The following is a 270,247-nucleotide window of genomic DNA, read 5'->3' on the forward strand; positions in this document are numbered from 1 at the left end:
TTATGTTCCTTTCCAAAAAATGTTTTCTAAGCATTGTCCTTTATTTATATACATTCATTTATTATAAGAAAAGGATGTAACAAGGACTTATAAGTGGAGGTTTCAGAGTTTTTGCAGAGGTTTGCCTCCAATGGCGACAACATAAAAAGCACAGTGTTGTAAAACGTGCTTTGGAGAAGAGAAAAAACACAGCAGTGTGCTGCTGTGACTACATGGGTCGGTTGGTTAGATTTGGAGTGTCATCTGAGGTAAGAGAGTTCAAAATGCTGAAGTTATTTTGTACAGAGCATCTTCCCTTTCTGGTTAAACAAGGGACATTCTTTGTTTGAAGCCACATTGGCTCTCATCTTATTCTACCACAGATCTCACTCCAATGTTATCTTTTTAGTTTAAATAGAAAAAAAGCCATATTCTCTTATTTTTGTGTGGAGTCTATCATTGAGTTTGAGTTGCTCTTTTGCTTGGTGTTTTGTGATTCATGTTCACGCCGTGATGGAAACTCAACAAGGTGAACGAGACACAACCAGGCACATGCTCTGGGAACCGACCCGAAATACTCTCTCATGGACTGGCTAATGGAGAAAAATCATATTAATTTTAAAATACATGCAATGCACGCTTAAACTGAGTTAACTTACAACGATAAAATAATGCCAGGAAAGAATATGTAGAATGATTGTAGAGATTTTATTGGTGCACAACTAGACGTAGCATCCTGAATCGCCATGATCAACCTCAAGTAAAAAAGTGAATTACATTAGCACCTTCCAAGCGAAAACAATCCCCAAAGAATAACTACCAGCGCTTGGCCTGTTGATGGCTCTTTTGGGCTGGCATCCACTTACCAAAGAAATCTAATGTACTGTATTATTTGATTTTTTTTTTTTTTTTACTCAGATTAGTGATGAAATATCAAGATTTATAAAAAAAAGTTTTAATCTCTACATAATATTGCCACATGGTTGACAGGTAGAAAAGAGAATCAAATTAAATATGTATAAATCTAAAGGTTTGTGTAAAATACAACTTTTGATGTAAGCATTTATCTCCTTCAATAAAGTTTACCTCTATTGTTTAATGCCAGAAAATAACTTTATTTAACTAGTTTTGTAATATTCCCTGATGTTAACAAATTAACATTCAAAGAGGACATTTTAAATGTTTTATTTATCAAAATATTCCACTTGAGGTGGAAACTATAACTTTAATCTAATGCATTAAAGATTTATTAAGTATCCAACATTCACAGGTGGTTTTCCATTAATAGATAAGATTATAAAGTGGTCTAAATTACCATAAGAGTCCTATTAATAACACCAAATTTACAAGGAAAATTGGTTTAATTGAAAACCAGGTAGAACTAGAAACATCTGCACATAAAACATTGTATGCTTAAAAAAGATTTTTTTTATTAGAATGTAACTCTTTTAATCAATTGAATCATATTGTATTGATTAAATAGACAGATAGTTTCTAGTCTGTATTTATGATTTTTTTTAGAACCAACACCTCATTAAAAAAATTTCAAGATAAAATCAGATGACCAAAAGCAGGCTTAATAAATACAATGTTAAAACCCGCTTAAAGGTGGTTACTTTTAAAAGGTACTCTTGAAAAAAAAACTTAAAAGAAACTGAACCTTTCAAGATGCAATATCTAACATATGGAATATGACTCAATTTAATATGTTTAACTAAGGTTTCTGAAAATAATTTTCTTTCTTTAGTAACTTTCTTAAATAACTTACACCAGGGTTCAGTTATCTGGTCAGCTGTAACATCAAATCAAATATTTTTCGTTGATTCTCAATATATGAACCCTGAAACTACCTAAACCTTACAAAAAGGTTTCCTTTTCCATAATATCTATAAAAATGTTGGTGGGTCACAAAGTATTACATGTTGGATTTCAGACCCCATGATGTAGAAGTTGAGGAAATCGTAAGCAGGGGCTTGGTAGGAAATACCAACAGCTTTCCACAGCCTCCTAAGGCTCTTTAATTCCAACGTTTTTCTCTTTAATTTCTGTCTCATTTTGTGAAATTTAATATATGTCATTAAGAATGTAAGTACACTGTAGATGATGGACTAGGATATGCTTATGTAATGCGAACACCGAATGTAGAGCATGTGCAATGGATTGCTATTAAATATTATTTAAAATTGCTCTTAACCTCTCAAATCCCACTGGGTCGCCAGCAACCCATTTTAAAATGTTAAAATTAATAACTCAGAATGCATGAAAATTACACCGGTAAAAATTTTACCAATATAGACATGTTAGACATCTTGGAAAGCTTATATTCTCCGCAATTCAACCACCAAGATCATTTTATGGACATAGCGAGCACCAAAGCAGAATTAACACAGATATAACAGCATGTCAAAATGTAAACATGTCAAAGCAGCCACAAAAAGAAGCATGTCTTTATTACTGCTGTTTAAAAAAGATCTATCATTTTCAAGAATAAAAAAACAAATTTGAGACATGTTTGCGCTGATGCAGCTTGGGCTGTGTTTTACTCAGCCAATTTTGATGTATATATTCAGAAACTAGAAGGTGTTGGCTTTCAAATAATGTGTAATTTGGGCTTACAGCTGCTAAGTTATTAGCTTTTCCATTTAGGTATGCAAAAAAGGCAAGAGTTTCCCAAAATGAAGTGGATGTTAAGCCAAATACTGGATCCCTAGTGTAAGGATATCTAAAGTAAATAAAAAGAATATACTTACTGAGCATTAATTTTTTTGTAATAAACATGTTGTATAAAGCTCATTCAGTTCCAAAATGCCTCAGATGGTGCAACATATGCATATATTTTTATTACATCATCACCTCATTAACCCTTTTTAAAACTTTTAGAAAGCACTCTGAACTCTGTTAGCATTTCTAACAAGTAACCCCATGAAAAGAAAAAGACTAAGACAATGTCTGGAAGATGTATGTGATTAAATGTTGCTACCTTTCTAATCTAGCAACAGTTTTGGGAGATTCCTCTTCTCATCAGCATCATTCTTGTTCTTTTGAGATATGTCTTTTTTTCAATAGGTCCCATGTCTCATCTTTCTAATAGGAGTGTATTGAACAAAGCATTTCTAAAGGGGGTCTCTTCAGGCTACAGACCAACCCCCACTGTCCCTGGTCCAATTACAGCAAGAAGTAGAGGACATTTTTATTGGTCTGCATGGGAACATTTTCATGGCTACCATCATCTCCAGTAGTCGATTCATCTATTCCTCAATTACTCCTTCATCCCGAACCCACCTGAGACACAAAATGCCACCTGCTGAGACCTGTCAGGTCCCGGTGCATCACCGGCACTGAATTTTTGACCCACTTCAAACACTAAAATCTTGTAACTTATTTCCTTTGCTACTAGGAGTGCATGATTGAATGTGGAGCTGTTAAGACTCTCAAGATATTTGGATGGAGAGGGCAGGATTGGAATTCAGGGCCCAACTTCTCCACACAAATGAGCAAAACAAGATTTTGCTGTTTTAATATTAATGAATAGCAAAAAAATTGAAAACCAATCTATATGAAGTGAAAATTTAGCACTTAAACCTTTTTAAACAATATTTCTGTCCTTAATTAACATTCTAAAATCTCAAAGAATAACTTACCAAAGCAGTTTATTTTCGTTCGAGTTAAGAAATAAATGAGTTGTCTGCTTTTTATCCTACAAAGGCAACATAAAAAATGGTAAGAATTAAAAAGATGTGAGAGGGTATTAATTATGCACAAAGCTAAAGTACAGAAATCTGTGCCATGGAGGATATTTTGATTAATTACTTAAGACAGTAGCACCACATATTTGTTGACAAGAAACATGTTGCCTCCTTTGTGGCCAGTGTAATAGTGGAAATGCAGGTTAGCAGTGTTGATATCAACATCAAAATAAACAAACAGTTGGCTTTGGACCCTGAGCAGAAACAAACCTCCATGGCACAAATACACAAACATACCATTTGGTACACCGTCTTGTGATGATTTTAAATTTATATGAATAAGTGGATTTGAAAAGTTCAGACTTTAAGACACACTAATGTAGGCCTAACGGAACAACTATCTAGAACTTGTAGTGATGGGCCCAAATACACAGGAGAAGGGAGTGAGAGACATGTGTTTAATAAATAAAAAAGAAATTACAGCAAGGAGTCTGCAGAAAAAGAAAAGTCCTTCCCAAAGTTCTGTCAAAGGGCAGCATTTCTTCCTAGAATTCAGTGCTGTTTTCTTCAACAATGAAGAAACTATTTTCGTGAAAATAACAAAGAATGGCAAGCTAAACATGGATCTTTGAGTTTTTGTTGACCAGACTAGACAAGACAAAATTAAAAAGTTAGTGGGTGGTCTGTCAGACGTTTAAAAATTCATCCTTGTGCTGTAATCTTCTAAGCAGTATCAGCTGTGCTGCTGCACCCTGTTTGGTCATGCCGCCCACCTGGCATTTAGCGTTGCACATTCTGCATGACCACAGAGGGACCATGGCAGCAGTGGCTGGGGTGAAAATAAGCCGGAATGGTCCTGTACTGCGCGCTGAACTCTGACTAACTCTGCCCTTCTAGCTGCGCTTGTGCAGAATTGCTTTACGCCCCAGAATATTTCAACATTTTAGTTAACATATTGAAATTTAGGTCTGGATTGCCATGGCATTATAAAGCAATTAGGTATGTTCTCTGTTTTTGTTTTTTATATGTCAGACCACTTTTAATTTAGTTTAATTTGACCCCTGACAAACAAAGGGGAAAATTCCTAAAAATAAAGCCAAAATTGCCAAAGTAGAAAGCAGAATGTTTTTAGTTCATTTTTTTTTTTGACTAATAAAGATTTTATTTATCTGTGTGTAATGCATAACTCATAGTAGATTAGGAAGTGTTTGCTTTTGAATGGAAACCTTGTATGTCTGAAACCATCCCTTTATTGTATATAAATTACTATATTAACTAATATGATTTTCGCAACTTTTGTGGGACACTTTTTTATAAAGTGTCCGACAAAAAAATTAATTCACAAAAAAAGCTTATTTGAACTCTATAAAGCAATGTTTTCTGCCCAACGGCAATAATGAACTGCAAGGCATTTTTGTATCTCCAGCTATTGTAGTATCAACGCAAGAGCTGTCAGTCTGGTAGATAATGTGGTTGCTATTCAAAATTGTAAAGGTCAGCGGTTTTTTGAAGTGCAACATAAAACTGACTAAAACTAGACTAAAACCTTTTTTAGTTCTAGTCGACTAAAGCCCACTAAAACCATCACATATAGTAATGACTAAAATGTGACTAAATCTAATAATCTTTCAATAATCTCTATCTTTCAAATTAGGGACAGCATTCTTTTCTTGATATGATTAATTTTTCCATCTGTAACCATAGAGCTGATGTGACTTGGCATAAAGTTACTCTTTTGTGTCTTAGGACATTTTTCAAGAAGCTTTGTGGCATGTCCAGGTATGGTAGGTCCAGTTTTTCTCAAGCAATGACGGATGGTCCAATTTGACACTGATTCAACTCCTTGAGCTTGACGTTCACCTCTGATCACTTTAGAAGTTGTTCTGGACTCTTTTGTAACTATTCCTATTATTCAAATATTTGATTTGTAATCAGTTTTCCTCCTGCGGCCATGCCTAGGGAGGTTCCTACAGTCCCATGGATCTTAAATTTCTGAATATGCTAAAGCTCTAAAAAAAAGTTTACTGTGACTATTGCAATGGTAGTCACAGGACTAACAAACTGCTTGACTTTAATTTGTTCATGTTCATACCACTTTTATCCATTACTGCTTTGTATCATATTTAAGTGAGGCTATGTGACCCAAATCCGATTTTTTTGCCCATATGTGACCTGTATCTGATCTTTTCATGGCAGTCTGAACAACAAAGACCGACCCAGGCCACTTGGCTATGTCATCCTGAATCCGATACAAATCTGATCTTCTCAAATGCTAACTATTTGTAAAGGACCAGGTAGCATTCATCCGACCTGAACATCATTAATACTCAACAAAGGTCACTATTCTGCATCTTGATATGCAGAAGCGGGAAGAAAAACAACAAACATGGCGAACTATAATGCAAGGAGCAGTCTTTTTTCTTAACCATCTTGAAAAGATTAAGATTTTAAATTTGGGAAAGATTGCTAGACGAGCTCAAGCATTACCATCGATGTGTACTTCCATAAACACAGAGCACGCTGGCTTGTGAAATCATCGCATCCTCTACTGCGCATGCGGTACACTTAAGCTGTATGAATGTAGTTCATCCAGGAGATCACATACAATCTGAATTCAGCATTAATGCCTGCAGTGTGAATTTAGCCTTATTTCTGTGACCATTGTGGGTTTTCTTTCATTGGAAAAGGGGTGCCACCAATTTTGTCAATGTTATTTGAACAAAAATACAATGGACCCAAACTGCATGGATAGTTTTTTCCAATTGACATGCAGAATTTGAACCAAGAATGAACATAAACTCTTCAAAGATACATAACCTTCTTTTTGAATTATTTAACATTAAATCACATTAAAATTTTCCTCCCACCTGTAAGCCAGATGCAGGGCCGCCTCAAGCCTCCATGGGGCCCTAAGCAAAATGTGATTTTGGGCCCCTTTATTTCTGTCAATTACATCTATTGCTGCATTTATAATCTATGAACTAATCACAGCTGTGGTTGTGTGATCCACAGTCCTCTAATTATATGCAAAATCTAAGAAATAAATATTATTTACACTAAATGTGTCATGTTGTTTTACTTTTCTGTTTCAGCTGCTACAGCAATGTGCAAAAATAACCTCTAGACCAAGAACAACAAGAAGCAGATAAAATGCTTTCTAAGTTACAAGATGGGCTAATTAAACATCATGGAATGAGGTGGTGACAACTACAAGTGATTTCTGGAAACCTAAAGGTGCTTTATGGATAGATGGATAGATATGTCTTGTTGCATTTCTAATTTTTTTTTTCAAGAAAATCGCCCAATAGGAAAACAGCCTCCACGATGTGACAGTTTAAAATCATCTCAGCCCACTTTTCTGTGTAGATGGGATAAATTGAAATATCCTGTCTGTGTTACATTTTAGAAGAACTCTGGGGAATAGTCTTTTCCAAATGAGGAGAGTTTGTTGTAGTTTAAAAATGTTAAGTAAAGCAGACAAGCCACAGGGTGAGGGGAAGGGGAGGCTTAAGTTGGTATTTTCGGACATTGTTGATTCAGGCTGCACTGGAAGGAAGAATTGGATCAACCAGCAGGAGAAATAGATGAGAAAAAATACAGAGAATGACTGGATGAGACAAAAAAAAAATGGGAAGCGAAAGAGCAGCTTTGGCAAGCGGCGCCGTTAAACAGGCCTGCTCAGATCCAAACACAGAACTGGCCGTTGATTGGCCGGCTGTAGTTAGGTCTTGGCACGGGCTGCAGCGACAGCTGCTTGGAAGTGATGGAAACCCCTGAGAAGGGACAGGACGACAACAATCCAAAATTACTGTGAAATTCTGTTGTCCCTGTCCATTTTTCCAACACAGCGTAGAACGATGCAGAATGAAAATCAGGAGACTAGAACAAATCACCAGAGGGAAGATAAAATAGCTTTAGACGTCTAAATGATTGTGGCACAAAACAAACATAATAATCTGGTGCCTTCACTCCTAAATTTTCCTCTGGGGCTGGTTTTGGGGCTTGTTTCATTTCACGCCTTTATCTTAGTCCAGTGGGACGTGTCACAAAGACATTAAAACAAAATCAAATTGAAGCGTTCAGGTTATTAATGCCTCCCATGAAGAGAGAAAAAAATACAACAAACTATTTGTTGAATGTTCTAATGAGTGTATTTATTGGTAATCAACTAATGCTGTTCAAGTAGTTCTTGACAGCGTGGAAACACCAATCACTGTGATAATTACCCTGCAGTTTGTACTTAGTGTAAATCTCTCATATAACATACTGAGCTTTATACCCAATGGGGATCCAGATGGCGTTTTTGCTATTCATTCAACTTACTTTGCTACTAGATTACTCCGAATCTATGTAAATAAAGGAAGCATGCTCCAAAAAAACAAAAAAACTATATATATATATATATATATATATATATATATATATATATATACACACACACACACATAATCACATAATTCCCCTTTTTTGTATTGTCTTGTGGTTTGTAGATGAATAATGGACACAAGGTGTTCTTTATGTTTACTATTTAATTGGACACAGGTGTCCTCAATGATGCCCTGACAACTGTTCAAATTACATAAAAAATTATCAGTTTAAATACAATAAGGCATTCTAATGGAGAAAAAACAATGAAACACAATTGTTCCAACATAAACTTTTCCTGAATCAATAGTTTGACCTCTTTGTATAACATCTAGACATGTTACTAATAAACTTAACAGATATTTCAAGCATAAACAATTTCCTTTATTGAAAAACAAATAAGAACTCTTTACCTCATTGGCTACATTAAATGGAAGGGGTTAATAAGAATCCTTTTTGCAGCGCCATCCTCTTCAATGAGGTGCAGAAAAATCTATGAAATCGACTGAAACAGCATAACTGCCCTTGATGGCAGAAACACCTGGTATTCCGACTCGTTAGGATAATTACTGACTCAGTCTATGCATCTTCCGCTTGGTATCTCTGCCCCTGTTTCAGAAGAGCACCCACACACACAATGCAGCCTCTACCTTGCTTAGACCATACTAGATTTTCAGTGCATTCTAAGGCTATATCTTTCCCAAAATGGTCATGGGCTTCTTTGCATTAATCAGTGCTTTTCTAATATATTGAATGTGCATGTACACTGGTGCAATAACAGGAAAGCTTAGAGATATTTTTTGTACAACCGTTTCATAAATGTATAAACAGATTTTGTATTGCAATAATACATTTGCAGAGTTGGAAGGTCTAACTGCCATTAATCCCTTCAGATCACATTTTTTTATTTGTATTTTTTTTCAAAAAAATATATAATTTTGCTTTAAAAATATGCACTACCTACAGACACAATCCAATGAAGCTTGTGGTTTTTGTAAATCACTTGTAAACAAAGATGGCGCCAGTGTGTCAGGCGGGCCATCAGCTGCTCCGATTGTTGTTTGTTTTTCTATTGTTTATAACTTATTTTGCACATACCGTCAACACTCTACGGGTGTATGATCGCCAAACACTAATAGATCTGAGGATTTACGCCAAAAACCTTGTCAACGTCAACTTCAATTATTATGGACAAAAAACGTTGCCTCCTTTCCTATTGGGCATCCCGACATACCTCTGCCACACTCCGACGCCACCCCCGTGGCGAAAACGGCCCCGCCGCCGGGGTAAGCGTAGTGGCTGTCTGGTGAGGCTGAAGGCCGGGTTGGTACGTAATCCACTGTTGAGTAATCCACGCCTTTGTGACCACTCGGCTGGATTACTGTAATGCACTTTATGTGGGGATTGCTGGGTCCTCAATTGCTCGTCGTCAACTGGTTCAAAATGCTGCTGCACGTCTTTTAACTGGCACACGCAAGTACGAGCACATTTCACCTATTTTGGCTTCACTCCACTGGCTGCCCATCCATTTTAGGATTCATTTTAAAATTCTTTTATTTACTTTTAAAGCCTTGAATGGCCTTGCCCCAATTTACCTCTCTGAGCTGCTGCACCCCTACACTCCCAGCCGATCTCTCAGGTCAGCTGATCAGCTGCTCCTGACAGTGCCTAAAGCAAGGCTTAAGCTCAGAGGGGATCGAGCATTTTCTGTTGCAGCTCCAAAACTCTGGAATGGATTGCCGCTGCACATTAGACAGGCCACCTCTCTGTGTCATTTTAAAACTCTTCTTAAAACCCACCTCTTTTCTTTGGCTTTTAACACCATGTAGAGTATTGATTTTATGTACACATGTTGATTTTATGTACACATGTTGATTTTATTTATACACATGCATATTTTTATCCTGTGCGGGCAGTGCTTTTATTTTATTTTATTTACTTTTATTTATTTTAGTTATTTTATCTTTTTGTGCAGCACTTTGGAAACCTTGTGTTTATTTAAACTGTGCTATATAAATAAAGTGGATTGGATTGGATTTTGTGGTATTCACTGAATTAGAATATTAGAAAATAATTGCAAGGAGGCCAATAAACTACAGTTTTAGTAATTTACCAAAGGAAAATATAGTCATACTTTGGTTTCTTCTTTTACTTTCTTGACTTTCACTCCTTGTCCATTCTGCACATTGTAACTTCACAGGGATGTGTGCATCTGGCTTTAAAATTGACTCTGTGGTGAGTAAAGAACAAGCCCCGTTGATGGCAGAAGCAGCAGAGATAGCTCAGGATGCCTAATATTATGGCACAGTTAGCAGCAGTCGAAGAGCTTGTTAACCATGTCAGAAAAACAACCCCCGAGTAGATAACTGAAGATTATCAACCAATGGAGAACCTGCCAATTTTGCAGCACCTCTCTCACATGGTACTGTGTGCAATACCGTGGTTATTGAATTAACTCTGAGACAAAATCTAATCAGATGCTTATCATCAAGTTGAACACCATCCTGTATTCTGCAGGTTTTATCTCACATCTTGTTTCCATATCACTTTAAGTGGCATATGGCTCCTTCTGTGCTAAATGTCAGACTGTCACTGAGTCAGCCATGGCAGCTGTGTGGGATTGACACATGCTATACCTCTGGTCAACAGTGCACTGAATCAAAGGTAAGCGCCACCATCCAGGAGGCAATGCATTCGAAAGAAAATATTAAATCTCCCCTGCAGAGAAGCCTGCTTCCCCACCCTTCTGTTTGTGCCAACACAGACTCTCAAACAGGCACCTGAAAAAGTGGTGTCCTTCCTTAGAGGCAGAAGATTCAGTTCTGCAGAAGGTGACACAAGGGTGCTTTGAAGCTGTTTCGGGCTGCTGATGCAGGTGTGAGGCTGTTCCAAGGGTGGAAAAACAATCTAAGGTTGGGAGGTAACAGAAAAAGAAAAAAAAACAGATGCTGATTGTGAGTGCAGAAATGTAATGAGACAGAGCTCAAGCTTTCTGAGATAAAAACTGAAAGGCAGTATTTCCCATCCTGCACAGATAGATTCATTCATGAGCACCTGGCACGATTTCTCGCTTTAAATGTGGTGGATGACAGGTTGAGATGTAAAGAGACTTATGTTAATAAAGCATGCTTCATTTGCTGATGAAGTATGATGCAGGAGCGGGTAGTCTTTCTTTAAGACGTGTGATCTGACTCCCCCCCTTCTCTCTCTCTCTCTCTCTCCTTTTCCAGCTGGGTTACAGTGTAACGCACACACAAGCAGGCGCGCGCACACACACGCACGGGCACTCACACTTTCTCTGCCTGCCTGCCCGACACAGACGCTCTACTTACAGCGTTGAAGGCAGGACTGAGGCTCATACTATCAGCGCAGCTTCTCAATGGGGGGACGCGGCCAAGAGCAGACAGAGCGGTCATTCCAGCGCAGCCTTCCGCCGAGCGCGTGACAGAGAGAGAGGGGGGGCGAAGACAAGTGAGGAGGGCAAATTAGACCCTTTTTTTAAATCTATTTCAGCAGAGGAGTTTTTAGAGATTCTGAAAGAGAGGAAGAAAAGGAAGAAGAACAGTATCCATGTGGTTGATAGAGCGGTGACTCTGTCACACCTTGGTCAGTTTCTGACAAACATCTTTTCAGCTTTTCTGGAGAGACTTTTTTTGTTGATTTAACAAAGAAATCACGGCAGGAAAACTTCCAGATAGATTTTCTTGGGGGGGCTTAGCCGCAGGTGGAATTTTATTTACCCCCCCCCCCTGGTTTCCTCATAATGGATGGAATTAAAACGGGCAGGCTGTGATTGGGACTGAGCTTCTTTTCCTATCTGAACGCACTGCTCAGGTAAGGGTGTGGGACATTTCCAGGAATTCCTCTGGTGTCTCAGGGCGATTTGATGTAAAAGAATGTCTTTAAAAAATATATATGGAGTGATTGAAGATGATTTCAATTGGCTTTCTAGTGTTTTCTGTATTCAGATTTAACCAAACATGAAATATCCATTTATAATGTATCTAAATTCTGGCTGATTTTACTCGTTTGGGAAAATATTGGTTGTTTCATAGCAGAAGTTGTGTCCGCAGCAGGTGATGTTTAGTCTGTTGGAGCTAAAAAACCTCGCCTGCTTTGTTAGAGCTGTGTGCGCGCAGGTGCGCCAGTGCCTGCAGGTGCGTCTCACGCTTCCACCCTCCGTCCGTTTTCACTTTCTGCCTCCCGCTGGACTTTTTCATTTCTGAGTGTCTGGTTTGAGGCTGCACCACTAAAGTGAGAGCGAGTCTGCATCTGTAAAGAGCGTGGGCTGAATCCATCCGAAAACTGCCTCTTTTGTTTGGATTTAAATACCCTGTAAATAATCTTCTATTGTTTTTTTTTTTTTTTTTTTTACTAAAACTCTGCTGCTGCGCTCTCTGCTCAGGAAATAAGCTGCAGTGAACTGCCTTTTTTTTTTTTGCTCTTTCTATAAAACCCTCCTCAGATTACTGTAGATCTGCGGCTCTAGCAGTTACAATTAACTGTGCAAACGCAGCAATTCTTTTCAATACGCCATGCAAATATGGAGACCTATAAACAACACTTGGGGTTGCAGAAAAGCAACTGGGGATTCATGCTCATTCTAAACGCTGCCTCATAAAGATATTCTAAATTCATATTCAACTTTTTCAGTGTTGGTTAAGCAGCTATAATCTCACCTGAGTTAACTTTTAGATTTTTCTGATTAGTCAAATAAACTTGACATCAGTTGCATATCATAACACAAAAAAGACAAGATTTCTGTCTTTGAATAAAACATTAAACCACACCTGCTTTCATGTTGCCTACTTTTAAAGTTAAATGGTTAATGGCTGTGCACATTGGATTTTAATGCCCTTGCAGTTGGTATAAATTATGAACTAAGACTTACAGTATGATGCTTAGATCATAAAATGACTCACTTATAGTGGTGCATAGTTAATAGCTTTTGGTGAGTCCCTATAAAACTAACAAGGTATTAGGCTTTACAATTTGCCTTAAAAGTGACATTCGCCTGGATTAGTTGAATAAACTCCTCCAACATAAGGAAACAATGTTTTATTCAAAGTGGAGTTATGCAAGAACAATTTCTCATTTTAGACAGTTGGTTGGTAAGAAGGAATAACACCACCTGGAAAGGAGGGGAATCTCATTATTAAGCCAGGATAAAGGTGTGTCTACATATGTTGCAACTCAATAGCAGTTAGGCATTGGCTTAATTTAATAGAGACCGCTGTCTGTTTATATCAGTGATATATGCCAGTTTATCGATATGGATATGAAAACAAGTTTGATTATTCTTTTTTTCTTGCATTAGTTTTTTGTAAAGCTGCATAAGTATCTTTACTGCTGTGGTTTTTATCCCTTTTTAAACATTCTAGAGAAAATATAGGCCTAGTTACTTTTTTGGCAGGTATGATGAGAATAATAATTAAAGAAATAATAGTAGATACATAAAAAAAAAAGAACAGTTATTCTTAAACTAAGTGGGTGAAACTGTGTAGCAAGAGTATGAAGTGTTAAAGTTTATAATGAAAAACTCATTTATAAACGTCTAAAAAAAATCTCATTTATATGAAAAACTAGATAGGGATCCAAATTAGCCAGTTTCCCCTAAATTGATCTTGTTAATAAATGAAAGGTCAAAATTGCTGCAAAAAAAAAGAAACAAAATGTGTGTTTATATTTTTTTTTTCATAATGTTTTTTTTTTTTACCAACCATAATTTTAGGTCAATTACAAATGAGTTGACATAATTTGATGAGCAAATTTGTTAAAGATTGTAATTCCCTCAGTTGATAATGTGAAGTCTCCTTTGTCTCACAAACACACACAAATATATATATATTTATTTGCACATGTTTTTATATTGCTGCAGTAAATGGGCATGCTTTTAATGCTATTATATTTAAGTGCTTTGTGTTTCATACAGATATCTGCAGTATCATTGAATACATCTCTTCTAACAGAGTTATGTTACTTCTTCCTACTTCTTGCTGCACTGCAGACTCGGCCTTACCATGTCCTGGTTGTTGGCCATGTGGATTAGCCTCGGCTTCCTGCTGCTGTGCCAGGCCACGCTCTATCAGACCATCCAGCAACACCATGTGGCCCGACCTGGTCGCACTAACATCCTCACTCTGGGTATGTAAATGTGCCGCTTTAGTTTCAGTAACCCCACAGCCCAGTGAAGCAGCGTGTAAGATGTTGCCCTCTCTAGGTTAGGTATTCTCAGCTCTGGCTGTTTGACAGAGAAAAAACAAGGCCTGCTGCAGTGTGTCAGAGTGACTTGCCATGTCAGAGCGACATGATGATTCATGGTGCTTGAAGTTATAATGAACAAGCAGAGGTTAGGGCTGCTAATTGTGCTTTCTGCTCTATGTTATTGGACTTTTAGCAGCACTGAAGAAATACAATTGAAAAGGTTTAGTTCATTTTTCGTGCCTTCTGCTGCCGTTTGGATCTTAACATGCAAGTGCTGCTAGTTTCTCCTCTCAAAGTGGGAAATGGGAGATGACTCTGTTATCTGATGAGGGAATCTTGACTAGTACACCCTGATTCTAGCCAGAAGACTAATAGGAGTAGGAAAAGCTATGGGCAAGACTCCATATTACTGTGCTGGTAGCTAGGGGAGCTTTGATCACTACGGCTTAGACTGAAATGACAATTATGTTTTCCTCCTTTGCACTAGAAATGCTTGGCAATTAAGCTTGATGCCTTTTGCACTGCAAGGGCTAAAGGGGAGGGTAGACACGGAGGCGGATCTAATTCTCTGATTATGGAAAAGCTTACTAGAATTGCGTATGGTGCATGTAGGAGTGTTACATGGAAGGCAAAGGGTTTTTTTTTTTTAGAGCAAAGCAAATGCTTTCCTTAAGCTTCTAACAATAAGTGTTACTTCCACGCTGAACCCTTGTGCAGAGTGGGGCTTTCTCTCCATGCCAAGCCGCTGTTAAACATTGATGCTGTCTACTGCTTAGTTCCCTCTCGCTGTGTCTTACCCTGCCAAGTAAGACGGCAGTAATTGAAGCAGAGCAATAGGAAAAAAACATAGCCCCAAATTCTCTATGCTTGTGAACATTGGTGACTTTAAGCAGCCTGTCGGAGAATTGGCTTACTTTTGCTTCGGAACAGCTGACACATGAAAATCCCAGCACTGATGGATGAAAAAAGTTCTCAAAGTATCCCTGCCCCCGTTAATTGAAGCAAAAACGGGATAGAGATTCATATGAGAAGAGTCTTGAATAAATTTTTAAAGGGTGACTTCCATTTTTTTTTTTTTTTTTTTTTCTTTTTTTGTCTGGTTGGCAAGTCAAGCTTGGTGCCAAAGATGTACAAGGAAGTGCAAGGCTCAGTAAGTGTCGTTTTTGAATAATGCATTGGACCCAAAGGGGAGGGCAAGAAAGAAGAAAGATAGTTGTTGTCCCCCACTTCTACCCCTTGTGGCTATATATCTAAAAAAAAAAGTCACGCATGGAAAAGACAGCAGTAGCCAACAGTTCAGGAAGGTCTGCTGTCAGACAGATCAACTCACACTCTTAATGTCCATTACACATTAGAGCATCGAAGTTTACATGCTCGCACACTTACATGCTGTCTTCTCATGGAGCCATTATGGGGTGGCGTTTCTTGGGTCCTGTGAGGATAAAGGAGCTGTTATTGATGATCTAATGCTTTCCAACAATGAGCTCTCCTTTTATGGCTGGGTAAAGATGCATCATTCAACATTTTGGGCAAGGATTTACTTTTAAGCTCCACAGCAAAGGAAAGTAAAATACATAATTCTGACAAAATTTCCTGTTGTCCCTAACCTTAGTTGTCATCTATAATTAGTATTAGTTGATGAGGCAATGTCAGGGCATGTGTGTGAGAGAACAGTTACCACAGAGCAGGGTTTTACTATTTTGAAATAAATAAAAAAAAATGATCAGAGAGTTGGTATATTGCTACTTTATCTTCTCATAAATACTATATCTTCTCACCATAAGAAGCTTAAACCTTGGGTTTCTGTTTGTATTCCTTAGAGCAGTGTCCCACTGAGCCTGGGAAACAACCCTGTACCCTGGAAAGCCCGGCTGGGGACTCCATGCTTAAAGCCAAACAGACTGTTTAAATGTTTTTCATGTATTGAAAAGAAACTAAAATTGGGAAGAGGAAATCTGTCTGTTTTAATGCATAATTGTCGCTATTAACACTTTTATGTCTTGCTACTTTGTTTCTAGGGAATGAAGATGGAATGTAATACAAAAAATAGAAAGACAGAATAGATATAAGTACACTGGGTTAATTCATTTTTCACTGGGTTAATATTTTTTTGTTTTATTCATTTAAAAAAAAATACATTTTCTACATACATATTCACTCTTTCCAGTTAAATCAATAGGCAGATACACTAAACTTAATTGAACATTGTTTAAAGAAAAATTCAAAAATGGTATGTCAGGTTTTTAATGTGTTTGAGAAGAGTCTAAACTTTATTATTAAATGCCCTCCCTGAAAAGAGCTTTGATTAACAACATGCTGCTGACAATTCTGATATTAGCAATAAAGAAACTAACTGTTTGCAAAGGTTCATGTTTTTCTGTTAGCATGAATATATGCAAAGTCACGAATTGATCAATAATTTAGAAATAAGACGTTTTTCTATAGCCTAAGGACCCTTTCCTGTTTGTTTTTATGCAATGTCTGTAAAAAAAAAACATCCACAACAGACTGACACCAAGGTCAAAAGGAATGTATTTCTCCCTTTTTGTGTTTGTGGATGCCCAGTTTTTTGCTTAACTTTTGAAAATATTTGCATATTTGTGTAAAATCTAACAAAATCATTTGGTTAAAATTTTATTTCACTCTTTCATTGAAAATCATGAAATGTCATGTTCATTTTAACCAAAAAAAACAACTAAATCTCTTAATTTAGGTTACAGATTAATGTTCTGTTGCAAGCAGCTTTTTTCCATAGCTGCATCATTATTTTTTAGATGTAATCGTTAAAGATTAGTGATCTTTTCATACCAAATTATTTGAATTATGTAAGCAGCAGACCATTTGTGTCAATAACAAATGCAGACCGTCCATTTTAGATTTTCCAACATTTCCAGATCCAGCATCCTCTAAGAGAGATCATTTAAAAGTCCAAAGTGAAACAAAAACGAAACGTCAATGACATGTCAAGCCTTCTTCTAGAGGCCTCGCTCTCTCTTCTGAATGAACTGCAATCATATATCTACTAATAACAAAGATACAGTTTTCTTTTAAAATTTAAATAATCCATTTGCCTTTTCCCAATTAATTATTAAACTGTGAAATCACTGAAACTGAAAAAAACAAGCTTTGAGTTTCCCTCACTCAATAACAGTTTCCACACTGAACAGTGTTGCTGTCAGTGTCACCTTATAGAGTATAGATAATGTTCAGATTTTTACATTCCAGATAGACAGCAACAAAAAGTTGTAGCTGAAAGTGAAATGACCATTTTCCATTTAGAAAAAGGGTTTCACTAAGCATCTCTATAAGCGCAATAGCTAGTTTTGTAAAAACAAAAGTAACCAGTAATTTACCAGGATGGTTAATACACTTCAAGGTCATCATGAGTACTCAGGAGAATGACACGTAACAAACTACAGATTATTCTCATTTGCAAAAGATTCAGTTTACTGTTTATAATGTTCTCCCAAAAGGAAAAAGTCCACATAAATCCTTCTCAGCCATGAACGTGCTGTTACTCGATCTAACCAGAGATTCTCTGAATTGAAATGCTATGATAAATATTTGAATTATAATTGATTTTATAATTTGAGAAGCTCTCTGGTTTCCTGAGCCCAAGGAGCTTAGCTATATATAGAGTGCAATATGTCATACAGAAAGGAAAAAAGAGATGTCTAAAAAAATCCATCGACTCTAAAGCTTTGTTGTTTTAAGTGTGTGGCGATAATCGTTAGCATAGTGTGCCTTTTTAGGTGCCTAATCATAGATTCATATACACATCCATTAGCTGATGTTAATTATTTATTGACTTAAAAACAGTTTGATGGTAAAAATTAAATAAGGCTACATTAACCTGTTTTTTCTTTCAATGCCGATGTATTGCTTTCTGCTCAGTCATTCAACATTGAGGATTTTAACATCTTCCAGTAATCATTATTTCTAAAAGTCTGGCATCATTTCTCAAATGCCATTCAGACTGTGAGAAATAAAGTGGAAGAAAATCTACCAGCCATTGGACATTAACTAAAACACACAAAGAAACAGTTTTGAGGCTATGTAAGAGGAGCTATCATATGTTGTTTTATGATCTTTGTAAGATCATCTTGCAGCATTTTTATTAGTCATCCCATCTCCCTCCGGCAACGCAGGGATTTGAGCTGATGTAAAAAACGACTCAAGCTTTCAAGTTTCACTTTTTTTTATTTTTTATACCTAATTCAAAACTTAAGTTAAAGAGTGAGTGAGGTGTAGGACGTCTGCTTCCCCACCTGCTTGGGTAGTGGCATTGCTCTCTTCTTTCCCATACGCCTCTGCATCACAAAGAGCCCTCCTCCCAACCCCTTGCGTTCTGCTAGTGCGGCGGAAGATTGATGGTGTCCTGATTCCGGGCAGCCAATTCTGGTCTCTCAAGAAATAATCCACTACATTGACAGATGAGCTGAATGTGACATGACATAAACAAGCCAGGCTATGCACTCTCTCCACCTGCCAGCACTGAGCTAAAGGGCTCACCACCAGCACTGTTGATGCACAAAGACCCTTATTGACTGCTCACACTGCTCTCTGGAAAAAAGTCAGAAGGAAATACAATTAATGTTTACATTTTGTACCAGATTGGAGGAAGTTATCCCAGATTTTAAAGTTTCTACACATAAATTGCTATAAAAACACGTTCTTCCCAGATAATTTTATGATCATTACATAAGAAACAAATTCTAGCATTAGGGCCATAGTCCAAATGTGTTTAATAACATTTAGGGCCAAGGAATTAAGAAAAAGAATACTCATTAAAATGCCTTCTTATGATTAGTTTTAAAGTCAGATGGATCAAACATTGTGAGGCTTTCAAAACTAAAGACACCTTGGGGCTGTAAAGTAAGTCACTGGCATTATGACACAATGGGTCTTTTTTAGTACTGGTGATAGGTCTAAATATAGCCAATATACAGAGCTACTGTATATACATCATCTAGGCTTAGACTAAATAAAGTTATTTGGTCTAAAGGTCGTCAACATATACACTTAGGCTAATATGTTTATGTCTGAAAGCAAAATTGCTAGAAAGAATGGATTTTCAGTGAGAGTTTGCTTTTTTCAATTGGTATTTTTAGGTTATTATAGGTTTTATAAAACCTGTTTTATAGGTTATGGTATTGCTATAAGAACACCAATGTTTAATAAAAAGTACCTAACTTGTTAATTAGATCAAAATAGTGAAAAATGGAGAGATTATTGGCCCAGTAAATGTGATGGCTTGTTTCATATATGACAACGCCTCTTAGTGAATGACATCCACATTTCTCCAAAACAGATACAGCGTTGAATGTCACTCTCATAAGATGAACAGAATTCAATCAGTATTTGTAAAAGAAAAAGATAACCAGGAACAACACATGGCAAAAGCTAAAGATATGGTTTCCCCTTTAAGTGGCTTATCTAATATCTGCTCCATAGTTAAACGGCAATGCGTTTAAATCCTGCTGAAAGTTTACTAGACCTCAACCTAGCCCCAGCCCGGTACTGGTCATTGTGTGGGCCATAAAAAAAAATAAATTACTTTGGTTATTTCCAGTGGATTTATTTGACAAGTCTAAATGGTTTTTTGTTTGCTTGTTGTTTTTTTTTTGTTGAAAAAAAACTGGTTTCTCTCCGTTACATTCATGTTCGGCTCACTCTTGATGTATGATGGCGTGATTCCTCCCACTGTAAACTCGATCGTCTTTTAGCAACACAGGGCTTCTGCTGATTCATCCCTATTGTGAGTAATTAGCAGGTTGTTTTTATGCACTTTGTTTTTTTAGGGTTTTATTTTAAAGCAACCAGAGAGTACTACAGCTGCAATCCAGTCCATGAAAATAATACCGTTTGTCATTAAATCGGTCCATTGTACAAAAAAAGACCCTAGACCTCTGTCGTTTTCTATAACTTCGTCTGCAAGTTAAATTTCTTAGATTATTTGTGAGTTCACCAACACATGAAAATGTGAAAAACTGTTTGATTGTAAAATATTATATAAGGCTGCTTACTTCTCCAGCTTTAGTCGTTAGAGTTAAACCTAAAACAGTTAAGCCAATCATGTTGTAGTATTATGGTATTAGTGCTAGACATATAGCTGTGATGAAAGCAAGAGCTGCTAAGCCCACAGCTGAACTAAAGTAAACAAGGCAGTGCAGGAGTATGTATGCTTAGCTACTGCTATCACATCTCTTGTCTGATTTTATCTTTGAAAAAAGAACAGCAGCTTGTAAAAGTATATGTAGTTTCACCATTTTATTTATTACCAGGATAGGTTAAGTGAAACTTGGGTAGGTGGGCATCCAAGATCCAGAGACAAACCAGGGGAGAATCTGAAAGCGAGGTCAGGTCTCAGAAAACAGGTCAGAGGACAGGTCGTATAGGGTTCAGACTGAGGTCATAATCAGGCAGGCAGACAAGTAATAGGAATACTGGATTCAACTCACTGGTGTCTCTTAATAATCCAGCACTAGTGACTAGTCAGAGCTGGTTATATAGTCAGGTAAGCAGGTGAATCAGATTGAGGCTGATTGGAAATGGGGCGGAGCCGACAGGTGTGTTGAATGATGAATTAAACCAGCACTCCAGCCAACAATCATGACATTTAGCTCAAAAGGTTCTGCTGAAGGACCTTCCTACATGAACACATTCCATGGGAGCAGTACACAATTATTTATGTGAAGAACTAAACCTGAGTGCTACACATTATTAATCAGGCTTGCCAAGTTACATTATTAAGACATATTTTAACTCCCTGGAACTGCTTTGCACCTCTGTTTTGTACGTAGGAAGATAAACAACCTTCAAATTCTTTAAGTTCCTCAAATTTGAATAGCTAAATAGTCAAAAATTGGACAAGAATCTGTGTTCAAACAGGACAACAATTATAGAAAACATATTAAATCTATTTTTTGAACAAAAATTAAGGTTGAGATGAAGCTCATGTAGTGGCCCTTTCCTCAAGGCTGTTAAGCGTTTTTGGAAAAAGGCTCATTTTAATGACTAAAAGCTAAGATTTTTTTTTATTGAATATATTCAAAAGAGATGAACACTTTCTAATCAGATGGTTTAAATTATTATACAGAATGATGATAGAAACTTGCAAATTTGCTTTTCAACCATTTAAAGCAGTGTGGTTTATATTAATTTTATGCAAAAAAAAAATGCTGTTAGATTCTATCATAAGGGAGCATTTTGATATTCCTGTCTATGATGAGTGTCTGTAAATATCCGATCACAGCTGTGTAGCCTTGACTTGAAATTTAGGAAGCTGAAGTAAAGGTGGCCTGAAAAATATAGAAAGTGGTTCGGCTGTGACTTTTTCTTAGCTGATCTGAGATATCTTGTAAATTCTAATCCCAGATGATTGAAATGTATCTTAATGAGCTCATTGTTCATTGTGCCATAATGCTCCCTGTGCGTTAGAAAGCTTTAGAGGAAAAAAAAAAGAAGAAAAACAGGTAATTACTTTGATTAGCTGAAATTCATCATATCTCAAAATGCTGAGCAACAGTGTAATCACAAGCTGTGATGCAAGTTGTAAATTTAGAGTTATAATTTTATGAAAACACTGTTGCGCTGATTCTGAAACCATGTACCTTTTCAGGTTACTGGAGGAGCAACAGAGAGAGGTTTCCTGGGGATGAAAAAGCAAAACCAGGGGCAACGGGTTGAACCTAAACTAAAAAAAAAATTGAGATTGGAATTTTGATTTCTTTTTACCGACGGAACTGAATGCTAGTTTAGAAAATGTACAATTGTCTGGCAGTGTTTCTTATTGCTCCGAATTACCGTCAACCACTTAGAAACTAAATGCACCCACACTTCTCTACTCATTTCCATAGTTGTCAAAATTGACTGTAAGCAACAGAAACAAGGTAAAGAATGTGCTTGTCTCTCTAACAGGCTTCTCCAAGAAATACCCCTTTTCAATGTGCAAGCATTTCTTGTTTGTTTTTTAGGGGAAAAAAATATCCACCAGTCTCTGCCCATATAGATGCCTTATCCAACCAGCCTTTACCTTCTGTTTTTGTTTTGCAATTCAACCAGTTTTATTTGCATCCTCATTAAATTGCAGCGACTAATTAGCGTGCAAATTGATGGTGAAAGGAAATTCAATTAAAAAGCAGCTAAGTGACGCTTTTGTGATGCTTTAGTAAAGTAGATGGAAGGAAAGCGTAGGATGTAGACTTAGGTAGAAATAGTTCTTTATCCAGAATTGTACAGAAATTTACATTCATGCGGCATGAAATGGCTGTTCCAGGCAGGAATGTTGGACAGCATCCCTTTATCTCATGTTATTCTTTAATCTCCATTTTTAATTGATACATGTCTCATGTAAAACAACCTATAATGGATCATAGGCTAATAAATATGATAGACAATGCAAATTAGAGCAGATGCATTCATTGCCTGAACATGACATCTACAAATCCAGCTATCTACCCATTGAAGAAACTCTATATTCAATTTCCACCTGAAACCATGGTTGCATTTAAAACTGTTAGTTTATGGGGTGCATCGTGAATGCTTTGTGATGTGTCTTTATCATACATCTTTGCCATTCAAGGTAATGAGAACAAATCCCTTTAAAGACTCGCTAATTACGGTACTTCCTGATCGTCCAGGTGCTAAGCAGCACTCACTTTGGGCTAGACCTCTTTCCTCCCAACACTCTGTCCGCTTGTGGCAAGCAGCCCCGCCCTCATCTTATCTCTGTTGGTCTCTCAGATGAGTTGTCATGGATCAGATGAGACAATTTGTCATGGATTAGTGGACTTAAATGTCTGTGATAGTGGAAGCGGTCACCTAAAATGTTGGAATCCTATTACACTCTGTTTTAAAGCTTATGAAACGAAAGAAAGAAACTGTAATAGTCTGGCTATATTTTCTAGACTTACCTCTTACCTCATAATCAAATGTTCACTAATAATGACCCCAAAAATCACACACACTAATTGATTCATTATTATGCTGTGCCTCGTTTTCAAAATGGAAATAGACACCATAAATTAATCAATAAATTATTTGCGTGACATTTTTTTTCTAAGACTTATGTGTCTATAGGCTTGTATTCTGTTTATGCTTTTTTTGGTTAAAAACGTTATCTTATTTAGTGGTCAGTGTTTGAAGCACAAGTCTAGTTTGAAATTTTAAATGATTCAGTTTGATGATCTAATTGCTTCCATGGTCAGAAGAGCATAAAGCCCAGGACACACCAAATCCGATTTTCCGTCCGATCCAACAGAAAATCGTGTCAGGTGAGGTTATGGCGTTTAGCGCTTATGAAAATCAATGGGGTTGAACACACCCAACAGCATTTTCTGTAGAGGGCTTGCGTAGCTCCGACTGAGAATAACCCCAGATCTTTCTTAGTCAGACTATGCAGCAATTCAGCAGCAATTTCATGGGTCTGATAGGAAGACAGATGCGGTTACAAAGTAAAACACGTCGGCTTTGGGAGAAATTACTAAATAAAATGTGTTAATCACACGGGGAAACAGTCAGTTTTGGAGTCGCACATCGAATATAGAGCAGGACAGGGCCGTGCAAGAACAAAGAATCCTTTACCCATGATAGTTCAGGAGGACAGAAAACAGAAAATGTAGTGATCCTCTTTGAGTCTCACAAAAAACAACGAGGACCAGCTTATAACTCTCCTTGGGGGAATAAAAAGCTTCGATAGAAAAGGGATATACTAAAACAATAATCTTCTTTGAGCCTCACAAAAATTGAAAAAAAAAATAACATGCAGGTAATCTTATTATTCTCCTCTCTTTTAAAAAAAGAAAAAGACAAACTCAGATAAACTTCACAGCTCTCTCTCTGACAATCACCTCTCACTGCCTCAGTCAGCATATAAACCGTCCCACAGCCTTTATTGCTGCAATTTCTTTTTCTTTAGCTATAGTTCCCATTATTTTTTTAATATATGCCAATAAACAATCTCTATCTGTTCTGGTTTGAGATGCTGCACAGACTCATTCAGTGGGGCTTTGCTTTATAGCTGCGCTGGTGTTTTATTTATTTATTTAAATAACTTTTAATAATCTATCCCAGTCAAATGTTTAAAATTGTTTAAATTTGTATAGCAACAAGACGGAAGTGAAAATCTGCTCACCCTGCCTAGTCTGAGCCTCTCTATATGCAGTCAGTGTGACATTGAAAAAAGTTGTACGCCAACGGTGTGACCTGGCTTTAAGATCCAACACCTAGGAATGCAAACTGTTGCACTAAACACTTGTTCAGTCTTAGGGGCTGCAAAATCTTGCATGTATTCAAGAGTTTTACAAAATAGATGAACTCAACTTAAATGAGCACTTTTGAGTTGAATCCAAATGGAAACAGACCTTCTCACCCAACTTTAGTAGCAAACCTTGTAAATGCACATTTTAGAGGGAATCAACAATTCAGTTAAAAGGATGTGTAAACCTTATAAAAAGCCTTCACAGAGTGGTTGAAGCTATTGTTGACAGGTGGACTAAAATCATATTAAACCCTTTCGATTTAAAAAATCCTGTGTCACTTACTGTCTCTTGTGTGCAAGGGTAGGCAAGAGAGTGTTTTTAGTCATATTTTTCATAGTTAAATAACAAAATACAGCCTTTAACAGAAACACATGAAGTAGAGAAAATAAATCAATAACAGCACTTAGTCTTGTAAAAAAAAAAAAGAAAACATAAGGTTGGAGTACATAAAGTAGGGGTATTTGATATTTGATCATTCCTCTTTGGAAAATGATTTATGTTAAATGTTCTGTCAAGGTCACAAGATGTATTTTTGCAATAATTATAGATCATACTGTATGCTGATACCATTTGATGGTTGTGATAGTCTCTTTCCCTCTAAGATATAAATCTTTGCTCCGGTTTTATAACAGGAAACTTTGATAATGTTTTTACCTGCGTTGTTCTGCTGCACACTGGGCACATTGGTATGACAAATATCCAGTCTTGTACAGCCTAGTAGCCAGTGGTTGAGAGAAAAAGGCCTCTGTTTCAACTCATATTTACCCAAGGGACACAGAAAGACATAGATACCTACCTAGAATTTTTCTGCAAGCTTAAAACAGTAAAGTATAAATCACCTGGAGAGAGCTCGCTCATGCACAGAAAACTATGCAAACACCAAACAGAATGGCTTCAGCCAGGATCGTCTCGCTGAAAGTAACAGAAAGCAACTGCTCCACTGTGCAGCCGAAGCTACATGCAGCACATTCATTATAAAGGTTAACTCACTCTATAACACTGTCATCTCTTTTTAATGTTGTATCTTATGCAGTTTTTTTATCACCTGTGGGCTCCTCAAGCAGTCAAATAGCTTGTTAATGTTAATGGGGCTAAGAGACATGTTGCTAGCTGATTGTGATGCAAAAGAGCATCACAATGCAGCAACATGTAAAACAAAAATTGTTAATTCAGTATTTTATTGCTGAAGGCTTGTCTCTTTCAAGTAGCTCATTTATCAAAATAGAGATGTAAGGACCTTCTCTGATGGAAACTGGACAACTATTTTTACAGTGCTATGGTGTGAGCATTCACACCTTAAGAAAAGTAATCATCAAAAGAGAAATATATACTTCCATTTCTGTCATGAACCTGAATCACAGAGAATGCTGGAAAAAACGCACAGAATTTTTTACTTTTGTTTTCCCTTATACTTTATTTACCACATATAGGTTTTAGTAAGTACAAAAAACTGCAGAAGAATTGCAAGGAGTAGCCCTTGCCTTTGCTCTCAATTGATCCATACTTTCACTGACAGTTTATAGTCTTAAATATTTATAGTTAAAATCAGTGTTTCTGCTTTGAAGGCAGACATTAAAGGGAGTTATTAACTGACTCGGCTGTATGTCTCTGCTTAACAGAGCCTTATAATGTCTCCCGGCTTATTTTTCTGGTTTTCTAGCTTGCAGTTTTGTTGCTTTGACTCAGGTTTTCCAGAATGTTGTTTCAGCAGTAGTAGGCAGCACTTTTTCACTGTATGCTCTCCTGCAAAGTACCAAACAGCAAACAAACAGTATTTGTAAGAAGCCAGTAAATATAAGTAGTTTTTTGGCAGCTGAAGAGACAGATATTTGTATTCTCACAAAATGATCCGAAACATTTTATATAGAGATTTTTTTTTGTAATCCTAATAGTGTGAGTTTGCAGCCAAGAAGAGGGTTCTTTCTCAGTTCGGCCCAGGGATTCACTCAGCCGAGCCCTGACAGAAGACACAAATGGATTATGGAGTTTGGAATTATGGAAACAGAAATCCTCTCGCTTGAATATTTCCCAACTTGTCAAGTAAATGATTGAATGTCTTGTCTAAATTTTCCACCCGGGAAGGCTCTGTCAGCATTAGGCAAGGTCTATTTGTCCTGTCTGATGTGTCTGGCTGAATCTATGTGGCTGCTGCACCCAGACAGAGGCATATTGTCTTATTGCAGCCTAAAATGACAGCAGATGCTCTAATAATGGAAGTTAGGTTGGGATGTCACAGCTAAATGTTTTTCGTGTTGCGGCTGGACTGGATGCGACACTTGATACAGATGCGGCCAAATGCCTCAGTAAAAGGCCGGCAAGTCTTATTTTAATCTCCTTCGACCACCATGTTGCGTGCCGAGTTGTGTGTCCTGGATTTAATATGCCACTCACTCACACTGTACGGTGACATACTGTTGAAAATGGAGGAGGACAATTAGCATCCACAGGCTGCGCCGTGTATCTTCATTTGCCACAGTAACTCCAGCACATGTCAGGCTTAGTGAACACGGCTCGGCGCCTCAGTGGCTGTTGGGCAGGAGAGTGAGAGAATGACGGATGAGGTGGCACCTGCATGTGTCAGTCTCTAGCCTAATGACCCACAGGATCTTTGTCTTTCTCACTGTCCTGACTATTACTGCACTTCCTCTCTTTGTTCTTGTCGGACTCGTCTTCGTCTAATCTTATGGTACACTTGTACTCTCTACAAGCTTCCTTACATTTTGGTCTTCTGTGTGACAATTCCTTTAAGTTTGCAGGTCTTTAGTCTCAGGGAAAGATCATTTTGTTTTTAGGCAGTAAGGCAGGCAGCAGATTCTCTTTCCCTCATCCCCACATCCCTGAGGTTTAGGTTGTTTGAGACACTAAGCTTTTCCAAAGAAAAGACCTTTTGACCTGCTTTTTCTAAGTTTAGTGAGCTTGGTGAAAATGTGGATTAAATGCCTCTCTGAGGATTTTTTCCCCTCCTTTCTCTTTTACCTGAAGGCATCAGCAGGGTTAGGAGAATAACGTATGTGAGTGCAATATGAGAAATTTACTAGGACTGAGCTGATTGAACTGAATACCGCACAGATTCTGTCTTTGATCATGAGATTTTTTTCCCCACAGCGTGGATTTTAGTCCTCTTATATTAGCAAAATGCAAGGCACGTCTGCGTGATTAGAGTGCTTGAACTGTACCGTTGCATAACCATATTCATTATCACATTTTTTTCTTACCATCATATCTTTTCTCTTTATATGCTTGTAGATATAGCATTAAATGCCTTTGAGCTTAATCTCCTCTCTGAAAGACAAATGAAGCTTTTAATGTTGCAGCAGTTCGACATTTACAATCTACTCTCTAAACCTAGTTGTACTCTGATCTCATGCATCTTAGAATATAGTGTTTTGCATAAATATCCATACCCATAGAATATTTTTCTTTTTTGTAAAACTCAGCCAGAAGCTTAAACGCTATTTGGTTTCATGCATCAGACCAACTCTGAGTAATACATAACTGTGAAGTGGAAGGAAAATGAGGCATGGCTCTAAAATCTTTTTATAAATAGAAATCCAAAAACTCTTAAATGCATTTTTAGTAGCCATTGTTAAATACCCCATTAGTAAGGGGAACCAGTCCACCTCTGGAAAATGTAATCCCGGTGTAAATACAGCTGTTCTGCAAGGCACCCAGAGGTTTTTTAGGGACAGTAGCTTTGCCTTAAACATTACTTTTTTTTTTTTACATTTTAGTTAAGACAATTGCATGAACATCTATAGAGTTACAAGGGAAGGGTATGCAAAAGTATGTTAGTTAAAAACCTGACCAAGAGGTCCATAGTTGATTTGAATTAGGTTCAATTCAATTCAATTCAGTTTATTTATATAGCGCCAAATTCACAACACATGTCATCTCAAGGCACCTTACAGTTCAACCAGATCATACAGTCAAATCGATACAAAGTTTTCTATCTAAGGAAAACCAGTTGATTGCATCGACTCATTGACTCAAATACAATCCCTCACACTAAGCATGCTTGTAGCGACAGTGGAGAGGAAAAACTCCCTTTTAACAGGAAGAAACCTCCAGCAGAACCAGGCTCAGTGGGAGGGGGTTCAAGGAGAGAGAAGCAGAGATACAAAAAGCAGCTGTAAAAGACGGCCCTGTCCAGGAAACACACAGCCAGGCAGACGAGCTCCAAGGCAGCTCCCATGCCAGAGGACGAAGAGAGCACATCCACTCAGTCACGGTCAGAGAAACAGGACCACACTGGTTCAGAAATCTTATCCTGGCGACAGACTAATTAATACAGTGTACACTTCATATTAGTCTAGAAATCTAGAAAGATTCGGTAGAGCCTGATTTCAAAGGCAGAGCTTAAAGAGTCAACAGAGAGAGCTTACAATCAATCAGATAATTATGAATGTGATGCAAAATAAGCATAATTTTTTTTCTTTTATTTAAGATAAGCTCTTACAACAGCCAGTTGTTGAAATTTTAACAATATGAACAGCCCCTTTCAGAACATAATAAAGGGTATCAATAAATCATTTCTCAATTGCAACAGCAATCTTGTCTGTCATGGTTACAGAAAAGCGCTTTTGCATTATTAGTCTGCTTCGTGTGTTGTGATTGCTCCAGTCTGTTGTAGGCTGTTTGAGAGTATTGGGGGTTACCAGACTTACTTAGGCCCTAGTATAAGTAATGCTGGCTGGCCAGGCTGCAGAAACCTACCACTCAATTGAAAACTTTCTAAAAGTGCATCTGCTGGTTTCTTGCCTAAAGTGTATGTCTTAGTGTCTCACTCCAAAAATCTGTCCTTTATGGAGGATTTGAAAACAAGCTCATCCTTGGAAGAAAGGCAGTTTCCACAAACCATGAAGGGAACCCAGTAAATGTGGAACAATGTGTCCAGGATTAGTTGATACATGAAACAAACTTTTGGGTGTACCTGCCGAATGCAATAGCTAAAGGGGAAATAACATTGCACATTACAACAATCACATTTTTCTATGTTGAAACATGGTGGCGGCAGCATCAGGCCTTTGGGTTATTATCTGTAGTAGAGGTGAGATTTATTGTCAAACAGGATTTATTGTCACGGTTGAATCCTAGAAAAAGAAGAAAAACTGTTAGATGTTGCAAAAGTTTTTTAACCGTGGTGAAGGTTTATCTTCCAATAGGGTAACAGCAAAAGCATAGAGCTTCAGGGGAATCTTTTTTTTTTATTATGAATGACTCAGCCAAAGTCCAGAACTCGGCCTGGTTGGGAATGTTAGGCAAGAAATCGAAATCTTTGTTTACACATGCTTTCCTTCCATTCTCGCTAAACCTGAGCTCTATTATAAAAAATAATAGTTAAAACAGTTTTGCAAAAAACATGGTGAATAACATTTGCAGCTGTAAAGCCTGGTGGATTTGCAAAATATTGATCATTTCTGTTAATTGCCATTTTACTGCTTACTGATAATAACAACATGATATTTAGTATAGAAATATTACATCAGAGTGATAAAAACATTTCTCAACAAAAATGTTCTTCGTGAAAAGTAAGTTACCTACTGTGTTTAAAAGTAATTATATTCAAAAAAATGTTTAATTTGACAAATAAGCCTCATTGGAACACATATGCTAACGGATTATGACATAAGATATGTGCATCGAAATTCATGGTTGTAATTTACCAGTGGTAATAAATTGATGTATGAGGTAGTACTAATTTGATTTTTGTAAATTCAGATAATCAGGTTAAAGTTTTTTTTAACCAAGTTATTGTATTTGCTTTCCTCAACTTAGTGTTTCTTGATTTGTTTCCATTATGATTCATTACCACCCCTGCTCAGTACACTTGGCTAATAAGGCAGAAAATTTCGAACAGTGCTCACCTTGTGTGGAGGGCAGGCAAATTCGTTTGTATTTTAGCATACGTCACAGAGCACAGTGTGGTGAGGTGTTTCTCTCTAAATAGGAGAGAAAACTTTCTGGCTTTCTTCTTATAATTTAGCTTTCAGGGTTATATTTCACCTCTGCCCATAGTTTTTGCACTCAAGTGTCAAAGCATCAGTCTTTAATAAAATACAGGACTTTTTTCTGTGATACATTCAATGGAGGGAGCAGCACGTCTGTCTGACGCTCCATTATCTCCCTCTGTGCAGAATGCATGCCAGCCAAAGAATCACCATCTTTGTCACTTTTGTCACAGTGCATTACCCTTATCTTCTGTCTGGTAGGGTGACAATATTTCTTCTGAAGGGACCGAGATTCACCTTAACATCAAGCAAGACTTCAGCAAGAGTTGCTGTTTCTCACCCCTTATTTGGATATAGAGGAGTTGCGTACTGTCAAGGGAGTCACTGTGGACTCCAGGTCTGCAGTTATATCACGCAGTAGAAATTTGACTACACCTTGGAGGATTTACAGGAGAAAGCAAAAAGTAGGGGTGTCTCTGTTGTAAACTACTTGCTATTGATGGAGAAGAGGAGGCTTTAGGGCAGGGGTGCTTCAATCCAGTCCTCAAGAACTACTTTCCTGCTACTTTGGGATGCACCCTATTGTTAACAGACCTGAATTGAATGGTTGGCTCACAGTGTTGTTTTCAAAAAAGAAAACAACACTGTGAGCAACAATGATGATGACGAAATAATTTCATTGAAGCTCCTTTATTTTCATGACGATAACGAAAACTGACAAGTTAAACATGGATCTTTGATGACGAAAACATGACGAATCATGGGTGTGAGTTTAAGTCAACGAGACTAAATACTAGTAATATTAATTATAATCATTTTTTCAACCAATCTATTCTTAGAATATATCCAAACTATCCAACTGACCACAGCTCTCCTACAAATTCTCACATCTTGGCTGACTACTGAGGCTGTCAAAGTTTGGGCGATCTTAACCCCTTCTCGATGTGGTCATGTTGTATGGTGGCAGCAAAGCTTCAGACATCATTGATTTTGGCCCATCCCCTAAGTGAAGCAAGCCTCTATATATCGGTTCGCAGAAATGCCCGCTCCATTACTCGACACACGCCTCAGCTTGGCAAGCCTTGGCTCAGCTCATAACATCAGTTTTAAAGGGTAGAACTTAAAAGAACATTGTCCATCTACAACAGAGCTTTAGTTAGATGCAGATACTGTACCATTAAACAGAATTTTTTTTTTTAAAGGCCTAAGATTGGAGTTGTGAAGAATAATCATTAATATAAAAAGTATTAGCTTAAGCTATTAGGATAGTTTATGTCATTTTAAGCTATTACCAAGTTTATTATAATCCGAGGTTGAAAGAGCCCAAAAATAATATACTTAAGTAAAAGTTATGTTACTTTTATTTAAATACTAGTTAAGTTGCCAGGATAAATGTATTATTTTAGAACAAGAGACTTAGTTACATTTTCAAGAGCAAAATAAAGTTACTCTCAAGCATTTTAAAAAGAAAAAATGTTTTTAATTAAAGGAGCATCTTTATAAATGAAAATGCTTACAAAAAATGTATTATTTATTTCCCTTTATCAAGCCGTAATTCATAATTAGTATACAGAAACCTAGAGGAACATTTACAATTAATAAAGTGTTAGAAGTATCTTTAAATAATTTGATAAACAAAATGTTTTTTTAAGTGATGGATTAAAGGTATTTTATGTACAAAATTATCACATCAACATATGTTGTTGAACATTGATTGCTGATTGCTGTGAGTAATACAGCGACGAACAAAGAATTTGAGTTATGTTAATCATATAACCTTATTACTAAAACATTCAAACACTCAACTGGTATTTTAATGGGACATAAATAATAAATTGCTGCTGTCCTGATGGTTCTCTGCAGCTGATCATCTCAAAATCCTTGTTTGTCTCATTGACTTGTCTACATTCAGCAACAACACATTATAATTCTATGTTCCAATCAAAATGGAATTTATTTACATTAACTATGGGTGTTTAAAAGGTCGTAGTCTCGAACCTCAACTAGACCATTGTGCTTCTATATCCAGGAATTAGATGCCCCCCAATAAGCTCGATTAAAGCTATTTCTAGCTTTTAGCTCTGTCCACTACCAGGTTTCAACAGTATAACAACAACGAATGTCCATTTCCATGTCATACACAACTGTATAACTTAAAAATAAGCTTTTAAGTCAGTTTTTCTTACCGTCATATGCTTGTTTAGGTTTGATGTCGAGTTACTAAATCTAGATAACTCGATTTATTTAGGCGAACAGTTAACATTGCAGTTTTGCACTTTCTTTTATGTACCTAAAGTTGAACTGGTCCTTTCTTTTTCCTTGTGATCAGTTGGTGAAGTGGGTTTGCTAGCCCCTGTTTAATGAGCCTCCATATTAAGACCTGATTACTCTGAAATACCTACATCAAATCATACTCAAGTGCAAATAAAAGTTGGTCTTTTGTAAACCACTTCAAAATGTACAAAGTACATACACAAACATTGTACGTAGTTATAGAAACATAAGTACTTATAATGTGTAACTAGTTACTTCTCTTCTCTGAATATCATGTCGATTACCATGCCGCTTTCTGTCGGAGTAGCAGCATCAATCAGGCTAATTAAGAAGGCCTGCTCTGTCCTGGGAAGTCCTCCTCAATCTCTGGAGAGGACTTCCCAAAAAGCAATTAACATGAAATGAAGGACACTGTAGACAAATCTGAGCATCTTCTTTATCATGTTGTCATGCAACAGCAGGCGTCCTCAGTCAGAGGCTCCTCCCGATCCACCTCAAGATAGACCACTACAGGACATCCTTCCAACCTACAGCCATTGGCTTCTAAAATAACTTAAAAAAAAAAAATAAAAAAATATCTGTTACAACAGAATTTCATTTTTAGGAGTAATTATTGATGTATTTTTTAATTGTATGCAATTCAAAAATACTTCAATAATTACTCCTAAAAATTTAATTTAGAATTGTATGCAATTCAAGGATTGTATTTTGAACTGAATTGAACTAAATCAATTTGGACTAAATGAATTAAATCAAATTAAATTAAATTTAAACATTCTTAATTTTCTCTTATCTCTCATGGATTTAAAAGAATTGTTCTATAGTATGTAATCTTTTTAAAGTATGCATTTGGTTTGTAGTTAAGTGGAGAACTCTGATATAACATCTTTATTCATTTCTACTATCCTATCCTGCTGCCTCTGTGCAGTAAAATAAATCCTAAACATCAGTGCTGCTTTGGTTAACAGAGATTCCACAAAGTAAGATAAAAGAGAGGTGGGATAAAGAAGTACAAGTGTGGGAGTTGGTGTTTGGAGGAATGCCATCGTGGGTTGTTCCAGCCTGTGTCATAACAAGATATTGTTTATTGGTTTGCTGTAGCAACATGATACAATAGCTAATAAATCTGCTCTCATGCAAGAAGAAATGTGAATATACAAAATAGATTATGTTGATGGGAAAGATTAGAATTAGGATAAATGTAAAATTTCTTCATAATCTGCCTTTCTTTTTTAATATAAAAGATCAGATGATAATGGATGAGGGAGATCTAAGCAGGAATAACGAACAGAGCAGCATTTTTCATGAATCTGAGGTTGTGTGTTGAGAATATCTGTGCAGTGTAGAATATTAAATTGCAGGTCTGTCTATATCTTTGAAATATATGCTTATATAATGAGGAATGTATACTACATATATATATCAAATCTATATCTATCTATCTATCTATCTATCTATCTATCTATCTATCTATCTATCTATCTATCTATCTATCTATCTATCTATCTATCTATCTATCTATCTATCTATCTATCTATCTATCTATCTATCTATCTATCTATCTATCTATCTATATATATAGATATATATTGATATATATTGATATATATTGATATAAATATATAGATATAGATATATAGAGATATACACATATATATTTACTTTGTATCTCTGTAAACTTTTAACGAGACACCAACCCAAGGATAGAACAGCCCTCTTTTAATGGGGTATGAAGGCACCTTACAGGTACCAAAAAAATAGTATTATAATATTAGATTAAAGCTTGTGACTGACGTTTTTGTGACTGTTTTCTTTCCTTAAACGTGGTTTTATTATATTATTTAGTAAACGTAAAAAATAGCATATGTTGCAGGGCGGTCACGTGTTTTGGTACAAACTTTCCCTTCTCCTGCTGCATGATATATTAAGAACATGTAAGAACCAGCCACTTATTCTGATTCTATGTCTGAGAGCTCTTCTTGGCTAGCACCTTCCAGCACTCACTCCGTTGAGTCTTTACTGGCCCCAATGACAGTGTATGTGGGCCTGTGTAACAGGATAGCATTCAGCTGGTCATACTAGCGGTTTGTCTGGTGGTCTTATCCACTGTGATTGTTGTGGTCCTTCAGCATCTTCTAGTCGTACTTCTTTTTCTTGAGCTTGTCCCTTTTTGAGAAGCCCCAGACTTTTTAGCAGAAGTAGAAAAGTGGCTATTCACTTAGATTAGCATGTGACCAGTCTGATGCTCTGCAATTCTGTTCAATTATTCCAAGTGATTAAGATCATATAAGCTTGTTCAAAAGAACTGCAAAGCTGTTGACCTATGAAATTGCTCATTGCTCTATTATGTTTCAACCAGCCACAACGACCCTGTGGTCCAGATTAAAATGAGATCCTGCCTGAACTGTGAACCTGAAGTAGACCCATCAGAGTGAGCCAGACAAATTGTGATTCATCTTTCTTAGACTGGGACAATACAACAGCCTTAACAGATTTTAAAGAGACTTGAAGTTCAGACTAATGGTCTGGTTCCAGCATATTTTGTATCCAGGCTGAATGAGTGAGAATCACACCTAACGACTGTACCCACTCTGCAATCACAAACCACAGGATTTATCCAATCATCTAAAACCAGCTGAACACATCAAGTTTTAAAGGAAACTGAGGGAAGGTGTCTGAGCAACTAACTACACATAGGTGGCACTGACCAAAAAAAAAAAAATTCTGTTTCAATTCTTGATACTGTACTCTTTATCTGTTCCCCTTCCCTACAAAATGAAGGAAATGCAATTTCTTGCTGCTTATTTCATGTGCTTACAGCCTACAAGAAAATTGTGTCCCAGCTTAATTTTATCTAAAAAACATTTAATGTGTTTTGCTTGTTGTTTACATTGGAAAATCATTCTTATTCAAATTATGATATCATAATTAAAAGTATTGTTTATTATAGGAGTGCTGTATTGTTGTTCTAAAATGTCTTGAATAGAAATTTTTTACTGTATGTCTGTTTAAAGGTTTCAAGTTTAAAGGCTGAAAAGAAGCTCTAAATACTTATATGGTGTCAAAATAAGATAATAAAATTTGCTATATGCTTGCTTTTTTAGTTTCAATTATAATGACATTCATTTCTATATTTTTCTGACTTATGTGTCAGTTTATTGAAAATAAGGATTTTTTTAAGATAAATTTAAGTCTGAGTTTACGACTGGGTTTTTTAGTGAAAAGTACAAATTAAGAGGGAAATATAAAACAAATCAGATTGTAAATAATGTAAATATTTTCAGCTATATCACTTCTATAGATTGTAACATTTAATCAAATCAGAATATGGTAAGTTGTGTGAAAGAAAAATCAGGGTTAAAAAGAGTCTGTACTCTTGATAAAACCCTGTACACCAAGCAGCAGCAAAGTAGTGAATATAGACACCTTATACTCAGTTATAAATACTGGGATTATCGGGCTGTAAAACCCTTGTTGAAACATGAATTTCCAAATAAAATGCAGTTTTGACATTTCTCTGGAAAAGCAATACTTTGGACCCCTAAGAAGCAGTCCTGTCCTTTTTCTCCTAATAGACAAGACACTTATGCCGTCTCTGGTTCAGAAGTGGTTTAACATACGGATTGCCACAGTTGAAGCTAATGTTCCAGATGTGTCTATGTGTTACAGTTCTTTAAGTACAGTTATCTTTGTTGCTTTTGTTCTGTTTCTTTACTTCATATTTTCCTTCTATTCAACTTTCCAAAAATCTACCTGGACACAGCACTATATGAACTGCCATATTCTTTAAGATTGAGCTATGTTTGACATGCCCATGATCTGCATGCAAAATTAGCCATTCATAACAACGTCTGCAGCTTTTGTGCTCTGTGTGGCTTTTCCCTCATCCAGGGGAGCGTCTACGGCACAAATAGCAAGCTTATATCACACCACATGAGGAAGTAGAAAATGCAGCAGTTGACAACGTATTCAAAGCCACTTCGTGTCGTCCATCAGCGAAAGTAATTTCTTTTCATGATGTTTTCCACAGTCTGTTGACAGTGGTGGTAGTTTTGAGCTAAATCACGAGTTGTCTCTAGTTGTTTACATTTATGATCCATTGGGATTAGGAAATGTTGCACACTTACTAGAGATGTCCCGATCCAGGTTTTTGCACTTCCAATCCGATACCGATATTGTTTTTGGACTTCCGATCCGATACCGATACTGGCCGATACCAGCCTATCCGAGCATGTATTTAAGTTTAAGTTAAAGTATTTAGCCTTAGTTGTAAGACTCATGTTGAAAAGGGTTTTAGTACTCTTGATAACATCTATCCAGCTAAATTAGGTGAGATTGAATAAAACACAATGCTTGGTAACAACAAACTTACCTGTTTATTAAGAGATAAACACAAACTGGACAAAATTACGAATAGCAATCTGAAATTGCACAGTGAGCAGTAAAACTGTAAACAGTTAAAGGTGCAAGTATTACTGTAAGTTTTAATAAAAATGCAAAACAGGGGAACACTGGCGCAAAATAGTGGAATGGATCGTTTCAATCGGCGAAACTGGAAAATACGGACCGGATTTTTTTTTTTAAAACTGGATCGGCAGTCTGGATCGGCATTTTACATGCTTTGCCGATACGCATTTTTTTGCCAATATCGGCGTTCCACGTATCGGATCGGGACAAGCCTAACACTTACCATGTTATTCCACAAGTATCTATCTGTCTAGTTACAAGTTTTCCTAGGTGCAGAAATTTTGTTTGCATCGGGGGACTTGGAAGCTAAAAAATGCTTAATTTGGCTATGCAGACCTCACAGACGCAACCATAAATCAAGCTTTGAAATGAAATTTTGTGACTTAATCATGGTATTGGCGGGTGTCAGTGACCCTTCGAAAATCGTTCGACTTTGCATTCTTCCCTATCTGTGTGATTCACAAATTGAAATATATAATTTATTGTTAATTGTTCTCGTGTATTACTTAAATAGTGAGAAACAGAAATGCTCTTAAAAATCAAATTTTTTGAGCAAATGAGAAATTCAGATCTATCTGATATTTTTTTATTCAGACATATATTTTACCATCACTTGTTTACTAAAAATTAATTACATCAAAATCTGACATTTTAACTATGAAAAGGTGCTTAAATAAGTCTTCTGTTTTGTTTGGACTGCTTGCATACCAACAAAAGGTTCTAGATGTGAACCTATAACCTCCTAGCATAGAACTATTGCTATAAACTACACTGGTAATCAACTTGTGTGCTGCTTTAGCATTTTGAGGGTACATTTTGGAGCTTGAGGAGCTAACACTCTAGCATTTGTGTCTATTGTGTCTATTGTTACACTATGACTTCCTGTTTAGAGATGTAATATACAGTAATACTGCTGAGGTTAGTGAGTACAATCTTTATAAAACAGGAATTATTCTGCAAATAATACAATTATCAGAATGTTTGCTTGTTTTTATACTTCAATACTGAACAAAATGATATTTTGCATAACTTTGTAAGAGATAGTTTGGTAAACCAATCTCATATGTCTTTCTTATTTATATCTCAGATTACCACTGATCATCATTTCAAATGTGCTTCTCATTCACTCTAAGACGCTGGCATATTGAAGGGTCATGTCCCTTAGATATTTGAATTTTTGCATGCTTGACTCGTTTCACCTGTGGATATGCGTGATTGAGAATAAAAAAGTAAAATATAAGAAAATAAACTCATGTGTATTCACAAGAACACTCTGGGATAAGGCTGGCTGAGGAATCCAGCAGGCGTGCAGTAGGGCTACTGCTGAATCTTGGCCAGACAGATGACATTCATTTGATCAGAGTGATGTTGCAATAGTGGGTGAAGAGCAGCGAAGAGAGGTGGCCATTAGGTCGTCATGAGCAGGCCTTATTACCAGTCTGATAGGCACGGATCTCTTCAAAATTCATGCAAACTTTCCCTACAGCTACGCTGATGTGTTGGCTGAGGCGCTACATCGCTGTCCCAAAGCCCCATGTGTGTGTTTAGCATCTCTCACATCAACATGCTTGTGCATTTACATGTTGGTATTTGTTTTGCAAGCTGTTAGCTGTGCTGATGATCACCCTTCGCCTTGCATCAAGAAGGTTTTGTGTAAAAATTATCTTTTTTTGGGTCAGATTTGATCTTTTCTGTTCTGTCAAAACCAGAAAACAAATAGTCTTTTTATCTTCTAGAAGAGAAGCTATCTTTTTAATCAATTCAAGAGCATTAAATATAAATAACTCTATTTTTCACAAAGTTAGATGTTACAGTACCTTGCAAAAATGCATTACCTTTGACCATTATCTTTTATTTTTATCAGGTTACAGCCACACACTACAATGCATTTTATTTCTGTTTCATGTGATAGATCCAGGCAGAGTAACATAATGTTTATCAGTGTGCAAAACACATAAATGGTTTACAAAATGTTATTGGCTGGCATTTGTGAATAGTGTAATTTTACTCTAAAATCTAAAAAAGAATCCATTAGTGTTTTTTTTATTTAAATATTTAGAGAACACAGTAAATGTGGCAACAAGATGGGGCCAGAAGTAAACTTTATCTCAGACACAAGTTTTATATACACATCACCCTTAGCACACGCTACTCCATATTTCAATCCAGGCTTATAGTGTAATGCAGTTGAGATGTCTTCTTTAGTGTGATTAAGGAAGCTGGTCAGACTTGATGAGAAAATTATGCTGCTGATATACTTCCAGATAGAATACCAGCCTGTCATGGCTCAGAACAGAGGACCCAGTATTCATGCATGACAGACAGTGGGATTAATCAAAAGCGTTTGTTTAAAACCAGAGGATCAGAGTAGCAGCGACTAGGGCATCTATGACAGAAAACTCTGCAGAAAGGAAACACAGGTTATTTGCCATGTAAATCTAACAGAGGAAGATTATGAACGTGAGTCACCAACCTGGTTTACAAGTTCAGTCCATGCCCAGAGAACAAGGTTGATTTCAGCCGGTGTGCTGCTAACAAGATGCGGCGGGCACCGCCAGAGTGTCCCCGATACTGCAGCCCCAGAGAACAAGCAAGAGTCCCAAGACAGGTCAGGCAAACAGATCAAAACAGGAGCAGGCAGGCTCACAGGTCCAAGAGTCCAAAGCGAGGTCAGGCAAACGGATCAGAACAGGAACAGGCAGGCTCAGTGGTTGAGAGGCAGAACAGGTCAGGATAAGGAAATCAGAGGCACTAAGGTACGCTAAAAACACTCTCACCACTGAGATCAGACTGGAACAGGTATGCTCAGTGGTTGAGAGGCAGAACAGGTCAGGATCAGGAAATGACACAAAGAATAATCTGGCCCTAATTATTGCATGCAAGCGCCCTAAATGGAGGCAGGAGCTGGTGGATCAGATGAGAGGTAATGCACAATTGGGCAGAGTTAAACAGATGAACGGAATGAGTAATTAAGCCAGTCATCAGTGCCAAAATCATGACATGGCATAAACATACAGAACAGACTGAATTGTAATAAAACATATTTAAATGTTTTATGTCCAAATTCCAGACCAAAAACTAACTGAGAATATCTGTTAAACTTGAAAGTTTGTGCTTACAGAGACTTTTCATCCAATCTGCATGATTTTAATGTATTTCTTTAATGAAGATTTGGTACATATTTGAGATTCCACCTCCAAATCTGAAAGGACTATAGACCCCCAAAATATCAGAGCTATAAGTGCAGTGAAATTTATAGATCTTTAAAATTATTGTATATTCTTTTTTTCTGCACCATAAATATTCTTTGCCGTTTCAGTCTTTTGCCTGAAATCTCAATGTAACACCATAAAAGTCTGAGGGTTTTGTATGGCAACTTGTTTTTGCAATGTTCTGAAGGTCATCCAGGTACACACATGTATTTCTTACAAGTAAACTGCTTAGGAGGAATTATTAACTGTTATGAATGTAAGAAGAAACAACATGCGGTGGACATTTTTCCAGCAATTTTCTATAAGTTTGGCCCATTCCCACTAGAGGAATTCATATCGCAATAAATACCAGAATCTTTAATGAAATTACATTAACACTACTGCAAAGAAGATATGAATAATTATTGGCAACAGATGTGTTTGGAAAATTAATTTCATATTTTGTTTAAGGACTCTACAGCACTATTCATTCTCTGTCTCTCAGCAGCAGCCCCAGTATATATTCTCTACTTTACCCAACCATTCACAAATATCCTTAAAGCATTTAAAAAACAATATGCATTGTGATTTCCTTGTAGCTGTAGTTTTTCCTTTGCACTCAATTATTTGGTGAGATGAGATGAAAGAGGACATCTAACTGTTTAATTTTCCAATGATTGTCTTCTCGTCCCCTTCTGCCTGGAACTTGTCATAGGGCGGAAATAATTTTCGGATCATTTTCAGGCCTTATCTCGTCACACTTGCAAATCCATTTTTTAAAAGGTTAGACATTAATAGAGCGAATTCCCTCCTTTTTCCGCCTCCTCTCCCTCCTTTGCCTCTGATATGAGATTAGACTTTTCACCCAGAGCAACAGACGGAGACTAATCCACGGCCCATGTGAGATATTAGTCCTATAACCCCATTGCGGGGCTGACAGCTCTGTGGGGTTTCAGATATTGGGCATTTCATAGGCTCCTGTAAGAATCAGACTGCACTTGCTCTGGTTCTGTGTGCTTAAACTAAGACAGCAAATTAGCTCTGAATTATCAATGTGCGTTTGCAGCACAACACAAGTAAAAAGCAGATTTTTCAGTCTGTAGACATGACATTTCAGCTGTAAAATTGAATTAGTAAATAACAAGATAAGCATTAAACCAAGCAGAGAAGTCTTCTACAGTCCCCTTAGTGGCTTCTCTCTCCATTTTAAGCAGCAGGTTATGGTTGTGAGATGTTTTAATTTCATAGGTATAAATCAATCTTCTTAATATTGAGGGTATAGTGGAGGATGTTCTTTTTCCGGGTGGATCATCAAAATACTATAAGTGGTCCTCCTAACTTTAAATCATTCTGGTTATATCTTTACGTTAGGCCAGTGGTTCCCAAAGATTTTCTTCTGGGCCCCCCTTTGGATTACAATAAAGTTTCCACGACACCCCCCCCCCCCCCCCCCCCCCCCACCCCCCCAAAAAAAAAAAAAAAAAAAAAAAGAATCAACTGGTCACACACATCGTTCAACCAGATATAATAAATCTATACACATACAAACTCCACTGAAGTTTATTTCACACTTCAGGTTGCAACAAAACAAACTACACCATCTGTAGGAACACTTGTGTAACTGTATTTTTTTAATAGTTCTATACTGTAGATTAGAAGAGGATTCTTTGTTGTCTGTGTTATTTTAAACATATTTATTTTTTTTATTTGTAACAATATTTAACTTTGCTATATCTATACATTAAAAAAGCCTCCGTGCAAAATGGAGTAAAAAACATTGAACAGCTCCCTGAGTTTTTTCTTTGTACTTTAATCCTCCCATCTTTTCAGTGGCTGTAGTGAGCCTGCTTTTTGCTGTAGATCTTCTCAAATCTGGGTTGCAGTGTCACAACTGTCCATTATGCTCAGTGCCCCACACTTTGGGAACCACTGCGTTAGGCCATCCTATGTGGTCATCCCTATTTTCACTTACTTGGGGTAAATGTGACATAGTGGAAAAATTGCAATGTTTTTTTTGATAGCGAGCTTGTATGAGCGATGCAAACAGCAACTTTTAAACAGAGCGTGCTTGAGGAGAAATGGGCTTGTGTATGCTCTTGCATGTGTTTAATAGGTCTTCCCTCTCGGGAGCGAGTACAGGTTTGTGCATGTGTATTTTTTTTTTTTAAGTGGAGAGGGTGGGTCTTTTAGAAAATTCTCGAAAATCATCCACTATATCTTTAACAGTTACAGAAGTCGGATCAAATAAAAAGATAAGATAAACCAATTAATTCTATACATAAAAAGTCCACTATTAGAAATCTTAAATTGGTTTCCTGAGGCTCAAGGTCCAGGTGAGAGGACAAGGCATTCCTTTCATATTCCCACTCTGTCTAGCCGGAATGAAAACAGCTCATCTGAATCCAAGATTTGACCATTGTTCTGAGCCTGTTTTCTTACACCCTAGTAAGATTTGCAATTCATGTAGGCTACACTCTTAAAAAAACCTCTGGATGCAGTTGACACATGCTTTCCCAGTCCTCCATTCCACTTTGAAGAGGCCGGTCAAACACAACAGCTCATCAAATACAACAGCTATCTGGCCTCAACCCCTCAGGCTGATAAAGTGCACAGTTTAACACTTTGCATGAATCTCTATTTGAAAATTCCCTGGAGTTTTCACCCTTTCCTATCTGTTACACACCCAATGTTTGTTTGTTTTTTCCCCAATTTTTTTTTTTTTTTTTGGTTTGATGACATGTCTTTTTTTCGTTTGATGACATGGAAGAGTTATGCCTAACTGCAAAATTAATCGCTAATCAAACACTCCTGGGCTAGCTTTTTATGACCTTTCCATCAACAGTACTAAAAGATGAAGAAATGATTTGGTGTTGGTGTTTTGCTATTCAGATATGTTGCAAACTAACCAGAGGGACAAATATTTATGTAAAAAATACAGTCACTTTATCTCTCTTCATTCTAGCTGTTTGTAATTAAACCCCATTTATCAGTCTCCCTAGATAGCCATGTGAACATTATTGGATGTTTTCCAATGGCAGTTTTACTTTACAGCTCTAATAACGACAGTTGTATCAAACACACCATCAGAATTTAAATTTAATTATTTTTCACCGGTTTAGTGCAACTACAGTAAGGACTGCACTTTTAAGAGCCAGAAGGGAATTGCACAGGCATTAATCACATGTCGCTTACTCATTAACACTTTACAAGGGGATTATGATTTATATTCAGTTTAAATATTTCATTTCAAATCTAAATTATAACGCTAAAACTTGCACTAATTATTATATTACGACCATATGATCTTAGTAAGCTGTAATTTCATAACTCAAAAACCGACTTAAAAAAATTGCATTACAGAGCATCTATAAGTGCAGATATTGAAACATGCTCCAATTTTTTATTATTTAGTCTTTTGTAACACATTTATTTTTCCCATGCTACAGTCCATTCCCTGCCTTCAAACTCAAAGCAGAATGTATTACTGACAGATCAAAAGCATGTAAGTGTCAAGCACTGCCTCGTCCCTGATGTTACATTAAAGCTGCTTGCTGGATGTACAAGATTGCATTAGCGATGTAGCTCCAGGTTTGTCACCCGTGTTTTCTTCAGCCCTCGTCACTCAGGAAAACATTGGTGAGATTAAAGCATGTTTTGCTTCTTAAAAGAAAAACAACAGAAAACGCTCTCTGTATAGCCGGTTTTACAACACGGTAGATGTCAGTCAGGAGACTGCCAAGGCCCTATTGTGTTTTGATTGTGAATACAACCATGTTGGCTGATGTTTTTGAATCCCAGCTTGCTTCAAAGACATGAGCCAAAATTCAGACAATTTCATTCAGAGAGCTCCACAAATGAGATTGGGGGTGGTGGCTTGGTCTGTCGGTTCGTGTGTTCAGAATAACTGTTCTCACCAGTGTGCTGATCTAAATCCAATTCATCAGCCCTTAATGGACTATACAAATTGTCTCTCCAGGATCTTAACTCAAAGAGTGGATCGACTCAGCAGAAACAGAGTGGCAACATATGGCGAACAGAATAAGCAGACAAGTGCTGCAGGGCTGATCATTAACATGGGACAGAATTAAGAGTCTTATCCTCTTGTCACTTAAAATGTGTGATTTCTTCTTTCTTTCACCAAGAGATGGTTCCTTTGCACATAACAACACTGAAGAAAAGTTCAATTCAAGATAATTGGGAGGTAATAAATCCAACATCCAACTGGAACACTGTAGTTTTACAGTCACTCTTTGCTTTCTAATATTTAAAATACATATTTTTTTATGTCCATCTGGCAATCTCCCACTCCAATATTTAAAATACATATTTTTTTATGTCCATTTGGCAATCTCCCACTCCATTCTCCATCACTTGTGAACAGGACCTCATGATACAGGTAGTTACAACCCTCCACATGAGGCAGGAGCTCCCCACCAACATGAAGAGGGCAAGCCACCTTTTTTGGCAGACAACTATGAACTCAGTCTTGGAGGAGCTATCTTCATCCCAACCACCTTAAAACTAGCAGTAGTTGTTGGCAAGACGACACCAGCAGAACTAAAGCACAGGCGTAGTCTGCTGGTTCTCATACCAGACCCTCCAGCCTTCAGTGTGAATAGAACCATTGACAGAAGGCAGCCCTACTGAAGTCCAACATGTACCGAAAACAGGTCAGATTTAATGTCAGCAATGCAGACAAGACTTCTGCTCCACTTGAACAGAGATCGGATGGCCCCTAGCAAAGAGTCTGAGATTCCATACAACTGGGGCGCCCTCAAAAGACACCATGAGGGACATTATTATTTTAGACTAAAAGAGAAGGCCAACTCCCCTTTGTCCAGTTTCATGCGTTTCCCATTTTTTATGAATTTTCTCTCCTAATTTACATCAAACATCTGGCTAAACCAATAGCTAAAATCAGATGTGGTAACCTGTTTTTAACCAGAGGAGAACACCAAACAGGTAGTCTTTAGGCAAAAGCAGGATTTCAAAAGTGTGCCAAAAATAATGCCTGGGGTATTTAGACAGCATTAGAAATGTATCTAATAAGTTTAGCAACAAGAAAAGTAAATTTTGTTGTAAGTTGTATGTAAAATAAATGTGTTTTTTTTTTTTTCGAAGAAGAACCTCTTCCTGTTTCATGTATTAGCAGCCTTGAATAACATACATTTTGGATTCCTCTGTATTTAGCTGCAGCACTCAAAACAGCTCTGACAAGTTTCCCTTCAATACTGAACAAAAAATAAGCAAACAAGATCATGATGCATGTTTTGCTGAGGGAATGGTGTGTTCAAGGTCATGTGGATCTAAAGAAGCCTCTCTGAAGCCTGTCTAGTGATATATGCCATTCTCATGAACAGAATGTTCTGGGTTACCTGGAATAATTTTCAGTTAAAAAAGGATAATTTTTGTACAATCATCTCCAGAGCATACTAAGCAGTTCCTGGAACAGAACCAGTGATGTTTACCTTCTTTGAACCTTTTTGAATTCCCTCAATGCCAACTATATGTTAGCAGCATCATTCCCCATCATAAATTCCCTTGTCCTGGTGGGTTTTACAGTTGTGTCATATTATTGAAGGACAGGGTAAGGACGGTCCTTAAAACTTTTTAGATGCGCTGTAAGTCGACCCCGTCTGAGTGAAATGACAGAACACTTACATGTTCTGCTGTGTGCAGCTAATGCTGTTATACAGGTGTTATGCCATATGCCATGATCATACTTTTTGGACATTGGGAATCAGTGTCCATATTTCATCTTGACATGATGATGTGGAATCAGCTGTGGAATCTCTGCAGCAACCCCCGTTTCAGGCAAGGCCTCCACAGGCAAGTCACATGGAAGCCACCAGAGGTGTGAAAAACCACCCCCCTCTCTGCGAGGACAGAGAAAAGCATAGAGCACACAGAATTCTGCCTCTTCTGCTCCAGCCCCTCTTTTGCCTCCTCACTTTTTGGCTCCTACTCTCGTTGCCTTGTCTCCCTTGCCCAGGGAGATGGGGTCTGCTGTGGTGGAGATGCGGGCCCCAGGGGAACCAGATCTCCAGAACCATCAAGGATAAGTCAGAACCTTTCAAACCAAACTGCTGCAAACAGACCTTTTGCAACACATTTCTCTTGAGTTTCAGAACTTACAGACTCCAAACACATCTGTATGTTGCAGGCCAAAGGCCCTCAAGGACTTGCATTTCACAACTATATTAAAGACAACAGATTAAAATTCACTCTGAGATGTTTTAACTTTGGGATGTCTGATGCTGGTTCTGTAACTAACCTACAAAACCTTAATGAGACAGCTCTTTTCGAACAGAGTTGTATAAAAACAGCTTCACTTTATTTCATAACAATTGAAGTCCATTTGCTATTAATGCTATCCAATTTAAGAGGGGGATTAATAAAAATGTGCTCCATATTTAAGACGTTTTTGTTTGTTTTGCATTTAGTAAAGATTTTCATCATAACAAATATATATGCTACTGTGTTAGTCAATAGCATACAATTCCAATAACACACAGCAGGGTTTAAGGTTGCAAAAGGAGTAAATGTGAAGTGTTTAGGAGGTGGGGAAACTCTAGGCATGCAGGTGGAACAGTGGTTAGTGCGCATTACCCATGTATGGAGGCCATAGGCCTCGACTCTGCCGAACCGGGGTCGAATCCGACCTGTGGTTCTTTGCCACATGTCCCTCCTCTTCTCTCATTCCCTCTTTCCTGTCTGCCTACTGTCAAAAAATAGAGCCACTAGTGCCGTCATAAAAACTAAAAACAAGAGCTGAGAATACTTTTGCAAGAAACAGTATGTGTGGTCTCATGGTTGTTTTGCTGTTACACAAGCATCTAACTAATTAGAAATCACTTCTTTATAGGTGTGTTGATATGTTTTAGAGCCATGCTTACCAACATGTAGTTTCAACTGGAAGAGGAGTCCTCTTCTTGAAATCCATTTGTTTGCTCTGTTTTCTACATTTCAACTCGATCACAAAGCTCACAAGGTTCAAGAGCAGGAACAACTGCAACTTTGGTAAATTGCTAGTCATTTTCTCAGGAGAGGCAACACTTACTGGGAACCCTGTCAATTCCATTAGGAGTATGATCCCATTTGTGAAAGGAGTGTGTTTATGTTGGATGATACACACTATCAAATAGCTCTTTTTTCAGAGGAATCCTCAGTTCTCCTAGAAAGTGCATGATGTAAATTGTAAACCAGAACATAGGCTACAAAATGTAAATCTGAAACACAGGGTGTATGTCCTTTATTGCGAAGGCCTGGGTTTATTTATGACTCCATCCAGTCACTACTCCTTCCTTGTAATTGATTGCCTCAGTACAATCTATGTAAAAGTGTTACACAGGTAGTGGATTGGCTTAAAATTAAAAGACTGGGAGAGAAGTTATTCAGAAGTTGCCAGTTCAATCCCAACAATATGGAAACCTTAGTCAAACTCTCTTTAAATAAGAAAAATTTAAAATGGGAAACTAAGGGTTTTCAAAAATATATATATATTCTGATTATGAGATTTGTTTAAGGTCAACCTGCCATTGTAATAACTCCAAATTTGTAAATGAGACAACGACTTCCCTATAGTGGTTGCCATCTGTAGGGATTAACTGGCTTCATAGCATGTAAATATAAAAGAGTTAAAATGTATCATAAAGAAAAAAAATGCTAAAACATTGAACAAAACTTGCCAGGGTGAGGCAAAAAAAAAGAAAGTTAAAGAAACATTCTAAAAGTTACAATTATAACTCTTTGATAAAATTCAACTGTCCACAATGCTATATTTTTCTCTTAGCCTCCTTCAAGTTGAAGATTCCAGCTTCATTTTTCAGGCTCCATTGTAGATTAATGTACACCCAGAGGCTGTTTAGAAATAGGCTTACCTTTACAACTTTGTGACAAAGCTGTTTTTGCTAAAGAAATAAACCCAAGGCTGAGAAAAGGAAACTGTCTGGATTAGGAACCTTAGGGTCTACTTTTTGCTTTTTGTAAACAACATGGGTATGTCAGAATCTTTAAGACATGATCTCCAGGTCCATCAGGGGGCATCAGGTGGGAAGCACCTTGGACAGTATTGCTAGGGAGAGCTTTGTCTTAGTTTCCCTTATTGCAGTGTTACCCCTTCAACTGGATGTCAAATAACAGAGTGGAGCCTGTACAGAGATTAGATCAATTGCTAATCACCTGGTTAAGCAATTGGAGGGGTCACAAACCTTTTAAACCTCTTAACATCCACCTCATTTTGGGTAATCCTTGCCTATTTTGCATACCCTAATGAAAAAGCACATAACTTAGGACCTGTAAGCCCAAATTAGATGTGCAATACATTATTATAAAATTGGGTGATTAGAACACAGACCCTCCTGCATCAGTTCAAACATGACTCAAAGTTGTTTTTTTATTCTCGAAATGATAGGTCTTTTTTGAACAGCAGTAATAAAGACTTTCTTGAGGAAAAGCAGGTTTCATTGTATTATAGGTGTTCTACATCATGTCAACCACAAATGCAGAAAATTTAATACCTCTAGCCATATCAGTTCCAGAGCTGTGGGATTTGGAACTTTTGGCGTCAGCTTGGAGGTGTGCACAATGGCTCCACCTGCTGGTAAAAAGTTTACCGGTGGAATTTTATGCATTCTGGATTATTACCCCCAATTAAGGTCCACCGGGTCGCCGGCGACCCAGTGGGTTTTAAGAGAGATACTTCATGGTCACTGAGTTATAGGAAAAGCTACCAATACTTACCTGGGAGCTTAAGGAGTCAGCGTTCATTTAAACATATTTTCATCGTAATTTCTAATTTTCCTTTAGATATTATAATCTCTATAAATTTTCTATATAATTGATATGATGAAATACTTCATAAATGATTAAAACAGCAGAGCTATAGAATAGAATAGGATTTCACACTTAGCCTCCTGATGAGTTGTTTATACAAGATGCTGAGAGCATCCGATGTGGTCCTGGAAGGGCCCCTTGGTGACTGCGGACACCGCATTGGTGACCCCTGAGCCAACGGGATGAAAAAAAAAACAGGCAGGGATTTTACTTTCTGGACCTGAATTCTCATATAAGCTGAAAGCATATTTATGTTTCGATGGATGGATGGATGGATGGATGGATGGATGGATGGATGGATGGATGGATGGATGGATGGATGGATGGATGGATGAGCAGATAGATTTCTCCTACAGTAACCCTGCTATTAGCTTACACACACAAGCAATGCAGATTGAACTTTTATTTTTAAGCGATTTAGTAAGCATAATCATAGCATTGGATTGCCCAGGTTTTTTTTTATTGACTTATGACAATTAGTCATGGACCAGTGAGCGATGGAGTCAAACGTTCCTTTTCTCACCTCACTATTTCTCAGCAGATTCATGCAGCTCTGCCGTCCTTGCTTTATACACCGCTTGGGAGAAACAGTCTTCTTTCCATCCATTGGCATTGGCTCACTCTCCCTCTCTTACACCTTCACTTGCCCCATCCTAACACACAGGAACATGACTTCATGACTTTTTAAATATCTACAACATCTTGGGACTCCTTGACTGAGTTAGAGTTATTTTTGTGTGATCAATGTTTTCAAGGCTCAACATGCCACTTTAATTAGGATATCATCTCTCCCCTCCAGGATTTACTTGGGGAAGTGTACCTTCTTCTTTTCACTTATCTGCTTTCACCTTTTGTCTTGCGCTTTTCCCTTCATATCACCCTTTCCCTGAAGTGTTAGGGTGTTATTGAAGTCTTTGCCATGAGAGATCTCTACCCAGCAAAAAGTGCAGAAAAACTCTATGGTGTTGGAAAAAAAATGTTTGACAGAAACATCATGATGCAAAGAGGAAGGCAAGGCCAGGGCAAAGCAAATGGAAGAGGTGAGTGCAGTCTCAACTGAAATATACACCTCTGTCAAATCAAGATATGGACTTGATATACATGTATGTATTTGCATGTATTTTCAGTCTGCTGTGTGGTGAAGAGACTGTGACACCTGCAAACAGAGGCATATGGTACTGGATCCTAAAGGCAAGACTGTGAATTTTTAGTTTATGCTCACACAATGCTGCTTTGCACCGTACTTAGGGGTGCGAGGCTTTAAAAAATGCTAAAAAAACAACAATTATTCAGAAGCCCAACAGAATGTTTTTTTTTTGTTTTTGTTTTTTGCTAAATTTGGATTTTGAAGACCTAGTGTGGAGAACTCTAGCTAAAACAATTTGAGACAGCATGCTCCTTTTTCCTCTGTTTTCTCAATTTTTTGGGATCAGAGTATAAAGTTGTTTTATAAAGCTCTCTCTGTGCTCTAGAATAGGCTAGATCTGAAGCAATCATGAGATCAGAGGCACTAAAATGGCAGGTGTGAACCGGCTTTGCAAATATCACTGCCCATTCCCCCATGTAAAAAGCTCCCATGCTGAAACCAGTAAGAGAAAACAGAAGGAGAAAAGGACATTGAGAAATCGCTTTAGAGATGGGGCTTTTTTTTGGTGAATACATGCAACCCAGATTCAAAAAGTATTCCTTGTCTATTCCAAAAGCTCTCCTGTGGCAACAAACAAAGGTTTGAAGGAAAAGATAAGATGAACGAACAGTTGAATAAGAAACAAAAGGTAACCTGTGTGGCCTGACCCAATACCTCACAGACCCCCTTGAACCAATTTAAACATCTTTTTTTTTCTTCTGACACTTCCCTTTGAGACATGAGCCCTGAAAAAGAAAGTCATTCTTTTATCTGCCCTAAATGCCATTTTGACATCCAAAGATTTTAGCTCAGTATTCTTTGGACTGCATAGGTAAGGTGAGAATTGCCAAGAGCAGAGTACATGTATTTAATACAACCCGCTTGAAATTTCCCCCCATTTCCTATCCCCTCTTTGGAAGCATGACTCTGCTGAATTTAAGGGGTGTAAATCACATCCATCATGGCGATTCGATTCAGTATCGATTTCCTCACCCAACGATTCGATTATTTTCAATACTCAAGAATACCACGATATGATTCGATTAATTGTTTTTTTTAACACCTTACAGGCTAGATAATGTTTCAAATTTGAAATAAATCAATGAAAGCTGTAATATTGTTATGTATTTTTGAGAAACAACAGCAAATAACAGAAGTAGAAAAGTTGTTCTCCACCTACTGTATTGGCTGCACCTCTCCCAAATTGTAGCTGACTGCAGACAGTGCCGCAGACAGGAGGGCTGCTTGTTTTATTTTTATGACCAAAATTGCGGAAAACATCTTGTGAAGTTTGACCAGCTAGAAGAGCGAGGTGCGCGGGACCCTTTTTCCACCTGGATCTCCGCTCATTTTGGCCCTCATGTCCCTCCATCGTCGGACTAAACTCGCCCGCACTTCCTCACCGCCTCGGCCGTATCTAGACCCACAGTGTGTAGCACAGACCACGCTTCAATATTGGCATAAATCAAAAATGTCTTTGTCAAGCTTACTGCAACACACTGCTGTAAGAGTATAACCAGGAAGCGAGGTAGAAGGGCAAAATAGGTTTAGCGCCACCGCAGCACGGGAGGGAGAATTACACCAGGAGCAAATGGATAAAAATACACCGGAGGAAAAAAAATACATGAATCGATACTCTTGCGGAAGTATCGATGCATCGGATCGTTGGCTGTTGGATCTATGCATCGATACAAAACGATTATCATTTACACCCCTACTGAATTATCTCCCCATATTCAGTTAACCACAAATCTGTTGAAAACCGTCAAGGACTGTATGATCTGTTATTTCTTCAATTTCAGTTAGCTTTTTAAGAGTAACACTTTCTTACTAAATTAACACTGGCATAAGCCGCAATGGCATCTTTAAAAATTAAGTTATTCTAGGCCAATTTAAGTCTGACTTGGTCTTAGACCCTCTGTATCAACTTCCTCGACCATCTAATCTGGATTTGTAGTAAATGAAAGGCAATTATCATCCAGCTTTTTTAAGAAACTATGATATCCTTGCTACCTATAACAATATTTTAGAGAATATGTTTGATGATTGGGATTGATAACAAAGCACATATCATATTCTTATCCCCAGCTGGCAACGCTTACACTCCTAAAACTCATTAGCCCATACATCTGGACTACATCAACAGAACAATGAGAGAATTACAAAATCCCCATAGTAGAAAAAAAGCTTGCTCTCCACTCGTTTTTGTTTTTTTTAATAGCAGCATACAGTATCAGCAAAATTACTGCAGCTTGGAGTTAACACTGCAGCAGCCTTGCTAGAGTGTGTCAAGCCCAGAGGGGTTTAAAGCTTTGATCTAAAGCACAATACCCGCTGTGTGAGAGAGGGAGGGAGAGTGTGTGCACACACATGCACGCACACAAATGAGCACTCATTCTACGAACGGGAAAACACACCGACTCTCTCCCTTGCACGTAAAATCCCCTTTGATATAGTTCCAAGCTTTTAGGGATGATTAGGAGAGGGGACTGAGCTAAGGTCTAGAGTGATAGGAGGAAGTAGAAGCCTGCTGCTCTTTAGTTAGAGGAAACCAATACTCTGTCTGTAGATAGAGCGGTAATTATGCTCAAGGGTTGAGGTTAGGGAGGAGTGGAAGCCTACGAGAGAGAGGGAGATAGAGAGAGAGAGAAAGACTTGGCTGGAGGGTTGATGTCTGATTTCTCACTGCGTCACCTCCAGCACACTGCAATTAAAATTTCTCCAGAGGGTCTGTGTTTATTTCCGTGCATATGTTTGTGAGTGGCTGAGGTGAGCACACGGATATAAATGCTGCGATGAAAGGTGTAGATTTCATATTGCGCTACATAAATGTATCTGAAGATAATCCTATGCAGTCTGAACAACTTGTGTTTGGTTGTGCGTGTGTGTGCGGGTGGGTGGGGGTGCTTCGCCTGTTAGCTGAATCCACTCCAACACTTGTTGGTGGTCTAAGAGCTATGAAATATTGATGTCCTCTTCTTCTTAATGATTCATAAATAGTATGATGATACTTAGACTCTGCTTCTTCTCTTGGCTTGGTTAAGGAGAAAAATGAGCAAGGAAGAGCCGTCATGCATTTCAGTTCGCCGCCTGCAAAGAGCTGAGGGATCACAGTGTCAGTAAACAGTATTCATAAACACATGCTCTCCAAGGGAAAGTGTCTCTAGCCTTGGTATCTAGAATTGGGCTGCGTGAGAGCATCTTCTAACTGCCTATACTGGCACAACGCATATTATCAGCTTAAGTAAACAGGAATCCAGGGTTTGCTTTGTTTGCTGTGATAAACACTCAATTATAGGGGAAAAAGTCGGTGAAAGTTTTCTCTCTCTTTCTTATTTTCTCTACTGCTAGATAAGGAAGGGAAAGCCTGGTTCTAATACATGCTCATCTTAAACAAACTGATTCGCATTATGTTTGTTTTATTTATTTATCACCCGGCATCGATCTGTGTCGCCGAATCACCACCTGGGACTAAATGAAAAAGAAAATGAGCTCCTCACTCTAACTCATTATCTCTCTCTCCTCTCAACCCCACAATCCCTCACCTTCCCTTATTTTCATTCAATAGCACTTAAAGAGATGGCAACATTAATATTAACATAAAGAATAAATTCACAGTGGGGGAAAACTGGCTTATTTTCACACTGACAGACACCCTGACTCACAGGAGAGCTAATACTGACTCATCAGCTGGACCACTTGGATGTCTATTTACAATAATAGGTGAGGTAATAAACCACAGAGCTCTACTTATTTGCCTCTTAGAGTAATTCATTGGACTGACTGGCTTTAACGTGAAAACATGTCTTCTCACTGCGTGAGCTTCAACTCATGCCTACGATAAGCGTCAAGATAATCCCCTTTATTCTAGACACGGCCGTAATGAGGCCAAGGCTTTAGCTGGAGGTGAGTTTTGAGTTAGAGAGGTGTAGGAATTGAGCAAACACAGATTTATCGTAATAAAACTGTTTGACTTAACCTGTGTAATTAGATGGTTGGAATATGGAAATTTTTATTGTTTTTTTTTATGCAAAAGTATCATTACCTGTAAAAGCTTGTTAGCTTTTATTTTTACTGTAAAAAGTAAAACCAGTGTATCACTAGGGTGAGGGTGGTGTTGGAAACTAACTTAAAAACAACTTGGAGTTTTGAAGCAGAAGGACAAATATACATTCTATTTTGAAAAACACCATGACTTGAAAAATGTCTCAAAATAAGGAATACCCTTTTTGGAAAATCCTGTGCAACCGACTCAATTCGCTTAATTAGTCCCGCAATGCGAAATAAATTTAAATTTAATTCCAGCTTTTTTTTTAAATGCTTAGTTTTTAGAGAACATTAGCAAACAAGCAGCAAAGAGCATTTTGGAGACAAAGTTATGTAAATTTTTACAGCATTATTAGGTTTTAAAAACTATATTTTAATCCACTCAAAGAATAAAATGCAACTCTATTAAGGCATGGCTGTAGATCGAGGAAAGTAAGTGGCCCGAGGTTACTTTAGAAGCTTTAGAAGGGTTTGTTAACAGGATAAATTTAAGCTGTGCACACACAGGGTTGCAAAAAAGCACTGCAAAAAAGCAAACAAAAAAAAGAGCTATTGTAAGAAAATCTTTTTTACCCCAGTTTATGTAAATTACAAAGAAGAATGTGCCGGGCATTGATGAGGAGAGAATACCTTTTGGCCTTTACACAAAATGGTATAGGTGGTAATAAAACTGCACCTAACTAATAACAATTATGGTATGGAAAAGCTATTATTTAACAAGGGGAGGCAAGCTTTTTAGAGCTGATTAAAAGTGGATGAAAGTAAATTCATGACAATGCTTTAAGAAACACCAGATTCTTAGCTGTTCATGATTTGAGCACAAGAGATGAGATTGAGATTCCAACATAAATCCAAATGAGAACCTGTTGTAAGACTGATGATTACAAAAGCTTCTATTCAATCTGACCCAACTCTGAGACATTATAAGTATAGTGTAGGATTTTTGAACAGACCATCTCCACTTTAAAAATAATCCTGTACCTGCTCCTGAGAGGGAATGCCTAATAAACGCGTGCACGAGTCTATTCCTCCTCGTGCACGCTCTGTTTAAAAGTTTCTGTTTGCATTGCTCCTATAAGCTTACTTTCCAAAAGAAGATTTGCAACTTTTCCACTATGTCAGACTCACCACTGGTAAGTGAAAATGGGGACGAGCACGTATCAACAGAATGATTGACAATTAGGAGGACCACTCATTTTGATGATCCACCCGGAAAAAGAACATCCTCTACTATACCTTTAAGTAAGAAAAATAGGCATTGACTCGATAGTTTAGGTGTAAAAAAAACCCCACTAGACATACCCTAAAAAAGCAGGCACTCTAATACTGTAAAAAAAATCTCACCTGTGTAAGTTCAATGACGTCCACCTATATATACTTAAGAATTTTTCAGGAATGGTAAAACTGCAATTCCCATTCGTGTTCAGCCATTGAATTTAGAAAATGCTGACTTACAGATCATCCGTCATTTATGTTTTGCTCTGTGGGGTAACAAGAACATCTATATCTTCCAGTTCACATTTGTAGAGAATTTATAGAAATAGAAGAACTGGATGCTCAGCAGCAAGATTTAGTGAGCATTTTTCTGTGTGACAAGTCAAAGTGGTTCCTTTATCATCCCTCCAAACTCAACTGACTCCAGCAAAGGTCATTTCCTCCGAGCTCATATTGAAATGACCGGCTGTAGATAACTTGTGACAGGAGCCTCTTCTTCCTTACTGCCCCAAGCCTTGCCTAACAATGATTAATGATGATTGATCTAATTTATTACAGGAGTAACAACTTCCAGGACTTAATAAATCTTGACGGGGGGTTGTGAATACAAACACATATAGCCGAACGGTGGCCATAAATTGCTGAGAAAAACGAGGAGAAGTAGAAAAAGCAAGCATAAGCACATACTGTAATGTAAGGATACCCGATTATCTGAGATGTCGATGTCTAGATTGATACCTATCATAAGATTTCATCTGCAGCTAAAGCCATGTTGGACGGAAAAGGAAATATTGACACGGTTTGGATTTTTCACCCGAGCTGTTACAGTATTTTAACCCTTTGCTCAAGTAAAACAAGTAAAGAGGATGGACAGTGATGGAAACATGATATAATCTAACTTTTGGCTTCGATTACTTTGCCTAAACAATAACAAGATAAAGGAAGAAACAGCTTTGGATGTCTTTTATCCTGGACGTTGTTTTTTAGATTTCAGATAGTTTTTTTGTTCTATTCACAGTATCCACCACACTTAGTGGCGAATGAGATGATGTGACTGCAAAAACGATCTAGAAATAAGTAAAAATGTGTTAAGTTACTATATTTATCCTTAATTTGAGCAGGTAAATAAGATTATTTGTCAATGATACACTTGTTGTCTGGGAATATAGCTGAATAACTTTGTTCTCACAATATCAACTACTGCAATCGTAACGGACCACTTGGATCCTGCATTTGTAAGATTTGACCTGGTGGTGGGCATTTTATATAGTATATAGAACATGGGAGCCTTGAAAAGGTTTTAAAAAATGAATACATTTAATTTGCTTTACCTGAAACTGTGTGTTTCTTCAGCTAAGCCTCAGACATTTTGGTAACAAACAGAAATTATTTGAAAAAAACACAAAATCATCCTTGTTTCTGTCCCAAGATCTAACTGCTCTTTAAAACATGTTGAAAGAAGTGAATTTGACAGGGTTTAAGAGAGGACCCAAGAATGAGGACTGTCTAGACAGATTGCATAGAGAGGAATGATCAAGAACCTTCTCTATGTAAATGTTTAATAAATGTAAATATTACTTGAACTTCATTTCCTTTTATAACTCAGTCACCAATTTAAAGACATATTTCTAAGTTTATTCACACAGACTGTTGTTTTAAGGCCTTTTTTATTTTGGAGATCTTTTCACTTAAAGGTAATGAAAAGACAAAAGTTAAGATAATAATATTACTTTATACACATCTCTGTTTTTAATTAGAGTAAAATGGGAAAAAAAAGAAAGAAATTGTATATACGGTAACCTTTTTACCAATAGTTGCTTCTTCAACTGAGCGACATTACTCTCAAATTGTCTGTGTGTTGGTTTGTTCTCGGTGGAACCACATTTGCTGTGAGCCTCAGGCCCCGAAAAATCTTGACTCTGCTGCTGTCACTCTTGTGCACTGTAGGACTCTGTGGATGATGAGTGTGTGACTGTGATGAGGCACCACTACTGTCCTTGTTCCCTTATTCCCTCGGTCATTGTGCACACAAGCTACTTACATGAGTCAGGTGTATGTTTATTCATGTGCTTAATTCTTAGACAGGTCACATATTTTATTTGTCTGGGTAGATGGGGAGGGTTGGACTGTCTGCTCTCTGGCTTGCTTCTGAGTACTATCTACAAAATTTGACAACAGCGCATTGTCTGTTTGTTCAAACACCTCAGGGTGTTCAGGCACAAAAAGCTGCATAATCACTGCGTAGCCTCCCATCCTCAGCCATGCCAGTGTGTCATAGAAGATGCACATCTAAGCATAACAAGTAGTATTTTGTTTTAAAAATGTGTATCCGTTATCTAGTTTACATTTTGCCTTGCTGTTATTAAAAACTTTAGCATATTTCATTGGGAGGTTTCTGTAAAAGAAAAAATCTTTTTTTGTTGTTGAATCTAATGGTATATATTCAAACTACAGTAGAAAAGTCCCTTGGTCCACCTGTTTAGTCAAGCCATAAAAATAAATTTGCATACATTGTATTTATTTAGTTCGATTAGCTTTTGCATTAAAATGTTTTGCAACTTAACTATAGCTTCTAAGAAAGCCACTCGTGTGATGGCTTTTGATCTCATTCTATAGTAATGACTAAGGCAAGACGCCACAAATCCGGAAATAAAGAAAAACAGCTTAGAAGTCCTGCATGCAGCACCTGCTTTTGGAACATTCCCAATGTTATCACTGTATATACAAATATTTTATTATATATTATAAACTTTTAAATAATTGTGAATTTCAAAGGTAGCTCATTCAGTGCAGGTTTTCCATTTGTTTCTTTTTCTAATTTTGGTAGATGCATCGTTTAAGCCATAAGAGAAACACAGTATTGCAGCAAAATTGCTAAGTAACCGACCACTGATCATATAAATTCATAACTTTGTTTACTGCTATGGCAGCTTATTAAGGCCAAAGGAATGCATAGTAGTTTGGTTGGATCCATATTCAGAGCAAAAGAGTTGGTATGGTTCATTCAAGGGTTTGCTTGAATGTACTTTCACCTGCATGAAAGGTCCAGACCAATAGATAAAGCAAAATCTGGTCTTTTTAAAACAGAACTGAACTGGTTTGTGTGAAAACGCCCTTATGAAAGAAACATCAAAATGACGGCCAGGCATATAACCTATATGGTTTATAAGCTAAAAAAGTTATCAGTCAGAAAAGCAGATACAAGGCCCCTGATAACTCTGGAGAAGCTGATGAAACTGCTCATGTTGACAAAAATATAAACTGCAAGTAGAAAGCCACATATGAAATAGACCCATAACTACAATTTATTGCCATAATGGTGGCAGAATAATGCTGTGGGATTTTTTTGTTTTTTTTTTAGCAGGCATTCTTGTTTATTAGAATAGCTCTTTTAAATTCAAGACCTAAATGCAGCTGAAAAGGTAGAATTAAAAATAATTTTTTGCAGACTTAATGTTCAGTCTGAATTAGCCTAAGCTAATTTTTTTTTTTTCCATATGTAAGGCTGGTAGAAATAGGGGCTGAATACAAATGCAAGCTACACATTTCAGTTTTCTATTTTCCTTCCACTTGATCTACTAATTCTTTTATCTGTTGCACAAAATCAGAGTATATTTTTTATGGAAGTTTGTGGATTTATGTTGACAAAATGTGGAAAGTTCTTTGAGAGCTTTAGATGTAATTGATGCCTTCGATGAATGAGCGCCAATGTTGTTCAAACCTTTAGTCAGGGCTAAATGTTTAGAGGCAGGGATGCTGGCAGAGAAGGATGCTAAAGAGAGAAAAAGAGCAAAGAAGAGGTGTAACCTAATAGAGGTGGATAGTTTCCTGCCTGAGCGAGATTGCCCTCCATCTTACTTACGTCCCGTTTGCTCAATTTCCTCCATGTGTGGCAGAGCACCTGAGGTCTGGCTTTAGCCTCACGAAGCTCCACTAAAGTAATAGCCAATCGTCCTCTCCCTACTCCCAATCTGGGCATAGAAAAAAAGGCCTTGTGCTTTGTTTAAGATTTCCAGTGAGCAACCTCTGTTAGACACAGACCATTATAAAAGCACACTGGTGTAACAGTTAAAAAGGAAAAGTTGTCTTTGAGTTTGTTTCAACCAAACAGAATCATACAGCTGTTATGTAGCATGGCATCACTCACCTTCCTTATCTTTTTTTTTAAGTATCCTCTTATGATAACTTTGATGTCAGAAATCCTCCTCATCAGAGCATTATCCAAAGTGGGTGCAGTTTGTGGGAGCAGAAACAGCGCTGTGATAACAGCAACAGCAGAGCAGTAAGTTGCAGAGCTGTTACTGATGCTTTGATGTCTTTTCATATTATCCACCTACTCAACACCTTTGTCTTCCCTGTGTTTGTTGAAGAAGTCATATGCAATTATCAGGCACCTCTTGTTGTGGCGTCAACCAGTCTCTCATCTGCCAGATACCTAATTCTCCTTTCAACTTGGAGTCCTAATTGGCTCAAACCAAATTAAAACATTGCTGCTGAAGACTTCTAATCTTGTAAAAGGGCTAAAAAAGGGGGGCAGTTTCATATTTTTCAGTTTAAATTGTATTCAGAAGTTTTTATATAAAATTACTTTAATAAAGCAGTCATTTGTTATTAGCATAACCACTCTTTTGTTTCTACTCTGGTTCCTTGTCACTTGTTTATAAAAAGGAAAAATGTATAAAATGAGAGTAGCAACATTTTAATGGGATCAAGAAATACTTTTCTCTGAAGACCCTAAATTAAGTCTGTTTCACCTGGGGGCCACCTAATTAGTAAACATATTCCACCTTGAAAGTTTGTTGGAAAACATTGATAAAATAAACAACATCATGAAGATTCAGGTAGACAGCAGGCACTGTGACACGCCTTTGGATCAAATAAAGAAAAGTGTAAGAAAAGCATCCTAATATAGAAAATAAGACATTTTTTTAGAGTCTATTGTAATGTAAAAAAATTATTAAATACAACTGTGACCCAAAACAGGCATATGTATTTGTAAAAAATTGACAGTTGACTGGAATTGAAGCTGAAAGGAAACTCCTGATGATTCAATGATTTAATGTCAAGGTGGAATGTAGGTTGTGCAAAAAAAAAACATTACCGTAATAAGTTTAATAAGCATTTCATTGCTGCTGGGTTGCAAGATTACTGTGGCATCAGTTTGCAAAAACTTTCTGAAGTGACAAGAATTAAACCTGCAATGAGCAGAGTCTAACTGACAAGTGTAGCTGGGCTGATCCGACTGACCACAGTCTGTTGCGATTTGAGGATCGAACATGAAAAACCTGAATTTGCTGAAGAACTTATGTCAGAGGACCGAATATTTTACAGATGAAGCAGGACCTTGAGGGGAGATGGTACATCTGTCAGTTTAGTGCATCTATTATGAAAAGCTTGCCAAAAAAAACCCCGCTGTAACCAGACAGATCATGGTCTGCATGTAATAAGTCCTTTGCTGCAAAAGCCTCATTATGTATTGTTAGTTTGAAATAAGTGTGATCAAAACAAGAGATTAGCTACAAACTCCAATTAATTTTATATTCATTTTAATCCTAATTCAAAACAAAAGAAACTTCACCAGAAATAAGTTCTACTGATCAGTTTTATAGTATTATACAAAGTGTTACACTGAAAAAAGATGTACTATAACACACTTTCAACTGTTTTTGAACAGCCCCTCAATTATGTGCTTTATTATTGAATTAAATTAATAAAAACGCATTATAAGCCTAAAACCTATATGCATAATGACGAATTGGAATTAAAGCATCACTACAGATTGAAATGAATTTCAAATCAAGTGGTGGTTTTCAATAAAATCATTGCCTCTACTGCTACTCCTCAGTGTAGCTCTGCTTCATGTGTGTTTTTTTTGCTAATTGTGCCTCTGTTACCGGCTCCAACACATACAGAGCTGCACCCTAAACTTGTGCTATTTGATGACATTTGATGTTCTTAAACTGATTCTGTTTCGTCTCTCTTCAATAATGACTGAAATATGTCTTTGGAACTGTCTTGTTGTACACTGTTGTCATGGATGTCATGAATGAGCGCAACAGTCACTAAATAGTTGTATGGAATATCTGATTTTTTCAGGAAGATTTCAACTAGATTGTTTTACACCTGCTTGTCTCATAACAGTGTTTTCAACAGTATTTTATCAGTAATATTTTTACATAGATATATACAAACAAATAATAAGAAAGGGATGTCACAAGCACTTTAAGTCAGGGTTAGTTTATAGAAGTAGTGTAGAATGGCTGCAAAATTACCAACAAATTGAAAATTTTGTTTCCTTTAAGCTCTCCAAAAAAATCTTTGGTTGGAAGAAGTAAGCTATGTAGTGGGCAAAACAAGCCACATGGAAAATGATGTCATAATTGCAATAATCTTCTGCCTGTAATGATGAAATAGTACTGTAATGAGAAGTTGCATGACAGGTTCAGTAGATATTCACACCTTTGCAAGGCCTTCTATAGTTGACTTTAGTTTCATTGATTTATTAATTGAAAATAATAATAGCACCAGCCTGTGAGACAGCACGGATAGCACATTGGTCTTTTTTTACATAAAGATTTGCATTCTGTCCAATATCTGTTTTGGGATTGCTGCAGAAGAGACAGAGACACATTCAGCACATAGCAACATCCCAAGGGCCTGATCTTTCTGGTCAAACAGGAAAGGAGCTGCAGGTGAATCGTTAGGAAATTCAAACCCTTAAAAATCACGGCACAAATCAATGAGCAGAACTGCCTGTAAAGAACACCGGATAAAACAGCCTTCGACTTCCCGATTGCTGCACTATCAACATTTCAAGTTGATATGAAGAGAACAGTGGCACACTGGGAAATCCACTTTGGCCCTGTCCATCATGCAGGAAAGATATGAGCTGCCATGATAAAGAAGCAATAACGCTCACATACGATGCAAGCATGTAAACTACACGCACAAGTCCCGGTTCACATTCATGTCCATGTTTCCATATTCATATTGTGAACTCTAGGATCTTGTAAGCTGTAAATCCATTTGATACAAAACATCAGGGGAGGAATATAAGCACTATTGCGATACAGCTGCTTTTTTACTTCCCCAGCTTCTTCCCCTCCTTAATTCACATCGCTGCGAAGGAATCCAATCTTGATATGTACGGTAGCATATCAACGAGCGCTTTTAATGTCTCCTGTTTCTCCACTTTAGAATGGTAAATCATTGCTAACCTCCTTAGGCTAACACCTACAGAAAAGGCTGAGAGGTACAGTAGACTTTTATCCTGAAAAGAATCCAGTTGAAAGAAAGAAGATCAGACAGGCTGGGTTTTTTCCTCTCTCCAAATAGGCGCCTTTTAAACTAATGCCTATAAATGATGGATTAAACAAGGAGGCTCTTGTTGTTACAGGGGTTTTGCGGGGAGACCCAAAGTACCCAGGGAGTCCACCAGTGTGAGTGAAAAAGACCCAAAAGGTCTGTGGGTGCAACGAGAATCAGATTCAGATAGTGTCTGACAGTTAGGAAGATGCAAGAGGGAGTAGGAGTTTGAGTCTCAACACAAGAAGCCATTCAACACACACTGTAAATAATGCAGGCATAGACACAAATCTCTCTCAACATTATCTAGGATGCCATATATGTCTCTTCTCTCCCGTTAATTGCAGCACCAAGATAAATCAACGCGACAAGTTTAAGCAGGGTAAACCTTTATCATACTTTAGATGTGATACTTTTAAAGTAAGGCTCCTGATTCAGTGCTGCCTCTGGGGAGCTAACTATACAAACCGAGCAGACAGAGAGAGTGAGCTAGACTGCATCAAATAGGGGGAATCACAGAGAAACAGATGGTGGTACGCTGCATGTTTACACTGCCAGTCTCAACTGGTGAGACCTAAAACACACTCACACTGGTGGACTCCCAAATCACTCCCATTAGAGTGAGTCAGACAAGAGAGTTGGCCAGCGTCTAGAGAACATCAAGAACGCTTGTTTGCCATCAATGTAACGTCTAGCTGAAGAGATGATCTTCTTTTACTGCCATTGCTCAGACTTAGTGAAGAGAACTTGTTTTCATGTTAAGTTTTCCTGTTGAAGAGGGAGACTTTACGTTACTGTCTGCATGCTAAAAGATTTGTTACATTTTGGATTAACTGTCAGTTGCCGTGCCACCAATCGACTTTAAAGGAAATGTCTGGTCAACAGGGAATAATCAATGAATCACTATTTATACCTAAGACTTATATGTTCCTAGTGATTTAATGAATTTAGTGTTAATCATAAAAAAAAAAAATAAAAGTAATATTTTTTGTTGCAATCACTGAGTCTGGGAACAGCCATTTTTGCCCAAATAAAGTAATACCTCATTCCTGACATTTTCCGGCAGTGACGTCACGGTGAGGTAAGCTGAGCGCCATTCTACAAGCAAAATCAATGGGAAGCATTATACACGCCTGCAATTAACAACAGTTATTTAAGATTTCGAGAGGACTTAGCCAATCAAATGTGCTAGAGCTATAGTTAAAGTGACAATGCCCACGGACGTGGCAGTTGGTTGTTGCAATACATTGGGTAATAGTGATAAAACAATTATTATTTCACCTTTCCGATTCATGATCCACCACGGGTTTGTCGTTAGATTGCCAACTTGAAGAGGGAGGATTTCCCATCGAACTTCCGGACAGAGAAAAAAACATCTAATATGTAGCCATCCTTTCGAAGAAGAATGTTTTCAAGATGACTTGATAATAGCGCGTTGTAAAAAAACACCATATGCAGCACTGGGACTTGCTCAACAGCCAATACCAGTGGCATAGGTGGCAGTAGTGTTCTTTGACAAACATTGATGCCTCAAGTAAAGCACATTCAAATGAAAATGACTCTTAATTAAAAACACTTATCATTTATTAAACAGTATTTAATCATATATATATATATATATATATATATATATATATATATATATATATATATATATATATATATATATATATATATATATATATATAGTATTTTCAGATGTTTGAAATCTGAATATCACCGGAATTTTCCTTTAACCAGCTTTCCCTTAGCTACTGAAGATAGCTGTTACAGCAGCATTGTGTTCCTGTCCCCTTATTTCATTAAGAAGTAGCTTTTTTCAACCTTTGCATTTCTCTTGCCACTTAATATAATAGGTCATATTTGAGGAGTGTAAAATTAATAGTTGATTAATTACTGACTTTGTGCTTTTTCTTGCTTTTAATGATGGTGTTTGTTCATAGATCTTCTCTTACTAACCACTGAGAGTTTACATCATACTTTCAAAGAACAGTTATATTTTTACTGAGATTTATTTACACAATGTTAGCCTCTGTCTAAATTTTTGTACACTGAATTTTATTTAGGTCTATTTTTCAATTTTCTTTAAATGTCACTTACTTTATCTAACCTTACAGTAAATGAAGAAAACCCTCAGCGGACATGCTAGATTGCAAAGGTGATGCTGTATTTTCAAACACATTCAAACTAAAAGTACTTTGAAACTGAAGTTTGTATTTTAATGCCATGCATTGAGTACCACACAACCAATGTTTAGATTAATTCTTACTATGGCAATGTGATATTGCAACAAGAAATGCTATAAAATAATGTGACTAAAAAGAAGTACTTCCTTCGCTGATTTATTTTTTTTATAAAAAAAAAAAGCTTTCCATTTTCCAGTTTCCCTATCACAACAGTATACAGTACTTAGTTTGTTGTTTCAACATAGCAAAATAGTTTTGAAAATAAGTTGGTTTTCATGTTCCTGCAAGGTACTATATATTATATGAATTTCCCCTATTAATACACACCCTATGTAGAATTCAGAGTTTTTGTGTAACCAGCCTTGTCCTAAAGCCTGAGAAGCTTGTTCTCATTCAGAAGGTGACACCGTCTCTTTCTGCACCTCTAAGCTCCTTAAATGTGCCCGTTGCTTTTGCTTGACAAGTATCTTAGAGATAAGCAAAGTCAAATAATGATTCATCCACATGTAATTACGGCAGATTGTAATCAAATTATAGTCGCCATGTTTAAATCTTGTCCTTTGTGTTTTCTTGTTTAATCCATGCAAACTTTACATAGCTGTCTCCCTGTTCCCAATCTTCACAGAGCAAATGCCTTAACAAAATGATACATGCAGTGAACATGAAGTAATGATATTTCACAAAGGCTTTTTTCACCCTTAAGAACAAGCTATCATGTCACTTGGAGAATCATATCTGCAACGACATGAGACCACTGCGCTTTAATGTTACAGTTAAGTCAGGATAGCATCATACTAAAAAAATCCTAATCTGAAATGCAGAAATTGCATCTGAATATACAGACAGGAGGAATTGGATTTCATTATACTGAGATGTTTTTGACTGGAGGCATGGATGTGGAAGCATGGTATGTTTTTAAGCTGGTAAAGCAAATTATTATAATTAAAAACTGTAGCAGGAAAAGAAAACATCAAAAAGAAGGAAAAGCTTTTAGATAGAAAGGCAGGACTCAAAAACATTACTTTTAGAATTGGAAAGACTGAATCTAATTTTATGCTTTACAGTACATGCGTTAGTCTGGTTGGTTCTGGCCTCCAACATTAATTACCCCCTGTGTGGCTTCTGATCCTTTACAAATTCTCCTTTTAAACTCTTAGGTTATTACCTTTTACTCTAAATATGCTTGCTAAAGAAAGTAACGGCATCTCATTATTCATAAGAAAATGTACCAACCCAGACTAGTGTTGATCTTAATTTTAATCATAGAATCAGTTAAAAAAAATCCTCTGACTTAGAAAAATATAAATACTGTTGCTTTTAAAAAGGGCACATGAGGCTGAGAGAGCACGTTGCATCTTTTGGGTTTTTGAAATAATAATATCCATTAGTAGTATAGCCTTGAAGGTGTAATTAGGCAGCTACCTGGCAAATTCCCTCTGATGCCAAAGTTTTAAAAGCTCACTAGGCTTGAAAGAAAAGGAGCCAAAGAGTAAGAAATCATTTAATTCTTTATATAATCTACTGTCTGTACACGGTATAAAGAAAATCTTTTTTTAAGCACCAAATACCACCTCTAAGCCATTCTCCACAGAGAGTAAACAATGGCAGAATTCAGCCCCTCAGTTTTTCCCTCCAGCCTCTGTGTGTTGTGTTGTGTTGAATATTGTCAGTACGCTTTAAACAATATGTGAGAGAAATATGTCCAACAAAGCATTTAGCATCACCTGCTTCTAAAAAAGTATGACTTCTTTATGTAACAATTAACTGAAATGCATATGACAGCTTTAAAACAATTCAAAGGCCATGTCAAGACAGCATGGGAATAAATAGCATCTTTGACTTGGTAGCTGTTAAGCTAAAATGATGCTACTGGCTGTGAAGAGAACAGCATGTGTTCCCTTTGAATTCTCCTTCACACCTCTGGTGTCTAGTGTGGTTCTGAATTGTAATTTAATTTTAAATCATTTAACATGCTGCATTGGATGTGACTTAACACACCACAAAATTGTGTAGTATAGCAAGACTCTGAGTTCCTTTAGGTCAAAGTGAGACCTAAATGAATCCATACAGAAAATGTTAGAATAACGCTTTTAGCTTAAAGGGTAACAGGCTTATGGCTTTACATAAAAAATCCAAAAATTATTTAATCAAGATAAAATAAGGCTATATACACCACGCTTCCCTCCCATTTGATAGTCCTTTTTAAGCCTAAATACAACCCGCCCTCATCAATCTATTGTTACGGCCCGGCTCAAATGACTGCAGCAAAAACAGGGAGGACACGGCAACCACAAACCTTTTTAGAGGCATTTCTTAAAGTTATATTCTCAGGGATAAGCTCAAGATATGCTTCCAGCAAGTGCTCCCTCCGCCTGGTATTTTCTCAGCTTCGTTCTTGCTGACCGATTCTGGACTTCTGGACCCGACTGAACCCAGGACTCAGTTGGGGTCCTAGCCACGGCTGGTCCCTTGGATCACCTCTGGTCCTCTCTAGTCTCTCTGGAGCCACTGGTGCCCTGAGCCTCAAACACACATGCACTTCTTTGACACCTGGTACCATGGTGACACAAGTCCTCATGGGTGGAACGGCACTCCTTAACTACCATTGAGTTGACCACATAATCAGAAGCTCCTCCCACAATCAAGGACATGCATTAACAAACAATTACCGGCCACTTGCCTGACAGCAGGGACGTCACACTATCAATCATGTTCTTTATTTGTTAACTATGGAGACTAAGAATACCATTTCAATCTCTAGTATCAACATTTAGGACTTTTAATGATGCATTTTTCAACTTTGCAGCGACATCTAAATACTCTCACAGCTTTAGCTTCTGCTCTGTTCACACAGTGTTATTGTAAATAAACCCAGAACTGATTTATTTAGTAACTGCAAAGTTTCATGGTGTTTTCACGGCAAACGTGAAAACACCATGAAACTTGAAGCGTAAAGAAGCTATGAAGCTCAAAGCATAAAGTAAATAAAGCCAAGCTGCTTTCTAGTTTGATACTAAAGAACAGAACAGGTAACCAACTGGAGTGCAGCGCATCCAGAGCATCAAACCAACTTGACCACAGTTTGATCCAGGTCCAAATTTCAGAGTTTAAGCGTTTTTGACCCCTAAAAAGACAAAAATAACAAAAAATATGCCCCCACAACACAGGTGCTTTTGAGTTATTTTCAACCAGTGTGTGTGGTCTTGTTTTACCTAAAATGTGGAGGAAGTATTTTGTAAAATATCCTACATGCTGGGACTTAACGTTACATATGGGGACATGGTCAATTTCTGTTCTTTGAGTTGGGTACAGGTTTAGGACTAAGGTGTTAATTGAGTCTAGGTTAGGGTTAAGGTTAGGTATATGTTGTTAATAGTTAGGGTTAGGGCAAGGGTCTGGGTTAAGACATATAAAATAAATAAAAGTCAATGAAATGTTCCCATATGTCATAAAAATAAAGCAGTGTGTTTTTTGTGGGCGTGTGTGAGAGAGTGTATAATGTAAATAATCTATATATCTTTGTGCATAACACATTTTGTTCTCATCATACTAGACATGTCATATTTAGTTTTGTCATACTTAGTATGGCATTTGAGTCAATAAGCAGGTCTGCTTCTGACAGACATGATTAGGTGTTTTGATGAGTTATAGTTGTTTTTTCTGCTGCCAGAAAGCTACATATTTTGCATCCTGTTTGCTATTAGGCAATGCCGTATAAAAAAAACATGCATTAATTGAGCTTATCTGTGTTAATCCTAATTACCCATGTACTCACTGGATATTATGTGCTATTGTCATTAAACATCATTAACACCCAGCCCAGGAAAAAGAAAAGCTTAAATAGAACTCAATAATCAGTTATTGTCACTTCAATTTGATGCATCTACACATGGAAATCTGCAGATAGTTTATATTCCAGACTGTTTACCATCATTCCTAAACTTAATATGCAGTTGCTGTTTTACTATACTAGGATTTGATTAATTGATTGATTACTTCAAATGAAAAGTGTTTTACATATCATAACAACATGATTACAACCTAAGACCACTGTTAACTCACAGTTCTAGCTTCACGATTTGAATAAAAATTGGATAAGTTAGACATTTTAGTGAGAACAACCTTTTCAATTTGTTTTACGTGGTTCTACTGAAAAACGTGCACAGTCTGGCAGGAAAAACACTGAAATTAATTAAACTTTTTTTGGTTCCTCAAGGGTCCATTTTTGGGTCCCTCCTATTCAAAATCTATCTCCAGCAGTCCATGGGTGAGAAGCGGGGTACACCCTGCCCTGGACAGGTCACCAGTCCGTTGCAGGGCAACACAGAGACATACAACCATACACAAACACCCTCACACCTAAGGACAATTTAGAGATGCCAATTAACCTAACAGTCATGTATTGGACTGTGGAAGGAAGCCAGCGTGCCTGGAAACATCCCATGCATGCACTGGGAAAAAACGCAAACTCCATGCATAAAGACACCTGACTGGTAATCAAATCAAAGCATCAGTGCTACAACCGCCCCATTGTGCTGCCCTGTTTGGATTACTGTATATTGCTGTTATTTATAATAACTGCAATGTATATAGTAAATAAAGTACTGTTTTTTACTTTTGATTTTGCTTGGACCTCTAAAGATAAACATTGTTTGAAAGAAAAAGACACGGCAAGTCAGTTAATCTAGCACTACATCTGTAAGTTAATATCCCAAAGAGTGAACAGGTGTAAATGTGTTTTATTTTGTTATTACACCTGGCTCCTATTGACATACTATTCTATAAAAAAACTAACATGATGCATAAGAAACATTTTCTTGTTAGTTTTCTGAAAAGAACTCCACAAGTATAAGTTTAATGGTTGTTTGTACAAATATTTGTGTGAGCAAACACAGTTTAGAATATGTTAACTTAACAGTTGTTGAGCATGAATGTTATCCTATCAGTCTAAGCATGCAGGGCCTAACTTCCACATAGGCATTTTGAATCATGTATTGTCAAATATGTTGGACCACATTCATATAACACAGAGAGAAAGTGAAGCAAGAAAGTGTCCCTTTATTTAATAATAAAGCGTGTCGTAGGACTTAGAAAATACATTGCCACCCGATGCAGCGCCCATATTCTGTGCACAAGGGTTATGGGTTGCCATGGAGACAGATATCTGGACTACACTAGTCATGATTTATCAAACACCCTCAGGTGTCTAGCCTAGATGCTTTAGACTCTCAAAAACTTCTGCACAAAGGGCTATTAGTCATGATTGTTCTGGGAGTTTGTTACTCACTTACAGTTCACTAAAGTTCATAAAAACAAGTTTCCACTGTTCTAGAAGGAAACCATATGTTCAACTAAGGAATCTGACTAAAAACTTTTAGGTAGAAGCAGCAGATACACTTGCTGAGATTCCTGGAGTTTTACTTGGTTCATAGGCTATAACCCAGTTGAACAGGAATCATTACAACATCATGAACTTGGACCTGGAGAAATGAAGCAGTCTGCTCGGAGTGGAGCAGAGAAAGGTCAGGGGCCAAATAGTGACTGGGGAATGGGTCAGTGATTACAGTAAAAGGCCTGGTCTCTCATTGATTTCCAAGCTCAAGCCAGGGCTGCAGACTGATTGGAGCGTTTGTGGACATTGTGAGACAAAATCAAGCTGATACTAGGTAACAGGAAGAGACAGGGGCCAAGGAGAGGCAGGTGGCTGCCCGCATAGCCGAGTCAGGGACAATGAAGTATTTCTAAATGAGAATTGGAAGGGCCATGTCAGAGAGGAACAAGCTGCACAAAATGTGTGAAGTAAACCTAAACAGAATATCCCCGGAGAGACACTTTGCCCACAATCTACTGTACCTGTAAAAAAAAAAAATCCAGTCCTCATACACTAAATATCCCAATTAATCACTAATGTATATTATAATAAATGAACCTTAAAGGCATAATCAGGATATTTAGAGTAGTAAACACTAGACAACTACAAAGTGGCAAATGGAATTTAAAAAAAGTTATTTTTTAATTGATTATTAACACTTTCTTGATGTCTTTGCCAATTTATGGGCAGAACTAAAAAGATTTGTGAGTTGGACGGCCTATGTAAACATCTTATTTATGTGTCTATTTTTTTTCTTGTGTTAACTACCATCAACAGGAATGCTGAATTATTGAAAAAAAAAAAAAACTGGTGTGATTTTAAATACTTACCTATAGATTCACAGTTGAATTGATCAGTGAGTGAGATGATTTTTTTTTTATAGCCCTAAATCATCCACAATACGGTTCAAGGAAAACTACAAAAGATATACCCTTGTTAATTGCATGGTAGAGCATCGAATTAGAAAAATGTGTTAGTGTAAATCTATTATTGAACATCGTGATTACATCCATTGTGATTAACCCACATTTTGCTCAGTAGTTGCTTTATTTTCCATCATCAAGATGTTTATGCTTTTTTTCTTTAGCTTAACGTTGATCACTAAGAGTTTCAGGGGTAAAAAGAACTATTAAAGTCAATCTTTTCTTTTAAGTTAAGGCACCTGAAATATGTTAGTCTACTAAATATTGCATCACAGTATATACAGATAAAAAGGGAAGCAAACAGGGATGAAATTGCAACCTTTGGATGTGAAAAGGGGCTGGCTTAAAATGTGGAACAGTCAGTAAATATGATGGTAAGAATGGATTGAATAAAGAAGTACAGTATTAACTGTATTTATGTGTTTAAGTTTGTGTTTATTCTATGGCTGTGAGGCTTGGGATCAGAGGGCTTGGGGAAAATGTTGCAATGTTTTCATACTTGAGTGGGAGGCTGTCATACTCTAATAGAAAAAAGCGGTTTTGCAACAATACATGAAACTGAAAGTATTTCTGAAGTCTTGGTTACCCCATTATCCTCTACCTCTGCAAGGGTACTGTGATGAAACAAAAGCATGACTAAAACACTAAACTTAACACTATATAAAACCTCACTTGGAGCCTTTAAAAAAATACTGTTTTAAAGGTGAGAAAAATACACCTAAATGAGGTAATGTTTTATTTTTCAGTTGTATTATGTTCTTGAAGTTCACTCTGTATATAGTTGGTTATAACATGTAGTGTTGATGAAAGGGGCAAAGCTCATTGTATGATTTTTCAAATATCTAAACCAGGAGCGGTAGTTGCATATTGTATATATATATATAAAAAAAAGAATTCTGCCTCCTACTGGGATATTAGTCATTAATTTCTGTCCTACAACTTTTTTTGTTGTATAATTTGTTAAGGAATTAAGTTCTTCTGTGAGTTATAAAAACACCACAAGACCAAAGCTACAATGTTCAAAAATACAATGACATGCAAAAGCAATTGAGCAAAAGATTGCTGAGCTCCCAGCGGAGTTATAATGAACAACGGTCCAAGATCTGCAAAAAGCATGCAAAAATACAAAAAGATTCTAAGAGGGAAAAGAATCAAATAGTTCTCTGTATACAGCATGAAGCTTGGTGTTCACTCAAGTGGGGGCTAAAGCTGCGGGACATTTAGCTGTTGCTGCAAAGTTGATTGTTGCCTGAGTAAACATGCTTATTAATACTGATACTAGAGACAACAATGTTATGTTATCTTTTGATTCTAAGTGCAAAAAACTTGATAAATAGACGGACGGATGGACGATTGAACAGGCAGACAGAAAGACAGACAGACAGAGAGATCGATCAGATTGCGGTGAAATAACATTTTTATGTTTAATTTACTTTCATTTCAGTTACTTACTTTTATTTTTTCATTGAATTATTTATTTCCTTTATTCTTTCTCCCTTTTCCCTAACTTTAGTAGAAACATTTTTTTTTTTTTCCTTGATGGTCTGCCAGGAGGCTTTTGGGAGGATTCAACAGAACTTGAAATTACTGTAGATCAGGTTGGTATTTGACCACATAGATCTGTCATTTTACCACAAGGCATTGCACACCTGTTGTAAATTTTCTTATTTTCTCATGATCAAATGGTTTTTGGTCTTTTTTTGTACAGGCATATAACATGTTTAAGCCCCGTTGAGATTTAAATCTCTTTACATTTTTTCTACACTGCCTTCTAACTCCACAAAGCGAAAATAGCTGTAAATCTTTTTGCCTATCATTGTTCATTTTCCTTTTTTTATCGGCCTACTAATGTTTAGTGTTTATCTTGCTGCTTACCACTTTGGTTGCCTAATTGGAATGTAAAGAGCTCTCTAAATAAATGTTCATTTATTTGATTAAAAAAGGAAATCTCTTAATTCATATACAGTTTTACTCACACGATGTGAACCAACTCATTAAGCTGTCCACCCACGTTAAAGGCAGGCCTTACTTCTCTATACTGCTATTTTCCTTTCTGAACCCTCTTCAGCTTATTCTCCATGCAGCCCTTACCCCCACTGAGCTAATCAGAGGTGGAGGCTCTCAAAAAGTTTTTACTGTAATCTGTCTAAACACACTATTGCAGCATACATCCACACCTACAAATAATTATTAGTTTCACCTGCTGCATTTTTTTTATTTAAGTAAGACACTCACAAACCTACATTTTGGGTTAATTTTATCTCTTATAAGTTGGTAACCTGGGACTGAAGTTCAGATCTGATTAGGCTTCACTGAACCTCTTCCACAAGAAAAAAAAATGTCTTATTGTCACGTTGAGGCCATAGGACTAAACTCATTAAAATCACTTACATGTTCAAGAAAACTTAAGAAGATCTAAGCTTTGTGGCATTATCTTGCATAAGTAGCCTCCAGAAGATGTTTTCACTGAGGTCAGAAATTGATGGGAATTGTCAGCCACTGAACTTCTTGTGGAACTTAAATCATGTTGATAATTAGGGCCTACAGTGTTCCAAAAATGAATCCACTGAATCATGACAACACCATCACTAGCCTGATCCGTCAATAGAAGGATGTATTCATGAGGCTATTTTCTTTGAAAGAAATTCTGATCAGATGATCTGAATGTCATGTCAAAACGAGTCTTGAACATTGAGCCTGCAAATATCAGCGTCATTTACCTCCTATTAAAGCTAATTAGACCATTATTTTCTTACTTCTAACAACAACAAGCCTTTTTTTTACACAAACTGCACACTTGATATTTTTTCTTTTAGGGTTTTTCTCTCTAAACCTGATAGATGGTTGTGTGAAGATCCCAGTTCAATGGCAGCTTTTGAACTACCAAGACCAGCCCCTTTGGCATCAGTGAGCATGCTATGTTCAAAGTTACTGAAAGGCTTTTATTCTTAAGTTTCAATTGGTGGTTGAATTTTCCGGAGTCATTATTATTCTCACCATGTCTAAATTCATATAGTTTTTGCCATTTAAGCACTTAGACCCTGTTTGTGTACATAATCAAGTTAAAAGATGTACCTAAGTTGCCTCTGAGATTTTCTTTTTTAAGATTATGAATGCGTTATTCTAAATTGAACAACTTGTCTTTGAAAGTCTTAGTCATACCTATAGAGTTGTGCACATTAGCAGCATTAAAAATACATCCATATTATTTTTTATAAATAAATGCATTAAAGCAGCATTTAGTAACATTCTTACCTTGAAGCTGCATACCGTATTTTCACGACCATAAGGCACACCGTACTAAAAGGCGCACTCTCAGTTATGTGTCCCATTTCTGTATTTAACACACACATAAGGCGCACCGGACTATAGGGCGCGTTTTTTATATACAGGTACATGTCCTCTACTACCTTTAAATACCTCTACTGCGTATTTAAAAATACAGCGGGGGCAAAACTGAGTATGACTGTGCTTTATTCATGTATTTATTACAAAGTATTAATCAAACCTGGGAGCTGGCCGTGAGACAGACACATCGCAGATGACACAGCGCTGTGATCACTCCTAAATTAACTTAAAATCCTGAAACCTGCCGACGGAATATGTTTGCTTTTATTACCGGTATCCTGGTGCCTGCAGTTAAAATTATTTAGATGAAAAACACCTGCCAGCAGCCGCGGTGAACCTGGAGGCTACCCTGCCTAGAGGCTGCTGATGAAGAGATTTCTGCTGTCAGCGCACCGCTGGTATGTGGGGGTCTGAGCGCCTCCGACAGAAATAGATAATCTGGATGAACTGACTGCAATTATGAAGTTTTCAGGTGGACTTTCTCACTTAAAAACATATTAAAACTACTTTATTCCCACTGATATCAGCAAATATAGCTGCAAGATTTAGATTATTTAGATGAAAAAACACCTGCCAGCCACCGCGATGAAGAGGAGGAGACCCGGCCAGAGGCTGCTGTTGAATTAAGTTTTCAGGTAGAAAAATACAGCGGGAGCAAAACTGAGTATGATTGTGCTTTATTAATGTATTTATTACAAAGTATTAATCAAACCTATCGAAGTCCTCATCCTCTGTTTCTGAATTAAACAGCTGCGCTAAATCAGACATGCCAATTTCCCCTTCTTCGCTGTCAGAGTCACTTTCCATGCAGCGCGGCTCCTCAGAAATAATGCCGGCTGTTGCAAAAGCTTGAACAACAGAGCCAGCAGACACGTTAGCCCAAGCATCTACAATCCATCCGCAAACGGTGGCGTAACTTGCCCGGCGCTGCCTTCCACTTTTCGTGAAACAGTGGTCTCCGTCTGTCATCCATCGCTCCCACGCCGCTCGCAGCCTTACTTTGAACGGCCGCTTCACACCGATGTCGAGCGGTTGAAGTTCCTTTGTCAGACCCCCGGGATAACGGTGAGCACAGCGTCCATTTGATTCACCATGTTTTTCTCATCAGCTGTCAGATGGGCACGCATGGAGTCACAGATTAACTGCGATGGTGATGCGTGGAAAAAAACACCTGGTCTCCTCACATACACCTGCCTCAGCCACGCTTTCATCATCTCCTCATCCATCCAGCCCTTTTCATTTGCGTTAATATCATATGTCATCAGAGCGCTGTGTCTGTCTCGCTGTCAGCTCCCAGATCAGCTTCTCTGATTGGTTGATGCGGCGCGTCCAGCAGCAAAACTTAAATTTTTCCATCTCGAGCAGCAGCAGCGCGTTGGCAGATGCTTAAACGCTCCTGCTGCACCTATACGCGCGTCAACCATTGACTTTGCATGTAAACTCGCTGCTTCTGCTGCACCTGCTGGGTCCGGTTCACACCGATGTCGAGCGGTTGAACAGCGAGCACAGCGTTAATTTGTTTCCCCATGTTTTTCACATCAGCTGTGAGATGGGCACGCATGGACTCACATATTGACAGCGATGGTGATGAGTGGAAAAAAAACACCTGGTCTCCTTACATTCACCTCCCTCAGCCACTCTTTCATCATCTCCTCAATGAGGTGGTCTCAAAAGTCGCAGTTACAACACACATAAGGCGCACCGCACCAAAGGGCGCACCGCACATTTTGAGGGAAAAAAAAGACGTTTAAGTGCGCCTTATAGTCGTGAAAATACGGTATATTCTTCTAAGTCCCTAAAATGGTATTTTAAAGCCTCTTTCCCACTGAAAATAATGTGCTAACCCGGGTTTCTTCAAACATGGGTTGACCCGCTAACAATCGCCATTTCGTTCCCTTCCCATCGGCAAAAAAAGCCATGTTTAACCCCTCGCTGGCAAGCTTCATTGTCTCTGTGCCCCCCGCAGCTGTGTGTTTGGTAACTGTGTGTTTGTTTTTAATGAGAGAAGTGGGATTTGCATTGCCCTGAAAGGCTTTTAAAACTGAGTTTGAATGGTGACAAAGCCATTCTCAAGCACATATCAAATATCAATTTAATTTTGGTTATGTTCATGGTGGAGAATCCTGCTTCACAGCAGTAGGTTGAAACAAACAACTCAAAATGTGCAGGGTCATCTTTTTGCACGCCATTTCACTTTTCTGTCACCAGTTCACTGCAGTTCTTCCAGCAGCCCACACTTTCTCAGCTCTCCTTTTTTCATCATCTTCTCCCTCTTTCCCACCGCCCAGCTTGCCACAGGTTTATCTGCTGTATCTAAAAGTAGCTAGCAGCAGCAACCCAGGCTGACTGAAAAAGGCCACTGTATAGTAATATACAATTATATATGTACAATACTCCCACTTCTTCAGACATTTGATGGGCCATAAACCATGAGAAAAATTTTGATCATGTTCACTGGAGTAAAGGGTAAAGTTCCGCACTACAGTGCTGCTCTCCTATCAAAGCTTCTGCAAATCTTCCCCAAAGTGACTCTACAAGACACCTACTACACTACACAATACTATAAATTTTAGTTTTTAGTTGCCTCTCCTTGTTGTATTTGAACTATTATCTGAAACATTATTTGTTATCTGTAGTCAAGCTTTTTTAAACTTTCCTTTACAATGCCACCATAATATGCTTATTTCTTCAACATGTAAAGCACTTTGTACTGTCGTGAAGCTTGAGTCTGCTATTCTAATAAACTTGCCTCCCAATGCCTTGCCAACAACTCTTAAAAATATAAATTACTGTGCCTGTCTGTGGCACTGCTTAAAAATCATCTACTAGTCTTTTATCACGGTTCTCTCAGAAAGCAGCATATGATAAAGGCTGAGCAAGAGACACCCCAGTACGAAGGCTCGTGGGGGCTCTAAATATAGAAGCCATTTTCCATATTTCTTTTCATCAACACCAAGACCGTTGCCAGCATATCATTTTCTCATCACCCGAATTGGCATAAAGTTACACCATTTGTGTTGTTCAGCTGTTTGCCACAGGCATCCTGTTCACTTGAAGGGACGACTCCACATAGCAAAGTGTATGTTCCTGCAGCTTTGTTTGACTCCATGCATTGTAGTGTAAACTAAAATAGGAAAGTGGGAAAGAAAAGACGAAAAGAAGTTGGGAGTTAGTTTTTAATTTGGTGATGAATATTTATGAACTGAACAGTACAGTGGTATAGATGAAAAGTCTAAGTGAAAAAATCTTGAAACTGAAATAAAATGGTAATAATGCATCTGACTGGAAGAAAAACTTTTTTTGTTGGTGGGGGTAGGGAACAAAATAACAAATGACTCAACTTGAACAGCTATTTTTCGCAAAGACTGTTGATTCTCATTCTTCCTACTAAGAGGATTTTTAAGCAATAAATAGTTCTATTTTTTTTCTGTTTAATAAATGAATAAAGCTATCCTGAAACCTGCCCTAGGTTGTGTATACAGGTAAGAGTCGAGCAGCAAATATCCATATAGAAAAAGTTTTGCTATTAAAACAGTGAAGCAAAGAGTCTACAGTTTTGTGTTCACACATTGCAGGCTGTGTTACAGTGAAAAAAAAAATTAGATTTAGATCTTTCTAATGGACTGAGCTTAATGCCTCAAAGCAATTTCATTGTTAATTATTATTAAATCTTTACCAAATTAATCCAGCTAGAAAAGCTGCCTAATAGGATCTGTTTTTAATGGCCCAATGTTTTTTTGTTTTTTTTTTCTTGTCTTGACAAATTTGGCATTTACGGAAATGCCAAATTTGCTGTGCAGCCTATATGTTAATATTATATTTAATTGTGCTTTAAAGGTTACATTGTAAGCACAAGGCTTAGTATTTTGTCCTAATGATATGATGCTGTTTAGTATGAGCTTTAGTTTAATAATGTGCTATTATACAATGACAGAAACAGAAAATGTGAGTACTTCCCCTTTACTGTCATTAAAGAGAAACAAATCACCATCCAGTGACAAGGAAATTGTAATTTTTTCACAATAACAAAATATACAAAAGACCTGAGAATGATTTTTTTCTGGAGTTTATTAATTAAGTTGTATCTTTTGGGGAGTAAACACCATTTAAAAGATAGTTAGTATCCTTCACAACTCTAGGTGCTCAAGCTGTAGGAGCACCTGTCTACATTTAAAGTCTCTAGTGTTGCCAACTAGTACATTGCTCAATGGTAGCTGCAGTTCTTACCACATTACTGTTTCACTTTCTAGAAAACTAGACACACTTCATGTCTGGCCTTCACCTTAAGGATGCTTGCTTCCAAGCAACCAGAACAACCTGCCTGATCCTAAGGTGTTGCTAATTCTGATGCAGCCAGTCATACACGTGAAGAAGTAGAATAGAATGTATTATGTGTGGGAGATTGAAATAATCATTTGTTGCAAATTATCAAGCTGTTGTCAAGCTTACAGCTGCAGTTCCATTTGAAAGTGTAATCTTATTTAAGTTTTTTGTGTGGAAAAGTTATGCTGTTTTTTAAAACTCACTAAAGAATCGTGCTCATCTTTTTTTAAATCAATTTAAATCGAACTTATTTATATAGCACCTAGAAATAACAACACATTAAGATAAAGAGATCAAATTTCTGAATTTTCAAAACGGGTCTTGAGTTTGGCTTTACATTTAGGCAGGCCAGTGATGGAGCATAGCTCTTAGAGAAAACCTTACCGTGATATTGGACAAGCCTCAGAAAAAGGCCGATCCCAGCGTTGCTAGATGACCTACCCCACCTGGAGCGAGGGACCTCAAGCAGATGTTGACTAGCAGACTGTAAAGGTCTCCTGGGCTGGTAATTTTTTTTAAAGTTCAGAGCTAGATAGGATGGTGCCTGGTTCAGTCAGTGCTTTAAAAAACAAAAAACAGCATTTTAAACTTTATCCTGAGAGCAATAAAAGGACAGGAGTGATATGTTCACATTTACGTGAGTTGTTTAAGAAGCAGGCGGTAGAGTTTTGTACAATCTTCAAACAGGAATGGTAATGTAGACTGATTGATGCCAATATATAGAGCATTACAGTAAGAAAGTCTAGAGCTAACAGCTAATAGAGCTGTTACTTTAGTTTAAACAAAGCTTTAAAAAACATTTTCACAAAAGAGTCAAATCAGTTTCTCAAATTTTAAGCGGCAATTAATTTTCCGCTGAGAATCTTTACCACTGATTGTGTCACGGTCTTGGTTCTGGTATGTTTTCTTTTGAGTATTCAGTTTTACTTTGCTACATGTTTTCTAGTTTTATTGGTTTTATTCGTATTTTGTTGTGTTTTCTGGTTATATTTCAGTTCTTAGGTTTTTATTTGTTGCCCTCTTGTGTTGGTCTCCTTTTCCGTGGCTCTCTCTAGACTCCGCTCTTCACACCTGCTCCCAATCAGCTCGTTAGTCCTCTCTTTGTTTCAGTCTTCCATTAATACTCTCCTTCTGCAGTTCCTCAGTACTGGTTCCTCGTCTAACTCCGTCTCACTTTGACTTACCTCGTAGTGATTTTTCCCCCCTGATTTCTCCATGGTTCTGGTTTAACTTTTTTCATGTTGGAGTTTTTTTGGATTCTTGCCTCAGCTGTTTTTGAACCACTCATTAAATCTACAAAAAACTCACCTCTGCCTCCCTGCCTCTGCATTTGGGTCTTCAAACCTCAACCAAACCCTGACAGATTGATGTGAGAGTGAGACAAACTTAGACTGGGAAATCATCCTTTAAGCAAGGCATCCTTGAGACATAAAAAAAAATACTTACTTAGTGAAAAAAAAGAATTATTGTTAATTATTCTTTAAGCAGCAATCAAAAATAATTTAAAATGAGTGAAGAATTGCAGATAGATTTACAGTTCAACTGCATACAGATGAAAATATGTTTTTATATAGTTTTTGCTAAATTGCCCCATAATTTAGAATTATTAAACAATCAAAAATGTTCTCTAAAGAAGACCCATGTTGTTGTTTTTTACGTATTTTAGTGTTTGCTTTCTATCCTTGTCAAACTTGTGCATACAAAGGAACTTTTAATTTAATATCCCAATGTGAAAATCATAGTACACAACATCTTTTTTTGAGCTGAAGGTTGTTGTAGGACAGTCTGCAAGTTATGTTAATGTTTTTAAACTCTTAAGCAGTATGACTGTTAAACTGTTTTGTTTGCAAGTTCATGTCTGCATATCCTTTGAGCTGTTCACCAAAAATTTTATTTCATTTTTATTTGTAGATATTCTTCTATATCTATGATTTTCATTTATTTTATTTTATTCTTTAAAATTTATCAGAGTCTGAATTAAAACACTGTACACTAGAAAAGACTCCAAGTTGATTTATGTAAAGAATAATCTGTTATAAAGTTAAAAATAAACTATTATTGTCTTGTGTGTGTGACAGGACGTTTGTTATTTTATCCAGTCTGAAATGTATGACTACAGAATATATTCAGAGGTATTCTTAACCAAGAGGAAGATTAAAATTTTATTCAGACTCAGTCTTGGGCTCTTTTGTCATTTTCCACTGCAGAATATCTTTTTTTGTCTAAACAAATGCCACAGCCTCAAAAGAAAAAATGTTGGATCACAACCTTTAAAGAGACCCCACCCCCCCCCCAACTGCAAGTACATTTTTGACATTGGTAAGCTGCAACAAACATCCAGGCTCTCCGTGCAGTAAATTCCAGCACAACAAGAAACTGTTGTGTGCTTAAGTGGGAGGAAGAAAAACATGTCTCCCAGCATATTCTGTGAGGTGAATGACAAAATGATGCCCAGAGGAAATGCTGCAGTGGTGAGCAAAAATTACCCTTAAATTCAATCTGTGTTGTATTATCCTTGCCTCGGTGGCTCCGGGTTGCTTATCTGACGTGTAATTCATATTGAAAGATGTGCGTTTGAACATGTGTTTACCAAGTTATGGTTTTCTTGGTATCCCACTATATTAATAATTCTAGGTATTTCAGAAGGGACATCGGCTCTCTCCTCGCCTTAACTTCACTCTTAATTATCTCTGAGTTTTTATCAGACTTCTAAAAGCATTTATTCACTATGTGGCAACCTGACAGAGACAACAACAGGAATGATGCTCTCATTGTCGACACAGAAGACAATGGGAGGAGTAGGAGTGTATGTGCACACTTGGAATGTCAAGTCAGATTGTTTCTGCATTTCATCTTTCTGGCTCCTTATCTATTCAACTGTTTATCTGTACCTCAGCTGGGGCTCCTGTGGTGTGTTTCTCTGTATGTTTGTGTGCTTTGGATGCCAAAACATGGAGGCAGGCAGCTAGCTGTGTCAGGGGCTGTAGGGGGAGTCTTCAAAACCTCCAGTCAGCGGGGGATTTTGTGTGAGATACAGATGTTAGAAATGTTTGCCTATTGTTATCACTGCTCTTTTTGCGCAGAGCAGAAAAGGCTCAAGTTCTGACTTGACAAGGGAAAAACAGAATGATAAATTGTCCCGTCAGCTTTCTCCTAACACCCGACTATCCAGCACCCCCACCTTACTCCCTCACAGCTGCCACACCCCGCTATAGATAGCACAGAATAATCAACAGATTACAAAGTTCTACAGAGACAGCTACACAGTGAGCAGAGGAGATTACAATCCCAACCCTCTTGTCTCCCCTGATGCCACTCATGCAAACAGGCCATGAATTAAGGAAGCAAAAACAGGATAACAATCACATTTAATGCATACTTCAAAGGGTCTCATGACAGAGAATACCAATTACCAATTAGATATAAAGTTCCAGTCAGAGGTCTGCATATGCCAATCTTGGGCATTAAACTCATACGTTTGGGTATTAGAGAAAACATAATTCTTATACAATTGCCATATAAGTAATACATAATATATATTATTTTAATAACTAATTGCTCAAATGAATAACTTTTAGACGAATAAGTATTGATTTATGGCCATCTTTGTCTATTACACACAGAATCAAATTTGTAAATATGGTCTCAAATGTGTAAATATTAATCTCTCTAAATTTCTTGGAAAAGTCACCAATAAAAACATCCTTAAAAAAAAAAGAAGGATCGAAATTGAACTTTATTGATCTCACAATGGAGAAATTAATTCTCTCTATTTAACCCATCCCCTTGGGGAGCAGTGGGCTGCCACTGTGCGGCCCCTGGGGGGCAATGTAGGGTTAAGGGTCTTGCTCAGAGACCCAGAGTGCAGGCTGTTGGGATCAAACTAGGTACTTGCAACCTTATCAGAGCACAAGCACACTGCTCTAACCACTAGGCCAACACTCCCCCAAATGTCACCATTAACACATTTTTGGCATGATTTTGTCTGGATACCTAACCACTCATTATGGTAGAGTGAATCTAAATTGATTTGCATTTAGAAATACTCCCCAAATATTTTATAAGGCTGAAGTCAGGATTTGGGAAAGCCTTTTCAGAAACCTGATATCAGCCTACTTTATCAGTCCACAAACCAGATTGATTTATGTTTTGGATCATGAACCTGTTGAAACAGTCAGTTGTTTTTTTCTGTTTCTCACATGTAAAGCTCTCAGTCCATAGCAATGTAGAACTTTGTCGTTGGCCTGAGTCCTGTTTTTTCCTGGTTGGTTCCTGACAGGTTTCTTCAAACTTAGAGGGTTGCTTGGACCTAATTGTAAAATTTGGAACACAGTCCACAAAATATAACATTTATGTCATTGTTGAGTTTATGTAAACTTTTCGAAGTGATATGAACTTGATGCATATATTGGATAATGTATCTCTCAGAGGCAATGAGACATCAGGATGCTGCAAAGTGGGACACTCTGTGAAATAATCATCTATTGTGAGACTTCAGTTTATAATGATAATGATTGTTACAAAACCTGTGTCCCAGCCTAGCGCTATGTACACGCTAATTAGAGAGTAGAACGAAGAAGTCAACTCTCAGATCTCCTCCACTGAATGCTGACGTTGGGCAGTTCAGCTCCAGCACCAATTAAATCCAGCGTTTCATTTGGTCTACAGGAAAAAAAACTTGTTGTACTAGCCTCTAAAATGAGGTCCAGCTTGCCGATTAAAGCTTCAGGCTCATGTTTAGCACATATTTCGAACTGTCTGTGTTCTGTGCTGGCTGACTCGGCATGAACAAAGACTGGGGAAAAAAAAGGTTTTGAAGTATAAATAAAATAGTGCAGAAAGCATCTTGGCTAATTAAAGACTTGGCATATAACAAGAACAAAGTTAGGAGGTGGAGATATTTCCACACTAATTAATCTACAGAGATTATATGCATAGATCTGGCCAAAATTGCTGTTCTAATGAATCCATATGTTTTTATAAAAAAATATTTACAGACAACCATCTTGGGTTATCGTTTTATCACAGCAGGTTATGTTTAGAGAATAAAGTATAACTTTGAGGCTTTCCTGAGAAGCTCACCTTCACACACACACACACACAGACCGATTCGCATTACAGTCCACCCACGCCAGCAGAACTCACAAACACATAACCGCCATCCAAACATCCACATCCCCAAAGGAAGTTAAAGATCTAAATTCCTCCACTCTGCGCAGCAGTAGCACTCTGCATGTGTAACATTAATTTCTCATGATGTCAGTCAGCTTTCATTAGCGTTAAACTTTAGCGTGCCCACGAGACGACAGTTCGGGACAGAAGTGGGAAGACACCGGAGGGCTGAGTGGGAAGAAGAAGTAGTGTCCCCCTTTGCTCTTGTTTGTGGTGTATTCCCACTGCCAGAAAAAAAAAAAAAAAGCATGCCATTTTTTTTAAACCTATACATTTATATATATGTCTCATTTCCGGATGCCTTCCTGTGACCCGAATGGTCTTGCCTCCCTGTATGCTCTTTGCAATTACAGTACAGAATAGGATGTATTGGTGGAAGCCTACACAGCCTTGGTGTTTGAGGGGGATGAAATGCAGTAGGTGTGTGTCTAAGGTCACAGCGACATCTATTTTTTTATTACCTTTTTGATGATTATATATAGTGTTATATAAAGCAGCTTTGAAAGCCATGATACAGTGCATTGCAAAACTATTATCCACCCTGAACTCTTTCACATTCTGTCTTGTTCTACTCACAAACTGAAATATATTTTTATTTCTTTACATATTGAACCAAAAACACTACGGATAATTGTCCTTCTAAATGAATATTATTCCTAGTTTTCAATAATTGTATCAGCACATCTGAATCAATTACTTGAAAACCCCCCTATTACTGCATTAAAGTGTCAAGGCTGCTGTGGTATGCCTCTACCAGCTTTGCACATCTAGAGATTTATCCTATTATTTTTTCTTTAGTCTCACCACATTTTTTGAGGGGGTCTAGACTTTCAATGAGTCCATATAACACATGAATATGCTGTGATTCTAACTGTTCATTTGCAGCTCTAGTTGTCTGTTTAGAGTTGTTGTTATGATGTTATGTTATCTGAAACTCTACCTTAGACTATAGTCTTTTGGAGTCCCTAACAGACTTTGTTTGAGGAAAGTTTTGTCTCTTTATTCCAACCATCCCTAAGGCCTAAGCAACTCTAGTGTCCCCGCTACAGTGTCCACATGGCATAATACAGACAACACTGTTTTACTGTTTTTAACCTTTTTATATCTGCCAGAAAATTTTATCTAATCTAACCAAAATAACTCTTGGTTGAAATGCTCTTTGTGTCACTTTCTTTCCATAACATTTTTCATATTGGCTCACTTTCATATCAGCCAGACTAATAGTTGAAGGGCATGAAAAATAGTTGTTCTCCAACCTAAACTATAGATCTCTGCACCTTCTCCAAACTTATCTTAGGCCAATATCTGCTTCTATGAATATTGCTCTCCCTGCCCAGCTTTTCACTGTAGGTTAGGAGTTTGGCCCCTTTCCATTTTCAGATGATGTATTGATATTTATAAGATCTACAAAGTTTGGGATTTTACATAGCTCTGCTCTAGCTAGTACGTTCTTTGGTCTTTCATGATGCTCCCTTACAAACATGTGGCACATTATAGCTTTTAGTTCATTAAAAATAGCTAACCATGAAACCTCTCCTTTCAATTATCTGATACTTTTTTTTTTTTTTGTCTATCACAAAAAAATGGAAAAGACGCTTTGAAGTTTGTGACTGTGACATGAAAACATTATAACAAAAAAGTTCAGTCTGAATGCTTTTGTTGCTGCTCATGTTAGCTTTTTTCAAGATGTACAATTTTCTCCGCTGCAATGGGGGTTCTGGTTTTCAGTTCATCAGAGCTCTTTGAGCACAGTACAGCTTTTGTAGCTCAGAAACTCCCTGTGTTTGATGAAGCGTGCAGAACTGTCTACCATTGTGCTGTGAGATTTGCTCTTTTCTCATTCAGTCTTAATGGCTTTGTATTCACATGCAGGTCTTTGAGTTGGGAAAACACTTATACAGAATATGACACTGTACTGCTGATGGTTCCCACAGAAGAGGGAGGAAAAATCTTTAATAGTACAGTGATGTGGAAGTTAAGACGCTGTCTTCAGGGCTTAGCAGCTTCCCCTCTTCCCCTTCCTGCAGCCTCTTAGTGCACAGAGGCGTTTCCATTCATCATGCATCACCTTTCCATGATAGCATAGCCAGCTAGTTTTACATTATGTATTGTGAGCCAAGTGGTGGTCTAAAGGCTTATTGCCACAAAAGGAACAGTCAGCGCTTAAAAGGATTTTCTTTTTTTCCCTTTCAGCCTGTCTTCTCTTTTTTTATTTTTTGCCTTGCTGCAATTTTGCAAGGTGGACAAGGCATTTAATCTGCCTAACACATGTTGGTGCCACACAGACTTTAACTCTACTAGTTTATTATTGCTTCATCTAATCCAATTGGCCATGGATAGACATGAGTTGAAATATGCCTCTGTGTTATCTTCTTGAGCTTAGTGCTCTCAACTTTAGTGGTTTTAACTTTTAGCTTAACGTTTATCCACCCATGTGATAATTTAACTTTATTAAGACCATTGGGCAATCCCTGAAATCAATGGCAGGGTAAATTCAATCGTCAAAATAGACTGAAGATGTAGTTCACTATGCCTCTAGAAAGAGGGCAAATAAGAGACCCAAGAAGCAACACAGATTGAGCAATTAAAGAACTCCTTAAGTGTAAGTATTCCTCCAGTGTGTGCTTTCCCATCGGAATCCATGCAGGCCTTCGACATGATCGATTAGTTATTCCACCGCTGGAGAAAATAAATAATTAGTCAACTCAATAATTACAGCTGCCCAATGATAGAGCACACTCGACTGGTTGATAAAACACCACTGTCACAGTGCTGAATAAATGACACAAAACTTGAAGGACAAGCGGAGAACATCAGAGCTTCGTCCTGTTGTCTTCTTTCGTCCCTAGATTAAACTAGATTATTCATGATTACTAAGAAGAGGAACACAGATTTAAGGCAAACTTTAGTTTGTCACTTTCCACTTTGGGGTAAGAATTTCCCGTTTCTTTCCAAGGTCAAATGTTACAAGAACGAATCATCCAAACAGTAATTAGAGCTGATTGTTCAGCAGCATGCCAAATATACTCAAAGTCGTCAGTAGGCAATTATAGCTGTTAGATAACTGTGGGAAAATAGAAGTTATATCTGAATACCCTGCTCATCGTAACTGCTTTAAAGTGCATGAGGTGAGCACTTTGTCTCGCAAATTAACGGTCATCCCACTTGTATTTTAATACATTGCATAAAAAAACACTTATAACTGTTCAGGCCTGTGTGTCTATTGAATTAATGGAATCATCCACACCCACAAACTACACAGCTTCGAAAAATAAAAGATGAAATATTATATTTGGAATTTTCACCAGAGAGATACTGCTTCGGATCACTGTGTTGTGCAGATCATACATTTGGTTAAAATAAAACAGAAGTAAAATCAAAGACATGTTTTTAAAGAAAAATATGAGTGTGTGGATTCTGTTGACTTTCTTAATCAGAACTAGAGGTTTTGACTATATATACTGCCCTATAAAATAATTTACTGAAATATTAAGCTTTAAGCTAGAAAAACAATGTTGAGAAAACAAATATTGAGATCAAGTATAGTATTTTCTGTACTTCAAAAATAAAAGTACAGCAACGTCATATGTATTTACCCTCCCCAAGTCAATACTTCATAGGATAATGTTGGATTGCTGACACATTATTTTTATACATACATTTTTTTCTGCTTTTTTGTTAAATCAAGAATGTATATATAACTGAATTGAACTGGATGGAGCAACCTTTCTCTGCAGTTTTACTTCAGGTCCATTGTGTACGTTTCTATAGGAGTCTATAGTAGGACTAACCTATCTGCCTATTCTTTGCAAAACAGCTCAAGCTTAACCAAATTATATAAAAATTATATTTGACCTTGAGTTATGAAGAGTCTTCCCATAGCATCTTAACTACATTTAGAGGTGGGATATCTTAACACATGATCTAAACTATCCACTGTAGCTCTCATCTTTGTTTAGAGTTATTGTTATACTGTAAGGTGAACCTTAGCCACAATTTTTAAGTCTTGGAGCCTCTAACAGGTTTTCTTTCAGAAAGGTCCTCTATTAAGCTCCATCTATCTTCCTATCAACTCTAACCAGCTTTCCAGTCTCTGCTGGAGAAACACATCTGCCACATTATAATGGTGATCCTATCAGCGGCATAATTTATGATAGGGACTCTGTGTTCAGCAAGTGTTTTCCTCCACACATAAAATCTTTTATATAAGCTGATATGTTGATCTTGGCTGACCAAAGCACCTCTTTAAACGTTTGATGGGACCACTAAACAACTTATCATCAAGAACTGCTTTCTACTTGTCATTCTTCCAAAAAGACCAGATTTGTGGTCAACTGCATAATTAACTCTTTTCTTGGCTTACTGTAAATGGAAAGTGAGTTGTCTCTGCATCTCCAGTTACCATGGGGCATCAGAGTTCAGTTGATAGATTTTTATTTAGAGTCATCCTTTACTTATTTCAGATTTTACATATAAAATCCAAATAAAAACCATTGACGTTCAACCCTTCGATTTGAGAAAATTCGAAAAATACCAAGCAGACAGACAAGTTTTGCAAGCCAAGTTCTTTGCATGGTGCAATGAGCGCTGATAGAAGTGCTCAAGAAATTTATTCATCAATGCATCCCTTATAAACAGATAGTAGATGTATGTAGAAGTCCATTTTACTTTTTTTGGCTTCATTTTTGTTTTCCTTCATTTCATCTGACATGCATGTGCATTTATACATAATGCAGGTGCTTCCCACAGCCATGCTTTTATTTATATACCTAATGTCTTTGGAGTCCTCCTAAAGTTGTCTCTACTTGAAGGAGGATCCATCAAGACGGTAGAGGAGAAAACAACAGAGGAGCAGAGGTCAATTGAGAGCGTGGTGCACATCAGAGGAAACAATGGCTGCTGAATTATTGAGTCCTTCCTGTCCCATCAGCTATTTGTCCCACACCTAATGGGTTTCCTTCTCTAAAAGGCAGCATGTAGGAAAAGAGAAGAGAGGGAATTTACTTTCCTGTTTCTAGATGTAGAGAAAACATACATGAAAACTGAGTTTTTTGCCTTAAGGCAGGAGGGTCCTGTCTAATCTAGTTAGAGAGATCTGTTCAGACTTTTACTTTTACCTTAGGTTATCACACTGCTTTAATGGATTCTTTTTGACAGCTTTCAATTATTCATTAACAGTCTAAAACAATGGAAATCCGGCAGTCAAAGACATACTTTAAATACTGACATCTTCTCAGACTGTGCTATACATTGAAATGGCTACATCGAAAGGTTTCTGCCTGAACTACAGTATAGAGGGATCAGTGTACTCTTCCATTAATTTACTCTTACCCCCCACAGCTTTTTTAGATTTAGCTCTCACCACACCTCATCGGTCAATGTGAGTTCAGCACAAGCTGACACTCACATCTTTACACACATATCTGAAATGTTTCCAGTCAGAAAGCCAGCCGCTGGACATACAACTCTGTGTCTACACACATATGTTTTTAACAATTTTCCAGAGCTGGTGCGTGCTCCTGTGGGGTTTATAGGGTGGGACGGAGTCCTGCTGTGAGTTCAAAAAAACTCTGTCTGTCAAGCTGGCAGTCAGGACTCTGCAGGTGTCTCCTCAGCACAAAAGCGAGTCAAGGGCCAATAAACAGCAGCAGGAAAACCCAGGAGCCAAATCGATAGCCAGACCATGCATTTTCCCTGCACTCTGTTCAGAATCTTCTTAATCGCTTCAAGTTTGGCTGCTCGTCGCCCACGGCGATGCATTCACTCTCACCCTCATGCCTCAGCCACATGAAAGTGGCAAGCTGTGGGCAGCAAGCGTCTTCTCCTGAAATCATTACATCAGTCTGCATGCTTGCCCAGAACTTACAGAAGTTGTTTCGAAGAGAGCGTTTGGGCGTGATTGCTGTCAGATTGTTTCAATCAACACAGACAGGAAAAAACTAAACTTGTTCAGCTGTTTATTTCAGCTGCTGTAATATATCCTTTCCCAATGTATCCCATGGACGGGTATAGTGATGTATAGCCCATATGTAAAGTCTGAATTCAGCTTCAGGCTGCTAAGGAAAAAAAAAAAAAACGCTTTTTTATTGCCTGACATTTATATTTACTTCTTTGTTTAGCATAGAAGAAATACATTTGTTAGCTTATAAATGTTTGCACACATACACAAATCTCCAAGGTGCATAATATCCTCATCCCTTCACAAATAAAAATATAGTTTTAAAAAGAGATGGCAGAAGCCTAAAGCTGGACTGGTACTTCCTAACCTAGCAGCTTAAATAGTCAGAAGTCAGTCTTAGCCTGAAGCTAAGTCAGAGCGGTACAGTCTGAATGTAAATACAGAATAAATGAATAATACATTGGCGTATGTTGCTAGATTATAAACATATTCATTATACATTGCTGTAGCCGGCCTGTGTCCCGCCTTTTCTCATGATACCTTTGATTGATTCCTGCTGATGGAATAGAAAATGCAGAAGCTCTGTTTATTGGCATACAAGAGCAACTGCATGCCAAAAAACAACCCATGAAACTATTTTTTTATGTATATTCAACAATAATTAAGAGAATTTTGACTTGCCTTAAAGTCAAGAATAATTTATCCAAACAATAGCCATTGCATTGTTTCAGTCTGTAAGAGTAATAGTCCATTTAAGCTAATAAATAGCAATGAATTAATTGAATAAATACTTGCTTTGCATACAGTCAAAACACTTTATGCTACACTAAAGTAGTGGACTATCTCAATTTAAAGTATAAATATTCTATAACATTTGCTTTGTGGTGTTGTAACATGCAACAATTGACAAAATTATTGTAATGTTGATTATTTTGCTAACCCTTTCCTTGGTCAAATGAGGAGTAATAAACATGTGGGGTTTGACCTGGCAAAGTGACTTATATTCTATGCACAAAAAAGGCATTTAAGTTATTGATGACTATCGTTAAGTTGTAAAAGTAAGAAGAACACATGAAATAGAAAACTAAACAGGGAATATTTGGGTTGATACGATGTATTGAAAATTAAAAAAAATCCTCTTAAGCAAACTTTCATTCATAAAATATTACCTGCTGATTTTATGACCAGGGGCCTAGTGTTATGTGAGGTTAAGTAATAGCTTTATAGGGATGTTTCAGCAAATTGCAGTGACATTGATCATTAAAGCTACAGTGTGTAATTTTCAGCGACATCTAACGTCCAGACTGCAGACCACAGCAACATGAACATCTCCCCCCCGACCGCTTCTCCCCCCCCAACAGTACGGCGAGTGTTACGGGACAAAATGTCTTCCACGACGTCCGCATCACCTACGTTCTCAAGTGATGAGGTTTGTTTACATAGATAATTTTACAGATAGTATATACTGCCATCTATTGTTCAGTACCGTCTCAGTTCATCTCTCTCAAATTGCCGTAGTTACTTTTGAGCGTAATGGGCGATCTCGCAATCGCTAGTTTGTTGGCTCTGCGCTGCCGTAGCGCAAAGATGTCTGCCTCCATGGCTGCGAGACCGGCTCCTATGTAATTATAAATAACGAATTCTAAGGCAACGCAAATATTAAGGTTAAGAGGCTGAGCTCGTAGATGATGATAAATAACATAGTTATGTATAATATATTACATTTCTGACTGTATACCCCTGTAATTATTACACACTGTAGCTTTAACAGAGGTGAACAGTAATGTATAAATGACCTAGAAAAGCTGTACCAGGGTCAGGTTTGTTGTTTTTTTTAATTATAAATCAGAAAGAAATGATCTCAACAACCAAATATTCTTTTAATAAATAAAAGTTTGTAAAGTAAACAATTGTTTTTTCTTCTTCTCAAGACACCTTAAAGACTAAATTGAATGTGAACCTCTCCAAAGATTTTCCAACTTACTGATTTGCAAAATGATTTGTTTCAGATGTGTATTTTTGTCTACCTGTTTTATACTGCAATAAACACTCAGTTTTAGATCATCAGTTTGAATACACCACATGATTTGGCCTATTTACAAAATTCCTTTTACTCAAAGTTCTTTGGAAGCATAGGTCAGATTTAGTAATTCCATCAATAAAGTAACTTCTAATTTTATATTACTGTGAAGATCCATCTATCCATTTTCTGTCACGCCCTATCCCAACTGGGGTCCCGAGGGGTGCTGGTGCCTATCTCCAGCTGTCAAAAGTTGAGAGGCGGGGTACACCCTGGACAGGTCAACAGTCCATCGCAGGGCAACACAGAGACAAACAGGACAAACATCCATTCACACACACACACACTAAGGAGAAGCCAATTAACCTAACAGTTATGTTTTTGGACAGTGGGAGAAACCCAGAGTACCCAGAGAGAATTCACGCATGCTCAGGGAGAACATGCAAACTCCATGCAGAAAGACACCAGAACCTTCTTGATGCAAGGCAACAATGCTACCCACTGCCTCACTTTGCAGCCTCCTATGAAGATTATTATTAAATATTTATCAATGAACATATGTAGAAACATCTTATTAAACAAAAGTGAACGGTGTCAGATATTACAACAGCTCCTTGACAATTACACTGGAAGGTTTTACTGCCAAGACAACGGAAACCGTCATAACAGATAATTATTTTAATTACTATCGCTTCTGTGACTCTCTAATATCATCTGTAAACATATTTCCTGCATAATTTAAGAGAAAAACTGAAAGAATTTGGTCCTAATATAATATAGAATACATATTCTAAATATTTTCCATACAGTATTAATGGGTGTGGAAGTGTTCAACAGATATGACTCAACTTCTGAGATGCCGCTTCTCAGAGCGAGGAGGGGGGAAAAAAAGACACTGCGACATCCCCTGTGTGGGATCTGTTTTACACATCATTTAACTGAGAAATTGTGTTTCTCTTTTAACACATCTCAGCAGCCATTAGAGAGAATTTGTACAGACTCGCAAAGTTTTGGAGCACCACCGCTACACGCAAGTGGCTAACCACCGTTATCACGTCTCGGGTCTGAACAATTACGAGCGACCATGTTCTTGTGAATATGTGTCACATTAAATTTGTCCTGACAGCAAGGGAGGAGGGAGGCGAAGACAGGAATGCTGTAGGGATTATTTGTTGAGCTCTGAAGCCCATTTCTTCAAGGCATTAGCTGCCTGGTGAAGCGCTGAGCAGCTGACAGGGAACCATGACACAGTGTGTTCGGCCATTTGAGTGTTACACGTACACATTATTATGAACTTTTTGGTGTGTAATAAGCACAACTTGACAACTTATAAAACAGACATGTAGATTGTTAACAATTTACAAAATTACAGCTCAGAAACTGTAATAACATTATTTTTATTTTTAATTGGTTTATTACCAAGATGTCTAAAATCTAAAGAGTTGGTTTAAATCAAAGAAAAGAAACCATTTGTTGCAACATTGTCATGTACACATCTGCATGATTAAGGTCAGTCTATTTAATGATACAAAAAGAAAACATAATGTAAGAGAGTGTATTAAGGGAAAAGATTATTCCTCCACCATACAGTAATTAAAACAGTCACATTCAAGTCAAACACATGGTCCAAATAACAAAGTACAAAATATTGATTTCTTAATACCCTCATTAGATACAAGAGTCCCACTCTCTGAGCATCTTCGTTTTTAGATCATCTGGTTATAGCTGTTGCTGAACTGGAAAGCTCCTTCAGTGACAGACTGCTGCACCCTAAATGCACCAGGGAGTCTTATCAAAGATCCTTCCTCCCAGCAGCTGTTAGACTTTATAACCACCACTGTTTCCAACAACCTCAATAAATTGTTCCATCCATGCTGATTTTTGCAGTTTCTATCTTGGTCACTTAAATAACATGCTGCTGACATTCCATTACTGTAACAATGTCCACAGCTGTATATTGGTTATTTATTCAACAGGTCCGCAGTTTTTATATTGTCAAAAACACTTTTCAGTACAGTATATATATTTTTTTAACTCTTCACTATTATGTTTTTATTCACTTTTCTAAGGTCCACATTTGTGTGACCATTTTTTTTCCATAATTTTTGTTAGCTGCTGTAACCCCACAATTTCCCCACTCTATTCAATTCTATTCCATAAAAGTACAAACTCAAATAAAAAAACTGCCAAACTGGATTTGTTTTAATATGATTGAAAAGGAAATCCCTAACTTAAATAAATTGATATCTGCCTTAAGTGAAAACAAAAAAAAATTATCAAACAGATAAACTATTACAAGTTAAGTTGGGATGCCATTTTTACACGTATGCCCTCCCCGAAGAAAATTATAATCCAGAAACTCTGGTCATGGTGAGGCCTACAAAACATTAGCCAATCCACTTTGCCTACTGTCAAAGGTGGATTGGCAACTTGTTAGTAAATCAAACATTTTGCATACGTGCCACCATTACGCAGAAGCACAAAGAAATACTCCTATACTGGTTTGCTGCTGCAGCTTTTTTTTTTTTAACCATTTGTTCGCTCTTTTTTGGAAACTGGAGCATAAATGGCCGAAAATAATCCTGACAAACCAGAAATATTTGTGGAAGCTATGGTATTGGCCAGAGGGATAGCATTAGCTATAAGGACAAAAGGAACAATAGTTTTTAAAAAAGGCTATCTGTCTGCAGTCGCAATGTCTCTGCTTAATGAGACCCTGCTGTAGGATGTGCTGATTCTGTAAGAGTACAGTATGAATAGATACCCATATGTCTTACTCCACTGTATAAGTATTAATAAAATATTGAACTCTGTACACAAGTAATAAAAAAATAAGCACACTGATATCCAACCTCCTGTTTGTCATCAATTCCTTATATTCCCTCAGTCTTGCTTGAACATCTTTTTCTATTCCTAATGTAATAGTTTTTAACAAAACACAATTTATCCCCACAGTATTTCCCCAAAAGTGTCTAGTATAAACCCTAAATATTCTGAAATTCTATGGAATTTTTTAGATTGTTCGTTAAAATTTTGAAATAATAATTATTAAAATAATTATTAAATAGAAGTATATTGTTTTAATAACTGGAAAAAGTCAAAGAATCCTAATGACCCTGGGCAACTAAACAAAAGATAAAATTCAAGTAGATAAACAATGCAAAAATGCATATATCTACCCACACCTTTCTGTGTTGTTTGTAAACAACTTTGCCCTTAAGATTTGTTTTATCTGAAGGAAAAGTGCACCAAAAAAAACATGGCTGTAAAATTCAGATTGATATTTTACCAGAGTGACCTTTGAATGAGTTGAATACATGAAGACAGCGGTGTTGGAGCCTGATGAATAGCTTGGGTCTTTTCCCAGCTGTGAAAGCAGATGCTGAGAGACAGAAAGTGTTTTTCTATCATCCTGCACTCACTATTTTTTCCTTTCTGCCTCTAATCTTATATTAGAGACAGGGGTGGTGAAGTAGAGAGGGTGGGGAGTTGTTTGGAAATGACACACTATTAACTGTCCTGGCGTTAATCTTAATGCTTCATGCTAGAGGATACACACAATCCATTTTAATGCAATTAGCTCTTGCCAGGAAGGATGAGTTATTCAATGGAAGCATAATTGCACCTTCAAGTTTTTACACTGGTTCATTCCAGGGATGTAATTACTTTCATACATGGTTTAACACATGGTGCCATTCAAACATGCAGCATATGCACAAACCAAGGTTCTCGCTGGGACACATGCACAATCATATGGAATTAAGTTGACAAGCAATACATCACACAATCACACAACTTTAGCTCATTATACAAAGTGGAAAAGTAAAATTGCCTGGCATCAAGTTTCATCAATGCTTGCATTTACACTGAATCCCCTAACAGCGACCCTAGACACACCAGGCCTGGAGATTGATGGCCCGACTTTGGATGCAACACCCTGAGGGGGACAACCGTGTCTTTCTGCTGTCTTCCAAAGTCACTGAGATGGTTTGTTGTAACATTGGTGTGACAAAAGTTCCAAATAATACAGTGTGATGTTTCAGGGGAAGATAAAGTGGGAATGCACAGCACACCTTGGCAATTTTTCCATTTGTACCCCAATATTTTTTTTATTTTTCTCAGGGTTTTTGTTTAAATATGTATGTTTTTCACAGCCAACATTAAATTCGCTAAGAGTGCTCACTGTGGTGTAGGTGATGTGATAATAGGTTAAAAACAGCTATTGTGTCTAATATAAGGGTTCATACCCTTTGCACTCTTATTATTTTTGTCATGTTACAAACACAGACTTCAATTGTTATCTTTATTTAAATTTTCTTTGAAAACAAAGACCAGGCAGTGCAGAGTTGCTTTATTAGGAAGTATAAAAGCGAGGTGCGGTATACGGCCCCTGTTACCCTGAGGTCCTAATAAAATTTTATGCAAACCTGTTTTCTGCAGAACTCATTTAAATGAGTAAATAAAGTCCACCTTCATGCAACTGAACCTTAAAAGAAAAAATTTGAATTTTTTTTCACAAGCCTCAGAAGTTTTTATAAAAACATTAGTGGGAAAAAATGCTATTATAAAGCAATACCCCAAGCTTTGGACATTTTGTAGCCTGCTTTTCAATCCATCATCAAACATTTGAAAGAGTATGGTATACTATAACTGTAAATGTCTTCCCTGATTACACTATCCCCACAGTGAAGGATTGTAGTGCTAACATTGGGCCATTGGGATGCTTACTTTAGAGGAGACAGTTTAAGCTGGTCAGAGAAAAGGTAAGATTTATGTTTGAAGATTTTCTCCATCCACTTTGACTGAGCCTGAACAGTTTTTTAATATCAGTTATTCAATAAGGGTTAAAATATTCAATCTTTGAAACTGCAAATCTGTTCTGCAGATAAAATATGCTCTTGCAAAGAACCACATCAGGGTTTTTTCTTAGAAATACACAGCTTACACAGTATTTCCAAAATGTTCAGTACTTGTAAAACTATTGGGGGAAAAAACACTTCTTGTCTTCTAAAGCGTTATGGACTCATTTAGAGGTCCTTCACATGAAAAGCTGTTAAAGGCAATTGGATTTGTGGTTGTAACATGACAAAATATGAAGAAGTTCAAGCATGATGAGCAATTTTCCAGGCTAATGTAGTTGATGAATACCACTAATGTGCAACCAACTAAAAGTTATCTTCCTAACTTTGTTAAAATGTTCATCTTGCTTGCCTTGTAATGCATAACTCAAACTCTAAGCCCTCAGCCCCATTTCAAATCTATTACTGTTGTAAATCACACAGAAGGCAAATAAGGAAGGCTTAAAGCAGTGTTCCTGTGGGGCCAGTGCTTAACCAGCAATGTCTGTGCAAATAAAGGATTCTGTGCAGTGGGGCAGGGAGAGAATAATCCCAATGAGTTGCCGTGAGGGAGATTGTTCCTCAGTCCAAATCTGTAAATAATGGAGATGAAAGAGAACCAGGCCTTAGAATAATCTCGAGTGGCCCTGAGCAGCCCACGGGCCCAAGTCACAACCAGGGGGGAAGCAGAGGCTCTGCATCCACCCACAACCCTATTCCAAACCTCCAGTTATATTTGGAAATACAGCTAAGCTCAGCCATTTAGAATGAGGGGGTTGCTCTAATGTTATGCAACTGTTTTACTTTTTGAATCATATTTCCAACTAAACTAAGACATAGCTTTTGAAAGGAGACCATGTTGCTTTTGGTTAAAACCTTTTTTTCCCATTTTCCTATGACTTGCTAGGTAACACTCAAAGTTACTATTTATATATTCATAATAACAGTTACACATAATGTGACATTTATATTATGGCAAATCATCACCAATCAATAAAGCATATGATCTCCCCATTGAAGCTGGATCACTGTTACAAAATGAAAATGTGCTTGCAAGATACTACTATACTAGGGTACTCAGTGTTCTCCTGAAGGTTGCTGTGCCCTTGAATGGGTAGCCTTTTGTGTCAATATTCACTGACCCCCTACTTTGTGTAGAAGTTGCTGACAAGCTTTTTTTTTTTCCCTTTAAGCAAACTCAACATATTACTTGATGTTGTCACAGACCCTTACATTTACATGCCCCTCCTGGGCATATGCTGGGCCACTCTACAACGTCTTATTAAATCTCTACTAACTTTTTATTTCTATGTGCCTTTTGCCTGATATTTTGACGGGTCGTGTTTTTGAGAGAAATAAATGTAATCTTGAGAAAGAGGGTGTTTGCCAGAACCGAAGGTATTAATCTTTTACTAAATCTGCTTTTCTTTTTACCTGTTTTTTAATCCTATAGTAAAAGATCACACTTGGGTAAACCCACTGATTAATTGTACAGCAAACAAATGCTGTTTAATCATGTGTTGATGAGAGTAGACTCAACCTTTCTTTCCGTTAATTTGCATTAAAACAATTGACTGACAAAATTTTTTGCCTATTTTTTATTATGATAAACATGCATTATATTTTCTAGGCCTACAGGGAGTTAGAGATCCATGTTCTATGAAAACCAGGCTATATCGTTTTATTTGAATATTGGGTGTTTTTTTTGTTTTCATTTTTGTTGCCAAACAACCTTTTTTAATGCAATTATTTTGGCAAGCGAGGATGGATGTCTGGGCACCTCTGCTAGAGCCTGATTACTTTTGAACTAAGGTGCAAACTAAGGTGCAAATTACAATAATTTCCTTGATACTTTTAGATTTTTTTAAACCAATTTCATCCTATCACTTATTTTAGACTTTCTTTGAATGCAGAAAATTAATTAAACAGTCATCTGTGTCTTTGGCTTTATCTGGGTCCGGGTTGTGGGCAGCAGCCTCAGCAGAGACTCTCAGACTTCCCTCTCTCAAGACACCTCCTCCAACTTTGCTGGGTGAAGCCTGAGGCACTATGAGGCAGCCCAGAAACAGTCTCCCACGTGTGTCCTGGGTCATCCCATGTACTTCTTACCAGTTGGCTGGGTCTGGAGCACCTTCCAAGGATGGTGTCCAGGGGGCATGTGAGAAAGACAGTCCAGGCCACCTCAGCTGAGTCCTCTCAGTGTGGAGGGCAAGCAGTTCTACTCTGAACCTTGCCTGAATTATTGAATGCACAGAGTCAAAATTATAGCAGAAGTTGCACAGATCAGCCTGTCAATCTCCATCCATCTTCCCCTCATCCCTACATAGGCCCCAATATACTTTTTCAAGCCACCTTTTTCCAGTCAAAACCTTGGAGAAGCCCGTTCTAAACCTGGCTGCTTTACACTCGGTTGCCACAGTGCATGATGTAAGCCAAATACTAGAAATCCTGTCCAAAAAAGTTATGATTAGAGCCAGTCACCTGACGGAGTCCAACATGTACTGAGAACAGGTCCAATATACTGTAACGGCGCTTTACTAAATGGCCCTTAGTAAAATGTTACTGACTCAGTACTAACAAGGCACAATAAGGGGCACACTAAAATGCATTCTCCAAATGCCTGTGGACTGGTTAGGCAACGAACCCTCAAGCACCCTGCTGATGATGTAGAGCTGGACCAGTGTTCCGGGACAAAAACCACACTCCTCCTTCTAAAGCTGAGGTTTAACAATAGACTCTTCCCTCCAGCCCCCAGGTATAGGCCTTCCTGAGGAGGTGGAGAAGTGTGATCCTCCTATAGTTGGAACAACCTCCAGTCCCCTTTCTTTTGGAGGTGAGCCTCCACCTGAGTCTGGTGGTCCAAGGGAACTGTCCCTGATCTCCATGAGATGTTGAAGAGGTATGTGAGCCTGACAACATCCAGAGACCTATGGTACTCAGAGTGGATCTCATTCACCTTTGAAGTTTTTCCACCATACAGTTTTTTGACAATCTCTGTGACATCAGCTTGGGTGATGAACAAATCTGAACCCCTTCTCTTTTTACAGTATGCCACAGAAAGTGTTGACCGGGTTGAGGAGATCCTCAAAGTATTCCCTCCATCATGCAATGGTATCCTTATTCAAGGTCAGCAGCTTCCCAATCCCACTAAAAGCATTGTTAGAAAAGAACTACAAAAGAAGCCCCACCAGAGGTACTGTACTGTTTCTAAGTTTGAGACCAACTGCTAGTCTATCGCCATAAAAATGCTTAGTTTCACTTAAGTTTCTATTAGTTTCTATAATACAAACTATATTCCACCAGTGGGTCCCTGTCTTTTAAGTAATGTTACTTACATACTAGGGTCCAAGAAAAAAAAAAAAAAAAAATGAAACTCAAGATAAGGAAAGACCACTGTAACACAATTGACCTAACAGCCACATCTCCTATATACATATGGTGCGGCAGGGGCTTGCTTTGATGGAGCAGTGGTTAGTGCACATGACTCATATACGTAGGCCTTAGTCCTAGACGTGGCCGACCCGGGTTTGAGTCTGACCTGTGGTCCTTTGCTGCATTTCTCTCCCCCTCTCTTGCCCCCCCTTTCCTGTCTGCCTACTGTACAAAAACTAGCCACTCGTGCTGTAAAAAGTTCTAAGAAATTATTTAAAAAATACGGTACAGCAAAAAAAAGCAAAAACTGGAAACCAGACTTCATTAATGCATTATGATAGATAAACACACATTTAAACTATACATATTCTTAATTAGTTTTATAGGCTCTTTGAAGTGGAAGTTTATATGTCCACAACCAAGAACTTTTATACCTTCCCAGCAGACGTCACTGACCCTATCCCTATGACAATCCAATACAATTTGACTTTACTGGGGAAAGACAAGCAGGCCCACTGCAATGCTTTGCCTCTCCCTGGGGAGCACTCCAGAATATAAGAGAATGCGGTCTATCTTAAGGAGCTGGGTTCCAGAACCCAGACTATGCATGAAGGCGAGCCTGACTATTTCTAACCGGTATCACTCCACCTTCCGCTCAAGCGATAAGGCTTTTTCCACCCAGTGATGTGACAGTGCACATACCCAGAGCGATCCCTCAGAGCTGAGGATGAGGTCGCCTCAGCTACTGCCTCTAAATGCTGCCCAGTCACCTGACTGTAAGATCAGTTAGAGCTGTCCAGTGTTCATTAGCAGACTTGGAACCAAAATATACATTCCTGAAATAGCATTGATCAAATTGATAATTATATCGGAACATTTACCCAATATCACTAAATAGCTGGATAAAAAGATGTGAGCTTAAAGATGCTTAGTATGTGCGTGTACTGTTGCCCTTCAGACTATTAACTGATGCAGAGCCAAAATACAGAGGGAAAGTTTTATGATTGGTAGAGTGATTCCCCTTAATAATACTCAACATAACACATGCCAGAGTCTGTATGTCTGCTGACATGCTCTCACAAAGTTCAGGCACGTCTTATGATGCAGACATCCCGCCAGCTCATTCATAAATGATCTGAGAGTATGATACAGCCCAAGGAAAAAAAAGGAAAAATGTGTATCTGTCCAAGTGAATTTCACTGACATGGTGCTTTATAGTGTGCATGTTGGACTTCAGAGTAGAGAGCGAGAAGTAGTTTCTTTTGGTGTTACACCTTCAGGCCAAAGCCATGGACACACAAGTGGAACTATGACATCCCTTTTATTGATTTGATGCTGAAATATTTACAGTTTTACACCAAAATACTGTGATAAGAACACTTTTCATATTTGAATTCATTTAAAGTTCTCTGACACTCTCTGTATCAGAATATAAGTAAGATATTTACTTACATGATGCTGATAATTCAGTATTTCTCGGTCAGTCGGCTTTGGTTATTTCTGGGACCCGATTTGTCTGTGGGGAGTAAAACAATACATCCAGTGCACAAGACAAGGTAATGAATTGTTTTAGGCTGAATAAGCCCCATTTTGTTTATTACTAATGTTGGATACGGTTTACAAAATGATTAAAAATATTGCTTAATTTATCCATGTATAAATCTAAAGTGGTGTCATTGCAAAAGAATAGCTGATGACCATCCCATATAATTTTTCTTTCACTAAATTAACAGTTTCACAAATCTTTATTTTGTTGAAGGGAATAGTGATTTTAAGCATCCAGGGTACTACAGCAAAGGCAACCCGGATTAGTAAACAAAACCTTAAAACCAAAGATATCAAATATATTTGGGAAGCTCTACTGCAATATTAAGGGGCTAATGGTTAGCTAGTTATGAAAAAGTCAAAGCATCTAAAACCCTCTGTTGTTGTTGTTTTTTTTCTTTTAAAAGAAGATGGAGGAAAATATGAAACTGTTACTCATATACCAACTGCTACTCAAAGGTCTAGCACTAATAGTGTATTAATCAAGCAGACTTGCACTGGCTGCAAATAATGTTTATAACAACACTACTTTTAGAAAAAATGCACTTCCTACTGGGGTTTAAAAGAGTTATGACACATTTTATAAAATGATAAAAACAATTTTCTCACTTGAAAAAACACTTTTTGCTGTTTTTTTTATTGTCAATGCTTTCTTAAGCTTTATTTATGCTTGACGCACCTGGGAGGTAGGCTCGATAGCAATTATGTCATTTTGGGCTTCCATGCCCCTCAGCACTGACTCCATGCAGACAGAATTTCTGCACTTTGGAAAATCTGTGCGGAACCATAGAGAAAACATGACGAGCGGTAGGCAGCTACTGCTGCCGTGGATTCGCAAATATAAACATCTAGAGCTTGGACGAAATATTTAACAATTTCGGCATGTTTTCTACTAGATTTTTGGTGTTTGTTTCCTCAACTTTCTCTGTATGTTTCCCCCACTTTCTCTTGCATCTCTGCAAACACATATGACAAAGTATATGTATGCATGACGTGAACAATTGAACAATTTGTAGGGCAATATTCCATGTAGATTAAAAACACATAGTTTTATGTGGAACACATAGTTTTATGTGGATGTTTTATATGGATATATAAAATCACATGCATGTCTCTATAAAATCACATACTGTATGTCTGTCTTTCTTTTATCAGACATCCTGGCTGCAAGTCTAATAACCAAACACAAACACGCACATGACACCAATTCAAAGATTTGTGTAAATTAGTACATCTGATATAACAACCCTCTAGATTATGAGACCCAACGAAAAGAACAAATGGCCAACTTGCAATAGCAGATTCCCTTACCATCAGCCAACTTTTGCAGAACCATGTTCTTCTTGAAATGTTGGTTATTGATAAAATCAACAAATTAAAAAAAACAATTAAAAACAATAACATAAACAAAAAAACACAGGCAACAAGGAGCGCTGAACCACTCAGAGCCACTGCATCTGTGCAGGCTGCGAACTGTATATGTTACCGTGTGGTTTTTCTGCAGATCTGGAGTTCCATAGGGTCACTGCCTGTAGCCTGATTAGCTGCCGTCTCCCATATCTGGAGGAGATGTAGAGGATCTGCTGCCTCTGTAGAGCGTACACCATCACCAGCAACACCTACCACCCTGACCATCACCTCTTCAAACTCCTGCCATAGAGGAACCATTTTATTTATGTGTAAAGTCAGCTTAAGCCTTTACAGTTAAGGCTTAGCGGCTGCAAAGTAAAACATTTGGTAATGTTAACATTTTGTCACAGTTCAGAAGGTTATGTCTAAATTCCTTTGCAGCCAGTGCATAGTAAGATTTATATTAGTTTTGCGTAGATCTGTTAGATCAGATTTGCTTAATGTACATTGTCACCCCACTGGATTAAAACATGGTATATGCAGTTGTGCTATGTTAGATATAATACATTTTTAAAGTCCATTTTAACTTTCCATCCTGCGTTCTCTGAGCTTCAGTTGAATCATCATGTTTAACATGGAAGGATACTCAGGCTTGAGGTCATTCACATTAACCTTGCTGATCCTCCTAAAGCATCCATTGTGGGCCACCCTCATCGCTGGCCTTCCAAAAGAGTTATGACAAGTCCTTTGTCACAAGTCGGCTTTACAGGTCCCTGTTAAAGATGAATGGGTGCGACCCTAAGTGCCCAGGTGAAGTAGAGCACAACGTTTCTGCCATGGGGCTACTAAATGCTAGGCCAACAGCCGACTATGGTAAAAATGACAGCAGCTGAGCACAGAGATCAAACTGGATTAAGAACAGCAAATCCTCCAGGGAACTGTTTTGGTACATGCAAAGCAAACTATACAGAAATCAAAAAGAAGAAGAAATAATGCTACATTTAGAATAGAATATTTTATGTCTAAAATGTTTAATGTTCTTTCATGGTAGTTCCACTTTGTATAATGTTCACAGGGATCTTGAATGGTGATGGGGGTTGAAAAGAAACTGTCAAGAGACAGAAGCTACTGTCTGTCTTGCAAGTCAACATGGCAATACCTCAGAGGGCAGTGGGGGTTAGATAGGAGCCACAGGGATTCACTGTGCCATGCTGCTCCCGGCTTTAGAAATCCAGAGGTTGAAGAGTAAAAAAAAGTCCATCTTTTCCTGCTATAATCCATCCATCCATCCATCCATCCATCCATCCTGCTGATCCCTGCTGGCGTTGCGAGGGGTGCTGGGGCTGTCTCTTTTTCTTTTTCTCATTTTTAATTCTTTTTCTTTTTATTAGATTACCTTTACCTTTACTCATCTGTCACAAAAATAAATATTAGTATCTTCTCTCTATTGGAGTTAGTGATGCTTTCAGTGGTTTCAAATGGCCTTTGCTGCTGGATAACATTTTGGATGTGGTAATTACACTGAGCCACAGATAACAACAGCTCTAGACATTGTTATAAAAAGAATCATATTTATTTACTTTCTTTGTCAGAGCTCTGCTGGTTCCTTTTTCTCTCTTGTTTTTACACATTTTTTCTTGTATGTTTCTCTCAGGAGATTTTGTTCTTGGACAAAATCAGAGTCTAGTGTTTTGTGGTAGAAGATAGAGTACCCATTATTCAGGCATTGGCCCTTGCCCAGCTTGCTTGGTCACCCATCCTCAGCTGAGTGACAATGAGGCTGGGCAGCAGACGCAAGCCATGAAAGGTGAATATGACAGTGAGCAGGCTGCTGTGAATACGGATAGAGGTTGGGATGGAAAGAAAAAGGGAGAGCGGAGCTGTTGGAGGGCCCAAATCCAGGGGTCATTGCTTAACTGTCAGTGAGGTGGTCGAGCAAGGAGACTGCCTCTGTGCTTCTCTTGAGCTGCTTGAAAGGCCAAAAAACCTAAAGACCATTGGACACTCAAGTGTTTCATCTCAGTGAGTATTGATTATGTATGAGAACTGCTGCAAATACACACAGCAGTATGGCATGTAAATAGATTAGATATTTAAGGAGTTTTAAAAAATCTATACTTTAAGGTAAAACTTGAAATCAATCTACTTTTTTTCTCTCCACAGTAGAAAATTTCCAAAGAAATATTGGAAATTTACTGCAACGTGTCAATATACTAAGATAGGAGTGCAACAAGATTTTAGGGCTTTAAACATGTTGTGCTATCAAGCTCAAAGATTTTGTCAATGTCTATGTATAACATATATAACATTGTTTGGTGAAAGACGAGTTAGAAACAATTTTCCATCTTTTCTTAGTAGCATTGTGTTGGAAAATCGCATGAAAATTATTGTTTCTTTATCTACCCCCCCAAAAAACACAAAAATCGTTTGCGTCATACAGCAACTGTTGATAATCATATTTGTTTCTGGATTATGATCTTAGGTAATGACTTTGATGGAGAGCCTCATCACCGCCTCACCATTATCATAACCTTTTGATTTGGTTTATGATTTTTTTTTATGAGAGAATGATTTTCTTTGGACTTAACTGAATGACGTATGACTTTTTAAGAAATGTTATTTTGAATAAAAACAAACAAGCTAATAATCATAACTTGAACTTTATTTTCGGCAAACACTTAAAAAATTCAAACGTTTTCAATTCCTACAGTTTTAAATAAAGGTTAAATAAAAAAAAAAAAAAGTCGTAGGGAAGCGGCTGTTCCAAACATTGCAGTTCCGAATTCTCCTGATTTGTGCCCAACTTTACACGAATTGATAAAGTGAATGTGATTGGTCGATTATCAAGGGGGCGGGATTGTTGGGCGGAAGCTTCGTTTAGTGTAGAAGGCTTAAGCCGTACATGTTTGAGCCCTTGCCTCGCAACACTGCCAGTTCTGTTAGCTCTACGCCTGCCGAAGACACAGACGTCCAATCCTGTGAACACTGGGATGTAACTCAATAGTAAAGTAAATGATTCTTATTTCAACCGTTGCATATATTAGCTGTGACATATAAATCAAGATGCTATGACTGAAAAATTTCCATTGACATTATTGATTGACCGTTGATATATGATTGGAAGTGGCGGCTGGTGGACTTTTCTCCAGGGGGGGCTATAAATTAAAAATAGACGTATACCAAAAACCAGTCAAATGTATACTAAGTTGTCACACCAGTATATTTATATGAATGCCAACAACAAAAAAACATTATAAAAACAAAACATGATTTCCTGAACAGGTTTACATTTTGCACATAATTCTTTCCCCCTCTGAGGCTTTGTGAAGGCATTTTGTGTTTTACATGGTTCAATATGATGTCATAAACCTAAATAATATACCAGTTCAGAATCTATTAGTCAGCTGTATATTTTTTTAATATATAAAAACTATTTTATGACAATGCGTTTATTTATAAGCAACTATGCAAATTAACAATCATTTAGAAAAAGTACACTACAGTATATTATATTATTTCCCATGTGAATCCCAAATTTTTTATTCTTCTTTTCATTTTCTACAAAGTGCCTTAAATCAGTCATACCTGTCTTTATCCATGCTGCGTCAGATCCAGACGTTTGAAAAAGGAGGCAGGGGAGGCAGAATAAAGCTGCATGCAGTTAGCCAAGCCTTCTTGCTACACCAGGTCCTGGAAAAGGAAATTTCTTGCACCATTTCTCTCTTTCTCTCCCCAATGTGTCTCCAACCCCCGCAACTTGACCTGTCAATTACATGAAATATACTTCCTGTCACCTCGGGGTGCATCAGACCTGTGCCCCGAGCTCTCCTATACCTTTGTATTGCAGAGGAGCTACTGCGCATGTACAACTTTTAACGAGAGACAATGGGCAAAGTTGGCGGAAATACGTTACTGACCCGACGAAAAATATAATAACACTTTCCTAGTCATTAAAGATTAAAAATTGATCCTGCACATCTAAAAAATATGTAGAGATATATACATATATAATAGAGTTTTGTTTGTTAGAAGCAGGGCCAAACTAGAATTAGAGATAAAAGAAAATATTTCATGATGCTAACCTGAATTGAATTATCCTACTCTGATCAGAGACTGTTTAAGGAACACATTCTCACTCCCAACCCACATGACCTGTGACCTAATCTTTTTAAAATCTTAACCTACCACATTTGTTTGCTAACTTTATGAGCGTATGGTAACATGGTATACTTGTGTTTCTTTAGGTTTGAGGGTAAGGGTAAGGTATTGGATGGTGGTAAAATTTTCACAAGTCTCTGCAACAAGCCTTCATGAACCCCATGTGTCAATAAGTGGCGTGTCAGTATTTGATGCATAGGGGACTTGACCAGGAGTCAGTAGAGTAGTAGCGATTTAAAAGTGTAGGGGCACGGCCATCAGGAGGGAGAGGGCATGGAAAGCCAAAACAGCTCGCTTAGAGGAGGGCTAAGTTAGCTGGTTATTGGTACCTGCTGTCTGCCTAATCTGAGAGGAATTTTCCTGCTTAAACAGTGTAAACATGCTCTGGACAGCTCATTGTTTATATATTTTTTTCAAATGTAGTGTAATATGAAACCCATAAAACACAATTTGTTATCTATGAAACCCTTGGTCTCTAATTTAAACAGTTAGACATATGACATCACTTTAAAATATGTATTTTCTTTAAAATACAGTCTAACATCAACGCTTCTTCTTATACCACTATAGTAAAGGCAAAGATATGTTTTCTTAAATTTTGATACAGAGACAGTCAAAATATTTTAGTATCTCAAATCAGCTTTGTTGCCTTTACTAACTAACATTTTTAAAACCTCTTAGAATCAGAACAGTCCATTTTTCTCGCAGCCCAATTACTGACAGAAAAGTTGTTTCTTAGATAGAAACAGAAGGTATTGCCTCTATTCCGGAAGACGCTGCAGGATCACTTGGGTGTTAAGTTTATCCACAGTTCTACCCAAAGTTTCTTTGTGTTTCCTTTTTTCAGATGCTTTGCTTCTTAAAGGTTAATTGAATCTGTTGACCCCCCTCCAAATTCTTTGTGGCTTTTTCTTGAAAGAAGGAAAAACTTTGGATCCTTTTCTACTTGAGTGACATTTATTATTGCATTGAATCTTCCTGTATATAGCCTGATGTTTAGTTTAGACAAAATTTACTTCCTTCAGGCAAATCTGCAAATACAAGAGGTAGGTACATTTGCTTAGGAGCATTGGATTTCCCTGAATTATGCCTCCCTCTTTCTCCTCATTGATCAGCACCTCTGGGTGACAACAGGAAATCACATCATATTACTAGTCCTCTGTTAATGTCTTTAGCGGATATTGTTCTGAGGCGAGGTGTGGACTTACTCAATGTGATTATTTCCTATGATGAATTTGCCCTGTTGTTTGGAGACCTCTAAGTGACTTCAATGATTGACCTGAACCAGAAGCCTTCTAGGCATTTATTGATGTTCGCCCAGTATTATTCCTTTAATGACTGCGCTCTGATCATTGCCAGCTTTATGGCTTGAGGGAAGCCAAGTTGAGTTAGCAAAGTTTGACTAAATGGAGTTTTAGAGGCTGATGGTCCCATAATAGAGTTACTGTGATGACACATGCTTATCGGTGTTCAGTGCATGCTTATCGGTGTTAGGGAACAGCTATAATAACAGTGCAAACTTAAGATGTGCACAGGACAGGCATACTGTATGCTTAGAGGGCTGAAGATGTTGTAGGATTCCTAGAGCTGCATAGAATATTCAAATAGCAATTATAGTTCAAACTGAGTAGTGAATACAATACTGTAAATGTTTGTTGAAGGTTCAAATATAAATTTTTTTGTCATTCTCCACACTAATGTATTAAGACCTTTACATAATTATTTGCATATGCTGAATGCATGCAAATCAGGTGGTTCACCTACTTCATTCCTTAAACACGTAACAATACATGCTACAACTAGAAAGCCATACAAATGCCATTATTTTTGTTGACACAGTTTGTTTACATTTAGATAAGGGATTACACATGGATTTACTTGAGGGTGATTGATGTATATTTTGGTGAATTACAAACAATTATTGATTTACATCTGATTTGGAATGTTGTTAAAGGGATAGTCCTCTCAGTGCTCTAAAGCATCAGCATTCTAACTATTGTACCTTTTGGTCTACTGTGAGTTGACAGAATGAACAAAGACTCTGGAATAGGTAAAAAATCTAAACGATATTTATAAAAACTAAGGGGGAAGTCTGGTTGCCTCTTATTTAAGCTTGTTTTGTGTTTGCTATGATGGTGAACTTCACCGACATGTAGTCTAATTAACATGTTATGCAACTGGTGGGCTAACAGAAAATGAGAGTGAGAGTCTAATCAAAGGTGGAATTGACCCTTTTTTTATATATATATATATTCTTTACAGTTAATAAATTTTTATGCTCTACATATTCAAATTGATTTCCTTCTTCTTTTTTTTACTAAATATTCAATTAAAGCTACGGTGTGATATACAGTCTGAAATGTAATATATTATACATAACTATGTTATTTATCATCATCTACGAGCTCAGCCTCTTAACCTTAATATTTGTTATTTATAATTACATAGGAGTGGATCTCGCAGCCATGGAGGCAGACATCTTTGCGCTACGGCAGCGCAGAGCCAACAAACTAGCGATTGCGAGATCGCCCATTACGCTCGAAAGTAACTACGACAAGTTGAGAGAGATGAACTGAGACGGTACTGAACAATAGATGGCAGTATTAAAATTATCTATGTAAACAAACCTCATCACATGAGAAGGTAGGTGATGCGGACGTCGTGGAAGACATTTTGTCCCGTAACGCTCGCCATACTGTTGGGGGGGAGAAACGGTGGGGGGGAGATGTTCATGTTGCTGCGGTCTGCAGTCTGGACGTTAGATGTCGCTGAAAATTACACACTGTAGCTTTAAAGAGATTCAATTGGTCAGTTATGACAGATAAATTCTTCTTACCTTTTTCTCTTCCGTAACTTCGGCACTTGCAGTGCTTGTGGATGAAATGAAATCAGATGCTTACAGGCACAGACAAACAGATGCAAACTGCTCACTTGATGGGTGTGTTTGCGTCTCTAAATTAGTGCAACCTCAATAGTAAAAATTGGTGGAGAAATACACTATATGCAAAAGATGTTTCAAACATTCAGTAAAATGTTGTCTTTTCAAGAGCTCATCAATAGATCACTGACCTCTATAAAGGCGTCACTGTTACTGAGTGGGCTGGTCCCCTCCCTTTAGAGAGAGCTAGGCTTTAAAGCCTTTGGGAAAAGCCCCATAGGCAGATGACATCACTATCGGCAAGGACTATCATAAGAGAAGAATCTGTTTCCCCCTCTGGGTCAAACATTAGGATCATCCCCAAAACAAGCAAATCCAATTCAGATAGTGAGTGCATGATCAGAAGGCAGGAAAGACTTTTTATGAAATATAATCTAATGAGCCTTTATACCTTTATCCATTGCTGTTTCTTTAAAATAATCCACAAATCCATTAATCAGGGAAAAAAATCATGACTACAAAACACTATCCTGCAGGATGACCTTTGACGAGAAAGCTTCTGCATTAAGAGTTTTTAACTCTGCATCTCATTACCATCTGACCTTTAGACGATACCTGATGTGATGATATTCACTTCTAAAGAAAGCTGAGCACAACTGTACTCACAAGTATAGTTGTTCTTAAAGCTTTATAAGATATTGTTTTTTTCACTTTCTGGACATTTTTTGTTAATTTTCACTTTACATTTAATTGAATAGTTAAAGTTTCTTGCTAGGATGGATGTTATGAATCAGGCGTAGCCATACAAACTATGATGCAGGCACCAGATTGTTTGATTTTCAAATCTAAATTTCCACGATTCTAAGTGATATTAAAATTCAGTGAAGGGCCCCATTTTTTCCATCATCTATCTTTTCATATTGTAACACCATGCAATCTGTACCCTTAGATGTGTTCTTTTAAAATGTAGTTTGCGTAACACTGACAAAAATCTTTAGGATGAGTAACAGATGTTCTTATCATTTATCATATATTTTCAATGCGAACATAAGAAATGTCATATCAGCTGCTTAACATTTACCTGAAGCTTTCTTACTTTACAAGTACATCAATTACAGATTAATGATTGGTGTACAAAGCTTGGAATTTTAATACAATAAACTTTCACCAACTGTCCAAAGTCCTTAAGCTTCTAACAACTTCCTATTATTCAGTGCTATACATATGGTGCCTTCTATAGCTTCATTTGACAGATCTTTCTATTTTGTGCCATAGGCAGGACATCATACAGCTTTGCACTGCTTAAGGCTGTATCTGTGAAACTTGAATCCTCTGTTTTATGTGTTTGATCTATAATAAGGAGATATGCTGTACTGAAAAATCCCCATTAGAAATTGACAGCACACTTAAACTCTTTTCCTGCCAAACTGTTTTTTTTTTCATATATTCTGTAATATGCAACCCTAAAAGAGCACCAGACACAGAACTCACTCTATGTCTATAAAGCTCCTAATTAGATCTCTACATCGCAAATATTTCATTCTATATTCATGTGATTTTTTTTTTTTAAGTAAAGTTTGCCACATGCCAGTGCTAACCAAGAAATTGCTATTTATTATTTAAAGTTTTCCAGCCCTGTGTCTTACTATAATGGTCATGCATAAATGTAGATTAAACAAATTCCATTATCCAGTTTGTGTTGTAAATTCAAGCTGTCATAAATCACACTGTTAAAATTTGACCCACCCATGGCTGGCTCTTTCGTGTGTGAGCACACTCCTGTCTGCTTCATTAGCTGCATGTGAGCCTGTCTAACAGGTTCATGTTATGACCTCCAGTTGTCCCCTCCTGCTGACCAAATTCATGACCGCCTCACAACCCGCCATGTGAGTCTTCCTAGCAGCAGAGAGGCTGAATATGTTGATTTTTATTACTACTCGCCATGTGCTGACTGCCTACGGGGCCTTGTAAACTCCATCTGCAGGTGCGTGTGTGCATTTAAGAAAATACAGCTGGTAATACTCTATAGTATTTCATGTTTTACTTATTCAAAAAAAAAACTCAGACCCCCTTGGACTATTCAATCATCTGATAGCCATTTCCCTAGAGTCTCTTTGCAACTCATTTCATGAAACAGCTAAGCATTATACATCCTACACACTATTACCTTAGCAGATGTACAGTGTTGTCAAAAGTGTTTGCCCCATTACAGATTCCTATTGTTTTTGCTGTTATTCATGCAGGCACGTTTTAGAGCATCACAAAAATGTTAATGCCCGACAAAAAAATCGTGAATAGGAAAAACAGTTTTCAAATTACAATGTCTTTTGTCAAGATAAAAAAAATCTTACTGACCCTGCCCATGTGCAGGAGGTATTGTCCTGTAAGCAACAGCAGCAACTGCCATCAGGCACCTGTATTAAAAACACCGACCCATCAACATCAATCATTTTATCATCCCTTTTATCATGTACCTGCTATACTAAATATGGATAACAAGGGTATAAATACATTTTTCCCAAATTTGTTTTGAACTCTAAGGTAACAACAATTTTATGTGGATAAAATAAAGGCAATTAAAAGAAGATAATAGTAAAAACATCTATTGCAGCTCAGTTGGTTTTGCAGACATAGGCCTGTACCATATCATCATAGCATAGTTAGAAGTCATTGTAGTAACCGTCCTCGCAGGGTCATAACAATGCAGCGACTGCCCTGCAAAAAGAAAAAAAAAAAGTAAATTTATGATTTTTTAATTCAGGGATAGCCTGTCATGTCAGAGCATAGGAAAAAAAGGTCATGCAGAGCATCGAGCTGTGCTGGGAACAGGTGTGTCTTCAGCTGTGTACATGGGCTGTCACAAACCTGCGTGAATTTCATATCTCTGCTGTGGAAGCCCAACATTCCAAGACATAAATAATTTGGGTCACAACATAAACTTCTGACTGTTGAATTATTCTTCATGCACCTGTGATTGGATGTATGATGATATTTTGTTTACCTAATTTTAATAAAAACACTGCTAATTTAGTTAACCTATTGATCCAAATAAAAATATTTAATTTGTTTACATTTAGATAAGGGATTACACATGGATTTACGGGAGGGTGATTGATGTATATTTTGGTTAATTACAAACAATTATTGATTTACATTAATGATTCTATTAATGAACTGGTTTTATACCAATTTTGTTTTAGGAAGATTTGGGATAGCTGAGTTGCCATGCAGCAGAACAATTGACTTTGCTGAGTATTTAATACAGCCAGCTTCCACATGTCCAGTTTCCAGCAGGCTGAGGTATTTGTGATGGCACACATGAATATGAGGTCCTATGAGATCCCAAAACAAAATAAAACAAATGAATGTAAACGCTCATTATCCATTTTTACTATTTGAACAATAGTTAGTTATGGTAATGAGCGATTAAGGAACTTTGTTTTTTTTTTTATATTATTTTATGAAATGAGTAAAGAACTCCACATTTTTTATCTAATAGTTGTTTTGATTTGAAAATTGAATGAATAATGATAATATTAATGAAAACAATGGGCCCTCTCTTCTTAGAGTAATTGCTTTGGATTCTACAACAATGGAGCATCTCTTTTCAAAAGACCTGTTTAAGGCAACAGAGTCGCACTTGGATTTAGTTCTGATGGCAGGAGATTCCACTTGATTTACTGGTAATGATCAAAATTCATAGTTCCAGCAATTAAGTCAAGTGGTCCAGTTCTTGTTACAGGTTGATCATCAGACTATCACACAATGTTTGTCTGTGTGCATGATGTTATTTTTCTAAAATTCGGGGATGGGTTTAAACCAGATATTGCGAAATGCGCATCTGCCAAAATTTCTATTTGTCTTATTAATCCAAAGATCACTACTAGGCTATTCCAAGAGCAATGTGAGCATTCACCTTTGTTATACTTGTGAAAAAGAGCTCTAACTGTGGTTCAATGGAGTTTCAAAAGACTTAGAAAAAGTGTTTTAACCCGCCAAGGACTCATGTCTTCTTTCTGGTCTCATTTTGCCTTTCTTAGGATCAGATCACAGTGGGTTGGTTCTATGATGATTTTCATATGGTTATCAGGCTTGGATTTAGTTTATAAAATCTAAATTTTATTTTTTTCTAGATATTTGGTTATTCACAGCTAGTTAATGATTTAAATACAAAGGGAATATGTTTTTCTGTGGCTCCATTTTGTTTTGAGTGAATTGTTTGTTAGAACATGTAAAAAAAAATGTTGTAAAACCTCAAACACTGACTGTGTAAATAATTATTTTGGGAGGGAAATTATCTCTTAAAGTGTCTAGCTTAACAAGATGAAAAATGCAAAATGTTAAAAAATATTACGGCAAGTTATTATTTTATAATTCTATTCTGAGCTGTTATTTATAACAGTTATGTACTGTAAACACTTCTAATTGATACATAATTTTAAAAACTAGAAAACAGTTGGTAGTAGGTTCTTTCAGATTAATATGGATCATATTATTGTTGTGAATTGTTGTTGTAGTATTTTTATGCTCTCTAAAATATTTATGTCAGAATGGCACACGTGTTTTTTTCTGATTTCAAACTGTTTCACACATTGCAATCCTGTTAGGATTACTTGAATGTCAGGAAATCCATAAATACTTAACTAGATGTGTGGTAAAAATTATGGGATATACATAAAAGCCAATTTTCCAACCAGTGTAACTGTAGACTTTATCCAACATTTAAACAGAGATTTTTGCAGTACACATAAAGTTTTAAGTTGTGCAAGAATAGTGTGTAGATTATTTTCATGATTTATTGGAATTATGAATGCTAGAACCCTTATGATTTTCCCGTTCTGTAGGATATGATTATCGATAACAAGGTCTGTAGCTATTTTCCTTGAACATCCTGCAGCACTTCTGCCAGTCCTTTCATTGGCAACATAAAATGCTGTCTATCCTTTACACAGAAGGCTGTACCATACCTTTGCATACAAGGCTCTGAGTCTTAGTGGAGCTGACAATACCACCTCCTGACTCAGTCTGCACACTGTGGCAATCCTTTGATCCCTTTCACTTTGAGTGAATGGGATCACACACACTCATAAGGAATCAGAGGTATTTGGCCCCCACCACAGGGGACGCTCATGCACTCAATAGAGCCAATTAGAACAGGAAGCATTTAGTGATTCATGCAACATTTGACACATCCCTGTGGATCCCATTCCATCCTTTCTGTCTTACGTCTCTTTTTCTCTCCACTTCTCGTCTTTCAATCAGAATCAGCTTTTCCCTGAATGCATATGTTTCTGACTGCCAGCTGATAATGAGATCCGTCTCCTTGTCTATGTTAAGTTACTAGAGTAAACCAATTCACTAAAAAAACTGTTCAAATCATTAAGAACTAGAGGTCACAAAATCAGTGAGTTTAACAGCGGCACATTTTTTCTGAAGCTTCAAAATCCTTCAGAGGCTCAGTGTCTGACAGAGAACCGTTCTGTCTCTGACAACATTCTTTCACATATTGTATAGGCTGTAACATGGACGTCACATACAATCTCTAGTTTAAAATCTATTTTAATTTGTCTAATTTAATACACATTTCACAATTCAGAGGAAAAAATCCTTAAAGGTATAGTGGAATCTTTTTTGCAAATTTTTGAAAAGACCTGCCCTCTCCTATTAAAAAATCAACTTGTGTGAGAGCAAGCAAGAGCCCATTTCTCCTTGTGCACGCTCTGTTTCAAAGTTTCTGTTTGTATCGCTCCTACAAGCTCACTTTCCAAAAGAAGACTTGCAATTTTTCCATGCCAGACTCACCACCAAGTGAAAATGGGGACGAGCAGATAGGACGTCCTTATATAAACATATCACCAGAATGATTGACAATTAGGAGGACCCTTCATTTCACAATTCACAAAGAACATCCTCCACTATACAGTACCTTTAAACTTTCAAAGTTTTGGTGTGATTTTTCTTTTTTTCTCAAAATTTGGGCTCAATTCTTGACTGTTTAGTCAATTGGCATCTTCAAGTCATCCTTAGGTGCTAGTGTGTATGCATTGTTGTATGTCTATGTGCTGTTATATGATGGAGTGGCCTGTCCAGGGTTTACCTGCCGTGGCATAACACGGATATGTGATATTGACTTTTCCAAATTTCCCCTCCTTCCTCCTGGATGAAGAAAATACTGTTGTAATTTAGATTTTGCTTTTATTTTTGAGATTTCCTAAGAGTTAAGTGGCATAAAGAATTGTCAACCAATAATAGGGCAACATTAAAATATCGACAAATTTCCCCCTGCATAATGATATGACAAAATTATTCTTCATCCTTCCAAGTCACTTTAATAGATCTGTTGCTATGCTGGTTTAGTTATGTTTTTGGGGGCATACTGTATGACTGAATTAGCCTTTGGATGCTTTTCTCAAAGTCTTTACACCTGTTTACTGAAAGTGTAAGCAGCAGATGGAGGAGCATGCAAAAGGTTACACATACTGGGGCCTTTTAATGATTTGTTATGGTTTCTATTTGCTTTCTGTTGCTTGTTACCATGTCTCTCTCCACCCCCTACACTCTCTAAGGCCGTTATTAGCATGGATGAGTCTTCCATTCTACAATAGTCTTGGATGAGCCACTCAGCCAACCAGTTCATATTTAGACTCTGGAATGAAACATTCATAACTCAGGTATGTGGTCTTAAAACAATGAGCATCACTATCTGGCAAATACCTGAATCAATCATTAGCTTGGAAACTTTAGTGAAATAAAAACAAGTGCCCTTGTCAGAGCAATTTGTGATCACCTCAGGGGAAATTATGGGAGTCGTGGACACACACTTGCACAGAGAGTGATTCATTTGTCTGAGACTGGATGTGTTTCAGTAGCATTGTTATTTTTAGTCTTTCTCTTATTTTTTATCTTATTTTAATTTAAAATACTCAGCACCATATTGTAATAATGCCCTATGTTAGCTCTGGTGTATTTTAAGACTTCAGCCTCCATCTGTTGTGCAACCTAACTCAGCCCACGCTATTTTTCTAAACACATTAGTGCTGAATTATGGGTATGCATCGTGTAATTATTGAAGTAATGCCCACAGAAAAGGCTCTCCCAAGAGGGTAAGCTGTTGTTATTGTTGTTATTATTATCATCATTAGTGCTATCAGCGTGTCTGCAGAATAAATATTCTGACTCTCGATTGTAGGACAATTTCTTGTTAATCCACTACAAACAAGTCCTCTCCAGTTATGCCTCAATGAAAAAAAACACAGAGAGCGTCTCTGCTCAGTAATCTTCATAGTATCTCACATTAAATCTGCCCTTTTTCCTTACTCTTATAGTATATTCTATCAAAAGTTGTGTCTCTAATTAAATCTCTAACAGGAGAAGAAGGGAGCACCATGGGATGCTTTGAACACATGGAGAAGAACCTCTGTGGTACACTAACAAGGACCCCCCACTGCGAAAAGCTTCTTGCATCTCTGAGCTTTTTTGCGTTGAATGCATTTAAAAAATGTGCATTTTAATTTCCTTTCAAACGGATATGTCAGACTTCAAATGATTTCAATTTAGTAATTTCTGCATGTTTGTATGCATGAGCAGGGGGATCATGCACAGTTTTGACTGCCACTCAGCGCACATTAAAACCGCAGGGGATGGGTCTAGCTACAGTTTACTGATGGTTTCAGTAAGTCATCACTTAGTGCGTTGACTTTCCATTCTTCCTTGTGCTCTCCTCTGCAGTTTCTGAAATGTCACAAACATCTGCTACATATTTTAGCATGCCGTCCAGGTGCTGTTCGGCTGTCTAAAGGCTCCCCAGCGCTGCATAGGAGGAAGGCACAGCCTCAAGGTCTCTGCTGCGATAAAGACAAGGGAGCGGGCGAACAGAGAAAATAAAATTAGCGACAGCCTGGAAGAGTCATGCTCGAGCAATGACAATTGTGATGTCCCAGAAGACTACAAACATCCTTCAAATGTCTATACTTATAAATGTAATCTGGAACAAAGTGAAGCAAAACAGCCTTTATATTTTACCGGCTTGATACAGTTTGGAGAGATGTCTTCGGCTTTTGTGTTGCAGATAGCTTTTCCTGTTGGTTAAAATGTGTAGCACACGAGAACCCATGCACAACTTCACTTCGAGCAAAAGGTGAGGAAGAGGTAAGGACAGAGATGGCATTTGAGATTCACTCAGATGTGGGAGAAAACACCACATCTGCATTGCTGCTAACATTCCTAGAGAAATCCCAAAAATATTCTTTGTGGGTGACAACATGTAGGATTACTAAGTGTTGTAGATCTCGAAGTCAGAAACTTGCCAGTCTTGAACCCAAAACTAGATAAAAAATGTTATTCTCTTTGTTCTGACTTAAACTTAGGCAAATTACATTGTCATTCTGAAACCAAATTTTATTAAGTACAGCTTTTCAGACAGTAAATGAACATTTCTATTCCATTAAGTGCAACAGTGATCAAATGTAAACAATGAGGGAGAAAAAAAAAACTGATGCAAACAACACAAAAGAAAAATCTATTTTTCAGTTTTAAAAAATGGTGGAATTAAACACTTATAGAAAACTGTGGAATGAAGGCTAGTCAAGTCGAAGCCTACATTTTGACATGGTTTAGATATTCTTTAAATCAGCATTTATTATCTGATAAATCTTTTTTTTTTAACTCAGACACAGCTCTTGATGCACCTTTATCAATGATAATCAAATTTTCTGCACCTGCATCCATGATATCTGTTAGTGTGTAATGCTCTTAATTCAGCCTAGCTGATGTTAAAACAGCAAAGTCCAGATATTAAGGAGTTGACTTTTGCTATATACTGGTCATACGAGTTTATCTCAAAACAAACTTCAAATTAAATTAATAATAAATTCACAAAATCCCCTTACTATTGTAGTGTAGTTTTATTTTGACTATTTACAATCCTATATTACAATAAAACAATTCAGAAATTGGCTCTGATATTCTACTTGATAAACATAATGCCGGAGGCTGATGAATAAACGTATGGCTGTATTCAGAGCTCAGTATTAATGACCGTGGCTATTGTTGTGTGGAGGTTGCATTTGTGATGCAGACAGATGTCACCTTAGGACGAATGTGGGTGTTCACATGTAGGAGTTAGGCAGGAAAGCAGTAGAATGAAGAGGATAAGGGTACAAAAAGTGAAGGTTTTGACAAAAATGAGTCATTCTTTGAAACTGGACCTGGTTGCTGTCTCTCCTGTTTTCTCCTTGAGCTCCCATTTCACCCTATACTAGCTCAGTGACTTTTTATTAACAACCCCACATATTGTTGCCTGAAACAAGCAAACAAATGTAAGGGAAGAGAACATTAAAATTTAACTGCAGTGTCTTGCAAAGATATCAGTAAACCTTGAATTTTCAAAGTTATCCGAGTTTGCTAACCTACAAACGTGAGTTTCATTGAATTATAATTGTATTAGCTAAATTATCTGAATTAACCCAATTAACAAACTGGAAAAATAAAAGAAATAGATTGATGACCTAACCCTGCCTGCAAGCTGAATTTGATTAACACACTAGAATTAATCCCATTCTGCTCCAGCTTCAGTGGTTGGAGACCAACCCAGAACGGGTCGGCTGATACAGCTGTGGTTATAAGGTTTAAGGTACAACATTAAGTTGTCACAATAACAAGAATGTTTGAGAACAAAGCCACCCCAAATTAAACATGGCAGCGTGCAAGGATGTACATGTACCTGCTTCTATAAAATCTGTTTTTTTCAATCCAGATTTCATTTTTGAAACAATAAAGTTGTTGTTTTCTCACGGTGTCTGCTGCTATTTCATTTGTTACTGTACCTTGATTGGATAAAACCAAATGTTTGTACGGGGGTATGTCACTAAGAGATTCAATCATTGGAGTTTCATGTTATTTAAGTGAAGAACTAAACCTGAGAGTTATACAATATCAACTAGGCTTGCCAGTTTATCGATAACCTCTGAGATTTATTATCAAACATTCAGTTGTCAGAATGCATTAACACTGACCACCCACCAACTGTTGTTTTTTTTAAATCCCACGTAAATTCACATTCATTTTCTAAGGTGACCCCAGAAATGAGCTCAACCTGTTTTTCCAGACTGTTATGTGTTATTAAAAATGACCACATGACACAACCGCACTCATGTTGATTGTATTTGTGACGAGCCTGCCTTCAGACAGTTAAACACAGGAAAATATATTTTGAAAGCTGGCCACTGGTTTTAGCCCTTGGCTCTACTGGGAAAGAGAAAACACAGGGCAAATAGAGAGCAATAAGGCTCAAAAATTGCATGGACGGATAGTTCAGGATTTTGGATGAAAAGGAGTCCATAAACCCTTGTGGGAAGCCATTCTCCCAGCGTTGTGTTGTGCAGGTGTCGGAATCCCCAGCACATACAGCTTTGTTAAGAAGCGCTGCAATAAATTCTAATCACCAGTATCTTTCTACTATTCTCCCAGGACTTATGCCTTAACCTAAAGGCTTGTTAGTATTTTTGACCTATTACTTTTTGTCAAATGTTGCGACACAGTTTGCGGCATTAAATACTCCATGCAGCTTTTCGCTGCTGTACCTACAGTATTATTGTGGCAGACTCTAAGTGGGAGGGAAGGGCAAAGACTAGAAGCTTATGGTCTTAAAGAAGTGGAAAGACTGAATTACCACAGCACACGTAGCTTTTTTACCTTAATTTCATAATCACTCCCAAGTCATCATTTAAACTTACACACAGGACATGGACCCCTTGCAGTGTTTGCATGCTTGTGTAAAGGCTAAGGTTTACTACCCGTCAACTTTTCATGCCAAAAACATTTGATAAATTTGAGAAAAGAGAGGTGCGGGTAGTATGATTTGACAGGAGAATAATGCTGTTAGGACATTTTTCTTTAGAGATAGAGAAGCTGGTTAGAGGGGACTGAAAGTTGAACAGATTGTCATCCTAGCAGTACAATGACATTATAGAGGCAACCAGCACTTCAATGGTATGGCCCATATTAAAGCCTATTCATGTAGAAGGAATAGGAGTTTATGGATTTAGATAACTCTTCTAAAAACAACTTTCACTTTCCAGTTCTTCCCACTATGCTCCAACTAGGTTATTTTTTATTTATTTTTTTGGGAGGGGGGAAAAATCAGGTAGAAAAAGCAGCAGTAATTGCGGTGCGGGAAAAGAGTGTTGATTGGAGAGCATCTTTGTGTCTGGCTAAACGGAACTGCTGAGAGCTGGCACTCACGTAGTGTACCTTATTTCAGTAGAAGAAAGCTGTAACAGGCGTATAACCACCGATGGCAGAACAGGCTCATTTTCCCAGAGAGATGAAGAAAAAAAGGAAATGTCTTTCAACCTGCATCCGCTCCTCCATGCTGAGAACAAGGGAGCCTTTCACTTTGAGTGGAGCTTTCTAGCACAAGCGAGAGGGAAAAAGAAGCAAGCATCCAAGAAGAGGAAAACTGAACAACCCAGTTAGCTTGGTTTTGGAAGTGTTTCATCCCTAAATGTGTGGTGAAACCGTCCCATCGCTCAGGCTCTGTGACACCAACTGCTTCAAGGAAAGCTTCCTGCTGTGTGCTGTCTTCTGCATGGCATTCTGGAAAGATTTGACAAAGTACAAATGGGCAGTTTTGCATAATTCTACACTGATTTAAGGTGGCAAAGTTTTGAAAGGTATTGATTTTATACCGAGGTTAAACTGGTTAAAAACTTTTGTTCAAATTTTTTGCTTAAGTGGATCAGCTGAAGCAACACTAACAAGTCGCCTTTTTTTCCCCAGACTCTATTCATCAGTTGAACGCTAACAGAAATGCCTCTTTTCTTTTCTTTTCTAAAACTACCTTTTGAATATAGAGCCACGTAGCTGCCTGCCAGGTTACATGCTTATTAAAACAAAAAAAGGTTATTTTCTCATTTTTTTTAAGTTTGACAATAATGATCCAAGGTGCAATTCTATTGCAGTTCTGTGTGTGTGCTCTTTTGTTTTTTTTTTTGTTTTTTTTTTTGCTGAAGGCAAGACTGTGTACATCCTGCTTAGGAATATTATTTTAATCCATTCTAGTGTTGGAACTTGAATTTTAGTTTGGTTAAAGAATTGAGACTTGAGTAAACTTGAGAAATAAAGTTTTTAAAAAAATTTAGGACAAAATTGTTTTATCTCAATTTTCATCAATAATGAAATCAAATCAATAAAAAAAATAATCCTTTTTTTTTTTTGGTGAGGGTTCAAAGCATTAACCATGAACTCAGACCACCTTTAGGTCTAACTCACTGAAGTCATTAGCAATCTCCAGTGCTTCAAAAATAAGTAAATATTTTTCCATAAAGGTTAAAAGGAGCACCGTCTGGCTGTCTCCTAGTCGTCCTTTTCAAGGTGAGCTCCCTGGTGTGATTATAATTGAAAATTAAGTCTTTGCCGCAGTATAATTAAACTGTGACCTTTGAACCCAAATGAGCCCACAGACGCATATTAAGATATCTGGGGATCTGGATCTATTAACATACTGGCTCACACAAGGAAAGGTAAGCAGGTATTCAGTCTTGCCCACGTCTAGTCACAAGATAACAAACAGTGACAGCTCCTTAATTATCACCTTGCTTAAGTTGTTGAGAACAGTCTTCTATCTCCACCTTTTGATTCACACAGTTTGCAAGTTTAGGGGTACATCTCATTTATTTTAATTAATTATCAGGTTGTACCATAAAGGTGCAGAGAATGACAAGAAAGGAGGACTTTCAGGCTCCAGTGGGGCTAATTTGGGACGCTTAGTTACCTTTGTGTTTAGGGAAATTCAGCATGTTATGACTCCATTATATAGAGATACCATCTACTTTTATTTAACAGACATGTGTATTACCTTTTCAGCAGCCTAACCGAAGTTGATTAGGACATGTAAGACTAGCTCACCTTAAAATTTCAATTTCCTGAAATGACTACTTATTACTAAATGTCTCAATCCCAAATGGCTTTCTTTGCTGAGCACTTAAATACTCTTTTGTACTTACAGTTTTATGATTTTTAGTGGACAATAGCTTTACATTTAATATGGACAGAAAGTGCCAGGAGCCTTTCAGCAGATGGAATCACCATATACTCTGGTAAGAAATAAATCTTTTACCACTCATAATATAAATATTATATATCAATATAAATTAAGGATTTCTAGTATTCATAAGATATTGTCCATTAGTATGATAAAATATCCCTTTAATCTCTTTAATATATGTAATTTCCCATCTACATTTCTCAATGCCCCATTAAGGTGCTACAGGGTAAGAACACTGAAAGACATGACGAGAAAACAGGTTAAAACGTTCTTTCTGCTACTTGGCCTTTTATATCTTGGTTAGTTGATGAAATCGATTCATCAGCTTTATTGTTTACAAAGATTACATTTTTGGAAAATCTACTTTTATTTTCCACCAGTGCTATTCTGGGGTGTCCATAGCTCTAGGTGACATCAGTTTATCACTTTTTATTCTTAGATGTTTCCTTAAAGAATAAACTAGCTGATCGTGTTATATCACTAGCTGCAAACATTTAGTTTGTTATATTGTTGTTATTTTTAGTTTGTTGTGAAACATTGTTTTGCAAGCATTTTTCACAGCTTGAATTTAGTTTCCTTTGAAATTAAGGTTACCTCCTAGAATAAATGATAGAAATAAAAGCTAGTTTTTGAAAATAATGTATGTTATTTATCCTTTTTATTATGAATAAAAAATATTTAAGAATAAAAAAAGATTAATCCGATTTGGAAAAATCAGAAATTAGATTTTTTAACCATATGCCCCACCCCTAAGGTACATTTAATATATAATACTTTAGGTCAGCAGTGTTTTATAGTTGAACAGGACAGAAAATCCACCACTTAGCCATGGAGGAGGTCTGTGTTTAAAAAAGAAAATCACAACGGCTCTTAATCGCGGCTGTGAACAAAGGCAGTGCAAAAGAAATCAATAGCATTAGAATGTACTTTCTACTCCCACTTGTCTTCATCTCTTTGTGAAATATAAGGCAGAGAGAGAACAGGAGCTTTTAAAAGATGAATGTAGATTGAAAGGCAAATGGGAGCAAGCTGATATTTTCCTATGTATGTGTGAGGAATTCTGTCTTTGGTCCACGGGAGCCTTTAATGCAGCCTTAGCCCAGCCATGCAACCTAATGTCCCAATTGGCCGCCTCAACCAGTCAACCATTAAACCACTGAGTGAAATCTTCTATCGATTGGATTTCGCACTGAAGGGATTTTCCTGCAGCTCAACCTTATTCACTAACTGCATGCGAAATATTTCAATGACATATTACACTTCATTTTGTATCCCTCGCCTCTGTCCACTGCTGCATACAGCCGCCTGCACAACAGGAATAAATCACTTCCCGGCTAGCTTATTACATGAAATGAAGGAATTCATCATGGTGACAGTTGGCCGTTGCAAGGCATTCACTGTGATTTATCTGGTCGAACTTGATTGATTCATTAACACTGAATGAACATTGCTATACGGTGGGGACACTGAGGTACGCCTTGCTCTGTCCCGCTGCACATCCTAAAAGAGTCTGTTTCCAGTGTTAGGGTCTTTGCTCCTATTGCTCTTTCTTAATAACCCAGCATGTCATCTTACTTGGATATAAAGCAGTAAGACCATTTTCTGGCAAATATGATTGGATTCTTGGGTTATGTGTCAAGGCTCAGACAATTGGACCCAGAATTCAGGCAGACAGAGAAGGTCAATTCAAAGGAAAAGCATTTTAATGAAAGCTCAGGGTAATACGAGGTATAGGCTTGCTAGATTCTCTGTAGAGACACACACTCAGGTTAGTGATCAATAGGCTCAGACGGGGAACTATAACGAGTATGTGAATTACTAATGTGGAAGTAAGTTCAGTCCATGTCCAGAGGAAGAAGTTAGAGCCAGTTCGGTGAGTTCTCCAGAACATGCGGTGGGAGCCGCCCAGAGAGTTCGAGAAGCGGAGCGGAGCAGAGCAGCCAGCAGGCACTGAAGAACAGGAGAGATGCTGAGCTACCAAGGGAATAATCCTAGGGGACACCAAAGTCATTAACTGGAGAGTACAAACAGGAGACAGGCACAAACCGACCGAAACAAGAGCAGAACAAAAACTCAGGAATCCAGGGGCAAAAGGTACGCTAGATACTTCTCACACAAACTTGAATAATCTGGCACTGGTGGCTGGAAAACAGGCAGCATAAATAGAAGCTGGAAACAGGTGGATCAGATATCAGTGGATAAGTAATGAGCAACCGGGCAGAGTTAAACAGGTCAATGGAATTAGCAATACAGCCAGCCGCCAGCGCCAAGATCATGTCATTTTAATGTTCTTGTACAGTTTCCTAAATGTGTTATATGTTTTTATTAAAGGTTCGCTTCTACTTAACCTGGTTTCCTCATGTCCAGTTTGTCCTTCAAAGGACAAACTGTGCTGGTTGTGGTATTTAAAGAATGGCAATTCGAAACAATGGAATAAAATACAGTAACTTTACTCATTTCATTTTATTTTATCACATTTTTTATGTATACTAAATTCAGTCTACAGTAGTAGCCCTATTTTTTTAAAACTTGCATTCAAACAAAGCGTGTGATATACTTTCATTAATGAGCCATAATTATATATTACATATACCCTCTTATATTATATATACCCTCTTACATAAATTAAAAAAGTGTATAAGCCAGGTTTCATTTTAAATCAGTCTCTAAAATACTTCAGTGGTTCCTTACCCTCACATTCCACTGCCCGATGATAACTACCACTACTAATAACTACTCATAAACATAAACAGAAATTGTTACAAGATGTGAGGCATTTAACTCGCCCGAAGACAGCTGGAGAAAGGCACCAGCACCTCTTGCAACCCCTCTTTGGATAAGTGTGACGGAAAATGGATGCATTGAAGGCATTTGGATGGTTGATTTTAAACATTTAAGTACCATTTTGAGATCTGGCAGTATGTTGAGTATGTTTGAGAACTAATATGTCTTTTGGACACCCATGGACACATCTTATTATAGTTATTTTAATTCCAATCCAAATTAAGACTAAACAAAGATTTTGAAAGTGTGGCTAAAATTATAATTTTGATCAACCATAAGGACTCTTCAAACACATTTAGAAATCAATACAGCATGTTTCTTCATTTGACCAGCTTTCATCTTTTTCATTTCTCATCTTCTTCACACTTTACCACTAACTATTGCGTGTTTGCAGACAATATTTAAAATGGTCCAACTTTGCAGCAAAATTTACTGCAAAGATTCTATAAAAGTTGGATATACTTTCAAATCCAAATTTTAAATTTCCAATTGCTTTCAAATATCTCATTTTACTTTTTTGTTGTACTTTTATTATTTTGATACAACTGTGGAAGAGCTAAAAACGAATGTAAAAATATGCCACAATGTCTTCTCTTTTAAATTTTTCTCTTATCGCTGCCCTCCAGCAGATGCCTGCTATAGTGTATGGGCTAGAGGAGGTGTGTCAAGCTGTGTTTGTGACATTAGCAAAGAGCTACACCATCCCCTGAGGGCCAGTTGCTAAATTTGTGGGTGATTAATTAAATTCCCCCCAAAAAAGAAGGTTGGTCTGAAGACATTTATAGCCTGAAAGGAGTTGGCATCTATGTCCTCTGCAGCCAATCTGTAAAAGAACGATATGAGACATTTCAAATGTATTCAAACCAGCTGCTGCATCCAGCTGAGCATCTCAGTACGTCTGCCTATTTGTAAAATGTACAGCAGTGGGTTGAATCAAAATGTCATCGGCTAAAAAAAATTAGTTAATAATTGAGACATCCCATCGGGTCTGTAGAGATAAGCAGAGGAGTGTCACAGCAGAGTAACTAGTGGGGATTTACTCTCCTCCTGTTGTGATCAACCATCTGTTGCTGAGCTTTGAGACTTGCAGCTTAATTTGATTTTAGTGCAGGAAACAGCTGGTGAATATTGTTATTGTATTTTCTTCAGTTTAGAGTGCATAGGTGTTGACGGATCGGAGCAATAACATAGAAATTAATATACAATTACCCTAGGACATAATTAATCTAAGACTTGCTATTTTCCAACATTTTCAACCCAAAGGACAAGTACATTTTTTTTACATTCCTTCCTTCCTTCCTTCCTTCCTTCCTTCCTTCCTTCCTTCCTTCCTTCCTTCCTTCCTTCCTTCCTTCCTTCCTTCCTTCCTTCCTTCCTTCCTTCCTTCCTTCCTTCCTTCCCTTTTCCAGTCCCATATAGGGTTTCATTATAAAAAGAATCTGAACAGAAGAAACACAAAAAAAATCCATCTTGAACCACTAGAATTAGAGTATAGGAAAGTATCACTTGTGCAATGCCCAACTCATACACACATTGTTGGAGATGTCTTCATTTAGAGATCTAACATGTGAGAAAAGAAGATAGGTGTTAATAAAAGTGCAAAGGAGTAATTATGAGGAAAGTATTAAAATAAGGGAATGTTCAGCATGGTGGTGCTATACTTGTGCATGTGTCTGAGAGACACAGAGAAAAGTTGATGAGTCTGTAACAAGCGGCTTCATCAGAGTGAGGAATGAGGTGCCAAGTGAGATCTTTCTTTTGACCTACCTTGGAGAGCAATGCTGGATGGATGGACAGATGGGTAGATGGATAAATGGAGGGAGACAGAGAAGAGAGAAATAGGGAGAGCTGCAGTGCAGACGCTGCTTTCTTCATTGCCTGTCAAGGCAACGTCTGTCTGACAGAAAACCATCAGTTATCTTCTTGCTCTGATCCCACAGTCACAATTTGGAGCATCACCAGTACACAGGCAATGACCAGGGAAATGAAGCAGCAGACATGATAGATAAAAAGAATGCCCACTGCTGTTCTTGGCACTGGACTAGCTTTATCTTTTAAATAATTGTACAGCCTTGGCATAAAAAAAATAAAAAAATTGGTCTGGAAAAGTAGTTGAAGTGGACCATTATGCACCTGAAAATGTGTTTACCCTTTTCCAAACTCTTCGGATTAAATATTTACTAAATGTCAACCCATTTCAGTTTTCCAATATATAAACTTGTCTTTGAAGAAAGATTTGTCTCTGGTTGCTATCTAGTGCTCTCCATCTCCTGTGTTTTCCTTTTCTCCTCTTTTCTCACCAGCCAAAAACCGGAGTGAGGTGCATTAGTATGCACACTGAATTCAGTCACAATTTTCTGTGGAGCCACATGATTTAACAGTCTACACTGTTGGTACAGATCAAATTTAAAGGTATCCAAAGGCAAGACTGATGGCAAGACTTGGGCTTTCATATAAATCTACAATCATACTTGAAACAATGACAATTGGATTCCCGAAATACATTCAGCTGTACTGGAGTAAAGAGTGTTTTGACATAATTATATTTGTCATTGATAATGTACTTTACAATGAACTTTATCCTCCACATTTAACTAATCATTCTTTAGTGAGCATTTACAGCTATTTGGGATCCAATCTGGAGCTGAGGGTCTTTGCTTAGGGACCCAGAGTGATAGGAGATACTTGCACCTTTCTCACTCTGCTTTAACAACTAGGCCACCACTTCCCCATTGGTACTGGATTTCTTCAGATTTGGCTATTTGCTCATGTTGTTGCAAAAAATAGAGAATAGAGGCAGGCAATTTCTGTAATTTCTTTTTGTTTGAATTTGCGTCCTGCCATTGTCCAAAACAGGCATATGAGATTTAATCTGGGTTACTAAAATCATCCTAATCAACTTTATTCATAAAGTGCTTTAACACCAGCTACTGTAAAGCTGAAACAAGGTGCAGTACATAAAAGATTAGCAACACAATGTAAAATAAGCTAAGAAAGCATTAAAATAAGGTAATAAATATAAGTTTGCAAAATGCATTAAAAACAATAAATGAAGAAGAGGCACTTTAACAATGAAATGATTTTATACTGAACTTTAAAATATATGACAGCTAGTGAAGAGATGCCAGGACCGTTTACCTGTTAAAAGACCAGCAGCAGCTTTTTGCAGCAGCTGCACACGTGCAAGTAAAGACTGGCTGACTCCAAGATAAAGGGAGTTACAGTAATCCAGCCATGAAGAAATTAAGGCATCGATTACTGTTTTCAACTGCTGCCTTGAAAAAAAAGATTTTTATTGTCGCTATTTTCTTAGCTGGTACAAACTACACTTGACTGTGGCCTTTATTAGTTTTTAACTGAGAACAAAAGCATTCCTACAGCATGATGTGACCATGGGAGATGGATGTTCGTGTGATTTTCCTTTTCTAGTTTTCTATGGGCAATCTTTTTTCCCTGTGTAGTTAAAATACATTATTAGATTTATCCGCTCCTGTGTGTGGTAGTGTGCGGGTCTTTACTAGAAATTCTACAGTTTTTTTTTGTTTGTTTTTTTGCAGTAATGAGTAAACAACAAAATTCAATCCAAACTTTGAAGCTGACACCAGGTTCCTCTTTGTCTCATGATGATTTGTCTATTTGGTCTTATTTAGCTAAAGGATTTGTCATGTTTTCATTGTGGCTTTGGGATTTTCTGGTGAGAATTCATGCCCTTTCCCATGCAGAAATTCATTTAAGACAAAATGGGAATTTCAAAAAGCCCTTATGTATGCTTGTGTATTTCTGAAGAATAAAAAAAAAAACAAGGTTTTAGGTTTTTTTTGCATCTAAATATTGTAAGTGGGATACTTGTGGGCACAAGTTTAAAACAAAGTTAATACTAATCTTTCAAATTAATGGCTACGAAGGCTGGTGTCATTTATTACCGTTGATCTTTTAATCTCATAGTTGGGGGTTAGTTTCTGAGTCTGAATCAAATCATGTTTCAATGAATGATTGATTTCTCTCAAAGGATGATTACTTTGCAATACAGGGTGATCACTCATCACCAGAAAGAGTAAGTGCTTACTTTTTCTTTTACAAAGTTTAATCATACAGGAAGTCAGTTCAATTTCTTGTTGTGTTTAAAAAAGAACCAAGGAGCCTGCACACACTGTATTCTACATATGAGACAGATAAATTCAAACAAGAGTGAACACAACTTGTTAAAGTTTGTCCTCTACTATATTTTGTACAAGCTGCTTTGGTCTTTCCTTCTGTACATAATGAATTTTTATCTTTTGTTACTCTTCCCCCACCTGTAGAAAGATGATAGGGGCTCTTTTTTCATTGGTGTAACATCAAGATGCTATCTGAAGCGTAAAAGCTTATCAAGTAGACTATAATGATATTTAGGGACTGAATTGTGTGTTTTGATTGATATCACTGTGAGTAATCTGATCCTAAATTGTATTTGGGTCCCATATTGTTCTGATTTTAGTGTCTGCAAATAACTACACTCCCCCTCTTCTCTGATTCTAAACCTCTATCCCCAACCTGCACCAATCTCTTGCCTCGCTCATAGTCATTTGTCATAGCTATGATTCTTTCCCACAGGTAGCTTAGAAACCTATTTAAGTGTTCTGTGACACAAAAATAGATTATCTTTGTCCAATGCCTGCTTGGCTCATGGTTAATATGTTGTACATATTGTTCCATATTGTATTTTCATTAGGCCCAAATTTACTCTCTGTTATGGCTAAACAAAATGAACCTAATGTGTCTGTAAAGGTTTTTTGAGAATAATTTGCTTATACTGTACAGTTTGAAAGAGCATACTGACTCTTCTCACCAGATCATCGAAAGACAATTTTAGACTGCATTAGTAAATTGAATTAAATCATCAGTTTCTATTTATAAAACCACTTTCAAAGTCACAAGTGCTTTTTGACTGTTAAAACAAGGAAAGGGGACAAGCAAATGTAAAAACATTTTAAGAGTTTCGTAGTGTAGTGTCAGAAGAAACATCATGCAGGTGTAGGGCTGCAACTAATGATTATTTTAAAAATCGATGAATCGGCCAATAATTTTTTCGATTAATCGATGAATCGGACAAAAAATATTTTTGATATTAACCTCTTTATTCCAAAATAAACATTTTAGACAGAACAAACAAGCACACAAGTACAGGTTGCTCATTAACTGTACTGGTGCAATATGAAAAATAAATTAAAACTACGCAAACTTACATGAGAAATTTGTTTCATAAAGCGCAAAAAAAGACATTTTTGTTTTTAAAAGCCCTTAAGGGGTTCAAACAATGGGTCCCCCCATTTTAACAAATGATTTTTTTTTAGGCCAGAAGAGTTCTGCTTTTAAGACAGGAAAGTATAGCAGTTAAAGTTGCTACTTGAGAAAATACTTAACCATAGAGATAAAAATAGCCCTGTGTTTCAAATTATAAATTGTATTTGGAATAAAAATGAGAGAACTAGGGGTGCTAAAAAACACATCCTCCACAGACAGATATTTACATGGGAATGTAGCATATAATTAATTGAAATATTACTGATCTTGCTGGATTTTATTCTGCTTTACTTCCATAAATTGCAGGATCTTTACTTTATCTTTGCCAGAAGATTTAAACTTTAAAAGCCTTGCCCTCATAATTTGCAAGTTAATTTATTTATAAAGTAAATATAAACGCTGCTTAAGCTAATTCAAATGAAATTAAAAGTAAAATAAGTAGCCAACCTTATCACTGTCTGTAACCTACTAACAAGGTAGGGAAAGCATCAGATGAGCTACCTGAGAAACTAACGTTACGTTTCCCCACTTTAAAACCAAACAAACATGGTGGTTCCGTGCCATGTTAATTTGTTTTCACAAAAGTTGCATGTTACGACTTTTTTCATTTTACAAAGCGCAGGCTATTTTAATTTTTATTGTGATCAATTTGCACCGTCAATCTCGGCGCATGCGCGCTTCATTTGCAGTCTGGACGCTGAGGGTAAACATCCTGCGGCTCTGACTGCAGCGCTGAGAGGGACTCCTGCGGGAGCGGGAGAACGGGGTTGGGATGGGGGAGGCGCCCCACAGCAGAGTAGGAAGGATACATGCTTTCATGTAAGAGTCTCCAAAAGCCGCCAGTGACACCGTAAAAAGTCACCAGATTTGTCGCTAGTCGCTTTTTTGAAAAATAGTCGCTGGAGGGGTCTGAAAGTCGCTGAGTTGGCAACACTGCACCCTCGGTGCTGGCTCGCTCTGCCGTATTTTTTTTTCTTCCCCCGTTTCAGTCAAGTGGATGTGATGACGGCGGCGGCGGATGTCGCATTAATCGTGCGACACAACTAATCGATGATGAAATTCTTTGCCAATCGATTTTTATCGATTTTATCGATTCGTTGTTGCAGCCCTATGCAGGTGCAACAAATTGTTAGGTATTGATCAAGAAGAAAAAAGGACCAAAGTACCATAAAGCATGTCTCATTGGATTAATTATTATTTCGTTTTTCAAATGTAGTTGTCCACTTGCCCTTCCTTACTTATCTACAGTACATATGCTCAAAGAAATGTTGAAACTACTTTGATTTGGATTCAAACTCATAATTTGCCATCATACTTAAAGCAAAACACTTACAGCAAACAATTACATGGATCATTTCTTGAACTCAATGTTCTCTGTGAAAAAAACAGTTATCCATTATTTACTAAGTTTGCTCTGAATAAAAAAAAGAAACGCTGCTTACTGCAGTTTCTCGCAGCACCAGTGGTGTCACTCATGAGGCTCATTTCCTCATCCTGCCTCTTGTTCCTCACTTAAAACTGTTGACAGCTAAACAAAATGCCAGGCCATATGTAGCTGCTATGACAAAAATCGAAAGAGAAAATACAAAGTTAAAAGCTGAACTAACAAATAATGCAACATTGCAGGATAGAAATAGAATAGCAGAGTCAAGAAAAGTAATCTTATGTCCTCCATATCCATAAGATAATTGCAGCATAACTATAGAGATAGTTCAGGATAACCTCAGCATTTCAGAATATCAGCTCTATCCTCCTCAAATCCACCTGTTTTTAAAGTGTTTACATCTGACAACTCAGAATAGGCGAGGATTACCCAAAATTAGGGGGGTTTTAAGAGGCTATCGAAATGGAAAACTTTCAGCCTATCTTAAAACTAGACAGGGTGTTTGCCTCATAGAATACAACTTGAAGTTGGCTTCATAGGAGAGGATCCTGAAAACTGAAATATTTGTGACCCATTCTATTCTATTGTATTCAGAGAATGGAATACAGTTAATTCTGTTTTCCAAAACCAGAAAGATGTCTTTAAAAACTTTAAGAGATAAACAAAAGCCTGCTGATGGTAGGAGCAGCTCAATTAAACTTCTATTAATGAGAGCTACCGTTTGTTTTTCTGTATGAAGGTAACAAACATTTCCTCAATTTCTTTGCCATAATTACATTGTTTCCTTATGTTTAGCTTGGAAAAAACTTCAGTTTCTTAATTATTTACAATGGTAATAAACTATATCGAAGGCAACATGCTGGCATGGGCTTTAAATATTGATACACGGCCTAAGAGACTATGCTTCATTTTCACCCTCCTCTCAATTATGTAAAGTATTCACTCACCAGCATTTGTAAATGTAAATAACATCTGACGCAACCTCACTCACAGCCGAACATGAATGCATCAGTTGTTATTCTTCTGTCTGTGCTAAGCATGGGCTTTATAGTTAATTTGCCAGTTTCTGCCTTGAATTAACTTTAGTGACTTAATGTAAAAAAAAAAATAATAATAATAATGCCAGTTTCCTTTGCCTTAATGTTTGATGATCAGGCAAAATGTCTCATTAATACCTCACTGTTGCGTCACTGTTAAAACCATCCTGTGTTTTCTTTCTTTGACTTGCATTTTTAAGTAGGCCGAACAGTCTTTCAGTTTGCGGCACACTAATTAGGGGAAAAAAACAATTACAGTTCTGCCTTATCTCAAATTCAAACTCTAAAAATCTAAAGCCTTTCGGTTAAAGTCAGGTCAGTCTTATAAGGATTTATTAATAAATATAGTAAACAGTAGAACAGTGGAGAATAACCCCATGCTGACTGATAGTTTTATCAAGTGAAAGCATACATATGGTAAAGAGCATACTGTACACTGATTCCTGTAGGGCCTTAGAGATATATCATTAACACTGATGGAGTATGAAGTCTGTCGGACAAATAAGATTTAAACCTGCCCTAGTGCTGTTCCCTTCATTCCTACAGTATGTTGAAACCTTCCTAATAGAGTATGCAATGCTGAGCTCTAAAACAAGATGGAAACTATTCAAACAGGGATACTGGAACAAGTAAGGTAAGCTCTGAAAGGTCAACTCAATGGTAAGAACGAGGTTCAGGTAATCAACAGCTATGCAAAATCAGATAACCTGTAGGGATGATAAGTCGGCCTGAGGAGGAAATTCAGGACACTGATGTTAAAACACAGAAGCTTATCACCTTGCATGGTGGATTGCACCCCTAATTCAGTATCCAGAGACTATACACTAAGCACAAAGAAGGGGGCTTAGTGAGCATTAGAGCCACCATTGAAGATGAAACATCCAAGCTCAAAGAATACATCAGGAAGATGGCCTCTAGGGATGAAGTTCTCAGTAAATGTCTCAGACAGTGGAAGCTAGAAATGAAGGAGCTGGGGAAACCATAATGGGAGGAAAAAACCCATCATTGGATGTACCACTGACACATAGCTGACAAAGCTTATATGATAAAATCTTAATAATGGCTAGAGAGGGCTGGGCTGAAGGACAGCAGAGAGGTACTGGTCATGGCAGCACAGGAGCCTTGAGCACCAGAGCAAAAGAGGCCCAGATTTACAATAACAGGCAAGTTTCCAGGTGTAAGCTATGCAAAGAGGCCCCAGAAACAATTTCACCATCTCACAACAGGATGTAAGATTCTAGCAGGAAAGTAATGCATGGAGCATCAAAACCAAATGACTGATATAGATTACATAAACATCTGTACAACCTGGAGTTCCCCAGGTCAAAATAGGAGCCATCTCCCAAGGTGGTGGAGAAGGACAGAGCTAAGATCTTGTGTCACTTCCAGATGCAAACAGAATAAATGGTTATGACCAACGAACCTGACATTGTGATCATTGAAAAGCAGCAGAGGACAGCCATATATTATCAATTTGGTAACCACAAGTGATGGAAACATCAGAAAAAAAGAACATGATAATCTGTCAAAAATACTGAGGTCTCAGGGAATATCTAGAAAGAGCCTGGAAGGATAAACTGTAGAGCCCATTGTCATTGGAGAAATGTGACAGTGACATCCTACACTGGAAGTATATCTCAAACAGATACCTGGAAAAACACTATAGATCTTAGCCAAAAAATGCAGTTGTGGGGAAAGCTAAGATACTGTCCCTATATGTTAAGATAATGTCCCTATTATATATATATATATATATATATATATATATATATATATATATATATATATATATATATATATATATATATATATATATATATATATATATATATATATATATATATATAAATCTTAAACTTGCTTTAAAGGTCTAAAATAGAAATTGATATTCTAAAACATGGAGACCTTGAGGTTATTTGTTTTTTGAATAAACTGCAAAACAGCTATGTCAAATGCAGTGATAAAAAAAAATATAGAATAAAAACAAAACAGCACCCCTCTAAGGAGAAGAAGTATCAATGTTCAGCTGAGCATAAAATGTTAAGCTTAATGAAGCCATCTCCAAGTTTATGGTTATAGAGCATTTAGATTCTTACTGCAAGTCATTTGATCTTTTGTAAGAAAGTTGTTTTGAATGAATAAATATGTTTTTATCTAATAAAAGTGTGTGTAAAAAATTTGGTTTTCATCAGATATTAAATTTGGAGATCAAATCTCTTTGTGTAAGCATTACTCTTCGGTCTTCCCTTGTTCACAACAAACTCTTGTCCTTTGTTCCACAGAGTGCAGTCAGCTGCTAAATGTCAAATCTGACATCATTACTGTACTTTGTCAAATAGAAGATAAATGTTTAGCACATTGATTTTCCTCAGTTTCTTCCGCTATTTACATTGACCAACAGATAGAAGTTAGTCTTTGAGGAGGAGATTGATGCTTTGCCAAACAATTATCATCTCATGAATGCATGATTGAAAATCCAATATCCCATTTGATAAGGTGTATGCTTGAGGATGCTTTGTCATGCAAATGGAGCCACTGACATTGGGCCTATATGGAAGATACTGTATGAGCACTGAAATATAAAATGTTTGCCTTTATGTGAAGAGATAAAGGGTTAAAGTACTTATAGGCAAAACACAATCCGGGAAGTTAAACTGCAACACAAAACTTTTTTTTCTTTTTTTCTTTTTTGGCAACACCTGAAATAAGCTGCCTAGAGCAATAAGAACACTTTGTCAGTGCATTCCAAAATGCTGTTTTCATTCTAAAAAGTAATTTTAAAATCACAACATGCAATCATATAAATTAGATGGGTATGAGTTTATTAGCATTTGATGTAAATGAACTACTCTTATGCAAAATAATGCCTCATTGCTCGCTCTACAGAAAGTGGGCAGATTATTTGCACAACAGAGTAACCGTTTCTCTGAATATGCTTTGTTGGAAATTTCCGTCTTTGCATCTATAATTTGACATTAAGTGCCGGCTGCTGCATTATGCAAATTAAATAATACATTGCATCTAATTCAAGTGGATTTCCCCTTCTATGCAATGCCATTCATGACCCTACTTACAGAAGTTCCAATGTGAAATTATTGATTGAAATGGTCATTCTGTTGTTTTCTATACATTCTCTTGTTTATTCAGATCCATTTCAAAGGCTTATGTCCTGTATTTGGGGTCCTTTACATCCTTTCCTGAGAGGGGGCCCAAAGTCAACAATGCAAGTGACTGTTCGCTATTGCTATATACTAATCCAGGAAGACTGAATTCTGCAAACAAACAAATCTGTACAATCTGCTGGGTTCCCTTAAATGGAAAACTTTTAAACCAGTATGTCTGTGTGATTTGACTGGAATTACCTTGTAAAGTATCTTGAGATGACATGCGGGATGAACTGGTGATATGAAAATGAAATGAAAAGAATTATACCAACTATCACATACTTTTTTAATTACTATTACTCCCAAGGTAGAATACTCTTTGTTGCTATTTCAAAAGGTTTATTTATTTGCAATTATGCCTGTTTGACTCCGACTTAGAATAAGCAGTAACCTGTGTCTTGTGGAGGACAAACAGACGTCAAAAGCCACTACCTGTGTTTGAGAATTCTGGGATATAAATAAGAGAAAGCAAGGCAGAGGCTGGAAACCGAGCTCCAGCAAAACATGTGGTCAGGGATGAAGAAGACTGCCGGCTTTAAGCAGAAGAATGATCAGACAGATGGAAGTCTGGACAGAGTTTAATTCCTCAATAGGTTCAATTCAGGATCAAGCTCAGGATCCGTCTCACTTGCCCACAGTCACATGGACATCCTGCCCTCCACTGCCATGGAGTCCCCTGATTCTATGAGATTTTTGTCAGCCAAATCAGAAGACGGTTCTGTTCCCTCCACTTTTCACCTGTCTGTCTTTAGAAGTCAAGTTGACTGAATCATATAAAGTCACATGGTCCTGATGGTGTCAGCCCCAGTGTATGAAGGACTATACAGAGCAGCTGTGTTGGATTCTTCAGCACCTTTTTTAACCTTAGCCTGACCCAGGAGAAAGTTCCAGTGATGTGGAAAATGCCATCCATTGTTCCATTGCCAAAGAAGGCTCAGCCAACAGTCTTAAGTGACTATAGACCTGTTGTAATCCCACGTCATGGAGGTCTTAGAGAGACTGCTGTCGGTTCACCTCAGCAAATAAAACCAGCACCTATCAAAACTCCCTTAAGTTTGCTTATACTCAGAGATGGGAAGTAACGAAGTACAAATACTTCGTTACTGTACTCAAGTAGATTTTTCTGATATTTTTACTTTACTTTACTACTTATTTTTATGGCAACTTTTTACTTCTACTCCTTACATTTTTACACAAATATCTGTACTTTCTACTCCTTACATTTAAAAAAAGTGGCTCGTTACTTTAGTTTTGAATCATTTCAATGGAGTTACCGTTATTATTTTATACGTCATCAACACCAAATTCAATCTAATTGGATGGGAATCTACGTTGCATTTGACGCACCACTACAAGATGAATGGACAGATTCGGCGGTATTCATTCGCTTCAAATCTTTGCAGCTTGGTGGCGGTGGCATTAGCATAGTAGCATGGATGACGAGATGATTGAAAATGAACACAACGGAGATCTAGTCCTTTTGGCAGACATCCATTTAAAATGTAGGCAACGGCATGAAAAAAGTGGTTTCTACTTTTACTTTTATACTTTAAGTAAATTTACAAGCCTGTACTTTGTTACTTTTACTTGAGTAAAGCAGTTTAATCAGTACTTCCACTTTTACCAGAGTATTTTTTAATAATTTATTTTTTAGTATCTGTACTTTTACTCAAGTACGGAAAGTGAGTACTTTTGCCATCTCTGCTTATCGTCGTGGAGTTTGAGTTGATGAAGCCATTATACACCTACCTCAACAAACCTAACTAAAAAAGACAAGACAGACAGCACTGTGAGGATCACGTTCTTTAATTTCCCCAGTGCATTTAACAAAATTCAGCCTGACTTAGTTTGTGAGACACTTCAGAAGACAGGTCGGGACATAAACAATCACCTGGATCAAAGACTACCTGACTACAACAGTTTATTAGACTGAAGGGTCAAATGTCTAATCAAGTAGTCTGCAGCACAGGAGCACCACAGGGGACGGTATTCTCTCCATTCCTTTTTACACTGTACAAACAACAGATTCCTGTTAGCTGCAGATATACTCAGATGACTCTGCAATCATTGGATGAAACAAAGATGAACAGGAAGCAGAGTATAGAGAGCTGGTGAACTGTTTTATGGCATGGCGTTGAAACGATCATCTCATCCTGAATGTCACAAAACAAGGGACTTCAGAAGAAATAGGAAGAAGTTTAATCCTTTCAACAATATTGAAGAAGAAGCGGAGGTGGTACCTTGGTTTTCACTGTACAAAAAACTACACTAGAGACACAACTGTGAAGCTATCTACAAGAAGAGAAATAGCCGATTTTACATCCTAAGGATTAGGGATGGGAATCGAAAACCGGTTCCGTATTTTCCGATTCCATGGCATCATTTGGCAGCTCGCTGAACGATTCTTTTTTCGATTCCCGCAGCACCAGAGCCTAGAGCGCCGGGCTCTGGGGACCATGACTTACGTCACGTTTTTACGTAAGTTACGTAAGTTACGCAAGTTACGCAAGTTGGAAGAACTATTCGAGGAGGAAGACAACGAGCTGCGGTCACTTTGTGAATCATAGCCCCGTCTTTCCTTAGCCCAGAGGGTAGACCAGGAAATCCAGCTCTATAAAAGCTTGCCCTCCATCCCCTGCAGGGATAGCGCCACACTGTGGTGGTGGAACAAGCAAGATACGCTGCCCTTGCTATCTGGACTGGCTGAAAACTACCTCTGTGTGCAGGCTTCCTCCACCCCATCTGAGAGGGTGTTCTCCACGGCTGGAGACACCATAAGCGCTGAAAGATCCCGTATCCTTCCAGAAAAAGCTGATATGCTCATCTTTCTGCTAAATAACTGTTAATTTTCCCTACTACTGTTTTATAATTAGTATTTTTTGTTATTTAAAATAGGTTATTATCCCATCATTTGTTATTAGACATTGTTGGTTATTAAGTTTGTTCTTGTATTCATTTTTCATTTAAACACGGATGTTACTCCAGTTTCACATTTCCTGTGGACATCTTGATCTTGTTGATTTTGTAAGATTGTGCAATAGTTAAGTAAACAAAGTTGATGCTGATAATCAAACTGTTTGTTCTCCTTTTTTCCCCAAATTGGAATCGAAAAAAGAATCGATAAAGAATCGAATCGTTTCATAGAATCGAAAAGGGAATCGGAATCGTGAAAATCTTTTCAATTCCCAACCCTACTAAGGATGCTTAGGTCCTTTGGCAGTTGCAGCAAGATGCTACATATCTTTTAGAAGACTGTTGTGGAGAGTGTGATCTATTCCTCCCATCTTCTGCTGAGGTTAACGGCATCAGACTAAATGAGTTAAAAAAGCTCAAGCTTCTGTTCTAGCAACTCCTCTAGAACATCTGAAAATTATTTTACAAAGAAGAATTATTCATGGACAAAATGAGCATCCTCTTCAGAACATTTTTAAAAAACAACAAAATGTCTTTAGTGAGAGGCTTCTCTAAATCCAGTGCAAGACACACGAATTTAGAAGATCCTTCCTGCCTTCAGCTATTAACATCTACAACTCAATTAAGAAAAGAAGAACATTTAAAACCTACAAGTTACTGTAACATTTAAATTTCCCATTGGGAATAATATATATATTTTAAATTAATTGAATAAAAAAAAAAAAAAGGTTTCAGTAATGGCAACGTTACAACCTGTAGTCTGAAACTACTTGCTCTCATGGCTCGGAATGGATTTTGACCAATTTCTCCGCACAAGCTGAACATTTGAAGTCCCATTCTATTTTATTTTGTTATTTACCAATGTTTACTGCGAACTGATGTCCCGGTGCTGGAAAATAGTCCAACAGATTTGCTTTTACAAGTGGACCATCATGGCTGTTGCCATAAGGTTCCACTTGATAATTGTGTATGAAACTTTATTAGCAGTGTCATACACATCTGCAATGGACCTGGGGATGGAAAGGGAGGTAAGAGAAGGACATGAGATAAGAATTAAGGGCAAGAGAGAAAGAGATGAAGTAAAGGTGAAAGTGAAAGAAGAAAATAAATAAATGAGAATAAAAAATTTAAAACAGAAAGTCCCCCATAACTCCTAAAAGTTTGCTTCCAGACCTATAAGAAATGACAAGCAAAATAAAATAAAAACTAATAAAAAATACAAAGAAAACACAACACACCAACAACGTCAAAAGACAGAGTATCCCATGGACAAGTAGAAATACATGTATACAAACATTGGAAGCACGATCTACAGTGTTATTCAGAGCTATGTGTAGTTGAAGCTGTAGCTTACTATTAAGAATAACTGTGTATCCATTAACATTTTTAGTCTCATCTGACCAGACTACACTCTCCCACTATTTATTTTTCTTATTCTAATTATCTAGCTGACGTTACATGTGTTACAGTTTATTTACTCTTAGACTTCTGAATCCTGCACAGCAAGTGCATAAAAGACATAAAAGTTCAGTGTGTTATCTATCCATCATTGAGGCAAATTTTCCTGCCAATTCCAAGTTATTCCATAGCTCTGTGTTAGTTTGCTTTGCTCCTAAAAACTTAATGAAATCACTGAACAAAAATAAATTATATTAAACTGCAACAGCTAGGGACTGGATTGGTTTATTAGTACTGACAAATTTCATCGATTGTCCTAACTTTCATTGTGCTTTTTGACTTCCTTATCTTCATTAACTATTCCACCACATTTTACATTAATTTATTTATTGATTAGTTTATTTGATATTTTTTTAGATACATTTTATGTTAAATAAGTTTTCTTTTTGTTATTTAGGTTAAGGGGATGTTACATACACTGTAAGTAGGGTTTTTTGTGAATCAATCTCTCTAACTTTCTGCATATAGTTTGATGGCCAACAGATCTTTTTTTTGCAGTCCTCACTACTGCACAACCCTATTTCTGGCGTAACCTACCTGCCATGAAAATAAGATAAGCAGTATGTAAGAAAGGAGGCACAATCCATCTCTGCCTTTACTGCAGCCTTTTATGCTGTGTTGAAAATGCAGTGTGGCGCCTCCCCTCTCCTCTCCACATATAAGATAGTGATAGTGTCCATCTAAGCTTTACTTAGACCTAAAAGACCATAGAAGTAGGTTAGATAGTGCATATGTTTTCCATTATTATTGAGGCTTCTTTAATCTATGTGTAAGGTAACTTTTAATGTGTTTTTCTCAGTTTATTCAAAACTTTTTTCACTCCCGACTGGTCACCTATTTTCTTAATTGTTGTGGGGATAATAAAAACTTGATTTGACATTTAAGCTCTAATGGTTGTCAGCTGTCCCTTTAGTCCTCCTCCTCCTCTACCCTTTGGGCTTGAGCTTGTCAGTTGGTCTTGCCACTGACCAGGATACAGAGATTTATATATGCCAGGGTATTACAGAGCCCTTCTTAATCCGGTTTGTCACACTGCTCCCTCTGGAGTGGGGTAATTTCATGGTGCTGAACTGGTATTGATAGAGCCTCAGCAAATGAGGCACGCAGCAATAGTTAACTTTAATAACCATAAAGATGTGAGCATTGGAGTCGCATAGAGCCATGAGAGGAAACCCACACAGGTGATTAAGAATCGACCAGAGCCTCGGCCAACATGCACCTCGCATCTCTTATTCACACTAATGGAATTACCTGTTAAAGATGTCAGGACTATTACCACCAGTGATGGAATAGCTTCACTATATGTTTTTTTTTTGTAAATTGAAGCTTGTTACCATGCATAGAAAAGGCCCATTAAAAAGACAAATCATTTGAACTTTCTTTTTTGTTAGTCGTTTTAGTGTCCCAGGTTTTGATTTAACATCCATGGTAGCTTTCTGTTATAGAGCACCATTCAGCATTCTACGTGAGTAGAGATGGAGTCTGAATAACCAGAGAGGAGAAAAATAACAAACATTTATTTGCGTGACTCAAGTATAGCTGGGTCAGTGGTTTCTGTCAATCAACTTTATCTCTGGAGTCTTCCCCCCCCCCCCCCCCCCCCCCCCACACTTTTCCAACCCAGCCCCTCCCTTTCTGAAGTTTGTGGTAGCTCTGGGCACTACTGTAGCTGCTATGTCTACTTGTTTGTCTGCTCCCATTACTGCGGGTGATGCTGCCTCAGGAGAAAAGTGAAATCCAGGCTGAAGATGGGTAAGTGAGAAACCAGCCTAAAGCCCACACTATGGCCGGAGTTAGAAAAAAATAACACTGCACAATGTGCTTATGGACACTTGTTAAATTGGGAATCCACTCTAGCTTAAAGTGCATCAGTGACAGTTCAAAGGGTGTTTTAGAGTAGATAAAATAGTTGACATCTGAAGTCTAAAATCTATTCCTTTTCTGTTCTTGACAAGTCTGTTTTCTTTATATTGCACAAAGTAACACAATCTTCTTCCTATCAAAAGAATAAAACAATAAAAATGCACAGAACACAGAAACAAAAATAAGCATTCGTAATGTTATATGAAAATTTCATAAAAGCTCCAAGCACAATACTTGGCAACAGAGGTCCCAAAATTTATGTTTAAGTTTCAAATGTGTTTTGAGATGAGGTCTGTTGGACTTTCACCTTGAGGCCATCTTTTATTATTCATTAGCCAGAATCTCATGTTGGAGCACTACAGAAAGTCTTGTAAGAAATCCCTTTAAAGACAATCCCGAAGTTCACTTTTCCATATAGCAACAACATTTTTTTCTTATATATATATATATATATATATATATATATATATATATATATATATATATATATATATATATATTTTGCTGGTCCTCATGAGTTGACGGCCAACAGTTAGGTCTAATGTTATGGTGGGAATTTATTTTGGATTAGGTTTAGGTTCAGATATGCACTGGTAATGGTTAGATAGTTTCTTGTCAGGGTTAGGGCATAGAAAGGGTTACAAAATGACTGAAAATCAATGGAAGTCAATTGGAGTCAACACATTCTCACCTCCTATAGCAGGACAGGTGTGGGTGGGTGGGTGTGTGGTGAAAGGGCTATAAAATGTACCATTCACTGAACTAGAAACAAAATAAAGGAAGGAAAGGAAGTGATGACCCATGGAAATGCAATTCATGGAAATATACAGTATGTTATCCTAAAATTAGAAAATCCTTATTTGGCAGTACTAAACCTCTAACAGGAATTTAGGCCTCTATCTGCCTTGCTTTTTCATGCTGTTGTTTCTGGCATACAAATATGGACTAAGTTTGTATAAATATAAAGTTTGTAAATAAGCAATTATTTTGAAGTATAATTGAATAAAAGATATTCAACCTGAAATTCTACCTACCGTTATAAGAATGAAAGAATCAACTATAAGAATGTAAATTCTCCTTGGAGGAGCTTTTGTATGGACATGCTATTTCTCAAAGTGGGTAAATCTGCGTTTTCCAAAAAGGTTATTATAGATTAGCAACTCCTGATCCTGTTGTATTCAATGGTTGATTTAGTTTTCAGGTAATTATATATGTTGAGTTATATTATGTTGCTACAGAAACAGGCTTTAAAATAACCATCAATTGTTGAATTGGCAAGAGTAAAGTACCTAGATTTCCAGAACATTAAAACTTGATCGGTGGCCTTAAAAGAAAAAGTTTTTCACGCCTTGCCTTGAGTTTTATGCAGTTTCACAGGTCTTTTGCTGCCATCTTTAAGAGGTAATTTGAGAAAGAGCTCTTGAGAATCCTATTTCGACTCCATTGCTAAATCTCAAAGCTAATTGCTTAATGCAGCATAGAGTCTGGAATAAATACAAAAAGAATGCATTTCTTCAGTTTCATTCTCTCTCATCTACATAAATGCATTTTATATTCTGTGAGTTGTGGTTCAGACATTATTGTGATGAAGTGACATTTCAATATGACTACATAAAGAAAAGCCACAATTCTAATACACTTTTTCATCTTGTACTTCCAGTGAAGGAGCAAAAATTTGAGGTGCAAATGTAGGTTGTGGAGTTTCTGATGAAATATGTACATCTTATCGGCTGCCAAAAGACTTAAAAAGTTGTTCCCAAGCACAGCCTCCAATGCTCTCGTTTGGAATCCAATTGACAGAGCTTTGTAGCCTGTTTAAACATTATCTAAGTAATCGAGGGAGTGTTCATGAAGTTCATACTTGATGTTTAAATAATGAAAAGCTAAATTCTGATGAACATCATTAAACTTATATGCATAGGGACAGCTGGCTCAGAGTCACTTTGAAGCCTCTTGGTGCGAATCATTAATTTCCTCCCTTTTCTGTTTCCTCAAATCTTAAAAACAGAAAACCAATAAAGACAAACAGAAATTATTAAATTTTCAACTGTTAAGGATTATAGAAATCCTCTGGCAGAAACTTGACATCAGAAGAATGAAAAAGAAGGGTGATATTTTTCTGTTTTTTACCATCCAAGAGAGGCTCAGTTTATCTTAAGAATCTGTATGATTTTAGCAATAATATGATATATAAGCTGTAACCCTGCATTGTGGATTAGAACTCTGTGATAAATAACTTTAGTTTAAGAATCTTTAGTTTAGTTTCTTTCTAAAATGTCTACTAGATGTGGTTATTATTTAGGCATAGGTGAAGTTTAATTGCCTGATGGGAAGGTTTTTTACATTTTTAAATGTCTACAACAAATTTAAACAATTTGAATAATCAGGAAAGCTAGCATAAAAAAAAAAAAAAAACATCTGTATTCCCTGGGCAATGGAAACCTTTTCCATAACTAAGACTTTTAAAAGATTGCCAGCTTATTTTGGGTACTTCATAAATGACTTTGTCAAAGGAACGAATCAGATCCGTTTTATTTACTGATTTATTACTTCTTCAGTTAAGTGGCAATCAGCAGGACTTAACCCAGAATTAAACTTCTCTGTTGTCTTATCCAGTGCCAAATCCTAGCTACAGCTAGCTTGGACTAACACAGGATTGATTCTGAAGGTTTCTTCCTGTTAAAAGGGAGTTTTTCCTCTCCACTGTTGTTACAAGCATGCCTGGTGTAAGGAATTGCCTTCGAGTCTGTGAGCCGATTAAATCAACTGGTTTTCCTGAGATAGAAAACGGACTTTAGCTGTCTTTATGATCTGATTTAACTGTCTCTCTAAAGTGCCTTGAGATGACATATTGTGAATTGGCGCAATATAAATGAACTGAATTGAATGGAATATTACAATTTTAACTGTAAATAGACAAGAAATCTGTGCAAGTTTAAAAATTAACACACTTGGGGCCTGATCTTCCAAATGTTTTTGCATCTTAAAGCAGGGGCAAATGAGTAAAGCTGATATTTAACAAACATGCAAAGTTATTTGGAAACCTGCAACCCGTTTTTGCTTAGGTGCCTTCATCAATATGCAGATGATAATATATTTACCAGACTGCATAAATCCTAAGGTATAGAAACAGGCGAATGTAAACATTTACATGTGCAAAGAGATTTTTCAAGCTTAAAACTAGTGTTGCACCGGCACCATTTTTTGGCCCTGATATCGATACTACTTGGATATAAAATCCATCAAAACTTTTTATTGCCTACCTGGAATGGGTGACAATAGTTGAATGTGCTTTTGGCTCTCAAAATGGTATCAGTGCCCTATCTGCTGGTACTCGCCGATACCGATACTGCCATTTTAGTGCTGTATCAGGGCCCCGTCCGATACTGGTATCGATTAGGGTTAGGCAATCTGGCATGCACTCATTTTTGTATTCATGTGGCCTATAACAAATCATTGGTACAATGCCAGAAGATTGAGTGAGAGATTCAGTGAGCATGTAAACAGATTTTTTTTCTGGCAGAAATGTAGTCAAATATCCATAAAGAAAAAAAAAGGCTGTCACAAATTAATGCAGCGGGACGGCACAAAATCTTAAATAAAATTTTTAATAAAAATTTAAATAAATAAAAATAAACATTTTACAAAATTTTTGGGGTGGTGCTTATACTGTAGCTTTCACTCCACTACATTTCAAAGTCAAATATTGTACTTTCTACTTCACTACTTTTCTAGGAAGCTGCTCCTGCTGCTAAGCTGTTGCTTAGCTTTGTAATCCGCTGTTGCTGTTTTTGTTTTCAACATGGCAGAGAGCAGTCCTTAGAATTAAATTTATACAGCACTGTTTTTGAAATTTGCATGAAATTCCACAAATGTGAGAAACTTAGAGCAAATATTATTTATAGTTTCTGATTTTATTAAAGCGTTAGTTGTTGCGAAGTGGCCAAATTGCTCAGTAGGATGAGTTCTCAAGTCAGAGTTATGGTTTCTTTGTGGTAATAGATTAAACGTTAAACTTCCTTTCCACAGTGAAAGTGTGAGGAGAATCAAGACTCTCCTGTTTTCCTATTAGTTTGTTTTACGGTAAGTAAAAATAATAACAAAATAGCTGTCCTTGTTTTCTGTGGCATTTTTGTGCTGAAGTTCTTTACAGGTGGAATAGAATCTGTAGCAGAGATTTTACACATCAATACATCAGGGTGTTTTTTCAAAAAGTATTTTCAAAAGTGGGTACTTCAATATTCTAACTGAAGTAGATGCTTGACTGAGTAACTTTTACTAGTTTTGGGGTAGGATTTGACTATGAGTATCAATACTTTTACTCAAGTACTTCTGTTGAGTACTCCGTCCACCACTGCTGGTATGTTTATAAAAGAACAACAGAATATTAAAAGGCATCACAGACCCTGTAATTACGACATGGATGATGGATTTGTTACTCATCGCAAGAGGGTATTTTTTTCCTACTTCCATGTTCTCTGACAGGCTATTATGGGCTTACCATATTTTGCAGTATATCAGGTCAAAATACTGTTGAAATGCAGCTGCCGATCCCATCAGTACTGTCAATATTTGACATGTTTTACATGCAAAAACACAACAGAATAGCTTCTTGTATCTGGATCTTTCCAGCAATCCTATCTAGACAAGGCTGTTTGTTTTTTTTTTCTTTAGAGCAAATTAATACTATATCACATTATATTTTTGACACCCATTGTTTTTTTGTGTTTTTTTTTGTTTCCTTTTCGTTTAATTTTAACGTACATTTTCAGGTTGACTTTAGAACTAAAACTCTCTGAACAGGTTAAAGTTTAATCAAAAGAACCACAATTCCTCCATTCTGATGCTAATACCTTTACCAGCACCCCTTAACCAGCTGTTAAAAATACCAATGTCACCTCTAGGTTGGACATGATAATGGGGTCCTTGCACGGTCTTTTCACCAATTAGGGGGCTCTGGACTGAGAGTTGTTGAAGACCCCTGTGTGATTTGGGGGTGAAAAGCATTTGAAAATTTCTAAAGTGACCACTGAGAATATGTTCACCTTTTGTAATTTCCTGCCATCCCACTCATTTCAATGATACAAAAAACTGCTAAATTGGTGTCCTGCTTCCATACTAACAACATCTACATTAAGGAGTTTTGCTCAATTTGTGATGTTTAGGTGCTTAGATTTGATGCTTTCACTGATCCAAAATGTTTTAGGATTCAATCTTCCCAGTAACTCATCTGCATGTACAAAACTCACATTTATTTAATTCCAGTCAAGAACCAAATTTTTGACGCTACTCTGGCGGAGTTGTTGAATGGTTGTGTTTAACTTTTGAATCCCCTTTAGATTAAAATGTAGTATTGAAAACCCATCCATTGAGAACCCTAAGGAAAATGTTATTACAGATAGTATCTTTTCTGCATAAAGACTGCATGTTATGAAATATATTTGTTCGCCAAGTATACAGTATGTCATCAATGGTATCATTTATCTCCTCAATAAATAGTTATGACTAAACCGCACTCTCTCAAAAGATGGAGTATTTTACATTGTCTTTCAAATACTGAAATATGCAGTGCTTAAAAAAAGTATCTATATCCATGGAATAGGAATGTATTTGAATAAACCAAATAAATCAGGTTTTATGGCATAAAGAAATGTAAAAGCAAAGTGTATAGTATATCTAATTTCTTTCAGAATAAAAAAGAAAACAAGATGTTTACATAGAGGCCATTAAAGAAAGTGAATAGTAATAAACAGCCCTCTTTAGACATATGTTTGTAAAAATAAAAAAAAGTAATTAAAAAAATAAGTAATTTAAAAAGAAAACATTTATTTTTCCACTTTCTATAAATTTCATAAAAATTCTAATAAAACACATTGAAATATTTGGCTTTAAACAATTCTTAAATTGTTCAAGAGGTATAAATACCGTTTCAATGTATTTTATAGTAGCAGTATTTATAGTATGCAGAATAATTTGTTGTTGTTGTTGTTGTTGTTGTTAAAGTGAATCCTCAAACTCCCCAAATATTTATTTTATTTCACAATGAACCCGAACGTATTTTCTCAAACTCACATCAATAGATCCTATTCATCTCTACATTTTACAACCCCCCTCATTACTGCCTGGTAATCGGCCATTGGGCTAAGCTGAAAACAATGAAGCATTGATTTCCTTAAGCATAATCACCACATCCAGTCATTTAATGACTGCTGCCACTGCAGGATGTGGGGAGAAAAATGACCAGCCAATGGTCCTATCAATGCCCTTCACCTTCCCTCACCAAAGGCGAGAGTGCACAGCCACCCACTCAATCTTGGCAAGTTAGTTTAACCTCCTTAACTGCCTGACAAGTTCCAAGCACTACAGTACATCCATTATGAATGCAGCCATGTCTCAAGTTGTTTCTGTCCACTACTGCAATGGAATGCACACGTGTTTGCTAATGTGTTCTTGAGCCAGACATATCTATTATAAAGTATTGCATGATGTCATATGCTTAACTACACGTAGCATACACTTTGAAATTGGCTTTAAAATGCTATCCCAGTGTCCTGAGTGGGATGAAGTGTAGTTCAAGTGGCCATTTGTTGTTTAAGTGGCTCTTGTGACAGACTCAGTAAACTAATCATGGAGCTATTTACACTGCACTCTGCATCATATACCAGATGGTCCACCTGGCTGGACCTAACACTACTGATATACACACATTGATGGGTGTTTGTGCCTGAGACAAATATTATTTTGTCATAATTTAAAGTATTTTTACTTAAACATTTTCCAAAGTCATTACTTGGCATTTTATGGATAAAATCATCCAGAAATTGTCTTTAAATCCATGCTTAATAATTTTAAGGAGAAAAAAAATCAAATGGCTAATTTGAATCCTTTTTCACATGTTTGTTTTTCTTATGACGGCAGGCATGAGAAATTGACTTGTTTGCATTAGCTTTCATGTGTTGGTGTAGTGTTAGCAGCATTAGCAGTTGGCTATGTTTGATTTACCATTGTTTACAGAAAAGATAAAAAGTTACACAAGAAGCAACACTTACCAGCAATGTTACATGATGACTCAGTCACCTCAGGTAATTAATGACAGGCGTGCCTGATGAAAAAGGTAAGCTAATGTTAGTACCCATTCATGAATGACCTTAATCAAGGAGGAGTTCTTTAAGCATCCCAATGTCTAATGAAATAATAATAAAAAAACTGTACAGAGCTGACATTTTTATTATGGTATTTTAGTATAATTTTTTATTCTTTTATTTTTTATTATTTATTATTTGATTTGACTACCTATTTAAATTGGACATATTTGTGCATCTTTCTTACTATATTTGATTAGTGGTGGTTGAATTCTTTGTTCATAAACCACATCAGAGTTCCCCATCTTCTACTTCTTTCTGCCCAGACACGTCTAGCAACAGAGCCGAGAAACAGACTCTAATATGGCCTGACAAGAGGGTCCGTCAGGAGTGCAAATGTTTGTCTTGTAACCTGAAACTACAAGAACTGGTCTTGCCAAGACAGAAATTGAGGAAAGTAGATGGAAAAAATTAAACTGTTGCTGACATTGTCCCGCCTATCTGGAAATGTGTTCGTTAATTTGTGCCAAAAGTCATTTTAAATATTTGCACAACTATCTGGGCACAGAAAATAGTACATTTGCTGAATTTCTCTTGTGTAGTAGACACAGGTGTTAAAAGCACTCACATTCCCTACTTAAGTAAGTATAAGTAAAAGTACTGATTGACCTATACTTAAGTATTTAAAAAAAAAAGTAAGAAAAGATTCTACAATGTAATTAGTATCAAAACTTCAAATAAATGTTTGCTTTTAACGAGACATATCCTGGTATTTTACATATACAATCATTCTGGAATTGTCTTTAAACTTATTTCTTGATTTTTCAAAGAAAAAATGAAAGAGCTCATCCTAACTCCTTTTCATTAGCCTTCTCATCAGGGTACACACAAGAAATTCTCCTGTTTGTATGCATATTCATGTGGATTTAGCTTAGCAACATTAGCAGTTTGCCATAGTCCATTTACCATAGATTCTTGGTCTATTAGACCAGATATAAAATGTTTCACAAGCAGTGACTGATTTGGTTTTAAACTTATATTTTAGTCAGGAAAACCTAGATTGAACAGAGCAGAATTTCTTCATAAGCAGCTGAGTACTTAGCTCATTAAATTTTCAAATGGATTTCAAAATTAAAATAGAACGTGAAAAATAATCAACATGTCAATTAAAGTATAGAGAGAACAGATGGAAAATTCCTTGTGTGTCAGATTGTAATCCATCATCAACAATGTTTCCAGGCCCACAGCCTTCATTCATGTCGCTATCAGGGTTTTTATATAAGCAAACTGTGCTCTAAATTAACTGATTTCCCATTGTAGCTGGATTTTTTCCTCCATTTTGTTTCAGTTGTTACATAATTTCACTATCAATACACTTACATAGAAGTTACAAGCCAGTTGTGAGAAAGTGTGCAGTAGAAAATACAGACATGATAAAAGCTACTTAAGTACCGCAAGTATTTATAATAAGTTACTTGACACCTTTGGCAACAGAAGACCCCATTTTAAATATTTTTTAATCCACTAAAAAATTGTGATGAGCAGATGAGGCACTATTATTTTGTATATTTTCTTGTGGGTACATTGAGTGGGATATGTTAGACTATTCTGTGCTATCAGATATCCTGTCTTGGGATAAGCTCCAGTTTTAATTGTTGGATGCTGCCGTGTGTTACTGTGGCTGTCATAGAAAGATAAAGAGTTTTTCCTGGGGCCTGTAGGAAAGGGGAGAGCAGTGATGAAGGGCCTTTCTCCTGCAGCTCTGTTGGCTGCATTAGCCCTATGCTTTATAATTGTGTGAAGGGGGCACTTCCAGTGGCTACCTCATTACTCACTGGCATAGCCAGTCCCTGGCAGGAAGGCACACCTTGTCCTTTAGCTCTTTCTCTCAGCCTATCTCACTCATTTCTGGGTGTCTCTCAGCTCCATCAAGCAGCACCATCCCTTGGGTAATCCTCCCTATTGTTATTTTGACCGACTAGTGCCTTTAGCGCATATCACCTTCTCTGTTGGGTGAATTTTTTTGACATCACCCTTTGTCAAATTGGGGCAGTTTGTACAATATTTGCTCTGACTGTCAGCTATACTTTGGATTCAAAGCTTTAGTGTGTTGCAGCCCCAGATTGCGTTGTCACGGTTGCGACTGTCAGACAGGTTGGATTTTAAAGCAGCCATGACTATCTGGTTCTTGTAGTTGAGACAAATCAGTCATTTCCAAAGCCTTTTTAAAGTGCTCACTCTCCTCACAAATGTATTTAAATATTTGGCATTTTATACCAATGACTGACACAAAGTAAAACACATCATGTACGGTAAACTTAGACGACTTTTATGTTAGCAGAATTTCGTTTTGTACAGCTTTTAGACAGTAAATGAGCAGCAGCTTAGTGGTGAAATTAACATATCCATTCCATAAAGTGCAGCAGGGATCAAATTTAAACATTATGGGAGAAAAAACATGGTGTAAGAACACACTGATATGGAAGTTCAGAGCATTTCAAGACCAATACATATGGTGCAAATATGCAATATTTTGGCTTGGTGTTATCAGTGGGAGATTTTTTTTTCCAGCAGTTCAGCAATCTGATGGCAGCTGGGAAAAAAATGTTGCAGAATCTGCTGGACCTGGAGCAAATGCCGCAAAGGCTCTTCCCAGAGGGCAGCAGGGAGAACAGTCCATGGTGGGGGTGTGAGGGGTTGCTGATGATGTTGCGGGCTTGGGGAAAAGCATGGCTGGGATGAAATGTATTTAATGGAGGGATCCTCACTGCTGTTCTCACCACTCTCCTCACTTTCTTCCAGTCTGAGGAAGTCTGTAGTGTTGTCTGCAAACTTCACAATGTGCTTGGTGGTGAACCTGGGGACGCAGTCATGTGTCATCAGAGTGAACAGCAGGGGGCTCAGGACACAGCCCTGAGGGGAGCCTGTGCTTAGGGTGATGACATCAGAGTTGTTCTGTCTGATTCAGCCTGACTAAGGTCTGTTTTTGAGAAAGTCTAGCAGCCAATTGCAGAGGGGTGTATTGAAGTCCAGCTATTCCACTTTACCTATCAGATGCTGTGGAATGATGCTGTTGATAGCTGAGCTGAAGTCCAGGAAAAGCATCAGCATGTGGGTGTTCTTCTCCTCCAGTGGTGCTAGGCTCAGGTGAAGAGCAGAGGACATGGCATTCTCAGTGGAGCGGTTCCGTCGGTAGGTGAACTGGAACGGCTCAAATGTTGGGGGATGAATGGAGATAATGTGTTCTTTAACCAGGCTTTGCATGCACTTCATCATGATGGGAGTCAGTGCAACAGAATAAATGTATGTTTTTCTAAATTTTCAAAGCATTTCATACTTTATCCACATTTACCCAATTTACTTTCTAAAGCACACATATTCATACACTAGTACAAGGATTGGTATGCAGCTTGGAGTTAATTGCCTTATCAGGGACACCTTGACATATGAGAGGGGGAAGCTGGAAACGATTGTACAACTTTTAGAACAAGTGACAACTACTCTATCCATGCATCTCTTTATTCTGGCAGCATAGAAACATGTTAAAAGATTCAGGTGTGAATACTTTAAAAAAACTGAATTCATATTGGTAACATACGTACTACATAATAAAGTTGAGAAATTTACCCATTAATAAATACAGAGTGTGTGACATTCTTCATGAGAGTCATCATGAGCTGATTGGTATGAAGTGAGGACAGCCAGCCCTGAATGAGAGGCAATTTGATGACATAATTGAGATTCCTTGAGGGCCAATTTGTTACACATGCTTACAGTGTAAGTACCCCATGATTGTGCTGCTGCTAAGCTGACATAATATAATTGAGCTGAGTTGTACTAAGCGCCTCTCTTTTTCACATTATAGTTGCTTGCTTGGAAAGTTGCTTTTAAAGTGTATTAGTAATCTGTAAATAAAAATAACTCTTTCCCTTATATTAAATGACTATTTTCTCTGTCCATGTCTATACAGAGGGGGGGACGTGTGAGGTGATTGCTGCTCACAGATGCTGCAACAAGAACCGCATTGAGGAGCGCTCACAGACAGTCAAATGTTCCTGTTTGCCTGGGAAAGTGGCTGGGACGACACGCAACAAACCCTCCTGTGTGGATGGTAAGAGCATCTTAAGTTTTTATATACTGATGCTAGTTCTGACAGTTTATATCTAACTTCTGTACCATATAGTTTCTAATTGTCTTTACTATCTTTATAATATTTGCTAAAAACAGATTTGTTTAAAAAGGAAACTTTGACATATTTAGTAAGAGAGGAGATGTTTTAGGTGCTTTGTATACTTTTGATAAAAATGTGCACAGGGACGAAACACTTTTGGCTAAATTCAATGGTATAGAGGCATTTTTTATGCTATACTAAAACTGAATTTATTGACCTTAATATGTAATAAGCTCACATAATTTTGTTTTATATTTACGCATAGCTGCCATAAGCAACTAGAAATTCATGAGAACCTCAAAAATACTTATATAATATCAAGAAATCTGCAGTTATACAGTACTAAAGGACTGCTTTGTTTAACAAATTATAGCTGGACTAATTCCATAATTAAAGTTGAATTATGACATAGACTTAAAAGTGTTAGACTAAACAAACAAAATAGAAGACAATTGATAAATATGAGGAATTGTTGACATTTTTTACTGTACTGAGTCGTTAAACATTTAAGGAGAATAAAAGAAACTAATGAATGACACACTCCCTAAGGTTTGATATTAAGAAATTTCAAAGAAAAATATGGAATACTTATTAGCTCTAGATAGATGGATGGATGGATGGATGGATGGATGGATGGATGGATGGATGGATGGATGGATGGATGGATGGATGGATGGATGGATGGATGGATGGATGGATGGATGGATGGATGGATGGATGGATAGATAGATAGATAGATAGATAGATAGATAGATAGATAGATAGATAGATAGATAGATAGATAGATAGATAGATAGATAGATAGATAGATAGATAGATAGATAGATAGATAGATAGATAGATAGATAGCCTTTTTAGTTTCTTACAAATTACACAAGCTTTCTGTCTTTCTCCCTCTTTTGCCAGACTTTGGTTGGCAGCCACCTACTTTTTGTTTGTTGCTTTGCTTTTTGCAGTGTGGGCAGCTGTTTTCAGTGCTGGAATGTTGTAGCTTCTTTTTCTTCATGATCTTCTGCCACAGCCTCCACAACCTGTTGAGATTTGCACAAGCATCCATATTTATAAAAAAAGATTAACAATCTCTTGCCAAAAAATATTCAAGATTGGATTAAGTTTCTTAAGTCTGAAAGTACACAAAAGAAGAGTAAGTTTAATTTGATGCTCAATCATGTTATGCTAAAAAATCTTTACCAAATCAGGTCGAAAACTAAATTATTCATAATAGATATAAACGTTTCTTTGTTTTTTAAGTTGGAACTGCTGTTTTAGTTTTTTTCTTTATTATTTACATGCATCTTCGCCAGGGTCACGGTAGGGCCGGTGCCTATCTCCGGCAGTTTATGTGCAAGAGCCGGGTTGCATATTAATATTATTATTTTTACTATTATACTTTGATAAACAGCACACAGGAACCAGTATAATTCAAGTATGGCATTTTCTGCTGTCTGCTGTGATATTTATAATTTGAAATATTTAATCAACCACAAGAAAATGCGGTGCTATGCTTCTGGGCATCAGGAAAAATAGAGGATGATCCAGTTCAGCTGCTGAACACCTGAACACAGAGCACGCTGCGGATCACATAGCTTAAAGCTGCTCTGCTGATGGAAATGCATAACTAATAAAGAGGCAGGAGAGCTTCAGGCTAATGCACCTGGATTACCTTGGCTCGAAAAAAACACAAATAAACAGAACCACATTTCATGGAGAAAAGTACAAAACAAAAGAAAATCCGAAAGGAATTCACATGTTTATAGAGACAAAACTGTAACGCCCTTTCACGCTCTGCAGTCTGGCCACTTGTACCTTCACCTTCAAAAAATTTTGGGGTTATGGCGAAGTGCCCACTTGCAAAAAAACACAAACCAACCTATCTCCATTATGAGGTCTGTGGTGGACAGGCCTGCTCTGTGGTTTGCCAGTACTGACACTCCAAAGGAACCTGGTAAATGAAGCTGAACAACCCTTCCACACTGAGCATACAACCAACCTGTTATTGTATCAGAGGTGGGAATCCTGCAGCTCCAGAGCCACCCGTTGCTCTTTAACCACCCTACAGTGGCTCCTATTAACAGACACCAAAAACTAAATATAAAAAGGTATTTTTACAAAGGTTCATAAAATAGTAAAAGGCTAGTTTCATCATCCCCCCACATGTTTCTTTCATAGCTTCATAGAATACAAACAAAATGACACTAGTTGTATGATATTTGCTTCGATACCATTTGGCAAAAGCCTACACTTTCCATTAATTTATTAGTTTATAAACTTTAACTTTCCATTGACACAACAAACCCTAATCTAGCCTCAGGATAGTCTATTTTTACAATAAAAAAATTAATAAAAAAAAATCAAACCAACTCTATACCATATAGGTATATTCACAATCCTTTCCAGCAAGGTTCAAGTAGGTGTAGCTGCTCTACACCAAATTGGTTTAGCCTGACTGACTGTTGGGATTGGGAAAGGTACTTGTTGTATTTTATTACAAGCTAGGCCGCATTGCAAGAGTTACTTTGGAAATGTCAAGAGTTGGCAAATTAATCAACAGTTGTTTGTGGAACAGATATTATTGAAGGCTTCATTCACCATTTTGGCATATATCGTAGACTCCGTTGTCCCCACAAGATTCTGTAATGCGTGGCAAGCATTAAAAGGACAGAAAAAAAAAAGCTTACAGTAAAATTCTTAAAGTCACTGTTCAACACCAGTAACTTTTTGGGTCCCACAGCTCTTCCTCACTCCAACTGTCTTGCATATATAATTCAGCCAGGAATTGTATTGCAAAAGTTATAGTTCTGTTTGGCAGTCCTTCCCTTTAGAGTGTGGTGTAATTACTGTATGATGTCGTTTCTAGGGAAAAGAGCTGAGAAGACACACAGCGGCATCTAACCACAAAGTGGCAGGTGCCTTTAACACGTCTAAATGCTTTTATTAGAGCACTAAAGCCAAAAATGCACAGTGTATAGTTTGCCTGTGAGAATCCATTGTTCTCCACTGTATTCATTATCCAATACTGCTTATAAATCCATTGCTAATGGTATGGTCAGATGTACCTTTAAGGCTTAAATATTACCTTTAAGGCTTAAATATTTAACCACAAACAATTGAATGCTAACAACAGTTAAATTTTCTCATTCTAATTATTGGCCTTGAAATAAGTATACCTAAAGAGACTTCAAAAGGTATGCAGATCCAACAATTTGAAATGGAGGTTTAGGTGCAGCAGTGAACATTTCATGCTTCTTTGCCTCAAGCTCACCCAGGGAGAGAATTCTTGCTGTGTGTATTGATTAACAAGCTCTTTCAGAAGGCGAAGAGATAAAAATAGAGATGACAAGTCACTGAGCTGTACTGCTACGCTGTTGAGCACAACTGCCCTCTGTAAGTTATGATAAGTTAAATTGTTGATTATTTTTTACTTAACTTTGAAGATTTCTTTTGGAACTCATTTTGTAAACACAGAGATAAAATAGCCACACAGACTCTTTTTTCTTTATTTTTCATACAATCACTATACCAGTTAAATATGCAAGGTTAGTGTGTAATAAACAAGTGCTGTAGATGCCAGTCCAACATAGAGGCAAGCAGGACAATGCATGCACAAACTCATACTTAAGACTAATTTAGATGTATAAACTGGCATGTATACTGGAAACTGGAATATGTAGTAAACTGTGGCATTTATTTGAGTCAATAATTTACGAAAACACCTTTTGCTACAATTACAGCTTCAGGTCTTTTTGGGTAGTTCTCTAGCTGCTTTATACATCCAGAGGCTAAATTTTTCGTTCATGTTCTTACAAAATAGCTCAAACAGGTTGGATGGAGAACACACCGAAGCACTGCTTTTCAAGACTTACCACACCTAAAATAGTTGCAGGTTTGGAGTTTTTTCTGAGCATGTCTAACATATTAATATGCTTCAATCTAATCCATTCCATTTTAGTGCTCGCTCTTTCAAATTGTTTTCCTCTTTAAAGGTCATCCTCTCCCCCAGTCACCCATCCGCTACAGCCTTAGAATACCCTGTATTTAGCTTCACTGAGCATCTTCAAATAAATTCTTAACAACTTCACTTTATTTAGTTATAGGATAGCATAGTGACTGCATGATGCAGCCAGCACCATGATTTAAACATTTGCAAACATTGTGTTCAGGATTTATGTTGGTCAAAAATCTCTTCTTTTTTTTGGTCCAGAGAACCTCCATAGATGTTCAGAAACAGATTGGCTAAACTGAAGTGTGTGGTGGCAAAATGGACTCAGTTCTTCACTTGAACAGTTCTGTGCAGGCAGATTTGGAGATGATGACCTAACCATGCTTTAAACGTCTGAAGAACTTTATTCCTGACTTGTCTTCTGTGCTATTTGTTTTATTTTTTTTCCCTCTTTCTTCAATAATGTTCTCTAAAACATCTGAAGCCTTTACAGGAGACCTGTATTTGTACTTAGATTAAAACACACAGAGGTGTTCTTTAATCTTACTCACTCTGTTCCCCAATTTGATGACCTCCAAAGGCTATTTTTGTATTGATTTTAGATTTTAATTTGGGTAAATTCTAATGAACAGGGAGGAAAAAAGAATTTCATTTTAATATTTCATTATGTACTACTCTCAAAAATAATGTGTAAGAAAATAAGTTTTAGATGCATTGCAAATTTGAAAGTTGAGGCGCTTTGGTTGACTAAGGATTTTTTGTCTGTGAACACAGAGGGAGATTTGGATGCAGGCAAGAGTTATTTTTCCTGTTTGGAAAAGCTACAGCTGAAACTTGTGTGTGTCAATATAGACCCATTGACTGAAGCTCCACTACTGTATGTGAGGGATTACAGATTACAGGAGCCAGTGCTCTGTCCCCACAGCAGTGCACCAGCCTGGCCCAGATGGAGCTTTCTCCCCAGGTCCTTCTGTTATTAATGTTCCATCGAGATGAGGAACGACTGTGGCCTAGCTCATCTCCCCGCTCCCTGGAGGACGCCTGCTGCCACTGTATCATACCCATGTTACATATCTATTAGACAAAAAACATTATATATAAATATCTGCTACACTGTTGTAGCAAATCAAATGCTGATCTCCAGAGGTCACTTGGACACGTTTGAAGTATGGAGGCCATAACTCTCCTTCATCTTTAAGAAACATTTCAGAAAAGAGCATTTTTTTTCCATCCTCAATGATCTCCATTATTGGTCATTAGCATCAAACTCCAACATCAAAGCACTTAGAAGATCAGGCTCATTGTGGAATGTTTACTAACGTGTGGAGAAGGGCCACATGGGGATTTTATCACTTGCTGTTTGTAACTGTTTGCGCTGTTATTAATATACTGGGATGTGACGACAGGCATCATCCTCAGCGGGGGGTCTGCTGTCAGAGCATCCTCATAGGGTGAATTGATTATTAGCTTTGACAAGTAAAATGATGTCCCAGTTCTGTCAGGACCAACGGAGCTCCAAGAGAAGTATATCCCTTTTAAGAAGTAAAACGCTTACATCTCTCCTGCCTCACTGGACCAATAACAGCCGCTTGGATTAGGCGCTCATCACTGCACCATTGCCTTTATCCCTCAGTAGCAGACATAAAAACCACGAGCCATAGCATGGACATACACACACTGGTATATCCAGTTATTGTCTCAACACAGACAAGCTGATGCCTTAATACGCACTACTACATTGTGTTGTCATGTAGCTGCAGTGTTAGAAAGGCTTTCAGCAAAAGACACACGCAGATGTCCTCTTGCTGTTGATAACTAAAGGGTAATGACCCCTTCTGTTTGACTGCAGGCCCACATAGTAGTGCATGACAGGTTTTGATGGTACATTTGAGATATATATCCTGAGGGGGTAAGGGGATGGGAGGTTATTGCTTAAACTTAATAATGCAGCAACTCCTGCCCCATCTCAAAAATTCTGATGGAAGAGGAGAGAATATGTTTTTTAATCATCATTATATAGAATTAGTATTGTTACATGAAACAATACCAATTCAGAGCTGTGACTGGTTGGTCAAAACATCGGAGAGAGGGCTTAACTTTAAACCTGCCATTTCAGGGTCTGACGGCTAGCTTCTAAAGCAGACTGAGCACATTGAATTGAGGGAAAAAGCTATATTTGTGATGATATGTAGAGAGAAGAAGCCGGCGACATCCATTTCACTGTTAAAACAGTACGCTGTATTGAAAAAATCAAGGGAAATATTTTCATTGTTTTTGCAAAGTTTTGGGATCTGGATAATCTCCTATTACTTGATATTTAACTTCTATTTAAAAACAGCAGTCCATTAAATAAAAAAGGATGTAGTGCCTATATTTCAAATCCCTGAATCATTAAGGGCTAAGTGTCATGATGGGTTCTCAAATGGAGACCCAATAATGCAGAACACCACTGACGGACACAAGGATGAAAGTTTAACAAGTTTATTAAGCTCAACACACAGAATGTACTGCTGACTGGTTCGGGCCTGGGTTCTGGTTTCACCGGAGTCTGCGTGAGAGACAGAGCAGTTATGGACTGCTGACAGGATTTGATTTCCAAGAGAGTTCTGATAGTACCTTGAGGGTTCTTGTGGTTCTCTTTGGGAGAGTAACTGTTGGTTCTGGAGAGGTGTATATCAGCAGAGTCCGTTTGCTGCTTCAGCGTCTCACGTCTAGCTTGAACAGACCTTAGCTTTGGTTTCCCAGCTCTAGTCCAGAGCTGCTTGGAGGTTCTCAGAGAATCTTCAGGGTTTGGCTCAGAGGGTCGGCTCGGCAGGTTAGCTCCTCCTGAGCTTTCACGGAGGAGACACGGGTTTCCTGGAAACACAGAGATAGTGGTTAGAATCCAACCTGGATTCAAAGTCATGGAGATACTCAAAGATCTAGGCTTTAGCGCTGACCAACTGGAACAACACTGCGGCGTTGAGGCAAGGTCTGAAGACAGCTTATATAGTGGATCCTCTGATGATCTAGATGAGCTGCAGCTGTGCAGGAGGCTCCCTCAGAGGATCCACGGCGGACTCTGCTGGAGAAAGATGGGATTTTCTCCAGCTCCCAACACTAAGAAGATTGTGAACAGAGAGTTTTGTCAGAGCTATCAAACTTTTTACTGTGATATCTCTAATAAAAAACCCTGCTCAACAATTTACCTTTAGAAGTCACCTAATTTATTAATAGTCGACTTATGTCTACTTTTACCTTAGCAGAAATCCAGCTGTGTTGTGAAGGCCTTAAAATTTTCTAGAGAGACAGCAATAACTAATTAACATTGAAAATACATCATTGTAGTAAACAGTTGAAGAATAAGGTTGTGGAGTAGTTTAAAACAGGGTCAGGTTCAATTAATATCTCATATACTTTATTCAATCAGATCAATTCATTTTATTTTTATACTACTCTTATACCATTCTAACAAATGAGAGCATATATATATATATAGTAAAGAGAATTGGTCCTATCACTGATCCCTGTGGTACTCCACAGATAACCCTGGAGCATGAGAAAGATCATTAATGTGGACAAACTGAAATCTGTCATACAAATAATATTTAAAACAGCCTATAGCTGTTAATTTCATCAAAATTGATTGATCAACTGTATCAAATGCAGCACTGAGATCTAACAGGACAAGTACAGATAAAAGTCCATTGTCTGAGGCCATAGGAATATAATTAGTGACTTTCACCAGAACTTTTTCAGTGCTATGAGCTCTAAAACCAGATAACTTCAAAAAGTTCATAATGGTGTAAGTGCTCACACACTTGTTTTATTTTACAGTAAGCTTATAGAATAATTGTATAATTGACAAAATCATCTGGGCCAAGACATGTTATTTATAAGGTTTAATTACAGCTACCTCAAAGGCCTGAGACGCATATCGATCTAAACAGGGTTAGATTAATCATATCAAAGATGTTCTTAATGGACCACTGTGTAGTCCATAATTACTGAAATAAATTCCACAGATGCAAAGCTACCAAAGCATCAATGTCCACCTAAAAGTGAGTTTTTTTAAAGAAAATGTATATGCAAAGTCAATGGTTGACAAATATCAAGGAACATCAAAATGTCCACCAGTGCGTTTTGAGCAGCAGGAGCAGCACATTTTGAAGAATCTGAGCAGCTGAAGCAGCTCTGCATGACCTTCTAAGCATCTGAGGCACGGGACATGCTGCACAAGCAAATGCTGAGTTGGAAAAATTGAACTTGACGCGCCACATCAACCAATCAGAGAAGCTGATCTGGGAGCTGGCAGGGAGACAGACACAGCACTGCTGATGCAGATCGTTATGACGACTCCTCTAAAACAGTTAATCAACGCCTAAATTAAATTAAAATGTCGAAACCTGTCGGACAAATATGTTTATTATTCTGGTGCCTGCAGTTTAGATTACGTACATGAAAAATGCCTTCCAGCCACCACAGTAGCTACAACAGTAGCGGAATAACCCCAAGAGGCGACCAGGTCACAGGCAGCTGTTGGATGGGATTTCCAGTGACAGAGAAATGCCGGTGTACGGGGGTTTGTGCTGGTCCGACAGCAAAATAATATTTGAAGATAGGGTCGTAATCTTGATGAGCTGACTGCGCAGAAGCAGTTTTTAAGGTGGACTTTCTCACTAAAAAATGTATTAAAACTACTTTTTTACCCACTTATAACAAAGCTGCTCCTTGTCATTGAACACATCTGGACACAATTAACTGGACCTCCTTCTGGAGCGTCAAATATGCACTTGAGGTGCAGAACTTAGTGTGTACAAGCATCAAAAAGGAAGCAGCAGAAGCTTTTTTGATGCTTCTATCGCATGCGGTCTGAAAGTAGCATCAGTTCTAGGAGCAGTTGTTACAGGTTCGAGTCCTGGCCTGTTGACCTTTGCTGCATGTCTTTCCCCTCTCTCTATTCCAATTTCCTGTCTGCCTTATTTAAAAATACCAAAATAAATAAGGGTCGCTAGAGCCATCTGCAGCCTGCTAATGATCTATATATTTATTTCAGGAGTGCTGAACCAGTGAAATATACGATAGCAGCCCTTCAGACCTGTCTATATACACCACTCGATTAGATCGAAGAAAATTCAGCTGTACACACAGCATCTATTCAGAATTGAGAATCTGCGGCAGGACTTGAAAATTGATATTCACACAAGATATCAAACCAATTTGACTGCACTTGATCTGTTTTGCAAGAGAAGTGGGCAAAAACATAATTCTGTAGATCTGCAAACATGGTACAGACATGCCTCAAAACACGTAGATCTGTAATGTCATTTACTGCATCATAAGTTATATACTAGCTGATGTTTATTTATCACATTAAATTTAAATAAATGCACTGACTTCAATAGTTATAATGTTAGAAACTAAGCAAAAAGTTACATGGTATAAATACTTTTGAAAATCACTGTGAATCTAAATTTTGTCATCAGAGTAGGGAGAGAAACTATACACGTAGCTGCCTTTCAAGTCTAGAGGTGCTCTGGTGAGGTCGTTATAAATTCAGTTATTCAGAAACGCTAGAGTGATTATGAAGCCAAACAATATTTTCTGAATAGCTAATCAAAACTTGGCACTCTCTCTTTTCCAGACTTGCTAAGATTAATGTCGAATAATGACTCTCTAAATCTGACCTTAGGTCATGGGGACAAGTCTCAATTCTCCAGTAATTATACACTCGCTTCATTTCTTCCACGCTCCTCTGACCTTTCCGTTTTTTCACACCCTTTTGCTGAATTCTTGCACTCTTAGTCTTTGTTTAATTTTAATAGAAATATTTTCACTACTTAAATCAATCATTATGGTTGACAAAATACACTGCAGATCAGTTCATTTGCTTTCTAGATACTGAGAGAAAGAGTCAAATTTTCATTCACATATACCGGTACCCGTTTGGCTGGCATCTATAAGGAACAAAACAACTAATGGGAAGCCATAATTTCAATTTGAATTACAATCAGCTGATAAACCCTTTTGCAGTTACAATGTGGGTTTATTAAGTCCACAGACACGTATTCACATTTTGACACAGACACAGATCAATTCTCCATCTCATTCGTCAAGACATTCAGACATTCTGCTACCTTGCAGGTACATGTCAGAGAGTTCAATCCATCACTGAACCTCCTCGGCAGAGAACTGACAGATGCACTTGTAAAAAGGTCCATCTATTCGTGTTTTTCAATCAGTTTGAGTTCCCACCCCTTGCGTATTTGTCTATCAGAGGTTAAAAAGTTCAACCTGCTTCATGGCTAACATCTTGAATAGAAGCTCTTCAACTGTTTGCTTGTTGATTGTTTCAACCCCATCTGTCATTGTTGACAGTTTGCTAAAGCATCTTTAAAGGAACATGAGTTTTTTATTAAGTAGCATCGACACATTAAATGACTCCAAAGTCCCTCATCTTGTATGCAGATGGATCTTAGAATTAACCATCAGTCAGAAAAAAAGATTTGCCTGTGTTTGCCACACAGGAATAGTCAAGTTGTCCATTGTTGCAGCAAAGGCCATGCCGTCAGAGCTGATGGTCACTAGAGATTAAGGAAACTGATTCCAGCCGAAAAATAGACACTTCTCCACTGGTCAAGGTGGAGGTGTTCTAAGTCTGTTGTGGCAATAAACAAGCCACAGTTTGGAAAAAACTAGAACCTATTTCAACAGTGTTGCAAAGTTATCCTAGCTTGATTTTTGTTGTGTGTGGCTACTTTTAGCAGCTGTGTCAAATAGTAAGCTGAATATCATTGCCATAATTAACCGTTACTGCCTAAAGTTATTAAATACAACATATTATTGTTTGCTTTTTAAGTAGGTTGTACATTAAATAGAGCTAAGTTTAAATATAAAAAGAAAAATGTAATTGTAGGTATAAGTATGCAAAATACAGAAAAATGGCTTTATAGGGAACAACTGCTAGAGCTAGATGGCAGCAAAGTGCTAACCATATGCAAAGATGTAAAGTCAAAACTCCCACTCAAGTTGCACTTGACAAACAACTTATCCCGCTCTGGAAGTTTACCTATGCCCACATATGGTGTTTTAAAAAATGCACCTAATGGAGGTGATGCCCAGTGGACTAGGGAACATGGGGGGCGTAAGGACTCATAATGGTCTTCACTATGATTGACAATGGATTAATGACAATACAAACTTAATTAATCACAATTATTAATCACAATCACCGGACAATAGTTTTAAAATCAATACATATGGTGATATAGTTTTATTCAATAGCATTTCCGGCTTTTCGGTACACGCTGCAGTCTGCAGGTACAGGGTTTGTCAACGACTATAAAGTTCCAGGCGTGTCAAGCAGAACAGAAAGAGCACCGGCACACTGGCTACATTAGCAATGACGTACACTACAGACAGGGAGCCTGTGCCCTGTAGCTGTAAGCTGTACTGACTAGCTGTCAAGCTCAAACAGGGTAAGTTTTAGCTGCAAAAATGAGCACCCAGGATAACATGACCAACGTCCCCATTTTGAATTAACTGTACCTGGCAGAAGCTGGCCCTGTAAATGTCCCCAAATTTGGCATCAAATGGCTAGGAAAAAGGTTTTTATTTCTAGACCGTGTGGAAAGCATGTTGCTTGTAAAACTGGTCGCATAGCTTAGAGTTGCACTTAGGAATGAATGTGGTTGTTGTTAGCCTCTGATGTTATCATCAGCTAAAATCTTTTTATGTTAGCTGTAGATTTGTAATTGTGATCATGTGAAGGTCGCTGTAAATAAACACTGTAGCAAATAACTATGGATTGTTTAGGAGAATAAATAAATGTGACTTACAAGGGCACTACCAAAAATGTCAAGGTCACGAGGGATGCTGGTGTCTATCTCCAGCTGTCAAAGGGGTAGAGGCGGGGTACACCCTGGACAGGTCGCCATTCCGTCACAGGGAAACACAGACAAACAGGGCATTCATCCATTCACGCACAAACTCACACCTAAAGAGAATTTAGAGAGGCCAATTAACCTAACAGTCATGTTCTTGGACGGTGGGAGGAAGCTGGAGTACCCGGAGAGAGCCCAGTCATGCACAGGGAGAACATGCAAACTGCATGCAGAAAGACCCCGGGCGGGGAATCGGACCTGCTACAAGGCAGCAGTACTAGCCACTGCTTTACTGGGCAGCCCTGTGCTATTTAGAACATTGAAACAAAAATGTTTTAGTGTGACCTTAGTAAATATATCCCCAATATTGATAAAGAACATCTTTAACCTGGAATGAGAAGGGAAAAAAAGCTTCAAAACACTATTGTATTACTATATATGATAAAGGCATGGATACTGTTTTTTTTATTTATTCAGTAACTGAACATGAACTCTGTCAAATATTATTCTGTATTATGTTTTTGCTGATCTGCATAATGTTTTGCTTTAGACATGTGTCCTTTGACTTCTTCAAACCCATTTTCAGTCCTTTGGTCTCATGCCCACAACAGTCACACTCGTTGATATTAATATTTTTTTGAAGGCTGATATTTTGGGTTATGCACTGCGTTCCTCGTGAGACAGTGTGGTCCTGTCCCTGATGCATTATTTCATTTTCTTACAAAATCTTGTTAGAAACCTCATGAAAACCTTATAAATTCAATACTTAGCACACAGTAAATGTGAAATCTGGGTTTTCCTGGTGTGATGCAGTTTTTTCGACAAACTTTTGGGGAATCACAGAGCAGCTTTAGTGATGTTCAAATTATGCTGAATAATTCCCATAAAATGACTTCTGAAGGCAGATGGATGCATCTTATTGAGGAATAAAATAGGCTGTTTGCATCGATTTGTTTGCAAATACATTTTTCAAACTATATACTTTCCTTTTTAAATAACAACTGTGTACTAATGTCCTTTCCATAAGAAAATATCCAAATAAGATACTTTAAATGTTCTGTTTGTTATGCGTGTAGAGGCAAAAAGTTCAATAGCTAGGTTTTTTTATTTTTTTTTACCAGAATTGAGATATGATATGTGGGCACCTATTTATTTTGTGGTTCTCCTACTTATACTGTATTCCTCTAGTAGTTGGTCTGTAACCTTGGCAACAGATGCTGGGGGGTAATTAAATATTTCATTTTTTTTTCTTTAGAAGACTTGGAAAAACATAAAATGATTCTGCACTAGTTTAACTTCTTCCAATCACACTACAGTTTGAAGTACACATCTTCTTGTTGGTGAAGATAATAAAAGAAGAACTGATTATTCTAAATGTTGGTGGCAGGCATGTGTTCTAAGCATCCAATTTGCTGGAAAAGATTCTGCTGAGGAGAAAAGAGTAGAATTACAAATTACTATAGGCTTTGAAGTCTTTATGTCTGCTGTCAAAAAGCTCAAGTGGAGGAGCACAATAAACAGAAACAAATTCAAAAGTGAAGATGATAGCAGGCTTTAGAATTTTGCTCTGATTTATTTCTGATAGAAATTCTCATTGTAGAACATTTTGATTTTAAAAAAATAATTAAAGCGTCTAAAGTTCTATGAAATTGGGCATTATGATGTGATAATAATGTTTTGTCCCACATACATGCAACTCCCCTGCAATATTTTGTTCAAGTATTCTTTCCCTTAAAATATTCACATATTTCGCCAAGTTAGAGGCAAATAATTCAGCGATTTGAATAGGGATTTTATATGAAAGACAAATTTTCTTTAAACTATTAAGTGGAACGAACGGATGTGATTCATAGCTTTCGAAAAGTTTTACAAAAAGAAAAAAAAAAAGTGAAAACCTTAACATGGAGTTATTTTCAGCTTCTCGAATGCTGATTCCCCTAAATCAAATGAGTGCATCGATTTGCTAAAAACACATTTATTCTTTGGGACAATATCTCATGTTTTGAACATCTTATGGAGGGCTGTTTTAACTCATTATTTGCTAAGTTTGGCTTTTGCTGTAGCTGTAAACCTAAGACACGGCCACCAACTTTTCATCACTTTGGAATCCTCAGATTTCAAAAGGCGCTATATACTGTAAGTACAGGTAATTTCCTGTTTGGGTGGGACAGAGCAAATACGTGGAAGAAGGTCTGTTCACAAAAGCTCTGTTCAAATTTTGGCCTTCATGCAAAAGAAGTGTAGAAAAAACAAATACTGCATTTGAATATGAACAAACTGACTTCACTATAAAATAAGATAATCCTTTTGGGATGCTTTACGTCAGCTGAGACAGAAAATTATGAGAAGGGTGAGACGGATGCAAAGGTTCAACTTTCAGTAGAACAATCATATTAAATCATATGGCCGAAGTTAGACGGCATAGTTTAGTCAAAAAAGAACAAATCAAGAATGTGTGACAAGGCTTTAAAGTGATGTTTGCATATCCTCTCTATATGAGTAAAAGCTTCCAGTTGTCTAGTGCTTAGTTTAAAGTCTGTTTTGATGCTTTAGAACGAAGAATCTATGTTAAAAATGTAGGAAAACATTTAATGGAAATCCCAGATACTGACCTATATATATTCATATATTCGAAAGAGAAAACACACATGAACATGAGTGCACACATCCAGAGACACTCAAGAAAAACAGAATAGGGGGGAATGTTTGATGAGAAACAGAGAATATATTTGTTTTTGTCAAGCAGCTTCAGGAAGAATCTAGTAGATGTTAATGAGAGGCAATTAGTTTTGATTAAAAATGAGATCGCTCCCTTACTTACAATGGAGCCATTTCAAAACAAAATAATGATTAATTTTTGTTGGCTGAAGACATTATTGCGTACAGCAAAACTACCCAGGCAGCAAGGTTACAACTGCTCAGAGGCCAAAGAGGAGGAAAAACAATAATTTAGAAAGATGGCAAAGCTCTCATGTGGTGATACTCATAATGTAGTGAGTTCATGCATGCTAAAAACTGTCTAATATGCACAAATAATATGTTTGCATAAAGCATACAAAATAAAGCATAGTGTTAATGTGGTAGGAAAGGAAAAATTGGTTATAACACCTTAAAGTACCCTCACAAGTGTTTTCCTTTACTTATTTACCAGATGGCCCAAAGCAATTTCACCCTGACAAATAAGATCTGAACCAGTTTAGCAAAGAACCAAACAATTGTGCCAAATTTTCCAGTCTTCCAATCGAGGTATTATGATTACAGTAACTCTATCAAACAGAGCTCCGGGTGTTAGCTAAATGTCTGAACCTGCATTTCATTTCTACTGTAGATACTGTTTCTTTATTCCCTGCAAAATAGCTCAAGCTCAGAGTGCCAGGAGGGCTTCTGTAAAGATCAGTATTAAATTCTCAAAGTAGCCTAACCACACAGTATTTATGAGTATGTATGTCTCTATTTATCTTAATATTATAAATAGACTTTAAAGTGTGCAATTGTTTCATAATGTGGAGATGTTCCATTTGTATAAATATTTTTACAAGAGTCTGTGCATATGTATGTAATAGACTAAATTTCTATGGCTCCATTTGACCCTTTGCAGCGTCCATTGTAATTGGGAAGTGGTGGTGTGAGATGGAACCGTGTCTGGAAGGAGAGGAGTGCAAGACTCTGCCTGACAACTCTGGATGGATGTGCTCATCTGGGAACAAGATCAAGACCACAAGGGTGAGAGCACACACATGCTGCATTGCGAACATGCATAAATCTGTTCCCCTAAAACACAGCGTTGTGTATCCAGAAGGTGTAAAAATTCTTGCTGTGTTTGCAGTAGTTTCAGGTCTTTCAATCCTGACACGCAAATCCACAGAAAATGAATGCTGAACATAAAATTCAAACAATACATGCCAACAGAGGGTTTGTCTGCATCCATTGCTCCCCCAAGACCTTAACTGCTGATAAATCATATTTAAATATGTCCTCCATTGCTACCTGCTTCTATAGAAATGTTTGCACTCTGCAGTTTATTCTGACATTGGTCTACACCCTCTGTATAGCAGCGTTGGTTCTTTAGTTCTCTGAGGAACTGTTGCATTTAAAAGTACAGCTAAATGAGTGTTTAAAAAGTAAGAGGTCTCTACCTTAGGCCAAATTCCTCCCAGAGATAAAGATAGGAATAATAATTAATCTTATTGATCACACATTTGAGAAATTTACATCTGCATTTAACCCATCCCCTTGGCAGAGCAGTGGGCTGCCATTGTTGGGCGCCTGGGGAGCAGTGTTGGTTTAAGGGTCTTGCTCAGAGACCCCAGAGTGCCAGTCTGTGGGAGTGGGGATCAAACTCAGAACCTCAGGATTCCAAGCTCAATGCCCTAACCTCTAGGCCACACTCCCCATAAAACCTAGTTTGCTGCTCTACTGCCATAAGCTGTCTAAACTGGTTTCCAATATAACACTTCATATAAATAACAGAGAAAGGAATTAAATCTTCCAATTTGTCGGAAGTCGTGAGCTGATTTGTAATCATTAACTGGTTCTCCTAACTTTATTTTAGTGCTTAGTGACAATGACTTTCAATAAAATTGGGAACTAGTAGAAGGGCAGTGTTGGTTAGACAGCATTTGGCTTCCCAAGGTTGTTCTATAGATTTGTTTGTCATCATTTAGAGGTAAAACCTGAGCAGGGTCTCTGGCAGTCACCACTGGCTTAGGTTTTCAGAATGGAGTTGATTGAATGGGGATCCTTTCAACCGTTCAAGGTAAGGTTCAGCACACAGATCTCTAAAGAATGCATCTCTAATTTTCAGTTCAGTCCTTTGCACAATCTGAAGTGAAAATAAAATGTCAAAAGACTCATTTTTTTCCAGTTAGATAATTTAATAATTTAAAGTTCTGCACATAAAGGGAAAACAAAGCGACACATTATAATGGCTTTGGCCTAAAATCTCTGAAGAGGACCAATAAAAGTCAGGCCTGAGGCTGGTTTTCAACCCGATACACACATGTCCTTTTCTTTCTTGACCCTCTCTTTGCAGAACACCCAGCCATACTCCCCTTTTTAGCTTCTGGAAGCAAAATGCAGAGGATGCGTCAACAGAAATTGAGCTGCATTCTTGCTTCTGTAAAGGTTAGTCTTTTTCTTAAGCTATTCTGTCTTTTTTATTTTTATTTGATGTCTTTCTCATACATCAGAATGTGTACTTTAAGTGTCAGGTGGTATGAGTGTGACCAACTCATGTTCAGAGATTTCCTATTAACCTAAATACTCAGATTAAATAATCAAGTGTGTGTTTACATGCTGTGCATGATTAGGCAGGCGTGACACAAATGCTGATCTTACTGCCACCCACTGTAAATATTTATCATCCAGCACAAGCAGTGCATGCATAAATTAGGAGTCAGTTCTAGTAATTTCTAAACAGAATGATTTCAAATACATCACTATACATGTGATGTTCCTATTGGTTAATGTTTCCATGGTTCGCTGTGAAGTCAGAGTCCTCTTAAGACCACTGCTTTCTGTGATTAGCTCTTCTTCCTTTCTTTGCCTCTTTTGTTCCAGGCCCAGATTTTGCAACAGCCACTGTGTATGTTTGATTACAGCGTCTTTCATTGGTCTGCCAATCCCATTAGGGACTAATCCTGCCCTTCTACATGCTCTTCTGTTTGTCTGTCTGCTCCTCGAAGTGTATGCTGGCCTGTGTTTCTTGTGTTTGATTTGTGATGCTGTTTCTTTGGGTAAACGAGCAGGATTGCAAGGCAGACCCCTTTCCGTTGTGTGGTGTGTTATCAGAAGTCACTTGATATCTTGTTGAAGCAGATATCAGCACACAGGAAAACCACAGACCATGTGAAGGGCATTTTAACCCTCTGCTCTCTCTTTAAATCAACATTCAGTTGCCTCCTTGGTTATAATGTCACACCTGCACAATACCTTGCAGAAAGGTATTAATAACCCTTATTTCTTAGCACTTTCTCCCATTTCATTCCAATCTTCATTGTATTTTATGGAAATTTCAAGTTGCAGAAGATGTGAGTTTAACTATTTTGTTTTGGCGGATCTACCATCTTTACAGACATAAAGACTGAATAATTTGCTTTTTACAAAGTAAACCCAGTAAAAATAAGTGGAGATCATATCAAAACAATTGGTGTAAAGTCCTACTGCAAATTCTTGATATTATTTATATGTAGAGTAGGAATGCACAACTGTGAATTTTAAAAAGGAAAATTAATTTATTTCAAATATTTTAACGATAAATACTTACAGTCTGTGATAAAAACTGGGTCCCATTGCTAACTTCACCAGAAATTATCCTCCTTACGAAATATATTATCACCATGTTCAGTTTTAATAGAGACCAGGTTACATGAACTTTAATGAAGAACCCATCATAATGGTTTTGGTGCATCCAAACTAAAAAAAAAAAATGTTGTAAGAGCAGACAGCAAAGCAAAGGCTTAGTTTCTTTATTATAAAAAAAAAAAAAGAACTTAAAATTTCAGTCTTGTGGATATTTGGGTTTCCAGTTAAAGATTTCTACATTCACATTGATAACCGTGAAGATGCAATGTGATAATTGTAGAAAACGTTGGTTTAACTCATCATGTGAAACAGCTGATGTACAAACTGAGACTGAAACATAACAGAGACATATTTTTGACTCAATCATCGAAAGGGGTCTAAAACATGCCTTTTACTAATGTTCGTTGAAATAATTTAGCCAAAGAGACCTTATAAGAAAACGCATATTTATGAATGTTGTTACTGTAGTTAAACCTTTAACAAGATTTAGTCTTCTACCTCCACTTTGCCCCCAACTCTGTAGATGATCTGGTAGATAATTTAAATTCTAATATTTTTGTCTTCATTGATTAATTTGCTCCAAATATATTGAAGGTCCTTACTAAAACAATTAAAATGAAGGAAGAAAGTCGTGGAAAAATGCTCCACTGTTCAGAAGTGAAAAAAGGGGAGTATGGGAGGCAAAACACAGGTGGCGAAAGACTGACTCAGCTGATGTAACTTACAACTGGAAAATGGAGAATCTATCTTTTCTGAGCTCATCAGCAAAAACATTAACAATTCTCATGCCTTATTTTGCCATGGTTGAAAGGCTAACAAGTTAGCAAACCTCCCTGTAATATAGCATCTAAATTCCATGGCCTGCAATAACTGTTTCTAACTTCCTCACTGAAAAAACACAAAAGGTAGAGTCTGCATATCCCTACCAAGTCCTGTAAAAAGAATTTCTACAACTAGATCTGTTTTTGACATAATTTCCCAGTTTCACCAAATAAACTGCAAAACTAAGAAAAAAAACACATACTAATACCCCTTTCCCACAGACCAAATAAAAACCTGTTTTTAGTGGCAATGGGAACAACTCACTGACCCGTGTCAACTTTGATCAAATGACTTGGCAAGCAACTGTTTAAAATGGCTTTCAATAGTTCAATTCCGATTGGCATACTGTGTGAAAATCAGACATGTGTCGATCCATTAATATATGATACCATTGAGCACAATGTACATATGTCACAACATTGCGCCAATCGCAGCTGATATAACAAGCCAAAACAACTCTCCATTGTTTAATTTTCTCGTTTCTGTTGCACTGGTGACATCTTCAACTCCAGCTGAGCATGATGGGGTCACCAGAGAGCTTGCCAGTGGGGGGTCAGACCCACCTTTTTTTCTGCCAATGGGAAGGGAGCTGACTCTTAGCTGGTCGACCAGTGTTTGAAAAATTTACGTTAACCTGGAGATTTAAGTGCGAGAGATATGCTTAATTAAGCTTTTCGTCATACTGTCTCCATGTTTTACTCATATCTACTCTTAAGATAGCTCTGCCTGCTATAGTATCTGATTCAACTTATGGCCACCTTTACTTTTTTCAGATGCTTTCACCCAGGCAGCTAAAAACAGCAATGCTCAAACCACAGTGAAAAAGAGCAACTTGGACAAGCTGCTGTTGCACAATTAAATGTCCATCTCAAACCTCCCTTTCATAAGTAAGATATTTAAAAAGCTGTCTATCAACAGTTAAACACGTTCGTAACGATGACTAGCCGGTTTAATCTCTTCCAGGCTTTCTGTGCTCACAACAGCCCTTGTCAAAGTGTTCAGTAATGTCTATATAAATGCAAACTGTGAAGGAACCACAGCGCTGGTATTATTGGACCTTAGTGTAGCATTTAACACTGTTGATCTCTCCATTTTATTGGAAAACCTGGAAAAATGGGTCGGCATTTTTAATTAAAAAAATCAACTGGTTTGAATCCTACTTTAAGGACAGGGATGTTTTTTTTTTTTTCAAAAGATAAGTTTACATCAGAAAGTAGACATAGCCCTTATGGTATTTTAGCATCTTAGCAGTGGTATTTCCATTTTAGCAGTGGAGATTTCACATTGAATACTAGGGAGACTAAACCGTCCTTGTAAATTTTATAAAATAATTGTTATGGATGTATCCATCCATCCATCCATTAATTTTCCATCATGCTTTATCCCAGCTGGGGTCATGAGGGGTCCTGGTGCCTATCTCCAGCTGTCTACGGGCGAGAGGCGAGCTACACCCTGGACAGGCACATAAATGTAGTCATTAATTCAAATTAAATGTACACAAAATTTTCCTTGGTTCCATAAGCAAAGGCATTGATCAGCTGTTGAATGCATTCTGTGACACAATCTCCACTCCGCCCTGGAGTGGCAGGATCAGGTCTCTTTCAGTCTCTATGTGAAATCTCCTCTGAGCCTCCGTACAATGAGGCAACCCGAGAGAAAAGATAACACACAAAGTTCCATCACTTCCAATGAGGCTAAGCCTCTTATCTGGTTTATGGAACAGGGCGCACTGGGGGCGGGTCATGCAGCTGGTTACTCGATGTTGGTTGGCAGAACATGCTTAAAGATTTGATTGACTGTGGCCAGACAGGGGGTAGGTTTTCCTCATTAAACTCAGAAAACAGAGGGAAAAAGTGATCATTCAGTTAGAAAAGTGATCTTGTGCTGAATTCTTGCTGTTGTTTCTGGAGTTTATTATTTGCAGGTTCTTAACAACAGCTATTTTCCCCCGTTGTAACGTGTTTTATGTATGTCAACATTTGTTAATGCAATGTTAACGCTTGGTTTTAATTAACTCCATTGAGCTTAAGTAATAGTGTCTGGACTAAAGGAAGAGGATTTAAACACATAGCTTCAGTTAATATAGCTAGAAACCACCAATCAGGCTTAAAATCTGGGTGGAAAGCAGAAACTTTAGAGGCACATAAAGGCTGTGACAAACTCAACCATCTATTACTTAAGGAATATCTTGAGGATTAAAGGAAGAAACTAAATAATGCATTCATCTTCAAGAATTGATTACTGTGTGATGGTTTGCAGTATTCATATGTCATTTTGATCAGCCATCTGCAGAGGATCCAGATTGCTGCTGTTCAGGCTCTCACCAAAACCTAGAAAGTGGGGCATATAACCCTAGTCTTTATATTTGAAGTCCTTACACTGGTTTTCCATATCTAATATAATTTACTTAAAAATATTTCTCTCAGTCTATTAATCACTGAAGGGCTTAGCACCAAAATACAATACAGAGTTGTCGGGTGTATTCATCACCCAGACCGCTCAGGTCTTAGGCATACACAGAACCATGAACATGGAGCAAAAGCTTTTAGTTCTTATTCTCCCCTGAAACCCTAAATTGCCTTGAATTGAAATTTAAAAATATTTCTTTAGGGTGGACTTTGACTCTGCTATCTAAAAAGTTTAATACAAGTTTGAATTCAAATATTCTTTTATTTAAATATAAATCATTTTATTTTTATTTAGTTATTTCGCAATGTACTTTTCCGTGTGTTCTCCTATTCCCCTCAGCACTTTAAATTGTCTTGCTACTGTAATGTGCGTATAAATAAACATCCTTTGCCTTACTATTTGTTGTTGTGTTGCCAAAAGGTCTATTAAAGATTTTAGCAAATATATGAAACATAAGAATTTTGTTCGATTATGAAAAACCCATATATTGATTGCCATGTAATTTGGTTATAGTTATAAATTGGTTATCTGTATGTGTTGTATCTCTAGTCTAGTTTACTTATAATAACATTTTGCCTAACTGAAATGTTAAAGCAATTTATTCATAATTTCTCTTTTAAGGTGTTATCCTTTGAAGGAGTCTTGTTTTGTTACTTATATGTGCAATATGTAACCTAATAAACTGTAAACGGCAACAAACAAGCAGAAATTTACTTTCAGTTGTTGAAAAAAACTTTAGATTAAGCCTCAATTACTATATATCATCTGGTTTTATCTTTACATACAGCAATAATTAGATGATTTAGTGTTTAACAGTATATATTGTTATATTTGTTTATAATGTTCCTTGCAGGTTTTTTTTTTTTATTTTTAGATTTGTCGTCTGGACTTTGCCCCGAGAAAGAAGGACTCACTAGATCAGATTTGACTTGCACTGACGTTTTGGTCTAAAGTACAGCAGAAAGTTTTTAAAGCAAAGAGTAAACAATGGTTTCTAATCAACCATGGTGAAACATGGTAGAGGTGGCAGTGATAGAGGTAGAGCAAATTTGAAAGGAAAAAGCTTATTTGGGGTTGTGTAAAACCTGACCTGGGGCGGAGTTTGAAAAAACAACCCAACTTATACAGAAATAGTTTTGACCCAATCAGATTTAATCCTTTTTTTTTTTTCTTTTTTTTTTGTTGTCCAGTCAAAATCCATCCCTGAATCGAATTAATATTTTGTTGCAAGAATCGAAAACGAATGTGATATAAGACTGAGCTAGACTTTAATTAATTAGCAAATTATGCATCATTCCCACCCACTATGAAACAGTTTGCGTTAATATTAATGCATTAATTCCAATAAATTACATAAAAGTTTTTAAATTGTAAAGCAGCTAAATGTAACAAGTTTAAGGGAGTAATACTTTTCAAAGAGACTGTAGGTTTTTAGATTGTTTCAAAGCTGTCAGTTACAGTATATTTACGCCAGAAAAGTCCTTTGGTCCGCTTGTTTGGTTAGTCCCTTAAGAGGTCTTAATTGCAATACAATAGGTATTTTTAACTTGAGCATCATTAAAATTGGGAGGAAAAAAAGAAAACCAATTAAAATCAGTGGCTCACATCAGTGTTTTTCTTTTTTTTATGTCTTTCAGAGAGGGAGTCCTTCATTCCCTGTTCTGTATCAGCAAACAAGGCAGGCCCCTTTGTTTGTGGAGTTCACAGTGAGACCAATGCTGGGAAGCACCCTCCAAAAAAGTCAACCATAACTCCATTACTTGCTCCATTGGCCAAATAGATCGTTATTATTTTTTCTTCAACATAAACATAAGAACAACAAGCAGTTGGAATAAAAAAACAAATTTAATTGTCGTTTAATTTAAGATTGTAAAAGGGTTTTTATTTGATTACCTCACTTCCTGTAGAAGAGTGAAGATAAATATTTTGGTTAAAGAAAGAATTTAATATAACTCTCAATAAATGCCTTGTTAATTTGAATATTGTTTACTGAATTATTTTCACTACCGGCTAAATCACTACAGTTGAAGTTTAAACTGTAAAAGTAAACAAGAGGGCCACTCTAATAAATGCTTTTTTTCTGTTGGTAAAATAGTAGAAATGTAAGCGGATTCAGAGTCTGTACCAATAAACATTTGTCAATCAGTACTATGATGTGAATCGTTTTTTTCCACAGATACAGTATGTTGTATGTATTGAAACACAAATCAACAGAAAAACACAAAAAATAAATTCCCCCCCCACCTTAAAAAAAAACACCATTCACTCAATTACAGCAAAAATTACTTTATACAAATCAAAGTTTTTCAAAAGACGTAGAAAGGGTAACTAAATATCTTTAAAGTCTGCCAGTTTTTCTTTGGCCATATATGTCAGTTTATCCAGTGCCAAGTTGCTCGACATTACTTTAATCCACTGTTTCACCCCAGGCCTTTCTTTGTCTTTCCATTTCAAAGCAATTACATATTTCACCTGTATTAAAAAAAAAATAATTACAAGTTTGTAGTTCTTTGTATTGCATTTGAAGCTATTTCGAAAAATGTGCAGTCCACAGAGTTTACCATTAGAACACATTTAACATTCAATAAAATCTGAAATTACCATACAAATTTGCTTCTGAAAGATTCGAAGTTCCTTACACTGCCACATACAATGATAAACCATCCCCTTTTCTTTACCACATTTTATACAATCATGAGGAATATTAGGGTTAAAATGATGGAGTTTCAGCTGTGTGATATAGGTTCAAAACAACCACTTGTACTGAATCGAAAACTTGTGTTGAAGGTCTGTTTTTGTTCAAGAGTTATTCCACTCCTCAACTAAAATGTCTGTTTCCATATTAGATCTCCCGGCAGGTTAATATAAAAAGGCTTCTTTCCTTTTAGGCTGCAATTAAAATTTGGAAAGCAAGCCCCTACTTTGATGATGGTTAACAGCCATATTCTCTATAGTAGACAGTAAGGGCTGCGCAGTAGACTTCAATAAATTAGTTTAAAAAAAACACCTGACCCAAAGACACTTAAAAAATGTTTTGTGGGCAAGACATACTATTTGTCAACTGTTCAAAAGACATACCGTAAAAATTCAAAAAATATCCACTGGACTTGGTTTCCAAGATTTGAAGATGTTTCGCCACCTCTCCAGGAAGCTTTCTCAATTCAAATGTCTGGATCCGTAGTGAGTTTGAGTCTTATATAGACAAAGCCTTGTATCGCTTGGAAACATGCAAATGGTAGCCGATGAATGGGTCGTTTGGTTCCAACGTTAGCCTGTAATAGACATAAGAACTCCATCATTGTACAAATCCCCTATTTTACACACACCTTTATTCCTCCACATTTTTAAACACATATCAGTGTGTGCAGGTTAAAAGGTATCATTGCCCTAAATGGGTGATAGAGTTGAAATCTTATACTCCTCATTCAAAGCAACATCTGGCTGGTGCCAGATCGAAACGGTATTTCTGACAATTGGGTTTTTTGGGGGGGTTTTAGAGGTTTTTTACTTTCAGAGTAAAAATTTGATTTTAATGGCAATTCCATTGAGTTGTTTTCAATATATATCCATGAAGGGCTATCCTTAGGTGAAAAATAAGAAATAGCTGTCATGATAGGCTTAAAGGAATAGTACACCCAAAACATCATCTAGGTACATTCTGAATTCACACACTCGACAAGCCATCTCGCTGCCTGGCTAATCAAACTATCCATCTCTGCAGATGTCAGTGATTCCAGTCCCGGACCTGTACCAGAACCAGTTCATAATTACTCTGTGTGTTTTCCAATAAACTCTGTTAAACTTTTACTCAGCTTCCTGTGGTGATCTGCATGTGGGTTCAGCCTCTTAAAGGAATAGTACACCCAAAACATGATTAGCCTTCATTTTCTACTCACCCCCATGTTGAACAACACTCTGGAGTACTTTTTTGATATCTCAAATGCATCTGGAGATCTGGAAGGCTTCTTGCTGTCTGCTGACATTCAAATAATGGAGGTCTATGGTGCAGACAGAAAGGTCCATAAAAGTCCACAAAAAACGTGTCAATATTCCTCCATACTGCTCGTCCAATGTATTCCAAGTGTCCTGAGTGGGTAGCATCCAGAATTTACTCGAAAGTCGAAGTCATTTAGAATGTTTTTAGAGCATTAACAGTAGTGTATAGGATTTCCTGAAAGCGCGCACATGCGCGTTCACGACGCTACGGAAGCCGGCAGACCAACCAGATGAAAGTGTGCATTCAGCGTCTGCTCTGCCAATAATGCAAGCGTAGAAGAAGAAATGTGCTGTTTACCTGTGCAAAGAAAGAAACAACGAAAGAAAAATGTCTGAGGACTTCAGTGTTGAGGAAGAGCATGAGTTCTTTGCCGAGCTGAATGCGCTGGTTTGGTCTGCCGGCCCCCTATGGCTGATCAGTGATCACTACCTGTTCACTTCCTGTTTGGATTAACTGAGTGTGCAGCTGCTGCAGCTGTCCAGAGGAACTCCATCTGACGTTAAGTTATTTTCTCTGTGATATCTCTGTATCTAAGTAACTCTAACTGACTACTTTAAAACATAGCACCTTCTGCTGCACTTTTCTACTGAGCACTTGTCAGTTTCACACGGTTTTATTTCTGATAGCAAGGAGTAGCTAGCCTAGGCTAGCGCTAGCTTAGCATTGCTATGGCTTCTCTCTCTCCCTCCCTCTCTTTTCCAACTCTTCCTTCTTCCTCTCCTCTCTCCTGCTCTCTGTGTCAGATGTTCAGTTATTCCTCTGCCTCCTTTAGTGATAATGGGATGTGTAATAAGTGTAGTATTTTTGTAGCTTTGGAGGCGAGGGTGTCAGAGTTAGAATCCAGGCTTCAGGCTGTTGAACATCCAGGAGTTAAAGTAGGCCCCCCACGTAGCTCTCCTCCAAAAGTGCCTGAGCAGCCAGGCGATTGCGTAACTGTACGCAGAAAGCGTAGTCGTGGATCTCTGCCCACTGGTCACCACCAACCCGTTCACGTTTCTAACCGGTTTTCCCCACTCAGTGACACACCCACTGAGAAGCCCACTCTGGTGATTGGCAGCTCCATTGTCAGAAACGTGGCATTAGAGACACCAGGGACCATAGTCAAATGTTTGCCGGTGGCCAGAACGGGCGACATCAAATCCTACCTGAAACTACTGGCTAAGGATAAGGTTAAATACAGTAAGATTGTTATTCACGCTGGTGGTAATGACACCCGGTTACGCCGATCGGAGGTCACTAAAATTAGTGTTGGTTCGGTGTGTAAGTTTGCCAAAAAAATGTCGGACTCCGTAATTTTCTCTGGTCCCCTCCCTGATCTGACCAGTGATGACATGTTTAGCCACATGTCGTCATTCAACCGCTGGTTGTCTAGGTGGTGTCCTGAAAACAACGTGGGCTACATTAATAATTGGCAATCCTTTTGGGGAAAGCCTGGTCTGATTCGGAAAGACGGCATCCATCCCACTTTGGATGGTGCAGCTCTTCTTTCTAGGAATCTGGCCACATTTATTAGTCCTCCAAAACCCTGACCACCCAGGGTGCAGACCAGGAAGCAGAGTTGTAGTTTAACACACATCTCTGCAGCTTCTCTACTGTTACCCACTCTTTACTCCATCCAGACAGTGTCTTGCCCACGACCAAAATCTAATAAATTAGCAAAGATTCCCAAAGGAGTAAATCATGATAATCTAATTAAAATCAAAATAACTCCAAGTGGGGAAAAAGTTAAAACAATTAAATGCGGTCTGTTTAACATAAGATCGCTTTCCTCTAAAAGTCTGCTAGTTAATGACTTGATTTGTGATAATCACATTGACCTGTTTTGCCTTACAGAAACCTGGCTGCAGCAAGAGGATTATGTGAGCATAAACGAGGCAACTCCTTCAAGCTATTTAAATTTTCACATACCCAGAAGTTCTGGGCGAGGAGGAGGAGTAGCAACAATCTTCAAGTCTGACTTACTGATTACTCCCAAAACAGTTAATACCTACAACTCTTTTGAACATTTAACCCTTAATTTCCCTCATCCAAATTTCAAGGCAAGAAAACCTCTTCTTTTTGTAACTTTGTATCGTCCGCCAGGTCCTTACTCTGAATTTTTAGATGAGTTTTCAGAGTTCCTTTCTGATTTGGTATTAAATACTGACAGGGTCATCATAGTGGGAGATTTTAACATCCATGCTGACATTGAAGGCGATAGCTTAAGAGCAGCCTTTAATGCTATCTTAGACACTATTGGCTTTGTTCAAAATGTGAATAGTCCCACACATTCTCATCTTCATACTTTGGATCTTGTGCTGACATACGGCATAGAATGTGAAGAAATAACAGTATTTCCTCACAACCCTGTCCTCTCTAACCACTTTCTAATAACCTTCAGGATTACTTTAACAGAGTTCTCCTCCCCCAAAAGAAGGTTCAATTTTAGTAGATCTTTATCAGATAGTGCAGTTATAAATTTTAAAGAAGCGGCTTCACTTTCTCTCTCCTCTGTGTCGCTGAGCAGTGCTGCAGAGTGCAAAAGTATAGCTTATTCCCCTTCACAGGTTGATGATTTTGTTGATGGGGTTGCTAGTTCTCTGCGTACTGCCTTAGACAACGCAGCTCCTTTGAAAATGAAAACCGTTAAAAATAGAAAGCTTGCTCCTTGGTTTAATGCAGAGCTGCGTACTTTGAAGCAAAATGCTAGGAAACTGGAGAGAAAATATCGCTCCACAGGCCTGCAGGAGTCCTTCCTAGTCTGGAAAAATGGTTTACTGCTGTATAAGAGGACCCTTTGTAAAGCAAGAGCAGCATACTTCTCCTCATTAATAGAGGAGAATAAGAATAATCCTAGATTTCTTTTTAATACAGTTGCCAAACTCACCCAGAGCCATAGCTCTGTTGAACCGTCCATTCCACCTGCTCTTAACAGCAATGATTTTATGGGATTCTTTATAAATAAGATTGATCTTATTAAAAATAAGATCATAAGCACTCCTCTATCCGCGATTGTACCTGAGGTAGTCATGGAATCTGAACCGGGTTTAGACTGCTTTGATCCAGTTGAACTTTCTGAATTAGCAAAATTATTGTCTTCATCTAGGCCTTCAACTTGTATGTTAGATCCAGTTCCAACCAGGTTATTTAAGGAGGTATTCCCTTTGATCTCCTCCTCCATTTTAGATGTGATTAATCTATCTCTGTTACAGGGATATGTACCTAAAGCTTTTAAGGTTGCTGTAATTAAACCTCTGCTTAAGAAACCGTCTCTTGACCCAGATGACTTGGTTAATTATAGACCTATATCCAATCTTCCTTTCTTATCCAAAATTCTTGAGAAAGTAGTTGCCAAACAAGTTTGCGACCACTTACACCATAATGAACTTTTTGAAGAGTTTCAGTCTGGCTTTAGAGCTCATCATAGCACTGAAACAGCTCTGGTGAAAGTCACTAATGATATTCTCATGGCCTCAGATAATGGACTTGTATCTGTGCTCGTCCTGTTGGATCTTAGTGCTGCATTTGATACAGTTGACCATAATATTCTTTTAGAAAGACTTTAATATTTTGTTGGAATTAAAGGAACAGCACTAGACTGGTTTAAATCCTATCTATCTGATCGAATTCAGTTTGTTTATGTTAATGATAGATCTTCAACACACTCAAAGGTTACCTGTGGAGTACCACAGGGATCAGTGCTAGGACCAATTCTCTTTACTTTATACATGCTCCCAATTGGTAGAGTTATTAGACAGCATGGGATTAATTTCCACTGTTATGCTGATGATACCCAGCTATATCTGTCTATAAATCCAGATGAAGCTAACCCATTACATAGATTACAAGCATGTCTTGAAGACATAAAAACCTGGATGACTCTTAACTCTCTGCTTCTGAATGCAGACAAAACCGAAGTTATAGTCTTTGGACCAGAGTCTCTGAAAAAGAAGCTGATTAGCCAGTCACTTCATTTGGATGGGTTTAAACTGATTTCAGATAATAAAGTAAAAAATCTTGGTGTTATTTTTGATCAGGACCTGTCATTTAAATCCCAGATCAAAGAGGTTTCTAGAATTTCCTTCTTTCATCTGAGGAACATTGCAAAAATTAGAAATCTCCTGTCCAGGGGTGATGCTGAGAAACTAGTCCATGTATTTGTTACTTCAAGGCTGGACTATTGTAATTCTTTACTATCAGGAAGTCCACAAACTGTAGTTAAAAGCCTTCAGCTGATCCAAAATGCTGCAGCCAGAGTTCTGATGAAAATTAAAAAGAGAGATCTTATCTCTCCTATCCTGGCTTCTCTTCATTGGCTTCCTGTTAAATCAAGAATAGAATTTAAAATCCTCCTTCTCACATATAAAGGCTTAAATGGCCAAGCTCCATCTTATATCAGAGATCTGATTGTTCCTTATGTTCCTAACAGAGCACTTCGCTCTCAATCTGCAGGTTTACTAGTGGTTCCTAGAATTTCTAAAAGTAGAATGGGAGGCAGATCTTTTAGTTATCAGGCTCCTCTCCTGTGGAACCAACTACCAGTTTTAGTCCGTGACGCAGACACTCTGTCTACTTTTAAGACTAGGCTTAAAACTTTCCTTTTTGATAAAGCTTATAGTTAGGGTGGCTCAGGTTATCCTGAGCTCTCTCTCTATATTTATGCTGCTATAGGCTTAGGCTTTTGGAGGACATAGGGACCCCCATTTCATCATTCTGCTTCATTCTCTCTCTGTTCTCCTATTCTGCAGAATCTGTTTGTTCAATCTCTAACCTTCTGCTCTCTCTGCTTTTCCTCAGAGTAGCTTTGCCTCGTCTGTTCCTGTTTGGCTGTGACGTCATCCAGGAAAGAAACATCAGCTGTGCTGCTTCCATCAACACCCTTGTTTGTAGATGTTGGAGATCGGCCTGTCTTCAGGTGTGGTCCTGTTTCTCTGGCCGTGGCTGGGTGGATGTGCTCTCTTCATCCTCTGGCATGGGAGCTGCCTTGGAGCTCGTCTGCCTGGCTGTGTTTTTCCTGGACGGGGCCGCCTTTTACAGCTGCTTGTATCTCTGCTTCTGTCTCCTTGAACCCCAGTCGGCCTTGGCAGATGGCCGCTCACACTGAGCCTGGTTCTGCTGGAGGTTTCTTCCTGTTAAAAGGGAGTTTTTCCTCTCCACTGTCGCTACAAGCATGCTTAGTGTGAGGGATTGTATTTGAGTCAATGAGTCAATGCAATCAACTGGTTTTCCTTAGATAGAAAACTTTGTATCAATTTGACTGTATGATCTGGTTGAACTGTAAAGTGCCTTGAGATGACATGTGTTGTGAATTTGGCGCTATATAAATAAACTGAATTGAATTGAATTGAATTGAATTGAATTTCAGGAAATCCTATACACTACTGTTTATGCTCTAAAAACATTCTAAATGACTTCGTTTCGAGTAAATTCTGGATGCTACCCACTCAGGACACTTGGAATACATTGGACGAGCAGTATGGAGGAATATTGAAACGTTTTTTTGTGGACTTTTATGGACCTTTCTGCCTCGGGCGCCATGGACCTCCATTATTTGAATGTCAGCAGACAGCAAGAAACCTCCCAGATCTCCAGATGCATTTGAGATATCAAAAAAGTACTCCAGAGTGTTGTTCAGCATGGGGGTGAGTAGAAAATGAAGGCTAATCATGTTTTGGGTGTACTATTCCTTTAAGAGGCTGAACCCACATGCAGATCACCACAGGAAGCTGAGTAAAAGTTTAACAGAGTTTATTGGAAAACACACAGAGTAATTATGAACTGGTTCTGGTACAGGTCCGGGACTGGAATCACTGACATCTGCAGAGATGGATAGTTTGATTAGCCAGGCAGCGAGATGGCTTGTCGAGTGTGTGAATTCAGAATGTACCTAGATGAGGTTCTGGCAGATCCTTTGAGAGAGGGGAAACACGTTGGGTCCAGAGACTGTAGATTCAGCAGGGAGCTCAGAGGCAGCAGCGTCTAGCTTCTGACTCGTGAGTTTCAGACCTTGACTTGGTTTCCTAGCTCTTCCTTGAGAGCTGTTGGAGGAATCCAGACTGATGTCTCCGGGTTTGGCTTCCTTGGGCAGGCAGGCAGGTTTCCATACAAGCTCACCCAGAGCTTCAGACTTTGATCAGGTTTCCTATAAGGCAGAGAAAACAGAGGCAGGTTAGAATCTAGATTCTCTCTAGAGTCTACTAGGATTCTATAAATTAACAGAGGCTTAGGTTTTGCTAACCAAACTTGGTCAACACTGCAGTGTTGAAGGAAGGTCTGGCTGCTGCTTATATAGGAAGGTCTCCTGATGGGCTGATGAGCTTCAAGTGTGCTGGAGGGCTCCAGCCCAGGAGACCCACAGCGCACTCTGCTGGAGAAAGGTGGTACATCTCCAGATCCCAACAGTAACCCCAGTCCCTAACAGAAAACATAAAACAGAAGAGGATCCTCGGCGCCCTCTGGTGGGCAAAGCCTCAGGATCCCAACAATAGCAGCATATAATTGAGCTGCCCAGTAGTACAGCTTCATGTTAGGCAGTCTGAACGAAAGCTAAATACAATAGAGAAAGGCGTAACCTTCACATTTATCATTCTATATAAATTTGGTAAAATTTTTATTTAACAATGAAAACACAGAGGCAGGAATATGTGGGGGAATAGATTGAAAGAGATAAAGAAAGTTTGGAATAATCGACTGTTGTATAATAGTAATGTGACCTATCATGCAGATTGGCATTGCATTTCATCTTTCTAAAGACTCTAAAACCTTTTGTACAAAAGGGTCATAATTGTTAGAAACAATTTTCTTTATGTCAGGGTTAACCAGGATTTTCAAATAAGTAAAACCTTTGTAGGAACCAATCTTTCCAAGTTAGTCAGAAATAAAACAATATCATCTACAAAGAAGGATAACCGAAGTTCAGTTTGTCCTATTTTTATTATTGTCAGCTCGGGGGAGTAGTGTATAGCCATAGCAAGCAGTTCAATGGCAAAAACAAATAACAGCTGGCTAAGGGGACAGCCATGTCGGGTGGATCTACAAAGTTGTATAGGCGTAGACAGCTGACTATTTGTTACAATTTTAGCACCGGGTTCTGTGTATAACAAACAGGCCCATTTCAAATATTTTTCTCTCAGACCAAATCATTTGAATGTCTCAAAAAGATATCTCTATTCTATTCTGTCAAGTGTACTGGTCAGTGGCAGACTGTTTTTCATGCAATTTATTCAAAAGTCGACGGATATTGTGAAAGGCTTGGCTGCCCATATTAGATCCATTTTGATTGTTAGAAATTAGTTTTTTACTGTGTGATTCATCCTACCAGCCAAGGCCTTGTCTAGTATTTTGGGTGTCACAGGACATTAGAGATATAGGGCGATATGAACTAGTGTTGCGCCAATGACATTTTTTTGCCCTGATACTGATACCCGATACCTGGCTGTGCAGTATTTGCTACTAACGATACCATACGATACCATCTATTTAAAATTGATGTGTGTGTGTATATATATGAAAAACTGCATACTACTTGGATGTAGAATAATTACCATCATGTCTTTTTAAAGCTGTCGTCTACCTTTCTGAATTTTAACTTTAATTGTCTTAAAAGATAAATCATGGTTTGAGTTAGAAGTCACGTCTTTTAGTAAATTCTTAACTTTCTTTGTGAAGTAGTCTCCTAGATAATTTGCTATATCAGCAGGTTTAGTCAGAAAAATGTCCTCAGCATCTAAAAATGTTGATACAGATTTAGCTCTTCGTCCAGTTAATTGGTTTAATATATTCCATAATTTATTCTGCTCTGATTTTACTTCCTCCAATTTGTATTATAATAGAGCCTCTTTTTTCTTCTGTTTGATTTTGTAACATAATTTCTTAATACATATTATTTTATACAATTCCTGTGGTCATTAAATCATTAATCAGGCCAAATACCTACTCTAAGCAGATATCTACATTTAAACTGAAATAATATAAACTTAGATACTGAAAGTATGCAGCTGGTATTTAAAGCTTCAGAAGACGTTTTCAATAGGCTATGTTGACTACAGGCGCAATGTGCATACTTGTGGTTTACCATCAGTGTTCATTTTTACTTTGCATGTCCGGGTCAACCACAGTCTTGTAGAAAGTCTCCATAGCCAGGTGGTCAGAAAACTTCATGGTCTTGTTTTTAAAAGTCAGGATCAAAGTAGCTGGCTTAATAGTACTACTAAATATATTAAATCTTCCAGAAGGATCCAAGTATTTATCCCTAATTGAAACAGAATTGACTTATGGATCAGTATAATGAACCCTCTTGAATGAGAGGTAAAACTTGAGAAGAATACTTGTCCAGGCCACCTCAACCTCACCCGGTTAATTTCCCTTTCCAGCAACTCTGTTTCTTGTAGAAAGCATATTGAAGTCTTCATCTGATTTATTCTGTCGAGTGCTTGCTTAAGTTTAACAATTTTATTTTTGCCACATACATTCCAAGTGGACACATTTATAATAGAGCTACATGACATAATAAGATTTGCTTTTTATCTAATTATGCCAAAAGAAAGTTGTTGTATCCTTTCCAATTTCTGTAGAAACCTTGAATATAAAATTACGTTGAGAGAAGCTCCCAAAATAAAACCTCAACCATATTCCCAAACCAAATGTGGCCATGAACCCTTCTAGACTTGGAACTTGGGTTAAGAGGTTCCTTGCACAATTTGGGTTACGTACAACTGTGCACACAAAAAAACACAGATGTGCTTGCAATAGCAGAGTTGTCCATTGACAGAACCAGCACCAACCAGCAGGAGAACCAGTCCAGGGTCCATATTAAACCCCAACCCCCCCCCCCCCCACCCCCCCCCCCCACCCCCCCCCCCCCCCCCCACCCCCCCCCCCCCCCCACCCCCAACAGGAGAAATTGAAACAAACAAAAAATAATTTGCCTCCGACTGAAAAGTGGGTAAAGTTAAAACAAGACATAGAACTGAAATTAAAATGGATATCTTGACATATTTACATGCCTTGACATTTACTTATTGGTCCATTAGAACATTGTATAATCTCTTGACTCAGAAGGTTAACTCCACAGAGAGAAAGGGGAGAAGTGGTTTCTGAACTCAGTTTCCATAGTTGTCAGCAGCTGGTTATGGTCTCACTTTCTTAACATAATTTTCAGTCTCTTTATATGACTTAAAAATGAAACGCCTTTCAATATGCATGATCATCAGTTGGTCCAGGTATAGCATCCCACTGCACATATTCAGAGCCTGCCGCTTGGCTTTAACTCCATCGAAGCGCCACTGTAGGCGGCGGGTCTCTGGAAACGGGTCAGGGAACAGGCTGAGACAATGCCCTTCATAGAAAATCTGTTTCTTTCTTCAGTCAGCGGCCATGGCTGTCTCCCGATCCTGGAAGTTCAGGAACTTCATGAACTTCACTAGCCTTGGCATTGTAGCTTTAGGACTGTACAATCCAATCCTGTGCGCTCTCTCGATAATAGGTGGCAAAGTAAAACAACCACCTAGCGTTTCTGTGAGCCATTTCTCCAGAAATCCACACGTCATTGTCTTCAAATTTTCCAGGTAACCCCTCAAAACGGAGGTTAGATCGCCTGTTTCTGTGTTCATAACTTGTAATCTTGCTGGATCACTCCTCTGCCTAGTCGAGTCTTCATAAATGCGCCTGCACATCCCCTTTCACATTTCTAATAGCCATGTTGGCTTGTAATGAGCAAATAGCATCGAGAATTTCACTGTTGGTAGTTGTCTCTCGAGCAGTGTCTTCAAAGTGATACAGATGCGGCGGCTGCATAGATTTGTGAGCATTTGTTGTAGCAACATTAACAGCGCTGTTAGAGCTGGTAGTATTTGTGGTTGGTTTGCATGATGTGGCACATTTAAGTGGTGACCTGATGAACAAAAGAATATTAAAGATGCAAAAAATGCGTTTAAAATGCTAGTCAGTCAAAACTTACGGATAAATTGCGAGCCACTCACGTGACTCTCCTCCCCACCCATCACGGTTGATCTTCCCTGCTTTTTACTCCAAGCCTGGGTCCTCTACCAGAGGTCTGGCAGCTTGAGGGTTCTGCGCAGTATGTTTGCTGTTCCTAGAACTGCACTCTTCTGGACCGAGATGTCTGATGTATTTCCAGGGAACTGCTGTAACCACTCTTCAAGTTTGGGGGTCACTGCCCAGAGTGCCCCAACTCTTGTTAGGGTTACTGAGGTAGTAACATTGAGCCCTGTTTTCACATCTCGTCCATTTCCTTTGTGTTGTTCCAGTAGCTCATGTGACATCAAGGTGATCTGTTTCCCCAACACCTGACGCAGACCTTGTTAGACCGGGCGACGTATATTGTCATCATTGTATGAGGTAGGCAGTAGCGCAAAGGGTCTTGCCAAAGGACCCACACTGGCAGCTTATGCTATTTTTCTCCTCCCCAGCGAGGATTCAAACCCATGAGCAAGTCAGACGATTTGTCTGTTGGGCTATATATGTTACCTTTCCCAAGAAATGGAGCTTCCTATATGTATAAACTAACTACTTAGTTTATATATATATATTAGGGCTGCAACTAACGATTATTTTGAAAATCGATGAATCGGCCGATTATTTTTTCGATTAATCGATGAATCGGACACAAAATATTTTTTTTATATTAACCTCTTTATTCCAAAATAAACATTTTAGACAGAACAAACAAGCACACAAGTACAGGTTTCTCATTAACTGTACTGGTGCAATATGAAAAATAAATGTTTGTTTTAAAACTACGCAAACTTACATGAGAAATGTAGCTGTACATCCACAAAATATAGGGTACTTTGTTTCATAAAGCGCAAAAAGAGACAGGCATTTTTGTTTTTTAAAGCCCCTAAGGGGTTCAAACAATAGGCCCCCCCCATTTCAACAAATGAGGTTTTTTTAGACTAGAAGAGTTCTGCCTTTTAAGACAGGAAAGTATAGCAGTTAAAGTTGCTACTTGAGAAAATACTGAACCATAGAGATAAAAATAGCCCTGTGATTCAAATTATAAACTGTATTTGGAATAAAAATGAGAGAACTAGGGGTGCTAAAAAACACATCCTCCAAAGACAGATATTTACATGGGAATGTGGCATATACTTAATTGACATATTACTGATCTTGCTGGATTTTATTCTGCTTTACTTCCATAAATTGCAGGATCTTCTTTACTTTATCTTTGCCAGAAGATTTAAACTTTAAAAGCCTTGCCCTCATAATTTGCAAATTAATTTATTTATAAAGAAAATATAAACGCTGCTTAAGCTAATTCAAATGAAATTAAAAGTAAAATAAGTAGCCAACCTTATCACTGTCTGTAACCTACTAACACGGTAAGGAAAGCATCAGATGAGCTACCTGAGAAACTAACTTACGTTTCCCCACTTTAAAATGAAACAAACATGGTTACTCATCCTGCTGATCAGCTCTCTTCACTGCCATTGAAGGCTCCAACATGTTTTCTTTTCAGGTGCTGCGTCATAACAGTGGTGCTTCCGTGCCATGTTTATTTGTTTTTACAAAAGTCGCGTGTTACGACTTTTTTCACTTTACAAAGCGCAGGCTATTTTAATTATTGTGATCAATTTGCGCCGTCAATCCCGGGGCATGCGCGCTTCATTTGCAGTCTGGACGCTGAGGTTAAACTCCTCACTAAAATCCTGCGGCTCGGCCTGCAGCGCTGAGAGGGATTCTTGTGGGAGAGGGAGAAAGGCGTTGGGATGGGGGAGGCGCCCCACGGCAGCAGCTGCCGCTGGAGGACAAGAGTAGGAACGATACATGCTTTCACGTAAGAGTCTCCAAAAGCCGCCAGTGACACCGTAAAAAGTCGCCAGATTTGTCGCTAGTCGCTTTTTAAAAAAAATAGTCGCTGGAGGGGTCTGAAAAGTCGCTGAGTTGGCAACACTGCAACTGCGGCGCTGACTCGCTCCGCCATATTTTTTTTTCTTCCCCGGGATGACGGCGGCGGCGGATGACGCATTAATCGCGCGACACAACTAATCGATGATTAAATTCGTTGCCAACGCTTTTAAAAGTCGATTTTTATCGATTCGTTGTTGCAGCCCTAATATATATATATATATATATATATATATATATATATATATATATATATATATTCAGACCACAAATTTACAAACAAAATCGAAAAAGGATTACTGTAAGGATTATCTAAACTATTATCTAAATTATTATCTAAATTATTCCATAATGATGATAGAGGGATTATTTTGTTTAGCCTATAGTTTGTAATCATTTCAGAATGATTATAATGGTTTCCGTCGGTCATTTGGTACCGGGCTACACAGAAAAAACAATAAATAAAAAAATATATATATATATATATATATATAAAATTTATCGTGATGTTTTATTTTGAAAAATATTTAAAAAATGGGGTATTCTCTCCCAATTACCTGAATTAACCTGTGCCTCTTGACACAGGTTTTTATGCTGTTTGTATTTGATTTTATGCCAGTCGTATCATTTTATTTGACCGTATTTACCCTCCACACTTTAAATGCCGGTCTGTGAAAACATTGTCTGACATATAACCCGTCCGTGGCGCAAAAAAGGTCGGGGACCGCTGTTCTACAGTGCAGCCTGAAGGGCTGCTTTTGCTTTGCTTGGATAGAACATGCACAATATGTATAATTGGTTTTTATTGTTTCTTTTTCTTCCTTCTTCAGGGATTTAATTTACAATAGTTCTAGTTAGACATTTTGATTTACTTTTTGGGTCTGATAAGCATGGTTGCTCTGATTCCTGTTGAAATCAGCACTTATTTCTTAAAGCAACCGTCACAAGAATGCTTGATACTTAGAAACTTTACAAGGATTATAGTGTTCTCTTTTCTACATAATCAGTCCATGTCATTAAGTGGTCATAGAACTACACCATTTATTTCCATAAAGTTTCCATAGCCCCCGTCTCTGTATCAGCTCCATCAGCTGCTAATTGTGAACCTCCAACTGGTTGCTTTAGAATTTTCTCCAAGTAAAACATAATTGTCTTATTATGCACTGTGGTCATGAAATAACCTTCAAAAATCTCCTGAATTGTTCTTTGACAAACTTTAAGATCACCATAAATCAGTCATCTGTCAAACTATTTTATATAATGGGCCATTTTAGTGTTATTAATTCTTTAAAAGTTACAGTTGTAGCTGATTAAAGGAAACTTTTGATTTCATTGTTCATGTACAAAGAGCACTTTGCTTTTGAAATAATAACTACTTCCATTTGTTTAGCAGTTTTAGCTACTTTGTACACTTTTAAAGAACAAATGCCTCTATTTTATGACATCATATGCCTTATTTGACTCTTGAGAGCTGGATTAAGCAAAATTTCACGCATTACAGTAAGGTTGACACATATGGTGTAAAAGATGTAGAATTTCACTGTTTTGTTTGAGGTTTTTTGCCTTAACATTCATTTTTAACACTATTCTTTTGTTGTATATGATTGTATTGTTTATTAAGTTTTTAACTGTTATGTATTTTTTGTTTTTTTTGGCGGTTACCTTGACCAAGAAATTTCAGTCCTTATGGAGCCTTCTTGTTACCTGATGGTATATAAATAAATAAGTACATGAAATAAATTAATTAATTAGTATGACACTACTTAACCAGCCCTTTTACTATTTCTTTTTGCAAGTCTGACATGGAACAGTTACATAACCAATATCATTGGCAAAAGGAGCCGACAGCATTCATCCAAATACATAACACCTAGCAATAGGTTTTTACCAAGGAGAATATAAGAGCAATGCAAACCAACCTGCACATTCATCAATATCTTTATCCTCAAATATGGTTATTGCACTTTGTAGGAGAAGTTCAATGGAGTCGTGTCAGAAGCAGTTAGGGTTTTGTGGGAGTGATGCGCTGCAGCACTGCTTGATCCTGCTGATTTGCCTGGTAACGCATCATGACTAAATCCATGAAATTCTACAATATATGGCTGTAAATTATGTGTTTACCACAAAGTAAACACGTTTTATTCACAGCTTGAGTCTGTAAAATAAGAGATGCAGTGCTCACTGCCAACTCTGCCCTTCTTGTGGCATATTTATAGACGTTTTGAGTGAAGTATTTCACTCTAAGTGCTACTGATTAATTCATATATTCCTTTTTCTATTGTCACTGTCGCATTAAATAAATCTTGATGTATTTTTGTGTCTGGTGTCTCCTGTTTTTAAGGGTCTTTAGTGGAGCTGTTGGAAAGCAATTCTCCACAGGCATCACTGAGTCATCAAGCAAAAAATGAAGAAAGGAGAAAACAGTGGTCTATGTTTGCACTAAATTGTTTGACTGAGGCAATTGTCCTTGGACTACCAACTGTAGTCAGAGTAAACCTTAGCTAAATGCAGTAAACAAATTAGAATGCAGGCATCTAATTTGCAAGCAACAATGATCAGATAACCAGAAAATCCTTGAGCGATCGCTGCTACCTGCTACACTATATATTTCTAGAGGACTAAAAAGAGTGGAGGACATAGTCTCTCTTACACATCCATGTGGGTTGATATTTCCATACCACTTGTCTTTTCCTGCTAACAAACCACAAGGGGATTGGGTTTGAGACAGACCGTGATCCTCGATATGCAACCTGCTACTGCTCCTGGTCTTGTGGAGGTAATTTTGATACGGCTGTCAGACAGTGGAGATGATACAGATGCAAATATGGGGTACATGAGCCAAGCGGATTACTGTGCTGAAAGAATGCGGGAGAAAACAGGATATTTCTTCAAGGGTACATTTTGGTGAAAAATGTTAATCTAAAACAGCTTTTAAAAGCGGCTTTAACACCATTCCTTTTCACAAATTATACACGGATAACTAAACTTCTTACCCTAACTTTGTTATGGAAACATTATATAACTGGAATTAACATAGATTTTTGCCTTTTAAACATTTTAAAACCGACCTTTCTTTTGCAGAAACTCCTACAAATATCAAATCATTATATACAACAATATACTGTATATACACTATATTGCCAAAAGTATTTGCTCACCTGCCTTAACTCACATATGAGCTTAAGTGACATCCCGTTCCTAATCCATAGGGTTCAATATGACGTCGGTCCACCCTTTGCAGCTAGAACAGCTTCAACTCTTCTGGGAAGGCTGTCCACAAGGTTTAGGAGTGTGTTTATGGGAATTTTTGACCATTCTTCCAGAAGCGCATTTGTGAGGTCGCACACTGATGTTGGACGAGAAGGCCTGGCTCTCAGTCTCCGCTCTAATTCATCCCAAAGGTGTTCTATCGGGTTGAGGTCAGGACTCTGTGCAGGCCAGTCAAGTTCATCCACACCAGACTCTGTCATCCATGTCTTTATGGACCTTGCTTTGTGCACTGGTGCACAGTCATGTTGGAAGAGGAAGGGGCCAGCTCCAAACTGTTCCCACAAAGTTGGGAGCATGGAATTGTCCAAAATGTCTTGGTATGCTGAAGCATTCAGAGTTCCTTTCACTGGAACTAAGGGGCCAAGCCCAGCTCCTGAAAAACAACCTCACACCATAATCCCCCCTCCACCAAACTTTACACTTGGCACAATGCAGTCAGACAAGTACCGTTCTCCTGGCAACCGCCAAACCCAGACCCGTCCATCAGATTGCCAGATGGAGAAGCGCGATTCGTCACTCCAGAGAACGCGTCTCCACTGCTCTAGAGTCCAGTGGCGGCGTGCTTTACACCACCGCATCCGACGCTTTGCATTGCACTTGGTGATGTATGGCTTGGATGCAGCTGCTCGACCATGGAAACCCATTCCATGAAGCTCTCTGCGCACTGTTCTTGAGCTAATCTGAAGGCCACATGAAGTTTGGAGGTCTGTAGTGATTGACTCTGCAGAAAGTTGGCGACCTCTTCGCACTATGCGCGTCAGCATCCGCTGACCCCGCTCCGTCAGTTTACGTGGCCTACCACTTCGTGGCTGAGTTGCTGTCGTTCCCAAACACTTCCATTTTCTTATAATACAGCTGACAGTTGACTGTGGAATATTTAGGAGCGAGGAAATTTCACGACTGGATTTGTTGCACAGGTGGCATCCTATCACAGTTCCACGCTGGAATTCACTGAGCTCCTGAGAGCGACCCATTCTTTCACAAATGTTTGTAAAAACAGTCTGCATGCCTAGGTGCTTGAATTTATACACCTGTGGCCATGGAAGTGATTGGAACACCTGATTCCAATAATTTGGATGGGTGAGCAAATACTTTTGGCAATATAGTGTATGTCGGAACTAATTGAATATATTCTTTTATTTTTCAGAGTATTTGATTGAAACAACTCTTTTTTTCAGATGTCAGTAGATCAAAAAGCAGTTTCTTAACAATGCAACCAGCAGGAAGGCTTGTGTGATTTTGACAATATAGTGATGAAGAGTAACACCTTTTTTTTCTTCTATTATCATTCTAAATATATATTATATTCCCTGAACAATATAATGACCAAGTATTTCTCCACAATCCAGCATCTAAAGCATACTACCCCACTACTTTTATTACCTGTGTACGTTTTAGCTCAGAGGTACGCCAAAAATCTAAGACAAAAAACTTGCGGCACACTCACCACATCTCTAGCATGGACGGAGCTCAACTGACATTGCACTACAGTACATTACAGTGGAGACAATCAAAAACATAAACACAAGTATCTTTTTTGCAATTTTGCATGGCTAAAGGTAAAAATATGTCCAAATATAATTCAAGTAACAAAAAGAAAGCAATTGTGCAGTTAGTTCTTGCAAGTTAGATCTAATCCATGTCCTCTGCACAATAATAATCCCATAAATTATTTTGGTTTTCTTTTCTTCTCTTTTGCAGTATGCATTTAAGTATAGTTCACTTTATTATCTTTAAGAAGCAGAATAACCAGAAAATCTGCCTTTAATTCTGCTGTCGAGCAAATGATTTTTAAATCATTAACTGGGAAGCGAGGAAGAGAAGAAACTGAAGAATTTAATATATGCAGACATATTGCACATTGAGCAGGATGCTGAAAAGACGAACATTCAATAGCAGTCTCAAGACTATACAAAGCACCATTGAAATGTGTTCATGTCTACAGCAGAAGAAGAATTAAATGTCCCTGAACCGAAGTCATGGAGAGACAGCTCAGACTCAGCAGCGTGGGCTTCGACTTAGCAAGGCCATCTTATATAATAGAGGAAAATCCATGCCTGTATTTGCCTGTCTGCATAGGCCCAAACAAAGATGGCTGCAGAGCCTGACGGAGGTCCTACACGTTCAGAGACACAATCAATAATATGATTACATACCGTATACTTCTATAAATCTGACATAGACAGCATGGAAACACATACTGGTGTGTTTTTCATGGTGTTAAACATGCCTCCACTTATTTCCCTTATACAAGCCTTTCAGCAGAAGGACAAACCTATGTGACAGAACATAACTGGAGTTTGAAAGGTCTCTTGGTCAATCAAATTAAGTTATATTTATTTTATGCTGAAAACATTGTACTAACCGTGTCATCAAAGGTGACAGTTCTAAACCTTATTTAAACTATCTGACTAATAATATTTGACAGATTATGTCCTCAAGCTAAACTAACTGAGGTCCCACACCAGGCCACCAATTGGCATTTCAAGACCATTCCTAAATCATTGTTCCCTTTCTGCACTGTACAGTTACCTGCCGAAGAAGGCTGCAGTCATCAGAGAGGCCATTTGCACCCTTCCTAGTCTGGGAGCAATGCATCTCGACATGCTGTGGTGTTTTGTATTCTGATACAGAACAGGGAATCCCTCTGAAAGACATACAAAAAAACCTGTTCTGACTTTGGATACCAATGCTCATCTACACTACACCCTTGACCCTGTTGGTAGTTTGAACAAATACTGACCCCTGAAAACTAGGAGCAAGCAAAAAGAAATTCAGTTCATAAAATTGTTAACCACCATGATCTAGCCCATGTCAAACTCTCTCAAATCCCTACACTTGCCAACCTTTCCTTTTCTAACACAGTAATGTGTCGTATAATATACCCAATAATCAGTTACCTACCTAAAGGCCATTTTCAGCCTTATTGCTTTGTTATTACATATCCTCACAGTAAAGTTGAATATAGCAAATTACTTAAGACTTTTTTGCGGCCCAGCAAGCTGTATATATAAAAAACATCTTCGGAATATGATTTGATCATCTGTTGGTATGAAACAATCTAGAGTAGACAGCACTGTTTTATAGAAAAGTGTCATACTAAAACTAAGAGAATTACGTAATAGCAAAGGGGTGGACTGACTTGAAGCATCTTAAAAGGGTATTTTTGCTTTCATAAATGCCACAATTTCTTATGATCTGACTCTTGCTTATTTGTCTCTCCTCTCCCTTTCCCGACCCTGTGTTTCAGATTCATCCCAGGACCTAACAGAGAGCTCCTGGTTACAGAACTGCACACCAGGCTCTCACCTCTTTCTACATTTTTTCCCTCCGGTTCAATTGACTAAAACTATTACATCCACGGCTACCACTGGCTTACCTGGGACCGCTGAAAGGATATCCATCCAGATAAAACAGCTTTGCTCACTCGGTGCCAAGGATTTGAAACCGTACTAATCCCCTGTTTGATCAATGAGCCCCACGTCGGGGACTATACTCTTCGCCATGACGGTGGCCGGTTTCCAATCTACGCTCATTCTGTTTCCTCACCCTCTCTTTACCTGAAAGTCTGTTACATCTTAGCGGAGCTCATTTAGAGGTTGTTAAAATATTTGAAGACAATCTCTTGGCCTGCCTGAAGGTGAAACACATTGAGAGGCACACACAGAACTGAACATGGAATTCACACAACTGGAGGCAGAGTAGATACAAATGACCCTCATTTTCGAATATTTCTGTGCAGAAATCATTGTTGTTACTCTCTGATGGAGACGGATGCCATTTCCGGTAATGCAGGATAGTCAAAACTTAAACTGACTGGACTAAGCTGCATACAATGAGATGATAAGAACTTTTCTGGTCTGACTTTATGACCCAAGCTTCACCCTCAGTAAGGGACACCTTGAATTTTTTTTGTTGGGCATGCCCAATGTGGATTCATGAGCACTGCATTTATTTTATGTAAGATCATTTGTGTAAATAAACATAAATACATAACTTTAAGATAACAGATCATAGAGGCTGATATATGTATTCTTCAGATTAAAGCACCCATTGTGAACATCAATCAGTTTCTTAACCTGTTCAGAGGCTGAAGAACTGCTTTACAATTTAAGCTTATTTTGGAAAAAGGCTGAAAATGAATTGTAGGTCCAGGTAACTTTTTGTCATGCTTTTTGGTTAGCACCGACAATGCTTGTAGTTTCTGTGAAGATGAGGAAAAACAATGTATAGAGTTGCCTCACGTACGAAGGCAGAGGTGACACTTTCAACCTTTTGGCCCAGATGCAGGAGGGACTTGGAGCAGCTGTGGATAAAACATAAGCATGATTCTAAGAAAGAGGGGTCATGTAGATCTTTCTCACACACAGAAGAGAGGGAATTTGCTCACACTGACAGAGAGAAAGTATTAGTCCCAATGGAGAAAAATAGCTATCCCCAGTAGATATAAGACAGCCTTATGAGAAATAAAAATTGTTTTGTATACTGAAATTCTGTCTCCCATTTCTCCTCCTCTGTGAATGGTATTGTGAACGATGTGCCTCTTATGACTATTTGATATGTTGTAATATGTGGGTGGAAGATCTTGTCAGAGTTTCATTTATATCATATGATAACATTGTGAGCAGAGTTTTTTGCTCGAGTAAACAAGCAATCAACATCGGCGCAAGGAGAGTATGAAAATGACTTCCGGGCACACAGCACAGTTGGGCCTGCCGCAGCAACAAACGAATCTGCGATGCTTCATTTACACAATTCCCTTGGTGGCGGAGTGGATTTATCAAAAGAGAACATTCAATTCATTCATGCAATTAGAATAAAGATTTTCAATATTGTGGTGGGCAAAATTCCAGATGATTTTCAATATCAGCCTCCCCTTTCGGCTGAGATTAGATTCGTCTCTTCTCCCTGTGGATGCGCTGGTGCGCATTCATCATTTAGGAATATGGCTAGTTTCATGAAGCACAGTGCCTTGCTGAGCAGTCACAGAAGGTATGAAGGAGACAGACGCATCAATCTCCCAACGGCCTTGCCAGACTCATGAAGGAATATGCAAACCATGGGAAAAGAACAACGGGTGTTTTATTTTGCAATAATCTCCCTCCTTGTTTTTATATATTTTCATGTAATCAGTTTAACTTAGAGAAAATGGGCTAAAAGTGCATGTCATGCGTTGAGAAATTGTCTAGCAACAAAAATCAACAAATTTTTTGCCTGAACTCCAATATCATAAGTGCAGGTTTTTTTTTTTTTTTTTTTTTTTTTTTTCTTTTAATATCATTGCAGTAAGAAGGGTATCAAAATGAACCATCACCATCAGGATGCAATTGGTACCTGCAGGTGAGATGTTTGCTCAATCATTAAATTGACCCAGAGCTGATCAGGAGATGCTGTTTTTAAGCGTTTTAAACATTTAGCCTTTTTTGTTCAACCTAAAATATACATTTCAAAATATTAGAGTTTAAGGTTCAAACATGCATTTCAGTCTGTTGATACAAGCCACTTGAACCACAGTTTATTACATATGCCTATTCATATTTTTCAGCCCATTTTTACCATAAAGGTATACAGTTTTTACTGCAGCCTCCTTTTGCGCCATTTTAAATGCTATCCACACAGAAAAATGGAAGAGGAACCAACAGCAAAAACCAAAGTACTATTTTAACAGGCCATTTTCCCTAAGAGATAAATAACCTACACTGGGAAACAAAGATCTTACTTCAATATATTTCTTAAAAACAAGCATTATTCCTAAATCCTTATTTTATTTTACTTGTAATCTGACCGGTTTTCTTCTTCATCCCCTTTTGTTTTGTGTACTCAGATTTGAAGCACATTTGTTCCCTTTGGAACACACAATGGAGGCATTTACAAAAATCTGGAAAACCTGCAGAGAATACAAGCAAACCCCCAGCAGCATGCATAGATTATGAAATGTCAGTCTAAGAGGTGTTACTGTGAACAGTAAAATGGTCTTGGAAGAATGACTTAAAGTAGGTCCTACAGTTTGGAATGTCAACTTTTCTTGCTAATGTTTTTTATTTATTTTTTTTAGATGGAAAAAACGCTGCAAAGTTGGGTCAGGATTTGAACAAAAGACGGCTAACAATTACTTTTTTAGCTGCACAGTTGAAAAGTAGAAGTGATGGAAATGTGATTTCATCACAACTTAGAGTATTTACCAACAACGTCCTTATAGTAAGGAACCCTACCTCTTATTTAATATCATAAAGTTCTTAACTAATAATAATGGAGAAATTCACTTCTGTATCTTAACCCATCCCCTTGGAGAGCAGTGGGCTGCCACTGTGCGGCCAGTCAGGGCTTAAGTGTCTTAATCAGGGACCCAGAGTGCAGGCAGTGTGGGGATCAAAACTTCTCAGAGCACAAGCACATTGCTCTAAGCACCAGGCCAACACTTCCCCAAAAGCCCAATTTTAAACTTAATTTAAATTTAAACAGTTTCTTATCTGTTCTCATCTGTTAACATTTTTGTTTATGTCTGTATTGATTATGGTGTTCATAATTGTGGGTTTGAATAAATGCGGCTAAAATATTTCAAAAATAAATTCTGCAAGTCTTACTGTGAAGATTATCCTCATATTCAATACCAATGTGGGAATCACAAGCTATTTGCCTTAAAGGTGCAGGGGGTTTAAAATTTGAATTGTTTTTTTTTTCCTTTGTTTTTGTTTTTAAATTTCTTTTATAGTCTTATATCCTAAGAAACAGAGTCATGCTGTGGAAAAAGGTACTGCTCCAAATTTGACAGAGCAAAAACAGAACCCAACATTTAAAAAGATGCTGTTGGCCTCATTCCTCTTTACCATGCTGCAATCCTTGAAAATCAAGACATCCATCAAAAATGCTGACTTCCTACCAAAACAGGTAGACAGTCTTGTTCACATGTTGTTGGATAGTTAATATTCAGCTGGAAAGCCTCTTTATATAGTCACTGTTTACAGAAAACGTTGTCAATGCTATTTGTGAAACTCAGAAGATTGCTTTTATTTAAATGTGTAAAAAAAAGTCCATCTACTGTTCCCTGACAGAACTCTTGTCTTTGTGCTTCGTGACATTCCTATTGCTTAATCATTTTAAATAACAGCCTATAATTTGTGAAAAGGGCACACTTCTCACCTGTGAGGGCTTTGAAGCCTATTATTATACTCATTATGGGGCCTGACTCACTGTGAATATATGCTGTACAAAGAACGTCCACTGAAGCTGGACAACTAAGAGCTTTCCAAAATCATTTATAGCACAAAGACTTGGTTTCAGTGATAGCTACTAAGCACTCCCTCAGACAGCTTTGTGCATGAGTTGATTTAATCATATAAATCACTTCATATAGAGGGTAGATGATCTCATAACTAACCAAATAATAAGGAAGATCAGACTATTCAAACTTCTTTTAATAAAAACCTCAGACTAATTGCTGAGTCCATATGTTGTGTACAATCTTAGGCTTGTCTGAGCAATAAATGAAGTAAACAACTAAAACGGCTAAAATACATACCGGTAATCAAAATCGGCCAATTCACTTTGTTATGTTACAACAACAGCTATTTGTATCCCATGCAGGTTATTAGGTGCTGAGAATCTAGTCCATGCATTTGTTACCTCAAGGCTATTGTAATTCTTTACTTTCAGGAAGTTCAAAATGCTGCAGCCACAGTTCTGATGAAAATTTAGAGAGATCATATCTCCTATCCTAGCTTCTCTTCATTGGCTTCCTGTTAAATCCAGAATATAATTTAAAATCCTCCTTGCATATATAACTCCATCTTAAATCGGAGATATGATTGTTCCTAACAGAGCACTTCACTCTCAATCTGCCGGTTTACTAGTGGTCCTAGAATTTCTAAAAGTAGAATAGGGACAGATCTTTTAGTTATCTTTTAGTTATCCTATGGAACCAACTACCAGTTTTAGTCCGTGAGGCAGACACCATTTCTAGTTTTAAGGGTAGGCTTAAAAATGTCCTTTTTGATTAGGGTCATAGTTAGAGTGGCTCAGGTTATCCTGAGTTATGCTGCTATGGGTGTAGACTTCTGGAGGACATAGGGACCCCTATTTCATCATTCTGCTTCATTCTCTCTCTATTCTCCTACTCTGCAGAATTTCTTAGTTTAATCTCAAACGTTCTGCTCTCTCTGCTTTCTCTCATAGTAGCTTTGCCTCGTCTGTTCCTGTTTGGCTGTGTAACCATCCTGGAGAGAAATATCAGCTGTATTGAGGCCATCAACACTTTTGTTTATAAATTTTCGAGATCGGCTTGTTTTTCAGTATAGTCCTGTTTCTCTGACTGTGATTGGCTGGATGTGCTCTCTTCATCCTCTGACATGGGAGCTGGCTCGGAGCTCGTCTGCCTGGCATGTTTGTTCCCTGGACAGGGCCGCCTTTTACAGTTGCTTTTTGTTTCTCTGCTTCTGTCTCCTTGAACCCCAGTCGGCCTCGGCAGATGGTCGCTCACACTGAGCCTGGTTCTGCTGGAGGTTTCATCCTGTTAAAAGGGAGTTTTTCCTCTCCACTGTCGCTACACCGTCTCGCTATGCTTAGCCTGAGGGATTACATTCGAGTCAATGATTCGATGCAATCAACTGGTTTTCCTTAAATAGAAAACTTTGAATCAATTTGACTGTATGATGTGGTGAACTGTAAAGTGCCTTGAGATGACATATGTTGTGAATAGGCGCTATATAGATAAACTGTATTGAGTTTAATTAAGGAGCGTAGGTACTAGCAGTTCACAAAACCATGAAAGTCACAGTAGTGAGTCCTTTTTGTCATTAACAGGCTTACTTTCATTTTTTTTATTTTTATTTTATCATTTTATCATTATGCTTTATCATTAGTAGTCATTTACTGAAAAAACAATATGACCTGATCTAGAGCTTATAGTCACCTTCTGTTTCTAATTATCCATCCCTATCAGAGCAGACTGAGTTTGCTGAAGACATTTTTTTAATAGGTTTTATCGATTTGAGTGATACAGTATGTGAAGATTAGCCATCAAGTACCAATCAACAGACTGATGACCCAGCTGTGAGGTAAAGCTGTTTTCCTGATAGAATTTGATGCAGTGTTTGCATCTGTAAAAGTTGATGCTATTAAGAAAGCAGAAACTTGCTGCTGTGACCATAAGATCCTCTGCTGCAGCAAAGATAGTTATGGCAGATAAAAAAATTAAATAGGCGGTATTTCATTGCAGTGTTGTTAAATGAAGTGCAAACCAGTTCATGATTTTATGGCTACTATTTTGATCTGCCACATGTAGCTCCACCAAAACCTTTTTAATTTATTTAATCTTTTTTTATATATATTATTCACAACATAGCTAAGCTACTTTGTGTCAAAAAAAATTTTAAAGGTCCAAATTATTGAAACCCCCTATTAGTTTTAATTCATCCAAAATAATTAAAAAAGTTATTAAAGCTACAGTGTGTAATAATTACAGGGATATACAGTCAGAAATGTAATATATTATACATAAATATGTTATTTATCATCATCTACGAGCTCAGCCTCTTAACCTTAATATTTGCCTTGCCTTAGAATTCGTTATTTATAATTACATAGGAGCGGGTCTCGCAGCCATGGAAGCAGACATCTTTGCGCTACGGCAGCGCAGAGCCAACAAACTAGCGATTGCGAGATCGCCAAAACGTCACAACGATGTAGAAAAAATAACGGGTATATTTATTATCTTAAGTCTACATGAAATCTATACCGTATACAGACTAATGAAATACTATCTGTAAAATTATCTATGTAAACAAACCTCATCACTTGAGAAGGTAGGTGATGCGGACGTCGTGGAAGACATTTTGTCCCGTAACGCTCGCCGTACTGTTGGGGGGGAGAAGCGGTGGGGGGGAGATGTTCATGTTGCTGCAGTCTGCAGTCTGACCGCTAGATGTCGCTAAAAGTTACACACTGTAGCTTTAAAATTACCAGTGTTTGTACAAAATAAAAGTAAAATTTTACTTAATTTTATTTAAACTATCATAAACATTTATTTAGAAAATGATTAAATCCTTTTAATTAAACAATGATGTTTTTCCTGGTATTTTGACATTTGTCTTTGGCAATGAGATACAAGTGTTGTGTTTTGTGGCTGTTGTAATGCACAAAAGTTCAGCCAAGATTGTGGGAAAAGTGAACTATGAGATTTACATTTACAGGTCATGGAACAAGAGAAGAACAGGATGTTAAAGCTGGGAGAATAATGGTAAGTAACAAGAAGTCTAATGGGAGGAGCCAGCATTGTAAAATAGCTACAGGTGAACTTAGGGATGTACAGAGAATGGCATTGTTAGCCAGTTTAATCATCAAAGTATGATGAGAGGAGCTGAAGCAGAGGGTAGGGGGCAGAAGAAAGGGTTCTTGGTGACACAGAGATACTTAATGTTCAGTTTAATCTTAAGGATTCATAAAAAGACTCATTCAACCCTAAAATACCTAGGTTGTCAAATACAATAGACATTATTACTTATCCATTAATTATAGATATTTTTTCCTTACCATAATATAATGCTATACAGTAGACATTCTAATGTTTTCTCTCTCTCCAAAGTAAAATTAGGGACTGACTGCAGTTCTACTATAAGGTACCTTGTTCAAGTTCAAAGACCGGCGTACCTGACATGTACTGTAACAACCATACCGTGCATATGTCTTTAGGTTAATAGACTGTATTAATAAGGCTTTGAATGCTTCCAAAAAAAATTTAAAAATTCCACTATCCCCCCTTCTTTTATTTTTTTTTACAGCTAGACTACTGGGTGTAATTTGGGTTTGACCTAATGAGTGAACTAGTTTTTACAACCAGTGAAGGTCAATAGGTTTTAATTTTCAAAATTTCAAGGAGTACTAAGGGCACAAAAGGTTAATATTATTAACTATCTTAATAATAACCTTTCTCTAATTACTGTGCATCTACTGAGAGACTTGATCACAGATTTTACATAAAACAACAAGGTTTATCATACTGGCACTGTAAAACATGGCTTTTAATAAAAAATAAGTGTAAAACTATAACTACCAATTGCCTGCTCTCATTAAGCTACAACTTTATTTTCCTTGCTTCATCTTTAATCATCAAATAGTTTTTTTTTATTTACATTTATATATCATAATATTGTAGCATGAACAGCTACTCAAAAATAAGTATGAATGTTTTAAAGGTGATACTGTTTTAAAGGGACGTATACCCTTAAGTCAATCACAGTCCTCTGTGCTGAATTCTACCAACCAGTGCATGCTCAGATAATACTCCAGGCTTGCCTTTCTTGCATTCTCTTTAGAACATTTATTCAGAAATCTGGTTTTGATATCTTCCTTTGCTTTTCTTTTTTGTATTTTGTATTGTAAAAACACAAATATGTTCCAAGAAGTGTCTAGAACAAATTTCATGAACAATTTCAATTGATGTGCAGTTTTTGTAGCTTACTTGCTGAAACAGGATTTTGCAGAGAAAATTGTCTCAAATAGATTTCTCAAAATGTTAGCCCTCACTACCTTAGGTAACTGACAAATCAGAGTGAGATTTCTCACTCTGATTTAATATAAACCCAAACCCTTTTCAGCTGTTTTAAGCATGGATTTTCTTGGACTATACAATGAACTTATTTCTTGCTGTCTTCCATATCCTGTCAACTTAGGTTATTTTTAATTACCACATTAAATCTGTGTGACTGAAACATAATCCATGCGAAGTAAAACTTTAAAAAATAGTTGTTGTTTTCTAAAATAAGTTAATTTTCAATATAGTGAAATAAAAACTATGGAGTAGGTAAATAGTAAATAAAACTGGTTTCAGATGTAGCCGTAGCGGCTACTTTTAATGTACAGCCAGAAGAAACCTACTTGAAGCTAGAGGAAGAACAACCTGAATCCATTCTGTGAGACTGCTGCTGTTTGAATGTGCAGTTATTTCCCACAATGAGGTTTTCAAACCCACTGTTCCCCAATGTTCGCTCACAAACACCAACGATTGTAGATGTATGTGATGGATTACAAGGTGAAACGGTAGTGCTCTTACAGATAATTTTCTAAACATGAAAGTTATGCATTCAGTCTCTGTGATTTAATGCCAATCATTCTTTAATAAAATCCTCATCAAAAGGACATTCAAGGTTCTTTTTTTAAAACCTAAAGTGTCTAATATTTTTTTATTGTATGTACAAAACTATGACAAAACTTCTTGACTATATCAGGACATACAACAACATGATTGGTTGTAAGGAGAGCAGAGACAGAGGACACTCTGAGTTTACTGAAGAAAACATGCTCCCGACCAGTCTAGCTCTGGAGAGAATGTTACTATCGTAAGAGTAACAGAGGTTGAGCAAACTCTCTTTGTGAAATAGATAAATTGAAATTGTAAATTTCAATTTATCTAATTTATCTAGTAAATTGAAATGCCTGAAAACAATTGAAGGTCACAAACAGACATCCCAGACTTTTGAAAACTTCTGCTATGAAAATAAGCTGATCCAATACTTCCTCAGGTTTGATATAGAGTGGGATAATAGGTGATGCTATTTGTTCTTTCAGAGGTTGACAGTAACTTGTTACATTTGACACAAATATATTTTTAAGAGTAGCTTTACTGCATCATACTTTTACTTTTATAATATCTTGATAAAATATCACTACCCTTGCAGTTAAATTTTTGGCTGCTTGATCAGTTAAAAGTTATTTAAATGGATAACAAGAAAATGTTTGTTTTTTTTTCTTTTTATTTTAGTATGCAAATTTACTTAAACCTACCATGAGATTTGGAGGTCAAACTTATACACAGTAAGGAGTAAATATTGTCAATAAAGATATGCCGTCTAATTTCATACATTGCATTTTTTTTTTAAAGAAAATTGCTTTTAAAAAAATTTTTGTTCTGCAGGAATTGTTGTATTTAGTTAAAATTGGTATTGCAGCCTGTAGAATACCAAAATTAACAAATAACTTCACATTTTGCTCCTTCAGTATTAGCTAAATCTTAATTTTAAATTATATAATTTTAAATGTAACCGTTTACAATGAGCTGATCAGATTTTGACCTCTGATGCTAGCAACAGTTTTATTTTGTTTTTGGTTGGGTGTTTTTTACTCTTGAGTAAAATACGATGAATTAGTGCTAGTCTTACTTCAGTAGAATTTTGAGATAATGTACCTGGCTTTGTGCTCTTTATGTGAAGGGTGAGAGCAGACTCTATTTTCTGATAAGACTGGCATATTGTGGAGTGCAGAGAGCACTCCTAAAGACCTTCTTGACTCTGTGGTGTCTGCAGCCATCTACTATGGTGTTGAATGTTGGAGAGCAGCTCACCTGTGGCTGAGAGGAAGCAGTTGGATAAACTAATTACGAGGACCAGCTCTGTCCTAGGATGCCCTCTTGACTCACTGGAGTTGGTGAGAGAAAGAAGGACTGTGAGAAAAATATAACTTCTTGACACTGTCCCCCACCCCATGACTGAAGCTGTGACAGAGCTGAAGAAATCATTCAATAATACACTTGCATCCTGGATACAGATCCTTTCTTGAAGCTGATGCTAAATTTTTAAACAATCATTTAGCTGCTTACAGTTATTTTTTACAACCATGATGCTACATGTACAGGCTCTCAATCTGATCAAGAGTCATTTGCACTGTTTCATTTTCTCAACATGAGTCTCACAGATGTAAATAACTATATATAGTAATGGACATTTTCACATTTTATATACATAAACCATGATAAAGATTTTGGACATTTGGGACCAATGTACATGCTTTATACTAACAATGTTCACTGGATTCAATTTCACTCTGCAGTTAACTATCAACCATCAATCTCTTACTGCTGCAAACCCCAAAGTTGTTATGAAACAGGACAGAAGGACCCAGTATTCAGGCGAGACAGACAGTGGGATACTTGAAAGGCGTTTAATGACACCAATGCAAAGCTGCGGATCAGTGGCTGGGGCCAGACAGAGCACTACCTATCACTAGAAACTCTGGTAGGAGAAAAACACAGGTAACTGACAAAGATAATTTGAAGGAGGATGATTATCCATTTGAGTCACTTACCTGGTTTAACAGTTCAGTCCATCTGCATTTAACGTGGTAGGATCCAGGAAAATGGCTGCCAAATAGATGCAGCTGGCGCCGCCCTGAGCGTCCCCAATGCTACAGTCCCAGAGGGCAAGCAGGAGTCCGAGCCAGAACAGGGAAACGGATCAGAACAGGAAGGCTAAGAAGTCCAGCAGTCCGAAGCCTATTCAGGGACACCAGTTACAACAGGAACTTAGTATGTACAGGAATGGTCCAGGGTCCCAGGAGTCCACAGAGAGTTCAGGGAGAACATCCAGATGGTAACAGGCAAGCTCAGTAGTTGAGAGGCAGAACAGGTCAGAACATCAGCAACATTAAGGAACTCGCTCTCTCTTTCTCTTTGAGGACTGATCTCTGGCACCAGCATGGAAGGCACCATGCTAAAGTCGGGCATAGACTGTACAATTTTTAAAAATTACTTAACTCCAATTGTGCAAGATTTTTTTCGATCGCACTGGGTGTCAGTCTCAGCATGCATTCTGTGTCGTGTAGTATACAAGGAGTAACGAGGGGCGATCAGCCTCTCACGTCCACTTCCTGATCAGGAATTGTAAGCTTGTGAGCTTAACTGCTGTTAAAGCACAGCTACGAGCGTCTACAAGCTGATTTACCAGAACCTCCAGCACTGCACATGTACAAACAACGGCTTTCTTCTCATTCCAGATTAGCGCGTCTGACCAGTGCCATCTCTCGGCGCTGAATCTGACATGGTTTTTGTACATTGTTACGTCCACACAAAACACAACATATTTAAGGACACGAGACAAAAGAAGATGAGGGTTCAATCAGTTTATTTTTTCAACTTCTCCACTTTTCTGATCTTTCCTAAGAGGGAAAAAGAGAAAAAAACTGTCAGTTGGCCCTCAAATCCCGTGTCCCATAAAAAAAAGAATCGAAAAAAAAGAGGAAAAAAACCTTCCAAAAGTATTAACAGAAAGGTGGACCTGGTGAGCCGGCAAAAATGAACAAAACGGCACAGCCGAGGGCCAACCCTATACAGGGCCATCGAAGCATCCGCTGAAGCCGGACTAAGCAAAAAAAGAAGAAAAGGGAAAAACCTATATTAAAGAAAAGATCGAAAACAGGACCACCAGGCCAAAATCGGCAAACCACAAAAATAACAAAAATTACCACATGGCAGCCTCGAGTCTCAGTTTCAGCCCGCTACCACGGGTCGAACTCAGGAGCGAGAAGAAAAGCGGCGTCTCAGCAGGTCGGAGTGGGTCGGCCTCTCACATTCTGAACGCCGGCCTATTTATAGGCGGGCCACAATGCCGCAAATTAACGTAATTAAATGTGCTTACGTCGCAACAAGAAAAAGAAATAAACAAAAGAAATAATAATGTGCCCGAAGCACATAACAACATACAGTGATAGCAGGTAGATCGCATCAGTGTTGGGCCTTAGAGTGGAAAAAAAACATCGTGAGCTGTGAAGTTTTAAACTTTGCGGTTTAGACTTTAAGACAGCTAACAGGTCGAACCACATGGCACGCCAAGCTAACATGCTTTGAACAGTTGTTTAAACAGCTAAAACAGGCTTTACTTCTTTAAAGGTGGATTCAGACCAAGTGTGGTGTCTGCAGCTAGGGCTGTGGTCTTTTTCAGTGCTTCTGGCGCTTTTCCAAAATTGATGGGCTCCCCAAGCCGATTCAAAATTTGTGCCCAGCAAACAATTTAGCAGCAGCCTGTTATGTTAAGTTTTACCTGTGCGTTTATTGTTAAATGCCAAAACCAAGACCCTGATGGGAAAACTTATGGGGTTTCCATGATGGCAGGGAAGGTGGTGAGCTACTAAATACTGAGAAACAATCCTTTCACCCACTAAATAATGTAAATATTTCTGCTTTTTTATTCAGTTCCAGCACATGAATGCCATGTTATGCAATATCTTTATATTCTGAAACGAGCGTAGCACGTCTGCTGGGATGGTGATGTGATCGGCAGAAATTGAACAATTATTCTATCTTAAAAACCAAATCAGCATAAACAATAGTTTTAACAACACAAATTAAGTATCTATGAGAAAAAAAAAATATTTTTTTATTCTATTCGGAGCTTAATGGGGGATGGTTGTACTCTGGATGAACTAAATAACCTTTAATATCTCTGAAAAAACGTATGCCGGAAATGGACGGAACGTAAAGGCCTGATAGATGGTGAGACCTTCCTCTGCAATTTGTGGTTGTATCAATGATTTGTTGAACAGACTGGAATGAACACTGTCAATACTTAATCATGTTTCCTCCTTTGTGTATGCTTCCTGAGAAAAAATCCCTCTGTCAGATTTGGACCAGGTAAAAGGGGTTCTAGAACAATAATTCTTAAGGTAATATAGCCAGTATTGCTGATTCTGAAGGCCCTGGGCAAATTTGATTGACATATCCTCGCACTTAGGCTAAAATCTTATTTGACAAAAAAATGTAGCAACCACATAAATCTAATGGTAGCTGCGCAGCCAAGAGACATTCTACAAAATGATGAGAATGGATTGTTTGGAATAAATTAATAAAATTGGATAGAGGAAATTTTAAGTTTAGGTTATGATTGTAGGTAAGTGTTCCTGATTTATTTTAGGCCAGCAGTGAAGCCCTTGAAGGCCCTGACTGGCCGCCACTGCAAATCTGGGATATCAATACATAATTTCATAGATTAAGAATTTTAACCAGGATTTTCTTCTTCTTTGTTTACATAGTAGCTTAGTTTAGTTGAGTTTCACTACTTTAGTTAAGAGTAAAATATGCTTGAATTGGTATGAATGATTTTTACGTTAACAAACTCTTATATTTTGAAAATGAGTTGTGGGGAACTTACTGTGTATATATGCAGAGTTATTTGTTTGACCATAATTATACCTTGATTTACACTCATTTGTTGTTCTAACACAGCCATTAGGACATTGTGTTCACAAACAGTATATGACTGATTATTATCTGATTAAGTAACAGATTTACCACCTCTACATGGGTTAGCAATACATATATTATAGTTGCACAACACTGCTATGGAAGAGTTTACTTCTGTGGTAATATCTATAAATATTTTGGAAGCTGGTAGCAGATTTGTTCATCATGTTTTCCTTTAGTTTGGGCATTTTAGATGAGTTTTTTTTTTTTTTTTGCCAGAATTTGCCCTTTTTACTGCATATATACAGTACTTGTTTCCTTTTGTATTTTGTTGGGGTTTCTTTTCTTCATTTTTTTCCTTTTATATATTACGTCATCTTATGTTTACCTTTAAGCTTACTTCTATCTAATTTTTTTTCTACTGTTGTACCTAAATTCCCACTGGTGACAATAAAGGTACTTCTCTTCTCTAATCTTCTCTTTCCATCTGCCTGGCTTAAAAAAAAAAAAAAAGCTGTCACATGTGGACGCACTGTATATACTGTATATATAACCCATGCACCCTTTTCTTCCTTTAGCACCTTTTTCTTCTCTTTTGACTATTTGAGCTGATGAATCAAGTGCATTTCTCCAACTGTGAGATCAATAAAGTCAATCAACCAATCAATGTAAAACCTATGCTGTTGTCAGAGCAGGATAAAAGACATGATGGTTTTTTTGGGTTAAGATTTGGTGTCTCTCACTGGTAAAACAAAACTTATCATCACAGGCAATCACTATGAAGACAGGAACACATCAAGAGGAGATTCTTCAATTCATAGAAATCCCATAACTATTATATTAGGGGTTAAACTTTGCCCTCCAAGATAACCTTTTTAGTCCACTTAACAGCAAAGATTACCTTCCAAATGTAGGTGTGGCGAGACTATAAAACTTCAGCACTGCCTTAAGCCAATTTAACAGTTCTAAATCTTAGCTTGTTCATCCTTTTAAAACTAGAAGAATCTGCCATTTTGGTTGAAAGAATGGGATTCCTCCCACAGCAAGGTGGTAAGCAGGAGGAGGCTCCGAGAGTGTTGTGTTGTCTTGTAGTTTCCCTATTATGTTTTTTTGATAAGTTGTTTGATAAGTTTTTTATTTATTTTTTTTTTTTTGGAAACACCAATCATTAGTTCAAGTACAAGACACGTTTTTTCGTTTTTGGTGTTTTCATTTTATTTTTTAATTAAACTGTTCTTAACAAGTTTAGTAGCAAAAGATGCAATTTGGTATTGGATACAAGAATTTTAGATGTTTTAAATACATCACAGCCCCTCTACCCATGTGGCACAATCTTGCCAATAGGAGGTAATCATTGTTTCCAATGGTATGACTTTTGTTGCTGAAAGTGTTGTTAAGACAAAGTAACGTTAGTGAGTTAGTTTTACAATAAGTCAGATATTCTTTTAAAAGAAAAATACTATATAATCCTTTCCTACTCTTTTATACACTGATTTCCTAATCTTTTATACACTGATTTTTCTAACTGGAGATCTAGTGTTTATTAAAAAAAGGAGGCACAAAGTTTACAGCTCTTATAATAGCAGTTGATTGGACTTCACTTTTTTTTGAGCAGAGGTCAGATACAATTTCATGTTGTTTATCCAAGATTGTGTTCAGGAAAACAGCCTGGCCTTCAGGCCAGAGACAAAGCCTGGTGCTGTTAGTCCAAATCCTGCCCACACATGCAGTTTATTGCAATGAAATTACCTTGGGTATAGATAATGGTGGGTGAAGCTACATCATTTGTCTTGTCTATACACTGCCTGGAAACTTTGGTCACGTTATTGGGTTTATGCAATTTAATCTAAACAGTGTGTATGTCAAAAAATAGCTGAGTACTCTATACAATCTAATGTTAGTCTGCATGGTCATATATCTCTAATTTGAAGTACAAATAAAGCAAGGCTTTGTTCTGAGTATCGTCTCATATGAGATGTATCATCTAACTCCTTAATAGTGTCTTAATCCATACATTTTTGGGATGGCTATGTATCAAACAGCTGCTTCCTTTGTAGTATTCACAATGACATTAGATAAATCTGTATGGACCTTTTGGTCTTTTCATTTCCTGATTGTATCTATACATATTTTTTCCTACCTTTAAGCATTCATAAGTTGAGTTAATATAAAATAAAGGATTGAGTCAGAAAGTGGAAAATGTGTTCCAAGAGTCTGATACCCGAAACAAAGCCTAACTAAAATGTTAATACCCCCTGAATGCTTTGAATATCGTCTCATTATAACCAACATCTTTAGTGTATCTTATTGGGAGTTTAAGGTATGGACAGGTGCAATTTGTATCCTGCCCTGGTGAGAAAATTTTATTTAGCATCACGCTTTGGTAAAACTACAATCCAAACCTTTTGGAGTATTTCTCAGTTTCCCTTTAAATCTACAAATTGATTATTATTAGCCTGTTTCATTTTTTAAAAGCAGCTAAAGCAAAGTCAAATCTTACTGTAACACAAATCCTCAATTAGATTAGACCGGAACTTTGTCTTGTTAATTCCTATACATGAATGTAGGTTTATCTAAACCATTTCATTGTAGTGCTCAGTGCTTGTTTTGGTTCATAGTCCTGTTTGATGATATACCACAATCCTGCTATCAAGTCTTTTGCAGTTTAACATAGTTTTTGTTTTAGGAATGCCCTATATGTTGCTAAAAGCTTTTTCCGATTAATGTTACAGTCCCTAATATAGACAAGTCTTCCAACATCATGATGCAGCTACCGCCATGTTTCAAGGGGAGGATTGTTGTGTAGGCTGATTTTCATCTTTAGCTTTTTGCTTTTTTGGAAAGAGGGCCAAGGGTTCAGGTCAGATTTCACCAGAGATTGTTTCTTACTATTATAAATTATTATATTACAAATGATAAAATGAAGAATGTAAAAGAAAAACCAGCATTGTCACCCCTATCTTGTAGTTCTTTAAGAGGTGACGTCTAGGGTTTGGTTGGTTGCGTACCCACCAGTAGAATTAATTGGTAATACCAAGTATACCCCACAACCTTAAAACACATAAAATGTTTTGTATGAAGAAACTATGAAATTTAGTTCAATCTAACTGCAGGCGACCAGAAGGTCAGGATTTTCCCACACTCTACACTTTTCCTCATGGGAGATGCTGTCTTCCTTCAGGCAACACAATACAGCATTTGTCCACTGGGTGAAGCCAAAATTGAACAAACTGACAGTTCTTTAGAACTGCTTTAAAGCAAAGTTTTGTACTATTTATTATAAGGAGTCATTGTAAATGGTGCTGAATTCTATGGCAGAGCAATTAATTGCATTTGCAATATGATCACAATTTAGCAAACTACAATTTTTAAAATGCAGAGGTATATCCTTTTAGCCACATTATATAAAGTAATACACCAAATTTCTCCCTCAGCCCTTTACGTGGCAGTTATACACTTTAACTGGGTTTTCTGCCATATAGAAGGTTAGAGAAAGCTGCAGCTAGCATGTAGATCTAAGCATGTGGGAAAAAATAGGAACTTTTTATTCTAAATGTCACACCAATTGATTCTGGAAAAGCATGCTTTCAAGGTCATTGAAAATCTGAAACCCTTGAGTGAAAAATCTTGTTGTTAGAGCAAACAAATGTTGCAGTCACAAAATTGGTTGAGAAAAATAAGCGCTAGTTAGATTTTTGTCACTATCTTTCTCTCCTACTAAATATTAATCCACATTACACTTTTTGAATGTTTAATTGTGCTTATACATGAAATTTTTAAATAATCTTAGGTAATATAATTTGGTAAAAAAAGAAATAAAATCATAAAATTTTAAAGAAATGTATAAGGTAGAATAAAAGTTGAGGGGGTTTATGCAATTCTTTTTTACAACCTATGTTTAATTTAATATAAAGTTCACTCCTTTCAAATCCTGTACAAAACAACTGAATAAGAATTGGCTCATAACAGCTTGTTGTGCAACTTGGTTTTGACTCCCAATGAGTATTATTTTACTATGACCATTGCTAAGAAGATTGCCTGCAAGCTTTACTGTATATCAGTTCCATGTCTGTAAATACAAAGTTTTAATGTGGCCAAAAGGCAACATGGAGGCAAGGAAAAACAGAAACACTCAAACCAGCAACACAGCTGTCATTCAACCCATTCATCAATGCCACCATGCCGTGCACAAGCATCCACTGATGTCACACTTACCTGCCTTTGTTTGGTCTTCCTCTGTGTCTTCTGTAGTGGCACTCTGCTGTTCCTATTGTGTGCATCTCACAAAAAAGAAGCAGTGAGATTTTAATGAGGACATCTTTTGTCTGTGAATACGGCCCCATATGGGTTTATGTTCATGTTTTTTTTCAATATCTACCCTTGAAAAACTAAGTGCAGAATACAAGTCTTTTTATTTGTCTGCTCCAAGTTAAAGTAAAAATAAAACCCGTTTGCTGAAAAGAGGTTCTCAGATAAGTAGAACATAGTAAACCTCTTAACAAATTAATACAAATTAATAAGCTTTATTTTGTTTCAATCCTTTCATTCTCCTTTTATTTCTAGGCCTGAATGAGGATGTATCACACCCCTAAAGAAGATCAAAATATTTTCTGTAGCCAATGTCTATTTTCCGGCCTTTTTCAGACAGGATACTTGAGAATTGTAAGAGCTTGTTGGGTTCAAAAATGTAGGTTTGTAAAAGAAGAACTGAAATACACAGTAAAGGATTTTCAAACAGCTTCCTGCAGGAGGAGAGACAGTTGCATCCAAGACTCAAACACTCTGTCTCTCCAGGATCTCCTCTGCAGAGTGCTTTATTAACAGAACATAACACATGGTTACAAACAGAGTATTGTTTTGACAGAACAATTGATCAGTTCATAAAGAGAGGATGCTCCACCAGAATCACAAGGCAGGGTGGCCCCCTGACTGAAGGGGATCATACAGCACACACAGACATTAATTTTATAATCATCATTGAATAAATCTAACAGAGCTCCTCAAAAAATGTTTGTATCCTGTGACAGATACCTCGTAAGTATAAAATATACATTTTTAACCTCTAATGACTGTGGTCAGGGCTATCCCTTAAGCTTTTTTTTTCTGGATCATTCTCCTAAAGAAATATCATATTGAGCCCAAGTGTGAAGTAGCAGCTTTGTTTTGCCCCACCTCTGCTGCCTGCACTTCTCCAGCCAGCCTGATTGAAAACACCTGCTCTCAATAATCTCCTCCTGTGTATTTATTGTAAGCAGCCTGTTCCATTCCTTCCATACCAGTTTGTCTTTGTTCCCTCCAGCAAACTTTCCAGCCACTTTCTAGTCTCTTGTAATTTTTGGACTTTTTTGTGCTTTGACTCTGCCTCAGCCCAGTAGTGAAGGCAATTTTGAAACCCTGTGAACCAATTCACTAATTTGACACAATTGGCCAAAATCCTACACCATGTCCTACACCATGCTTGATACATTTGATACAGTTTAGAATGGCGACAACTGCTGTATGCTATCAGAACTGTAATTGGGCGGTTACTTCATGGTTTAACCCTTTATAGGGCACTCAGTGAAATCCTTTGAAAATCCACATTTAAAGTCAATAGTGTTATCGGAACCCAGGACAAGACCTTATTACCTTTGTAACATTTTTTTTGCAATAATGAATGTCAATATAATAAAAAGAAATGCTGACTTGCTTGAATATATTAAGAAAAATAACAAAAATAAGTGCTTCTATAAGAAATTCATGAAAAACACAAAGACACACATTTTTTTGGTCCAACATAACCTTAGAGGCATTAATGCTGATAGTGGCACCTACATGTTTTAGTTTATAAACCTAAATATAATTGTTAAGTAGGCTTATTAACTTTTCAATTAGCTTTCTACCTTTTTTTCTTGACTTATTAAGTTTTTACCTTTTTTTCAACTTGACTCGAGGTAGGTAATATATCATTCATGTGTTCATCTAATTGGTCAATTGCCAAAATAAGGTGCACAGCCATGTAGCAGTATCTTTGCAGAATGGCTGAATATAGATCTTGTGCTTCTAGACCTCACTGAGGGATGGGGGGGACTCCATTTGTAAGAGGTATGCAAGTGATCAGAAATGGTAACTTGCCCTATAAAGGGTTAACTTGTTTGTTCCTTAATTGATAATGATTATATAATCAAATTTTTTTTTTAAACTGTCCGACCTATGAAATCGCAATATGATAAACAGCTATTCTGATGCATGTCTTGTATCTTTTAGATTTTGAGTTAGAATCTGTCTGGTTTCACTATTACATATCTCTAATTTTTTTTGAATAATTTATGGTAATTAGGACACTTTCGCCCCGCACATCCTAACGTTTGAGCAGGCTGCACCTACAACTATATGAACACAATTAAAAATTGGCTTTAAAAAAACATGCTGGTGAAGATTCTCGTTAATCTAGGTCATTGCTATTCCAAAAAAGTTTTTAGAAAAAGTTAAAAAACAAACCACTGGACTTTATTTTTCTAAGTATGAAAACGTGTCACTTCCCAACCAGGAAGCTTTCTCAATTACAAATGTCTGGATTAGCGTTGAGTTCCAGGCTTTAAACTTTAGCCTGAAAAATCCTTGTTATGGCTTAGAAAACATGCAAATTTGGACCAAAAAAACAGGTCTACCCCTCAAAAATGGGGAGTCGTTCATTTTCTAAAAATCAGCAGTTTTTACATTACATTTTAATTAAAGACAACTGTGACACCGAACAGACATATTTCTTTGTAAAAATTTTAAAGTCCAAAGTCGACGTGAACAGAAGTGACACCAAAGGAGAAGTTCAGAATTATTTGTTATGACGTCCGTTATTACAGTCATAGGGAAGTCATATTTAAATTTAAAATCTTTTTTGCTTAAACATGTATATAAATGTACTCTTTATCAGACCATATTGTCCCAAAAGTTAGAACATTTTTACTTTTTTTAAAAAGTCCTCTCTTAAAATCGTTTTGTTTTTTCCATTATTTTATGCAGGCCAGTTAGTTATACGTCAGCTTGTACACCCGAAATTCGGCCAATCATATATCAATGGTCATATGTCAATTAAATTTTTTTCGGTCATAGCATCTTGATTCATATGTCGCAGCTAATATACACAACGGTTGAAATAAGAATCATTGACTTTACCCTTGAGTTATGTTTGAGTGTTCACAGGGATGGACGTCTGTGTCTGCGGCAGGCGTAGAGCTAACAGAACTGGCAGTGTTGCGAGGCAAGGGCTCAAACATGTACGGCTGTAAGCCTTTTACACAAAACCAAGCTTCTGTCACCCTGGCGTCCTCTTCCACAACAACTTTGTCCCCGCTTTCCTTCTCTAAATAAAGTCAGTGTCATTGCCAAGTGCTACTTGGACTCAGTGTAATTTCCCAATGGGAACCTACTAGCACTAAGTTGCTAACTGGTTAGCAAGATGCTTCTGAGACAGCGGACACAATCAAACTTGCTTGTGAACCTTCCACCACAACAATCCTGCCCCCTTGTTAAACAAGAAATCACATTCACTTTATTCAATCGTGTAAAGTTGTGCACCACTCAGGAGTAGGGTGGCCAGATGTCCGGCTTTAGGGCGGACAGTCCGGATTTTCATTGCACTGTCCGGCGTCCGGCGCTGCACCCAGCCGGACGTGTATTTGTCCTCCTTTACCCCCAGATTCCACATACTCCGTCAGCGCTCCGCCCCGCTCGCGTACTGAGTACTTGTCTGTCATGTAAATCAATGAGAGCTGTTCCACATCCTCCGCTCGTCACCGCCCACGTACGTCTTCTCCGTCCTTCACCATCAAAATACGGAGCTGAGCTATTTTTTGCTCCCCTCCGGTCCGTCCAGATCAAGACCCGCTATTGCAATCGCACCAAACAGAAAAAAGAATGTAGAGAAGACCCGGTTTGTCAAATTAAATTATAGTAAAAACAGATCGGTATCTAGAAATTAGAGCATAGTTTGTATATATTCCCAAAAACTAAGAGCAATTAATTAAATAATTGGATGCAGACTATTGGTGCTTCAACAGACCAGGAAGAAGTTGTGAGATTCTAGAGTGAATCTCACAACTTTAAAAGAAAATTCTTATTGCAGGAATGGATGAAGAGATGATGAGTTTGGAAGCAGAGAATAAACAGAGTTCATACAAACTATGTATGATCCTAGTTATCCCTGTTACAAACATCCACAACAGAAAGAAAATATTTGGGCAGAAACTGAACATCTGCTGGATGATGATGGGGATTTTTTTAATATGTCAGATTAAATTAAACATTCACAGGGTTTATACAGGAATGAGGAACTCTAATTTAATGCTCTTTTAATGCTATTAGAAATAATTTTAATGCCATCAACAAGTATCAAGTACACAAGTTATTAGTTTACATGAAATAAGGAGCTGTAAGCACAGTTCCATGACTCAAGTTTATATATATATATATATATATAGATATAGATATAGATATGGATAGATAGAGAACATGGTGAAATCATCTTTACTCTCGACAGGCTGCAGCCATGTCATGAATTCCTCTTTTCCAGCCACTTTTTGCAGTTTGCATCGTCCTATTCTCTAGCTCTTTCTCGAGCTTCTTTTCCAAACAACTGCTTTATGATCAATTGCAGCAGTTCTGCACAAATTAATCGTGTTAAAAAATTGTCACTTTTTAAACACCACAATGTATTAAATAAATACAAATGCTGGGAACCAATTCTTTTTTACATTTCTTTAATATTTTGTTCTATTCAGCTACACAAGCATCCTCTTTAAACTACTAAGAATTGTGCTATAAATGTGACTTTACCCGATTCTTATGTACACCTTAGTAATTTATTGATATGCCACACAATGTCCTCCTTTTTGGTGCTATAGAAATGGCCACCCTACTCAGGAGAATTCGGAACTGCAACCGTTGGAACAGCCGCTTCCCTAAGACTTTAACCTGTTTACGTAGACAGCCGGTTGCAAATACATAGCATCACTATGGTAAAACTTGCATTGTTGCTTGGTTGCAGCAATACATTAGTTTGCACCACATTTCAGGTCTGAAGGAAGTTAGCAATGACTGAAACAGAACTGCACAACTGACCAGGGATGGGTGGGCTGGTTTGACCATGCGCACCAAATTCTGCTCTGAGGATTTTTCAGCAAACTGCATTTAAAGGAGAAACTTTTGGAATTGTCAGCAGACCTGTTAAGTTACAGAGGAAGGAAGACATTATGGATAGATGTTATTGCCATACAATTTAGTGCATCTATTGTGAAAAAAAGCTTATGTCAGCTGTATCAAAATATTCTAAAAATGTCAACTATTCATTCATACACATATTTATAACAACAAAAAGGATGTCACAAGCACTTTAAAGTGATATATGATATTCACAGCTGGCAATGTGGACAACCAGATACCATCTACAGTGGAGTTATCAGAGCCAAGTGACAAAAATAATGTTTTGTAAGCTCAACATAAGCCTTTTACTGTGAATTATTTGGCTCCTCTCGACTTTAAAAAGGAACAACATTTGATTGAGTAAGGTTGTAAACATATCTTGTCTTAAGAGTTAATTTCTTATTCTAAATGTCATGTTACACTAAAATATGTATTCAAGAACTCTTGTCAAGAAAATAGATTTTGCTTCATGGCCAGATAATCTGTTTTAGGTCTTTTTTTCCCAATACATTTACACTGTTAAAAAAGTAAATGGCAATTGTTGTTCTAACACACAATTGTATTGTAATCCGACTCAGAAATATAAATTTGACATCTAACAAATAAATACACGTTTGCCCAACTCAAATTCTCAGAAGTTGGTTTAACAAGGAGTTTTAAATCGCCTATACAAGATTTTTTGAGTTCCCTCAACTGTAAACTCATGGGCATGCGCACTGCTTATGTTCATGGACACGCCCACTACGGTACGGGTTTCCTATCCCTTTCTTCAAGGGCACAGCCTTTTTCCCTCGTGTTTGAGAAGATTGGCGGACATTGTGATTTTATGCATCTGGAGAACCACGGAGGAACGACCCTGGGACCTTACCAGTTTTCCCGGTGAGTGCTGCAAAGTACAGACAGTTAGCGGTTAGCTCCGTGAGTTAGCATTCCCTTGTGGTGTATTGCCACCGAGTTGAAGCATGAGTTCACATGTTTTTCACGTTCTGATGAAAGGAAAAGCAGCGCACGTGCACGTGTATAATGCGCGTGTGCGCGTGCGTGTTTATGCCGCGCATGTGCGGGTGAGTGTTTATGCATAGAGAAAAGAGTGTGCCTGTTATTTTCATTGTACAAATGAAAAGAGACATTAAGTTGAGTGTAATAACTTATTAAATTTCTAAATTGTTTTATGTAGTGCAGTGTTGTTGCACTCAGGCACAGAATATTACAAGACTACATTATTTTACTTTCTTAATCCGATGTGGGTATTTACTGTTATTTACATTATTTACATGTGGATTTTTTGCTTTCATGATTTTATTTGCTTTACAAGAAAAACAGTGACATTAACATTTTATATGTTAACCCTGTAATGCAGCAGTTAATTCGTAATGAGTTAGAAAAGTTACATTACACACTGAAATTTATCATACTTGGAGAGATATAAACTGTACAGTTAAGAACAAGAAGTGAATGGATTTAACTAAGCCCTGTTGTGCTATGCAGGCTGGGTTTTTTGGATACCCTGGATTCTGGATTCTCTCCTTAAATGGAGATGGCGAGCCAACCGTGTGAACATCTGGATTTGGATTGAAGAGAAGGATTTGGACTGAAGAGGACTTTCTTTTTTTGCATTCATCGTCCTGTCGGAGTGGTAGGACTAAAAAGAAAAACTCAGAGATAAAAAGGGAAAACCTTTTTCTTTTTCCGTTGGGAAACAAGACATTTTATTTCATTTTATTTTTTTTAAAAGGGTGCACCCAATTTAAAGAGACTACAATTGAAAAAAACAAACTGAAGGCCGTCCAAATTTGTAAAACTGTTATTTTTTCATATATGTTAATACACTTACTTCACAAAAAATTACCTGTGTGTTTTCCTCTTACTAAAATGGTGTCTTACTGTTTTTTCCCTCATCATCACTCTTACGAATCTAGAACATTCTGGTCCAGTGTCATGTTACTTTGATCTGTGCAGTTAAGATTATGTTGTTGAACATGGTTTTATACTGTATCTATGCAATGTTTGGCTTGAAGCAATAAAAATGTTGTATTAACATAATTTTTTGTGTGTTGAATGATTGGTAGTGAAGACGATTGGTAGGACTAAAAAAACTGAGTTGATAGAACTCAACTTGCAGATAACACTACAAAATCTGAGTTTGTAGAACTCAAAATCTATATGTCAAACTCATAAAACAAAGTTGATAGAACTCAGAACTTAAAGGTGAAACTCAAAAACCTAAGTTGGCAGAACTCAAAAATCTTTGTAAACTCAACCACAGTGAATTTAAGCAAGGAAAACTCAAAAAACCAAATGCATCACGTTGCCTAGAAAATGTAAGTTCTGTCAACCTCTATTTTTTTTTCAGTGTAGGGCTCTTATATTACTTTTAGACACTTTTAGACATTTTTTTTCCAAGTGTTCAATTTGAAGAACACTCCACTATCAGTTAAGCACGGTGGTGGTAGCATCATACTTAGTGTCTGTTTTAAAGGCAGTTTAGTTGCTGTATTGCAACAAGAAGATGGATAAATAAAAAGAGTTACAGTCAGATTCATCAGTTGCACCAGCGTTAGCTTTGGTAGTGATTGAGTAGAATTTTGGGCACAGAGTATTTTTACAGAAGAACAACAGATTATTCTCAGTTCCCAAAGACTTGAGCTCTTGGGAAACCATGCCGTCAATAAGCTTGTGGTAATATCCAAAACTTCAGTTTGTAAAAATGAGGCTTAAAAGGTTTTTTCTAGAAGTCCTGGAAAATGTCTTTAAACCTGCCATCACTTTCAGAATGGTGTTGTTTGTGCTAATGTAGAGATGCCACTTCTCATAGGTTTTTTGTAATCCAAAAGACGTCAACATTTGAATGCACAAGGCTAACATGAGGCTTCTGTATGTGCTTTATAAAGACTCTGAACAAAAGCTAGTTTGTGTGCCCAGAAACCGACCAATTTAAATTAACTTCAGTTTTTTTAAATGAAATTCAAACCTAACTGCAGCTAATTGTTGTCTTCGAAGCAAACAGAAATCTTTTTTGTGTACATCATGTACCCTCTAAATTTGGAAGAGACTAAAAGAAAACTGCTGAGTCTTTGGAAGATCTTGAACAATTTAAATTAAAAAGAAATGTTTTTGAATTAACTAAATCTTTTACTTTCCATTGTCAAATGTGAATTAACTATAAAGTTGACAGAATAATTGCAGAATGGATCTTCTTTTCCCAGTTCCATGTTCAGCCAGTGAGCTGACACTGTCCCTGGTATGCAAACGAGAGACACAAGGGCAAGCAGAAGGACACAGTCTTTTGGACCAGGAGGAGACAAAGCCACCCTGGAGGGCCAAATCGTGCCTCATTTAGATTCAACACAACCATTTCTCTCAGGCACATGAAATCCAGGTTTTCATGCTTGCAGTCTGCATAATGTCAAGAATCCAAACAGGCAAACCTTGAAAAGACAATTGCATGTTACCTGTCTCATGTTGCTGAGTTTATTAGTTCCCTGAAAGCATGAATTTTCTTTGCATTACCATAAAGTGCTTCCTCTTCCCCAAAAGCATATACTTCACAGCTGCTTCTCATGTTTAGCAAATCACCAAGCCCCCCAAAAACCCCTTAAAACTCACAAGCAAACCTCTATCAAAAGTGGCCAGCATAGCAAACCACCGCCGCTGCACCAGAATGTTAACATGATCATGATGCAGAAATCAATTTGGATGTTATTCCCATGACAGTCTCCGGATATGACTGTCCAGGGTATTCTATTCTATTTCATTTTACATCCACCACGTTGTTTTTCCTACAAGTCATCTGCACGAATAGAATCGTGTCTGCATCTCAAGGCGATGAACATTGATCCACTGTAAGTGAGACACTACAAGCCTGAGACTTCAGCACAATGCATTTTCTTTTTCCCCACTGAGTGTTCCGGTTAGATATGCAATGCTGCATGTGTGTAGCAACTCTTAATTCTATAATCTATTAATATTTTATTTATAATGAAATATTTTCATACATGAATAGGGTAGGTTACATCCTTTCAATTCCACAGGTCATTTTTATAGAATATTGTGTATGATATATTGCATAAACCTACACTTCAGAATAGTCGGTAAGTACAGAAAAAGGAACTTACAAAGGATGATATTAGTGTTAGCTCAGAGGGGAAATGATGCCAAACTTGTTGGTATTAAAGCAAGATATATAGAGAGATCAAGAGTGTGATTGTCACTGGATCCTTTAAGCTTCAGTGGTTGTATAAAAAAATGAGGGAGCTGTACTGAGTTGTATTTGTCTAAAGTCCAGAACTACAGAAGTGCATGGCTGTATATTATTTAAACCTAGATATTGCAACAGAGCTGCAATATCTAGGTTTAAACAATATAAGAAAAAAAAATAAAAATGTCCGCCTAAAAATACAATTCTGCAAAAATCTGAAAAAGCTCAGTCTAAAACAAAGGATTGTTAGAAATTCACGTTATAAGCAGAGGACAATCCCTTAATGTCTTAAATGTATTTAAACTAAGCCAATTCACACAAGAAAACAAGAATATTGTTAAGTAAAATTAGTTTATTAACAGTTGAAATAATTTAGGTCTTCCAATGAGTACACAATTGCTTTTGCTTTAAACATCAGCCAGTTAAACATATTTTGGCTATGGCTTCAGGAAGAGTAACACTAAGGTAAGTATTTACACTTTTTGTTTTTTAAATTAAACTACATTTCTTATAAAAACTGTAATCAACAGACATTTCTATCAGTTTGTTTGATCAAAGCTACCGCTGTTCTTTGCTAACATGGTAATAGTTTATATAGCAGATATATCCAAAGCTTTGGAACTCTAACAGTAAACATATTTCTATTAAATTAATTATTTTTGTAATGCTGAAATGAGGCTTATTAAAACATCTAACAACAAGCAATTAATATTTTAGCTGTATTAGACCCTCTGTTCCAGTTGCAGGTTAAAAATCTGACATTTTTTCCCCCTAAAGTCAGATTTTTTTTAAAATGTTCTTCTTAAGATTAGTTTTAAAATTTTGCTTATATCTAACCATTCACTAAACTGCAGCACAAAACTGACCAGCATATGCATGAACATGCAGAAAAGAGTCACAAAAACAATACCATCATGTCTATCAGCTATGTTCATGAATCACAAAATTGACAAAAAAATGGTAATTGAATTTTTTATTTCCAGTTGAAGCCATTATTTGTCAGAGATGGGAAGTAACGAAGTACAAATACTTCGTTACTATACTCAAGTAGATTTTTCTGATATTTTTACTTTACTTTACTACTTATTTTTATGGCGACTTTTTACTTCTACTCCTTACATTTTTACACAAATATCTGTACTTTCTACTCCTTGCGTTTTAAAAAATTGGCTCGTTACTTTAGTTTTGAATCATTTCAGTGGAGTTACCGTTATTATTTTTCACGTCATCAATACCAAATTCAATCTAATTGGATGGGAATCTACGTTGCATTTGACACACCACTACAAGATGAATCGACAGATTCGGCAGTATTCATTTGCGGCAAATCATTGCAGCTTGGTGGCGGTGGCGTTAGCATAGTAGTATGGATGATGAGATGATTGAAAATGAACACAACGGAGATCTAGTCCTATTGGCAGACATCAATTTAAAATGTAGCCAACGGCATGAAAAAAGTGGTTTCTACTTTTATACTTTAAGTAAATTTACAAGTCTGTACTTTGTTACTTTTACTTGAGTAAAGAAGTTTAATCAGTACTTCCACTTTTACCAGAGTATTTTTTAACACAAGTATCTGTACTTTTACTCAAGTACGGAAAGTGAGTACTTTTGCCATCTCTGTTATTTGTGTCAGGGACTTGTGAGGGAAACATACAAACCATAGGAATGTTAAAACCTGTATTTTTACATTTTACAGAGCATCGTCTGTCAATTTATTAAAGGGGTTTGTTTGTAAAAAAAAAAAATAAGAAATGGTGAAAGGCAATTATGTCATCAACTAAACACACACAGAACCAGAATGTCACAGGCAATTATTTTTGATTATATATGTCAGCACCTCCCGTCGTCTTGTAGGGCAGTTCACTCATTCAGGTCTATTGTATTGCATTGGATATTACTACACGCTGGATAGCCTCTTCAGCATTGCAGTTCTCTGTGTGCAGTATTGAGCACTGACTTTGCAGGGAAGTGTGCTACATTACTCAACCAAATGCTTTCTATATTAGCCCTCCACCCTAGCTTGAATAGAGATTTCCCTCTTTGTATTAATGAAGTCAAACGTCTTGCTTTCCCTTCAATGAGCAGTGTTGTTGCAGCTGTTGTCCATCTAGCTAACTGCTACCACTTCCCATTGACACAAACTTCTGACAAATTCAGACTAAAACTTTTGCCAGTCTCATAAAATCCGCCCTGGTTTTCACACTTGAAGCTCATTAAAAAGATCAGATACCAGTTTAAATGAGTTCAATCTGGGAAAACTCACACAAAGAAAGAAGGCAATTAGAAGAATTTAATTGATACAATATTTTAAGTCTTTGGCACTCAGAGTTGGGCGGAAAACATTAGTGCTGAAATTTACTTTGATTATATGTATGAGCTGATGAATGAGATGAGGGATGAATCCCTCCCCATCCTAAAACTGGTGGTGGAACAGAAATAAAATGAACAACGGTTCATTCCATGACTGTAGGTTAACAAGAGGATGTGCTTGGGTTTTAATGGTGAAACCGAGTGATTTGCGTTAAGCTAATGCTGGAGCTTAAAACTTGACTCTGGAAGATGGATGGCAAGTAGAATAAGGAGCAGGTTTTTCATAAACCTCAATGATAAGTGAGCATGAAGCGAAACTGGAGAGAAAGTGGGGGTGACAATGACGTTGGATGTAGGAGTTTGCCCTGAAATCGAAGGATTGACGGTTCAAGCCCCGACTCCGACTTTCAGTGTCGTTGTGTCCTTGGGCAAGACACTTCACCTGCATTGTCTACTGATTGTGGTCAGAGGGCCCGGTGGCGCCAGTGTACGGCAGCCCCGCTTCTGTCAGAGAGCCCCAGGGCAGCTGTGGTGTGCCACCATCAGTGTGTGAGTGTGTGAGTAAATAGGTGAATGAATGTAGTGTAAAACGCTTTGGTCAAGTCTCCTTTTACCATTTAGAAAGAAAACTCCCCTTTGGGTAGGATTGTCTAGCATAACCAGGCCCAACATGGCGGTCTTCTGCCATGCGGGAGTGTCCAATAGTGATGAGTGCAGCAGCAAAATAAAAAAGGAGCCAGATGGAGCTTGGTGACAGTTGAGTAGAATGGGATGGAGGAGGGTCGAATCAGGGTGACTTTTAATAAAAACCTGACATGCCAGCCAACTGTGGAGGAGCTTGGTTGGGTAACAAGCTGAGTGGTGGATTTGAAAGTCTTTTAAGAAACAGTCTGAATGCTAATTGGACTTTAAGGAGGTGCAGTCAAATGCTGATTGGCTTACTTTTAAGGCATATGAGCCCCTAAATGAATTTCTATTATGTCTATTTCTAAAATTGTGAAAAAAAAAAAAAAAAAAAAAATGGATCACTTTCAAATTGGCTTCCTAATGGTGGACAATGTACTGGTCCTGGGATTTTACAAAAGTTAGAAGGTATGTTATGAGATGGTTTAGTGATTAGGAAAGGGGCAAATGTACCGGTTGCCCTATTCCAGTATTACAACAAGGTAAAAAAAGTTTACAGACTTGTAGATTCAAACCAGTACAGTAACTATCAATTTGTGTGATTCGTAGTGAAGATGATTCCCTTGCCAGAGAGTAATTTCAACGTCCTCTCAAGGAGACTGGATCCAAACCTCCTGTTGGAATCCCTGGATGACTTTAAGGCTCAGTTGATTTCTCCTGGGAGTGGAGGTCCGAAAAGGTCCAGTTTGCAGGATGACTTCCTGCCGAGAGGCAAAGACAAAAAACAAAGTTAAAACTCAGGTACTGTAGATAAGAACTCAGTCTTACTCAGCAAAAACTCAGCTTGGCTAGAGTACCAAAAACTGGCAAACACTCTGGCTTCGAGGTAGTGGCAATCAGCAGCTAAAGAGCACTCCGTTAACGAGGTAACCGCCAGCAGGTGTGTGAGGGGGCGGACTGGAACCAGGCACCTCCTGCTGGTGGAAGGGAGAACAACACAAAAGACAAACACACAGACTGGAGTCCAATATTAATATACGATATTAATATTGGATCTGGACATCTCTACCATATGAAGTGATTATGTTTTCAAATTACTATTACTTTGTCCAAACAGGTAAAGCACTAAACAAGCAGCTCTGATACAGAACAGACTGACACTAACAGGCTCATGTATTCAGAATTCTCTTTATTATAAAAAGCTATGAAGCAAAAGCATTTTCTGTGAGCTGACACCAAGATTACCTATCCATTCTACATCTTCTTGCAAACAGCCGTTACAGTGTGTAAGTCAATAATATCTGCAAGAGACGCACAATTGTCATGATGCGATGTGACAAATTAAGAGAGGTTTTAAAAATGTGGAAAGCTATTACATTTTCACCCTCAGCATATGTTCATCGAGAAACAATTAGTGCACTCCATGTTTGCTCTTACCTAGGTTTGTTCACTTGATTACTGCTGTAAAACAGCTCTGGTAAGCATACATGACATTCAAAAATTAACTACAAGGCACCATTGATATGTACTTTAATGCAAAACCCCTGCTTTTATTGACTGTTTTTTGAAACACGTTATATTTTCATTAATCATATGTATGCCTGACGTAGGAAAAATCTGGCCAAAACACTGGCATACGTTGGATAAGTTATGGGTTTGTTTTTTATAAGTTCTAAGCACGCTGAAGCACACAAACCGACAGCAAGTATGCTAGCGTATGTCAACATGTGCTCATATGTGGGCCATAGGTTAGAGATAAGCTATTTGATCGTGACATGATACCAAGGTGACATACCAACAAACATCCTAGCAGACATGATGCTGAGTCTGCTGCGACTGCACACCCTCTTTCTTTCTTTTTATTTTATATTTTTAAAGTTAATACTGCAATCAAATTAATCTTTTATGCAGGACAGGTGCTTCCGGGTGCATTGCTGGCCCCCTCTGGACACTAGCTTGTGAAATTTCATGGACATTATGCTGCCATGCGTTATGTATGATTTAGGCTGCTGTTTGATATAAGTTTGGGACTCGTGATGAATACGCCAAAAATTGAAAAAAATACATAGAAAGTTCAACATATGCCAGCCGTTTTAGAAGATTCTGGAATATCAGGCATACCTTGGCTAAATTGTCAAGGTGTGACAGGGGCTTGAGACTATATAAAGCTCAAGTTAACTGAAAAATAACTAGAACATGGTAACAGAATACAACATTTTATTATTATTCAAGTAGAAAATTGATATCTGTATTCCAAACAAGTGGGAAGCTTTAAGCTGAACCTGCAGTGAGTAAAATAAGCATTTGATCACCCTGCTATTTTGTGAGTTCTTCCACTTAGAAATCATGGAAGGGTATGAAATTTTCATTATAGGTGCATGTCCACTTTGACAGACAATCTAATAAAAAATCCAGAAATCACAATTTATGATTTTTCAAATATTTATTTGTATGGTACAATAACAATTTTAACAACTGATAAAATTCAATTAAGTTTATTTATATAGTGTCAATTCAAAACAGATGTCATCGTAAGACACTTTACAGGTCACCAAATCATACAGTCTAATTGATTCAAAGTTTTCTATCTAGGAAAACCAGTTGATTGCATCAATTCATTGACTCGAATGCAATCCCTCACACTAAGCATGCTTGTAGCCACAGTGGAGAGGAAAACCTCCCTTTTAACAGGAAGAAACCTCCAAAATCAATTTTAATATTTGGTACTGTAGCCTTTATTTGCAATTCCAGAGGTAAAAGATTTCCTGTAGTTTTTCACCAGGTTTTTCGTACACTGCAGGAGGGATTTTGGCCCACTCATCCACATAGACCTTCTTTAGCTCAGTCAGGTTTCTGGGCTGCTACTGAGAAACACAGAGTTTGAGCTCCTTCCAAAGATTATCTAATGGGTTTAGGTCTGGAGTTTGGCAAGGCCACATCAGAACTTTGATATGCTTCTTACAGAGCTGCAACATTGTTATCCCTTATTTCAGTTCCGCGGGTCACTGTCCTGTTGAAAGACCCAGCCTCCATCTTCAATGCTCTAACTGAGGGAAGAAGGTTGTTCCCCCAAAGCTTGCAATACATGGCCCTGGTCATCCTCTCCTAAATACAGTGCAGTTGCCCTGTCCGGTCTGCAGAAAAACACCCCCAAAGCTTGATGGTACCAACCCCATGCTTCACAGTAGGGATGGTGTTCTTGGGATGGTACTGATCATTATTGTGCCTCCAAAAACATTTAGTGTAATTATGAACTAAATGGTGTATTTTGGTCTCATCTGACCACATCCAAATGGTCATTGGCAAATTTAAGACGGGCCTTAGCATGTGCTAGTTTAAGCAGGGGAACCTTCAGTGCCATGCATGATTTCAAACCACGACGTCTTTGTTGTATTAACAACCATGGACGAAATTTTGATTTCAGTATTTTTTAAAGGTAACTATTATAGATAAGTTCAGCGTGTTTTCTAGTAGTTTTTTTTTCCTTCACTTTGTATTGCATCTCTACTATCCCTCTCCTGACAAAATATATAGATGCATGACATGAACAACTGGACAATTTGGGGTGCAACAATCCGTGTAGATTAAAAACACAGTTTTACATTTATTATGAGCTTGGATATATAAAATTGCAATAATAATAATATATATAACAGTAATACATTTGATTTATCGGCACTTTTAATAAAAATAATACATTTTACAAGGATTTTGAAAGCTTTTAAATGTAGTGGAGGATCTTGAAGTGGATATGCTGCTTTATGGAGCCAATTAAGGTGTTTTAGGAGGGCTGTTACCCAGTTGTTTGAATGTAACTTACTCTGACTTTTAGGTCTCTGATGTCTGTCTTTCTTCTTGCAGACACTCTGGCTGAGAGTCTACACACATAAACACACTGACGCACATGAGACCAATTCAAAGTTTCAAGTAAATTAATAAGCTTGATATTCCAGCCCATCTAGATTATGAGACCAAATGAGAAGAAAAAATGCCTCATTTACAGTAGCAAAGTCCCTCACCAACTGTTGTCTTATGCAGACCCACACTTTTCCACAAGATGTAACTCCTGGACCATTAGAAAGGAGAGATAAAGGCTTGTGACCCTACAATTCTAATTACAATATTGCATAAGCCTTCAGGAGGACTATCCGATCAAAGACCCGATTCAGTGGCGCATCAAGTGAGCTTCTCTGGAGTGACAGCAGTGACAGCCAATCACACAAGAAAAGACAGAGTGGGCGGTCTAAGCTCAGGGAAGCAGGCTTTAGTTTTAACTGCAGTTTTCCACTTGGTCCTAGTGCTTGACAATTATCTGGGTACTGTAGCGTAACATTGTTTTTGGACAGTAAAAATTGCAGGGGGCCAAAACAGACTTTTTTTTTTAAATACAGGGGACATGTCCCCTGTTTAGCTTGTGCTTTAGCTAACGATGCTCCAACAGTGGACCGTTTTTACTAATTGTATGGGGAGGACAGGTGTCTTTATGCAGTTAACGGCCTCAAACAGGTTGATCTTGTTTAGGATAATAAATGGAGTTTAGGTGGACATTTTAAAGGTAGACTAACAGGTCTTTGAGGGTCAGAATTCTAGCTGATAGACAGGTGTTCAAATACTTATTTGCAGCTGTATCATACAAAGAATTGTTAAAAAACCATATACTGTGATTTCTAGATTTTTTTTTATTACTGTATGTCTCTCACAGTGGACATGCACCTGCAATGACAATTTCAGACCCCTCCATGATTTCTAAGTGGAAGAACTTGCGAAATAGCAGGGTGTTCAAACACTTTTTTCCCCTCACTGTATATCCCAACCATGTCCATTTAAGTACTTCTTCTGATCAGGTCATTCTGAATCGACAGACTCTCTCAACAGTGCATGTGTGTGAAACAGCAGTAGTGCTATACATAGAGGAAGCCAGAACTTATGATTTCCTACCGCTTTCCCATCCGGCAATGTGAAGAGGCATATATGCTGCTGAGCCTGTAGCTTGACTATGGAATGCAATAACATCTCAGCAACTTTTAGAACCTTTGAACTGACCAATTCTGGATGTTCAGAAGACTTCAGGTAACCTCTGTATTGGCTTGTTTGTTAGAGGTGGATGTATAACTCCTTCTTGTGTAATTCTTTTGGTAAAAACATTACAAACCCATCCATGTCCAAGTGTTTCTAATTTGAATATAATACATAAACATCTGTCATAATTAGATTATTTTTATGCCCATATAAATGATATATTTAGATTTTTTGTGTATCCAAATACCTTTTAATCCAATCAGGAAATTTTCTGTGTCTAAATGTAAATATAGTCATAATCACTTCTTTCTGTCCATTGTGATATCCTTTATGGTTTTGGAGTCAAACTCTCTTAGAGCCTTAGACTCTTAAAGAGAATTTGACTCTGAATCCCTCTCCAGTCAAATGTAGCTTAAAAGCTTGAGAATCTTTGCAAAACCTGCATGTCTACCTTACTGTTTGCTATGCTTGTATTGCTTTGTAACTACAGTTAAAGCAATTCTAATTTGAAAGTCTGTTACCTCACTACCTTGCTGTGGTTTAATCGTTAGCACATGCTTGTTTTCTGGGGGATTTTGTGACGAAAAAATAATCCATAGGTTAAAGTACTTTTAGATGTGAGACACCTTACTGTATACAAAATACCATCCACAAAATACAGACACTGATTAGTAAAGGAATGTCCATTTGCTTTTGTATTCATTTGATTTTATGAAAAACCGCCAGCCTGTTTCCCTAAAGTGGTCAGAGCAACACTATTTAAACTTGCTCCATGTATGAAAAACTTGGTAAATGAACGTCTGGACTATTTCATTGATTAAATTCTCCCAGGACTATGAGGCTAAGTGTGTGCACTCAGCCAAATAATCTCTTTTTAATTTCAGCACCTCCAGAATTGCCTTCTAAACACAAATAATGACAGTAGCAGAAAGGCACTGTAAACCTGTCTGTGGGCTGATATGAAATGCTTTGATTATTTCATAATTCAACAAGCCTGCAATAGTTTTGTCTCCCAGTGGCAGAAAAAAAAAAGATTTCTTTACAGAGGTTTGTTTTTATTTATGGTAAAAAATACAACATTCCAAAGTTTCTTACACTAGCTTTGTAGACAATTGTACGTATGTACATATTTCAAAACCAGGAACATTTTCTAATCGTTTTTCCAGTTTAGAGTTGGTATGGAATGAATAACAATTAATCTGTTTCATTTACACATTATCAAGACGTCCTATTTTCATCATGAATTGTATGGAATGCTATCAAGTGCTCTCTGAACCCCTCCCACTAACTATATTACACAAATATCACCCGCCTTATATTAAATAAAATTCACTTGAACACTCTGATTGCACAAATTATTTTTGTAGCCAGGTTGAAAGAGTTAGGAGTCAAAGGCGGCATAATTAAACAGGACGACTCTAGAAATGTGATACAAGATGTAATTAAGGAAATTAATAAGGTGTCAGCCCCCTTTCACTGGGTGATCTGCCTGATGATTAATCACAGCCTGGGCTAATTTGATTTATGACAAGGAAAGGGATGACTTGCGAAGTCAGTTAGGAGGGCCCAAGTCGACAGCATATGACATTAATAAAACATGAAGAGTGGGGGCGCAGAGAGGAAGAAAAATCCACTGGTGATCCTCATGAAAGAATCAAATTAAAGGAGATTTTGGATAGACAGACTTGCAACAGAGCCCCCAACAAAGGAATAAGTAAAGTGTTTTTAAAGCCCCTGATGTTTTATCTTTTTTACTCCTAAGTTGTTCGCCCTAATATAGTCATGAAGAGGACACGTTTGCACCACCCTGTCAAATTCAAGCTACAATTTGGCAATATTGATTGTGTTTCAGAAAAATCAATGGAGGATGTTAACCATTGAGCCACCCAATGTGTGGATAGTATTTACATACTGTCTTTGGACAAATGTAAAACCTAGGCAAAAGATAAGGAATTCGTAAATAAGGTAAGTGATAGACCAAGTGGGAGTATATATGTCAAACAGAACAAAGACTGGGGTAATCAACTGATTGGGAGCAGGTGTGGAAAGAAGAATCTACATGAGAACTCAAAAACAACAAGAAAACACCACAAAATGGAAATGAAACCAATAAACTAGAAACACAGGGATCAAGGTGTAACTGAAAACTCAAAAAAAAAAATGTAAACATTAACAAAAAGTGTAGAACCATGACATTATCTTTCCTATTTAAGGTACTGGCTAAGAGACAGGCACATTTGTGTAACATTGTATGTTTCCCTAGAAAAACATACACCATTTTATCAATCCAAAAATAGTGCAGACAACTCTGACGGCTGTTAATAAATCCCAAAATACTGTATGACAAAAATGCGGCAAAAGTTAAAAAGTGCTAACAGAGTATAACCCAGTACACCTATTTCTGAAGAAAGTCAAAATTTGGGCTGTAGGAGGTCATGCTGAAGATGTTGCATAGAATATGAGGAGGTGTAAATAGCAGTCCAACTTTCTGGCTGAGTTGTGTCGCACCCAACCAGCTGTATTAGAGGTGTGAATTTTCTATGCATAACCGACAGATGTGTCGCAGGTTTTCTCATGAGAAGACTATTTACTTCATTTTGGGGGCGATCTGCAGCATCAGTTGAGGAAACTCCCACCTCCAAAATTTACCCCAGGCAAACTCTAAGGTGTGTGTCCGGAATAAAAGTCAATACACACATCGACAAATTTGCAGACACATAGTCAGTGACTCAGTCTAAAGCCCCCAACAACTTCCTGCAGTGATGCAAAAGATGAGCTGGCAGACACTTAAAGGTCACAATATGTAATTTTAGAGCAGAGAAGAACTCAGATGCTTCAAATTAGACTGCACATTTTGAATTATGGTCTCTGAAGATTTAAGCTGTGCATCAAGATGAAAGGTCAAGTAAGAAATATGTCATAAAACACCTGATCTAATGGCATTTTGAATATACGCTTTAAACTACAGTAGATATGTATAACTATTGCCTATAAGCCATTGTCATGGAACTGTAACAATATTGCTGGAGGTGCTGATGAGAACAAGGAAAGCACTATTAAAAGTCATTCGAGTTTTTCTAATTGCAGTGACAAAGATTATGTGAAATGGTAAAATAGTAAAAGGCCTGTACGTACATATTTGGAGCGTTTTAAAGTCAGAAGACTTGACCAAAGTGCTTTACACGACATTCAGTTATCCACCCCTTCACACACACTGATTGTGCCAAGCTACATTGTAGCCACAGCTGCCCTGAGCCTCCTGACAAAACTAGGCAGACCTCCATTAGCAGGCAATGCAGATCAAGTGTCTTTCCAAAGACGACAACAAAAGTCACAGCTTTAACCAATGACTCCTCGGTTGCACGGCAAACTCCTGCATCCCAGGCCACAGTGAGCCAATGAAGCAACTTCTTACAAAAATTACTGATTAGTGAAGCCCTGCTTATAAAAGCTGGATTAACCAAGTGTATCAAGACACAATTAAGCATTTTCTTTTCTTAATTTTGACAATAAAACAGTACAGTATGCATTTACTGTTTCAGGTCAGTCTGGATTTTAAAAATTGCTCCTCCTTGCAAAGTGCCATAAAAGGAGGAGACATTACGAGATATTTTAGAAAAAAAATATTTACTTATTTTGGTTAGAAATTTAAACACACCAAATCTATTACTGTATATCTTTTAATAGTTATGAAAAACCCAGATATTTTGGTTAAATAAACCTCTGATGGTTAAATTATAGCATATGAATTAAATGACTGCACTATGGATGCAATGCAAGACAAAATCTCAAAAGACACTCCTTTCTTATTTAAAGTATATCCAAGTTAATAGAAATTTAGTTATCAAAAAAACATTTTAAGTACTACAAGTCTGGTTCACCCTTTTTTCTGTGTGAACTTGCAAAATCAATACAGTACACGCATACACATACTTAAACAGCATGCAATCATATTATCATAATGCGGATCTCATCCAGCGATAGCCTTGCCACCCAATAGTTTTTTTGTCCTCTGTGACTTCAACCTTGGTGATGAACAAGTCCAGCCTTGAGCACCAATTCTCTGCTTCCACCAGGTGGGAAGGGGTGTCAGATTGACAACATTCTCAGAGTATTCCTTCCACGGTCCAAAAACGTAATCAGTCTAAGTCAGAAGCTCCACTAAAAAAAAAGCACTGCCTCCCCCTTCAGAGACACCTGAAAGTTTTTTTCAGAATTCCTTTGAGGCCAACCAAGAGTGTTTTTCCATTTTCTCCCTAAACTTCTCCGAAGCCTGGATTTTGTCTCTGCAACCACCTGGGCAGCATCATGCGATTTCCTGCTTGCTGCCTTAAGCCAGGCATACACTGTGCGATTTTCGGGGCGATTTTCCAGTCATGCTAGACTCTTTTGATCGGCCCGACTTTCAGCCTGATCGATCAGCCTCTCACGACCACCTCCCAAACAGGAATTGTGAGGTCGGGAGAATATCAAACATGTTTGATATTCTCCCGACTATCGTGGGCAAATCGCTCAGGGCGCGTGCGAAAAAGAAGGATTCTTCTTTTTACTTTTCCTCTCAGATGTAAACACAGCAGCATGGCAGGGATGCAATAAGTGAAATGCAGCTCCGTCTGCAATATTGACGGACCGCAGCAGTCCTCAAGAGCTATTATCTAGCAACTTTTAAATACATCCCTTCTATGAATCAGATGAATGGCTCCTTACCAGTTCCCTGCCCAACTCAATGATGATTACGGAGAACTCTCAAAGAAGGTCTCTACCAGCAGAAGGTTTGTTTCTAATGAGGATTAGACTCTGCCTACCCCCACTTTAGTCCAATTACTGACACCTTATAAAAAGAGTTTAATTTCCTAAAACTTAACACTCTTTGTTTTTATAAAGCCAATATACACTGTGAGCTGGGAGTATCATTACATCCAACGATTACCATTTGACCACAGCTGATCTGACAGGTTATATGAAATAACTGACAAACATTCTGTCAAATGACAAACCCCACAATATTAGCTGAAGGACTGTGGACAAATCCACCTAGTTTCTATGGCCACTCAATAACATTCAGGGTCACAGGTGGACCTGGAATTTATTGCTTGACAAGATACAGGGCACACCCTGGGCAGTTCATCAGTCCATCAATCATTCGATTGACAGTCCTCTATAGAAACACCCCCACCCCACACACCCCTTTTTTTACTTCTTCAATAGTATTTTTAGATTATGTCTTTTTTGAAAGAATAGTTCCAAACAGCTGGTGAAAAAGTAATCAACCTATTTTCTTTAATAAAAGTTAACCACTACATGCTTGGTGTTTGCTGATGCAAATGCACATGTGTACAATGTTTTTGTCTTTTTCAATGATGCATCTTCCTCTTCTACCAACATTTGATTACAGTCACACAAACAGTCTTATACAATGCCTTAAGTTCTCCGAAGAACTGTATATTTTACACAGCGTATATCATGCAGAGACACAAATAAGTCAAATGTACTTTAACACACACAAGGACAAATGTTTGCATGTTTGACACCTGTGTAGGCAGCTGAAAACATGGCCGTTTGATCTCTTGGGCATTTTTCCTTGAATTTATTGTCCTGTGGATGATGTTGTTTCACACAGGAAAAGGTGTGGAAGGCCAGTAATGAGAAGATAGTTTGTGACTTTCCCTGTGGACATTATATTTCATAACACCATCTAATGAGCAGTTAAACTTCCCATGGTTATGGCCTACAGTCAGCCTGTTCACAATCTTCCAAGCACCCAACAACCAATTATAAACCACTGTTCTCTAATAGCTTTAAATTACTTAGATTCATTTAATTATATTTTGTCACCTCATTTATGCAAAACGGTGGTTCCTTAGATATAATGTAAACACTGCTAAATTTATTGGGCCACTGTTTAGCAAATACTAACCGTATATCTACAGAACATTGAACGGTAGCTTTTATGCTTATTATTTTACTGGGATTTTGTTAGATAGTTTAGTTTATCAAATTCAGTCGTGAGGTGGGAAGAAGAAGAAGATGAATCCTTCTAAAAGTTTTATGACAAAAACAAACTGAAAAGTGTGGATTGTATTTAACTTTGCCTCCCTAATAGAATAGATAGCACAAATACACTCACCGGCCACTTTATTAGGTACCCCATGCTAGTAACGGGTTGGACCCCCTTTTGCCTTCAGAACTGCCTCAATTCTTGGTGGCATAGATTCAACAAGGTGCTGGAAGCATTCCTCAGGGAGTTTGGTCCATATTGACATGATGGCATCACACAGTTGCCGCAGATTTGTCGGCTGCACATCCATGATGCGAATCTCCCGTTCCACCACATCCCAAAGATGCTCTATTGGATTGAGATCTGGTGACTGTGGAGGCCATTTGAGTACAGTGAACTCATTGTCATGTTCAAGAAACCAGTCTGAGATGATTCCAGCTTTATGACATGGCGCATTATCCTGCTGAAAGTAGCCATCAGAAGTTGGGTACATTGTGGTCATAAAGGGATGGACATGGTCAGCAACAATACTCAGGTAGGCTGTGGCGTTGCAACGATGCTCAATTGGTACCAAGGGGCCCAAAGAGTGCCAAGAAAATATTCCCCACACCATGACACCACCACCACCAGCCTGAACCGTTGATACAAGGCAGGATGGATCCATGCTTTCATGTTGTAGACGCCAAATTCTGACCCTACCATCCGAATGTCGCAGCAGAAATCGAGACTCATCAGACCAGGCAACGTTTTTCCAATCTTCTATTGTCCAATTTCCATGAGCTTGTGCAAATTGTAGCCTCAGTTTCCTGTTCTTAGCTGAAAGGAGTGGCACCCGGTGTGGTCTTCTGCTGCTGTAGCCCATCTGCCTCAAAGTTTGACGTACTGTGCGTTCAGAGATGCTCTTCTGCCCACCTTGGTTGTAACGGGTGGTTATTTGAGTCACTGTTGCCCTTCTATCAGCTTGAACCAGTCTGGCCATTCTTCTCTGACCTCTGGCATCAACAAGGCATTTCTGCCCACAGAACTGCCGCTCACTGGATGTTTTTTCTTTTTCGGACCATTCTCTGTAAACCCTAGAGATGGTTGTCCGTGAAAATCCCAGTAGATCAGCAGTTTCTGAAATACTCAGACCAGCCCTTCTGGCACCAACAATCATGCCACGTTCAAAGTCACTCAAATCACCTTTCTTCCCCATACTGATGCTCGGTTTGAACTGCAGGAGATTGTCTTGACCATGTCTACATGCCTAAATGCACTGAGTTGCCGCCATGTGATTGGCTGCTTAGAAATTAAGTGTTAACGAGCAGTTGGACAGGTGTACCTAATAAAGTGGCCGGTGAGTGTACTTTTTGATAATGCACTTCAATTTAGCTAAAAGGCTAGAGGTAAAATTAAATTAGAGGAAGCATCCATTTAAACAAAGATTTCCAGGTGGGCTACAGATTCTGAATTGGATTTGGGTTTGGAAATCTAGGGCTTTTTTATCAGTTCCAATGCTTCCTTGTCATTGCATGCCAAACCTTTTTCACATTTACAGTATTTTTGTGAAAAGAAAAAAAAACACGGATGGTTACACTTTCATTATTTGCTACTATGTATTGGTTCACAACAAATAAACAGTACAGTGGAGTTAGTGGTTTCATTGGGATGAAATGTTTTATATTTTAAGAAGTGTGATTAATTTTGGACAGTTTATCAGACAACGCGGTTGATATTTAAGGGTTCAACAAACAATACGTGGGTTGTTCCCATCTTCAAATCCAAAAACGAAAAACTAAATTCTAGACATAAATATTTCCTTTTTGTCTGAAAAAACAGGGTCTTAGATAACTTACATGGAAAGAGTGATGACTTTGTCTCCCGCAGTCCTGAAAAAATGTGCTTTGAATCTAATGGACACTGAAGTCCCTGTCCAAAGGCGTTTCACTGATGAACGCTTCCTTCACTTTGGAAGGAGCCTCATCACCAATTTCTATGGGGTGAATGTGAGAACACATGGATGTGGGGTGCCCTTTTCCCCCTCTATGGGTGTGTCAATCATTGTTACCTGAGAGTACACATACGTAAGCAGATTGGACAGTGATGTTTTCCTCAACAAAACTTAGATATCATACATATCTCTGGGCCTATTTATTACAGCTTGGCAATGTTTAAATATTCATATTTGCTTTTTGGAAAAATTAAAACAATCCTAGCTGTTTAGGCAAAATATTTTATTTATTTTAACAGAATCTAACAACGCAAGTAGTCACTATTATGGACAGCTTCAGTGACTGTACTTGTTGATGTCAGACTCTGGAGAATATACGCTCTTATGTTGTAACAACAGGCCCTATCATTCTACTCATTCAGCTTTTTTCTTCCTCTGTCGTCTCTCATCACTGAATGGCTGATTGTATCAACTCGGTAATGTGCTATTAGCCGATGATTGCGCCCTCAATGCTCCTTTTGTTACAGTAAGTGTATTAATTATTGCAAGGGTAATTATCAGCCTATTGTTGTTCTGTAATTAGGCTGTCACTAATGAATTTGAAGAACTTTGCCCCATCCAAAGTAATTGATTCCTCTGACTCTCGCTAATATCTTCAGCTGAAAACTTTTGCATCTACCACTGACACAGCCATGAGCATGTATGTATTTTGTTTCCTCTTTCACTTCAATCTCAGCTCTCATAGTGACCTGCAAATCTTGCCAGGTGCCAACATCATGATACAAAGTTTTGTTTAAGGCAGGGTTTTTCATTTTACCAAGCACACTAATGGTTGGTAGTCATATTCATTGGCGAAACATAAAACAATCAGAGTCAGGAGCTATAGTTCAGCTGATATTATGAACAATTTTCTAATTTAATGGCCATTGGTTGTCTCTAATGTGCTGTGTGATTTCCCCAAGAGATTCTCATTAGGATTGTGTGACAAATGAAGGCGAGCTGTGATCCAGACTTTATGGACATTAAAGTGAGCTCCTCTCTTCGCTTCTTTAACTGGCTATCTGCTGTTTCTATGAAGGCCCTGGTTTGAAGAAGCCCCCCTAGAAAAGCATAGTTCATCATAATGAGCATGACTACTGCCAGTTTGGGAAATGAGGCAGATGTTTAATTTTCTCTTTTTCCTCTCCTCTGTATATTGGTTGACTTTGGGATGTTACAACCAAATTAAAGATTCACAGAGAATTTTTTTTAACATTTCCACAATGTCAATGACGAATCAGTCCTTTCCAGAGAGGACACCTCTGCACATATATAAACTGATCAAGCAGAGCATTATGACAACCTTCTAAATCATATATCAGTCCCCTTCTGGCTGCCTAAACATCATTGATCAATGGAATCCACTGGGGTCCTGAGTGGGGATGGGAATTGAAAACCGGTTCCTGTTCAGAACCAGTTCCGTGTGTTCCAATTCCACGGCACCATTTTGGAGCTCGCTTAACGATTCTCTTAATGATTCCAGGCAGCACCAGAGCCCTCTGGGCAGCACAACTTATGTCACATATTTTTATGCAAGTTACATACTAGGCATTCAGTAAGCAAGCGCGACGTGACCAGGCGTAAGTCTAGAAGAACAAAACAAAAAAAATGGCACCCCATGGAGTAAAGCGATCGAATGTTTGGCTTCATTTTAAAGAAGAGAAAGAAGCAACAAGGTGGTTTGCAATCATTGCAAAGTGGCAACTACATCTGTGGGAGGAAATACATCCAACAAGCAGAAACACCTGCGAACACAACATGGCATACATTTTAACGAATGCCGTGTTTTTGTTGCCTTCTGGACAGAAGCTAAAGTTACGACCAGAATGGAAGGCAACTCTGGTGGTAAGTAGCTAGTTTTATATCACTGGCTGTGCCTAATGTGGTTCCTAGTAAATCATATGCCATTTCTCAAAATAAACCAATTTCCTACCTCTCTTTGGGGTATTAAGGGAGTGTGCCTTTCTTGTTGATCCAGCCCTTCATTGCTAGCATGTTTAATTAGAACTACTTGAAGCTGTAGTTTTTACATGATTGTAGCTATTTCAATGGATGTGAAGAAACATGCTACGAAGTTGCTCCGCAATTTAGGGAGCGAGAGAACGGTGACGCTCATGTTTTTAGATCTGGGGCAGATGAGTTTATTTACCGAAATTATACTAATATAAAAGTCATGCTTTTTATATTAAACAGAATCGATAAGAGAATCGATAAGGAATCGAATCATTTCCCAGCAATGATAAGGGAATTGGAATCAGGAAAAACGTATCAGTTCCCAACCCTAGTCCTGAGGGTGACCTCCTATTGGTATCCTCAAATTGTTTTTGTTCATAAAGTTGGGCCACTGTTGTGGAATTTTATCAGCAGATTGTAAATATATAAAATAACTGGAAGTTATAGTTCATTAAATAGTTAATTCAAATAAAGGATAAAACAATCCATCTTCTCCCGCTTATTACATCAGGGTCACGTTTGGCAGTGTGCCTATCTCCGGCAGTCAATGGGTGAGAGGCAGTGTACACCCTGGACAGTTCGCCAGTATTTTGCAGGGCAACACAGAGACACACTGTTAGGTTTATTCAATGATGATTATAAAATTAATGTGTGTTCATATGAAACATTGTAGAAATGAGATGCTTCACTCTGTCTTATGATTCAGTCAAGGAGACCACTCTGTCTTGTGATTCAGTCAGTTGGGCATCCTGTCTTATGACCTGATCAACTGTCCTGTCAGAACAATACTCTCTTTTGTAATCATGTGTTATGTTCTGTTAATAAATAAGGCATTGCAAGGAGGGGGGTCAGAGAGAGAGTGTTGGAGAGTTGGGTTTGGCTATTTCTCCCCTCCTGCAGGAAGCTGTTGTTAAAAATCTCTCTCTGTGTATTCAGTCCTTCTTTTACGAATTTACATTTTTGAACCCAACATTTTTGGTGCCGAAACCCGGGAGTCAAGATCCAATTGTCCAGGACCGTGTGGGACCAAGGCCAAGAATCTGTCGACAGCCGTCCCCCCTTTGCCGGACGGGGCCAGGTTGGTCCAGCCCTGCCCTGTGCATCCTGGTGACGACTCCCGCTGAGGACTGATCTGCACGGCAAAGGGTAGGCTTAATGCTTTTGATCAAAAGTTGGTCTGGGACCATTTAAGTTACAGCTGTAATTGCAAGAATATTTGATGAGATGAAGTCTTGTTGACAGATATGGCATCTCGGTATTCTGTGCGTTTAAGTCTGTTGTTCACGAGATAGTAAGGTTTGCAGATGCTGCAGCAGGGATATTTGACAAAACCAAGTTTTGTTGACAGATGTCACATCTGGGTATTTGGTGCATGCGAGGGCCTGCGCGTGCAGAGTCTGGGACTCCAAAGTGTACACATAACAATAGGAGTTTTGCGTCTATATCAGGGGTGGCGAACAAGTTAAACACAAAGAGCAGAAATCTTTAACTGTGAAAGTCCAACAGCCACACCACGCGCTGACCTGCCAAGACAGACACACACACACACACACACACACGCACACAAACACACATAATTAAAACCATATATTTTTCTAATAACACACTCCTCTTCTTACAACATAACCCTCAAGTGTCCACCCTCAACACACACATCAAATGCAGCTTAGCCAGAGGTAATACAGCAACTACCCTGGAGGTCAGACACCCCCCTCTCCACACACACACAGGCACTGCTCTCTCTATCCCTCGCTCTGACACACGCAACTAATGAACACACTTCAGATACATAGATAGGGCCTGTATAATGTAAATTGATCAATATTGAAATATTCACACAGGCATGTTCAGTCAGATGGTATTTTTTTCAAACTACATCAGAGTCACATAGTTTCACATCACAGAGTTTCTTACCTTGCTGGAGGTGATGGGGTGATAATCTCAGTGGGATTTCTGGCATCTCTTGTTTCTAGTAATCCTCTGCAAATCAGGTTGGTATTCAGTTGTAGCCACTCGGAGCAGTTCCTTTACGTGAGTGTCAGTCAGAACGGACCGATGCTTGGACTTCACGTGTTTCAAGGTAGAAAACAGGGATTCGCAGACATATGTTGAGGAGAACATCGACAGCAGTTTTAGGGCGGCTCTTTTTACACACGGGTATTTTTCAGTTGGCACAACTCTCCAAAACGCAACAGGGCCTTCTTTCAAAAGAGATTTCAGTCTGTCATCCTCGCGTAGCTCAATCATCTCCAGTTCACTCGCTGCCTCATCAGTGACAAGCGGGGATTTGAGGCAGTCTGCCTCTGCATTAAAAGGGTCGATGAGAAGAGCGATCTGTGGTCTTTTCTGCTGCAGGTCCTCAAAACGTGAAGTAATGCTCCCGTGCAGTTGCGCAAGCATTTTCACGTACTGACCCATATTCATTTTAATGCCAGCCTTCTGCTGGGCGCTGCGCAATGAAGGAAAATGGGACAGATTGCCATTTTGAATGTGCACTTTGAACAGCTTCACCTTGTTAACAAAAGAGAATACACTTTGTGTCAGATCAGGAAGAGTTTTTAATTTCCCCTGCAGGTCCAGGTTTAGTTTGTCCAAGTGTGAAAGCATGTCCACTAAGAAAGCCAAATCCATAAGCCATTTGGGGTCTGAGAGCTGAGGGTAACTTTTGTTCTTTTCTGCCATAAACAATTTTACTGGTTCCAAAAGCTCCAAAAAGCGTGAAACCACTTTACCTCTTGAGAGCCATCTTACAGCGCAGTGCAGTGGCAAGTCACCTGGCAAGTCTCCGTCTAGGTCAGCAATGAGATTTTTGAACTGTCGGTGAGTAAGGGCATGCGTGCGGATGTAGTTCACAATCTCCATCATAGGTTTCATGACGTGGTCTAAATTCAGTGTTTTAGACACGAGTTGCTCCCAGTGGATGATGCAGTGAAAATTCCAAAAAGCGGGGAAGAGGTCATCACCCTTACAAAGGCCCACAAGGCCGTTCACAGAACCAATCATCGATGGCGCTCCATCCGTGGCTATTGCGGTGAGTTTTTCTAAAGACATATTCGCTGTTTTGAATACTTCCATCATTGCTTCTTTTACGTCAGTGCCGCGAGTTCTGTCTTTTAATGGGGCAATATCGAGAAGCTCTTCTTTCACCACGCAGTCCTCAGAAATCATTCGTACAAATATTGCCAACTGTGGCTTGTCCTGTATGTCGCATGACTCGTCTAATGCTACACTAAAATAAGCACATGCGTTCAGGTCTGCATGTAGATCAGATTCAAGCGCATTATTTATGTCTGATATTCTGGTTTCAACTGTGTGTCGTGACATCTGGAGATCAGTGATGGAATCTTTGAGTTGTTTGTTATCTGGAGCCAAAATGTCATTTAAATCTACAAAACACTGTTTTAAAAACTCGCCTTCGTTGTATGGTTTTTTAGCACGGGCAATATTCCATGCCACTTTATAGGATGCAAGTGTCACAGCTTCTCCACGCTTGGTCAATTGCTGAAACATTTGAGACTGTCTTTTTACCTGGCTTTTCAATGTGCTCAATTTTTGCTTCCGTAGTTCAGTACTTTTGGGGAAATCTTTGTCAATATTAGCATAGAGTGTGCTAAAATGACGCTGAAGGTTTGAAGCCTTGTAATGTGATATCGTGGTATCGCATAATAAACAGAGCGATTTGCCATTCCGTTCAATAAAAAAGTAAGCATCTTCCCATTCTTCCAGAAATGTCCTGTGTTCATCCTCATATTTTCGTTTAGCTTTGCATTTTGCCATTTTTACAAAGAAAGTAAGTCTGCGGTCTGCATGCATATAAAATGTTTACCTAATTTCCCGGCATGAGACGTAATCCGCGCATATGATTGGAGGTCACTTACGTCTCTTCTTCTTCTTCTTTTCTATTATGGCGGATCACAAGCAACTTTAAGGTGCATACCGCCACCTACTGTACATGAGTGTGTACTTACGTCTCTTACGTCTCATAAAAAACACCCAATCTGTCAAATTAATTTATTAATTTTAAAATATTATTATTTGTTTTTAATAACCCCTGATGGATTTAAGTGTGTTTAAGATATAAAAAAAAGAAGAAAAGAAACATGAAACGAGGAAAGAGCCACAGTATATAGAAAATATGGTAACAGGCAAAGAGCCGCATTCTTATTGGTCGAGAGCATGCGGCTCGAGAGCCGTGTGTTCGCCACCCCTGGTCTATATTGATTAAAAAAATATATATTAAAGTAGGCCTTAAAATAGGAGTGACTGTGTGAAAGTGTGTGAGGAAACAATCAAACCTTTCGGTTCCGTTGTTTCATACCAAAATAGCAGGGGTTAATACAGTACAACTCTTGTGGATGCAGAGGCAAGAATTTCTCACCTGAAAAGGTAGAAGCAGAAATTACCACAACAGTTTTTGGGTACTGTTCCGCTGAATAAACATCCAGTGCGTAGAATACCCTAGGTGTTTGTACTGGACTAAATTCTTTAAAATGGGTAAAGGTCAAAGTAAATTTAAAGATAATTTAAAATCCAATGATTAGAAGTTTGTAGAAGGGCAGGATCCAACAAAAAATAAACACTTAAATATATATGGATTCAAAAATATGGGTTTGAGGATACGCCTCTATTCCAAAATAATAAAATAATAGAACTTAAGGATAAAATAACTAAAGAGAGCCAGGGAGGTAAAATAATTAAAAAGGATGGGTTCAGGAAAGAATAAAGAGAAGATCATAAAGGTGATGAAAAGTTTGTGTCAGATTGATCCGAGTAATTTAAAATACTTGTAGAAGTGGAAGGAAAAGTATGAAATAGATGTTGTTTGGAAGTAGATCAATGGAGAAATGTTGTGTGCCGGCTAGAAACAAGCACTAGTGCAAAAATAGATAAATAAATAAATAGATAGATAAATAAATAAATTAGCTCCAAATGGCGAGGTGTTGGTATAATGCATGTGCAAAGTAGATAGGATGTTATTATTAAAATTTAAATAAATAGATCTAATGTTGTGTTTGTCCGTGTTTTAATGTTATGTGCTTCCGTCTTTAAACTCCTCCACTTGGGGCAGGACACCCCCCCTGACCCGGAGAAGGCACTCTACCCTTTTCCGGCTCAAGACCTCAATGGCCTCGGATTTGGAGGCACTGATCCCCATCCCGGCCGCTTCACACTCGGCTGCAAACTGATCCAGCGAGAGCTGCAGATCATGACCTGATGAAGCCAATAGGACCACATCATCTGCAAAAAGCAGAGGCGCAATCCTGGGGCCATCACAACGGATCCCCTCAACACCTTGGCTGCGCCTAGAAATTCTGTCCATGAAGGTAATGAACAGAATCGGTGACAAAGCTCTCGATTTACCGGTCGTTCTACGTTCCTACCCTCATTTATGGTTATGAACTCTGGGTCATGACCGAAAGATTGAGATCGCGTATACAAGCGGCTGAAATGGGTTTCCTCCGTAGGGTGGCTGGGCTCTCCCTTGGAGATAGGGTGAGAAGCTCGGTCATCCGGGAGGGACTCAGAGTAGAGCCACTGCTCCTCCACGTCGAGAGGAGCCAGTTGAGGGCGCTCGTGCATCTGGTTAGGATGCCTCCTGGACGCCTCCCTGGTGAGGTGTTCCAGGCACGTCCCACCGGGGAGAGGCCCCGGGGAAGACCCAGGACACGCTGGAGATACTATGTTTCTTGGCTGGCCTGGGAACGCCTTGGGCTTCCTACTGAGGGGCTAGAAGAAGTGGCTGGGAAGAGGGAAGTCTGGGCCTCCATTCTTAAGCTGCTGCCTCCGCGACCCGACCCCGGATAAGCGGAGGAAGATGGATGGATGGATGGATGGATGGATGGATGGATGGATGGATGGATGGATGGATGGATGGATGGATGGATGGATGGATGGATGGATGGATGGATGGATGGATGGATGGATACACAAACTTTTTTTTTAAGCGCTAGTTATCAATGAGTTATAAGTAATCAATAAGATCAGTCAACTTTAGATTGACTTAAAAAAGGATAACTTGCACCCCTACTTTAAACTAAAGTAAATAATATATCCAATCAATGAACAAGTGCCAGGTCCAAGCATTTGATTCACTAAATTTAAATGTTTTGCCTTAAGTTGCTGTGTACAGACTAAACTTATTTGGCCAATGGTTTGGTCATTCTGTAATGTTCATTTTCATGAAAAGCACTCTGTAATTGGTATTCTTAGTATGTAGCATCAGCCTCTCTAAAGGGCCATGGCTGAAATGCCCATGTCATGTATAACCTAAAGACAGTCAAAGGTCAGGTTTAAAAGGAACAGAAGGGCCACAAATGGAGCTGCTGAGGCTCTCATAGGGAGATCACTTGGCATTGCACAACATCCTTTCTGAAATATCCATCTAAATAATCAGCTAATTCTTTAGAAATAACCAACCAAACATGATAGCACTTTGAGGGTCAGAAAAAGCAGCATACATGACCTAGTGCAGCTAAAATTATGGAAGCCTTGAAAGGCAAGAGAAAAAGAAATCTGGAAAAGAAAAGTTTGATTATTATTATTTTTTTTGGCTTCCGTATAAAATTATTATAGCCTCTAACACAATTTCAAAAACACTAACCTATCCTACGGAAAAGACTACAAACTGGCTGGCCTGTCAATCAAAATTAACAGAAGCCGATAAAGGCCTCAGAATGTAGGGACTTTCCTTAATAACACCAGAGAATACAATGATAATTGGATTTCCGTAAAAATTCAAAAAATATCCACTGGACTTGGTTTTCAAGATTTGAAGACGTTTCGCCACCTCTCCAGGAAGCTTTCTCAATTCAAATGTCTGGATCCGCAGTGAGTTTGAGTCTTATATAGACAACGCCTTGTATCGCTTGGAAACATGCAATGGTAACCGATGAATGGGTTGTTAGTTCCATCGTTAGCCTGTAATATCTGAACCTGTCTATGATTCTAGGGGTCGGTCGTTAAAGGGGGGATTGCCATTAAGGGGGGGATTGACTCCTGTAATACCTGAAACCTGTCTATGATTGATAAGGGTTGGTCGTTAAGGAGGCATTGTTCACCGGCTGGAGCGGGTAGGTCCCTCGTTCCTCTGTGGTGGGGTGGGGGGTTTGGTGATATCTGGAATGGATCATGTCTATGATTGAATTGTATGTTTTTGGAAGCTGGAATCTGAATTCCACCTCCGTCTGTTATTTTTTTAATATTTTCTGAATTTTTACGGAATGACTATGACCTGGATGACTGAGAACCTTCATCAGCAATGATAACAGGAGGTCTATGAGAGATCAACACAAATCTTTTAATTGTTTTAAACTTGTTAAAGTTTCTGGAAAAACCCTTGTGTGTAAGTGAAGCTAACTAAGTAAATGACATTCAAAAGTTTCTAATTATTTGTTGGATTAGAATGACTAATTACTTTAATTATGGGATTTTGCATGTTTACGGTACATAACAAAACTGAAAGTAAGGTAATACTAGGTTTATCTAAATCTGCCTTCTGTTTATTTCATTTTTTCTTTTTAATGACGCTTAGAGTGCATGCAGTTGTGACAGTTATTTGAAAAAAGTTCCTATGAACTCCTAAGTAGAAAAGTAACACTAACCCAATTATACCTAATCCAGTTATACATAAATGTTTTGGTTTGCTTTTTGATTTTTTTTTTTTGTTGTTGTTTTTTTTCCCCACTGGCCGCTGAGTAGTACAGTTAAATCACTTATACTGGGGGAGGTTCACCCACAGCAATTCAACATATCATATTAAATATGAAATTAAAATGCCAGTTATGTACAAAACAATTGAATTTTTCCCTCTGCAAATATACTTAGCTTTACAGTTAATCCTTGCCTTTAACTCTGATCCCAAAGATTATATCTGTTTTAGAAAAAGGCTAATTTACTTACAGTGGGAAGAAAAGTTGTTCTGTTGAATTTTTTTGTGTTCCTTAGATGCTCTCAGCGAGTCAGTATTAGTCATATGTTTTCTACATGTCAGAAGTCACATGTTTTTGAACGATTTAGCTTTAGATCCAAGGAGAACCCCTGCACTTTACTATATGATGCATTGAGAGCTTTGACTGATTGGGTCCATATTTGCTGAGTTTGGAGAGAGTATGTGTTGGAATATGTTAAGCACATTCTGAAGTATGAACTTCCCGTTACATGTATACTTTAGGAACCACATGGAATTGTAGTATAAGCTTAATTTTTTAAATGTTAAGTGATTTTCAAGGTCAACATATAGCATCTACTAATGTACTGATCGTCGCTGTGCCCTTCTAAAAAACTATGTAACTTCAAAGGGGTTGGAACCATCACAGAATGAGTCATGATACCTAAAGCACAATTTTATGGCAGGTTATATTCCCCTTAAAGATGAAAGCTAGGTATGGTAAAATGGCCAAAAAATGTAGATATGATAGGGTGACCAAACCACCGTATTTCCCGGGACATATCCGTATTTCACGTCCTGTCCCGGGCGTCCCGGGTTTTTTTTAGAAAGTGAGGAAATGTCCTGATTTCACTGCGCACGACGCTCCGTGTGACGTAATCCCTGAGCCGCGTCAGTGCAGGCAGCCCTGCTCTTAATCAGAGGCTCTGTTCAAAAACCTGGGCTGCATCCTCCAAGGACGCGGTCTACCTAGACTGGATCCTTCGAAGTCCTTGAAAATAAGGAGGCCGGAAGAGTTCTGTCTGTAAATTCGAACAGGTCCTCCCTTCGGCGGGTTTTACCGCCGTATGCTCTGTTGCTTAGCAACCGTGAAAGTTGACACACAAAGCAGGAAAAGAATGAATACCGAGGTTTTCAAAACTGTTTGTTTATTTATTTATTTTTTTTAAAGTCCTTAAATTACAGCCAAACCCATTTACACAGTAACAGATAAAAACCTTTAGATAAACCAAACATTACCGCCACATATCTGACTCAATAACCATTAAAACAACTATTTTCATTAATTTCAGATGGAACTATTCACAGAGTTGTATTATTATATTAAACTGAACTTCAAATTTTCACAACTGTTCTGCGCCAAGTAACATTTCCTCTGATCACGGAGCAAATCCCGATTATGTGACATTTGTTCTTTCAATATCACACCGCACCCCCCCCCACCCCACCCCCCCATCCACCCCCCCACCCCCCCCACCCCACCCCACCCCACGCTCCAAGGTGTCCTGGTTTTCCCAAATGAAAATATGGTCACCCTAAGATATGACACTCACCTGATTAGACATATTTGTGGCTCTTTGATGTTAGATTTAATCTAGATTAATTGTGGATTTAAATTTACAAGTATCTGCTAGTCCAAAGTGGTCAGCTACTAGATTTTGAAACACAAAGGGGGAATATTTTTTTGGAAACAGTGCAGTGTTGCTAGAGGCAAGTTACAGGCTAAGAATTGGTTTAAACATTACTCAGTGTTACTTTAATCAGATGCCTAAATCTTTCCACTAAGAGTAACTAAGCCTTTAGTTTATAGCCTTTAAGGTTATCTGTTAGAGTCTGCCTCTAATGAGGCCATTTGGTTCCATATTTCCTGACCCTTTCTGAATAACTATTCTACCATTGTATCTTGTCTAAAGTCTGATTACCTTTGGGCAAGCAATTTGCCCTCAAGTTGTGTGGAGGTCTTTTACAGTACATATATATATATATATATATATATATATATATATATATATATATATATATATATATATATATATATATATATATATATATATATATATATATTACTATACAACTGAAGTCATTTGGAAGTACAATCTTCCATATAGGGGAATTATTTTACCTTATTATTAAATTTAGTTATAGTGGTTGTTTTTACACAAAGGAAAGTTAAAAGCGTTAAAAACATCACTATAATCTGATTTAAAGAATAGGTTTTATTTAAAAAAAGATTCAATCTGACCAATTATCAAACCAAATACCATACACTCAAAAAAGAATGACACACTTTCCTTAAGTGAAAACTTTGAGCCAACCACTTGGTCAGTATAAATCTCCAAATATGTGGATCTCATATGCATGAGGTCCAACACATAAAATAATAATCCATAACTGATGACTGACTAACCAAAATGGAGCCAGTCCCATACTGTGTATTTGAAGTGTGTTGGACTACATATGTCAAGAGGATTTATTATTAGCAGAGAGCTTTAGCTGTAAATATGTCACATCTTTACCAAGTCTAATTACACTCGTATACTGCAGACTAGTCCTCTTCCATACAATCTTACATGTAAGAGCAAAGCAGCAAACATGCACAAAGAGACCTTTTAAAATAAAGTGGAACTTTGTCATGCTGCTGCATCAGAGTAGCACATAACATTGAATAAGGAAAAAGCTACATGGCTGGGCAATTTCTACATGTGAACACAGATTTTCAATTGATTTTCTTACCAAATTCTGAGTGAGTCGTCCTATCACTGAGATGAGCCTTCAACTAAACCACTGCAATTTGGTGCATACTGCTTCTATGGACTTTCTTGGATACAAACCAACATTACAAAATCTCTTTTAAGAGCTTTTACAAAGCTTGAGAGAAACAAAAATTTCACTAAACAAATAGTCCCAAAGTCCCAGAGCTTAAGTCAGAGTTGAGCACGCAGTACCGGACCATTTCGGGTTATTTTCTCCCCTGCCGCTGATGCCATGGTCCATCTGTGGTCATGCAGAATCTGCACCGCTGCATGCCAGGTGGGCTGTGTGACCAAACGAGATGCAGTAGGACAGCTGTTACAGCTTAGCAGATTACAGGACAATGATGCATTTTAAATGTCTGACTTGCCACCCACTAATTTTTATTATTGTCTTGTCTAGTTAAAGAAAACTCAAACCATGACTAGTCATGTTTTAGTCATCAAAGATTCATGTTTAACTAGTTTTTGTTATCGTCAAGGAAAAAAGGGGCGTCAACGAAATAATTTCGTCATCGTTGATGAAAACAATACTGGTCTCCAGTCCGCTTTGCATTTGCGTCTCTACTTGCACCGTGCCAGAGTTCATTTAATAGGTTTGAGGAGGACTAGATTTCACTGTTTTGGTCTGCATCAGAGTTCAATTGCACATTCATATTTCCCTAAATAAACTGAACGTTCTGACCAAATAAACTATGGTCTTTTCAAAGCGGACTAAACAGGTCTGGTGTGAATACAGCAGGACCGCAGGACCGCATTGATGGCAACTGTCAGACAAAGTAAAATTACATTCAACAACATTTCCTCTGCTTACTCATATCAATTGACTGCAACAACATGAAATGCAATGTGTTGAGTTCCCAATCCTTATAGATAGTTTACTTAGCATACTGACCTCCCCCCATTACAATCTGGCACTTAGGAGCAATAAGGAGTCTTTATAATGGACATTTTTTCACAATGTGTTACATTTCTTTGAAAGTATGTATTCCTGGTTTTGACTCGCATCATCCATGTAAGTTTCTAAACCATAATGACACCAGGAAGGGCCAAGGCAGTCTGGGTATAGCACAGCAGTTCAGACCAGCTAGTAACTAAAGTTTTGGAATCAGTCCTGCCTGATCACTAATATTCTCTCATTAAAAACTTTAAGTACTTCACACAGAAGCTATGTTTAAGATCTAATTGAAATACAAGCTATTGGAGCCAAATTAAACCATTTGTTAAAATGTTTCATACAAGAATTTGCATAAGAGAAAAGGATGTTTAACGCAGATACATTCCAGAATGATCATATTTGGCTATAGTTAACAACAATCATTTTAAATCCACTTCACGATTGCACAGCATTTGATTTTGGTTTATCACATGAAGGTAAAGAAACTGTAGATCTGTTGTCTCGACCTACAAATTTTTACCATACATCACTCCTTTTCAGAGTGGAGTGGAGCCCTTTACAGTCAGTCAACGTAACGGCTGAACTGCTCAGCATGTTGCTGATAGATCATGGTGGCAGGGGCAGTACTGTTCCTCTTAGAAGTAGCTATAATTTACAGATCAAGCAGGTGATGCTATCAGAAGTGGTGGTGGCTTTGACAGGGCTGTACTAAATCACACCTCAGACTAAATGGGAGTAGAAGGTCTTGATGATGTTCTGATGCAAAATGATCAGCGGTGCCCTGCCTTGATTAGCAATGACAGCCTGACAACATGAGAGCTTCGACAGCCAAAGCTGCATGAAGATGTGTGAAGGGGAAGACAGGGAGCAAGTGTGAAGACATTTAGTAGGAGTGATAGGAAAGGGAGAGGTAGATATGGAAAAAGTGTGAGCAGTGACAAGGATGGGTCCTATAATGAGGAATTTAATCAATAACAGGGAGGAGGGATTTGGGCTGACTGGGAGATGCCTTGTAGAAAATACAAATATCCATTAAAGTAGGAAACATAATCAATGTGCCCTTTTTAAAGAACCAGCTGACAAACAATGAAACATTCAACAGTGCTTGATAATGTCACCAAAAATGTTCCCCTCCACCTCTTTCATTCTTTTCTCCATCCCTTTTCCCCCTTTGCCCATCTCAAACACCCTCACTGTGACAATATGTCATGCAATGGATATAATTGCAATAATGCAATTTGGTTTGGAGGCGGATTGAGAGCATAATTTGACTCAACCCAGACGAAGTGACAGGCTAATGATTTAGCATGGCCATTGGCTATTGTGAGAAGCGAGCACTTTTCTCGCTACTGAGCTAATTTCCACTGATGATGGTCTTAGCGAGCAGCCTTTGTGTCGACACAAAGAGAGCGCATGGCCATGAGGCGGACAGCTAGATGATGCAATCCACCCACCCATTGCCAAACAAATACATGCCTCTTGTCTGGGAGTCATTTTTTATATTCACAATAAAGTCTATGCACTAAATGTGATAGATCTGAGGTAAAGACAAGGCTCAGCAAGGGAACACAACAACTTCCAAAGACGGCCCTATTCCTCTTATCCAGGCAGTGGAAATTTTCAAGAGACAAAAAAACAATATGAAAAAAGATGGGATTGCATCAGCACTGGTACCAGAATTAGTTATGGAAGTCGTATGTTGATGCAAAGTCAGGGAATGAATTGCATTCAGTTTTGGTGTGAGAAATATATGCCCAGCATTTAAGTCTTTCATGTTTTCAAATTATTTAATATACTCTATAGTGTTTTTGAAATATAGTCACCCCTCCTAAACTTTTTTACATATTTTGATTACATCTGTTAATATCAGAGTTTTTTTTGTGATATCACAAAATTAAAACCAGAGGCATAGTCATATAAAAAAAAACACATGTAAGAATGAAAGTTATTACGAAACATATTTGAACAATCTGATATCTATTACTACTTCTATTAATTCTGAGAAAGTCAATTATTAATTCAACACACCTTCAAAAATACACCATTTAAAACTTTGTAAAATCTAAAAAGTAAAACAACCCAGGTTAAAGCCACACAGATGCATATATGTGTATGACAGGTATCTTTGATTAAAACTTTCTCACTGAGCATTTTGAAGGACATTTAAGAAAGGACAGTGTTATTTCAACAGCACTATTCATACACTAGGAAATCTGAAGTGCTACCGTTTAATTGCAAGAAACATTACCCAGGTGCAAATATAAAGGAATTGTAGCAATCTGTAGCAATTCAAAACAGCTTTTGCTAATTACAAGGGCTGTCACGTTTGATTCTTGCTTTATGCTAGAAATATTTGATTGAACATTAAAACATAGAACACGCAAAAAACCATGAGCGGGCTTCTTCTTGAAGACATGATGTGAATGTGAAGTGTGTAGAATGAGTAGCTACTGTGTAACATTGTGCATCTCCATGTGCATGAGTGTAGGCAGAGTTTGAACATGACCTGAATCAAAGCTGCAGAGTTTATATATATATCTTATTATATCTTATTATTTCAATGAGCCCTGCAGTTGGTTAAGATGAAAGGGTTGGCCCAGCACGTAAGGAATGATTGTATGTTTTCTGTGTGTGTGAATGAGTGTAAGTGATGATTTTCATCCAGGTAAAATGGCTAGCATAATCCTGTATCACTTGTTTTGTGAGATTTTGTGCCTCAGGCTTAGAGAATGAAATGTTTTGTAATAATGCTGCTTCACTCTCTACCCTTTTACCATTCTTTTGTTCCTCTCTCATCTCTCTGCCTCAGTTTTATTTCACCTCCAATTTTATTTTGCAATTTATCTAACTGTCATTTCTTTTTCTTTCGTCTCTATTTCTTTCTTTTAGCAGTCATCTGCTTTAGTTTCTTTATGGCTCTACTGTTGTCAAGCAAAGGCATGGTTTGTCCATCACTTTGCACAGAGCAGCTTTATAAAAAGCAAAGGCGGAAATGGAAAACCATACATTGGAAGTATAGAATCCCTCAGCTTGGCTGTGTGAGAGCTATAGGAATGAGAACAAGATTTTTAAAGGCTGGCCTTTAAGATAGTTTGTTACTCTCTCATCCTGCTTTAGTCAGCCTTAGCTTGAATCAATTCTCCAAAAATCCTCTAAAGCCAGATCCTCTTACATCCCATCAATTATTCAACCTGACTCTTTTGTACAACCGTTCCTGTTTACACGACTGCCTAGCCAATTGGAAATGTTTGCGTACCCACTGAGGCCCCCCATCACCCCACGACCGCACATGTTGATTACACGGTGATTTACCTTAATTAGGCCATCCCCCACTACTGGCATCTGTGCTGATGGTACGTCTGTTCACCTGCCTAGGAGGCAGCTGTGTAGGCACGACGCCCCCAGCGTAGAGGGGGGAATGAGAGACACCAGTCTTACTGCCCATAGAGATTGTCATCTGGGCTGAGGCCTGGCTGAGGGCACAGCATCTGGCTGCCAGTCCCAGCAGATGTGCACACATACTTATGAGTCTCAGCAAAAAAACTGTGTAAATGAAAGTCAGCTCAGCATGGCGTAGAAGAAGCTGGTTAATATTTGCAATTTTATACATCAATAAATTGTTTATAATTGTTTTATTTTTGCTGAGGGTGTAAAATAAAGGTAAAGATATTGACAACCATATTGACAAAATAAACCAGCTTTCAAATAAAAAAACTTTTCTCTTCATTTGTTGAATAAATAATTATATAACCACAGCAACCCACATTATTTCTCTTTAATCAATTATTCAGGTAATTCAGCCATCAGACGGGTTAAAAATTATAATCACATAGCTCTATTTAGAAAGCCTAGATAATTTATGCAACTTCTTTGAGAAACTAATTCTATTGAAGTGTGAACAGTCCATGAACATGAATTATAACACAGTGCTTCCACCACTTTGGTATTAAGTAATATATATATATATATATATATATATATATATATATATATATATATATATATATATATATATATATATATATATATATATATATATATATGCATAAAACATAAAAATAAAAATTGCTATTCAATATGCAGCATTTAGCTCAATTTAAAAATTTGCTACTGAGGCTACGGTTTCTAGTTAAACCAGTTACTAACAGAAATAATTCACGTTCCTGGTCCTGCCCCCATCCTAACTGACATAACTATTTTGATAGCACTTTTTATGGTGACCATGAACACACATAGCTTAGATGTCCATACCAATTTCAGTTTTTTTTTTTAGCATGAATATTCTCAGTGTACCAAATCCTGTGTTCTGCTTATGTCAGCCTTACAGGTGTACAATAAAAAGCGAGTAGTCAGTTTCCTACTCGGGATTTTATTATGCACATAAGAAAATGCAATTAATTGCATTTATTAGTTTAACTCTTTAAAACCTTTCTAATAATTGAATTAAAGTAAATGTGCTGAAGGGGCTGCTCAGTTTCACAGTGGGTAGCCCTGCTGCCTTGCAGCACGAAGGTTCAGGGTTCGATTACTAGCCAGGGGTCTCAAACACCCTCACCGTGACCATGCAGCCAGGTTTCTGCATGGAGTTTGCATGTTCTCCCTGCGCATGCGTGGGTTCTCTTTGGGTACTCTGTCTTCCTCTTATGATTAAAAAACATGACTGTTGGGTTAATTGGCTTCTCTAAATTCTCCTTAGGTGTGAGTGTGTGCATGAATGGTTGTTTGTCTCTGTTTTGCCCTCCAATGGACTGGTGACCTGTCCTGGGCGTATATCGCCTGTAGACAGCTGGAGATAGGCACCAGCACCCCTCGTGACCCCAGCTGGAATAAGCGTGACAGAAAATAGTGGATATTGGATATTCTGATGTTAGCATTGCCCAAAAAAAGCCTACAGATGACAACACAAAATCGTATTACTTGCTGTTCAAAAGAGAATGTAACACAGTAAAACCCGACTTTGACATTTAAATTTGACAGCTTGACTAGAGCTTTAAAATTTTGATTTGTGATTTCTCTTTATTTCATTCTCCAATTTTCAGTTGTGTAGGTTTCCTCCTTTCTACCTCACATACTAGGAAAATTTATAAGGATACCATTTTTTCACCCAGTTTTTAAGACAATAGACATTTCTAAAGAAAACAAACCATTAATATGGTTAGGATGATGGGGGGTGACCACTGCATCTGGACCACTAATTATGAACAGCGCATATAAATGTAGCCCCTGCAGTGATTGGTTTACACACACAACACTCACTTGAAGCTTATTTATATGTCTGGGATAAAAAGTGGCTGAAAATTGAGTTCCAATGTGTTGTTAGAGAGCTGGGCTTGTGAGTCAAATATTGTGACAGTATGAATAATGGAACTTTTCACAAGTTTGAATTGGACTTTAAAGGAAATTGTTACCAGATATTTACCACCTCGGTATCTCACACTCACAAGATGAACACACCACTGTGACTTCTACAGTGAGCAAGCACTGTTTCCTCCCCGTTATCACTACAGCTCATCAAATTGTCATGTGGATATAAGCATAATCTTGAGGCATCACTTGCCTAAATTAAATGTGTCACTTCGGGAGTATGTTTAAATATTATTCTACAGCATATTGAATATTTCTTGAGATACTGAGTATGTGAATATATATATTGCTTTACAAACCACAGGAGTAACATACAATAACTTTCTGTTTAGATGTACACATAAAAAAGCCATCAGTTTTACCTTTGAGTTGTAGTTTTAGTCTAACAGTTTTTAGCAGCTTTTCATAAAAATTATACACATAATCCAATTTAAGTTTTGTTATTTCAACATAAGTTATTTAAAAAATTACACACTTCCATTCAAAACGGAGCTCAGATGCACTTGATTTCCACTGATCATCTTTTAGATACTTTTAAAACTTGGCTGGTGCCACCTAAATCACACTGCTGGCTGAACATGATTTGGATGTAACTCTTAACTGCCTGACAACCAAATGGTTGACTATTTAGTTAACCAGGTAAAAAAAAAACACACATAAAAAATGCTGTAAAAGTGACGGCACATATCAAAGCACAAACATTGTTGGTAAAACTGTTAGATTGGATTATGGCAAGGAAAATATTTTGAAAAAGACATACAAATGTTAATAACTATTTTCTCTATTATTGTAAAAGTTTCAGTGACCAGGAATCCTTCCTTAATTTGACTTCTTACTCAAACTAAGTAATTAATGAAGTAGGTTCTTGGAGATAACCAAAATCCTAGTGGTCTTCAGAGTAAAGCTCTAGTAAGATACGGTGAGAGAAAAAACCTTTTATAATTTATAGTATTGCTTATGTCTCCATCATTTAAGCAAAAACACTGGGTATTCTGGTGAAGTTGGATCAGAAAGAACCTTGAAGATTGTCAGACCAGGTGAAACAAACTTTTCAGATCTGATGAAAAAATATATACCTTTATCTTCTCATCTCTAACTTTCTCATTTCTCGAGAAAAGGCAAAGTAAAAATGCCCTCCCTAAAATAATATAAGCTGCGTGAGACAAATATATTTTTCAAAAAAAAGTGCTCCGAAACTTAGAATAAGTGGAGGATTCATCTTCAGAAATGAAAATCACCAGAAGCACACAGCCATGATAACAGAGAGGATGCTTCAGGTGCCATTTCTACTAAACGTTTCTGTCAGAACCCGGCAAAGATGACCTTCCCCTGATTACCTGCTGGCTACTCACAAATCACAAGTAAAAAAACCGCTGCAAAGCTGCAAGCTTTTCAAAACCATGACACCAGCATTGTGTCTCCTAAAGCCATTCTTTTAAAAAAAGCATTTATGCTGAATCAACTCAAGAGTAGTCCTGCTTGTGAACTGAGTAATGTTCTTCTTTTAAACAGTAGATAGGAGGTCTTAAACAAGGAATCCGTGGCCCCTAGGGGATCCATGGAGGTACTGCCTGGGGGTCACGAAAGTTTTGGTTGATTACTTTTTTTGATATTACCCCCTGAAATTTTTTCCACTAATTCAAATGCCTTTAAATACACATTAACATAAATTTAACACACTGTAGTAAACATTAATGGAGAAAGTCTTTCAGTTATCAATGCACACATTCAGTGACACACAAGAGCTCTTTCAAGCTGGGCACCGTTTCATTCACAACACCTGTCCCACCAACGAGAAATCAGAATCAGAAATACTTTAATAATCCCAGCACAAAATTACTTTCGTTACATGACTCCATCTGTTATAGAGTGGCTATAGGAACAGTTATAACACAAATTTAAACAATTTGTCACCTTCTTAAAATAATCGCCTAAATCATTTTTTGGCCAAATTGACTTTTTTGCATAACTCTTGTCCTCCCCCTGCTGGCCACCTATGGTGAAATGGCCAGAACCCTCAGTTGAATTAATCATGTGGTAAAACCCATTTATGATTTTTGCCTATGTCAAGAGATGTGACTTAGGCTGACTTAGGCTAACCCTAACCCTAACCTGGAAAAATTACTTATGCGATTATTTTAAGAAGGTGACGGGGGTCCCTGCTCTATCTCGCCATCAGTTTGGGGGTCCTTGGCCTAGAAAACGTTGAAGACCCCTGCAGTAGATGATCTATGGTAATTAACCATAAGTAATTATCTCTGAATATTATTTACACATTTAGATCCCATAAATTTTTGGTCAATCAAACCGTGCGTCTAACCCATTCTAAAGCCATGCGTATCAACTGATGCCAGTCTGTGACCACCTCGCTTAGCCAGTGATTGAGGTGGGCTAATTTTGTTACAGTATCTTTCAATGTGTCAGTCTCTTTACAGAACATACAATAATAATAATAATAATACATTTTATTTAACAGCGCCTTTCTAGACACTCAAGGTCACTTTACAAATAATACAAAAAATAAGAGATGAAAATACAAAATACAGATACAGGAACATAAAACAACAGAGAACAAAAAACAATACGGAGATGCTTTAGCGTGTTACATGCTACAAGCATGCTTAGTGTGAGAAATTGTAATACAAGTTTTGATGCAATCAGTGGGTTTTCCTTTGAAAACTTAAAACAAATCTGACTGCATTAATTGTCTTTGTAAAATGCCTTGAGATAAGATGTGTTGTGAATTAGCACAATATAAATAAATCTAATTTGATTGAAATCTAAATAAATATCTCTTTTAAAAAGACGTTTTACATACACTACATATCTAGTGAGTCTGAACTTGAGTGATCTACACAAAAGTATGGTGTGCAAAGCTTTTAGACACACATTAGAAGTACTATTTTGATTTAGGTTGATTTAGGCCGAAGGGACTCCAAGACAATTCCAAACCATACATGTGAATACTTCAAGAGCATTACATGAACAAGTTCTTAAACATAAAAAATAATACATATTAAAAAATGCCAGCTTTAAATAAAAATGTATTTAAGTATACATCTCTAGTGTAAAAGGCTGCAAAATGTGAAGGGATTATGTACTTTCAGATGGCACTGTGTGTATGTCAAGGCTGATGATATTGTTACTGAATTGTCTCAAATCCACACAAGCTCACACTAGGGGCTCCTTTTTATCAGTCCTACTCACATTGCCAATGACACACATATTGCCAAGGCTGCCAGGCTACGGCCATGCTAATGTAACCCGTTAGTCTAACAAAGGCTCAGGTCAATGGAGCCTCCAGTGGCTAATTGCTTTAGAGAGATAAGTGAATTTGACGACACAGCAAGGAGCGGCTTAGCAAGAGGAAGCAGCAACAAAGTAGATGTTAATGAATCCTTCGTTCACTCCACCGTCGATATCAGTCCTTTGCAGGCCTGCCACCAGATGAATATTAAAGACACTATGGACTGTTTGTCTGTTTTTGTTTGTTTGTTGTTTCTTGGTTTCATTGAATTTTAATGTGCTGTGTAAGGGGGTTTTTGACACGTATTTTATGCGGGTAATAGGCAGGCACTATTACAATTAATCCCCACAGTGTTATTTTATAAAACAAACCAGCTGTGGTTGCCAGTAAAGCTATATTGCCTTGTTGTTTCATTCTAAAGTGCTTCATTGTATGCAAAGTGAACCTGAGGACAATTAAAGGTCTAAAAGAAATTAAATTGTGTAGCAAAAAAAGGCCTTCAAAAGTCATTTTGACAATACAGTAAACCTTACAGTAACCCACAGTGCTTGATGTATTTTCCTTCATTTAGTTCAAAATAGTTTTAAAGTCTGGTTTTCAAATAAAAATGTCAAAAATATGGAGTTAATTTGTTTTTATGTTTTCCAAAATTTGATTTCATTAAATAAAATTTAGTGCTATCAGCTTCCAGAAAAGCTGTTTTGTAAAAACTGAAGCTGCAACCTGTGTGTGTCTTCATCTCTGCACAGATCCAACTGTTCTCTGAAAGTTTTGGAGGTTTTTAGCCAACATAAGCTAAAAGGCAGAAACTTGAAGACCTGGGGCACAGCATACAGGATGAAGATTGGGGCTGAGAAAGATTTAAGGTTAGGAAACAATTTGCTAAGTTTGGTATATCATACAGATCAATGTTCAGTACATTATGTAAAACTGGAAAATAAAAGTTTGATTAAAACCTACAAAGCTTAAAACTGATAGGTTGGGCAAGAGAACATTAATTTAAGAAACAACCAGGAGGTCCATAGTAACTCTGGAGGAGCTGGAACGATCCGCTGCTTAGACAAGAGAAGTTTGTTGATGCTGACAACTTCAGGCAGTGTCATTTACAAATCTGGGATTGCTATAAGTGTGACAAGAAGTATGCAATTGTCAAATAAAGATGCAATGTCCTGTTCTCAGAAAATTAACAGTGAACATCCCTTGTTTCACAGTACAGCTTTGGCACACAAAAGTAGCAGCATCGTGCCGTTGGTATGTGTTTAAACATATAATCGGCTCAGAGAAAAACAGAAGATGGAGAGGGGAAACATTTTACAACTGAGGTTTACGCTCTTTCAGGAAAATTGGCCTTGTGAAGGAACCGTTCATACATACAAATTTGTTTTTACATCTTTTGTATGAGGGATTTAGGAGAAAACCTTTGTTTGTTGTTGTTTGTTTGTTTGTTTGTTGGGAGGCCCAGACATCTCTCTCTCTCCCCAGCCTCGTGGGCCTGCTGCTCTGGGGGAATCCCAAGGAGTTCCCAGACCAGCTGAGAAACATAGTCCCTGCTGCGTGTCCTCGGTCTCCCTCTGGGTCTCCTCCCGGTGGGATGTGCCCGAAACAACTCACCAGAAAGAGGTAAAGGAGGCATTCTAACCAGATGCCTAAGCCAACTCAACTGGTTCCTCTTGACGTGGAGGAGCAGCAGGTCTACTCTGAGTCTTTCCCGGAGGGAGATCCCAGGCACTCTACGGAGAAAACTCATTTTTGGCCGCCTGTATCTGGGATCTTGTTCTTTTGCTCATGACCCAAACTCATGACCAAAGATCAGGGTAGGTAGGAGCATAGATTGAATGGTAAATCGAGTGCTTTGCCTTTGGCTCAGCTCTCTCACCACAACGGGCACACACAGTGCCCTCTTCACAACAGCAGCTGCACCAATTTGCCTGTCGATCTCACGTTTCATATTCCCCTCATTCGTGAACAAGACCCCAAGATACTTAAACTCCTCCACTAGGGGCGGCACATCCTCCCCAACCCGCAGAAGGCACTCTACCCTTTTCCGTTCTAGACCAAGGTCTTATATTCTGAGGCACTGATCCTCATCACAGCCGCTTCACACTTGGCTCCAAAAAGCTCCAGTTAAAGGATATAGATCACGCCGTGATGAAGCCAATAGAACCACATCATCTACAAATAACAGAGACGAGATCTTAAGGCCACCAAAACGGATCCCCTCAGCACCTTGTCTGTGCCTAGATATTCTGTCCATAAAAGCTATGAACAGAATCAATGACAAAGGGCAACCTTGTTGGAGTCCAACTGTCACGGGAAACAGGTCTGACTTACTGCAAGCAGTGCGGACAAGGCTCTGACACTTGTCATACTTACCTGAGGGACATGATCTAATGCCTTCCCCTGATTCACAAAACCCATGTAGACTGGTTGGGCAAACTCCCATGCACCCTCCGGGATCCTGCTGAGGGTGTGGAGCTGATTCAGTGTTCCACGGCCAGGACGGAAACCACACGGCTCCTTCTGAATCAGAGATTAGACTATCCGAACCTCCTTTCCAGAACCCATGGAAAGACCTTAACAGGGAGGCTTAAAAGTGTGATTCCTAATTCACTCCTTTGAGATCTTAGTACACAAAATATGCATCTAACATAAGCACCAAACCTAAGCATCCAACATGTGCACATAACATGTACATCTTTCTTGGACATAAACTCATAACACATTCACAAAAACATGTACATAAACACAAAAACATATTTTTGGCACTAATGGAACCCCATAGAATTATGTAAATGTACCATTCTCGGGAATGGCACACTCACACACAGGAGGACTGCATCAGGTTCACAAGGATCATTTAAGATCATTTGCTGTTAAAAAATATTTCATGAATATAATATGGCACATTCAAAAAAGCCCACAGTAGGAGAAAAAGTAAGAGAAAAAAGCTGCAAGAATATGAAAATTTTGTTTCATGAGGCCCAGTGACTCAAAATATGAAGCCCGTGAAACAGTTACATATTATCCATTGGGAAGACTGGGCCAGTAAAATATAATCATATAAAATCCTAATAAAATACATTAGTTTGTAGTTGTCACATTAAAAATCTATGAGTCCTTTAGGCAATTCTGTTTAAAATTCTTTATTAATCCCAGATGAAAAATAAGCCTGGTGCTTTACATACCATAGTGAGTACATTTAAAAATTAACTTGTTTCCAGTCATTTTATAGGTGACTGGTAGCAATACGCTGAGTAACTGCCATCCAGTTCTGATATCTCCAATCATTTTTTTCATCATCAGCTGCTATAATCTCATCCTAACTTTTATCAAATCGGTGTCATTTTCTGACAGCTTGAGTAGGAAAGTGTTTCTTCTACCATGACAAACCTTTTCTGTTCTTTTTAAACCTGACTGAAGTTCTCACACACCACTCTACATCTGATACACTCACTTTATCTGAAGATTACTTCTCTCCCAGGTCATGAATCCTGAACTTTGCTGGATTTGACTGGAGGCTTAAACAAAGTAAACTAGACAAAAGACGATATATAAGTTAAGCAGGTTCAATCTTTTTATTTTTCCCCCCTCTCTACTGATGGTATTTGCTAATTGCATTTCATACAATTATTGTATTACTTTGTTTTTTTACAGTGGTGTCTCCTCTTGGGAACCACACAGGCATAAACAGAGACTTGTTGAAAATACTCCTCCTCTCTCAAACATCATTGCTTCATAATGCCTTCTAATCACTGTAACTCACAGCTCACCTAGGTAGCTCATTCTTGTGCTGTTTCCCGCATTCACTCTTACTGGCTGTTCCCTCATTAGGTTTGTCCATGCTGTTTGTTTTCCTCTATGACTTCTGCCCTGTGAATCCCACCAGCTGCTAACAAGTGGAGATAAAAGCATGCCGTCTCCAACCTGTGTTTGAAGTTAATCCCCAGCAGAAACACTGCAGATTCGACCTTTTTCAGCTAAACACAACTTCTTTGTATAGGGCTTTGCCAAAGCACTCATCTCCTCTAGACTTAACTTTGATAAGAAGGTAATGTATCATTCTAAAGTGGAATAAAGATGAAAAATTGTTTGTTAACTTTATCACGTTAACCATTTATTTAAAGGGACATTTTGTAGGTTTTTACTAAAAATATCTTTAAAGTAGCCTTTTTTATTTGATTCTTTAAAACCTAAAAAAATGGTAATGAGCAGATTGACACCTCAGTAATTCAGTGCCAATGCATCTATAAGCCTGTAGCCTTTTCTCCATGAATGTCCTTCTGGTCAGAAGTTCCCGTGTTCGTTCTGTGGATGTGACATGAAGCCGGTCCATGTTGAATGGGTCCAGTCTTGCAAGCAATCGATGCATCATATTCATGACAGATTTGGGGAAACTCAGAAACTAGTGGCATTAAGCTTAACCCAGACATTAATGGCAACATGTAAAATATTAAAAAAAAGAAAAAAGTAAAGAAAAACCTTGTCATGTATAAGCACACTACAAGAATGAGTACGTAACAGAATGCTGAAGTTCTGTTTTGGCCACAGGTGGCAGTATAATTAGAAATTCTGTCATGGCTCTTAAAGGTGTATTTACAGCAGTTCTTAAAAGGCCTCACAGTTTTTTTATTTGTTTTTTTGTGTCTTTATTTTTTAATAAACATTAGTTAAAAACATTTTAAGGAGAGACCTAGAAGGCTTCCATAAAAATGCTATCTGTTTCAGAAAAGTTTGGTCACAGCATTACTGTATACTATTTGTGCTTTTGATCAGAAGGAACATAGAATCAGAGTCAAATGGGGAAATGGATGGTGCTAAATCCAATAAAATTCTAAAAAAAAAAAAGAAAAGAAAGAAAACAAATGAAACTGTTGGAGGCTGCAAAGAAAAACAGAAGACATAGGAATAATTTCACCTTTTAGTAAAAGAAAAAGCCTTAACATATCAGAAGTTAGATCTATAGAAAAATAGTATATGTAGTTATGCAGTAGTCTTAAAAAAACAATGTTCTTTCATTCTATCTATTGCTCTGACAGATTTCAGGGTTTTTTGTAAAGAGAACTAGCAAACGATTCCAGGGTTTTGGATGTGCAAAGTTTGCCCAGAAGAAAAGGTGCTGATAATATAAGAAGCCTCACATTCCAAATTTCTTTCTGTAGAAAAAGATGTGAAAAATTTTTGAAAATGGTAGATAATTTTATGAACTATATGATTTTATATCATATGAAACTAAAATAAAATACTTTGTATATTGCTGTTATCATTGGACTATTTGGGAAAAAAATACATTTGAATACAATACGTTTGAATACATTTATGTCATACGGTTTCAAGGTGATGCTTGTAATAAATCTTTCTGTATATGCAGCATGTCTTCAAAGCCATGTCAAACCTATTCTGCACCACTAACCCAAACACGATAGGCTGCTAAAAACTTTCACTAAATGTGAAACTGATATTTCGTTGTTGAGTTTTAGTTTCTATTAATCTAAGTAACATACATTTATCCCACTTAAAGCCATTCTAACACTTAGTTTTGGATTAAAATTGTGTCAAAGAATCAGAGCTGATGGTGTCTGAGTTCTAGATTATCACCATTCCTTTCAAACAAATTGATGTAATTGTCAGGACTCCAATCTTTGTGTTTGTCTGTTTGTTTTGTCTTTGTGTTGTTCAATTTGTAATTACCATATTGTCCATCTGTTTCCTGTACACCATACTGACATGTTTTATAAGACATTGGCTCTAAAGGTAAGACTAGGTAATATGCTTTACAGGGAAATTTATGACATTCTCTGCCCCAGTTAGAGTTATTTAAATATCACTAAAAGTAGATCTTGTACATTAAAATAGTTCTGATGATCTTGCGGTGCCACTTTACACAAAAGGTGAGCATTACAAAACATTAGAAAGATCATTGATGTTTTAAGATCTGAAAAAGTTTAAGCGGGCCTCCAAAATAAAAGAATAAACCTGTAGATGTCTGCAGTTTGACAAGAAATTATCTCCATACAAGACATGGGCAAAATACAAATGGTTGGATATTTATGGGTGTTGAATAAATTTGCACAGTATGTGCCATCTCATTGAATATAGACACAATAACATGAATATCTAAATGTATTTAAAGCTCATCTGATTCTGTCTTCATAAATTGGAAACGGTGGAAGAGTGTGTGTCTGCTCTGCAGATCGCCAGCCACCACGTTTGGTTGGAACCAAATGCATTGTGTGCTTTTGCTTGAAAATGAAGACCTAAAAAAAGATATGAATCCATGTCTGGCATATGTCTTTTTAAACCCAGTTGAAACCAAAGATCAAGCTTCAGCCCACACCTTATGCACCAGGGAGCAGAGCTGTGCAAAACTGTCCTCAAATATTGATTCTGCTGCAGAGTCAAAGGCAAAAAGAGGAAGTGAGGCACCTGGCTCATCTATAGAACTAAAATTAAAGGTTTGGAAGAGGGATGTCCATGAAGATTTGTGTAGGCCAGACAATATGGTTTTATTATATCTAAAAAATAAAACAGCAAATCGTTTGTTCATGTTGTTGAGTTTATCTTTTGGTGTGGCTTAAAGGTCTATCTTGTTAAATAAAACTAAATAAATCAAAAAGATCATGTATGACAATAACTGATTTAAAAAAGAAAACTCATAAAATAACTTAAAACAAAGAATGGTATATTTCCATGGTTTATTTCTGTAAATTTGGACAACAAGGCTTATAAAGATGCAGACAATGAAAACCCAAAGCTCAGCAGAAAATATAAATATCTAGTTAGTTCAGAGAGAGCAATATTCTAATACAGAAATGTTGTGTTCTAGTAATTTTGTGGTCAACACAGTCTATGGACTTCACAGTAGTCATTTATACCCTTCAATAGGTGTGCAAACCACATAAGCTGGTGAAAGCAGCAAGCGATTCACAGAAGGCTTTATCCAAGCAATTTCATAGGTTTGGTGGAGGGAAAACTATGGTTAAAAAAGTGGCACAGGAAATACTTTGAGATGATCTTAGCTCTTAGCAACTGGCTCTCTTAGCTGCAGAGGTCTATGAGAGACACTTAACCCAACAATGCAGATGAGCTTAGGGCCATATTTAAAGTAACCTGCACTTCTTTAATACCTCAGCACAGCCACAGGCTGATCATACACTTCTCATGATATATCTATATAGTAAGTATTAGAAAAAGAGCACCAATCAAGT

The 270,247-nt window shown here is 37.6% G+C and overlaps 1 protein-coding gene across 5 annotated transcripts; it reads left to right on the forward strand.

The window, feature by feature from the left end:
• The first annotated feature begins 11,668 nt into the window (after positions 1-11,668).
• LOC119787787 (chemokine-like protein TAFA-1) lies at positions 11,669-199,415 on the forward strand. Of its 5 annotated transcripts, none has more exons than XR_005281368.1 (6): positions 11,669-11,864; positions 14,038-14,174; positions 154,271-154,411; positions 169,872-169,996; positions 171,306-171,397; positions 198,175-199,415. XR_005281368.1 is itself a non-coding variant. In XM_038291825.1 (5 exons), the coding sequence occupies exons 2-5, from the start codon at positions 14,051-14,053 to the stop codon at positions 198,190-198,192; spliced, it is 408 nt and encodes a 135-aa protein (XP_038147753.1). In that variant the 5' UTR covers positions 11,669-11,864; positions 14,038-14,050; the 3' UTR covers positions 198,193-199,415. The 5 variants fall into 5 exon arrangements, 2 of the variants coding, with proteins under 2 accessions (XP_038147753.1, XP_038147752.1); XR_005281369.1 differs by lacking the exon at positions 198,175-199,415 and adding an exon at positions 177,445-177,647; XR_005281367.1 differs by having other exon boundaries at positions 169,872-171,397.
• The last annotated feature ends 70,832 nt before the right edge of the window (positions 199,416-270,247 follow it).

Source organism: Cyprinodon tularosa, unplaced genomic scaffold (genome assembly GCF_016077235.1).
Source record: "Cyprinodon tularosa strain WSP-4 unplaced genomic scaffold, ASM1607723v1 ctg300, whole genome shotgun sequence".
In the NCBI taxonomy this organism is placed as follows: Eukaryota; Metazoa; Chordata; class Actinopteri; order Cyprinodontiformes; family Cyprinodontidae; genus Cyprinodon; species Cyprinodon tularosa.

Bases quoted from the DNA above. Each gene is read 5' to 3' on its own strand.
- LOC119787787 (XM_038291824.1), top strand. From the start codon at position 14,051: ATGTCCTGGTTGTTGGCCATGTGGATTAGCCTCGGCTTCCTGCTGCTG. The intron at 14,175-154,270 runs GTATGTAAATGT...ATGTCTATACAG, and splicing joins CACTAACATCCTCACTCTGG to AGGGGGGGACGTGTGAGGTG. The intron at 169,997-177,444 runs GTGAGAGCACAC...TATGTCTTTCAG, and splicing joins ACAAGATCAAGACCACAAGG to AGAGGGAGTCCTTCATTCCC.